This window comes from Sorex fumeus, unplaced genomic scaffold, assembly GCF_029834395.1.
Source record: "Sorex fumeus unplaced genomic scaffold, SorFum_2.1 ptg000079l, whole genome shotgun sequence".
Taxonomy (NCBI): domain Eukaryota; kingdom Metazoa; phylum Chordata; class Mammalia; order Eulipotyphla; family Soricidae; genus Sorex; species Sorex fumeus.
In genome coordinates, this window is record NW_026606136.1 from 7,154,201 (window position 1) to 7,436,686 (window position 282,486).

The 282,486-nt window shown below is 56.7% G+C and overlaps 1 protein-coding gene across 5 annotated transcripts; it reads left to right on the top strand.

Moving 5' to 3' along the window:
* Positions 1 to 35,728: 35,728 nt before the first annotated feature.
* SLC8A1 (solute carrier family 8 member A1) lies at positions 35,729 to 203,727 on the top strand. 5 transcript variants are annotated; one of them, XM_056130545.1, is made up of 11 exons: positions 35,729 to 35,910; positions 48,640 to 50,472; positions 181,424 to 181,530; positions 184,816 to 184,836; positions 185,241 to 185,258; positions 185,371 to 185,385; positions 188,188 to 188,256; positions 188,722 to 188,852; positions 191,194 to 191,293; positions 201,519 to 201,794; positions 203,333 to 203,727. In XM_056130545.1, the coding sequence occupies exons 2-11, from the start codon at positions 48,674 to 48,676 to the stop codon at positions 203,707 to 203,709; spliced, it is 2,913 nt and encodes a 970-aa protein (XP_055986520.1). In that variant the 5' UTR covers positions 35,729 to 35,910; positions 48,640 to 48,673; the 3' UTR covers positions 203,710 to 203,727. The 5 variants fall into 5 exon arrangements, with proteins under 5 accessions (XP_055986520.1, XP_055986521.1, XP_055986522.1 ...); XM_056130546.1 differs by lacking the exon at positions 185,371 to 185,385; XM_056130547.1 differs by lacking the exons at positions 184,816 to 184,836; positions 185,371 to 185,385.
* The last annotated feature ends 78,759 nt before the right edge of the window (positions 203,728 to 282,486 follow it).

Genomic DNA, 282,486 nt, shown 5'->3' on the forward strand with positions numbered 1-282,486 from the left:
TCTCACGCACCACTTGAGTAGTGCCTTTCTTTGGATCTGGAGACTCAGCTTCCCTGTGTACGCAGTGACAGCCCAAGTCAGTCTCCTCAGACACCGTTCATTCAGTGTGAGTGGATATCTGGTTAGGTTGCACCTCACACTTCCGGTGGTACCTGAAATTTGACTTGGGCTTTGTGTTGTGCCGTTTATTAGAGTGGACGTTCCTCCTGCGAATGAGGAGAGAGAGCCCCTGAGCAGGGCGTGAGTGATGTGAAATGGGCAGCATTTCCCAGAAGTGGGCCTTCTTTTGCTAGTTAATACCAAAAAAATGATGACGCTGTTTGAGAACCAAGTAATTTCCGGCATGGACTGGCTGAGTCACTGCCCTGGTATCGGTAGAGTGGGAAGGGCCTCCGACTCCCATTCCCAAAGACCTGGAAGTCCACGCTTCTGTCACAAAGTGCAGCTCGAAAGAGGCCCATCTGCTCCAGACCTTTTTCCCCTGCAGACAACAAGGCTGGACTTCAGTGCCCCTGGGATGCTTGTCTGCTATCAGGTTCCCGGTTAAAAGTGGCGAGAGCCGGTGGCATATGGAACTTGCCAGAAGGCTCTCGCTGTGCGCGGAGAACTTCACTCTTGAGCTTGTAGCCCTGCATTTTGCCCCACACCCATTCTCCATCCTGGGCATCGGTTTTCTTCTCACATATATTTGCCTAGTTGGACTCTTGATGAAAAAGCAAAAATATTTTGGAAACTCTAAGTTTGTTCTGAACTTCTACTATCTCCTTTCTCCTTCTTCTGCATTACCAGATACGAGAGCACTGGTCACAGCTAGAGAGAGCAGGAACCCTCATGGTGCTGGCTATACTGCCCACAGTGCAGCTTCAGGCCAGGATGCAGTGCTCTGGCCTGGTATTAACTCCTGAGCCTCTCCACCAGCCCCCTCACTGCCATGCCACTGAACCATCATAAAACTGGGACCCCACCAGCACAGAACCGAGACCTTGTCTCCATGGCTTCCCTGAAAAGTAACCAGGAAAGCATCCTTTGATGCCAGATTTGCCAAGCCCCCAAGGTTTGGGGACAGAGCGATAGTACAGCTGGTAGGGCGTTTGCCTCGCATGTGGCCAACCTGGGTTTGATTCCCAGCGTTCCATATGGGCCCCTGAGCACTGTCAAGGAGTAATTCCCGAGTGCAGAGCCTGAGCATTGCTGGGCGTGGCCAAAAAGGGGCGGGGGGAGGGAAGGTAGAGCAGGCTTGCTTGGGTTCTTCCACTGTAACAAAAGACAACAGCAGAGACGTCCCCCATGTGGGAGAGAATGGTCCGTGTTGGGCCGTGACAGTTCCTGCGCCCTCTGCGGTTCCCAGATACGCCTTAGAAAATGCAGCTGAGCTCACGGGGCAGCCAGAAAGCAATCCTGCGGGGCTGACCGGACATATCTCACCCTCATGAATGGATCAGCTGGACTTGCCTGCACATCAAGGAAAGGTGCAGTGAATTAACCTCCGGCCCCACTCTGTTTTACATATGCAGACTCTCCTTAATCCTCTTGCTTGTGTTTCCTCTTTGGAGGCTGGGGCTTATTTTTACTGTGTGCAGAAAACTTGGGTTTCAGTAAAGCTCTAGAGTCAGGCACAGAAGCGCCCGCTGACTCCCCCGTTAAAAGGCCGAGTCAGCAGAAGGCGGTGGACGTAGGCCACCGAGGTCTGTCTGAGGCTGGAGCTGGGGTCCCAGGGTCTGAATGTCTGATTATGGTCACGACACAGCAGGCCGAGGCTCTGGCCGTGGGCAGGTCAGTCTGACCTTAGCTCTCACAAAGATGCAATGTTCGGAGAGGAAAAGGCGCTGAGTGCAAAGCAATGAGGTCCTGGGCTTGGAAATGTGGCCACAACACCAGGATCACACCGGTGTGCCTGAGAACGGGCGTAGCACAGGGCTTGGTTGTGGCCTCAGACAGCAAGGCGGAAGCTTTACTGAGTCGCTTCCCCAGCCTCAAAATTCTCTCTTATTTATTTTTTTTTTTTTTTGCGTTGTTCCCTCGGCCCCGTTTTCTGTTAGAGAAACATAAATGTGTTGGCGCATAAAGCCCGTGGCTGCATTTCTGAGACTAGATGAGAAACAAATGCCTGAAAGCCGCTCGTCACCGATTCACAAACCTCCTCCCTCCGCATCTATGAGCTGCCAGGGCTCTGGCGAGGCCGTGATGGCCAGAGCTACACAGCTTTGATCAGCTTCTCTTTTTTGTTGATGTTATTGAGACCTATGCTGGGTATTTTTGTCCAACTGACATCACAGTTCTTTGCATTTCATTTTTGGGCATCCCCTGATGATCTGAAGGTAGTTTTGAGTTGATGATTCCTTCCCACTTTCCACAAATCATCTTTAAAACCCCTAACTTATACTCAACCTTGCACCTTCAGCATTGATGCAGAACCTTGCATTGGCTGAAGGTTCAGGAAGTTCCTATAAGATACACAACTTCATATTTTCAATGCTTCTTAGGAAGCTAAGGATCCTGGAAGCTTACTCGGTCTGGAATAAATATATTTGTGTTATTTTAAGAAGCCTAGCAGTCTTCATATGAGTAGAGGACTTAAATGAACAAACCACTAGGGAGCTTGAATAAATGAAGATGGCAAAAATTCTCAACTAAACTATTCTGTGCCAGTTTCTTTATGGAACTCCGAAGTTTCTGTTTAGAATCCTTATCAGCAATCAAAGGTTAAACCTCTCTCCCCATGTTCCAAGGAGCCACGTGTTTTGAAGCCAGGCATATCACATCTGCCCTCATAAATAAGTGATTATACATCCCAAGTGATTGATGACGCTTAAATTATGCATATCGGCTGTAAGGAAAACATCCATGTATTTTCACCAGTCTCTTGTTGCAAGAAAACCTTATACATATTTCATGTCATCAGCGTCCTCATGAACGTGTCCCAACCAGTGAGGAAGACCCAGTTTCATGCTTTGTGTGTCAGCTCCGGTAACACAATGAAAACTCTCAGGACACATTTCCTGGTCCCTGCAACCATCTTGCTGCTCCCCCACATCCCCCGGTTTTCCTCTTCCCCTCTCCTGGGTCTGTGCTCCTGTCCTAGTCTCTGTTACTCCATGTGCCCTCTCCTCTCCCATGTTCCCTGCTCCACTCCATGTTATGACCCACCAAGCTTGCCATAACCGCAGCCAAGTGGGATGTCCCTGCTGGTCTCTGTGACCCGGATGGGACCAGATGGCCCCTGAGTCAGGGTGTTCGTAGTGCCCACCACTGCCTGGTACAAAGAGAAGCCGGTCTCGTGCGAGTCCCCTGCAGCTCTGTGACCTAATCAAGTAAGAGGGCACGTTGCCCAGCAGGAGCCTAGGGACGGCCTCCTCCAGAAGGAGAGCGGGCTCCTGGGGACTTGAGAAAGTGCCTCTTGCCTAAAGAGTGTGAGACTGAGCTGTGGGGGCTTCTGGGGGCTGTCAAAGGCCACGCCAGCACCTGAGTCTGTCTCCAGAGCCAGAGCCGGGAGCCCTCATGTCTGCACCTCCCTGGGGACAGACGGAGGAGGCTGGGCCAGCAGCAGGGACCCTGGGGCCGCCCAACACCCTCCCCTGAGACTGCCCTTTGCCCTCCCGCCCCTCGCCTACTTCCCACAGACCCTAGCCCCAGCCCCGCTGCCTCTGTTTTGCACCCCGGGGCCCACTTGGCTCTGCTTTCCCTGGGCCGTGGAACCATTTAGTGCAGGGAAAAGGTGGCTGCCGGGTCCATTTCACAGATGGTGAAAGCGAGCTGCAGCTGGAACGTCCCACGGCCCGATGCTTCTGGGGCTTCCTGAGGCCGAAGCAGCCTTGAGGGAGGGACCGTCCCCAGCTGTCCCTCTGCTCCAAGCCTCCCCAAGGCCTGGCCAGCTGACCCTCTGCACAGGCCCCAGCCACCTGGCACCAAGGACTCCCTTGGGGTGCACCAGAATTGCCAGGGTCCCCTGTGACCCAAGTGACCTTGGAAAGCCCGGATGGTGCGAGGGAGACCGAGGGAGGATGAGGGACCGGAGGCTCCTTCCCGCCCCACCCCCGGCCCCACCTCGGGCACTGAGTCAGACACGGGCTGTTGGCTTCTTGTTCAAGAGCACAGGCATGCGGGCTGCCCTTCAGACGGTCGCCAGGAACGAGCCATCCTTCTGCGGGGCGACACGGAGTCTCTGGAAAGAAGGGGTGGGGGCACCGAAGGAACAGTGTGCTTGAGGGGACTCAGCGCTGAAAGACCAAGTTTCAGGGAATTTGCCTGGGCGAGAGTTCGAGCCCTGCACACCTGCAGCTCCTGAGTTGTCTGCTGGCGGCTCCGGCTGAAGGCGTCTGCCCAGAGACCCTGGGATAGGAAAGAGGCCGTTGCTGCAGATCTTTCTTTCTCTTCTGGTTTTGTTCTGTCCACGGAAGACGTTCCCTGCTGGTAACAGCAGAGTTCTGGCTCCATCTGGGGTTATCTGAGGGGCGGCCGAGACGTTTGGGGTCCCGCCCCCTCCTCCCCCAAACTCAGAGCTATACTCTGAGTTAATGCTCAACTCAGTGGCAGCCAGGCAGTCAGCTGCCTTTCAACTTACTAACCTCCCATCTTATTTTTAACTTCTCCTTCCCTGGGACACTGTTCTGGTTTTTCCATGAAGTGGGAGCAGAGATTAAGGTGGTGTTATCTGCCCATTAACCATTTACTCGCTGAAGCGTGAACCGTGCTGAAGCCCAGCGTCTGTGTCGAGGCGAGGGCCAGGCTGGTCATTAGCCCAGGGAACAGGACTCAGCTCTGCCCCACGTCGACCGAGCCAAGGGCCTCCAGCGGCAGGACAGCCAAGGCACCGGGGCCACTGTGTTCCCACCAAAGGCAGGGGACTGGGAGCGGGCGGGGAGCGAGGCTGGTTTGTACGTGCACTGTTTCAAGCAGAGAACTAAGGAAACAGGGTTCTTCCTCTCCGTGAATTCTCCCCTAGAACTTCTAGGTTCCCAAAGGGAAGGTTCATGAAGGACCTGCAGGGGTCCAAGCAGGAGACCATCGGGGCCGGGTGGAGGCAAGGCCTGCCCCCTGGATTGGGGTCTCCTGGGTCCCCGGGGCCTGCTCAGCACTGGCTGCTCTGGAGCCCACCGTATCCCCGACCCCACATGCTGAGAGGGAGGGATGGGGAATGAGCATGGCAGCAGAACCAGACTGATCCACACCGCCCTCACCAGGGAACGCATGCCCTGGCCTTCGGGAGCTGTTTGATCAACAGAGCAGCAGGGAAACGAAGACGGGTTTTCCCACGTTCTGCCTCTTCTTCCTAACTTTTTTATTCTGGGGAGTTTGGGGGCTGCATTGGCAGTGCTCGGGGCTCACTCCTTATTTGTGCTCAGGGGATCCTACACAATACCAGGATACAAAAAAAACTGGCTGCATGCCAGGCCAATGCCTTACCTCTGTCCTATTTCTCCAGGACCTTTATTTATTTATTGCTTTATTTAGACCAACTATTTGTTATCTTCTGTTTTCCAAATCTGTAGCCATTTTAACAGCCAAACATGGGATGGCTTTTAGATAGATAGATTGATTGATCGATATTATTGTGGAGTAGGAGAACTATTTTCTAGAGCAGGGGATGCGTTGTTTTTGCTTGTACTAGAATTGTGCTGGGGAAGGCAGGGGTGAATAGGCATCCAGAAATGCTATCGGGTCTGTTTCACCATCTCGATGATTTTTCTGGGATTGTGAGTGTATTTTTGGGTATTTTTCTGGGAGGCACTCTGAATCAATGTACTGAGGGTTCACTTACACACTTGGAGTGCAAACCACTCTATTGCCTATCGGGGGAAAGATGGAGCAGCAAAATCCCACCGAAGCAGCTCTAGGCTGGTTCTTGGTCCCCACCAAGGCTGTGATCTCTCTGGACCTCCACCCGTTATTGGATTCCTCTTTATTTCTGTGTCCTTGGCACCATTCAAGTCATGGAAAGGGGCCTTCCAGCAGGTCATGCGCTCCTGGGGCAAACTGCCAGAAGTGAAGATTAAATCCTGGGCATCTTCCTGAAGCTCATTTCAGGAAACATTTCCTCTGTTCCAAGTTCTATGGCGAGCCTGTGGACAGAACGGTCTCCTGTTTGGGTGCCACAGTTAAGGACGTCACAGAAATGAATGACTGGCAAGAAGAACACCCTGAAGAATGAACGAGGGGCACCAGCACCCAAAGGAAACCTGACGTTAGAGAAAGATCTGCAGCGGCATGCAGAGGGACCCAGGAATGTGGGTGCTACAGAGAGAGTTTCCTTGCCCCTAAGTTTCTTTAGGATAACACAATCTTCAGAGAGTGTCAGGCAGCTCATTTTCAGTTGTGTTTCTGTAGGAAACGCTGTAGGTTTCCCACAAAGTAGTGTGAACTAGGGGACGATGGACACTCCCAACTCAAGTCACTTTGAATCATCTGATTCATTGGCATGAAGCAAGTTATCAGAGAAATTTGGGATTCAGGGGATATATTTAGCCATTGAGCTCAAGGGGAACACATGTATTTATTGAATGGATAAAAAATTATTTTTAAGAGCTCTGGAGAATGAAACCGGCCATCCCAAGTGAGTTATTTACCATGAAATGGCCCCCAGTCGAGAGTCAACTAATGTATTATTTGCACAGGTAAAGTGAAGGTGTAGGTTCTCAGCCACTGTTTCCTGATTTAATCGTCCATGCAGTCACTTCCTGGGCACCTGTACGGGGAAGGCAGTGTCCAAGGTGTGTCAACACTGTGTGAGGTACTTTGTTTGGGTTCTGAGAACACTAGAGCCTCATTCTCAAGCCCCGAGGATCTCACACTGCAGTTCCAGAGCAAGCTATTAAGCACAAACTGCAACTTTAATTGGTTTCAATTATGGCAAGTGTATTTCTAGCAGTGTGAGGCAGCTAACAGGGAACCCATCTGATCTGGGTAAACAGGAATGGGAATCTTATTGAACGGAAGGTGAGAAAATAGCCACCAACCTTGGAGACGCGCAGACGGTGTATAGAGTGATTCTATACCAACAAAGCAAAAATGCGTAAAATCAAACAGCAGAAAAAGATGTCAACTTAAGATGTATGTAACATAAAAAAAGAAACCTGTGCCACTTCCACAGTGTCATTATCAAGTAAAACCCACTTTCAATAAAGGGGTCCCCACCCAAGGGGCTCCTGGCAATTCAAGGATTAGCGTAAGAATCACTTAATCACTTAATCACTTAACTTCCCGTTAGTCGTCGATTTGCTCGAGCGGGCGCCAGTAACGTCTCCATTTGTCCCTGTCGCGTGCTAGTGTAGCCCAATGGCATCTCTTCGCTCCAGGAACATGGAGGGCCTCAAACCGATCGTTCATGACCTTGACAAAGAAGTCTGACCATCTGGTAGGTGGGCGGCCACGCGGTCTCTTGACATCCCGTGGAATCCAATCAGTAACAGCTCTAGTCCAACGGTCGTCTTTAAATCTCATTACGTGACCAGCCCATCTGATTTTCGACACCTTGGCAAATGAGACAGCGTCCCTGATCCTTGATCGTCGACGGATGTCAGAACTCCGGATTCGTTCTCTCATTTGAGTGAAACGTGATATTCCAAGCATAGCTCTTTCTATTCTTCTTTGGGAGACCTGAATGGCGTTCTCATCTTGTTTGCGTAGGGCCCAGGTCTCTGAGGCATATGTTAATGCAGGAAGAACAGTGGAATCAAAGAGATGTGCCCGGAGCCGGAGGTTCTTCGTCCTCTTAGCTATTTCTTCGACGTTCTTGAAGGCGTTCCAAGCCGCTCTCTTCCTCCTGCGCAGCTCGGGTGCCAGGTCATTTGTCATGTTGACCTCTCGACCTAGGTACACATAGCTGTTGCATTCGGAGATGGTCGTTCCATTGAGAGCGAATGGGGAGTCAGGAACAAGGCTATTTCTCATAAACATTGTCTTCGTAAGATTCAGCTGTAGTCCTACCTTTCCACACTCACGGTCAAAGACACTACTTCCACTACCCAGCCGTCGCCACACTCCAGGACGCTTTCCGGAACCGCGCGGCAGCTCCGGCCGAGACCCACGCACAACTGAAGACCCACAGAACAAGGGATCGAATTGTGCACAGGAGACCCACCCTACCCAGATAAATACCCCACTGGCAGACTTCCACTCTCGACACTACTTCCACTACCCAGCCGTCGCCACACTCCAGGACGCTTTCCGGAACCGCGCGGCAGCTCCGGCCGAGACCCACGCACAACTGAAGACCCACAGAACAAGGTAAGCGGAACTCTCTGAGACCTTGGACTCCAGGCTCGGCGGACCCAGGGACAGAGCTTCTCTGCTTGCTCCCACCACCACAGGTGACAAAGGGATTCTAATCAGGAGCCCCACCCTACCCTGCCCTGTCTGCTTCCATCAACCACCCAGGGATCGAATTGTGCACAGGAGACCCACCCTACCCAGATAAATACCCCACTGGCAGACTTCCACTCTCGACACTACTTCCACTACCCAGCCGTCGCCACACTCCAGGACGCTTTCCGGACCCGCGCGGCCGCAAGCGGCCGCGCGACACATCATAAGACACTAAATACCCGTCTTCTGGAATTGTCGTACCATATTTGATAGGGTTCAAATATGGTAACACCTACAAGGGTGATTAGAGGTCACCCCAAAAGCCTCTATACCTCTCGGAAAGACTGGCAAGCTACCGAGAGTATTCCGCCCGCACGGAAGAGCCTGGCAAGCTATCCGCTGTGTATTCGATATGCCAAAACCAGTAACTACAACTGGTCTCATTCACCTGACCCTGAAGGCTTCACCGACATGGCAGCACTGAGAAGGATGAGAAAGGAGAGGCCGACAAAATCTCAAGGCCGACCTAGGCTGCCACAACGAAGGAAGACAAAAATGATCGTCTGTACTTTCAATGCACGTACGCTAGCATCAGATGCATCCATCGAGGACCTGATGGTACAAGCGCGAATGATCAAGTACGACATCATTGGTCTGACCGAGACAAGAAGACACGAATCTCACCATGCCATTTTCGACACTGGAGAAGAATTGTTCCTCGGAACATGCGATAAAAGAGGTGTTGGAGGCGTCGGTGTCCTTATCAACACAAACTTGGCCAAGAGCATTGATTCATTCGAATGCCTAACAACCCGAATCGGACGTTTACATTTGAATAGATGTGGCTCACTGCCTGCAGTTTCTATCTTCGTTGTCTACGCACCAACATCTCATTATGATGAAAGAGAAATCGAGAAGTTCTACATGGAGCTAGAGAAATTCTATAAAGAAGACCACACCTTCTACAAGATCATTGTGGGTGATTTTAATGCCAAGATAGGACCGAGAAGATCAGCTGAAGAACTTCACATCGGAACCCATGGCCTAGAATGGAACGAACAGGGTGAGAGACTGTCTGAGTTCATCATGTCGACCAAGACCATTCATGGTAACTCACAGTTCCAGAAGGCAGAATCTAAACGATGGACATGGGAGTCTCCCGGTGGACGATTCCACAACGAAATAGACCACATCATATTCAATCGACGGTTTTGCCTGACTGATGTCGCTGTTGTCCCAAAATTTCGAACGGGATCGGACCACCGTCTCCTTCGTGCAAAATTCTACTTCACAGAGCGGGGAGAAAGGGCTGCAAAGTTCAAAAAGAGAACTCCCAGAACGACCACCAACTGGGAACTCTTTGGTACTATTGCGGCAACATGGGAAGATGCCATTGTTGACAACATTGACGAGGAATACGATCGACTGGTTCAGCACCTCCATGAATGTGCGAGGAACGCCAAGAGAGAGATAGCGTAAGAATCACAGTTGAAGCAATCCAGTTTGGGGCTCGGGAGAGAACAGTGGTGAGAGCGCGTGCCTCGTGTGCTCCTGGCTGGGTTTGACCCTAGAGTTTGATCCCCTGAGCACCATGGGGTGGGCCCAGGTACCCAAGGCCCTACAGGACACAGAAGCATCACCCCCAGGCACTTTCGCTGAGCCACCAGCCTCACTGACAAAGAACTGCTGGTGAGATCCCCCATGCCTCCTAAACAACACCTGAAAGGCCCTCCAAGAAGAAGTACATCAAGTAAAACTTGGGTTGAAAAAGAAAACTAGTTCTCCAGAAAAAGAAAATTAGGAGAGGAGATGAATAGATACTTCCATGAAGAGGAAACCGGACAGCCAGTTGGAATATGAAACAGAGATCATAGTCGGTCATTATTAGACAAATCTCGGTTGGAACAATAATGAGATATCATCTCACATGAGAGAGAATAGCAGATATAAAAAGATGGGAAATAATCACTGTGGGGATGTCGTTAAAAAAAAAAAGAACCCCTCATCCACTATTGGTGGGAACATCCTTTGTTTCATCCTGAATAGGATTGGCAGAACACTAGATGAAGGGCAACCATGCGAGCAAGCTGGGTTCTGAAAAGGATTCAGCACCATTGACCATATCCACACAATAACCAAGCTCATTGAGGTTCCTCAGGAGTTCAAGATGCCGCTCTGTCTAATGTTCATTGATTTTAAGAAGGCCTTTGATTCTGTTGAGACTGAAGCGGTCATCAAAGCCCTAGCCAAACGGTGTTCAAACTCAATACATCAGGATCCTCCATGATCTGTATTACTGATTCACTACCAGGATCTCACCATTCTACAGAGAAGTGGTCATTCATGTCAAGAGAGGGGTTCTGCAGGGTGATACCATTTCACCAAAACTCTTCAAAGCCACCCTCGAGAACATCATGCAATGACTGGAATGGGAAGGAATGGGAGTGAAGATAGATGGTCGGCAACTACACCACCTCCTCTTTGCTGATGACATCGTTCTAATAACACCAAACATTAGCCAAGCGGCACAAATGCTGGCCGACTTCAACCATGAGTGTGGAAAGGTCGGACTACAGCTGAATCTCACGAAGACAATGTTTATGAGAAGCAGTCTCATTCCTAACGTTCCATTCTCTCTCAATGGAATGAACATCTCCAAATGCAACGGTTATGTGTACCTGGGTCGAGAAATCAACATGACGAATGACCTGGCACCTGAGTTGCACAGGAGGAAGAGAGCAGCTTGGAACGCCTTCAAGAGCATCGAAGAAATAGCTAAGAACCTCCGGCTCTGGGCACATCTCTTCAATTCCACTGTTCTTCCTGCATTAACATATGCCTCAGAGACCTGGGCCCTACGAAAACAGGATGAGAATGCTATTCGGGTCTCCCAAAGAGGAATCAAAAGAGCTATACTTGGAGTATCTCGCTTCACTCAAATGAGAGAAAGAATCCGGAGTTCCGACCTCTGTTGATGGTCAAGAATCAGGGACGCTGTCTTGTTTGCCAAGGCATCGAAAATCAGATGGGTTGGACACGTAATGAGATTTGGAGACAACCACTGGATTGGAACCATTACCGATTGGATTCCACGGGATGTCAGAAGATCTCATGGCCACCTACCTACGAGATGGTCAGACTTCTTCGTCAAGACCCTGAACGATCAGTTTGAGGCTCTTCGTGTTCCTAGAACGAGCAGACGCCATTGGGCTACACTAGCACACGACAGGGACGAATGGTGACATTACTGGTGCCCGCTCGAGCAAATCAAAGAATAACGGGATGTCAAGTGTCATCCTTTGTTCAGCATCGATGGAAAACAGTATGAAGATTCTTTAAGAGTAAGACTCTAGCTTCTGTAGGACATTCTTGGGCGGATTCACTTCTTGGCATTTAGCCCAAATATACACACACAAAGTCTGCTCATAAAGATCCATGCACAACCACATACATAGCAGCGCCAAATACAGAATATGGATCCAGAGACTGTCCAGAGGCGCAGTTGTGGTACAAACACACAGTCGACTCTTATGCAGTTGTCAGAAAGCCTGAAATTTGACATTTCACTGCAGCTTGAGGAACTGAAGGGTATTGGTTAAGCAAAATAAGCGAGAGGGAGAGAGACGTGCCAGGTGATCTCACTCACCTGTGCGACAGAGAGAAACAGAACTAGAGACCAGACAGTTCAAACGCAAACAAACTCTCCACCCTGGATTAAAGAACCGAGATGGCCAGCCCATGGGCAGAGAGGAAGGAAGGTGACGGGAATGGGGAGGGGCGCGGGGAGATGGGGAGTGTGGTGAATCCGGGTGGTACTTCTCACCCATAAATTATTTACTAGCATTTGGTTATCACTATTGCAAACGTGGACTGCATGTAACAGCTACATTTTCTTAAATTGGATTGAATGTCACTGCAAGAGTCTTAAGCTGTCTTCCACTTTTAAAACCCTGACGTCTATGGAATCATTCGAGATGCAGTTGACTGTGGGAAATATTGCTGGCGAATCACTCACTTACAGAAGAGTCCAGATCCGTGTTTAGTTAGAGGGTCCCGTATGGAAACATTTTTAGATCATATGACTCCTTGCACACTGCTGATCGCTTAGCATGATTCCAACAAATAATACTGAGGACAAATGAACTTGTTGAAAAGACACTGATTTTTCCTCTTTTCTGAAAGGTAGTATTTGAGGAGGTTAATGAAAAATGAATTCCCTCAAAGATTCCTTTTATGATGTGATGCTGTCTTGTCTTAGGGTTGTTCCCTACACGTGACAGGGCTGGGTTTGCCCGTGGGATGGACACCTGCTCCCCCATCCAGCACCTCCTCCTCGGGAAGGATCGGCTTCGTCGTCCCGAACAACCTCCTCCTACCCCCGAAGCTGGCGTGTGTCTCAACCACCAGCCTTCCCATGAGCGATTCATCCATTCGCTCAGCCAGCCACCAAGTCACCTGATATACTCAGATTATACAGAGATATCTCTGTCCTAATTTTTTCACATTATCAGGATGATGATGTATTTCAGGTGTCGTCGCTTTTTTTTTTTTGCAGGCAGATAGGTTTGAGGACCACACCCAGAGGTGCTCAGGGCTTACTCCTGGTCCCACACTCAGGAATCGCCCCTGATGGTGCTCACAGGCCATATGTGACACCAGGAACCCCCCGGGTCAGCTACGTTCTGGGAGGGCCTTATCCCGGACTCTGCAAGCCCAGGTGCCTTCCGTCTTTCTAGAATTCTGGCTTTCAGAGGCTTCCCTTTCATTGAAGTTATTTTTCCTGGAACTAGCACTGTAGCACTGTCCTCCCGTTGTTATCGATTTTTCTCGAGCGGGCCTAGTAACGTCTCCATCGTGAGACTTGCTGTTACTATGTTTGGCATATCAAATACGTCACGGGGAGCTTGCCAGCTCTTTTTTTTTTTTTTTGCCGTGCGAGCGAGATACTCTTGGTAGCTTGCCAGGCTCTCGAGAGGGGTGGAGGACTCGAACTGGGTCGGCAGGGCTGGCCACATGCAAGACAAACGCCCTACCACTGTGCGATCGCTCCAGCCCTGGACATGTCTAAAATAATAATTATTACAGAAGCAGCAACAATTTTGGTCTCTAACAGCTCAGAGTGCTTTTTTTTTTTTAAAGTGTGTGTGTTTTCACTGAATGGGAGAATCCAGAGCCAAACAGCCCTGACCCCTGAGGTACAGAGATGTGCCAGGGAGGGGTTAGACGCCTCTGTGAGCAAAGAGATCACCGCCTCTGTGTTGGCAAAGCATCTCCTTTAAAAAAATTTTTTTATTTGGTTTGTTTGTTTTGGATTGGGGGCCACACCCAGCCCAGGAGTGCTCAGGAGTTCCTCCTGGCTCTGTTCTCGGGGATCCCTCCTGGTGAGCTCAGCGATCAGATGGGACGCTGAGGACTGAACCTGGTCAGTGGCTGGCTCCGCGCAAGGCCGGCACCCTCCCTGCTGTCCCATCCTGCTCAAAAGTGTTTCAGTTCCTGTAAGATGCAAATTTTACATCAGAATGTAAAGAATTCTTCCCGGAGGTTCTCCCCAACCTAGAGGCAAGTCTGGACAGCAGGAGGTTGCTGGCAGTGGAAGTTGAGCAGCGGCTGTAAGACATGAACAAATCCCAGCTCAGGACCCTGGGTGCCTGGTCCCCATCCCGCCACGGTCCCCGGGACGACGCAGGACTCATCCTCCTGTTGCTGTAGGCTGGGGAAGATCTAAAGGCTGGGGGGGGGGGGGGGTTGACGGTTCCTCTCTCCTCCTCCAGAGCTGAGCAAGAAAGGGGGGTGTGGGGGGCGCGGGGGACAGGGCAAGGGGTACCACAGAGCTGGGAACTCGTCTCCCAGATTCGGGAAGGGCAGCAGTTCAGCCTCTCCTGGGAACGGCCTTGGCTCCCCGCGCACGCCAGTGGCTTTACCTTCGGCTTTTCCTTGCACATCACACTGGGCTGTTCTGTCCCACCCTCCCCTCCGGCTTCCTCCTCTGAGGACTGGGCTTGCTCCCCGCAGCCCCACCCTGCAGGGATCAAGTGGAGGGGTGGGGGGCTCTGCTCTCCTTGCCTCTGCCCTCCAGCTGCTGCCCGTTTGTGTCCAGACTAGGAGAGGGTGCTGACTCTCACCTTGACCTTTGCCGAGGAGGTAGGAGGTGGTGCTCCTCCCGTCCCGGGGAGCACGTTCCAAGCACTCAGATGGGCTCCCGCTGGATCTGGGAGATGGACTCGGGAATGCTGTGTGTGCTGACTTGGCAGGGCAGGCTCTCCAGAAGCTTCCAGAAAAGACTGTGGAGTAGCTCTGGGGGTCTCGGGAGGTCCCTGCACGGAGCAGAGGCAGCCAGTAGCAGGAACAGGAGCCAGAGAAGGTAAAGCCAGTCATGGCCCAGCCCTGGGACTCCAGGGGGACCTCAGCCCCTCCACACAGGGGACAGAGTGCCACAGCAGCCGGCCGGCCTGCACGGGACCCTCGTAGCTCTGCCCCCACCCCCAGCTCCTGAGGAGAACAGGGGCCCCTCGCCTCGGGCCCCAGCATATGTGCAGGACAGCTTGGCCACACCAGGCACATAGGGGTGTCACTTCCAAGTGCCTTTTGTGCCAGGCATGTTGATACCCTGGGCGCTGGGCTGACGGCAGGAGAGACAAGGTCAGTCAGCTTGACCCAAGGGGAAAGGAAGCAGGACAGGGTGGCGTGAAGGTGAGCAGAGGGTCACCCGAATCCTCCTGGCAGGGACTTCCAGAGGAGAGGGAGGGGGGACTGGGCTCACAGCATCCGCCTAGCGGGGGCCATCTGGGCACTGCACATCCTACCCTGCCCCCAGCCCTGCCAGGGAAGGATCTGGAAAGAAAAAGGAGGAAGGAAGGAAGGAAGGAAGGAAGGAAGGAAGGAAGGAAGGGAGGGAGGGAGGGAGGGAGGGAGGGAGGGAGGGAGGGAGGGAGGGAGGAAGTCGGTCAAACACTGAGAAGCCCCATGTGACAGTGCTGTCCCGATGGGACTATCCCAGCGCAGTGGTGAAGAAAAGACGGTGGCACTAGCCCGACTGAGCCAGTGGTGGCCACCTTTTCCCCCACATTGAGAGCTTGTGAGAGGAGGGTGGTCTGGACACATAATACCACATGTTGAAGTGTGTTTCTCTGTCCCCTGCTCTACAGAATGAAATCTTCTCTTTCTTTTGCTTGTTGGGTCACACCCAGCGGTGCTCAGGGATTATTTCCGAGCTGGTCCTCGGTGCCTCCTCTTAGACAGATCTAGTTGTCATCAACATTGAAAAAGTCAGTTGGAGTAACTCGGGCTATAAAATTCTATCACTGTATCACTGTCATCCCATTGTTCATCGATTTGCTCGAGCGGGCGCCAGTCACGTCTCCATTCGTCCCAGCCCTGAGATTTTGGCAGCCTCTCCTGACTCGTCCTTCCCAATGCTGCCCTATTGGAGACTCTTTCAGGGTCAGGGGAATGAGGCCCGTTATTGTTACTGTATCTGGCATATCGAATACGCCACAGAGACCTCTGCAGGTGTGACCTGGGGCACCTGAGAATTCAGGGCTGCCAGGGACCAGCCCTGGTGAACAGGCCTGAGGCAGGGATGCAGCGAGGATTAAGGAAAGAGACAGAAATAAGAGAGCAAAAGCCTGGAGCTCTGGGGGTTAAGGAGCCTCCCACCCGCCCTGCCCCAGCACCTCTCTCTCTCCCAGTTCTGAGCTGGTTCCTGCATCTACTCATTCTCCCCGGGGCGGTGAAAGCAGCCTTCAGAACTTGATTTCTCTCCAGTGCGTGATTGTGCTCCTGACAATTCAACCTCATCTGCAGAGGCAGCCGACCAGACTGTGGGGTCTGGGCAGCTTGGTGGTGGCACCAGACCACTCAGATGGCACCAGGGACCTCTCAGGGAGGTGGCAAAGATAGGTTGCTGCGAACTGATTCAGAACGTGTGAATAGGGGGTGGGGGGTGGGGGGGGGATCCTACCTGAGAGAGATCCTGACATTTGCCGAGACAAAACGTTCTACAAGTAACCTCTACTGCTTAATCGGACATGTAAATAATGCTTTTAATTTCTCATTAATGATTTAGTTCTGTGCTTTGAACATTTCTTTCCAAGCCGCAGTTGGAAGTCAAATGAAAACTCAGAAATAAAACAAGCTTGAGAATACGTTAAGGCTGTTAACTGTAATTTGAACAAAGAGCAGTGGGGGCGGTGGAGGAGCACTCAGCCCAAAGCTTACCGTTCCCCACCATCCTAGACAGTCACTGGCTGAAACCAGAAGAAACTGAGGCTTCGGCCTTGGAGCTAACACTCAGTTTCTCCCACCCTGTCACCCGTGCCTCAGTTCTCAAAGTGAGACTTAGAAGCCCCCGCCCCTCTGGGGATCATTTCCGGGGGCCCAGGAGCTCAGCACTGCTTCTGCGTTCACAGGAAGCTGTTAGGCGCCCTTTCCACTCTCCTTTTCTCACGGGAGTTCGCTGGAGCTTTCCCGAGGCTGCGTGGTGCGTGCCAGGTTAGGCAGAAAAGCAGACAGGAAAATCCAGTCACGTGAGAGGAATACTTGCAGCCAGCAGAGACAACACCATTCTTCCCACTAAGCAGCTTTGTGGAGGAAAACATAGGCGATCTTGGTTCTCAAAACATGCAAGTTCAGAATTAATAACTGAACATTTTGTAAATTCTTAACTTGTATTTCTAATGCAATCATTATCGGTTGCGATAGCTCACACAAGCAAAGCTCTTTTGGATTGTCACCAATTTTTTTTTCTTTTTGGGTCACACCCAGCAATGCGCAGGGATCACTCCTGGCTCTGAACTCAGGAATCACTCCTGGTGGTGCTCAGGGGACCATATAGGATGCTGGGAATCGAACCCGGGTTGACTGCCTGCAAGGCAAACACCCTACCCGCTGTGCTATCTATCCAGCCCAGTCACCAATTTTTAAGAATAGAAAGGGCTGAAGAAATCAAGACTTAAAGACAGTAAACGCTCAACAACTAGAATCCCAAATAAATATTTCATTGCTTGAGGATATTATATCGTATAATACTTTATAATACAAGGCACAGTTAAGTATGTTTTAACCTTGATCCCTTTACTAGAGCATATCTCTCAGGACGTCGATTCCTCTGCGTCTGCCAGGCGTCCCCTCCCCACGAGGCTCGTCATGTGTCTTGGATGCCACAGGGGCTTGTGTGCAGTTAGCTGGCTTTGAACTCGTGACTCCACGGAGACTCAGGGGCACTGGAGGTCTAGCAAGTGCTATGAGCCCAAGAAGTTCCCAAGTCAAGCCACCAGCGTTTTCCTCAGCTCTCTAATTTTCAAGTCCGGTGGGGCCAGTCCCCAAATCCAAGGAGACAGTGAAGTAGGTTCTCCCTGGATGTGACCGCCCAGACCTCTTCTGGACACTGTGAGCAAAGCATGGGATAGTTTTAGGCACATTCGGTAGCGATCAGCTACTCTGAGTGAATAAAGACAGGTTGGCTACCGTTATAACCACCGCCAGGAATAACACTAAAATACTAGCAGGGAGCATGAAAATGAAAAGGGAAACTAACATCGAAATCCTTACAAGGTCCCGGGAGATAGTCCATGCCTTGCATGTGCCTTGGGGTCCCGACTTCAGAGTTTCACGTGTGCCCACCAGGGGCAGCACTGAAGGACATGCCAGTTGTATTCCTGGTGGCCCCCTGAGAACCACTGAGGTTTCCCCCAGCACTGCCAGCCCTGACCACTGAGCCCCAATTGGCCGAGTAGCCCAAGAAGCAGTCTCAGGGTCTCCTGACACTAGCCGTCCCCCCAGCAGAACAAAATTAAAAAGCAAATCTTAGCAAACGTTGGGATCTGGAAACAGTTCAAAATTGAAAGATATAGTCGAGAAAGTATCCTTTCCTGGAAAACACACACACACACACACACACACGTTTTCATCAAAAAGTCAATTTCCCCTGGATACTCTGTCCAACAGCCTGTGATTATTGTTCCATTATGCAGGTTATGTAAGTGTTCTCAGAAGAAAATAGAAAGTGTCCATTAAGAAGAACAGTGGCTCTAGAACAGACCTTCACTCATCCTGAATCTCTCGCCTGAGGGTCCTGCTATCCCTCGTCAGAGGTCAGAGGTCGTACTGAAACCTCGTCTCCTGTGTGCACTGGTCTTGACTCAGCACAGCGGGAATTCTAGGGAAGCAGACCTGGAGGGGAAGGTCTCGGAGGAAGCTGGTTCTCGTGATCTTCCACTCAAGAAGGGAGAGATCGTCTAAATGACTGACGTATTAGCACTGTCACCAGGCCATGGCAGGCTCTATTGTTGGCGTGTTTTCAATCCTAAATGGTCCATTGACATTAATTTTCCACTCATGTAAGAATAAAGCTCACTGGAGTTATCAGACTGGAAGAATTTTGTTCCATGTAAGAAGGAAATACAAAGATCAGAGTTTCCTACCCGTTTTGTTTAAAATAATGAGTTCCCTTCATTGTGTGTATAAAGGAAAAGCCTATATCTTTCAAGCAGAAAAGAAGGAAGCATATGTTGAACGGATTCTGTCCTACCTGCTGAGTTAGTACTCTGGTAAACAAACTCATTGCCTTCCATTTCCTGTAATAGAAATAAACTTCTCTAGGAGGCAACCCACTTCATCTTCCAACAACCCTCCGATATTTATTCCACAATTACGCAAGGGCCGGGCATTCTTCAGGCTCAAATCATGGCGATAAATAGACCTAGACCCTAGAGCACTTCTGGATTCCTGGTTCCCGACAGATCCACAACCCCTAGGCGAAGAACCACTGGTTCTGAAGGCAGTCGGAGAAGCAATGCCGTGCTGGAGGGCCGCTGAGTTGACTAGCAAGGAAGGATAATCCCAGAAGCAACACAAGTGGGACCGGGGGCTTTGGAAGATTGACACCTGACTGCTGAGTAAAAATCGCTCTCAGAAATGGAAAAAGTCCATTAGCCACCTAGAACAAAGGGGTCTTTAATGTTCCAGAGTTAAGCGCCTTGCCTTTCCCTCACACAGCAGTGGTTTCTCCGTCTGTAGGGTCTGTTCTCCCGTTAGCCAGCCAAGACCACCCCCCTCCATGCAGAGCAGGATGGGACCCTCACCCTCAGTCAGGTGGGCACCCGGTGGCACTTCCAGATGTGTCACGGTCTCCCAAATCTGTTTCCGGGCACGATGGCCCTGGATCATGCTGCATTGCCCTCCTGTCTTCTGGCAGGCTGGCACCGTCTGAGAAGAACGTCGGTGGAGACACCGCCGTTCACTGGAATAGAGAGTGCACTGACTGGATTCCACCACTGCGCTGTCACACAGTAGGTGCTCAGAACTCTTTGCTGTGTTGGGAGATTCACCTTCCCCTGCCAGCTTTGCAGAGGATCTTTCAGTCCCCACCTGAAGATGCGTGTGCTGCAGCTCACTGTGTTCAGACGTCTGCACACTCTCCCCCTCCCGACACACACCCACCACAGAACTCACACACAGGAGGCCCTCACAAGGCGTTGGTTGGAAGACTGTCTCTGTTGGGTGACAGCAGCCTGAACACTCAGCCTTCCCCTCACGCGCGTACTCTGTGTCTCCCCAGGGCTCCTTTCTTACGTTGTTCTCTGGCAACCTCGCCCACTCCCTAAGCAGGTGGGGTGCGGCGCTTCCTTCACCGAGTCTTGTACGAGGAGCAGTTTTACTAGAGATGTGGAGCTCAAAGACGAGCCCGAGGAATGTGCCGTCAGCTGAAACCCGTGCAGGATCACACACATTCACTCTCCAGCGTTCACGTGTACGTTTAATGCAGGTTGGTCCTGGGAAATGGGACTTTCTCATCAGCAGCAACCCAGAGGCCACTGGTGGGAGCACTTGGCTTTCTGCCGCCCTCAGATCTCTCTGTCCAGTCGATGTGACCTTCCCCTGGTGAGGCCTGACCTGTTCCCAGCACAGCTCCATCACTCCTGGCCAGCCCCGAGAATGTCCCATCCACTGGTCAGTACTCTTTTTCTCAGCACCTAGTGGCTTATCAGAGCCCAGTGGCTTAGTTATAAGTATTATAAGATACGTATCAGGGATGGAACTTAACAGGATGAGAACGCTATTCAGGTCTCCCAAAGAAGAATAGAAAGAGCTATGCTTGGAATATCACGTTTCACTCAAATGAGAGAAAGAATTAGGAGTTCCGACATCTGTCGACAATCAAGAATCAGGGACGCTGTCTCATTTGCCAAGGTGTCGAAAATCAGATGGGCTGGTCACGTAATGAGATTTAAAGACGACCGCTGGACTAGAGCTGTTACCGACTGGATCCCACGGGATGTCAAAAGACCGTGTGGCCGCCCACCTACCAGAAGATCATGACCGATCGGTTTGAGGCCCTTCATGTTCCCGGAGCGAACAGATGCCATTGGGCTACACTAGCACGTGACAGGGACAAATGGAGACGTTACTGGTGCCCACTCGAGCAAATCGACGACTAAGGGGAAGTTAAGTGATTAAGTAAGTGATCAGGGATGGTATCTTTTAAAGGATCAAAAAGGTTAAAGATCGATTAGCATGTTATAGAAATATGAACATTGAATATTTGTCTTCAGAACATTTTGATTAGCCCAAGGATGGGGCTGGGGGCAGAACATAGGTCCGTAGGGATAAGACCTGGGGGTCCACACCTGGCGCCAAAAGAAGGTTTGAGAAGAAATGAACCTGGCCCTTTCTTGCCGAAGTTATCCGATACTTCTGTGTCACTTAGAAAAAAAATGTCTTCCTTCATTGCCATTGATATGGTTATTTTGGGCTTCCTGTCAACGTCATTACTTTGGGTCCTGTAGTATTTCCAGAAAGATGCCTGGGGCCCTTGCTCCTTACTCTCACAAAGGGTGTGTGTGGGGGGGGGGCTGCCTCTGCCCCGATAACTCAATGGACTACACGGTTCCCTGTAGGAGGCTCATAGCACTGGTCCACGAGTAGCTTCTGAGCACTGTTGGATGTGACTCAAGATCAAACACAAGATTTGAATAAAGCTCGTGTGCTCCTGGGGCTTCCTCTGGACTCGGGCACTTCCCTCCTCAGTGGCTTCCGGCGGTGCTGGCTCGGGACAGCAGGTCTTGGGGCTAAAAGCAGAAGAGGAATTTAGAGAGAAAGAGAGTCCCGATGGTGTCTCCAACATATTCACGTGTTCGTGCTGTTTGCACCACTCTCCCTACAAGCCAAGCATACGCTTGTTTCTGAAGTGACCAGAGAAATGTCTCACTGGGTGTTTGATGGGCTTTTGGAATTACTGTGAATTTTGTAAGTGTGAGAAGTTACTGTTGGCTGCGTGCAAGGCAAACGCCCTACCTGCTGTGCTATCGCTCCAGCCGATATCACAGCAGGTAGGGCGTTTGCCTTGCACGCAGTCAATGTGGTCGACCCGAGTTCGATTCCTCTGCCCCTCTCGGAGAGCCTGGCAAGCTACCGAGAGTATCTCGCCCGCACAACAAAGCCTGGCAAACTCCCCGTGACGTATTCGATATGCCAAATACAGTAACAAGTGTCACAATGGAGACGTTACTGGGCCCGCTCGAGCAAATCGATGAACAACGGGAGGACCGTGACTGTGACTGATAAGTTACTGCAGTTAACAGAAGAGGAGCAAGCTTTAGAACCAGGCACCAAGTCCTTCCTGCTGAGCCAGGTGGGGTCCAGGAGCCTTTGGAGGTTGAGGGCCATAGAGAAGCAGCAAGCTGACTGCTTTGCTGTTTTGTTTGGGGCACACCCAGTGGTGCTCAGAGTTGACCCCTGACTCTGTGCTCCAGAGCCACCCCTGGCCAGGTTCAGGGAACACTCCTTGAGGCCAAGAATCAAACCCACATCAGTGTGTGCAAGGCACGGCCTTCTCCCTCTACTGCCCCTCCGGCCCTGACTCTGTGCTAACTGGGGACTGGCTTTGTCGACTACCTTAGGTCGTATGTTCGAAATGTACTGTGATAAAAAGTGAAGAAAAGACTTAAAAGTGAATTACTCCATACAAGACACATATGCTCGTGAGGATGCAGAAAGGAAAGCTTCTTCGAAGTACGAAAAATAAATGTGATGGTCCAAATATTCTTTTTCACAATTAACTTACTAAAGTTAAAGCGAGGTTGTGAGAAACATGAGAAATACAAGGAAATTGCCCACAATCAAACACTAGAGGTTTTTTTTTTAATGACTTTTTTGTGCTGGGGAGGTCACTCAGTGGTAGACACAGGCCTCGTATGAGTGAGGCTCTGGGTTCAGTCCCCAGCACCGCCAAAAACAAACCAAAAATAGGGCAATTATTTAGTTGGTTAAGAACAAGCTTATTTTGTAAAAGGCAAAAATAATAAATACTGAAAAATACACGAGTGTATCTTAATTTTAATTTAGTAAAGCATCCTAAGGTTGATGTCCTCTCTTCTCAAGCACCCTTAAGAGGACATGAGCTTGGGGCCCTCACTCAAGGCCTGCGCTCACTCTCCGAGCCTCCCTCTGACCCTCTCTCAGTCAACTACCAGTGACATGCCAGATTCGTACATACTAATATACTAATATACATCATACTAATGTTCTAGCAGGATAGAGGTTTCCAACAATGGAACGTGATAATGTTCCAGTAACGGGAAATAATACCAGAGGGTAGAAAGAGAGCTTCGAAGCTAGAGAGTTTATACCATGGGGTCTCAGTGCTTTAAAGAGAAATCCATTCCATACCCCCAGTGTACATAAAACCCACCTAACAGCAGTGGAGCTGAAGAAATTTGCTGAAGGTTTGCTCATAGTAATAATCGAACTTACTTTACATTACCCCGTGGTCCTCTATAAATAGGCCTTAATCCAGCTGAGTTTTCCAATATTACTCCATGAGATCACAAAGGTGCTCCTAAAAACTTAACAACATGAAATGAATAAAGATGGTCAATATACTAGTGAATTCCGAACGGTCACAGAACTGCCACTTTGTATTTTGGGAGGAAGAAGTAAATCAGGAGTCAAATTGAGTCAATTGACAGCGTTATAAGGGAAATAACAAGGACAGAGCTGTTTTTTTGTGAATGTCGTGTGCAAAGAAATCACACAACCTTTAATTAAGGGAGTATCTGTCTCTAAAAGAAGCAAAGTCGTTCAAATCATTACTAGTCGGTAGAAGAAGCAAACGGAGGCTGGCATGTCGCTTCCTCCATCCTTCACAGAGGAGAGAAGGCGCTTTGGGGAAGTAGAGGCACAGCTTTACGTGTCTTCCTTCCACTCATGCTTCCATCAGAAGCTGCAGTCCAGCCCCCATCTCTGCCCTGAGCTAAGGGACACCAGCGAGAACCTACTGGAAGGAGTGGCCACGTTCTGGGGACACACCTGCATTCCCTCTGGGCGTGGGGCCAGTCGGCAGCCCCTGTCACCCTCAGCTCTGTGCAGAAGGGCTTCAAGAGGCACGGCTCGGGTTTGGCGGTGGAGTCAGACCCGCCTCTGATGGTCGGCTGCTTCTCTAACTCGCTCTCCAACGTGCCTCGAGAGGGGCGGCCTCATGCCAGCCGTGGGGGTCACTCCGGTCCACCAGGGGCTTAAGGAACGGCCACCATCTGCACGCGCCTGTAATCAGCCTCTGAAAACAATCTCCACCTTGGTTCTTACTCTGCACGTTGCGTTTTAAGATCGCCAGTCACTATAAAATATGATTCAGTCATCTCGAGATCTCTTTACTTCGATGTTTACTGCTCTCTTGGGTCGTTTACAAATGACTTGATGTCAAGCAATCACATTATTGTTTGAGGTGTATCAGAGAAAGGAGTGAAGACATTAAGCGTCGTTAGGGAGTGATCTCAGACATCTCTGCCCCTTGGCAGGGCTGAGAGGGGAAGGTCATGCTCAACTTGCCAACAGGAAGTCCTCAATGGGTCACACACACAGCCCGCGACCTCACCGCCTAAGCCCGGAGCCCCCTCCGCAGAGAGCACGGTTCTTCCTGCTCCCCCAGGTCCGGCCTGCAAGGGAAATCGGGCCACTTCTCTGGGTTAGTCAGCACATGGAAAAATAAGCACGTGCTCATGGGGACAAGAAGAGAAAAAGTAACTTTTGTGAATTGTGAGTAGCATGCTAGAGGAACAAGGAGAACAGGAATCACATGTGTGCCCCCACACACATGTGGGAGACTCGTGGAAAAGTGATCCTCACGTGGCCTCGGATGCCATCTGTAAACGTCTCCGTGGGACAGGGAAGGCCCCGGAACAGAGCCGTGACCAGCCGTGACCAAGAGCAAGACGTCAAGCTGAACCGAGAAAACACGTGGGCACATTTGGCTTCATGCCATTCACTCAGACCCCGGGGAGGAGGGACTCGGCCGCCCGTGTGGGCAGGAAAGATGCGAGGCTCCATCCTCTGCTAGAACAAGCGTGTGTCAGGCTTAATATCTCAAGGCAGAAAACCCCCACCGAACTGGTGCTCCTCACGGCCCCAGTCTCTCTCAGGCTGATGGCCCTCTGAAGAGCACAAAAACATCAGCTAGTGATCGTGTGAGTGAGGGAGGGAGGGAGAGAGCGGGCTCAGCTGTAGCCCTAGGGTTAAGTTCACCGCCACAATGTCACGCTCCCCCTTCTCTGGGCATAAGACGCCCCAGAAAATGAAGGTTCTGAGCAGAGTGCCAGGAAATTCGTTGTTTATTGCAAAAGAAAGCTTCACTTTATCGCCTTGAAAACCTGTATCTAACTATTTGTCATTATTATTCTGGTTTAGAGCCTCACCCAGTGGCACTCAGGTACTCCTGGTTCTGTGCTCGGAGAATCATGCAGTGCCAGGGATCGAACCCACGTCCTGGAGACATCTAAATGTGCTTAATTTTGGTTAATAAAAAGTACTTGAACTTATTTAAATGAAGTCATACTTTGACTTAAAACAAGGGATAAAAATTCGAAAATCTAGCGGTTGCCTTCAGTTTCAAAGCTGTAGCTTCGACTGTAAGCAGTGTGAGTGTTAATAGGAACCTGAATTTCTCAAACACAAATGTGGGTTTTCGCTGTGTCAGCTTAAGGGAAGGTCACAGAGATGTCAAGACATATTTGAAAATAAAAGGAAATGAGAGAGGGCCGCGATGGGTCGAGAAGCTTCTGGTGGTGGCATAGGGCAGAATTCTGCTGGTGGGGGTGGGGAATTGTCCACCTAGAGAAGGGGACGCTGTGCCCCTTAAATCCCACAAGGATTGATCAGCTGGAAAAAATATCTTTAAAAGCATAACGACTGCTTGTCTGGGGATCTGTTATCGAGCAAACAGGCCTGCTGCAGCAAAGTGTATTTGTTGAACGTCCTTGCGTGAAACCACAAAGCCCGGACTGGAGGCTAGAATCCAGCCCCAGTGCTCTCCTCAGAGTCCGTTTTCCTAGAGTAATAGGTAAAACAGCTGCAGTTTGGGGCAGTGAGAAAGTACTCATCAAGTGGGCCCCCTTGGGCTTGAGTTCACGGTGCGCCTCTCTGAGAGTTTCTGGGAACAAGGGGGGATGCCTGGGAAGAATCTGCTGCTCAGGAATAGCCCCCTGTGTTCAGAGAGGAGCCCCCCTCTTCTCGGCCTCCTAAAATCCATCAATTCCCCTCCTTGGGGTGTACCCCCCCCAAAGCCCCAAAACACTATCCAGAAATGGTATTCGCGCTCCTATGTTCCTTTCAGCACTATTCACAGTAGCTAAAATCCAGAAACAACTCGAGTGCCCAAGAACAAAGAACTGGATAGAGAAGCTACGGTACGTCCACACAGAGGAATACTACGCAGCCGTAAGAGAGGATGAAGTCATGGAATTTGCTGCCGCATGGATAGATCTAAAGAGTGTTGTGCTGGTGCAGTTAGGAGGAGACACGGGGTGGGTGACGCTCGTCTGAGGGATATGAAGAACAGCAGAGGAGAAACGAATGCCCGAAGGCAGGAGGAGCGAAGAACAAGGGACCAGCCTTCAGTAGGAAGGGTGGGGACGGGAAAGACAGGGAAGGGGCACTGCAGGGGTGAGCGGCCTGTCAGCAACGGGAAGCCACGAAGCCCAAAAGGAAAGCGGAAAGTGGCCTTGCCCCAGAGACAGGCGGGCGTGGGGAGCCTGGGCACAGGGGCGGAGGAGAGCCAACGCCGGGGAAGGTCAGGGTTGGACCGTGGCGCGCCTGAAACTCAACCGTGAACAACTTTGTTGTTCATGGGGTCTCGATAAAAATTTCGAAAGTTGTAAAAGAAAAGAATTCTGTTTTGAAGCCATCAGAAACGGGAGCCCGGAGCAAAGGGCAGCCTGTCTACAGAAACGGAGTGCAGCGCCCAGCGGAGAGCTGTGTCCGTCTCGGGGAGCCCTGCGCACGCCTGGGCTGGGCCCACCACCCCACTGCCCTGAGCACTGAACAGGGAAGCCTGCGCTTTGCTTTTCTCTTTTGGGGGGGGGGGGAAAGGGATCCGAGGGGGAGGGGGGGAGGGTATTTTTTTCCCCAAATTTTATTTTATTAAAGCACCGTGAGTTACAAGGTTAGAGGGCAGGTAAGGCAGGGAAGTTGGACTTTCTTTTCTTTTCTTTTCTTTTCTTTTCTTTTCTTTTTTGTTTTTAAGCAACCCCGTGCAGGCCGGCATGCGCATTCTCTCCAGCTCCGGGTCCTGTGGGACGTCCAGAACCATCTCATTGTCCATATCCTCACCCAATCCCTGGGATGGCCTGGCATGCCGGCCTCCCCCCCCGCCCCGCATCCGCCCCGCATCAGCACCCCCTGCCACCCCTGCATCCTCACCCACATCTTTCGCATCCTCCCGCACCGCATCCTACCCAGCATCTTCTCCTGCATCCTCCCCCGCATCCTCCCTGCACCTGCAACCTCCCCCGCATCCTCCCCGCACCTGCATCCTCCCCAGAATCTTCTGCATTCTCCCCGCACCTGCATCCTCCCCCGCATCCTCCCTGCACCTGCATCCTCCCCTGCATCTTCCCTGCACTGCATCCTCCCCAGCATCTTCTGCATCCTCCCGCGCATCCTCCCCGCACCTGCATCCTCCCCCGCATCCTCCCCGCCCCTCACCACATCCTCCCCTGGCCTGTTCCCATCAGGCCCGCTGGCCCTTGTGGCTCCCCAGGGCGGCCGCCGGGCTCCTGCGACTCTCCCGCCTCTGCTCTGAACAGAATCCCCACTGGGCGCAGAGCCAGGCGGCAGGTCCCCGTGAGGGATCATCTCCCACCCAAACCTGCCATTTCCTCGGCAGTGCCCACGTGCAGACTCGGACCAAAAATTTAGGGGGAAAAAACCTATTAAGATCCATAATGACCCTAATCCAGGCCTTTATTTGAGGCTTCCGGTGGAGCAGTCTCGTTTCCAGAGAGACTGGGACCAGCCTCAGCCCCTGCACTCCAAGGAGCACTGCGGAGAGCCCGTGAAACCTCAAATAGGAGACCATTGAGGGAAATAAAATGAGACAGAGTGAGACGCGGCTATCAAGTCAGCTGCAATGGAGCAGCTGGGACCTGCCAGGGGGCGAGTGTGTGTGTGTGTGTGTGTGTGTGTGTGTGTGTGTGTGTGTGTGTGTGTGTGCATGCGTACGCAGTCTCAGATAAGAAGGTGAAATGGGGACAGAGAAAGGGTGACAGGCTCATGTAGACCCACGGGGCTTGGTCCATCCTGAACCCCTTCCTCAGCCCCCTGCCACTGAGTTCCCAGAGGCCCAGCCGGGGGCTGCCCGCAGGGAGACACAGTGAAGGACACCTCTCTTGTCATCCCTGGTGCACTCAGGGGACCGGAGCGGGTTGTGGGCTTTGAGGCCAGGCCGGCTGCAGAAGGGACGGGGGCTCAGGTGGATGCTGCGGACCTTCGATCCTCCGCGTCCCTTGGGGTGGGGTGGCAGTGGGACCCGCCTCTCCTCACTTTCCTGGGACACTTGTGCTCAGTCAGCGCATCTGTGGCCGCAGCCCCACAGCACTTCCGCCTGGACTTGGGGGGCGGGGCGGGAGGGGGATGCAATTCCTGGCTCTGTGCTCGGGCTGCTGGAGGGCTCCAGTGTTGTGCCTGGGGTCCGACCAGGAGGAGCCGCGTGCGAGACCAGCCCTTGCCTCCCGCCCTGGCTCTCCGCCCCTCCTCGGGTCGCTTCTAGCTCAGCTTTTCACCCCACGGGTGCCTGGACTGGGTCACATCCATGATCATCTCTGTGCCTGAGACAGTGACCAGGAGGAGTTCCCCACGGTGGCCAGGGAAGCGTCCACGAGTGTCCAGTACACCCCAGACCCAGCTGCTCAGAGCAAATGGTCAGAGGTCAGTCCGCTCTCTGCGCTGCTGGAGGTGGTGCCAGGCACTCCCTGCACTCCAGGTGACTAAGGAGCACTTGCCCATGGGCTCGTGGCTGGCTTGGTGCTGTGTCTGCTGAAGGATGTGCGTCTGCAAGTTTCTTCTGCTGAAGCTGGTCTGCAGCCCCCAAAGGCGCTGAGGCCCCTCCCTGCCACCTCCACAGCCCAGAGCCGCAGGAGCACTGAGTGTCCCAGCGCCTGCTCACCCTAAAACGACACTATGAATATTTCTGTGGGGCTGGGCCGAGTCAAACCTCCTTAGTGTTTTCTTAGTCTAAAATCTGGAAACAACCCAAGTGCCCTAGAACAGATGACTGGTTAAAGAAACTTTGGTACATCTACACAATGGAATACTATGCAGCTGTTAGTAGAGATGAAGTCATGAAATTTGCTTATAAGTGGATAGACATGGAAAGTGTGATGCTAAGTGAAATGAGTCAGAAAGAGAGGGACAGACATGGAAGGACTGAACTCATTTGTGGAGTATAAATCAACACAACATGAGACTGACTCCTAAGGATAGTAGATCCACGGGACAGACAGATTGCTCCATAGCTGGAAGCCTGCCTCGTGAGCAAAGGGGAGAAGGTAGCTGGAATAGAGAAGGGATCACTAAGAAAATGATGGCTGGAGGAATCGGTCGGGATGGGAGATGTGCGCAGAAAGTCGATAAAGGACCAAACATGAGAACCTCTCAGTGTCTGTACTGCAGACCATAACGCCCAAAACTAGAGAGAGAGTTGGGGAATATTGTCTGCCATGGAGGCAGGGGGAGGGTGGGAAAGGGGGGCTACATTGGGGAGATTGGTGGTGGGGAACGTGCACTGGTGGAGGGATGGGTGTTTGATCACTGTGTGACTGTAACCCAAACATGAAAGCTTGAAACTATCTCACAGTGATTCAATAAAATTAAAAAAGTAAATAAATAAAGGGTGGTCTGGAGCGATAGCACAGCGGTAGGGCATTTGCCTTGCACGCAGCCAACATGGCCGACCCGAGTTCGATTCCTCCGCCCCTCTCGGAGAGCCCGGCAAGCTACCGAGAGTATCTGGCCCGCACGGCAGAGCCTGGCAAGCTCCCCGTGTCGTATTCGATATGCCAGACACAGTAACAACAAAGTCTCCAATGGAGACGTTACTGGGCCCGCTCGAGAAAATCGATGAACAATGGGAGGACCGTGACAGTGAATAAATAAAGGGAACACAATTTGTTCCCCTAGTTCTTTTGGGGAGGGGGTCCCAGTGATGCTTGGGACTTACTTCTGGCTCTGCACTCAGGGATCACTCCTGGTGGGGCTGGGGGGGATCAAATGGGGTGCTGGGGATTGAGCCCAGGTCAGCTGCATGCCAGGCAAGTACCCCACTATGCTATCTCTCTGCCCGCCTTCTGGAGATCTGAAGGATCACTACACAAGAGCTTTGGCTCTGGGTGGCGGATCATTTTTATGTCTACATCAATAACCTGTTGTTTGGTCTCCACCCTCTTGAAAACTCTGCAATGGTCCCAAAGTGGCTAAGCTTTCCACGGGACGAGACTTTCCCTTTGGGCCTCTCAGGAGGTACCAGGCCCCACTGGCCACTTTGGCCAACCAGGCTGTGGGTCCAGCCTACAGGCCCTGGCTGCAGAGATGCCCGGGCCTGCAGAGCTGTGTCTCACCTGAGCACTGTGAGGCAGGCTGGGAGGACACACATGTCTGCACACACATGCCATGAACCATATATGTGCAAGCAGGGTCACATGGGCCTGGGCAGCGGGGAACGCCACACATGGAAACAGACATTCTGGGGGGAGAAATTCAGAGACCCAGCGGGGAGGGGTCTCTCCCTGCAGGCAGCCCCCTCTGTGCCGTCAGAGCTCAGCGGGGGCCTTCAGTGGCAAGGGAAGGCTCAGGTGTGCGTCCCGGCGAGCCTGTAGCACGGCCCATAACCTTGCACACAGGAGACGGCCCCTGGGGTCACATTTAAGGGTGGTTCCGTGCAGGCCTCGCTCCAGCACCACACCCACCACTGGGCACCCACGTCCCTCCACCTGCGCCCCAAAGGCCCCTCCCGGGCAAACCCACCCCCAGCTCGGTGCTGCAGACGCCTCGGTTCTGCGGTCTCTGGCACAAACAGGATTTGTTGGAAGAAACTTGGAGAAATGTGGGGGCAATGGAAGAGACAGTGTTGAGGGTTCAAGAGGAGCTTCCCGGGGGAGAAAGCTCCCGGCGTGTGTGGTTAGGACCCGCCTGGGAGAGAGACCACGCTGAGTGCACAGCCTTCCTCTGACTGCTGCCACCCGGCACAAGACCTTCCGGCTCCGCCCAGGTCAGAGCCGACACAGTGGTTTTTGTCTCACGGCTGTGTGGTATTCCACTGTGTACACCACATAGACCGTGTTCATCCGTCGCTGGGCGTTTGGGCGGTTTCCATGTCTTGTCTACTGTACTAAGTGTTGCGCTGGCCAGGGGTGCTGACCTGAGGTGTGCCTAGATTCTTCTGAATGGATGTTCCTATGCTTTAATGATGAATGCCAAGAAGTGGTATTGCTGGGTTTGTGGAGCTTCTAGTCTTACTTATTATGTGAGAAACCTCTTCCTTTCCATGGAATGGGATGACGTCCCCACGCCCATGGGATGGGGGCCACTTCCTCACCACACCCTGCCGACACGGCTAGGCCCGAGCTCTGTGCTGTGCGCCATCCTCAGGTCACTCCACTGTTTGGATTGGCGTGGGCCCAGTATGACGCAGCACTCCGTCATGTGTCCACTGGCCAACCAGGGTCCTTCTCACACACGTCTGCTCGTCTCTCTCCCCCTTTTGGGCGGAGTTCTTGGAATTTTCTGTTGTGTTTTGGGAGTGCTCTATAATCTTAGACATTAGCTCTTTGCCTTATGAGTTATGTGAAAGCATTTCCTCCCATTCAGTAATAGGTGCTCATTTTCAACTTGATTTTTTTTTCTGTGAAGAACCCTTTTAATTTGATGTAACCCCATTTCTTTGATTTTGTTCTTCTTACTTTCGCCTCTATGGTCAGGTCATCAAAACTGCATGGTGGGGCTGGAGCAATGGCACAGCGGGTAGGGCATTTGCCTTGCACGTGGCCGACCCGGGTTCGATTCCCAGCATTCCATATGGTCCCCTGAGCACCGCCAGGGGAAATTCCTGAGTGCAGAGCCAGGAGTCACCCTGTGCATCACCGGGTGTGACCGGGAAAAAAAAGCAAAAAAAAAAAAAGCTAAGTTTCATTTCATGGAGAGTTCTGCCTTTGTTTTCTTTAATGCATTTTATGGATTCTGCTTTAATCTCCAGATCTTTAATACACTTTGAATTTGCTTTTGTGAGTGGTGTGAGACTGGTTCCAATTGTATTTCCTTTATATGCGGCTATCCAATTTCCCCCCAAAGTTTTTACCATTTGTTGGAGGAATCGTCTCTGCTCCACTGCATGTTCTTTGCTCCCTTGTTGTAGATTAACTGCCATAAATCTGGGGCGTTAACTCGGAACCCTCAGTTCTATTCCACGGGTCTGTCTGTCCTCAGCTAGTACCATGCAGTTGTTTTTCTTTTTGGGTCACACCTGGCGATGCACAGGGGTTACTCCTAGCTCTGCACTCAGGAGTTACTCCTGGTGGTGCTCAGGGGACCATATAGGATACTGGGAATTGAACCCGGGTCGGCCGCGTGCAAGGCAAATGCCCTACCCGCTGTGCTATCGCTCCAGCCCCACCATGCAGTTTTGATGATCATAGGTTTGCAGTATATTCAAAGTTGGGAAATGGAATACCTTCCATCCTTTTTTTTTCTCTCTTAGAATTAGAATTACTTTGGCTATTTGGGGAGATTTATGGTCCCATACAAATTTTAGTCGAATTTGTTCCATATCTTTGAATGAAGTACGTGGAACTGTAATGGTCACTGCATTGAATCTCTATAATTCTTTGAGCAAGACGGTCTTTTGGCAACATTGATTCTTCCACTCCAGGAACAGGGAATACCTTTCGATTTCCTAGCTTTCTATTTCTCTCATCAGCGATTTATAGTTTTCATTGCATAAGTCGTTGGCCTTCTTTAATAAGTTGATTCCTAGGTAGTTGATACTTTGGAACTATTTGGAGAGGAATCATCTTTTAGTTTCCTTTTCTAATAGTTCAGAAGCGCCACAGAGTTGTGTGTGTTCATTTGGGAACCTGCTGTCTCACTCTATTGGCTTGTTGCTCTTTTTACCCTCATGGGCATCGTTTTATGAAACTCTACCAAAGGCAACAAAGATTTTTCTTTTTTCACAACTCCTACAATAAGGAATTGTGTGCAGCGTGTTCACTAGACGGTACCTCTCCTAGAGCCCCTTGTCAGGTAATCTGGGGTGTGCTCTTCCATACAAAGTGTGGGGACCAGGCGGGAGGGAGAGTACAGCCCATGGGGTGCTTGGACTCCAGCCCCCAGCACCCGGAGTTCCCTGAGCCCTCCCAGGAGTGAGCCCTGAGCCAGAACCAGGAATAAGCCTGGAGCACTGCCAGGCACAGCCGGGCTTTGCCCATCCTCAACCCAGCATGGAGCAGAGTCAGTCCTTGGCTGGGATTTGGAGCTCAGTTAGGAAACGCGCCCACACCCAGATGTGGAGGTGACACTCCAGCACCCAGAGTGTCTCCTCTGTCTGTCCATCGGCTGTTGAAGCACAGTGCCTGCGGCGGACACAGAGTCCCGGCCCCGGGGTCTTCCCTCATGGCCTGTCTCTGTGAGCCCCCTGGGAGAGCCCCCACCTGGCAGGCTGTGGGGTCCCGGGTGCCACATCCTTCCTGTCGGGCTGGGCAGGAAGGGAAAGTGAGTGTGTCAGGCCTTTGCCCAGCGAGCCCTGGACTCACTCAGCGCTCAAATGCAGAAGTGCGGAGGCTTTCGGGGGAAGTGAGTGCCAGGGTCTGGGTGGGGGTGAGGGGCTCCCTGGGAAGGCACCGCCCCCTGCCCCCAGCAGGGCCCAGGAGCCCCGGCTCCATCAGAACAGTTGGAGAAGTAGACCCTTCATTGCAGGACCACGAGGACCCAGAAGGAGGAAGTCGCCAGTTTCCCTGCTGTCAGCCCTGAGGCAGACGCTGGGTTCTGTCAGCAGCAAGGGAAACAGGGAGGAATGGGGTCAGTGGCCGCCTGAGATGCCTCAGTGGGTCTGGCAGGCTCAGCTGGTCCATGGGCTGAGCTAGGGCTGCTTTGGGGGGACACAGAGTCGCTCAGGAATATCCCCCCTCCAGCTCCCCAGAAGGGGGCACTCCCAGGAGAGGGCGAGGCTCTTCAGGAGGGCTCTCAGCATCCAGACTCGACCCGCAGACCCTGGGCGCAGGCGGTGGCCAGCCGGGAGTACTGCACTGGCTTCCAGGGGCTTCAGGGACCCCTGGGGTTGGGGTGGGCTGAGCCTTGTGTCTGCTGTCTCCCAACACCTGCGTCTGAGCAGCTGCAGTTACTTTTCTGGCTTTTCAGCAAGGCAAAAGCTTCCTTTGCATTTCTTGCAACGAGTGAGCCCAGGATGCTGGAGGAGATGGCTAGTTCGGATTTTCCCAGAGAGGAGAGGCTGCCTGTAGAAGGCCGAGGCCTCCAGAGTGGAGGGGTCCCTGCGGAAATGAATGGCCGTGGAGGTTTTGATTAAAAGCGGGCCTAGTAACACACTAGTCTCCAAATGGGGTTACCCCTGCATGGGCCTTGTTTTTCCCACAGACTGGGTAGGAGAAGTGGCCTAGTTCCAGCTTCCGTGCTCCTCTGGAGGCTGAGGACTGCGGTGGGCACCTGCCCTGCACGCTGCTGGCCCTGTCCCCCAGCTCTGCCCAGAGCGATCCCTGAGCACAGAGCCAGGACTAAGCCCCGAGCACTGTCAGGTGTGGCCCAAACCACACACACACACACACACACACACATGCGCGCACCAAAAGCAAGTGAATCCCCCAAGGGTCTTTCAAACCTGCATCCATGATATCCCTGTGTGCCCCTCGGGGTGAGAGGGCCTGTTTCCCCTGGAGCACAGGCCCCCTCAGGGAGCACCTCAGACCCGCTCCCTCCCCTCCCAAACCTCTGTGGCTGTCGTGGCCCTGATGATCTGGCTATAAAATCCTGCTCCTGGGTGACCTGGGGGGAGCAGGGGGTTCGGAGCCTGGAGCGCTGGCTCGGGAAAGGCGAGTCAGAGGAATGAAAGGCAGAACCTGGGGAAGAAAGCGCCACTGAGGCAGGCCCTCCTCCTCCAGGGTGTCAGCTAGATCAGGAAAGGGGGGCGGGCCTGGAGACCACCCCAGGCCTCCTTGGAGACTCGCTGCCGCTGGTGCGCGTCTCAGGGCGCGCCCCGCCCAGGTCCAGAGCCAGCGCTGTCCTGCAGAGGCCCTCCTGGGGCGCCCCGGCCTTCCCCTGCCCTGCAGCACCCCCTCCTGTTCCCAGCTCCTGGGATCCTAGACGTCTCTTCCCGGGCGTGTCGCCCTACCCTCTCCCGAGGTCACCACAGCCGAGGGAAGCGTCCCTGCTGTCCCCTCGCGGCATCTGTGCAGCCCCACGGCACGTCTGTGGCGCCGCTTCTGCAGAAGCTCACGGGGGCGGACGGGGCCGGGCAGCGGAAACCTCCCTCCGCTGGGCCCAGGGTGACCCCTGCCCCCGGGGCTCCCTTCCCCCGCACCCCTGCAGCCGAGCCCTACCTCAGACCTGTGCGCCTTCGGGTCAAGGAGGGCGGGCCCCGGAGCGTGCCCGGCCTTGGCCGCGGAGTGGGAGTGCCCGCCCCAGTCCCGGTCCACCAGCCTGCGGGGCCCTGCCCGCCCTCCGCCCCCCGCGGGGTTTAAAGGCCCCGCAGGTGTCCTGCCCCGCACTCCGGGCGCAGAGCCGCGCCTCCTGCCAGCCGTCCCCTCCCGTCCAGCCGCGGACCGGGGCTCCCGGCGCGGTGCCTGCTCTGTAAGGGGCGCGCGCGGCGGGGGCGATCGCCGCGCGCGGGCAGGTGTCCAGGCGCGGGGCGCGCTGCCCGCGGGCCCGGGGGGGCGGGCGGGGGTCGCGGGGCCCGGCGGGAGCGGCCCCGGGCCTGGGTCCCGGAGGGCGACGCGGGCGGCGCGCGGGGCCGGGCGCGGGGGTGAGCCGCGGGGGGCGCGCGGGGAGGAAAGTTGCCTCGCGCGGCCGCGGGCCCGGGCGCGTCTGGGCGGCGACAGGGGCGCGCGGGCGGCGGGGGCGCGCGGGGAGGAGGCCGCGGCGGGGAGGAGGGAGGAGGCGGCGGGGAGGAGGGAGGAGGCCGCAGGCCGGAGGGAGGAGGCTGCAGGGAGGAGGAGGCGGCGGGAGCGCCGCCCGCACGGCCCGCCCAGCCTCCCGGCCCCGCGCCGCGCGAGCCCGCTTTGTGCTCCCGCAGAAGATGGGAGCCGGCTGGGGCCGGCCGCGCGCCCAGTGAGGCCCCGCCAGGTAGGACCCCCGGCCCGCGCGCGGCTCCCGCGCCCCGCGCCCCGCATCTCCGCACCCCGCATCTCCTCCGCACCCCGCACCCCGCAGCCCGCAGCCCGCCCCGCGCCCGCGCCCCCGGCCCAGGGAGCCGGAATGCGGCGCTGCCCGGCTGCCCGGCGTCCCCACCCACTGGGCTCCGCGCCGGGGTCACCCTCCCCCGGGCATCCCCGGGGCTTCCCCCCGACACCCGGCTCCGGGCGGCGCCGGGGCTCGCTCCCCCGGGGCTGCGGAGAGGCCGGGCAGGGAGGTGTGGCCGCAGCCTGGCGTCGGGACCCGCCGTGCAGATGCCGCTCGGTGGGCTGGGCCGGGCCGGGCCGGGCCGGACCGGGCCGGGCCGGGCTGCGCGTCCCGGCCCCGCGCCCGCACCTGTCCCGGGGGCCAGAACTTTGCGACCGCCGGGGCTCCGGGGCGCCCGGGGACCGGGCCGAGCTCCGCGGGGGTCTGCGCCAGGCTGGCCTTCGGGAAGGGGAGGGCGGGCTGCGGGGGACGGCCGGGCACCGAGGAAGCGGATCCGCACACACGATGCTCTGCAAAACGCCCTGTGAGTGTGTGTGTGTGTGTGTGTGTGTGTGTGTGTGTGTGTGTCTGTGCGCGCGCGCGCGCGTCCGTGTGTGCGTGTATGTGTGTGTGCCTGTGTGTGCCTGTATGTGTGCGTGTGTGCCCGCGTGTGTGCCCGTGTGTGCGCGCGTATGTGTGTGCGTGTGTGTGTGCCCGTGTCCCAGTGCGCGCGTGTGTCTGCGCGCGCGCGTGCCTGTGCAGAGCTTGCCTTGCACGCCGCGGATGAATGGCCCGGCGTGGCAGTTCGGATTTCCCTCTCCCGGCCGAGCGGCCGTGGCCGTGGCCGTGGCCGGGGAGGTGGCCGGGGAGGTGGCCGGGCTCCCCGGGGGAAGGTTCCCGTTCCCCAGCGCCGCCGCCGGGGCGCGCCGTGCCGGCCGGCCGAGAGGGGCCCGCAGCCCGCTGCGGGTGCGGCGTTGGCTCGCTCCCCCGCCAGGCAGCCACTAGTGGTTGTGAATCGAACAATACAAACTTTCTCCTGCCGGAGGTGGCGAGGGGGAGAGGGAGTCCGTGGGCGGCGTAGTGGGCGATGGCTTTGGGCAGTGACAGACGCTGACGCGACGGCCCGCGAGCGGGTGCGCCCTGCGGGAGGGAGCGCGCGCGCGGGGACCGGGCAGCGCGGCCCGGGCCGCGGCGAAGGCCAGCGACCGTCGTCGGCTCCTGCGTGCCCTCCGCCCCCTCCCCGACGCCCCTTGCCCCCCAAAACGTTTCCTCCTCCCGCGCCGCTCCTGCGGCCGGCCCGGGAGGCGGAGGACGCGCGTGGAGGCGGCGCGGGCCGGGGACGCTTCCTGGTCCTTCCGCTTTCAGATTCCCGGAGCCGCGGCCGGCTCGGGCTGTGCTCAACTTGCCGCCCCGGGAGGAAGGAGGAGGGAGAGGGAGTCCTCCCGCTCCATCTTGGGGGCCTGGCCGCGCCGGCCGGAGGCCCGTTGCACGGCTCCAATGGATTTTCTGCAGTGGGTTTCGCTGTGCAGATCCCGCCCTGGCTGGGAGGCCCCGCCAGCATCTGACAACTCCAGAGTGAGATTTCCCTGCTGGCTCGGGAAAGGACCCGGCCTTTGCCTAAAATGGCTGTGTCTTTCATTAAAAACAAATGGTTAACTCCTGGGTTTCTGAGGGAGGGGAGCCAGGGGGAGGTCACGCGTCATTCACCGCTGAGCAGTGCCGGGATGGCAAAGGATGGACTGCCAACAGCCTGGCATGTTGCGAGCTTCCCAAGGCTGGCAGGGGACAGTAACGCAGGAGAGGATTTCTGGGGCCCTGCATGCTTGCGGCTTCCACTCTCTGTGTAATCGATCCATAGGATCCTGTGTCCCCCCCCCCCCCCACACACACACACCCCAGATCAGCAGCTGGTCAGTGGCCTGCCTTTATCTATCGATCTGATCTCCCCAGGGCCTCCTGCCTACCTGTCCATCTGCCTGCCTATCTCCCTTGACGTGTTCGTGGTTCTCCCTGCGTGCTTCGGAGTTAAGATTGAGAACGAGGTGGACCCTTTGTTGACTGTCGAGGGGAGCGGGAGGACATGGCAGTTCCCTTCACTCCAAGCGCAGTTGCAAAATGAAGGTGCGGCAGAGCCAGTGTCGCCTGAGGAGTGTTTGCAGGGATCACTTTAATTGCCCTTTCCCGCGTACTATGTCTTGAAGCCAAAAAACATCCCGAGCGTTTCTGCACTTGTTAGCCAGCTATATTTAACATGTTTTTTATCGGACCAAAATAGACTTTTATTTATCTTGCAGAGTAAACACATGGTTCCTTCTCTCTAAGTGTTTAATCTGTTTCGTTAACAAAATCAGCGAGGTGGGAGCTCGGAGCTCCTGGAAGCCAGCTGAAGAGCACCTTCCCGCGTGCCGTGTCGCCCGGGTGCAAGGAGCAGCGTGTGGAAGCAGGGGACAGTGGGCTACGTGCACCGGGGCATGGCCACTGTAGAGCCTCGCGTGAACGTGTGGACAGTTTCGCGGTCACCAGAGGCTTCCCGAGCTCGGCAGCTGCCCGGCCACTCTGCTGATTTGTTATGTCCTGCCGGAGCCAAGTGTTGCCTCCTATTGCTCCAAGCCGTGGCCCAGCACGACAGTCTTCACCTCCTCTCGGGTCTCCTGCCCCGACCTCTCCCACTGGGCCCACTCTGGGCTAGCGGGTCCAGCTGCCCGGCGCTCCCATGTGACCCGGCTCTCCTGCGCCCCCCTGTGGCAGGCAGCGGCCCTGCTCTCCCGGCGCAGCTCCCTTGGCTCTCTGTCACTGGTAGTTCTAATTCTCGGTGGTGAGGCTGGCAGCTGAACCCGCTGTTTCCAATTTTTTCTCAGCATAATGGGATGTCTCTCGCCTGGAGACGTATCTGAGATGTGATGGAAGCGAGCGTTTTAGGTGTCCCTTGGGGCCTCGGGGATGGCCGCGCTCTGCACCCAGAGCTCTGAGCTCGGCGGGGGCTGGTCTCCTTCAAGAGAGTGGGCTTATTCCGCCCTTGCCCTTTCTCGCGTCCAGATGAGCCGGCCCCCTCTCCCCGTCCCTGCCCTTCCTCTGCAGTCTCTCACGTTCAGGCCGAGGTGCGTTTCCCAACCACCGGGAAACGGTGCGGGAAACGGTGCGTGCGGTGGGCGCTCCTTTTCCTGAGCTCGGAGCCCTGAGGCCCGACCACTCCTAGGGGCAGGTTTGGTCCTGAGCAGCCCCGGATGGGTGATGGAGCTGTCCCGGGCTGCAGGCCGCATTTGGAAGGCAGATAGTTGGCGGCTGCCTCCGAGGCTTTTGGGGGCGCTGCTGAGGACCCCCGGGCCCCTGTGTTCCAGGCCTCAGTGTCCCCTCCTGTGGATCTACCCAGCCAAGGGAGCTTAAAGAGAGCAAACAGGCCCGACAGAATAGGGGCAGCCAGTCGTGGTTGGATCCCAGACCCCCGCCCCCAGCACAGAGCCTGGAGAAGCCCCTGAGGACCACCTGGTGAGACCCAAATCCTAGTCCCACCCACCCCCACCTGGGGAGGGCCGAGGTAGAAGAGAGAATAGGAAGTTCGGGAGGAGGTTTCCTCCTACCCGGAGGCAAGGATTTCCAGCCAGTGGGAGGAGGACCGGGGGGAGGAGGAGGAGGAGGAGGAGGGGGAGGAAGGAAGGAAATTCCTGGCAGCTGCCCCACCGGGCAAGGGTGTGGAGGCAAGCGGGACCCTCCGCACCCCAGGCTTGGAGGCGTCTGCTCGAATGACACGATTGCAGTGAAGCCTGAACCAAAGGCCTTCTGGTGCCGGGGCAGGTCCCTGTCCTCCCACGCGGCCTGTGTCCCCCACTGCACCCGGTCCGCGGCAGCTGGAGAGGGCTCAGGGTCTGGAGCAGAGGAAGATGCCGAGGCGGGGACTGGCTGAGAGACTGGGGGCTGGGGGCATCGCGGGGGCTCCCACGCCCACAGTTGCTTCTGGGCCAGCTCAGGCAGCCGAGGTGGCCTCCTGCCTTGGCCATTCAGCCGTTGGCCTTGGTCTCCCGTCAGGGATGGCGTCTCCCTGTGCTGGGATGTCCCTGCTGGTGAGGGGCAGCCCAGGGCCGCTTCAGACGGGCAGTCCTGGCACCTGTAGTGACACAGAGCAGCGCGTCAGTGCAAGAATTCTCCTTCTGTTAAGAAATCCCTCGGTCGGCCGTGCTGCGCGCGAGGTGGCCTGCCGAGTGGGGCGGCCGGGCGGGAGCTGAGGCCAGCCGGCAGGCAGCTGGGTCCGACAGCTGCGCCCCGTGTGTGGGGTTCCTCGTGGGGCCCGAGGGGCAGCAGGCGAGGAGGGGGAGGGGCTGACGTGTGGGGGCTCCCTGCGCCCCAGCACCTCGTGTGTTCTGCTTTGCCCTTGACTTAAGGGGCCTGCCAGCGGCCCGCGGAAGGTCGGGAGGTCGGTTGCATTCACAGTGCGGCCAAGTTCAGGAGGTGGCCCTGCCCCCTGCCCCAGGCTCTGATCAGACAGTCCTGGGACCCCCCAGAGGGAGAAGGCCTGGCCCTGGCTCCTGCACTGCCGATGGGCTGGAGCCCCGGGACTGACCTGGCCGCACGTCCGACTCGGAGCCTCACCCCTGCCCCGCAGGTGCTGCCCTCACACCCTGCATGCGTGCCCCCGGGCTCCAGGTCAGTCGGGTCTCAGGTGGTGGCAGCCCCGGCCCCTCTGTGCTCTCCCACGACTGGGCCTTGCATCTCCTCCCGTGCCAGTGTCCAGTCCCACAGCGCTGCTGTAGGGGCAGAGGGAGGGGCAGAGAGAGGACCAGAAAGAGGAAAGGGAGGAGCAGGGGGAGGAGGAGGAGCAGGAGGAGGAGCGGGAGGAGGAGGAGCAGGAGGAGGAGGAAGAGGAGCAGGAGGAGGAGGAGGAAGAGAAGGAGGAGGAGGAGCAGCAGGAGAAGGAGGAGGAGCACCAGCAGGAGGAGGAGGAGGAGCAGGAAGAGGAGGAGGAGGAGCAGGAGGAGGAGGAGGAAGAACAGGAAGAGGAGGAGGAGGAGCAGGAGGAGGAGGAGCAGCAGGAGGAGGAGGAACAGGAGGAGGAGGAGGAGGAGGAAGAGGAGCAGAAAGAGGAGGAGGAAGAGAAGGAGGAGGAGTGGGAGAAGGAGGAGGAGGTGCAGGCGGAGGAGGAAAGAGGAGCAGAAGGAGGAGGACGAGGAGAAGGAGGAGGAGGAGCAGGAGGAGGAGGAGCAGCAGCAGCAGGAGGAGGAGGGGGAAAAGGAAGAGGAGGAGAAAGAGGAGGAGGAGGAGGAGGAAGAGCAGGAAGAGGAGGAAGAGGAGCAGAAGGAGGAGGAGGAAGAGGAGAAGGAGGAGGAGCGGGAGGAGGAGGAGCAGGAGGAGGAGGAGCAGGGGGAGGAGGAGCAGGGGGAGGAGGAGCAGGAGGAGGAGGAGCAGGAGGAGGAGCAGGAGGAGGAAGAGGAGGAGGAAGAGCAGGAGGAGGAGGAGGAGCAGCAGCAGAAGAAGGAGGAAGGAGGAGCACCAGCAGGAGGAGGAGGAGCAGGAAGAGGAAGAGGAGGAGGAGGAGGAGGAGCTGAAGGAGGAGGAGCAGCAGCAGCAGGAGGAGGGAGCAGAAGGAGGAGGAGGAGCCAGGAGGAGGAGCAGGAGGAGGACTGTCTAACTCCCAGCCCGGGGGCTTGCGGGCACCTTGCCAGGCGCGGGCGGTGAGGGCCATGCTCACTGCAGGTTCCGAGAAGAGGCAGCTTGACCCTGCAGGTGACCCTGTGACCTTCTCCCTGGCGTGACCGGACCAGGAACCGCGTTTGCAGGCGAGGAGGAGCTGCAGGGTTGCTCTCGGCGCCGCAGGGCCTGACCTCCGACCCCGGGTGCACCCGTCAGCGTCCCCGCCTTTCCTTCCTCATGGGTTTTTCTGGGGGACGCCTGCGCTGGCCCCCGGGGACCGCGTGCAGCTGAGGCTCTGCCCACCTTCAGCCTCCGGCCCGAAACCCACCTTGGTCAGGGGAGGACAGAAACGCCCCAGAGGCTCCCAAGCAGTGACCGCGGGGGAGTCCAGCATCTCCCTGGGGCTCCGACCCCCACTTCAGGCCTGGGCCTGGCCACTGAGCCCTCTCAGCAGAGGAGCTGGGCTTCATGGCCCGCCGGGGACGGGGGATGCCTCCTCCGGGCAGCCACTCAGGCTCTCCCTCCAGAGCAGAGTTTTCCCCGATGGGCGACGGGGCTTGTGCGGAGGGCGCCTGGGCTCTCGGGAAAGGGGCTTCACTGCGCGCCGAGAGGTGGGTGCTCCCGGGGCTGGCTGAAGGCCAGGGGGGCTGAGGAATTCGTTTCTCTGGAGAGGGGGCAGGAGGCCGGGTCCATCTGGGCCTGAGCGGGTTCATTCTGGAGCTGGTGTGTTCCCTGGGGGACCCTGTGTGGGGCCGCAGGTGAGATTCCTTCTCTCCTCCTGCTCCTCGCACCCCTCCCGCGCCCGCACCAGGCCCCAGATGCCCCGATGACGATGGCTGGCAGTCAGGGTCCCGTCCCGGGAAGTTAGCTGGAGGCTGGAGCCCAGTGACTCGGGACGCGGATGAGACCCGGCCTCGGCCCATCTCCGCGAGGCCCTGGTGAGAGGGAGTTTCCTTCCCTCTCATCCTCCTTTCTCGGCCTCCCCCTCTCTCTCCTTCCTCTCCCCCCCCCCTCAGTGCTCCTGTCACAGCCCCAGGTTCTGAGAGGGGCCCGAGAGTGTGGCCTGGGTCGGGACTCCGCTGGCCCGGCGACCTGCAGTCCCAGGCATGCAGTGCCGGTTCCTTCTCTGGTGTGTGTGTGAGCTGGAAGGTGTCAGGGACGGCCCTTCCTCTGTGGCCCTCCCGTGTGTCCCCCACTGAGGGTCTCCCGGCTACACGGAGCGCCCCTCAGTGGGGGAGCAGGGGTGAGGCCACGCCTGGGTGTGCTGCCCACCCCCCCTCCTCCCGCTGGGCCCGGAGGGTTGGTTCTCGCCGCCTGGAGGCGCGTCAGGGAAGGCAGCCCCCACCGAGAATGCTGACACTGGTGGGGGCGGGGGGGGGGGGGTGTTGAAATATTACACGCCCAGAACTCAGCGATCGACAGCTCTGTACATCACAGTTCTTTCATTCGATTTTTAAAAATCGTTTCAAGAGAATGTTGCAGTCCAGTGAGGACAAGGTGCATCCTGACCCTCTCAAAAGCCGTAAGCCCGTCCTGCACGCCCCGGGACCCTGCCGAGACCCTGGCCAGAACCACCAGGACGCTTCATTTGAGCGACATGGCGTGAGGAAACACGCCCTGCGCCCTACATCGCGAGGGGCTTCCAGTGAGCCACAGGAAAACCGTCCTTCCCAGGGGCCCTGCTCACGCCTGCCCCGGCCTTCGTCCTCCCCTCCCCACCCCAGGAAGGCGTCCGCTCAGCTCTCCCGAGGCCCCGTCATTTGGTGGCTGAGCGACTGTCTCTCCCGGCCTGCGGGGGCGCAGGAGCGTGTGTCCACCGGCTTTGGTCCCGCCCGGGGCAGTCGTGCTGCTGCTGGGCACCGAGGCTGACAGGAGAGTGAGGGCAGCCCCCGGGGACAGCCCTCCGCAGCTGGGAAGGGTCAGGCACACGGACCTCCCTGTGGGAATCCCCTGGGAAATGTCTCTGGTGGCTCCCATTCTCGTGAGTGTGTGTGAGCACGTAGGTGTGAGTGCATGTGAGTGTGTGTGAGCGTGTGTACGTGTGTATGTGAGAGTGCGTAGATGTGAGTGCATATGAGTGTGTATGTGTGTGCAAATGTGTGCATGCATGAGTGTGTGCAGGTGTGTGAGTGTGTGAGTAGGACTGTAGGTGCGAGTACATGTGAGTGTGTAGGTGTGCGTGTAGGCGTGAGTGCATGTGAGTGTGTGTGAGTGTGTAGGTGGGAGTTTGTGTAGATGTGAGTGCATATGAGTGTATATGTGTGTGCGAGTGTGTGCATGTGTGAGTGTGTGTGCAGGTGTGTGAGTGTGAGTATGATTGTAGGTGTGAGTACGTGTGAGTGTATGTGTGCGAGTGTGTAGTGCATATGAGTGTGTATGTGTACGTGTAGGTGTGAGTGCATGTGAGTATGTGTGTATGTGTGTATATGTGTATATGTGAGTTTGTGTAGATGTGAGTGCATGTGGGTGTGTATGTGTGTGAGTGTGTGTGTGCATGCGTGAGTGTGTGCAGGTGTGTGTGAGTGTGTGACTGTAGGTGTGAGCACGTGTGAGTGTATATGTGTGTAAGAGTGTGTAGGTATGAGTGCATGTGAGTGTATGTGTGTGTGAGGTATGTGTGAGTATGGTATGTATGTGTCAGTGTGTATGTGTGTGAGTATGTGGAATGTGTGTGAGTGTGAATGTGTGTGAGTGTGAATGTGTGTGAGTGTGTGAGCGTGCTCAGGTGTGAGTGCATGTGAGTGTGCGAGTGCATGTGAGGTATGTGTAAGTGTGTGTGTGTGAGTGTGCATGTGAGTGCAGGCGTGAGTGTATGCAGGAGGGGCCCCCAGGACGGGTTCTTGTGAGCTCGAGCGGCCCACGGTTGGCCCAGCGGGGGCTCCCGGGAGCGAGGCCGCATGGGACAGACAGCCATCCCCTCCCTGGCCAGCAGCATGAAATCCCTGACGGACCCCCGTCTGTCCGTCCGTCCCGGGACTCGGCCCGCTTACGGGATAAGCGCTTTCTGTTCCTCGTTTGAGCGATGAGAGTGGCCAGAGCTCCGGGACAGTCCGCGAGGGCAGGGCCGCCCGCGGGAACAGGCGTGGGCACTGGGGTCACTCCCACACCCTCGGCGCCAGGACTGTCCTGGCACCTGGCTCAGAGTCGAGAGGCGAGCTGCTTCCCCCCCCCCCCCCCCCCCCCCCCCCGGTTTCCTCACGACTGCCAGAGTCTCTTCCTCTCCCCGCGTGTCAGGACACAGTGTCAGTGGTCCACGGGCTTTTCCTCTGGGCGTTTAAAGGAGGTGGTTCGGGAGTGGTGTTTGCCTGCATGGCCTTCACCACACTGAAAGGAAAGGAGATGCTTCCTGAGGAGAAATGCTTCTCTGAGAAAGATCCTTCCCTGAGGGTGACGCTTCACTGAGGAGGAGATGCTACCTTGAGGAGGAAGCACTTCCTGAGGGAGTACTTGCCTGAGGGAGATGCTTTCTTGAGGAGATGCTTCCATGAGGGAGATCTTTTCCTGAAGCAGATGCTTCCGTGAGGAAGTTGTTTCCAGGAGATGGATTCCCCTCCCCCCCTCCAGAGAGATAATTCCCTGAGGGAGAAGCTTCCATGAGAAAGAGATCTCTATGATGAATATGCTTCCTTGAAGAGGAAATTTTTCCAGGGAAATATGCTTCCATGAAGAGGAGATGCTTCCCTGAAGGAGATAATTTTCTGAAAGAGAAACTTCCCTGAGGGAGATACTTTCTGAGGAAAATCCTTCCTTGAGGAGAGGGAGGGTGCTTTCCCCAGGTGCTTCCATAATAGGGATACCTCCTTGAGGAGAGATCCTTCCTTGAGGAGAGATCCTTCTTTGAGGAGGACATGCTTTCCAGGAAAGATTCTTCCATGAGGTTTTTCCTGAGGGAGTTGTTTCCATAAGGGAGATACCTCTGTGAGGGGCAGGTGCTTCTCCGAGATCTCTCTCTCGCTCTCTCAAATATAATGTAGGAGTACTACTCTTTATTCAGCCATTGATTAAGCTAATTGAATTGGGCACGGACTCCACATTACCTTTTTTTTTTATTCTATTCTGAATGTTAATTTTATTTTATTATTATTTCTCTCTCTCTCTCTCTTTTTTTGATTCACCATGAGACACAGTTACAAAGCTTTCATGTTTGAGCTCTGATCATGCAGTCATCAAACACCAACCCCTTCACCAGTTCACATTTTCCACCACCAAAATCCCCAGTATTCCGCACCCCCACTCCCCCATTCCAACCCTCCCCCTGCCTGTGTGGCGACAATTTCCCCCATACTGTCCCTCTACTTTGGTTCTCTGTCACTGTCGCTGTCCTCCCGTTGTTCATCGATTTGCTTGAGCAAATTTATTTCAACACCAGTCCCCCCACCACTCAAACCTGCCAAACGGCAGTGCTAGACGATTTGTTTTGTGTTGCTTGTTATGAATAGAATATAATGTCCAGGAAACTGTGTCGTTCTCTTCTGAGAGCTTTAGTTTATAGTCTCTGGGTCTTGGCCATTGAAGAGATTACATGGCGCTGGGGGCAGTTTGTGGGTGTGGCTGCCAAGCTACTGGAAAACTGGGGAGCTGGGGGGAGGAGTCCAGTCCCTATTCGAGCAGGCTTGGAGATCCGTCACGGAGTCCCACACATCTGGGTTTTCCGGCCGGGTGAGGTTCATCCCATTTAGGGTGAGGCTCATCCCAGCGTGTGGAGAGTGGCTTTGAGCATGGCGGCGGTTGGGTTCTGGAGGTTTTCGGCTGCTGGGTTCTGCTTAGGGCAGGGAGGGAAACTCAACCCGCCCCACTCCGAGGCGCCCCGGTGAAGACAGCCTGGCGCAGGGTCAAGACATTCGGTGGCGCTCTCTTGCGGGAACTTTGGTTTATAGTCCCTGGGTCTTGGCTGTTGATGAGATTGCATGGGGCCGGGGGCAGGGGGATGAGCAGTTTGTGAGTGTGACTGCCAAGCTGCTGGAATATTGGGGACTGGGGGGAGGGGGCCCAGTCCCGATCCAAGCAGGCCTGGAATTCTCGGTCACAGGTTCCCGCCTACCTCCACGCTATAGGCCCTAACTGCGTCTTTTGGTCTCTTTCGAGATTTATCTATGGGTCTCTGAAATACGGCCAATAAATGAGCTTATATAGCTGAATTGGAAGTGGTTTGTGGGGATGGCTCCCATGTACCTAACTTTGGCCATTTAATTTCTTGGTAAGCTTGGCCCCAAGTTATTGGGGTCTGACCAAAGGCACAGCAGCAAGTTGGGGGTATCAGGAAGCCTGAAGGCACCACAGGATGCTCATGCACTTGCCCAGTGGGTACAGGTTGGTCTGCTGGCGGCACCATCCCCTGCTTCCACATCTCTCAATTCCACCAGAGACACTTCCCTGAAGAGGCAATGATGCGCATTTTTGAGCCCTGCCCCTCACCCCAGTCATTTCTTTCGTGGGAAGACTGAGTGGCTGTTTACTGACATGGCACAGGATCCTGACTCAGTGTGGTGTGTAGACAGAGAGCCCCCCTGTTCCCCTCCCCTGCTTCCTCCAGGGCCTTTCCCCACTTTTCAGGCGCTAAGAGGAAACTGTGACTTGGAAGGAAGGACAGGGTGTCCTCCAGGAATCCGGGCTCCTGGTGCTGATTCGGCTGAGCCGGAAGGAAGCTAGTGACAGCCCCTCTTGGGGGCCTCCCCCAGCACCTGCTCTTGGTCCCAGGGCACACAGGGATGGCATTCACTCATGCCGTGCTCTGCTCAGAGGGTGGACGTCCAGGTCCTGAGCAGAGTCTGGGGTCCCTGGACACAGCCCAGCTGCCCAGTGTGGGTGGCAGGAGACCAGTCCATCCTCTTCTGGACCTGGAGCTCTTTGGCGATTGAAGCGGAGGGTGCTGCCTCTCCTGGGTGCATAGAGCCCCCTGGGAGGGAGGCGCCCACCGCAGCTTCTGCAACCATGAGTGCCTCATGGCCCGGCTGCTCTCCTGGGCCCCGTCTGAGCTCTGTCTGTGGGTCTCTGGGGCAGTGAGGTCACCAAGAGCGACAGCCTTCCTGACACCGTGCTGCAGCCCAGGTGCACGGGGCCACGGGCATTCCTGAACAAGAGGGGCCTGACCAGGAAAGGCAGGAAGGCAGCCCCCGCTCCGTGGACCCCTTGGTCAAGGCTCAGGGAAAGGGCCTCCCCAGAGCAAATCAGTGTTCCCACATGTCTCCCACCTTCCTGCTTCCTGTCACGGTCCAGAGCCATAGCACAGCGGGGAAGTTGTTGCTTCCCACGCAGCCAGCCTGGGTTCGGTCCCCGGCATCCTACGTGGTCCTCTGAGCACCCCCAGGAGTGGCCCCCGAAGAAAAACAAATTAAAACTGCTACAGCTGATTCTCCCTCAAGCACAAATACTGGTCGCCCGTGAGGGAGGTGAGATTCCTCCACGTTTCCAAGGCCGCGTGGGCATCAGGTGCTCTGCAGGGCAGGGGCTGAGTTTGAACCATGCCCAGTCTGCCTTGGGGAGAGACACCAGTCGTGTTTTAAATTTTGGGCCACACCCATCGGTGCTCAGAGACAGTCCCTGGCTCTTCGAAGCCACACACCAGGCAACTTTTAGCGGTGCCAGAGATGGAACTGGGTTGGCGAGACAAGCACCGTGGCCACTGCACGGTCTCCAAAAGGTGCTTCTGGCGGTGACGGAGTTTCTTGAGGGTGGTTTCCCTTGCCCAAACCCAAAATGAAAAATCTGCTTTGCCGACGTGCAGAGAAATGATCCCAGGCTTCATGTCGTATTTTCGGCACACCACTGGCTGATATGAATGTGGGTCAAGGAAAAGGGCCTCAGAAACTCTCGCTTCCAGCAAATCAGTGGCCACCCTGGCCGAGGAGACGGGGATTTTACATGGAAAATACACGCGCCGAGACAGGGAGTCGTGAACTTGGGGCCAGAGGGGAGCCGCCGAGAGGGTGGGATCTCGGAACGGTGGGGCGAGCATAGAGGTGGGGGAGGAGACGGTGCGGAGCGGGTGAGGGCGGGAGCACGGCCTTGGATCACGCCTCCATCGGCCCTAACGGTGTCCTCCTTCTTCCTCTCTCCCTGGTTCTCCTGCAGGCCGGCACCGTCGGGGGTCTGCTCGGGGGCAGCCATGTTGCCGCTCAGCCTGTGGCCCACCTGGCCCGCCGGGCTCCACCTGCTGACCCTCGTGACGCTGCTCTTCTGGCACGTGGAGCACCTCCGGGCCGAGCCCGAGGCGGAAGGGGAAGGCAACAGCACGGCCGAGTGCACAGGCTCCTACTACTGTAAGAAGGGGGTGATCCTGCCCGTCTGGGAGCCGCAGGACCCCTCCTTTGGGGACAAGATCGCCCGCGCCACCGTGTACTTCGTGGCCATGGTCTACATGTTCCTCGGCGTCTCCATCATCGCCGACCGCTTCATGTCCTCCATCGAGGTCATCACCTCACAGGAGAAGGAGATCACCATCAAGAAGCCCAACGGGGAGACCACCAAGACCACCGTGCGGATCTGGAATGAGACGGTGTCCAACCTGACCCTCATGGCCCTGGGCTCGTCCGCCCCCGAGATCCTGCTGTCGGTCATCGAGGTGTGCGGCCACAACTTCACGGCGGGCGACCTGGGCCCCAGCACCATCGTGGGCAGTGCCGCCTTCAACATGTTCATCATCATCGCCCTGTGCGTCTACGTGGTCCCCGACGGCGAGACCAGGAAGATCAAGCACCTGCGCGTGTTCTTCGTGACGGCTGCCTGGAGTATCTTCGCCTACACCTGGCTCTACATCATCCTGTCCGTCATCTCCCCGGGCGTCGTGGAGGTGTGGGAGGGGCTGCTCACCTTCTTCTTCTTTCCCATCTGCGTGGTGTTCGCCTGGGTGGCCGACCGGCGGCTCCTCTTCTACAAGTATGTCTACAAGAGGTACCGGGCCGGCAAGCAGAGGGGCATGATCATCGAGCATGAGGGCGACCGGCCGTCGTCCAAGACGGAGATCGAGATGGATGGCAAGGTGGTCAACTCGCACGTCGACAACTTCCTGGACGGCGCGCTGGTGCTGGAGGTGGACGAGCGGGACCAGGAGGACGAGGAGGCCCGGCGGGAGATGGCCAGGATCCTGAAGGAGCTCAAGCAGAAGCACCCGGAGAAGGAGGTCGAGCAGCTCATCGAGCTGGCCAACTACCAGGTGCTGAGCCAGCAGCAGAAGAGCCGCGCCTTCTACCGAATCCAGGCCACGCGCCTGATGACCGGGGCCGGCAACATCCTCAAGCGGCACGCGGCCGACCAGGCACGCAAGGCGGTCAGCATGCACGAGGTCAACACCGACATGACCGACGGCGACCCGATCAGCAGAATCTGCTTCGAGCAGGGCACCTACCAGTGCCTGGAGAACTGCGGCACCGTGGCGCTCACCATCGTGCGCCGGGGCGGGGACCTCACCAGCACGGTGGTTGTGGACTTCCGGACGGAAGATGGCACGGCCAACGCGGGCTCGGACTACGAGTTCACGGAGGGCACGGTGGTCTTCAAGCCCGGCGAGACGCAGAAGGAAATCCGCGTGGGCATCATCGACGACGACATCTTCGAGGAGGATGAGAACTTCCTGGTGCACCTGAGCAACGTCCAGGTCTCGGCCGAGGCGTCCGAGGACAGCGTCCTGGAGGCCAACCACGTGTCGGCGCTGGCCTGCCTGGGCTCCCCCTGCACGGCCACCGTGACCATCTTCGACGACGACCACGCCGGCATCTTCACCTTCGAGGAGCCCGTGACGCACGTGAGCGAGAGCATCGGGGTCATGGAGGTGAAGGTCCTGCGCACGTCGGGTGCCCGCGGGAACGTCATCGTGCCCTACAAGACCGTCGAGGGCACTGCCAGGGGCGGCGGCGAGGACTTCGAGGACTCCTGTGGGGAGCTGGAGTTCCAGAACGACGAGATCGTGTAAGTGTGCTCTGCGGGCGGGGTGTGGGTGTGGGGCTGCGGGCGTGAGCCTCCTGTGTTGTGGGGGTGGGCTTGGGGAGGCGGTTGCCACCTGCCCCTTCCTCGGATGCCCTCAGGGCAGAGATGGCTGTGCGGCTCGGCTCAGGTTGACCTTTGTATGGTGACACACGTTGGGTCCTTTCTGGAGCTGCGGCTCCGGGACGAGCATCCCAGGCCACTTGGCACGGGTTGAAAACGGCAAACGTCGCTTTCCACTTCTTTCTCTCTGCTGAGCGAGGAAAGGGACACGTCAGGCCGCCCTTCTGTGAGGTCTCAGCTTCAGTCTGGAGCCGAGCCAGGGACGTCTGGAGTGCAGTCCTCTGGGGGGGCTTCCCAGCTGCCTCTCGTCCGGGGTCGTCCGCTCCGCTCCTGCTGAGACGCCACAGCTTGGTTGCGACTCAACCCGCCCTGTTCCGTGTTGTGCGGTCGGAGAAGCGTTCTCAGCTCTTCTTTCCGTCCCTTCTGGGTTTCCTCGTGTGATTGCGCAACATCCTGCTGGGGAGGGACGGGGCAGAAATCAGGTTCCGTCCAGGAGGGGATCGCAGGGCCCTGCCCCTACCTGCCCATCAGAGGTCTGCGCCTCTCCTCCTGCCTGGGGCTCAGTTCCGTGCTCTCGGCAGGCCAGGCGCTGGGCCCTGGGCTTGGCAGGACGCAGCAAGGCCACACTTTGGCAGGGGGTGGGGGTGTCGCCGGTGGCTTGGGGATTCCAGGAAAGAATGTATGATATATGCATATATATATGCATATATATATGAGATATATATGTGAGAGATATATATATATCAAGGAAAATACGTATTTTCTAAGATACAATTTCTCTGGCTGAAACTGTAAGGAAGACGAACAAGAAATGAGGGTTCTTGGACAGAAAGAAAAGATTCCCAGAAAAGCTCGTTCCATCTCTCCCGTGCTCCCCCAGAAAGGAGCAGTCACAGAATCTGTTTCACGACCAGCAGACCAACAAGGCCCACCCCAGGAGTCTTTCTCTGAATGCTTCCTTGGAGGAGCACCTGTGTGACATCAGTGCTGAGAATGTTCTCGGCCCACTTACAGAGACGCATGGTGTTGGGATGCTTGTTTTATTGAAGACGGGAACGTAGGAGCCAGTGAATATTCTGCCTTTCCGAGGAAAGATTGTCCTCACGGGCTTTGTGTTGAATGCAGTCCTGCCCACCTCGGCAGCTACGTCTGTCCCTGTATTAGGAACTGTTTCTTATTATACCTCCCAGTAATTCTCATGGTTGCATTTAGAGAAGGTCAGACATTATCCTAGAGGAGGTAAGGCATGTGACGGTGTTTCTGAGAGGGGGCCAGGCATGTACACGTGCATCTCATGTTATTGTACAAACTCTTTGGTATGATCATATTGTTTTGTTTGGGGTTTTACTTGGGTTGCTTTCTAAGGAAAGTTGGACCTTGTTCTCTTTGAAGGCAATGACTGTGTGGTCTTTTGAGGGGACAGATTTTCTTTTCCCTTCCGCAGTCCAGGACTTTTATAAAGCCATAAATAAATAATCTTTCGTTCACAGCGTAGAGGAAGAAAGCTGGGTGTGGGGAGGGGAAGAGACTGACAGGGCTTTGATGGGATGATTTTTTTTCTGCCAAATTTCATTTATAACATTCAGACTGTGCCATTAAATTTATATGATTCTTGCAAAGGAAGGAATATCACCAAATCCTAGCTTTAGAAATTTTTATTTCTTAAGAAGCTTAGTGAGGAGTGGTGGGGTTATTATCATGGATTCTCTGTGTTCTTTGGATTATTCAGTCTTCATTGTCAGTCCCAGCTTCTAAAGGTTCAACTTGTATCATTTGCTGAATTTATATATAGAGTTTCACGATCACGATCACGACCATTCTGTTATTCGTCAATTGCCTCGAGCAGGCCCCAGTAACGTCTCCTTCGTCCTAGCCCTGAGATTTTTTAAAAAGTGCCATGTTCAAGGCTCTTTCAGAGTTAGGAGAATGAGACCCTTCATTGTTACTGGTATTTGGCATATTGGGTACACCACGGGGAGTTTGCCAGACTCTGCCGTGTGGGCAGGCTACATTCGGTAGCCTGCCAGTTTGTCCAAAGTAGGAGTGAGATAATAAGATGTCATAATAAGATGTCATTGGGAGCTGGGTTTTATAGTCTCTGAGTCTTGGCCGTTGATGGGATTACACAGCGCTGGGGGTCAGTTGGTGGGTGTGACCCCTGCCTACTGGAATTTGGAGGATCTGGGTGGAGGATGCTCAGCCCCGATCCGAGCAGGCTTGGAGATCTCAGCCCCGGGACCCGCATGCCTTTGTTCCTCTGCCGGTACCTTCATGCGTGTGGAGAGTGGTCTCAGCATGGTGGTGGCTGGTTCTGGAGGTCTTCGGCTGCCGGAGCTCTGCTTGGGGTGGGGAGGGAAACTCAACCCGCCCCCCTCCAAGGGGCACCGGTGAGGACAGCCAGGCACGGGGGCAGGAGACTCTGCATTGTTTTCTTCCGGGAGATGGGTTTTATGGTCTCTGGGTCTTGGCCGTTGATGGGATTACATGGCGCTGGGGGTCAGTTGGTGGGTGTGACCCCGGCCTACTGGAATTTGGAGGATCTGGGTGGAGGATGCTCAGCCCCGATCTAAGCAGGCTTGGAGATCTCAGCCCCGGGACCCACGTGCCTTCGTTCCCCTGCCGGTACCTTCATGTGTGCGGAGAGTGTTCTCAGCATGGTGGTGGCTGGTTCTGGAGGTCTTCAGCTGCCGGAGCCCTGGTCGGGGCGGGGAGGAAAACTCAACCCGCTCCCCTCCAAGGGGCCCCAGCGAGGACAGCCAGGCGCGGGGGCAGGAGACTCTGCCTATGTAGAGTTTTAGAAGCACAAAATGTTTTGTTTTTAAGTGAAATGAAATTCAGCTCTACTTTTTTTAAAACAACATTTTAATTTCAGAGTCTTTTCACCTTGACATCATAGAATTTTACTGTTCATGAACTTTGTAGATATTTAAAATATCTAGTGCTTAAGTACATCTGTTTGCATCCGTGGAATTTAGCCTTAAGCTACGTACTGATGATTCACGCCTGTTTTTAAAAATCCAAAATATCAACTCTCTCTTATTCTTCTTTCTGTGGGTGATAATTTTTGCTCTGGTTGTTGTTCCGAACACCTGACTCACACGGATCTGAGACAAAGAGTTTGTCATTGCCGTGAAACTCAGCTAGATAGGCTCAGCCCAACCGATGTTTGAGAACGATTTTACGTCTCATCCAACTCGCAGCCCATCTCCAGATAGAACTTTTTCAGTATAGCTAGAAGAAGCCAGCAACGCCACTGAGCTTATTAAATATTTTTAAAAGAAATATTTTCTTCCTTGCCTATTTTATGTTGTGGGTGAGGCCAGAACGTACGGTTCTTTCTGAGTATTTTAAAGAGATTTCTGAAAAACCCTGGATTTAAAGACTTTCTAATTTTCAGACGCAGGAAGGCATTAACCAAGGCAGGAATAGGACCTGGTCTGACTACATGGACGTCACAGCTTTGCTGGCTTCTATAACCAGATGGATTTCTTATCTCTGATTTTATTTTTAGTGATGACACAGTCCCTGGAAATTATAGAAGAACGGTCTCTTATTCACTAGGATCTTAATAAATGAGTTGAGTTAGTTCATCGTGGCCTTTTACAAGAGTGAAATGTTTACTTGAGAATAATACTGGTGATGGCAGTAGAATATACTTTAGGCAAAGAATTTTAGAATGGCATTGCAAAGCCCCACTAGAGAGAGAGAATTAACAGCATATGTTTCCTATAAGCTCAGTCGGGGAGAAATGTCAGCGGATCCTGACTTTGACAGGAAATTCTGTCTAATGTTAACAGCTAATAAAAAATAAATGAAAAATATGCTAATTTGATTTGAGGTTTGGTAGGTGATGTTCGCAAATTTGAAATGCTGCTAATGACATTCTTTATTGACGCGAGTTTAGTGTTAATAATTCTTGCAAAATGCTGTTTGTCCCGCCAAGTCTAACGTCGACTTGACTGTTCTGGAAAGTGTTAAGGTTAATTAATCAGTGTGGATATGTATCAAATTTAATTACTTAGTTATATCCCAGTAAGATCATTTTTTTGGAAGATGGTTCAAAAGATAATGAGCATTTATTGCATGTTTTAAATGCAGAGCTGAAAACAGAATGTGTAAGTCGGAAAATTTATGTAATACATCACTTAGCAAATCGGTTTTCTAAAGTTTCCTAGCCACAGCATAATTAAATAAACAATGGGCCTGTCCAAGATTTTGTTTTAACAACTTTTACATTTTCAAGTATGGCCGTAACTTTGTTAGCTCGAGGAAATTTAATATGTGAAACTCTCAACTAATATAACTCTCTGATACTAAATTTGCCTACCACATTTTTTGAAAATGGAATTGAACTTTCCAGATAAGTTTAGAACTACTTAGAAAATACGTAAGATTCGGTATCAGACTGGTTTTGTGGATCTATTATTATTCTTATTCTTATCAGATTCCGAGGGAAGAAACATTTGTTTTTGCTGTAATAGAATGAGTATTCTTCTTTTGCCCTATAGAAATCTAAGACACAGCCATCCAAGATGCAATTCAGTCCTGACAGCACTCATCTGGCAGACAGCTGTAAAAATAAATGTAGAAAACAAACAAAAATACTCAGAAAACTTACAGCCATCAGCACAGATAAATGTTCATATGAATCAGTGGGAATCAGATATAAAGATAACCACTGGGGGAAAGAGTGTTATGTCAGAAAGACTATTAGCACATCTTACCATAACTCCAACATCCTCAAGATTTACTTGATGGTGGAATTGTGTCTCCCACAGTTAACATCTAACAATGCTGAAGCAGGGTGTTTTACGTGGACACAATCGCCAAGAAGCTGGTAATGCAAGCGATTTATGTGGAATTGTCTGAGGATTTCAGAGTCGTTCTGCTGTAATGGATTCTCTTTTTTAAGAGCCGAGTACTTACTTTTTCTTAGAATCAAATGATAAGCATCATGTGCAAATGTTAACTCTTAATGTCAAGAGACTCTTTTTTCCATAAATGCACGTGTTTTCACGAATGCACACTCGTCATAAACAACTGGGTAAGGTCAGAGCCCAAAGTCTTATAACTTGGCACTCTCTTCACTGGCGGGATGGACGCCATGCAGCTGGCCGCTGGCCATGTCCACCCGGGCCTCGGGGTTCGTGGTGATAGCAGGCTTCCTCTGCCAGGTCGAGTTTGGGGTTCTGGTGGAGGTTGCCGCAGCAGTTCTGTCCCCTGTGAGGAGACGCAGAGTTTAAAGACCGAGTGTACAGGATGGGCTCCGAGGTTTGGGCGGGCAGCCTGCATCCCCTCGTGACCAGTGTCCACTTCAGGATTCGCCGTTATTAGAGAAACGGGGGGGCGTAGACTTGCTGGTCCTGAATCGGAGTCGATACCCGAGGGTCTCTTGGACACTCTCGTTCCTCAGAAGACATGGAGTCTGGCCCCGTCCTGCGGGGCCTGTGCAGGACGGGCAGAATTGGAGTTTCCGTCAGGAGAAGGGGTCAAGCCAGAGACGGGCCCGGCAGGGCTTGGCCTCGGAGGAGCTTGGCACTCTCCGGGTGGGCTTCCCTCTGAAGGTCCCCTGTGAGCCCCGTCACCGAAGGACTAAAACGAGGAAGAGACACGCCACAGCAAAGGGGTGGAAAGCCGCCGGGAGGCCAGGAGGAGGGGGGGTGGGTGCATAGGAAGCTTCTGGAAGGTTGAGTGGGTGAGAGCTCCGCCTCCCACCCCAGGGCCACCTGCCTGCAGGGGCGGGAGGAGTCGCTGCCAGGCTGTGTGGCCTTGCTGCCGTCAGCTACGGGACATGTTTGGAGGCAGCAAGCTCCTCCCCTGCCCCCTCCATGCCGCTGCCTGGCTTCCGTCTCTCCTGAGGGTCCCCGAGCGGCCCTGCCGTCATCCCTCACTTCCTGGGGGGGGGGGGGGGTGGTTGGGCTCAAGCCGTCACCCTGAGCCCTGTTCTCATCTGCCGTGGACGCCCCCTTGGCTCTGCGTGTGCCATGGGGAGCGATGCCCTGTCCAGAGGGCAGTGGACGCCACCCTTCCTCTGAGGCCGAAGTGGGTGACTCTGGGCCTGGCAGTGCCCGTCCCGTCCCACGGGATGCTGAGATCTCAGAGGGGAGCACCTTGGGGCAGGATGTGGGTGCTGCGCCTCCCAGGGCCTTTGGGTGAGAAGTGGGCAGGTGGTCAAGGGGGGGGTCCAGGACCCCGGGAGTGGTGGGAGCGGCCTGTGGGGGTGTGAGGGTCCTGCAGGGGGAGCGCAGGAGAGCAGAGCAAGGGCAGGCGGCCAGCAGTATGGACCCGATTCAAGAACTTTCTCCTGTGCTCCCCCACCTGGCCCCAGGGCCGCCGCGTAATTCCGATGAGCTGCCAGCGGCTGGCCGGCCGGCCGGCGCGCTCCGGACAGGCCCGTCCAGCTGTCTGGCTGCAGAGCCAGGCGAAATAAACAAGGCCGCTCATTTCCTGCCGCCCGCAGGGACTTTCTCCTGCCTCGGCCGTGTCTCTGCGGGGTCACCCGGGGGGAACTGGCGTGGGGAGCTGGTGACAGTGACCGTCTGGAGGCTGGAGGCAAACCGAGCCAGGACCAGAGCTGGGCCCCCACCCCCAGCAGGCTGGTACGCAGAGGCCAGGGCAAGCGGGGGGGGGGGGGGTGGTCTCCGTGCCGCTCAGGGCGGGGCGGGGCAGGGGGAGGGATGGCCAAGGACGCTGGGGGCTTGTTCAGGCTCAGGTGAGCGGCACCTGGAGCCCCTGGTCCCGCGGAAGATTTCGTACCCGGCCAGGGTCCTGCTGGCTCTAGGAACCAGGACCACTTCCGGGTCAGGCTTCTGTAGACACAGATGGACGTAGGAGGTGCCTGGACTTGGGGACTTGGTCCACCCCAAGTGGGAGCTGCCTCCTGCTGGCCTGTGGCTTCCAGCAAGCGGCCTCCCCTGAGGCAGTGCCCTGGCCTGGCAGAGAGGACGGCGGAAGTGGGTGGTGAGGGTGGTGTCGTGGGGTTGGCTCTGGCGAGCAAAGTGGTGGAGGAGGTGATGGTGGGGTGGGGGTGGCTGGGGTGGTGGTAATGGCAGTGGTGGTTGTGGTGGTGGTGACGGGGATGATGTTGTTGGGCCTGATGGGGTGGATCTGGCTGTGGCAGCAGTGCTGGGAGGTTGTCTAGGTAGTGCTGGTGAGGGTGATGACGGTGCTGCCGTGAGTCAGACGCCAGGCTTTCTGCGTTTCCCGTTTGATGTTCTTTGGATTCATTGTCCGATCTCCACTGGCGATGACTGTTCCCGTGTTCCAGACGAGGAAACGGTCTGTCTTTGGGGCACGCGGCTACTAGGGTTGGGCCCAGAACTCAGCCGCCCGCTGTCTGCTGCCCCGGCTCGTCACCCCAACACGCGTGGCCCTGGGCTCTGTCCCCAGCATGTGTCCACGCCACACCTGAGAGCAGACCGCACGCGGGCCATTGCCTCTGTCTCGAGGCCGGCCTGGGAGAGCTTGGGTGTCCTTATGGGGCCGAGGTGAGCGGAGCTTCCCTCAGACCTGAAACAGCAGCTTCCCGTGGGTCTTTGTTTGTGTCCGATGAGGTGAGCCCTGACGGGGACGCCGAGCCAGGCTGTGCGTTTTCTGTCACGCATCCCCGACACTTGGGAGGTCCCCTTCCCTGGCTCTGGGGGTCGCTGGCAGTGGGATTCATTCCACCTCGTCCGTTCCATTCACCCCGGAGTCTGGAACGCCACCCCCGGGGTTCTGCTTAACATCTGGAGACGCTTCGCACCGCCCCAGCACTCGTGTCCTCCCAGCTGGCTTCCTTTTTGGCAAACGAGTTTTCTTTTATAACTTTTGCTGGCGACTGCTCGGCCTGTTGGGAGTAAACTCCTTGGCTCCGTGTTTATAAATATCATCAACTGTGACCTTTAACGGAGGCCTCTACCTCCAACTGTTCCCCTTCAACGGAGGACTCCCTCCCTCTCTTTCATTATTTACCAAGATAAAGGTAGAAGCTGAAATAAGTCCAGTTTCTGCGACCTTTCAGTTTGAGGGCACAAGAACTACCGCAGCAACTCCCAGAGAACGGCTCTCCATCGGAAACAGCGCGCCCTGAAATTTTGTCACGGGTTTTCAGATGAGCCTTTCCGTGTGAAGTGTGTGTGTGTGTGTGTGTGTGTGTGTGTGTGTGTGTGTGTGTGTGTGTGTGTTTGGGCTTTGGCTGAAGGAAGGTGGGAGAGAGGGGGGAAGGAGAAGGGCCAGCAGCAAGAGTGGCACGTGGTGAGGAGGGTCAAGCGTTGTGGGGGCCGGAGGCTTGAGAGGTCGGGAGCGACAGTGATGGGGAAGCCTCTGCTAGACAGGCCCGGGTCTCTAGACAGGCGGGGCCAGGTGTGCAGAGGAAGGACGGGGAGGGCCGAGGAGGGCTGGGTGCGAGAGAAAGGAAGAGGCAGGCGGAGCAGAGAGGGAGAAAGGGGAGAGGGGGCGGGCGGAGGGGAGGCGTCAGAGAGACCCTCCCCGGCTGTGTCCTTAGCCAGGCAGATGCGCCCAGCAGCGGGAGGGGTCGCTAAGGGCCCTGAAGCCCTGACTCCTGCTCCCGGGTGCCCAGGGGAAGCTCGAGCGGGTCCTCGTGCCTGGTGGGGGCCACTGTGAGCTCAGAGCCAAGAGTGAGTCCTGAATGCTGTCGGGGGGGCCCAGCGCCCCCATAAAGTGGGAAAGAGGGCAGACCCCCATGTGAGATGCCCATGGACAGACCATGTCCCGCAGAGCCATTGTGTGGGCTGGAGATGAGAGCAGGGGCGGGGGTCGGGGCGGAGGTGAGGCCCCTGCTCCCTGCCAGTGTCTGCGTCTGCGCCTTGCACCCCGACTCGGAGACCAGACCCAGCACGCCTGGTTTAGGGCAGAGGGCCTGACGGGTGGGCTCGGGGCCCCCGGAACACCGCAGGGAGTTTGGGAACAGACAGCGGGAAGCTGGCATGGCGAGGCCTGGCCTCGGACCTGGGGAAAGTCTGGATTCTGCTGGGGGCTGGGCATGGGGGGCCGGGCATGGGGGGCTGAGCATGGGGCCTGCTGCCTGACTTCCACGCCACTAGTCCCCTGCAGAAGCAGCTGCCAGGTCCCACTCTCCGCGCACACAGACCTTTCCCCCAGTGGGGCTCCCGTCGGCCAAGCGTGGTGGCGTCTCTCCTCAGGAAACCCCCACAGGCCGAGGTCTGTCTCTGTCGCTACCTGGGGACGATGGTCGCTGTCCCCACACTCGCCTAGCCCAGGGGCGTCCCAGGATGCCAGCTGTTTCCTGGCAGGGAAACCATTTCTAAAGAAGTAGAGAAGTGTTTGTCTACACTTTTACAGAAGTTTGCTGGAGATGTCAGGTGTAGATTCCTTTTTCAGGCCTGAGTCGTCAGGGTGTTAAAGGTTAGTCAGTGTCCTGGGCTCCTGAAGTCCATCGATAAATCCAGTAAATGCAACTCCCTGCTTTTCAGCTCAGTCGATAACGCGGCCTGTGAATCTGCGTCTCTCGGGAAATACAAGCGTTTCCAGACGGGCCCCCTCTGTGGACACTGCACCCAGCGTGGCGCGTCTGTGCCTGTGGGTGGGTTTGCAGTTGCCTTTAAGTTCTTTGGCACCAGTGACCCCAGCATTGGCATGGGAGCAGCCAGTGCTCTGTGTCAGATGCACATGGAAGCAGTCTTGATTATCTTTTCAGTTTGCTCCTCAGTTACCAATGTTGTCCGCAAGGCCAGTTGCTTCCCAGCCCCGCCCCAACCCCCCGCCAACACACACACACACACACACACACACACACACACACACACACACACACACACAGCCCCGCCACGCTCTGCTCTGTTGCCTGCTAAAGTCTGCCCCCAAGACACAGGGCACTGAGAAGCTTCTTGGTAGAATCTCAAGGTATGGTAGATACCCGCAGTCTAAAAAAGCGAAAATCACTTAATGGCACTACCCTGCTTTGTCCTCGGAGAGAAAAGCTGGTAAATGGACATTTTAATTTTGAGCTGCGAGCTGTGTAGACCCTTGTGGATGAGTGCGTGCCGAGGGCTCTGTCTCCCGTCAGGAGGCTGCTGGCTCGTAGCAGAGGAAGCCAGGGTGTGGCCCGTCCTGCCTCCAGCTCAGCTGCCCACCTGCTTCCTGCAGGACTGGGGAGGGCCAGTCAGTGTCCATCCACTCTTTCTCGAAGCTCTGCAGTGTCTGTGGCGCTGCACGAGAGCTTCTGAGAAGACAGCGTGGCCCCGATGGAACAGTCACATCGGAGGAGAAGCTGCTTTTGTGCTCTGCGTCAGCTCGTGCCTTGGCTTTCAGGACATGTGCAATCAAGAGCAGAACCCACCACTGAGAACACGATAGACCAAACCCTTTCTCAAGAAGCCTGCTCGGCCATGGCAGCCCACGGTTGATCTGTGGTGGGACCCTCTCAGTGTGCTTCTCCCTCACCTGGCCAGGAACAGAGCCTCTGGGAGGCCCTGCACGGTCCCATCCAGCCCTGACGCCCTCAGATGCGACAGGGGCGCGTGATTGCGGAGTGCAGTCCGGGCAGCCCAGAGCCTTGCAGCCACCATCACCTGGGTCTAGCCCCCAACAGACAGAGATTGCGTTTCAGCTGGGCCCAGCGGCTCCCAGTGATGGGAGACGTGGCGTTCGGTGTTTGGGTCTAGTGCTTCAACCACCAACATGCTCTCCTTTTTTTTTTTTTAATGAAGCTTCAAAAATCATCTTAATGCAACTTGGCTAGGAAAGCTTCTCTGCAGGCCTGGGAGTGGAGATGAGGAATTAATTAGCTCCGGCAGCGGGCGAGGGAGTCCATTACGCCTGAACCACAGACCCTCGCCACAGGCAGCTCCTGTTTTTCTTAGGATTCAGCCACTGATTTGTCTCCTGGGTCTTCGGGGGAGTGGGAGACTGAAGCCTGAGCTGATCTTGAGGTTGAAATTAGACTCTTGTCTTTGGAGCACTTCAAAGGTTACCCACGAGGACTTCGATTTTTTTGAAAGGTCCCAGCTCTCAAAGAGAAGTTTTCAGCCTATTATACCCTCGCGAGACCCGAGGCCTTGTTTTCCTGATCTTGTTCTTGGCCTCTGTCCGTGGCTGTCTGATGACATGCCCCGTGCGTTGGGCAGCCAGCCTGCCTCCCTGCGCTGACCCTCAGCCCTGTGCAAGTGTCCTGTCCCCAACATCCCCTACGCCCTGCAACAGGTCACAGGCACCGCTCAGCAGCGTCCAGTGCAACACCTCCTCCCTGCCATCTGCACAGGACCTTTCGCCATCTGATGAGCCTGTCTTTGAGACGTTCTTGGCTTCTTGACTTACGAGATAGTGCCTTGCCTCAGAATGGCTGGAAAGGCATCAGACCAGCAAGTGTTGAGCTCTCGCCGAAGCCAGTTCAGTTCTGATCGCGCTAGTTCTGTTTTCTAGGAGGCATCATTGGACTCGTGGAGAAGAGGTGGCCAGGGAAAGCTAACTGATGTGCAGGAGAGAAAATGGGCTGCCGAGGTACATGACCCAGAGTAGATCTCCCCAAGAACACACATTGTCTTCGTTGAAACATAAGACAGTGGGTGGAATAGAAAAGTAATCAACGAATTGAGTGTTTTAATTAGCGAGTGTTAGATAATTAAAGATCAGTCAAGGTGAACATGCTGTGGAATCGGGCACAAGAAAAATCAATTATGCATGTCCAAAATCGGAAGGAAGAGACTTGGAAATAGTCTGAAGCTGCAAACAATTGACCTTTTCTCACTGTCCCTGCACTGGCTGTTCTGAGCGAGTGGCCCTGAAAAAGTGGCCCATGGCTGGGCACTCAGTGACTGTCCGGGCTTCTGCCTGGTGGCCGCTCATGTGGGGGCACAGGGGTGGACCCTGTGAGCACAGCCCTGCTTCCCCACCGCCGGTGCCTGTCCATCAACTTCCACAGTCTTGGTCTCAAGAGAGGAGACCAAATTCCATCAAAACTGACTTCCAAAATGAGAAACAGCAGAGAACGCGATTTCTCTCATTAGGAGTTGTTCTGTGATTCCTTTGTGCCTCATTTTGTAAAAGTATGAGAAGGGCATCAATAGCAGCGCTGCATTAGGGAAACCCAGGTGTTCATTTTCTGTTTCTCAGTTCAGAGACGAGAGGCCTTCTTGTCCTTTGTTGGGTTTTGGCTTGGGACCCACACCCGGTGGAGCTCATGGCTGACTCCTGGCTCTGCACTCAGGGTCCACTCCCGGTGGGCTTGGGGGACCATATGGGCTGTCGGGGATTGACAGCCCAGGTCAGCCGTGTGCAAGGCCAGCGCTCTACCCCCTGTCCCATTGCTCCATCCCTGCAAAGTATCCTCAGCACATCAGCATTTTCTCATGGTGTCATTTCTCTTACGCAGTTCTCGGGAACGTTCTTTTCCCAAGGGTATAAGCTGTCTCAGGAAATAACTCTGCTTAGCACCCGTTAAGTGGGAAGTCACCCTCTGTTTTGATGGCGTGGAGGGGTTGGCTGGAGTCCACGAAGGACCTCACGCTTCGCCTTCTCTTTTCATCTTTTGTCCACCAACCCACTAGCCCAGAGAGTCAGACACGGGAGCCTCAGGACGAGGTTGGACTGAAGCTCTTGGATGTACTTACTTCCCAGCCACGTGTGCCATGTCCCCGTAGAGGGTTTAATGCCGCAATGGAATTTTATACGGGCAAGGAAGACCGTTGCTTTGGAGAAAGGGCCAAATACCCGATATGATACCCTGTACCCGGTAAAGCCACCAGTGCTAGCGAGAATCTTCCTTTCCGTTCATTAAGAGATAAAGGGTCCTCTTGTAAGGACTCTAAAAATAGATACCTGCTAAAAGGTCTGCAGGAGCCAGGCCCAAACCCACTCCTGATCTGACCCGGGCATAGAGGGCGTGCGAGTGGACGCCCCTCAGGTCTGCATCTCCCAGGGCCCACTCCCTGCTGCATCCACCTCTGACCTTGACCCATGTCCGCCTCTGCCATGTGTGCGGATGTAGTGCAGGTGGGTGTGTGGACACAGCGATCCCGCTGACCTTAGACATTCTGGAGTAGAGCAATGGCCGGGGTGCTGTTGGATGTGTGCACGTGGGCATCTCGGGAGTCTCTCCAGCAGGACTGAGCCCGGAGCACCCCTTTCTTCCTGGGCTCACTGTGGCTACAACCCAAGGATGCTCCCAGGTTATCCCCGGGAGTGATATGAGCTGTAGTCAGTGGCCCAGAATCCCTGATGACATCACACACTCGGGGTGATGCCGTTTCCAGGTCAGCAGGTCCCCGGAAGGAGACTGGTATCCCCCTGAGCACAGGCTCAAGAGGTGCAGGCTGGCTGTGGCCGTCCAAGGCCAGGTGCGGCAAAGCCCAGCCCTAGTCCTGACTTTCAAGGCGAGGCAGCTGGTCAGTTCAAGTCCACTCCTTTCCCTCGCCTGTGAGACAAGCTGCATGGCTTCACACCAGGAGTTTTCCTTAAGAATCGATTCCTTCCTACATGGAATAGAATTGCAGTCAGGCCTTGTCAGACCTCCTGTTTGGATCGTCGTGAAGACACTGACTTCTGAGCAAGCCAGACACTTGTGCATAAAGAATGCCTCCCCCCACCCTCAGAGGAAACCTTTTTGGAAGGGGGTGGGAGTCATAGATACCCTCAAAGCAGCCGTGGTCCCTTCTTACAGTGTGGGCCACGTGTTCCTCACTTTTTCTCTTTCTGTGATAAAAATATGCCTCTTTCTGTGTTAAGAATGCTCCTTATACAGACTGAAATGTCTCAGAGCAGTTTTAACTGCTGAGTCGTGTTCCTTTAGATAGACGCGGTGTGCTTGATGGACTCCCGTACTACTGGTTTGCATGTGAATGTGTTTTTTTCTTTCCTTTTTACTAATATTTACAGATAAGGAATGTCCTGGTAAACATTAAAAATAAAGGCGATTCCGTGATTTGGACTTGCAGACCTGGGGTTCTCAGGCAAACCTGGTAGTGCTGGGGGCCCTAACCGGATGTCTTGGTGGGGGCCAGAGAGATAGTACAGTGAGTAGGGAGCTTGCCTTGTATGTAGCTGCCCTGGCTTCAATTCCCGACACCCCGTAGTGTTCCCCAAACACCGCCAAGACTCATTCCTGCATGCAAAGCCAGGTGTAACCCCCAACACAACAGCAACAGCAAAACTGTGTCTTGATGGACAGAGAAGGTGTTTGGGTGAAAATCTTCAAACAGAATGAATAGAACAGATATTCCTCAGATATTTGATACAGAAACACAAAGGCTCTTTCACCCCATTATTTTCCATGTGTGTCTGGATCAGTTTATGTCTCTAGTCCCGAGGCTATTTATCTGAAAGCCTTACCTGCACGTATCTCTGGGAGCTTTCTTTAAACATCTCTTACTGGTAATTATAAATATCTAGAAGACACGGTCATCCCTAGCCCTATTGAAATCACTTCCCGTATAACATTGCAAACTGCCATCCTCCTGACAAACGCTCATTAATTTTCTTTAGAAACTATCTTTAGAGCTACAAATAATACCTGCTTTTTAAAAAAAATTTGTATGTGACACTGTCTTGACTAATCCCTCGCTATTTTGTTTATTTATTTGGTTTGGGGAGTGTTCAGGGTTTGCTCCTGGTTCTGTACTTTTAGGGGTCACCCTGCTGGGGCTTAGGGACCCCCTGTCGGGTGCTGGAGAGGAATGTCAGTCAGCACCACACACAGCAAGGGCTCCGTTAGCACTCTAGCCCCCAACACTCACTATTTTCAAAAGCCTTAGAATTTGATACCTGTAGAAAATATCAAATATAGTTCTTTTTTAAAAATCCATTATTTTGAAAAATAATTTCTCAAGTCTGCAACTGTATTACAGTGTTACAGAAAAGAACATCATTCTTGGGACTGAAAAATATCTCGTTTGGAGCCCCACTTTTGTTTGTTTGGGGCGGGGGGCCACACCCAGCAGTGCTCAGGGCTTCCTTCTGGCTCTGCGCTCAGGGAGCACTGCTGGAGGGCTCAGGGAACTGTGTGGGAGGACGGGGATAGAATCCAGGTCGGCTGCGGGCAGGAAAGCCCTCCCCGCCTGTTCCATCTCTATGGTGCTGTCTGACTTTATGGATGTAGATAACTTGGGTGTACTTTTTTGTTTGGTTGGTTGGTAGGATAATACCCACTGATGTTTGGAGCTCCTGGCTTAGTGCTCGGGGACCATGGGGAATCAGGGTTCCAGCACACTGAACCATCTGCCTGCCCAATGGTTATTTCCTCTAAGACGCAGCTTCCTTCCCTGAAAAATGGTTGAAATCATCCTTCACCCGAAAGCACGAGGAATGTCATCCTGTGTGGGAATGCTTTGTTCATAGGAAAATGGTATTTGAACACATGTCTACAATATACTGGCACATAGGAAAACTGTCACTGTCCTCTCGTTGTTCATAGATTTGCTCGAGCGGGCCCAGTAACGTCTCCGTTGTGACAATTGTTACTGTGTTTGGCATATCGAATACACCACAGGGAACTTGCCAGGCTTTACCGTGCGGGTGAGATACTCTCGGTAGCTTGCCGGGCTCTCCGAGAGGGGCGGAGGAATCGCACCCGGGTCAGCCGCATGCTAGGCAAACACCCCACCCGCTGTGCTATCACTCCAGCTCATAGGAAAACTAACAGTATAATTGTACTGGATGACTATTGGCAAGCGCAGGGATAATTCACAGCTGAGTTCTAAGAACAGGAGCAGAGGTTGAAATGTGGGATTAGGACCATGACTTTAATGGGGAGGCCTCACAATTCTTTTTTTCAGGATTGTTAATCTGCCAGTTCCACCTGCCATGGGTGGCTCGGGCACCTTCAGTGGGGGGTAGGAGACGTGGGTGTCTGTAACTGGTCACCTAGACGCTTCTCGGGCTCCCCTGTCAGGTGGCTTTGGCGTACTTTGTGTAGTGCTTTGTATGAAACTCGGATTCCATCCTGTTTCAGGCAGGAACCGGTCAAATGGGAAAGGTTCTGCGGGGAGCTCTGTAACTGAGAGACACCGTGGTGTCTTTCCACTCACATGGTCTTTCCACTCACATGGTCTCTGTGCCCACGGAGGGGAGTAGAATGATCGCACGCCACCTCTAGGACCTCTGCGAAGAGAGTCACGCGTTCCGTCCCTTGCCCAGGACTTTGTGCAAAGTTAAGCCAGAAAAATTTACTTCGTAAATGACCTCTAGGTAACTTGCTGGCTTCCCAGAGTTGACAGTGGTTTCCCATTCTCTTTGCTCCTTCTCCCTCTCTTTGTTCTTCTTACTCTTAGCATTTTGTCAGACACCCACTGGGTGCTGGGCCAAGGGGAGGAGCAAGAGGAGGTGGAGTAGGTGCCCAATGACATCAGCCCGGGTTCGCATGCCTGGCAGGCAGCTAGAGCCGCCCAGTCCGTCCTCGGCATTCCTGGCCTTGTTCGTCTCTGTTGGTGGCTTTGGCCAGGGGCACCATCTTGCTGCCCCCCTGGTGGGTCCCCTGGGTGTGCGCCCCCACCTTCACTGGCCTTCTCTCCTGTTGTCCCTCCAGCCCGTCACTGTCTGCCCAGTTCCACACTGGTGGGCCCTGTGGGGGTATCAGAGTCCCAATATCCCAAGGTTGACCACACTGGCCACACCCCACTCTTGCCACCTGCAGCCCCGATGGGGGCATTGGCAGCTCGTGTCTGCAGGTTTGTGAACGTGAAAGTCTTTGGGGATTCAGTGTGTGGTTTATGCCTGGCCAGCGTGGGAAGATCTGACGCCAGGCCTGGCAGCGTTGTCTGTGGGCTGGGGCGGGGCAGAGAGTGGTTCTCTGAGGGGTCTCCGTGGTTCTGGTGCTGGGATCTCCAGGCATGGGTGTTCTGGACCCAGCGTCTTGGGACTGAGTCCTGCCTGCACTCCGGGCTCACTCCTGCTGGGCTTGGTGGGCCCTCCATGGTGCTGGGGTCTAGTCCTGGGGGCGCAGCTTGCCGGGCCGGTGCCTTCCACGCCCCTGTCAGGCCACAAGAGCTAAGGACTCGTGCAGAGGGAACAGAGCAGACTCAGAGTGAGGGGGAACCCAGGGAACCCTGAGAGGGGGTCACCGGCGAGGGGTGTAGCCCAGGCAGGTCCTGGGGTCCCCCGCAAGGTCACTAGAAGCCAGAGGCCTGATCGGGGGGTGCAGCCATGGGGAGGCTGGGATAGCGCCTTCACATCTCGTCTCCCTGACAGAGAGAAGCCCACGGAGGCCCCTCCCAGCCCCCCAGGGTCTCAGCCAGCAGCAGGCCCACCGGCCTGAGCCCCACTGTCCTCAGAAGCTACAGGGACAGAGCCAGCACGACCCCACAGAGAGGGGAGGCCTGTCCCTGAGTGTCACACCTGTCAGCCGCCGCCCTGATTAGTGCGTGCTGACTCACCTGTGTGGGCATCGCAGGTGGTGAAGGGGGGCCCGGGCCTCCCTGTGGGTGTCTCCAGGCTTCAGGGCAGAGGCCCGGGTCGCGGCGGGGCTATAGGTGGCCATTGGTGACACACAGTGGCTCAGTCCGGCTTCTTCAGCATCACCCTCCCGAGTCCAGAAGAAACCCCCTTCCTCCTGTGCCCTGCCCGCCCCCAACTCAGCCCGCAGCCCCCCTAACAGCATTCCCGGACCTGATGCAGATGCACAGTGGGGCTGCCCACCGTTCTGACACGGGCTCGGATGGGCCCCTCGCTGGCCTCCCGACGCCCTCAGGAAGCGCGGCGACACCCCGGTTCTGTGTGTGGTTGCACGCGGGCACATCCGCTGTTGGTTGCGTTTCCCTCCTAGCGGGTCTCTGGGACCCTCCGTCCCTGGGAGTGGGGGTGGTGTGTGGCAGGCACTGAGGTGGACAGACCCTGTGGCATCTGTCAAGTTCGGGGTCGTGTCTGACAACTCAGCAGAGTTTGCCAGACCCTAAGGGACAGCAAGTGTCCGCACCCCTGGTCTCATGCAGCGAGAGCGCCATGGAGTGGCCGGTCAGAGACAAAACCGAGCAGCCCGGCAGGACAGCGCACCTGTTTGCTCAGCCGTGGACACGGCGTCTCCGTCCAGCCACGAGCCCTAGAGACTGGGAGGCCGCAATGGCCTGCCCACAAGGCCCTGGGCGCCCGCAGACCAGCAGGGTCCAGGCTGGGGCGCGGGTGCAGGGCCCGAGACCCCCCAGGATTTTAATGTCTAGGGTGCACGTGAAGGGGGCCCAGATGTGACTCGCATGGTCTAGTTTAAAGACAACCTCTTAAAACGGCTGTTTCCAGGCCCTGGGGACACCCGTGTCCTCTTCCTGGGTGATCTGTATTTAAGACAGCCCTTGGCTGGGACTCGGGGGTTTCCATATTTACTCTTTTCTCGCAGCAAAATCTTTAGCAAATGTAGGTAAGTGCCTGGCCTGATAACCAGCCTCTGGCTGCTCCCCGACTTCTCACGCCACGAAAGCGGGGTCACTCGCGTTCTGAAATGGTCTTTTTCAGGTCCGTGAAGTGGGTCCTTCTTCTGGAACTTGGGAACTGTGTTGGCTGCACTGTGCCCTTCTCTCTGGAGGGAGCCCTCTGGCTTCCTTGACTCCAAGGGTCCCCCGGGGGGCTAGGGAAGTGCGTGGCCTTACTGGGGGCGCGGTCAGGTGAAGCACCCTTAGGGATACGACCTAGTCTTGCACACAAGTACCTGACGCAGAGAATTACTGCCCATACGCTTTTACCAGCTTTGAAAGGAGGGAAACATCAGTCTTGCCAGTAGCGTGCGGGTAGCCTCGCCATAAAACGTGAAGTCCCTGTTCTCTCCGACTTCCGGTTTGCATTTGCACTGCAGCGGGGTCGTCGTTCGACTGTCTGTGTAGCTGTTCAACAACTAGTTTTCCGGTTAATTATGTGTTTCAAGCTAGGAAGCAATGTCCGTGGGCCAGCGTGAAATTGGTGAAAGGCTTTAGCTCTTGCTGATCACGAAAACACAAAAAATGTCACCGTAGGCCGGCCCAAGAGCCTTGAGCCTGCTCCTCTCCCGTGATGAACGAGGGCGCAGAGACGCCGTGAAATGCCGTGGGGAGGGAGTTTCATGTGTGATAGCCGTCGGCGTAATGAGCTCGGTCAATTTTATAGCTCTGGCATGAGGTGACCTTTTTAATAGTCTTTTCAGATCCCCAAATCTAGTGCAAAATAGCGAAAATATTAATACTGCTCAAGGCTCAGCGCAAGCCACGCTTCGGACGGAGAACAACAGATAAAGCATGCTTGCCATCGTAGTGTTTGACAGTGAGTAAAATTAGCACCAGGCTCGGTGATGCATAAAGGATGTACGCCATCAGAACAAATGCAGCGAAAATATTATGTCTAGGGCTCTGTGTGGAGAGGGTTGACATTTGTTTGCATTCAGGGGTGGACATCTGTGGAATCTCCTGGCGGCTGGAGAGCCCTGTGCGTCTCCCCCTCTCGCTGCCTGCGTTTGGCGGACTCGGGCCGCTTGCCCACCCGGGATGGCCAATGCCATGGTGGACAAAGGAGGAAACGAGGGCCAGGCCGGTTAGTGATCAGTTGCCGTTGATTCCATTCTCCCCACATGCCTGCCCCAGTGTCTCTGAGCCCCCCATTCTGGTCTCACACTGCCCCTCAGTCCCGTCTCCTCCTGTCTCTCCCACTCATCTCTCCAAGCTCCCTCTCGCAGCCTGGGCTCTCTCTCTCTCTCTCTCTCTCTCTCTCTCTCTCTCTCTCTCTCTCTCTCTCTCTTTCCCTACGTGCCTGCTCCTGTTTTCTTCTTCTACATTCTTCTCCCTCCTGCCCCCTTGCTAGTCTCTCCGCACTCCATCTCGCAGCCTAGTCTCTCTCTCTGGTCTCTAACTCCCCAGCACTGGGGGTAGATCCCACACCCTGTCCGGTAGCACAATTAATATATCAAAAGCACTTCTTGATTGTCCTTCAGGCTCAAGGGCAGAAATACCACCTAGGGGTGTTTCTCCTCTCCTTAGTCCAATAACTTAATTAACATCTTAATTCTACTTCTTAATATTAGTTATTTTGTATGGACACATGGGCTGCAGTGATAGCACAGGGGTAGGGCATTTGCCTTGTGCTCAGCCAGCCCAGCTGAGCCAGGTTCGATTCCTCCGCCCCTCTCGGAGAGCCCGGCAAACTACCGGGAGTATCTCGCCTGCACGGCAAAGCCTGGCAAGCTACCCATGGTGTATTCAATATGCCAAACACAGTAACAACAAGTCTCAAAATGGAGCCGTTACTGGGCCCGCTCGAGCAAATCGATGAACAATGGGAGGACAGTGTTTGTTTGTTTGTTTTGTATGGACACAGTAAGAGATACATTGAGTTTGTAGGCTGGCTTTCCGGGGGACATCTCACTATAGATCTCAGACTACAATGCTCAGGCCAGATTAATCCTTCCTAATCCTAGCAGGGTCCTACTCCAGCAATTACTTTTTGGATCATGACAGAATTTGTCCATGACCGTGCTCTTGACTTATAGTTAAGTATCATGGCACCTTGGCCTGGCCCATGTCTGTGCCAGCGTAGCTCTAGTCCATCCAGTCCCTCGTCGGGACCTTGCTTTTGGGGTGCTAGGAAGTAAGGGCAGCTGAGGCTTAAGTTGAGAGAACAGGTGCCCAGGAGTGAGTATCATCCAGAGTCAGTTCACTCCCAAGTTACAAAAGCACAACATGAACTGTCTTCCTGTGCCTGTACAAAAAGGCCGTTGCTCTGAATTGACTATGCAAAGGAATGAAGGAGAAGAGAAAAGCAATATTGACCAGTCAACAGAGCACGAAGACGGAAGTTACAAGTAGACACAGAGGGATGGGAGCACTGTGATGGGAGTAGCCCAATAAACCTAGGGTCCCTGTGGCAAGGCGGAAAGGACAAACTTCACCTCCGGCTAGTATGTTCTAGTAGATCTGGCCAGAGCTACACACCCATGACCCGTGGAAATTCATGAAAAGTTCCGTTTAAAGAAATCGGAGTCGTGACGGCACCCAAGGGCCGCAGAGCTGCCTTGTTCTGGCCTCCAGGTCGGGTCCGGCCCTGGCAGGGAATATTCTTGCCCCTTGGTGGGATTTCTTTGCCTTTGCCTGCGGGGGAAATGCTCTCGCCCCCCCGTTTGCTTGGCTTGCTGTGAATGCTTTGTGACTCTCGCACCCTCAGTGTTCCTGTGCTGACCTGAGGCTGAATGCTGAGCTGTGCTGGCTGGAGAAGGGGGTGGCAAGGGGGGGGGTGCTCGCTGGGTCCCCGCGAAGATGCCCCAGCACAGGCTCGGGGTGCAGGGGCGAAGGCTGGCATCTCCCTGCCCTGAGACGCACTTCTGAACTTGCCCCTCCGGGAGGAGCGGTAGAAAAACCAAAGGTCTCTCTTGGGGGCACCCCGCTCCTTGGCCTGAGGGGAATGAGGGGCAGGACTAGCAGGGCCCTGCAGAAGGGGCCTCAGCCGTGTACAGGGCCGCTAGCTGACCGGCCTGGAGCCCAGGGCCGTCACACTTATGGTGGGGGGGCCCCTCGTGCACAGACACTCAGGATGGAGAAGCAGGTCACTCGGAGGACGTGGCCGCCTGACACCCGAGCAGAGGCACCCAGAGGACAGAAGTAGACTGAGAGGCAGGGGCGCACCCCAGACCCCCCCACGGGCGCTAAAAATCAGGGTGTCAAAGGACACACGGGATGGTCAGAGACTCAGATGCCGAGAGAAGTGGCCTCTTCCCACGTCATGTTCTCTGAGCAAGTGAGGAGCTGGCGGTCCTGTTCCGTGGGCAGTTGTGTGGCTGGCAGTGCTGTTCCATGGACATTCACGTGGGGTTACTGTCCTTGAGGCTGGTTGGTGGCTGATAAGGATGAGGACAAGGAGGGGACGGGAGCCTCCACCTCAGAGGGCAGGACAGAGGGAAGGACTCTGCCAAGGGCCTCTGTGGACGAAGAGTCCAGACGTGGCCACTGCCTCGGAATCTGTCTCTGTAACTGCAGCGGTGCTCGAGCACAGAGAGGCCTTTCGGGGGCTGGGATCAGGGCCGAGGCAACCCCAGGACGCCTGTGCGGACTCAGGCAGGCCGGCTTGTCCTTGGCTCTCAAGGTATATATTTACGGAGAGAAGCCACCAGAGCTGACCATTTTCTCTGGTGACTCCGTGGTCTGGGTGCCGTTGGAGCCGGAACTGCCACAGGAGTCACAAGTGTCAGGAACAGCTGGAGTGGCACTGGGATCTGGCAGCCAGCCACCTCTGCTCCCCACGGTCAGCGGAGGGCAGTGTCCGGCGGCCGGCCATTTCCGTGGTTGTCCACTGAGGATTCTGGCTACAGTTGGAGTGGCAGAGGGTGGCAGGTGCTCGCGTCCCGGGAAGAAGGCAGAGCTGGGCGTGGGGAGGAACCGACCATCCCTGGAGACCCTGCAGGACCCCTGAGCACAAACTCCCCCAGCACCGGCCGTCTGAGACATGCCGGAAGTGGGTGGCAGGGCCGTGGGCTTCTGGGCAGTGGGCTGCACTGCGTGCTGGCAGTGGGGCGGGTTGTGGGGCTCTGGGCGAGGTCACAGGCTTTGCCCAGAGCCGAGGGCCAGATGTTGGTGCTTTTGCATAAAGGTTGTGACCTCTGGCGTCTCCATGGTCAGGGTGCTAGAAGTGGGCACTGAGGTCTCCGCAACTCCGGGAGGGGAGGGGAGCTCACACCTGAGACCCGAGTCTCCATCCGTCCGTCCATCTGCCTGTCCGCATTGTGTACCTGCCTTAGGTCACGCCCGTGGTAAAGCCAGGGAGGGGCAGCACCCCCAGGTTCCTCGCCCAGCCCCTCCAGAGGAGCCCTGGTGGTGACGGTAAGAGCAGGTGTCGCCCCTCGGGGTCTGGGCTGGGGGTATCCCGCGGCTTCTCTGGGGCCGGCAGAGGACCAGGCATCTGGGAAGCCCATCCCCGTCCTTCTGGCATCCCCTGTGCCGGTCACCTCCGAGTCTCCCCATGGCTGTGCCAGGCAGCCAGACCCTTCACGCCGCAGGTGTGGGTGGCCCAGGGGCTCCCGGTCAGGGCAGACCTAACAGAGAGAGCAGCAGCTCCGAGGGCCAGGGAGGGCTCCCGGAGAGGACTCCCGGGGTCTCTGCCTCTGGGCACACCCACCCGGCTCAGGGCTCTGGGCCGGCGTCCGAGGCCCACCCCCCCACCCTGGTGCCTGGGCTCCAAGTCTCCCTTTCTCCTCCCTGAGTGCTTCCGCCCAGCCCCTCCAGCATCTCTCCCGCCTCTCTGTGCCGGCTGGCAGGGCCGGTGGACGGCAGGTGCTGGGCTGACATCACCTCCGAGTCTCCCCGCGGCCGTGCCAGGCAGCCGGCCCTTTCACGCCACAGCCCTGAAGCTGCGGCCCCAGGGGTGCCCACTCTCATTTCCTGCCCCTTCCTCCCCATGGGAGCCAGGAGGCTTCACTTGGCCAAGAGAAGCAGGTTGCAGAGGAAGCGTCCGGCAGGCCAGGGTGGATCGGAAACGTGCTCAGGGGGGTCTGGACCACGTGCTCATGGCTGGAGAGGTTTGGAGACTGGGTGGAGCTTCCCACCTCCGGGTGTCCCCCAGGACTGCCCCGAACCCCCCTCATCCTCCCTATCTCTGAGCCAGACCTTGTGTGTGCTTCTCGGTGGGGCCTGAGCACAGACAAGCTTGCGTGGCCAGTGTTGGCCACCCCAGCGTCTCTCGGTCCCGCGAGCATGGGGCTCTGCATTCTGGGTCGGGGGCCTGTCCCATGGCACGGGCTCGTGAGAAAGAGCTCCCCTGGAGCCAGAGGCAGCTGGCCGGTCTCCAGTTCGAGTGAGGCATCGGGAACCTCCTTCCCGCGCGCTGCTCAGGCCCGGCATGCAGAAAGCCTCCTTCCCGCCTCCCCTGCTCGGGCCCCGCTGCCTGCCTGCACCTCTGCCATCACCCACCGAAGCTCCAGTCCCCTGGGGAGCAACACGGCCCAAAAGGCAGCCCAGGAGTCCCGTCCGCCAGCCTCGCACGGTGTCTCAGGCCTCTCCACGTGCACCTGCCTTCAGTGTTGTTGGGGAGACGTGCAGCGTGTGGAGAAGCTTCCGAACTCCCGCTTCTCTGTCGAGCCCCTCAGAGGGAACCAGGCCCTCCCCGTCCCAGCGCGAAGCTGAGGAAGAAGAAAGAGATGGGTCCTTTGGCTGTCCCCCCGAGGCAGCGTAATGGGCTGGGCAAGCTCCCAGAGACTGTGCTCTTTACAAAGACCGTTTCCAAAAGCGTGTCCAGGAAAGTGTGTACATGTGTGTGTGTGTGTGTGTGTGTGTGTGTGTGTGCTGTGTGCGTGCATGTGTGTACAAAAGTGTGCATGTGAATGTGTGTGTTGGGCAGACATGTGCATGTGTGTGAGTGTGCATGCGTGTGTGTGCACGTGTCTGTATGTACGCATCTTCATGTGTCTGTGCACACACACGCAGGACGGACCGTGAGCCCTTCTGGGGGGCTCCTGGAGGAGCCCCCAGGCCACGGCTCCGTCTCCGGGAGCTGCAGTGAGCCTCCCGTCAGACGCTGGCGCTTCTCCTGTTCCTCATCAATGACGACGGGCTGAAGGGTCGCACATCACCTAGGCAACGTTTGCCAGAGTGGACTGAGTGAAGAGCGAGCACCTGGTGGCTAGGGAGAGACGTGCAGATGAGGACACTGTGCGGTCATAGAAATGAGTGTTCTGGGCTGAGAGAGCCCAGGGGTTCCGGCACCTGCCTGAACAGAGCCAAAGCAGATGCACCCGCTGGCACTGCAGGTGGTCCCTGCCCCCCCCCCGGGAGTGGCCCCTGAGCACTGAGCTGGGGGTAGCCAGCCCAGTCCACCCCACCCCCCAGGTGAAAGAACCAGCTCCCTCCTGGGCCCCCACCCTGCCATAAGTCCCAAGGGAAAGCTGGAGCACAGGAGAGAGCAGCCCCCCACGCCCATGCTCCTTCCAGAAACTCCGGCCTGGTTTCCCCTGCGGGCCTGTGGGCAGACCCTCGGAGCCACTCTTGAGTACTGCCAGGGGCTGCAGTGCCCAGCAGGAGACAGACTCATGCCCGTGGCCGGAGCTGAGGCTCCAGCGAGAGCAGACTGGGGTCCTCGTGGCCAGCGGTGGGGCAGCTTGGCTGAGGTGACTCAAGCCACAGACAAGCAGCCACCCTCCTCAGAGCCGCCCTGGGACCCCTTTGTCCATCATTTTCATCCACTCAAGAAGAAGCTCGATGGTCATCGGCAAAACCCTCCAGTGCCCCTTGGCTCCTGGGCGAGGGCCAAGGAGGGGAAAGTGTCTCTGGATAGTGCCCTGCTGGCCACTGGCAATTGCGTCCAGCCAGAGTCTCTTTTTATTCTGTCTCTATACGGTGGCTAGTTTCCCTAAGTCTGGGGCCACCCAGCGAACCGCACAGGCATGGAGTCCGGAGGGCTTCGTGGGCCCGTCTGTGCGAGGGCGTTGGCGAGGGCCGGAGATGCCACAGAGCTCCCCGGGCCCATGCCCACCGCCAGGCCCCCTTGTTGGTGGTCCTGAAGCGCCACCGGCCTTAATGTCTCTCCTCTCGCGTTGTGTGTGGGACACTGGTCCAGAGACAGGAAAGCACAGTCACGCCAACGACTCACTTCTCTCGTTATTTTAAAAACACTTGATAAACCACAACACCCAATAAGAGAGAGAGAGAGAGAGAGAGAGAGAGAGAGAGAGAGAGAGAGAACAAAAGGGAATGCCCTGCCACAGAGGCAGGGTGGGATAGGGGGATGGGGGGGTGGGAGGGTTACTGGGATCCGTGGTGGTGGAAAATGGGCACTGGTGGAGGGATGGGTACTCAATCATTTTATAACTGAAACCCAAGCACAAAAATTTGTAAGAAATGGGTCCCGAACATAATTGCCACTCAATGCCTCTTTTGCAAACCACAGCACCCAAAAGGAGAGAGAGAACAAAAGGGAATGCCCTGCCACAGAGGCAGGGTGGGATGGGGGGGATGGGGGGTGGGAGGGATACTGGGATCAGTGATGTTGGAGAATGGGCACTGGTGGAGGGATGGGTGTTTAATCATTGTATAACTGAAACCCAAGCACAAAATTTTGTAAGTCTACAACTGTACCTCATGGTGTTTCACTATTAAAAATTAAAAATAAATAAACAAAAGGATAAAAGATAAATAAAACACTTGATAATAGAGCAGGTAAAGTGATTAAAGTTGTGGTAAAGTTGACGGTGTTGACGTCTGTCACTTCCTCATCCCACGCTCACCAAAGTGCCCGGGACCCTCTCCCGGTGTCCCAGTGACTTCCGGCTCCCCTCATTCCCCATCGCTCGGCGGTCCGCTCTGTGCTCCAGCCCCAAGGTCATCATCATTCAGCATCGTCCATTTCTGTGTTTCTCTCTACACCACAGCTGAGCGGGAACGCTATTATCGGCCCTTCCCCCGCTGCCTCATTTCGCTGACCGAGAGGCCAAGCGTCAGCGGCATCCACAAGACCTCATCCCTTCTCAGTACCGGCTGCGTAAGGCTCCTCTGTGTCGAGCACCACCACTTCTTCATCCGTTCACCTGTCATGGGCCGTTTGTTTTGTTTTATTTTGGGGGCTACGCCCAGCAATGCTAAGGACTTACTCCTGGCTCTGCACGCAGAGGTCACTCCTGGTGGTGCTCAGGGCCCTCACGGGGAGCCGGGGATTGAACCTGGGTCGGCCACATGGAAGGCAAATGCTGCCTGCTGGGCTGTGGCTGCAGCCCCGTCACCGGCCGTGTGGATAGTTTCAGTACCAGGAAGTCCATGAAGTGTGCCATGATCGTGGTGCGCATGAATCTTTCTGGATCAGTGTTTTCTGTGTTCTTGGGACAGAGGCAGAGACGTGGAGTCACTGGGAGCTCTGTTCGTTCTTTCCAGGAATCTTGGTAGTGCTCTGAAGAGGTTGAGCCAGCCAGCACCCACCGTGGGGATTCCCGTTTCTCCACTCCCCCCCCCCCCCCAGCACTGGCTGTTCCCCGTCTCTGTGGAACGTGCCATTCCCACCGGTGTGAGGTGACATCTCATGGTTTTGGTTTGCGTTTCTTGAGGCCCAGTGACGCTGAGCACTTTTTCATGAGCCTATTGGCCGTCCTTGAGTCCTCCTAACAAAACGCCGGAAGGATGTGATTCCCCCCTAGGTCAAATAGTGTGGGCCTTAGAACAAAGAGTTTCCCAGCTTCTGTATGTCTGACAGCTCTGGAAACACCCACCTCTGCCTTCCTGCACCTGGCGGAGCTGAGGCGCTGGTAGACTGTCCGCGCCATCTCGTCAGCTTGCAGCAGGGTCCTACCAGGAGCTTGGCGGCGTGCAGCAGGGGTGACGCTTTACTGGGTAAATGGCTTGGGGCCTGCGGGTGACAGGAAGCTGGGGCAGTCCTGGTGAGTTCGTCCCCTTAGGAGTTTGTCTCACCTGCTGTGACCCACCCCCCACTAGACACAGGGATCAGTCCCACTGGCATTAGTCAGGGGGAGGCGCCTGACCTCAGAGACAGGGAATGAGTTCGTGGGTCCTGCTCATCCCATCTGCCATCGCTGTGTCTGCCCTCTCCCCAGGTGACGGGGAGAGATGGCACCCTGTCCTCTGTGGGTGTCATTTGGTTATGTGGGTGTCATTGGCGTAATGTCATCTTGTTCCGTTTCCAAATGCCCGTCGTTGTGTGCTCCTTGGAGATCTGCTTTGAATTGTTTACTAGGTCGTTACTGTTGTTGTTCTTGTCACCACCGAAGTCGCTGAAACTGAAGTCAGGGTCTCACTCATGGGCAGGACATCCATGAACTTATGTAGCCTTCAGGAATTTTCTTGTGCGTTTGCAACCCTGCCCTCCGGCTGGGAGGAGCTGCCTCTTGGGGCTGCCGCGGGCCTGGGGGTATTTCTGTCGGTCTTTGGGTCCCAGTCTGCTATTTCTCACGTTTTCCCAGAGATCAGCTGCTTTGGAAACGTGCTGCGGAGTGTTTTGTTTTCTTAACAGTGGCATTCCTTCCAGATTCTCCAGCAAACCAGTCCCAGGTTTAGGAAACAAGGCTTTATTCCCAGAGAACCCTTGCCACTCACTTCCATGAAGTTAAAAGAAAATGCACGCCCAGCCCTTTGTTCCGGGTGGAACTAATCAGAAATGCGCTGAACTTAAAGAGCTCTGGGGCCAGATAGGAGGGCAGAGGGGCGGGTGTGGTGAGTGTTCATCTGGCTGCAGTCTAGGTAAGAGAGTGGGTGGGTGGATGGATGGATAGATGGATGGGTGGGTGGATGTAGGGATGGTGGATGGATGGATGGATGGATGGGTGGGTGGATGGATGGATGTAGGGATGGATGGATGGATGGATGGGTGGATGGTGGATGGATGGATGGATGGATGGATGGGTGGATGTAGGGATGGTGGATGGATGGATGGATGGATGGATGGGTGGGTGGATGTAGGGATGATGGATGGATGGATGGATGGGTGGATGTAGGGATGGTGGATGGATGGATGGATGGGTGGGTGGATGGATGGATGTAGGGATGGATGGATGGATGGATGGATGGATGGATGGATGGGTGGATGGTGGATGGATGGATGGATGGATGGGTGGGTGGATGTAGGGATGGTGGATGGATGGATGGATGGATGGATGGGTGGATGTAGGGATGATGGATGGATGGATGGATGGGTGGATGTAGGGATGGTGGATGGATGGATGGATGGATGGGTGGATGTAGGGATGATGGATGGATGGATGGATGGATGGATGGGTGGATGTAGGGATGGTGGATGGATGGATGGATGGATGGGTGGGTGGATGTAGGGATGATGGATGGATGGATGGATGGTGGGTGGATGTAGGGATGGTGGATGGATGGATGGGTGGGTGGATGTAGGGATGGTGGATGGATGGATGGGTGGGTGGATGTAGGGATGGTGGATGGATGGATGGATGGATGGATGGATGGATGGGTGGGTGGATGTAGGGATGGTGGATGGATGGATGGATGGATGTAGGGATGGATGGATGGATGGATGGATGGGTGGATGTAGGGATGGTGGATGGATGGATGGATGGATGGATGGGTGGATGTAGGGATGATGGATGGATGGACGGACGGATGGATGGATGGATGGATGGATGGGTAGATGGATGGGTGGGTGGGTGCCTCTTCTCGAGGCAGCCTCTCAGCACAAGAGGTGCCCTCAGACATCAGGGCGCTCCTGACTCCTGTGGGGAAGGAGCCGGTTCCCTCCTTGCTTGTGAGTTCTCTTGCCCGGTGACAGGCCTGTCCCTTGAGGCTGAGGCCCTTCAGTACACTTCCTCTGTCCCTGTCAGCCTCTGCCCAGAGCAGGACGCGGGTGACGGGAGCAGAGGGCCGCAGAGCAGCGGGTGGCCTTGGTAACTGGGGAGGGGCGGGCCGAGGTGTAGAGGGTCTCTCTGGGTCAGGACGCACACAGGGCTTCCTCCCGGGAATGTCACTGTAGACGACACGGGCCCACCAAGGTGGGTCTGCTGAGGGGCTTCTGTGGCCTGGGGAGGGAGGCGAGGGCCGAGTTCTGTCTGAGCCCACGGACGTTGACCCACAGTTCCAACGCTGGCTTCAGGGACGTGGTTTTCCTGCTGCTTCTGCTTGTCGCACTGAGGGCTTCCGCAGCGTTTGATCTGGAGGTGGAGACTGCCCTTGGGGACGTCTGCATCTAGAAATGCGCTCGGGGCCCGTTTCCGGGTGCTCTGGTCTCTGGCAGCCGAGCAGCAGAAGAGCAGCGGGTGGGTGGGAGAAGAACCGGGGGTCTCATCGCCTCCAGGACCCCTAGAGGTGAGCAGGAGCCCCGGACTCTCCCCTCAGCCGCTTCTCTCGGGGCCAGGGAGACGTCTTGGCACGGGAGGTGCTCACAGTTGCCTCCGTGTGGCCTCAGTTTCCTAAGTGCCGTCGTGCAGACTGATATGTGCCTGATATGTGCCTTCTTGGCAGGAACGGAGACTCGTTTTTTTAGAAGAAGGAGGAAAAAACATGCTATTGTGTGAGATCTGTGGTTGCCATGACGACAGGTGCCCCAGCCTTGTAGGAACCGGGAGGCGGGGCCGCAGAGCTCGACGCGGCGAGAGCACGTCCCGGGCAGTGCCTTTCCTGCAGGTCAGTCGGTGCCCATTGCGGCCGGCTCCAGGGACTGGACCAAGCTGACCCTGCCCGGGCCTGGTGGCAGCTACGGCCACTGCAGAAGACGAAAGGCCTAGAGTCTTCCCCATTCTTCAGGGACAGTAGTTCCGTCTGAGTGTGAGAGGCGCCCTAGGGAGGCCAGCAGCCAGGTCCTGGGGAGTGGACGCCCGTGCTGGCAGGCACCATGCTGCCTCAACCTCCCCAGAGGGACAGTGTCCGACAGTGGGGGGCAGCACCTCGGGCTCTAGTTCTTAGTGCGGGGGGCAAGTTGTGGGCACTGTCCTGGCCATGCAGCGTTGCCACTGGGGCATCTCACCATCTCCCCAGATGTGTGTCCTCTGGAGGGCGGATGGCCCCTGGCTAGAACCACAGGTGGAAATTAGCCCTGCTGTGTGCCCAGGGCTGAGACCCCACGGCCGCCCCCTGAGGGGGATACGCCTCAGCACAACCCCCAAGTCAACTGGGTGCTGGGTGGGCAGGTGGGGACGGGAAGGGCCGTCCTCCTCAGCCACCACAGCGAACGTGTCTCACCATGTTCCAGGAGTCCCTCATTTGCCCAGCAGTGGTGCCCAGGTATGTCAGGGACAGGACGGCCTCTCGGCCACGCTGACCCCTGGCGACTCTCGCTGGGTGCAGTGTCCTGTGCAGTCCCATGGAAGGGAGTTCACGTGGTCGTGTCCTCACACAGAATGAAGGTCTTGCGGACAGGGGCCCTGCGAGCAGAGAGTGCAGGAGACCCCTGACCCACCCGAGGCCCCCGGATAAGCACCACAGGGCCACCACATGGGACGTGGGTGCCATCAGGCTCAGCCTTCAGGTCTCAGCCACAGGAGGACCTGCTGGGCCTGTGTTCTGGAGGCCGTGGCTTTGCTCGGACAGTATGTGGTCCTGCTTAAAAGATAGTGACTAAGCGGATGGAGTGATGGACGGCAGGTGTGGCAGTGCCTTGCACACGAGTAACGTGGGTTTGATCCCCGGTACCCCCCAGGGTCCCCTGTGCTCGCAGGGAGAGGTCCCGGAGCACAGAGCCAGGAGTCAGCCCCGAGCGAAAAACAGAAAGAGACCAAAGTCATCAGATGCGGCAGCAGCTGGACACTCTTCTGGCATCTGTGCCTACCCCGCGGGCTAGTGCTGGGGGAGGTCGGCACAGTTGGGGTGGCCCTGTCCCCCGCCCTGTGGCTGGCCCTGGACACAGCGTGAGGGTCAAGTCGCTGAGGGGGGCCAAGTGAGCGGGGGAGGGGGGAGGGGAACCTCGTGCCTTCCAGAAGCTCTGAGGTGCTCCCAGCGAGGCTGTGGGCAGCCGCCCGGGGGGCCCAGATGCTGCACATGGGGGCAGGACGTTTTGACGGTCATCAGCGAGGGGGCCCGGGCGGTGAGCTCTGGGTTCACCAAGGTCTGGCCCTTCTTCGTTGCGAGTCTTTGTCAGGTGTGGCTGTTTCGATCTCGATTTAATCGCATTCAGGACCAGAGCCACAGGACAGCGGCTAGGGCTGACCTGGGTGGTCCCAAGTCCACCTGGAGTGACCCTTGATGCAGAGCAGGAGTGAGTCGTGTATGTAAGTAAGGCCCCCAAACCAAGGGAAACAGCATGTCCGGCTGCAGCGGAGGAGAGAGCCTTGTGGAGTTCACTCGTCATCTCTGTCGGCCGGGCCTGTCGCAGGAACAAGGCCGACACGCCGCGGCTCGTCCAGGCCACCAGCCGACCCCAGCCGCCCCAGCACGGGCCCAGCGGCCAGTTCTGCACTCTGGCCTGGTCCCAGACACCCGAGCAAGGCCCTGTTAACAGGGACAGTGAGGACAGTGAGCGGTGCATCAGGATTAGCGTTCAAAGGCGGGCGGGTGCGGGAGGAGCTGTGGCCCTCTGGTCGGCGGCCAGCAGCCCCCCTGGTGCCCGGCACCGAGGAGTGGACTCTAAGAACAGAATTACTCCGTTGCAGGCTCACCTCCTAGCTGCTGGATTCAGCGCACGCCCACGTGGGGGCCTGTTCACGCAGGGGCGCCCCGACTTCCGGGACCTGCACACACGGGTGCCCTGGGAGGAGCCTCTGCACCCCCACCCTGACCTCACCAGCTGCCAGTGAGACGCTCGGTCCTGGGTACAGGGGAGGCCTGGAGCCAGCAGACGGCGGCGAGAGAAGCAGGGAGCAGGCACAGAGGGGAGCCCTCCAGAGGCCGGGGGGCTTCGTGATTCTGGGGAAGTTCCTGAAGCTCTGGGGTTCCTGGGAAATTTCTCCCGGGAAGATGGCTTCTGGCTTCTGGCTTCTGCAGAACAGAGAGAAATGGGCAGAGGGGTGGGGGGACCCGGTGTGCTCAGTGAGAACAGCTGAGCGTGCCTGAAACATGCTCACACGCTTCTCTCTGAGGACATGCAGCCCTGCGCACCCCCATCCCTGCCTCACCCCTGCACACCTCCCCCAGCCTCACCCCTGCACACCCATCCCTGCCTCACCCCTGCACACCTCCCCCAGCCTCACCCCTGCACACCATCCCTGCCTCACCCCTGCGCACCTCCCCCAGCCTCACCCCTGCACACCCATCCCTGCCTCACCCCTGTGCACCGCCCCCAGCCTCACCCCAGCACACCCATCCCTGCCTCACCCCTGCGCATCTCCCCCGCTTCACCCCTGCACCCCACCCTGCCTCACCCCAGCGCACCTCCCTCAGCCTCACCCCTGCACACCCATCCCTGCCTCACCCCTGCGCATCTCCCCCGCCTCACCCCTGCACCCCACCCTGCCTCACCCCAGCGCACCTCCCTCAGCCTCACCCCTGCACACCCATCCCTGCCTCACCCCTGCACACCTCCCCCAGCCTCACCCCTGCACACCCATCCCTGCCTCACCCCTGCGCACCTCTCCCAGACTGCCCTCCCCACTGACACTTCCCTGCAGAGCCCCCGCAGGGTCAGGCAGACAGGCTAGAGTGATGGGCAGGAGTGAGAGCGGGGTCAGGGATTCTGTGTCTACTGGGGAACACACATACACACACACACACACACACACACACGCACTCTAATAGGATCCATAAAACATTTTCAAATGGCTCCTGTATATCGTAGCAGTTCAAGCTGAAGCGCTTTCATGCATTTAATTACACCCACAAATGGTGTCATTTGTAAGGTTCTCTCTGTGCCTCCAAGACCAAAGTCCACGGCAGTCCCCGATGGTTTCTAAGTACGTCTGTCTACCAGTAAAGGAGTGTGTGTAGCCGCACAGAGAGGGAGCTTTCTCGCAGATACTTTCTCAGAAAGGGGCTCTGGCCACGCTGTGGGGCGTCTGCCTGACCCACACTCCAGCTGTGCCTCACCTATGCAGGCGGGTGGCGGGCCACAGCACATGCCTCCCGTCTGGGAACCCCCGGGCCTGCACGCCTGTCCAGGCAGCAGGAAGCCCTGCTGGGGAGAAGCAGCCTGGCAGAAGCACCCCCTTCTGCCCCAGACACTCCGATTACTAGGGCTTGATCACACTCGAAGGAACAAACCAGCCTCTCCGATATCGGCTGCAATGTGGCAGACCAGCTTCAGTGGGTCTTGCCAAACCCGGGGAGAAATCAGCTGCCTTCTGCATCTTGGAGGCTGTCGCTCCCTGCCGTGCCTGGGGGTGCAGTGCTGAGGGGAGCGGCGTCCGGGGACACGGCTGGAGGACACCGGCCAACACCATCATTGTCTAAGCCGCTGTTGCCCAGTGTTGTCCTCCCACACCTCTGGGCCTGCATGTCCCAGTAGAGACAGGAACAGGTGTTGAGACACAGGAGTACAGTGACAATATCCATCAGAGTCAGTGATGAGCGCGGGAATGACCAGGAGGGCAGAAAACGCTGACGGTGAGATCTCACTACGCCGGGGAGTGGCCTCTTCAGTTCAAACAAGGGTTTCAGATGCGTTTAGAACAGACGTTTGGGTTTTAAGATGAACGCGCGTTTCTGGAGGGAGGAGGACCCCGGCATGGCGCCAGGGCCCTGGTGTGTGACCCTCTGCCTGCTTCTGCGCTAGGTCCCAACCCCTCAGGGACTTTCACGCTCTAAGATTTGAGCAGCCCCGGGAGGGGTTTTCTAAGGCTGGTTTGTGCAGTCTTATTTGGTGAAATGATGATTTTCGGTTTGTTTTTTATTTTGACTTTTTTTTTAAGGGTCCACACCCAGCGGTGCTCTGGGCTGACTCAGGGACCATATGGGTGCGGGGGTGGAACCTGGGTCAGACGGAGGCAGTCAGGCAGGCAGGCAGGCAGGCAGGCGCGCCCCCTGCCCGCTGCGCTGTCTCGGTGACAGTCCCAAGGCAGAGTTCGTGTCCTTGCTTGTGTCCAGGCTTTCAAGTCCTCTTGCTCACGTCACGTTTGCTAAGGGAAGCCCAAGCCCCTGAGTCCTTGCAGAGCTTGTGAGTTGATGGACATGGGAAGAGCTTTGGGACCAGTGGCATTCCCGTTGCTCGTGGACGTCTCACCAAGGCTCATGGTTAGGGTAGGAGGAGCAGACTGGCCCCTGGGTGCGGCAGTGGGGCACGCCAAGACCCTCTGCGGGGAGCTTCTCAGCCCCTGAGCACAGTCTCAGCTCGGCCCAGCTCCCACTCAAGTCTGGCCAGGAGGGTGCCGTGTCGGGGGCTCTGGGTGGGAACTGGGGGTTTGCCCTCCTCCACGAGCCCTCGCAGTCCAACACAGCGACCCGGGTTCAATCCCCAGCAATCCATAGGGCCCTGGAGCCCCGCTGGGAGTGACCCCTGCCTGCAGAACAGGGAGTGTGGGAGTCAGCCTGGGCACTTTGGTGTGACCCCCCCAAACCAAAACGAACCATAACAGAGGAAAGAAACTGGATGGGGAAAGTGACCACACCGGCGTGGCCAGAAGTGCCGCCACCAGAGTGAGAGCCTGTGTGAGCGTGTGTCAGCCAGCGAGGGCCTCGACTGCTTTGAACTCCTCCGAGGAGCTGATTTCTGAGGACGGGCGGTCCCGCCAGCCCCCAGAGGCTCCCCCTCTGCCCCTCGGGGAGCAGACCGAGCCTTCCTTCCTTCTCCAAAGTTCTTTAAAATACCAAGTGTGCCCGCTGACCACACCAGCTGCACACACGGCATCAATTAACTTCCCCAAACAGAGCATTGGGTGATTAATCCGTAATGGCAGGGCTGTTCTCCCGACTGATTAAATTCATTATCAAGCAGCCAGAGGTAGAGAGCTTTCCGCGGAAGATTTATTGCTCTGGAATTACCTTCTCCCTCAGACTGATGAAGCTAGATCTGGCCCTGAAAGAAGAAAAGGCCGTGAGCCTCTTGGCAAAATCTTTTTTTTTCTTTTTCTTTTTGGGTCACACCCAGCGATGCACAGGGATTACTCCTGGCTCTGCACTCAGGAGTTACTCCTGGCGGTGCTCAGGGGACCATACGGGATGCTGGGAATCGAACCCAGGTCGGCCGCGTGCAAGGCAAATGCCCTACCCACTGTGCTATCTCTCCAGCCCCTCTTGGCAAAATTTTGGGACTTGTGCGTGGCACGGCCTCGACGCTGACCTCAGCTCTCCCTGCATGCGCGTCTGTCATCTGGTCGGGGCTAGCCACCCCCATCCCGCTCACGTCCAACCAGGCGGGTCTGGGCCATAACGTTCTCACATGGGCCTGCCCCCACCTACCGCTCTCTGCAGCCCCTGCTCTCGACTCAGAAAACCTGCCCTGCTGGGACGACTCTGCCATGGACCGTCTGTGACACAGAACGACCCCTGGACTCCCCAGAACACAGCAGAGCAGCCGGGACTCTTCCCCACCCGGCTCAGTCGCCCCTTCCTTCCAGCAAAGCACCTCTCCGCCCCCCCCCCCCCAGGCCCTCTCTGCGTGTCTGCTCTCTGGTGCTGTTCGGAAGTGATGGTTTCTGGAGATGCGTCCTGGAACTCCCTGGATGTGGGGCTGCCCCAGTGCTGGGGAAATGTGGACTTTCTTCCTGAGCCCGAGGTCGCCGAGACCCAGGCCTGTAGCTGCGACGCTCTCTCCAGCTGCCTTCCTGTCCCCTGGCCCAGATTCAGCCGGCCAGGACCGTGAGGGGGAGAGTGCCCACGGCCCAAGACGGGGCCGGGAGGGAGGATCCGGCAGGCAGCGGGACGCCCCGAGAGGGCCGGCAGGCAGTGGGAAGCCCCGCGCCCGCCCCCGGGCTGCCTCGCGGCCTTTCTGTTCGTGCTGACAGACATCCTGGGCTCCTGTTCCCTGTGCATGGTCAGTGTCTGCTGAGCCCTCCGGGCCTCCGCTTCCTTATCTGGAAATTAGATTTATTAGTGCCTGCTCCAGTGGGCGGCTGGCCTGGCCAAATAGGGCAGTCCGTGTAAACCGACCTGCAGAGGCCTCACTTAAAATAGACTCTCGAGTGCTCTCGGCTCCTTGCTCCTCCCGCGGACATCACTCAGCCTCGTCAGCCTCGCGCCGCCGGGCCTGGACCGCGCTCCTTGTCCTCAGGCAGCCAAGACTGAGAGCCAGGGAGAACGGGAGCCGGTGGCCGAGCCTAGAGAAGGTCCTGTTTAAGGAAGGGGAGGACAGGAAGGGGAAAGGAGGCAGGCGTGCCCCCGGGTGGGGGGTGGAAGGCCGTGGAGCTCCCCTTCTTAGACCTTTCTGACCTGTTGTGCCGGAAATCAGGATAAGGGAAGGACCCTCTTGTGATGCAAAAGCAAGGAATTGGATTGCTAGCTGAGCTAGGGTCCAAGTCTACAGGGACACAGTAGCCTCAGGACAAGGACCCCGACTCTAGTTTCTGCAACATTCTATACCATATAGTTGTTACTAAGTGGCGCATGCTCTGTGGTTAAGTCTGTGGTTTCTTTTCACACAAGCTGCTGATAGGTGCCGAGTAGCTGCTTAAGCCCACCTGCTGGGTCCCAAGATTTGTCTTGTAGCGATTGTCTCCTTTCGGGGAGACTGCAACTGCCCATCCCCGAAACTGGGGCCTCGGGGCTGGAGCAATAGCACAGCGGGGAGGGCGTTTGCCTTGCACGCGGCCAACCCGGGTTCGATTCCCAGCATCCCATATGGTCCCCTGAGCACTGCAAGGAGTGATTCCTGAGTGCAGAGCCAGGAGGAACCCCTGAGCATCGCCAGGTGTGACTCAAAAAGCAAAAACAAACAAACAAACAAAAAAACTGGGGCCTCGCTGATTTTTAAAACTTTTAGCAGTCTGTCATGGTGTTTTTTCTGACAGTATAACTGGCCCAAGCCTTATTATTTTAAAACATTTTCTTTCAGACCAAGGGGATGGGTGCGTGAGCATTTCTTTATATGTGTCAGGAAGGCGGGCGTGGAAACGGAGAGTGCACGGGGTGGTTTCACCTGGTGTCCATCTAGATTGTCCTGCAGAGCCTCAGACATCCTCAGGCACCGTCTCGGCCGCCCCTGTGACATTCGGGACTGGTCACTCTCTCTCAGGCCGTTCCTAATCTTGCCCTGCCCGTCCCCCTTTTGTCCCTACCCAGTGGGCTGGCAAGAGCTTCTTATTGGTCGTTGGCGCTGTTGTCCATCTTGACACGGGATGAGGCGTGGCGTGTCCCTGCCATCCTGGGATGTGGGATTCTGCAGAGCTGGGCTCCTGCCAGGTTGGGAGCAGAGGCTCTCAGGAGGCCGTGCTGGGCCTCCGCAGGCTGAGGAGAGGGCCATGGGGGTAGAGGCGTGGGGAACGGGCTGAGCGGTGTCCCCTCGAGCCCTGACCACATCCTGGGTACCACACCGGTCTGACAGGGCCTGCAGTAGAGGCCTTCATCAGGGCAGCCGGCAGGGTAGCGAGAGTCAGGAAGGAGCTTCTGGGGGCCCTGGGCCTCCTCCTGCATGTGCTCAGAGGCTAGGAAGTCTCAGCGAGGACCCTAAGGCTGAGGGTCTTTTGTAATAATTCCCTCCCTCTCCACCCCCCCATCACCATCCTCCCCTCCCCCTCCCAGTGGCTGGTCCAGAACCCTGGGGACTGGGGACGGCTGCATTCACTAATCTGTGTGGCAATTTGCTCTCCCTTCCTCAGTGAAGATCAGAGGCAGAGATAATGACTCCCGTGGCCACTCTGGGGAAATGAATGAAGCCACAAACAGCAGAATCCGATAAACAAAGGCTCGTTAATTGCCGGGGAGGAAGTGTCTGCTGCTGAGGGCCAGCCCAGCCCCGGGGATCTCCCACTGAGACAGGACCTGGGAGTGTTGGGACAGCTTCAAGGAACGGTCTCCCATCCTGGAGGCCCAAGGAGGGGAGGGCGGGAAGGCAGGTGCCCCATGGGGACAGACAGACCCTGAGGGGACCCTCTCTCCCGGGTGGTCGGGCGGCCTTCTGGACTGTTCTAGCAGTTTCTCTGCGAAGGCGCCACTGCAGGGATAAACAGGGCGAGTTCCCAGAGGGCCGGCAGCCGCCTTCTTAAAATGGAAAGTGTTCCGTGCGCTTGAGTAAAGCTGATTAATGATCCCGGCTTGTAAATGTTGCGGAGGCTAACATCCCGGGGGCGGGCGCGGGCAGAGGCAGGTGGGGCCCAACCTGCCAGGGGTCTGCTGACGGCCGCCCCATGAGCACGAGCCATAGGACTGGGGCTGGGTGTGGGTCCTCAGGGCCAGCGTCTGTCCTGAGGTCACGGGTGGCTTGTGTGGGCGGGAGCAGCCTTGCTTCTCGGTTCCGAGGCCCTCAGGGCCAGCATGCCCTGTCCTCTGGGTGCTGCCCACCAGGAGCCGGGACTGAGCCTGTGTCACCTGGAGAACCACGCTGTCTGCTCAGGCCACTGAGTCCCCTGCCCAAAGCATGTCCAGGAACAGGTCAGCACTGCACAGGAAGCTTGCACGCTGGCCCCGCGCCCTGCAAGAAGGGCTTCCGGCTGCCGGCTGCGTCCTGCACCTGCGGCCTCAGCTCTGCTGCCAGGACCTCTGTCCGCTGGGAGCGGGCAGGAGCGGAGGGGCCTTTGCAGGAGGCTCCATGGTGCTCTCGGGACCCCCACAGCCCAGCCAAGGCTAACCAGGCGGGCCAAGAGGAGCGAGCCGGTGCTCGGGGCTGGTGCTCACGACGTTCTTTAGATGTTTGCTTCCTTACTGAGGTGTTCTGGTTTCCAAAGGTGTTGGCTAGCTCCAGGCAGGCACAGACTCACTCCCGGCGGCCCCCCGGCGGCCCCCCGGCTTCCCTCCCACCCCAGCCGCCTCGCAGTTTGACGTTGGCCTTTTGCAGTTTGGTTCTCATAGCTGCAGTATCGAGGCTCTACCCGGAGACCACCCGTCTCTTCTCGCGTTCTGCTCAGGCCCTTCCCTTCCCCGTCCTCCTCATGCTGTAATCTAGGGTGCAGGGTGTTCTAGGGACACTCCCCACACGTGTCCTTTTATTCACTGTTCCCCAGATAACTGAGATCACTGAGCATTTGTCCTTCCTCCAACTTACTTCACTAAGTCTGATGCCTTCCAGTTCCAACCAGGTTATAGTGAGTTGCAGGACTTCATCTTTCTTCGCAGCTGTATAGTATTCCACTGATTTGTTTGTATTGCTTCTTGCCCAGACTCTGTTCTAACCCTTCCTTCGCCACGCCCGCTCCTCTCCAAATCCCGCCCGTTTCTAGAGCCATGAGACTGGCACGAAAGACGGACGTGTGTTCAAGGCAGAAGAGCAAACCCAAAAATGTTTCTCAGTTTTTAATGAGAGAAGCATTGCCCTGAAAAGGGGGGCCAAATCCCCCTCTGTGACTGTGATTCAAAGGGAGATGCAAACTTTAGCTGGTGAGAGTATAGCCCTAAACAGATGAAAGTCGGGGAGTTGTTAGTGAGTCATCCTAATTTTATCAGTGGCAGTCAAGAGTCTGATCAATTGTATTCAAAATCCAAAGTTGAGACAGTAGCATGAGTTCATTTAGCATTGATGCTACAGTCTGTCAATATATCGATTTATAGTGAGCTATTATTATATCAACCGCCTATTTTTATTATCTATCGTGATCACAGTGACAGGATGATGACCAGTATATTAAAATCCTGCTAATACTTCATGAAGATTAGCTCTCAGAAAGTGCTCGGGGTCAGTCCTGGACCCTGACTTGTAGCGGGCTCAGAGCAGCGGCAGCTGACCCGGCCGGGCTCCTTGCCGGGTGCATGAGATCTGGGGGCGCTTTAGCTGTCATACCTGGAGCACGTCTGCGGCAGACGTGTGCAGGGAGCTGGCACGGCCCTGACAGCCCTGGGGCAGGAGCCACAGGTCTCCCCTTCCCGGGTGGCGCTGCACCCCATGTGACTACAGGTGGGATGTCGGGGCTCGTGACATGGGCAGTGTGGTCCCACATGGGAGTGGTGGGTGGCTTTCCCGGAAAGGGTGAGGCTCCAGCTTGGCTGCTGGTCCCCTTGAGAGGGCACCACGTGCCACTGTGGGTCCGGGTCTGCAGCGCGGGCAGCGGTGGCGGGTGCAGGAGGGTGGGGGTCAGCGGAGGCAGAGAAGGGGCGGGTGTGGCCTCCAGGAGTCTGACGGCACGGGCCAGCCCCGCAGCCCCAAGACCGCAGGAGGCCACAGGAATGGCCGCTGAAGGGAAGCTTGTCCCCAGGGATCAGTACTTAGCGATCAGTCCTGGTGGGGCTCGGGGGACGCTTTGAGGTGCCAGGGATGGACCCGTAGTTCGCCACGTGGAAGGCAGGTCCCGTATCCACTGTGCTGTCTCTTGGACCCAACCTGAGCCTGCCGACGGCCTTTCAGGACAGCTGTAGGTCCAAGGCCGTGTTCTTGACCGTTCCTCAGAAGCTGGCTCACCCCGCGGAGCTAATGCCAGCGGACAGTCCTAAAGTAGTAAGAAGTAGGGAGTTGGAGTGGCAGAAGGGGCCAGGGCGGGGTCGTCCGAGGCCACCTGCATCATCTTGCGCAAGGTCCATAACCCTTCGCACGCCTGTTGCTGCTCTGTGGAACCGCGATCATCATCCACGCAGAACAGTGCCCTTGTGAGCATGGCAGGAGAGACCAAACATGATAATTAACATTTTCGCCCCTTCATAATTTATAAGGCCTCTCTGACATAAACTATTCTGTTTGATCGTCGTAACGGCCTGGAGAAGCGTTTCCATTATCGCTGGTTTCTTATCCTTGTTTTCCTGATGAATGAGCTTCCTCCCATCACACAAAGGCCAAGTAGGGACCCAGCAGGCACCACCTCACTGGGGGGAGTGGAACTCGCTGGCCGGAGTGGGGTTGGCTGCCCCCTTGTTCCGGCGACGCACACGTCCACTCACCAAACGGCCTGGGTGCGGCTCTTAGGAGCCTTGCTCCAAGCACAGAGAAGGAGGCAATTTCCAGGCCAGACCTCAGGGAGCACAGAACACACTGGGGGACAGGGAGCCCCTGGGAGCTGGCTCCAAATCTATTTTGAAAAACAGAACAGAGTGATTTTTAGATTTTGAGTTCAGTGCGAATGAGTGACTGCCCGGTGCTTATGTGAGACTCGAGGTGTGGGCGGGGTCTTCACGCGGAGATCAGGGCAGAGCACCCCTCCCACAGGGACCCCCCTTCCCACTGCAGGAAACATGTGCGGCTGTTGAGTCAGAACGAGAGGGATCACAGACCTGCAGTTGGGCGTGAGGTAAAGGGCCACCTCTGTTACATTGTTAGGTCACTGCAAATACACAGATCACTGATTTTTGTTTTCTGCACCTTTTCCCAAACATTTGTGTTAGTAACAACACAGCTAACCAAGAAGCAAACCCATATTACACAAAGCAACAAAACATGCTCTCTCCAGTAAGATTGAGAGCAAATCTCTCACCGGAGCCAGAAGAGAGAGGAACAGTGAATCCCCCACCAAGAACGCTCTCTCCCGCTCGGCTTCATTCAGAGTTGAGGGAGCATCTGAAGGAAACCCCCCACAGACACAGCTTAGGGAAGCCGAGGCCCAGAGACCAGTTTTGCAAGAGGCATTAAGGAGGCTCCTTTTTTGGTTCCTGTTTGGGTCACACCCGGCGATACTCCTGGCTCTGTATGCAGGAATCACTCCTGGCGGTGCTTGGGGGACCCTATGGGGTCCCGGCGGGCATGGAAAGGGGACCTCCCTCAAGGGACAGGACAAACCTCCAGCGTGTGGGGCTGAGTCTGGCTCTCCTGACGGTCGCCTCTACTCAGCCAAGGAAAGTCTCTGCTCCCAGCTTGCTAAGGGATTCTCTACATTTTCAATAATGAATGAATTTCTTACTTGTATTGAATCTTCTATGACTGATCAGGGGTTTTTTTTACACCCATAGAGATTTTTATTGCAATCTTTTACTTCTTAGTACAAAATTTAGGCAGTATCTGTAATATAACATTTTTGTACTTTTATAGGCCTATTCAGATTTTCCCCTTTGAATTTTCCTAATTAGTTTCACTCTTCCTAAATTTTACATTTGTAGGTTTTACCTACTTTATGTGAACTCTATACGAGCAGAGGATTATTTTTTTAAGCGAACTGTGGAAAAAAAAACAGTTTCATTTATGACAGGAAAGGCATAATTACTACTATAAGATCCAAGTACAAAATAAAATTTAGTGCAATATATTTTATACGCCAGCACGGAAAACTTATTTGTGTAAATGAGACTGGTACCATATTATAGTGCATTAAATTATTTTAATTTATTTATTTAGCTTAAAATTAGTAGGTAACAAATCACAGAGAAATATATATATGTGTATATATATGCCATATATATATATATATGCCTCTTGGAGAGCCTGGCAAGCTACTGAGAGTATCCTGCCCTCTCAGGCAGAGCCTGGCCAGCTCCCCGTGGCATATTCGATATGCCAAAAACAGGAATGACAACAGGTCTCATTTCCCTGATCCTGAAAGAGCCTCCAATCGTTGGGAAAGACAAGTAAGGAGAAGCTACTAAACTCTCAGGGCTGGGAGGACTGGAGACCTTACTGGCGCCCGCTTGAGTAAACCGATGAACAACGGGATGACAGTGATACAGTGACACAACTTAAAATTATCCAGCACTCAATAATCACAAATTGACTTTCGTTGATTTCTTTTCTGATAGTTTCACTTGCCGTTCCTTGACGCTTTGTCGGAGCAAGTAATATGAAAGAAAGAAAAGAGACAGGCTGGGGGTGGGAGGAAACTGGGACATTTGTGATGGGGTTGGTTGGTGTTGGAACATCGTGTGTCTGAAACAACTCTACTATAAACAATTTAATAAATCATGGTGTCTTCATTAAAAAAAAAAACTCTTTAAAGAAGCAAGAAACATGCGCTCTCAGCAGAGCTGATAGACCCGTAACTTGGGGGCAGACAGTCCGGATTCTTAGTGTTCTCTGATCTTCCTGGTTTAGTCGGACAGTGTGTTGAGTCGGGCACCCTGATTGCCAGGTGGTTTTCTGCGGGTCAGAGAAGGTCAATAAAGCGTTTAAACCTGCTGTAAAATGGTAAAGGACAGTAATTACCTCCTTGAGAACATAGCAGTGGGGACGCGTCCCAGACTGGCGCCAGCATGAGCCCGCCCAGCAGTGACTGAGGTCACACAGGTGCCCACTCGCTCTGTTTAGAGACGCTTGTGTGCCGGCAACAAACCCAGGTCCCCGCCCTCTGCCCCCGGAAGCCCGCAACCCCCCCCCCCCCCAGAGCTGCCCTCTTTCTTCTCCCAGTTAAAAAGCAAAGAACAAAACATACCGTCCGCCACTCCTTCTCCACAGCGCTCTTTCCTCCTGCTTCCCCCGTGACCTAAGTCCAGAGGGCCGGGAGGGGTGGGCCCATGCCAGCTGCTCTCTGGCCACCCCCAGCTCCACAGAGCCCAGGCAGTGCCGTGCCACTGGGCACTGGGCCACTGGGCTTCCTGAGCCGTGATCGGGGGGTTCCTCATCCCCCCCCAAGCTTGTAGACTGGACCTTGAGGCGCTGCTGGTGGTGGTTCCTGCTGTTCTGACATCCCGTTTGGAGCTGTGGGAGTAGTAGGAAGAGCATCTGCTGCGGTAAAGAAAACAGTTTCCCTGAGGATGGAGCGGCCAACTGCAAACCAGGCCCTGCCATACGCAGTGCAGGAGGAGAACGGTCCAGGGAGCCCTCAGGAAGCTGGTGCTGAATTTTGTTAGCCTGAGACTTGATGGATGGAAAGACCCCCCCCCCCACACACACACACACCCTTGTTGGTTCTCCCTCTCGCCTTCTCCAGATTCTGTCGTTAGAGTTTGATGAATCAGCCCAGCCAGACCCCCGCCCCCCCCCCCACCCCCAGGTATGCCCCTTGGTAATTGGATGGTTTGGATGAGTTTAAAATTTGATCACGGAAGACCACATGGTTAGTGAGCTATTTGTTCTCTAAATTGCCTTTTAACCATATTCCCCTCACCTAATTCTCCTATTGATCACTGAGAAAAATAATATCGACTGATCTGTTTTCCTTGTTTCTTTAGCTTGGTTTTGAGGAAATTGGAAGAACATGTTATATTAAACATGAGCTCTACTGTTCCACAGTTGCACAGTTTCCTATTTTTTTTTTTTTTGCCTTTTGGGTCACACCCAGCGATGATGCTCAGGGGTCACTCCTGGCTCATGCACTCAGGAACTACTCTTGGCGGTGCTCAGGGGACCATATGGGATGCTGGGAATCGAACCCGGATCGGCCGCGTGCAAGGCAAATGCCCTACCCGCTGTGCTATCACTCCAGCCCCGCATTTTCCTATTTCTTAAGAGAAATCCAAGCTGGTCTTATAAGAACTGTTCTAGTGCTGTGGGTGCCAAGGCAACAAGAAGGGAAAAATCCACAAGGCTCAGATTAATGATTAAAAAAAAAAAAACTTGTATCGCATTCGCATTTCCTTCCCCACAAATTCGCAGGCACACGTAAATGCCACCCAAAATTAATAATAATTCTTCCTCTTGCTGCAAAGAACAGGCAAAGGACCTGAGTGTGGTGAGTTGAAAGAAAGGCGTGTTGGGTGTCCAAGCTCAGCGTGCTCGAGGCTCAGAGGGGTCTGGGACCCTCGGGCACACTCCAGGCCGAGCCACAGGGCGGAGCCGGTGATGCTTCCGTTCCCAGGCTGCTCCCGGCGTCTTTGCAGAAACGTCTCGTCCAGGGTATGGACACGTTTCAGTGAACGGGCATCGTGGGCACAGGCTGTGCCATCTCTGGCCTCAGAGATGCCTGAGGTCAGGCATCTTTGTCGGGGGTCAGGAGAACGCCAGCTCGTCTCTCTCCGTGCTCGGTGTCCACGCCCAGTTCTTTCTTTGGCCCACCTGAGCTGTGCGAGGACCCCGGGGCTGCTGTTTAGCGCGTGCACGTGTGTGTGTGTGTGTGTGTGTGTGTGTGTTGGGTCAGCACTAACGCTGCCTCCTCCTCTTCCTCCTCCTCCTCCTCCTCCTCCTCCTCCTCCTCCTCCTCCTCCTCCTCCTCCTCCCCCCCCCCCCACCCTTTTCAGAGGGGCAGAAAAAGGGCAGAGATGATTTTGACCACCGTTTCTCATCGTTTGGGTGCTGATCAGCCTTAAGCAGAAGCGCATGTGGCGGGCAGTCAGGGCCCCTGCGGGCGCAGTTCACGTTGCCCGGAGGAGCGTGGGAGCCCAGCCTGGGGTCCGGCCAGTCACAGGCGTCCATGGTTTCTGTGGCTCTTGTCGTCCCGAACCCACAGACAGCAGGACCAGCTTCGAGGCCAGGGCACAGACCCCTTCCGCGGGAGGCAGGGTGAGCACCAGGGTTTCTGGGCGCAGGACGCAGCGCTCAGCCCTGCCCTGCTCGCCGGCTCAGGGTCCAGGGGGCCTCCGTGACGACAAGTCACTGGGGGAAGCTTCTGGAGTGCTGGGGGCCCTGGCCTGGAGGAGGGGCCAGGTCGGGCGGGGCTCTCCCCACCGGGCCCCTTTCAGCTCCCAGCCGGACTGTCCGTCTGGGTCACACCAGTGCTCACGGCCCGAATGACCCAACTCAGCTGCGTCTGACCGGCAGGTGGTGCCGGGGGCCTGGGCGCTGCCTCAGCGAGCCTCGACGGCCACTTGGGGTCCGAGGAGATGGAGCTGACATCAGGGTGACGCCTGTAGGAGGGGGGATGGAGGGGAGCTGACGTCAGAGTGACGTCTCTGCAGGGGTGGAGGCAAGCTGACGTCAGGTGGTGGCATCTGTCAGGGGTGGACATAGGGCAGATGTCAGGTGCCGTCTGTGGGGGTGGACGTGGCCCGGGATGCTCGGCCGCTCTGGCCCCTGGGTGCGCACCAGGTCGAAGCCAGACCCTCTCCCCGTGCCCTGCCGCGTCCCCACCAGTGGCCACTGCTGCCGAGGGCAGGGCGGCGGGGCCGGCACCCAGGAAGTTCCCGTGGGCCGCAGGACGCCGAGGACGCACCTCGCTGGAACTGGCCAAGAGTTTGGCTCGGGCCCTGCGAGGCCGCTGGGACCCACCAGCCGCGCCCCATGGGCCGGGCTGGCCACTGGCCCGGCAGAGACTGTCCATCGACTCCCCAGCCCAGAGGCACGTTGGAACGAGCGGTGATGTCTCCCCCCGTCCACCCACGAGGAGTTCGCTGGCCGCCAGGATCGGGGATCCCCAGACACGCCCTGACCTCAGTCCACTCTTGGTCTGTTCATGTGGGCCGGAGGCGGCGCTGCTTGGCTGGGTGGGCCCGGAGCTGAGGGGCTGCCCCCGAACACCCGTGGGTTTGCCGCACGTCCGTGTCCAGGCCCAGAACAGGCTGGCGGTGGACGCACTGTGGGCCACCAAGAGTCCGTCTGGAAATGGGGAGGCTGAGACCCAGGCCCTCGTCCCTGCCCTCCTGCCGTGTCCACGTGTCTCTCTAACTCTCGCTGGAGAAAGGCAGAGAGGGCTGCTGGCCGGACTCAGGGGTCAGCGTGGGCTGGCCAGCATGCGGGAAACTGCTCGGCCCAGCTCTGCAGCTATGGCTCCAGAAATGGGCTCCCCAGGGCCCTGGGGCGAGGGTCAGGGGGGTACAGTTATTTTTCCAGGGAATTTTGGTAAAATGAGATTTCTCTGGAACTCAGAGGATCCCTTTGGACTAGCCCAGGCCTCTCTGGGGGCGCTGGGCCCCTTTACCCCTCCTAGGCCCCAGGGAACCTCTTCTTGGCTGAGGGGATGTCGCCTGGTCACTGCAGGGCCTTGGTGCTGGGCTCTGACTGTGTAGAGGAGCATGTCAGGGCTGGTGTGGGCGAGGCAGCTCCCCGCACGCCAGGGAGTAGACAAGGGCCACTTTCTGCAGCCGGCAAGCCCCGACCCAGGCAGGTGGGCGTCTGGGTGCTGCCCAGGGGTCGCGGACTCAGCGCCACCCTGAGAAGGGGCGAACAGGGCCACTGAGGCAGCGTGGTGTGGACCATCGGGCTGAGGTCTGGGGGTGATAACGGCTCCAATACCTAATAGGAGAGAAATCCCGTGTGTTGGCTTTGAGTTTTGCCCTGGGGGTCAAGCCCAGCCAGGCATAGGGCTGACTCCTGACTCGGTGCTCAGGGGTCACTCCTGGCACGCTCAGAGGGGCCACCTGGGATTTGAACCTGGATCGACCACATGGGAGACAAGAGCCTTAACCCCTAGGAGTTGTCTCTGGCATGAGCCCCATCTCCGCCCCGGGAAGACCCTCCTGCAGCGAGCGTGGGGATCTGTTCCCTCTCCCGCCCCCACCGCCCCGTGGCCCGGGGTGTCTCCCAGAGGGGCTCGGGTCTCTCTCCTTGACCTTTTCCTGTGGTTCCTTCTGCTTCTTTCCATAAAGTCAGATTCCAAGAGTAGGACAGACAGAGCCAGCTGGCCATGAAAAAGGCGGTTTCTGGAGGGCTGGAGGGAGGGTCTAGTGGCTCAGGATCCCTGAGCACTTCCAGGTGTGACCCCAAACCAGATCACCAAGACCAGCCTTGGACACGTCCATTTCCGTGGAAGACAGTCACCTTGTTTTACTCTTGACCCACAGGGTCAGCGTGTGTCCCCAGCTGTGAAGAAGGGGCCTGGGTCCTCCTGGACACTGCGGGCCTCGGTGTGAGAGAAGGTCCCACAGTGTGGACGGGTCCAAGCGACATCCCCGGAGACAAAGGACGCTGGTGTGCTGTCCTTAGAAATGGCCTTTCAGAGCCTGCCCTTCCCGGCACCCACCCCTGGCCGGGCTCTTCACAGGCTAGGGCCAGTGGGCAGCGTGAGGTGGATGGACTGGTCCCAGCCTGCCAGTGCCCTTGGGCCCGGACTGACGTCTGCAGAAAGAGGTTCCATAGATGGTCTGGCTGCCCTCCCCCGCCCCCAGCAACACTTCCGGATTTCAGGGACTGAGAGAACAATGTGGGGTGTTAAGCACTCAGCCCCAGGGCCTTGGTCTGTGCGTGGCTCCTCCCGAGAAATGCAGGTCACTGCCACAGGCGCACATCCAGAGATCTCTTCATTGTCTCTCTGAGTCTGTTATCTGGGTCTGCCAGGCACTCAGCTTAGTCAAAATTCCTGAGTACCCAGATCTGTCGCAAGGTGTCCCACAGGGGTGACACCTGAAGGGGGTTCGACATTCTGGGTGTGAGGCAAGGCCCAGGCAGAAGTCAGGGGTCAGGGCAGGGCCAGGATGGGTCGGTGCCTCTCTGCCACCCCCACCCCTGGCGAGGGGGGCGGTGTGCAGCTGACTCCTTGCATTTATCTGGGTTGTCCCAGGCACACTCAGGTGCTCTTACTCTCTGCGATTGTGGCATTGGCTACCTGAAAACAGGAAACCGTTTGACCAGTGCTGTGGGAGTTTTGCCATTAAAACAATCAGCTTGGGTTAAATGTGCTGATGACAGAATAGAAGTACGTGGGCAGACTTGAAGGCAGAGCAATTCTGGCTCTCTCATTACCCTTCTCCACAGTACAGTCAGACTGAGACTGTTGTCACTGGTACAGTCAGACCGAGACTGTTGGTACAGTCAGAGACTGTTGTCACTGGTACAGTCAGACCGAGGCTGTTGGTACAGTCAGACAAAGACTGCTGTTATTGATACAGTCAGACTGAGGCTGTTGGTACAGTTGGACAGAGACTGTTGTCACTGGTACAGTCAAACTGAGGCTGTTGTACAGTCAGAGACTCTTGTCACTGGTACAGTTAGACCGAGGCTGTTGGTACAGTCAGAGACTCTTGTCACTGGTACAGTCAGACCAAGGCTGTTGGTACAGTCAGACAGAGACTGCTGTTATTGGTACAGTCAGACTGAGACTGTTGTCACTGGTACAGTCAGACCGAAGCTGTTGGTACAGTCAGAGACCGTTGTCACTGGTACAGTCAGACCGAGACTGTTGGTACAGTCAGACGGAGACTGCTGTTATTGGTACAGTCAGACTGAGGCTATTGGTACAGTCAGACAGAGCCTGTTGTCACTGGTACAGTCAGACCGAGGCTGTTGGTAGAGTCAGAGACTGTTGTCCCTGGTACAGTCAGACAGAAACTGTTGTCACTAGTCCTGACCGAATGCGCTTCTGAGAACAATAATGCACACATGTTACTCCTGCTGTCTTCATACATTTAATTTTCTAGTATTAGCTCAGAAATATACATACTGACTATAAAAAAATCCATTGTCCAGATATATGCAGGAGACATGAAGATTTAAAAAACGAAAATGAGGGGCTGGAGAGATAACACTAGTCTTGCACCTGCCTGGCCAAGATTCAAGCCCCAGCACCCCCAGGGTCCCCCAAACAGCATCAAGAGTAATTCTGAATAGGAGTCGAACACCCAAGAATAGTTGAGATAAGTCCCAGGAGGTCTGCTCCACGGCTTGGAAGCCGGCAGCACATGCTGGGGGAAAAGGCAGCTCAGATAGGGAAGGGAGCACCAAGTAGAGGGTGTTTGGAGGACTCGCTCGGGATGCGAGATGCATGCTGAGAGTAGACTACAGACCGAACATGAAGGCCACTCAATACCTCTATTGCAAACCACAACACCCTAAAGGAAAGAGAGAGCAAAAGGGAATGCCCTGTCACAGAGGCAGGGTGGGAGGGGGGTATGGGGTGGGAGGGATACTGGGATCAGTGGTGGTGGAGGATGGGCACTGGTGGAGGGATGGGTACTCGATCACTGTATAACTGAAACCCAAGCATGAAGTTTGTAAGTCTACAACTGGACCTCATGGTGTTTCACTAATAAAAAAAAAAGTAATTCTGAGTGCAGAGCTGGGCACCCTCTAAACATAGCCAGGTACGCCCCAAGACTGAGAAACTAAATACAAAAACCTGAAGAACAGTAGGCACAATGTGGGGCCTTGGGGTGGTGTGGGTGGGCAGGGAGGTGAGGCAGACTTGCCCCAGCCTCGGTTCCCGTCTCCTCGCTGTCTCTGCCCTCTCGGCTACCCCTCAGCTTCACACAGGTCATTCCAAACAGCATGTTAACACAAGAAACATTTTCATTGTGGGGGGTCTGTTTTCTTCCTCTTATCAACCCACACGCCAACCTCTAATGGAAAATCCTAACGTTCTAAAATCACATAAAAGCATTTCCAACAACGCTGGCGTGTGGAATCCTGAAGGAAATGCTTCTCCCTCGTGAGGTTCCTCGGCGGTCCCAAGGGCACCCCTGGCAGTGGGATGGAAAGAATCCAAGTAAAATCGATCGTTTTGTTTACGTGATAACAGATAACCCTAGGGAAGCAAATAGCCCAGCCTTGTTCATGGAAACACCAGCCCCTGCCAGCCTGGGGGCCGTTCGGGGGCGCGGGGGGCTGAAGCCCATTTCAGACTTAACACCAGCAGGTTTGGGATTCTTTTCCCACCAGAAAGGCCGCAGCTACTCGCCCTTTGGATGGGAGCCAGCCCCGTTTCCTGCCGCCCGTGGAGGGCCTACGAGTGTGCCAGGGCTGGCCCTGGGCGCTGAGGCAGGGTCAAGGGAAGGTCACGAGGAAGACGCGGTGGAGGGGGGGAATGCTCTTGGGAAGTGCTCTCCCTTTGCACAGTCTAGAGAAGCAGCCGCCCAGGGGAGACCCGCACACGTACGCGTCCAAGGAACGGCAGAGTGAAGGACTCGTGGGCTGGGGACGTCTCCTGAGAGGCAGAGCCTTTCCTGGCAGTTGGTGGCAGGTGGGTTGCCAGGAGAATCCCCTAAACCCGCCAGGGCGCCCTGTTGGCGACGCCTCATGAACGGAAATGGGTGGGACCAAGTCCTTCCCGCCGTGGGCTCCATGCGGCCGAGTGCCCCCAACCCTTCTGATCCGGGAGTTCTCTCTGGAGGTTGCATGAGGGTCCAGATGGACCGTGGACATGGACAGACACGTCCCCAGCGCAGCTGGGCATGGGACAAGTACTGACCCGGGGTGTGTGAGCTGGGCACCCTCTGGGTGGCCTGTGGCGAGGAGACGGGCAGCGCTGACTGGGCTGTTCCATTTGTCCATTTTAGAAACACGGTACCAATATTTCAGATCGTGTGTTTGCGGCTTTACCATGCGCAGGACCCTGGGCTCCACACACTCTCCGCCTTGCCTGTTAGCTCTTGTGTCTGTCTCGAGGTGTAGATGTGTCGTCCTCGTTTCCCGAGAGAGAAGCTTGTCATGAGGCACATCCCTGAGCTGGCCAGCAGGGCCTGCTTGGCGAGGAAGACTGGGACACTGGCTGGGGACCTCCAGAGTCGGCTCTGAGCCTTCGTCCCCATAGAAGACAGACACGGCCTCTCTCGGCTCGAGAAATCATTTATGCCCAAGAAAACCGGATCTGATCTGTTTGGGGTGACTTGTCTTCGCGGCTTCCTTGGCCGCATCAAGAAGGCAATAATCTGCCCTAGAGGTTACAGTCATCCACCTTCTGCAAACGCGCTCCTTAGATTCTGGCGTTTGGCTGAAGCAGAGCTCGGTGAGACTTGCAGAGCCGTGATCGGTCAGTTACTTGGCGATCGGTGTGCGTTTCCTCTCATAAGCTGGGTCTTGTGGATGATGACTGGGTGTGATTTCTCTCGCCAGCAAGCAGCAGGTGAAGAGCCTGTGTCCCGCTGATCCCCCTCACCCCCACCCCCTGGGGGCCGTCCTTGGTGAGGAAGCAGACTCTGGCAAACGTCCCTCACAGTCTCTCGCTACCCACCTGATTTCAACCCCAGCCATGGAGTGAGCCCCAGAGCCTGCATTTGGTGTTCACTCCTGCTTTTATTCCTTCCGTGCTTTGAGCCCACCAGTGCGGATCGTTGGAGAAGCAGATCGCAGATAAGCAGATAAGAAGCAGACTTCATCTCAGGGGTGTCGCCTGAAGAATAACCCGGCAACAGGCCTTGGTGAGAGACAAGCTTTGTCCTCATCAGTTTGACGGGTTCCTTTGGCCTGCCACAGTGAAGTCGCTGTCACGTATGGCTGTCACCTGTCACTAGGCCACCTCTGCCACTCTGTGGACACGGTCCAGTGCCGCCAACTCATGAAACAGGAACCTGAAAGAGGTCTCCGTGGACACCCTGAGCTCTGTCCAGGGAGCCTGTGGGCCCTGCAGGGGGTCATGGGAAACGCTCTTGCTTGTAGCGTCTGCTCGGACGGGGCCGGGGGAGGTGGGGGGGTGTCCCTGCCCCAGACCCTTTGCGTAGGAATGTCAGTTTATGTGTCTGACTTTGACCTCCTGCCTTTAAGTCTCTTGCGGTTCTTTCTACCCCATGCCTGAGCTTGGTGCTTTCCCATGGTGAGTGGTGAACACTGGCAGGGTGTTTGTTTGTTGTCAGATGAACACTGACCTCTCTGCCTCAGTGTGCCGAGGGACGAGGGAGTGCCACACGCACCGCACGGAGTCCCAGCGTCACAGAATGACTCGGAATCAGAGCCCTGGCAGCCCGGGGGCCTCGCAGCTTCAAGCTCTTTCTCTTTTCCTAATGTGGATGCTGGGCCACACCCTGCAGTATTCCTGGCTTACTCCTGACTCTGTGCTCGGGGGTCACTCTGGGTGGTGCTTTGGGGAGCCAGTGTGGTGCTGGGGACGAAACCCGGGCCAGACACGTGCAAGGCAAGCTGCCGACCACTGTGCGATCGCTCGGGCCCTGGTGGCCATTCTGAACAGTTCGGAGAGCTCAGCTTGTCACCAGAGAGGTGGAAAACAAAAGCACACAGGACTACATGGAGTGCTTAACTTGACCTTCAGAGGCTGAACATTCTAGAAATGTAGACCGAAATGTCATTGAGGTATTCCGGGTAGCAGAATGCAGAAAGTTAACAGGGGTTCGAGCAGTGAGATTCTGTAGGAGTGATGCTATTTAGTCGCACCGAAGGGTCGCAGGAGACTCCGGGAATGAGGGTGTGTGGAGTCTTCCGTCAGAGAGGGAGCGTTCACCGCTGAGGGAGAGTCTGAGTGTCCGCAGTGAGTTTGAGATGGTCCAGAGTGAATGTGCACACCTGTGTGCGTGTGTGTGCACGTGTGTGCATGTGTGTGAGTGTGTGTGTGTGCATGCCTGTGTGTGCGTGTATGTACATCTTTGTGTGCACATGTGTGCGCGTGCTCATGGTTGTGTGTGTGTGCGTGTGTGTGTGTTTGTGCGTAGCGTGAAGAGACAACACTGGAGGAGAAGGTCTAGATTATAAGGACAAAGACCAACACTGATGAAGCGGGCATTGCCGTCACCCGGCGTGTTTGAGTTGGCAGGAGAGCAGCTATCCTCTGTTCCCTCGTCCGGGAAGGAAGGGCCTGGTAGCGGCGAGGCCTGGCTGGGCTGCAGAGATCGGCCAGGCAGAGCCCTGGCAGGGTCTAGGTGAGCACTTTGGGGACAGGTTGCAACAGGAGGCAGTTGGCTCCACTTTGGAGTGAGTTCCACATTTGGAAACTCATGGAATGTGAGCCACAAAACCAAAGACACATCAAAGTGGGCAGCCTCGGTGTTTGATGCGTTCAAAGGATCTGGAGAGACCGGAATGGGTTCCCGTTGGGATTGGGCTTCCGGGGGCTGCGGTGGCGGCGGGAAAGGTATACAGAATCTGAAAAGAGATCGGCGAGCCGGAAAGAGAGGCTGGGAGTTAGCCGCGGGAAGCCGCGCAGAGCCGCCAGCACCGGGTTGCTGTCTGCAGACGGGGGGAAGGGGAGGAGAGAGAATGTGGCATGCCGAGCCAGGGAAGGAGCTCGGAGATGAAGGGAGCTCGGAGGACACTGCCCGTTCAGAAATCCAATCGAGCAGCCCACCTCGGTGTTTCATCTCCCAGCCTGACTATTTTAGGTAAACAAACAGATGTGACCTCCACCCAGTCACACCCAAGACCCTGCCATCCCTGTCACACACCCCCACCTCCAGAGGGCAGTACCACCCGCTGGGAAAGACAGTGCTACAGTATCCTACCAGCCCACAGAGACAGTGCTACAGTATCCTACTGGCCCACAGAGATAGTGCTACAGTATCCTACTGGCTCACAGAGCTGGTGCTACAGTGTCTGACTGGCCCCAGACGGTGCTACAGTATCCTACCAGCCCACAGAGACAGTGCTACAGTATCCTACTGGCCCACAGAGATAGTGCTACAGTATCCTACTGGCTCACAGAGCTGGTGCTACAGTATCCGACTGGCCCCAGACGGTGCTACAGTATCCTACCAGCCCACAGAGACAGTGCTTCGGTATCCTACTGGCTCACAGAGCTGGATGCCCCAGAGATGGTGCTACAGTATCCTACAAGCCCACAGGCCAGAGCAGGTTATTACTGGCATCTGCTGGGAGCTTCAAGGTGGGCGGGGCAAACGCCTAGCTTCCCCGATGCTCTGGAATCACAGTGATTCTTTGTGGTTACTTAATTTCCTTTCCTCTTGCACTGTTTACCAGCTTGAATATTCCCACATCACAGTATACCCAAACTGATGAGCATCTAAGACTCAGTGGAAAGTACACTGTGATTTGGGGGAGTCCTGAGGGGGCCTCACCTAGCAGTGCTTGGCAGACTGTGTGTGATGCGGGGATGGAACTGCAGCCGTGCACACATCGGCCAGTGCCTCACTCGCTGTGCCCTCCCTGCTCCACCTGCTTCCAGCTCATCCCTGAATTCCTGCGCGTGAGGGGTTAGTCCTTTTTGTTCCCGTGTCTGCTTTCTCGTTTCCCCAACTGGAGTGTATGAATTCCAGAATAAGGACCGTATTTTAAACATTTCTACCTCAAACGCTAACAAAACTCTTTGCAGAAAGAAGGCACGCCATTTATTTAATTATTTATTTATTGGAAAGGGCGATGACGTAGACTCCGGGGCTGTGTACTAAGGACCGTCAAACTCTTAGATCTTTTGATACACTAATATTTCTTCTGGGACTCTAATCTCCAGGAAGAATCTGAAATGTGGAAATGTCACATGCACATACTTGCTAGAGCGCTATTCTCGTTGGTTCCGGAACCGGGGCGATGGTCGTGGCATATTTATGTGAGTTATATAAACGTTTCATTCAGTGGATGAACAAGCTCCTCTGGGGGGCTGTGTCCCTGGTCTCATGTTGCTGGGAGCCCGTGTGCCAGAGATCGAATGTAGGGACATTTATTTGCAAGATGTGTGTGTGTGCCCAGCCCTTTGGCTCTCTGCCAGCCTGCCGTTCTAAGCTGTAAGGAGTATTTACCAACTTACAAGAGTGATCCTTATTTTTATAGTCATGAGGACCACACCCAGCAGTGCTCAGGGCTTATTCCTGGCTCTGCATCGGTGATCACTCCTGGTGGTGCTTGGGAGGACGTATGTGGAGCTGGAGATGGAACGAAGGGCACGGGCGCCAGCAAGAGCCGTCACCCCTGGATGATAGTTGTAGCCCCAATTATCATTTCCCAAAGCAGCGTTCAAAGTCATTTGTGGTTTCAAATGTACAAACTATGCCTATGGAAGAATATTAGAAGAGAACAGATCACAATGCCAAGTTACCGGCCAAAGGTAGAATTTCAAGTAGTTCTTTTTAAAGAGTTGCTATATAATTAGATCGTTATAGACGTCAGCTAACACAAGTGATTGTTCAGGCCCCTGGAAGGGCTGATTCTGAGCAGGGGACCTGGGAGTCACTCGGGTCACTGGCGTTTTCTCTTTCTGAGCCGAGTTCTCAGACTGAGTTCTCAAGGGCTGCCTGACTGGGGCTCCTCCCTCCACCCCGTACGGATGCTCAAAGCTCCCGTGGAGCAGGTCGGTCTCGTTACGTGCACCCCCACCCCAAGAGTACAGGTTCTTCTGGACGAGGCTTACAGGCGTCCCTGCACCATTGGGCCACACTGCCGTTCTGTTTCAGCTCTTCACGTTAGGCAAAGAGGGCTGATGCTGTCCTTTCCTGCTCGGCAATTCTAAGGTTAAAAGGGAAATCAAAAAGAAGCAGGGGAAGAAACGGGAGGGACTCCAGGACAAGAGGAGGAAGCTACGAAAGAGAGAGAAAGGGGCAAGGAAAGACGTGGGCAGAGCCACGCGACGTCCGCCCAGCCGGGCGTGGTCCCCTGGGGTGTCGCTTTCCCACCTGTGCTGTACCTTCCTGCTGCCAAGCCCAGGCCCCCGTGGACAAAGGTGGGGCTGCGTTTGATCTGCCCCAATCAGGAATCGGGGGCCGTCTTGGCTAGAACACTCTCCGTCCCTCCGTCATTGGGTGCCAGCGGGCGGCGTTCCCGTGTCCCTGGCCAGGATCGGTACAAAATAATGGGTTGAATGTCAGGGAATGCAGAGGCAGGAGGGAGGCGGTGTGTGTGGCTCCCGTGGACGCTGCCCGAAATTCCTCAGACAGCACCAGCCTGTCCCATGCCGAGGCCCCCGCAGTGGCGCGGGAGGAGACGGACGCAGGTGCTGACCCTGCCTGCCTGAGAGGGTCGAACCAGGACCACCGGAAGCACACGCGGCGCGAGTTGCTGAGTCCCCAGCTGCGCACCCCCAGGCTGCCCCCTGATGTGCTGGGTGCCAGCCACTGCCATGCACCCCCGTCTGAGACCCCAGCCAGCCAACTAGCAGGAACACAGCTGGGGTCAGCACGGACGGTGCTGACTGGGGGGGCAGGAGAGCAGAGGCTTCTGCTCTGGGGGCTCCGGGCTGGGTCTGAAAGGGTCACGTGCTTTGAAAGACGGATCAGGGGCTGGAGTCTGTGCTCGGTGGCAGAAGGGGAGGCGGACAGACAGTGCCTGCCCCCTGCTCCTCGGTGGATGGGAAAGTTCCCGAGGAGTGGACAGGGGACCCGGCCGTCTTAGGACCAGGAGCCTCAGTCCACGCGGAGGGAACAGGGAGTGCGGAAGGGCCTGACGCCCTCTCCCTCGCCTCTTCCCGGAGCTCCCGGGGGCCCAGTGCAGGCCAGACGCACCAGAGGTCACTGATCTGGCCGCCTAGGCCTTCCGGGCTGACTCTGCTTTTTAAGACAGAAACAAAGTCCGCTGCCACTTTAGTCTGTGGAGTGTCCTGGGGTGTGGGAAGGCGTCCAGGGGGTAGGGGGCACTGTTCCCCCCCACACACACCCCGTGAGGACAGGGAGGGGAGGGGGCGGTGGGGATTTCCTGGGAGAAGAGAGCAAATGTGGCCCCAGTGTTGGGCTGAGCCTGCGGGGGTTCTGGGAAGTGATGGGGTCAGAGGGTCCGCACGGCCACGGGCTCCTCTCCACACCCGCCACTGCCACCAAACGTGCTCGCGACTAAGCACCGGGGCTGCGCCAGGTAAACCAAGTGCTTGGCCAGATGCTGACTGCAAGTTGCCTGTGCCGGCCCAGGTTCCCACCAGAAACGTTTGTTTTACGTAAAAGAAAGAACAAGGAAGTGGGGGATGGAGGGAGAGAGAGAAGGAGATGGAGAGAGAAGGGGGAGAGAGAGAGAGGGAGAGGAGGGAAGGAGAGAGGGAGAGATAAGGAAAGAGGGGGGAGGGAGAGAGGGAGACAGGAAGGGAGAGAGAGAGAGGAGGGGGGAGGGAGAGAGGGAGAGAGGAAGGGAGAGAGAGAGAGAGAGAGAGAGAGAGAGAGAGAGAGAGAGAGAGAGAGAAGCTGTCCAGGAACAAATTCTCAGCCACAGTGAGCAAGGTGGCTCTCTCGTGGGGATGGAGCCTTCTTGCTTCATCTCCTCAGCTCGAGGCTGGTAGGGATCAGAACGGCAGCGAAGAAGAGCCTGTGTCCAGAGGGAGGAGAAGGCCATGCACCCAGCTGGTTGCTCCTGGGTGGTGACAGCGGGCAGTGGGAGCACGGCCCTGGGCCTCAGAAGGGGCGCTGGGGACAGGCTGGCTGCCCAGCAGCCCGTGTCCACGTCTGTGAGAAACAGGCAAGCGCTCACCCCGGGTTTCCGTGGCCAAGCCCTCTCCCGCCCATCTCCGTGAGGGGTTGACGCCCCTGGCCCCTTCTGCGCCCAGTCCTTGGCCCAGCTCCCCATGGCCTCCCCACGGAGGGCTGTCCCAGCTCTCCCCAGAGCCTCCCTCATAACTAGGGCAACTCTCGACCCACATTCCATGGGGTGAACCCGCACTCCCGATGAGTCACAGCCCTTTGCTCTGAGTGAGACAGTACTGCATCAGGAGAGCGACTCAGCATGGCGACACAGTTTCTTACACACTCCTTTGTGATGCAGTTTCTTACAGGCTCCTGTGTGTTCTGAGACAGCTAAATGAAACTAGAGGCACTTCTCGGAGTGTTCTCCTGCCCATTCCGGGGTGCGCTGTGCCCCTCAGGGAGAGAAGGATTCCCCAGCTCCTGTGTGCCCCTCACCCGCTGCAGTGAAGGTGCTCCCAGAAGCTGCGCGGGCAGGGAAGCCTGTGGGGTTGCACTTCCTCCTCCAGATGCTGGGCACGGGGACAGATCCTGCCGCAGTGGCAGCTGTTGAGTCACATGCCCTGTGTGATGTCAGTCTGTTAATTCTGCGTCAAACTCTTTCCTGGCCCTTGAATTTCGCCACGCAAGTGTTTGTGGAATGGGGGTTCATAGAATTTTAAATTGAGATTCAGGGAAGAAAATGATGACGGGCAAGTCAAGTCTAAATCCAGGTTTGCTTCATGCCAAATAGATTGATCACGGGGATGTTAGCTGAGGAAATTGGCATAAAAAGAAAGAAAGAAAGAAAGAAAGAAAGAAAGAAAGAAAGAAAGAAAGAAGTTGAAGAAGTAGGAGACTCAGTAAAGGGTCATTCTAGCCGGAAGACCTTTGAGCCTTTTATTGGCTGTGGTCTCTTGTGGAGACCGAGATGGGCACTCTTTCTGTTTGTCTTTCAGATCCTGAAAGGAGATACTGATAAAAGCCATGATTACTGTTGATCAATTAGATGCCACTCGACTATTCTCTGAAGGTCAATCTGTGTAACTTTCAAAGAAAAATAATTATAAGCTTGTTTATTAAAATAAATTAAAAACTAATTACAAATAATTATCAACTTGTTGAAAAATCATTATCAGTTTGTCTGTGATGAAGACATTACAGGCTTTTGGGAATGAAAACACTATAAATGCCAGTGCAATCCTGCTTCATCAAGAATGAGAATGTTTTTTGTAAATATTCCTCTCCCCTGTCAGTAATCTTTGAGTCCATTGCCACTAGTTTATTTCAGCTATCAATAGGTTGAATTTTTAAATTACAGAGACCTTGGACTAAGATTTTAGTGGCCATGAATTTTAGGGAAATGGACGTGGTTCCCCCCGACCAACATTGTTCAGTGCGTCTCGGTTAAGCATGAAATATAAAATCCATACTAAAGGTTAAAGATTCTAAAGCTTGAAGCAGATTAAATATATTAGACCATACGTGATACGAGGCAGGAAATGTGTAAGTGACATTTATACAACATCTTTGTTGTTCTTTCACGCTAAATTGATTAAATCAATATTGCTCAAACTTGGCTTCATGGCAGCTTACGAAGACATTAAACGAGGGAACGTTACGGCTTCCGTTGCCTTCAGCAGATGTTACAGATTACCCATCTCCTGTGGGAGATTTTCTTAGACTTAAAAAAAATGAGAGAGGGGGAGAGAGAGAGAGAGAGAGAGAGAGAGAGAGAGAGAGAGAGAGAGAGAGAGAGAGGAGAGAGAGATGTGTGGGCACGGACGAGCCCAGAGTCGCTGCTGCAGTCTGTCCCCGGCCTGTCCCTGGCCTGTCCTGGCCTGTCCCCAGCCTGTCCCCGGCCTGTCCTGGTCTGTCCCTGACCTATCCCCGGCCTGTCCCCGGCCTGTCCCCGGCCTGTCCTTAGGCCACCTCTTGCTGCTCCCACCTTGGCTGAGCCCACAGGGAGACGCCAAATGGGTGGGAACAAATAGGGGAAACTGAGGCTCCCTCAGCGCCTGGGTTTTCTGAGTCAACGTTATATTCATCCTCATGTGATGTCACGAAGCTTGCGTGTCTGGACGGTTCTGTCACCAATCCTGACGGGTCTCCTTGGCAGCAGACAGCGGTAGTTGGGTGGCTGCTTGTTCTCCCCGAAGTGAGGGAGATGCGTTAGTCCAGACTCCCAGGAGACCCTTGGCAGGAGGAGGCGGGCTGGAGAGAGACGTGTTTCTGGTTTTATTTCAGCACCACGGTTTGCAGTATAGTTGTTTCAGGCGTCCATGCCCCGACACCAAGCCCTGGTCACCTCCACTATTGTCCCCAGCTTCTCAACCACCCCTCAGGCCAGCCCCCTTGGCGAGTACAAAATAATTCATTTTCATATTGCTTATCACCAAGAAATGCTGAATGAAATCATCAAAAAGTGCTCAAATAACAGAAGATCTGTGGAACCTAGTTACATCTTGCGGAGGTGTCATCAGCGTCGTTGTCTGAGGTTTCCTGGGCCTTGTGGTACCAGCCGAGCCTCCTGCCACTGGGTCTCCTCCCGAGTTCCACGGGCTTCTGTGCTCCGTGCCCAAGTGACGTGCTGTCCCCCTCCTGGGCCGTCGGGGCCGTGGCACATGGAGGTGCCGGCACACGCCGCCGCACATGCCAGTAGCGGAGCACTGGGAGGACCGTCTGCCCTGGCGTCTCTGGAGAGGAGTCGTGAGGCCGCAGGGCTGGACTGCTTCTGTGCAGGGCTGTGGGGCGTGAGTGTGACCACCGGGCCTCTGGAAGGCCTGAAGAGCAGCGTCCCTGCGAGTCCCTTGGCTTTCCCAGTGCTTCCTGACAGGGAAGGGCACAACGCCCGGCTCCAGCCTTCACACAAGCCGCTTCCTGGGGCTCCCTCCAGGGTGCCCTCCAGGGGTCCACTTGTCCCCACCCTCCTGAGAGCCAGTCCTGGCCCCTGGCTGTCCACATCTGGAGAGTCAGCTAGCCAAACTGTCCGTTAATGTGTCAGCTCACACCCCTCGGCCGAGTTTTCTGTGTCCTGTGAAGCCAAGTAGCAGGGGCAGCCCAGCTGCTGTGTTGCAGGGAAGCTCGAGACCCCTTAATGTTCTGGTGACCAGAGCCGGACCACGGGACAGGGAGAGGTGAGAGCCGGGAAACAGCCGGAGCCCAGAGTTGGCTGGGTTTCCCGCGAGCCAGCTGGGGACCCCGGGGGCTCCTTCCCCCTGCCTCTCTCCCTCCTGCCCCATGGGCTCCTTCCACCCGCACCTCGCCCTCCTCACCAGTGTGATGGGAATCCAGGGAACAGACTTCTCATGAAAGGGTGGGCGCTGCCGGTGGCCGTCAGCCACGCCGTCTTCATTTTGGATTGGGGTGTGACGGATGAAACATCCGGAGCTCAGAGCGCAGAGACAGGTCAACCTGTTTGGTTTTTATGCATTTTCATTAGTCCTTCAGATGCTCTTTCAAGGAGGTGCTCAAAAGATCATGTTCAAAAAATCTGGGAAGTGGCCCTTTTAAGTGTGAGCTCCTCTGTTGCTCAGTTGATTTAAGATCAAGCCCTTCCTCACTCTTCACAACGAACCACACATCAGAGAGTCTCAGACAGGAAATGGGAGTTTAAAGAGACGGCAGTCCTCAGCAGAAAGTGATTTCCGTGTTACTGAATCATTCTCCCGGCTCGGACCGATCCCATCCCTTTAAATTTTTCACAGCAAATTGTAGTCTGATGGGGATTTGTCGGGGGTTTCCCATAGTTTGAAACATACCTCAGTTGCCAAGAAAACAGACTTTCAACTCAGAAAAATCATCATCCCAGATCGTCAGACTGACCAGCTGTGCACAGTCGTGTGAGACGTGCGTGGGGCTTGTGTGGTCATATTGGACCCCTCTTTTGACAGACCAATATTTTAATTAAATTGATGAACAACGGGAGGACAGTGATACCGTGATTTGATGAAGACAACAAATGTTTATTAGGTTGGCATGAGTAGGAGAACAGACATTAAAACTTTATAATTTAGAATGCACTGTAGCGCTGCCTCCCGTTGTTCATCGATTTGCTCGAGCGGGCACCAGTAATGTCTCCATTGTGAGACTTGTTGTTACTGTTTTTGGCATATCGAATATGCCACGGGGGGTTTGCCAGGCTCTGCCATGTGGGCAGGCTGGATACCCTTGGTAGCTTGCCGGGCTCTCGGAGAGGAATGGAGGAATTGAACCCGGGTTGGCTGCGTGCAAGGCAAACGCCCTACCCGCTGTGCTATCACTTCAGCCCATAATACTTTAGAATAAGTTGAAAAACATGATGTATATGCAGATGTATTTTATGGCACTTAGGGGGGCATTAAAGTCACCGGCAACTATAGAGAGGCTGTGATTTGGGTCAGTTAACGATGGTGGTGATTGTGATGGGGAGGAAGAGGAGGAGGATGCAGGCAGTCGTGTTAATTGCGTCCCCAACTTGTCCGCTTCCGTGCTTGGTAACTTGTCTCTATCCTGCATCCTCGCAATAACTCAATAAGGGCCATGCCATTATGGCCACGAGGCAGATGGAGAAACTAGCCGTGTCTTGGGGAAAACATTGATTGGGTTCTCACTGTTTGCTCGGGCATTAACGCGCTGACAGTAGATACGGGGCCGGTTCTCTCTTCCCAGACCCAGCCTGCTCTGGTTGTTCCACCATCGACCTTCACGTTCAGTGGCTCGGAGCGCCGGGCACACGGCGGGTGGAACGAAGATAGGATTAACTTGCCGTGGTTTAGAGTGCGGGGGCTAGGGAAATTCAAAGCCATGTTAGCCCTTTAAAATGAGCCATCATCTACTTAAAATAACTCACAAACACGTGGGCTCTCTGTTGCTCAAGCCCTACCCTTGGGGGAAGATGGGGCTGTGGAGGAGAAAGCCGAGGGCTCGGCGCCCGGTGGCTTCTCGGGGGGGCACTGCCAGCCTGTTCCCTGCTTGGCGCTGCTTTGGGAACGGGAACCTGGACCGACTCTTCCAGGACAGGGCGGGACACTTGTCAAACATCTCCCAGTTGTCTCGTAAGAGAAAGAACCAACAAGAGTGTGGAAGTTGGGCTCGGCCAACCTGTCACCCCCAGGCCTCACCTCTGCCGTGTCAGGGCACTCCGGAGCGGCCGGCCTGGTGCAGGGGACAGAGGCCGTTCTTCACCGGTTCCCGCCCACCTTCTGCCCATCACACAGTGCCCCCGCGGCCGCCCGGCTGCTCTGACCGTGCCAGATGTCGTCCTGCTGAGGAAGCGCAGCGGCTCCGTGTCCTGGAGAACACACGGGCCCCGACAGGGTGGGGGGTGACCAGGTGGGGTCGGCTTCCCCGAGAACTGACAGAAGCTGACAGGGAGTGGCACTGCAGAGCGCCCTGGGGAGAGAAGGCCGGCGGCAGCGAGCCAGCCCTTCACTGCCTCTGAGCAGGGCAGGAAAGTCAAAGCAGAGCCAGAGGCGCCCCGTCCTGCTGGCCCTGGGAGCCCCTCCCCACAGTGCTGTCCCGGGACCCTGAGCAGGGAAAGTCAGCGCTACCTGCTGAGCCATCCTACCCTCGGGCCTGCCTAGGCGGCCTTCTTGCGCCCGCAGCAGCCCCACGGCCTTCTGGTTTGGGTTTGTTTTCTCCTTAACCTTCCCGCCTCCAGGGCCAGTGCTCACTCCTGGGGCACTGTGTGTCTGTGGGAACGCTGGACGCCAGGCGCCAGGCGTCTGCTCACATCTGCGAAGTTTGAGAGCAGGAAGAGGCTTCCCCAGCGCCGTGCCCGGGAGTCCAAGGAACCCTGGAGACGGTGCCTCTGGCGGTCTCTCCGGAGGACTCGCAGAGCCCAGGAGACAGGATGTCCAGACCAGACCTCACCCTGGGGGTTCCCCTCGGTGGGACAACACAGGCCAACTGCGGGGCGACTCTCACTACGTCCGTCGATTCTGCTTGCGTGGCCTGGTCTGCACCTGCCTGGCGTTGCCATCCGTTGGGCTGGAGGGAGGTCTGCGGCGCGGGGAGGCTGTGGGATGTGGGATCAGAGAGATGACCCTGGCTTCCCCGCCGTTGGTGACGCCACCCTGGGAAGGGAAGGGCTGCAAGTCTTGGCCTGGCCTCTGCACAACTCGGACACGGGCGCCACACGTGAGTTCCGATGGAGATTCTCACATGCACACATTGTGTCGTGTGTGTCGTGGAGACGGGAGGGCCACTTTCAGGCAGCTCAGCTGGGACGTGGCAGCAGGACCACCAGTGAGGCTGAGTCTCAGGGTCTCCTGGGCTGGGTTCTACTGCCACGTGTGGTCCGTCCGTGCATCCATCCGTCTGTGTGTCTTTGACCAGGCGGTTCTGAGGTCAGACTCGTAGCGTCAGACTTGACTCCTGCCTCTGGGAAATCCCAGTGCACACCAGAGCTTGAACATCTTCTGGAAGATGTTGATGGGTTTTTCTTCCATTTGCAAAATTCACCCAGTGCCCGTGAGTTTCCTTGGCCTGTTGGAGATGCCAAGGAGGGGGACTGGTGAGGGTTCCCGGGTGCAGTGCCCGCTTCCCCGTGCTCCTTCTGCCAGGCAGCCTGGCATGGGTGAGACCCCGCTCTGCCCCACAGAGCTGGCCAGGAAGCGGGTCTCCCGTGTGGGCTGCCAAGCCACCGCACTGTCCCAGAACCTCAGAACTTGGGCCGGGGGCAGCCAGGCCCAGCAGAATGATGTACAAACAGGATTTTGAAAAGTGAAGGCATCCCGGTTGGCGTTTTTCCTTGCTGTTGTGTTTTCCCGGGACACGTCGATGTCTTGCTTGAGCTCACAGCCAGCCGCACACAGGTCTTGGGGGAGCACTTACACTCAGATTGTAGACGGAGTGTTTCATCTCTCACCGCTGCCATCTTTCATAAAAGGTGCGATGTCGAATAGGATTTCTGACAAATATCGTTTCCCTGTCTAATTACATATTCACAAAATCACAAATCATCCTGTTATTCGTCGATTGCCTCGAGCAGGCCCCAGTAACGTCTCCTTCATCCTAGCCCTGAGATTTTTTAAAAAATGCTATATTCAAGGCTCTTTAGGAGAATGAGACCCATCATTGTTACTGGTATTTGGCATATTGGGTACGCCACGGGGAGTTTGCCAGACTCTGCCGTGTGGGCAGGCTACATTCGGTAGCCTGCCAGTTTGTCCAAAGTAGGAATGAGACAGCAACAATATATTACAAATTTACAAATCTATCAATTCTTAAATGTTTAGTACGGTAACATTTCTAAGAATGAAAAGCATAGAATTTATCAACTCTCTGTGCTTCTTCATATCTAATAATTAAAAGTTAACATCAACTCAAATTAGATTTTTACATATTAGATTTTGAAATTGTTGGTCTAGAGCGTCATGTGTTTGGGTTTGAAGGCAACAGAGCCCACCTGTAATCAGCCGACGGTCTGTCCAATTGCCGTGGGCTTACTCTCATAAAACTTGCTTTCGGTTTTCATTTCTACCCAGGCCTGGTGTGTCAGTGATTTGTGGACATGAGTCAGAATTCTACTCCAGTCCAGACCAAAACAGCTATTTTTCCCTCACTCAGAAAAATGTGAATCATAAAACCAACATGATTACGTGAGGGCTATGGTTTATTTTGTTTCCACAGGCTTACATATCTCTGAGGAGAGCCGAGGGTTGTCATGAGTTCAGAATCAATATCAAAATGCAATTAAACAAGGGGAGATAGGAAACCCCCGTGGTACTGAGTCAGGCAGAATCAGCTTCCAAAGACGAGGCATCTCTGGAGATGCCGGGCTTGTGTGCGGCCGACATGCTGAATTCTGGGAGCCAATGTGTGCAGTGTTGATAACTGCACGCAGATCCGAGAGGTGGAGCGAGATCACTGCGTGCCGGGAGCTAAGCCAGGAGGAAGCTTGGGCCCCTGCAGGCCGTGCCCAGGGGCCAGAGTCCAGGCCAAGGAGGGCTTCGGGGCTGACTTGCTCTGAGGCCTGCTTGTTCCTCTGCCTGGACGCAGGCCCGAGCCCACTCTAGGCTGCAGGACCACCTCCAGGAGCAGGGAGAGCACAGGGGACACAGTTCCCTGCCTGCAGAGCAAGGGGCTCCTTTAGAAAGTGCTCAGGGAGGTGAGGAGGAGCAGCAGGAAGAGGCCGGCTGAGGGCCAGTCGGGCACATGCTCGGGAGGGGTGGGCGCACTGTCCAGCACGAGTCCTGGCTCTGCTCTCAGGGAGCTGGTGGGAAAGGCCAGTTTGCAGCGCTGGGGGCGGCACCAGCACACAGGAAGTCCTGGCGCCTCCTTCCGGAACGGCCCCCCAGTGTGTCCTGCGACTTCATGCCCTTGCCCCTCTCTGTCTTGAGAAGCGATGTCACGAAACACGGTTCCTGATGAGAACCGCCCCCCCCCCCACCCTGTGAAACACAAAAGAAACCCCTGAAGTTGTCTGCTGGGCCTCCAGGGGTCTCGGTGGGGAACCACCTGTCTGACGTCCTCGTTTCTATCTAGTCATAATGTAAACAGACGTGTCTCATGTAAAATGGCGTCATTCATGTTATACATGGTAAATAATTCCCTATTACATTCTGAGTAGTGTACTAGGCATGTACCGGCGTGTGTGTCATGTGCCGTGTGTGTACATTTACAGCAGCCCAACTCCACGGTGTGTTCTCCCCCGACACGCCATCCCAAGGACGATTGCAGTGTTGAGAAAAATATGCAGTTCCCCTGCAGGCAGCCCAGAGTTACAAGACAAGGTGCAGAAACCCTCAAGGGTTCCCCGCACTCCTATGGGTCCCATCTGTGCAGGCGAAGCCTGTCCGGTCCCCGGGGCTGGCTGGCTGGCCTCGGGCATATCCTGTAAGCAACGGTGTGCGTGTGTGTGTGTGTGTGTGTGTGTGTGTGTGTGTGTGTGTGTGTGCGTGATCGTGTCCAGGCGTGCAGGAGTCTCAGTGCAGCCCCCCCCGGCCACCGCCTCGCACAGCCCAGGCTCCCGTGGGTGGCCCAGCAGCACAGTCACCGGAGGTTAGGCTGGGCTTGGATCCCACGCACCCCTGCACTGCAGGGAAGGTGAGGAGGTGCCACGAGTGACTCACTGGCTGAGTTTCCTGTCACCGGGCGCTGGTAGATCCCGTTGCTTCAGCGGGAACTGTTCCTAGCCCTTTCTGCAGACGACAAACGGAGGCCTGGGCGGGGTATCCAGCACACCAGGAGGAGTACCCAGCCCGCCAGGCACACGCCTGGTTTGCCAGCTTAGCTCCGGCGGACCCTGGAACCCCACAGCCCCGGCGTCAGTGGCTGACTGCCCATGTTGAGAGCGGGGTGCAGGCTCACCCCAAGCCCGGAGTGCCGGCTCGGGTCACTGGAAGAAACGCTTCATCCCGGCAGAGTCCGTGCGGCCCTCCCTGAGCCTTCCCCCCCCGCCCCCCCCCTCGGTCCCTGAGCACCCGCCCAGCCCTGCTGCCACGGCGGGGCCTCCCACCTGTCTCTGAGCTGTAGCTTCGCGCTGGGGCACATGGCCCAGGGGTGGAGCTGAAGGTGCGAATGGGCATGGACTGTCCCGGGACCCGTGCACAGAGCCTGTGGGGAGTGGGCGGCTGGCTGGGTCCCGCGAGCCAGGGCGTCCCAGTGCTCTGTGAAAGGCTTTCCAGGTGGAACAGCTGTGATGACTGGGGTCCATCTGACGCCCCCGGATGAAGTTTCATCATGGTTCAGAGCATCTTTCAGCAGTGAGGCCCAAGGTCTCATATGATTGGAGTGAACAGGCCTGGCAAATCCAGAGGCTATTACAATACTTCCCCCAAACTACCGATTTCTGTATTTAATATACTCCCCAAACGTCTGGTAAGGAACCAGGTGGGATTAGAAGTGAGTCGTCTCAAATTTGGCAAAGCTTCCACCTTCCTCTGTTCAGGGGAAGATCCTGCAGCTCTCAGCCTCAAGGCTCCTGCCCTGCATGCAGCTGACTCCGAGCAAGCCCCAGGGCCCCGTGTGGTCCCCCCAGCCCACAGGAGTGACCGCTGGCCACAGAGCCCCAGAGAGCTGAGTGTGGCCCAACTCCCCTGCAGAAAGAATCCATGTCTTGGGAATTATAAGTGAGTTTGATCAAGCCGTGAATTTCTATAAAGGCGTCTGGATGAGTCACCCACCCAGTCCCCCAGCACCCATAAAAAGGAAGTCTTACACTCTCTAGATGTATGTTTGTCTATGCAGACATGTTCACGGAGCACCGCCCCTTCCTTTATGCCAAGCTTTTGTTCAGATAGTCCTCGTTTAGGAGGTCACGGTCACGGTCACAGTCCTCCCGTTGTTCATCGATTTGCTCGAGCGGGCCCAGTAACACTGTGAGACTTGTTACTGTGTCTGGCATATCGAATACGTCACGGGGAGCTTGCCGGGCTCTGCCGTGCGGGCGAGATACTCTCGGTAGCTTGCCGGGCTCTCCGAGAGGGGCGGAGGAATCGAACTCGGGTCGGCCATGTTGGCTGGGTGCAAGGCAAACGCCCTACTGCTGTGCTATCGCTCCAGCCCAGTTTAGGAGAAGGGCATGGAAGTCTCGGGTTCAGTAGATCTTTGACAATTTTAAAGGAAGATGCATTCCCCAACCCCTCCCAAATGGAATATGTTGACTTAATGAGCTCTTTCCTGCAGACATCTGTTGATTGCAGGATCCCTTCCATGGCTCCTGCAGTGACTAGTCCCTAACCCCTGGCTGGCCTGACCCATCCACTTTGGCAGCCCCAGCTCCGCAGAGCCAAGAGTCAACCACGAGAACCCTCAGTCCAGCCTGTGATTAGATCTAAGAGGACTTTGTCCCCCAAGTCCTGGGTAAAGTCCTGGTAAAGTGGGAATGATATTCTCTAGCGTTCCGAGAGGTGCGCTCTGAGGCCGGCAGATGCCCCATTGTTCACAATCACTTGAATGTCGATGGCAGTGGCTATCGGTAGCCCTGGAACACGGTATTTACATTGGGTATTGGAGTATTTTTCTTCGTATGCATTTGGGGCTGGAGCGATAGCACAGCGGATAGGGCATTTGCCTTGCACGCGGCCGACCTGGGTTCGATTCCTCCGACCCACTCGGAGAGCCCAGCAAGCTACTGAGAGTATCCCACCCGCATGGCAGAGCCTGGCAAGCTCCCTGTGGCGTATTCGATATGCCAAAAACAGTATCAACATGTCTCACAATGGAGACGTTACTGGCGCTCACTCGAGCCAATTGATGAACAACAGAAGGACAGTGCTATATTTGTCGTTCCCATATAACTTATATATAACAAATCAGATTTCTTTTTATTTATTTATTTATTTATTTTGAATACCCACCCCTCCACCAGTGCCCATTTCCCACCACCACGGATCGCAGTATCCCTCCCACCCCCATCGCCCCCATCCCACCCTGCCTCTGTGGCAGGGCCTTCCCCTCTGTTCTCTCTCTCCTATTGGGTGTTGTGGTTTGTAAAAGAGTTAAGCCTGAACAAATCAGATTTCTTTGGCCAGATTGCTTTCAACAACAAATTGTCGTTCTGGGTTTTTTGTTTGCTGGTTTTGGTTTGGCTTTGGGGTTCCACCTGGTGGTTCTTAGGGCTTCCTCCCGGCTCTGTGCTCAGGGGCCACTTCGAGTGGGCTCAGGGGACTATGATTCAAACCTGGCTCTGCTGCTTGCAAGGCAAATGCCCTACCCACTGTATTAACTCTCTGGCCCCCAAAGTCAGGTATTTTGCCATCATTTAGAATAATATTTAGTTGTTAGAATTGGTAGAAAATGTCCCTTTATAAGCTAAATGCACATTCGTTTTGTTTTTGTTTGGGGTCACACCCAGTGGTGTCAGGGCTTACTCCTAATCCTGTATCACTTCACTTAATCACTTAACTTCCCATTAGTCGTCAATTTGCTCGAGCAGGCGCCAGTAACGTCTCCATTTGTCCGTCGCGTGCTAGTGTTGCCCAATGGCATCTGTTCGCTCCGGGAACACGAAGGGCCTCAAACCGATCGTTCATGATCTTGACGAAGAAGTCTGACCATCTGGTAGGTGGGCGGCCACGCGGTCTTTTGACATCCCGTGGAATCCAGTCGGTAACAGCTCTAGTCCAGCGGTCGTCTTTAAATCTCATTACGTGACCAGCCCATCTGATTTTCGACACCTTGGCAAATGAGACAGCGTCCCTGATCCTTGATCGTCGACGGATGTCAGAACTCCGGATTCGTTCTCTCATTTGAGTGAAACGTGATATTCCAAGCATAGCTCTTTCTATTCTTCTTTGGGAGACCTGAATGGCGTTCTCATCTTGTTTGCGTAGGGCCCAGGTCTCTGGGGCAAATGTTAATGCAGGAAGAACAGTGGAATCAAAGAGATGTGCCCGGAGCCGGAGGTTCTTCGTCCTCTTAGCTATTTCTTCGACGTTCTTGAAGGCGTTCCAAGCCGCTCTCTTCCTCCTGCGCAGCTCGGGTGCCAGGTCATTTGTCATGTTGACCTCTCGACCTAGGTAGACATAGCTGTTGCATTCGGAGATAGTCGTTCCATTGAGAGCGAATGGGGCGTCAGGAACGAGGCTGTTTCTCATAAACATTGTCTTCGTAAGATTCAGCTATAGTCCTACCTTTCCACACTCATGGTCAAAGTCGGCCAGCATTTGTGCCGCTTGGCTGATGTTTGGTGTTATTAAAACAATGTCATCAGCAAAGCGGAGGTGGTGTAGTTGCCGACCATCTATCTTCACTCCCATTCCTTCCCATTCCAGTCGTCGCATGATGTTCTCGAGGGTGGCACTGAAGAGTTTCGGTGAAATGGTATCACCCTGCCAAACCCCTCTCTTGACATCAACAATCACTTCTTTGTAGAATGGTGAGATCCTGGTAGTGAATCCGCAATACAGCTCATGGAGGATCCTGATGTATTGGGCTTGAATGCCCTGATTGGCTAGGGCTTCAATGACCACTTCCGTCTCAACAGAATCAAAGGCCTTCTTTAAATCAATGAACGTTAAACAGAGCGGCATCTTGAACTCCCGAGAAACCTCAATGAGCTTGGTTATCGTGTGGATACGGTCGATGGTGCTGAATCCTTTGCGGAACCCGGCTTGCTCCCATGGTTGTCCTTCATCTAGTGTTCTGCCAATCCTATTCAGGATGACTCGAGTGAACAACTTGTAGATGACAGACAATAGGCAGATCGGGCGATAGTTGCCAATGTCATGGATGTCTCCCTTCTTGAACAGTAGTACGGTCCTGCTGGTTTTCCATTGGGACGGAACCTTGCATTCAGACAGGTAGCTAGTGAAGAACCGAGCCAGTGTATTGATGAGTACTGACGGCAGGTTCTTCAGGTGTTCAGGTCTGACCTTGTCTGGGCCGGGTGCTGTTTGTTTCTTTACCGACGAAATGGCGTGTCGGATTTCGGAAGAAAGAACATAATCCTGTATACAAGGATGAATCCTGATGGGGCCGAGGTCCAACCCCAGTCAGACACATGTGAGGCAAGCACCTCACCCACTATGTGATCACTCCAGCCCCTAAATGCAAATTTTAAGAGAAAAATGACTGAGAATAAAATATTGATTTGTTGGGAAAATTCATGATTAAAATTAAATTTTTGTAAAGAAATTATACTTCTGCTTTTTAAGGTTTTTAAATGAACTAAGTGGCCTCTTTATACAAAGTTTACTAGTATTTAACCCAAATCTGCACTCATCTACAGTGCTCAGGTTTGCAGTTGGTAAAGGCTAGCACTCTGACAGGCAGTGATTACTGATATAAAAGTAAGGCTTTCAACTTCTATTTCTGTGGCCGGCTTGGTATCCAGGCCTAGCTTGTAGTTTTCAGTGAAATTGACACAGTGGCTTTGGAATTTTAAGCCCATCATTAAAACCACCAGTGAAAAAGTCAGTGTCACTGTCACTGTCCTCCTGTTGTTCATCAACTTGCTTGAGCGGGCCCAGTAACGTCTCCATTGTGAGACTTGTTACTGTGTTTGGCATATCGAATACGTCACAGGGAACTTGCCAAGGCTTTGCCATTGGGCGAGATACTTTCAGTAGCTGGCCCGGCTAACTGAGAGGGGTGGAGGAATCAAACCCAGGTTGGCCGGGTCGGCCTCGTGCAAGGCAAATGCCCTACCCGCTGTGCTATCACTCCAGCCCAGTGAAAAAGTAAAGGGAGTTAAAAAGACTGTGTTGTGTGTGTGTGTGTGTGTGTTGTGTGCAGGTGAATACACACACGCATATTTCTACAGAAACCCTTGATAGACTTGTGTGACTTACGGGGTAAAAATGGTCTTTAATATTGAGCGGGCCCAGTAATGTCTCCATTGTGAGACTTGTTACTGTGTTTGGCATATTGAATATGTGACGGGGAGCTTGCCAGGCTTTGCCGTGCGGGCGAGATACTCTCGGTAGCTTGCTGGGCTCTCTGAGAGGGGCAGAGGAATCGAACCCGGCTCGGTCAGGCTAGCTGCGTGCAAGGCAAACGCCCTACTGCTGTGCTATCGCTCCAGCCCAGTCTTTAACATCAAGTCTTGAAAATAGACGTGAGGTCGACCAACTGGGAGAGCGTCACTGCCTGGGCCCCGTGAGTGTCCGCTCCTCCCAACTCTGGACCTGTCGTGGGACCCAGGGTGGAAACAGTTCCTGTCACAGCTGTTTGTTGCAGTGACTGGTCACTTGATCCCCTGACGTCAGCCCGGGACGAGTTCTCAGCCTGTCCCCTTCTCCCAGGAGCGCTGGTCCATGGGCTTTCCCCACACAGGAGCCGGGAGGGACGTGAGCAAGTACGGCCAGTCTGAGGCGCTGGACTCCCGTCCCTTCACAGAGAAGAGAGGGGCCATGTGTGTGTCCACGTGGAGCAGACGGCTTAGCACTCGGGACAGTCCTAACCTCGGGGAGTTGGGGGCAGTCCGGAGAGAAAGAGGCCAATTTAAGAAAGCTGGAGCGGTGGGGCGGATCTGGGTCTGGGAGTGGCCGGGCTTCGGCGCCCGTGGGCTAGGCGTGGGGGCCTCTACCCACGTGTGCCTTGTCGTAAGCCTTCCTGTTGGCCAGTTGACAGAGGAGAGGACAGGGGTGCACGCTCAGATCCCGCCTGGCCAATAGCAACCCTGGTGTTATTTTTGACATCGATTCCAGAAGATGCTCATGCAGGAACAGAGAGTAATGAGCCAGTCTTGCAATCATGATATCCAAAGTGTAGTCTATTTTTAACATTTTTAATTATACAAGTAATCTGTGTTCATTGTAGGGAAAATTAGAAGATAACCAAAAACTAAATCGAACCCTCTTATAATTCCACCTCTTGGTCATACAATTCTCAGTATTGTATAGGTGTCCTTCCGGATGATTTTTTTTTCTTTGTATTTATAGCAAAAGTACAGAAAAACCTCCAGCTGGACAAGTACGCTTCAATCCCACCACTTCGATGGTCTCATTTTGGGAATGCAACACACCCAAATTCTAACCCCTCTCGAGCCGTTCGGGTCTGTTTACGTTTAATTTCCTTTGCATTTTCCTTCGGGAACAAAAATAGCCTCTCCAGCATGACTTTAGCCAAAACTGGTTTTAAAAGCTACAGCTCTGGATTTGAAGTGGCAAAGTGCTCTGGGGACGCGCCCCTTGAACTGTGCTCGCCTCTGGCGCTGACCAGAGGTCCCGGGGCTTTTCCCGCGAGTTCTGGTCCCCAGACTGTGAGCGCCGCGCGGGCTCAGCCTCCCCCATGAGCTCCTGGCTGTTCATGCGCTGAGAGTCATCTGATCCCGAAAGCGTCTCTCAAACACGGGAGCCCACACTCAGACAGCAGGAGGCCGGGCTTCCCGGCTGCCGCCGACTGTCCCCCAGCAGACGGTCCTGGATGCCCAGAGCAGGGCCAGGAGAATGAAGGCGCTGTGCTGTGACCTCACGCTCCCAGCACGGCTGCCTCTGGTGGGAACGTGGCACAGCACTGCTGTGGAAAATGAATCCCTCGGGGAGGAAGGGACTAAGGGGACGGTCCCCCGGGGGCGTGAGCTTGGGGATGGCGTCTTCGCGTCTTGGTGATGCGGCTTCGGGAGGAAAGGGCTCGTTTTCCCCCAGGCCAGCATCTCGATCTGAAGCAGTGATGCTGCAGGCCGAGTCCTCAGCCAGGCCTGCCGCTCTGTCCCCCAAGGCTCCGGAGCCCAGGCAGCTGCTGCCCGCGGCTGGCACAGAGACCCCCTCCCGCTGCTCTTGGCCGATCCCCCCATGCCGGCGCTCAGCCGTGCTCCTCGGACCCCGCACCACTGTTCCCGTCCCCATCCCGTAGGGATGAGAGTCCAAGTCTCCACCCGAATCCTCTGGGTTGGCCCTGCTGGTTCGCTTTGTCAGGTCCTGGCCTGTTCTAAACGCCCCCCTGGGACCAGCGCATCTGAGGCTGCCCACAGGGAACCAGTGCTGTTCCACAGCCCGGGAGCAAAACAGCCCAGGATCGCTTCCAAGGCATTCCTACGACACGGGGGGTGCGAGCGGCAGCCGGGGCTCCGTGAGGGCCAGAGAGAAAGGCCGGGGGTCGCGTTGTCCCAATGTGTGAAACATCTGGCTGTCGATAAAGGCAGGAAGAAGGCTCGCAGTGGCCGGAGGCTTGGAAAGGAGATGACTGGTGATGTGTGAGATTCATTTCCAGGATGATCAGAACGTTCTGGATTAGGGAACAGTGGTGGTTATCCAGCCTGGTGAATAGAGCGAGAGAAAAAAAAATCGCCGATTTATCCAGTTCAGCAGTGGGGATTTTATGGTTTGTAAATTACACCTCAGTAGACGCGTTTGTAAGTAACTGGCTCAGGCAGCTGCTTCTTTCCACGGCAGGAAGCGCCCAGACATTGGGAGCCATCGGTGAGTGAGTAGGGAGCTATGAGACCTGTAGGTACGGACCAAGGCACAGGTGTTCTGCATTTGGGTTCTCGACCCAGCCCCAGGTGCCTTCCCTGGGGAGGAGACTCTGGAACACTGGAGAAAACAGCTACAGGTACTTCTGAAACAGCACTGACGTTCTTGTGAGAGGGGTGGAGATCTCTGCAAAATGCGCCCCCCCCCACCACACACACACACACCTGGCAAGAAGGCAAATGGGAGAATGAGACTGAGTCGCCACGTTTTCTTTCCTTACATGCTAGATGCAATAACAAAGGGAGTAATGGTGAAGATGGTGGTGCTGAGGATGGTGGTGGTGAGATGGTGCTGAGGATGGTGCTGATGCTGATGGTGGTGGTGAGGATGGTGGTGCCCGTGTGTGCTCCCGCCTGTGTTCATGCCTGTGTGGTGTTCCTGTGCGTGCCTGTGCCATGTGTGTGCCCATGTGCACACAGTGCCCACTCTCGTGCCTGTGGAAGGACCCGGTCCTGGGCAGGACGCCCCCCCGGGGGGAGGGGGACCGTCTGAGGCTCCGGGCTGCGGCCATGAGCGCTGGCGGCAGGATCGGGGTCACACTCCGTTTGGCGAATAGGGGTAATCCAACCGCGGCTCCGCTTCCAAGAACTTGCCCCGTGGACCTATTTTTGACTCCATTAGCACAAAGCTAAGGGGTAAGAACAGGACCGAGTGCGTGTCGAAAGTTGCCCTGAAATGTCCATGCTCCGAGCTGGACCGAGCTGGTGTCCTCACATGCCCCGAATCCGGCTGGCGCCAGGGCTGGGAGCGCCGCTGCTTGGGACTCAGAGGGGACATGGCCTCGTTCCTGCGCCAGTCCCTGCCCCGTCCCCACACACGTTCCATGCTGAGACCCCAGCCTCGCTGTCGTCCAGCGGGGCCTTCCCTGGCCTCCCTATCTCGGGGCCCAAACTGTGGACTTGCGTGTGGTCTGGAGCAGATGAGTTCTGCAAGGCGCAGAGACCGTGGAGACGCCTCCCTCGGGCCCTGGCTGCGGTGGGCAGCCCCTGGCACGGTCCCCAGGGGCAAATGCCCAGTCGGGGCAGTCAGAGCCGAAATGCAGTGCCAGAAAAGCAGGCCGGCTTCCTCCTCCGAAATTGCCCCCCACGTACACACGTCAGACCCTGCCCTGGACAAGAAGCCACCTGAACTTCCCTGAACAAAAGCTTGGTTTTCTCCTGGTGAAGTACCTGGTCAGACCCGTGAACCCGAGGCGTCGCTGAGACTGATGTTTGTCTCTGGGATGTCCAGGGTCCTTCCCACCGAGGGGCCTGGTGAGGGTCACCAGGGAATGTGGGGGCTGGGCTGGGCCTGGCGCTTCTGCTGTGTCCTGTGTCCCTCCCTCCCGGCCCTCAGTGGGGTCTCGGGCTCTGAAAGAGCAGAGGCTGGGAAGCCCCTGACCTCACACGTGGGGGGCCCGTCCTGGGAGTGTGGGGTCAGTGAGGAAAAGGGGGTCATCCCAGAATGGACAGCCAGAACCGTCTCTGGAGCCCTCGAGATTCTGCCCTCCAAGTTGCCACACGCTGCCTCCACGCCGGACCCTGCTCGCATCCACTCCTCCCTGCTGGAAATGGGGCCCAAGGCCACAGACAGCCGGAACCCTGGGCCCCCGTCTGTGCTCAGGGTCAGGGAGACAGGAAGGCCAAGATGCCCCCCACCCCCGCAAAAGGCGGGGAGAGAGGTGTGACCCCCTCACGCCAGGCCAGTGCAGCCACTGTGCAGAGCTGCGGGTCTGGGGCTTGGCCAGGGTCTGGCTGTGGGCGTGAGGGAGGCAGTGGCCAGGCAGAGTCCAGGAGGCCAACGGGTATGGACAGCTCCCACGTTTCCCAGCTCCCCCAGGCCGTCCTGCCTTCCAGGACTCCGCGGTGTGTCCGAGGGGTTGGGGAAAGCCTGGACGGGAGTCGGCTGCATGGGCTGCTTGGGACGTGCCAGCTCCCCCCACACACACACACTGCCTGCAGGAGGAGGAGGGGGAGGAGGGCGCTGGCCCCTCTCTCGGCCCCCTGGGTCCACTGGCTCAGAAACCCATGGCGTTGCCAGACACTGGCAGGGCGCGAGTGGCTGTCCCCTTGGCATCCCACTGCAGCTCAGGCCCGAGTCTGCCTCGCGGTCCACGTCTCTCAGAGCCTGGCTGCTCGCGGCCCTCTCGGCCGGGCTGGCACACTGTCAGTGCGGGGGAGATGAAGCCAGCGCCCTCGGCCCTGCACTGCAGAGTGGGGCGGGGCTGCTTCTCTGCACACCAGCGGTGGTCGGGCCAAGTGCCCCGTCAGTCCTGAGCCCTCCCCAAGGCAGCCTGGGCACGCCAAGTCCTTCGCTCTGTCTCATGCCTGGGTGTCAGAGGGGGCCCCGTGGGCAGTTGGTGACTCCCGGCTTTCCTTCCCCACGACCAGCGGAGCCCGGGGGACACCGAGTACCCTGTAGGCCCGTGGGTCAGGCGCGTTCAGCCCGAGGCCCAGTGGGATGGCCGCGCCTGGCAGAGCGCAGGGGGCTCTTGTCATGCCGCACCTCTCGCCTCTGGGATCAGAGCCCATAAGGGTACCCCAAGCCCTGACAGCACGGGCACCGGACAGACGCGCTTTTGGCCCCAACCGCTTTGCAGGCAAGCAGGAGCCAGCCCGGAAGGGCCAGCCCGGCCTCTGGGGGCGTTTCCAGCCGCCAGGACACGTTTCCACGGATGCGCCCAGGTCAGACAGGGCCGGGCTCCTGGGAACCCAACAGGACCCCGATTCCACCACTCGCTGAGAGGCTGGAGAGGAGATGCCGGCCAGCACACGCGGGCACAGCGCCACCCTGGGGCCTCGCAGGGGCTCCGTGAACTCTGGGCTCGGCCGCCAGCAGCACGCCTGGCTGCTTTGGCCCAAGACCAGGATCGCTGGTGAAGGAGAGAGGAAGGTCAGGCTTGCCCGGAGCCCAGGGACGCCCAGCCCTGCTGCTCACCTCGGCGGGGAGCTCAGCGTGTGCCGCGGAGTCACGGCGACCAAGATGCTCCCATTTCCTCCTCACCGCTGTCGTCCACACTCACAGCTGTGTCCCTGCTGAGTGACCCGCGGAGGGCGCAGGGCCTGGCATGACGGTCGGGGGCCTCCAAGAGACCCTCCCGGTCCTCCACAAAGGCAGCCTTTGTGAGCCGTGGGGAACAGACAGATTGGGCGGCGGGGCTGACGGCCACCAGGAAGATCCCAGGACAGAGCCGGGCCAGCTCCGGGAGGCAGCCCCGCAGGCCAGAAACTCGTGTCCGACACTGGGCAGAGCCGGCGGCGGTGCCAGGATCCACTCACTGAAGCGGCCTTGCCGCCGGCCCCCGCTGAGTGTCCTGCCTTCTTGTCATGTGTGTTGGTTGATGAGGGTGGAAAGAAAAGAAAACAAAACTGCTCTTCAGAGGCTCGTCACATCCCGGGTGTGGCAGGTGGGTTCAGGGAGAATGAGAAAAATGACTCTCAGGGGGCCTGAGGGACAGCACAGCAGGTAGGGCGTTTGCCTTGCGTGTGGCTGACCCGGGTTCAATCCCCGGCATCCCATGTGGTCCCCCAAGCACCGCCAGGAGTAATTCCTGAGTGCAGAGCCAGGAGTAAACCCTGGGCATCACTGGGTGTGACCCAGACGCCGCTCGTAGAAGTGTGGGGACCTACTCACTCTCACTTCAGGCTCTCCACGGGAGGGAAGACGAACCCAAAGTTGGGGCCGGAGAGGTAGTCCAGTGGGTAGGGCATTCGCGCTGCACACAGCTGACCCGGGTGCGATCCCAGGCCCCTCCTCAGGACCCCTGAGCGTAGACCAGGACTTAGCCCTAAGCACAGCCGTATGTGGGCCGACACTAACACTAGTGCTACCAGTAGTAGCCCTGAAGCCCTCGCAAAATTTTCTGCACTCACTTTTACTCTTCCCAAGTTTCACAGAGGAAAACTGACACACACACACAACACGAAAAAGCTTTGCTTTGGTGGATGGAGGAGAGGCTTGGAGCCGTCCCTTATTTCTTGGCAAATGGAGACGGGGTTATCTTGCAGAGAGCAGTGAACGGTCCACCAGCGCAGGGCAGCTCTAACACTCAGGAACTTGGCGTGGGGCTCACGGCTCTCCGCTCCCCTCACACCTCTTCTGGGATGCCCCCTTCCCGTCTCCTGCTCCCGGGAGTAACCTGGGGAAAAGTCCCCTTTCGGGGTTCAGGATATTTGGACAGACCTCCCTCGTTCCCCTGAACTGCCTGGGTGGGTGGGGAGCCAAGTGCCAGGTCTGACGGGAGCATCTGAAGCAGAATGTGTGAGGCAGAGAGCTCCTGGGAGCACGGGTCATGAGGAGCAGAGTGCTCCTGGGAGCATGGGTGATGAGGAGAGAGTGCTCCTGGGAGCCTGGGTGAAGAGCAGAGTGCTCCTGGGAGCACAGGTGATGAGGAGCAGAGTGCTCCTCGGAGCATGGGTGAAGAGCAGAGTGCTCCTGGGAGCACAGGTGATGAGGAGCAGAGTGCTCCTCAGAGCACAGGTGATGAGGAGCAGAGTGCTCCTGGGAGCACGGATGATGAGGAGCAGAGTGCTCCTGGGAGCACGGTGATGAGGCGCAGAGTGCTCCTGCGGGCACAGGTGACGAGGAACAGAGTGCTCCTGGGAGCACGGGTGATGAGTCTTCGAGTGACCCCGTGCCCCAGATGTTGTCGCCCTGCTCTGGTCACCACAGCACGATCGGGACTCAGAGCCTGGCTGCGTGACTCAGGGGGGTTGTGCCATGTTTCTGTCTTGGGATCAGAACAGGCCGGTTCTCATGCACCACATGGGCCACTTGGCATGGCTGACCCTCAGGGTCCCAGGGGACGCAAGTGCAGGCCTGGCCCAACTGTGTCTCTCTGGCCCCGTGTGCATACAGATATTTAGAATTGCACGAATCCTTCCGAGTGTGCACGTCCTGCACGCGTCAATCCATGCCAACTCACACTAAGAATCGTCATTCAACCCGTTTCCTTGCTGCATGAAGGGGTCCTGGCAGAGCTTTGCATACCGTGTGCCGGGCTCTGCCCCTGGCCCCAGAGTTGATCGGAAGTGACCCCTGGACATTGCCATGTGCCCTCCCCCAACACCAGCTGTGCTTTCCCTGGACTACAAGTGTGGTCATTGTTTTGGGGTGGACGTGTGTATCTCAGGAAATTTGGGTTTAGTTCGGCGTTTTACAATTTTTCTCCTCCAGAAGTTCTTCATTCCTGACCCTACCCTAGCAACAAGGTGTAGAAAAAGGATAAGATACTGTATTTCTTAATAGCATTTTTATTATATGGTCACGGTCCTCCCATTGTTCATCAATTTGCTCGAGCGGGCCCAGTAACATCTCCATCCTGAGACTTGTTGTTACTGTATTTGGCATATCGAATACGTCACAGGTAGCTTGCCAGGCTTGGCCGTGCGGGCGAGATACTCTCGGTAGCGTGCCGGGCTCTCTGAGAGGGGCGGAGGAATCGAACCCAGCTCGGCCAGGCTGGCTGTGTGCAAGGCAAACACCCTACCGCTGTGCCATCAAAATGATCTTTCACTGTGACTTTTAAAGTACAGTTGACAGTGGGGAGTACTTGCTTTTAACAACCCAAGAACTGGATCGTGTCTTTGTCACTGACAAACTTGAAGGCAGGTGAGCTCAAGCTTCAGAAAGAATCAGCCGCCTCCTTTCGGCCGCCTCCTTCCAGCCAGCCTGGGCAGGCAGGGCCGCACCTCGGACAGGCCTCCTTGGTGAACCTCCTCTCCTCCGGCCCAAACCACGTCCTGCACTTGGGCAGCGTAGCTCTGCCTTGTGTTGAAATGCCACCGGGGCCCGCAGAGGTGGCCTAGCGGCTAGGATCCTTGCTGGACACAAGGCCAAGCCAAGTTCTACCCCTGATACCACACGTGAGCTCCTGAGCCTGGCAGGAGTGACCCCTGAGCACTGCCGGGTGACCACAACCCTAAGAAACAAACAGGCTCCTCCGGCCGGGCCCTGGTGTCTGCAGCCCCTGTGCTGCCTGGCCCTCACTGCAGGGACAGGAACGCGGCCCAGTCTGTGCCGCCGAGGCTGACTGAGCACTGCGTGCAGAGTCTCCCGACCCACTACACATGTTGCGGAGAAGATCCCATCTCGATGGATCCTGATGTTGGTCTGACTCGCGTGCACCCTGGGGGTGTCTGCAGCCTGGAACACGCTTGTCTCCGGGGGCGCACAGACCCGGCCGGCTAATGTGTACCCACGCCTCTCCCGGGCAGGAGGGCAGCGGCTGCCCGCTCCAGAGGACCCCCTCATGCCGGGGCTTGATCTCAGGCATCCCGCAGGTGGGGGAGCTCCCAACCGCCCACCGGAGCCCCAGCTCACAGTCTCGCCGGTGGCAAGAGTCTGGCTTAGTTTGTTAAAAAGTTGATGCCATCGGGTCGTATGTGTGAGTGTGTGGGGGTGACTGATCACCGCCTCCAGCCGCCCCCTCCTCTGACGGCCCCGACAGTGTGCAACGGGCAGTGAGTGGGACTAGGCCAGCAGCCTCCGTGCCAAGCCCTCACACCTCCTCGGGGAGCACTGGCTCAGCGAGTCTTTCCAGGCCTCGCCCTGGGAGCGGAGCAGCCGGCTCTGAGGTGACGGGGAGGGGCGCGTTTCCATCCTCCTCCCGCACAGCCAGAGCCCCCAGGGACTGCACACGGGTCCCCAGCACTGCCCACAGCGATAGTGAGCACAGAGCCGGGAGGAAGCCCTGAGCACCTCGTTATGGCTGAGAACACGGCAGGGAAGGATAGAGGGAGGGAGGGAGGGACAGAGGGAGGGACGGAGGCTTTACCTAGAGGGCCAGATTCTATGGAGGGGAAAATGTGACTTTTAAAATGCAGGCGATCGAAACGTCCACTGACTGGTGGACAGACTGCAAAACTTCCAGGCCAGTGGGCCGACTCCTGCGCTGCTTGCAGGGGCCTCGCCGCCTCACCGGTGACCCTCCATCCAAACCCACGTTCTCGTACGGCTGGACACGTTCTGATGTGGCTCTTGGATCGGTTCCTTCTAAGAGCAAAGGCGAACCGGACAGGACAGCCCGGGGCTGGCCGGACTGATGCAGGTGGGGGAGTCGGATGGGGGCGGACGCAGCGTGGGTCGGCGGGCACGGGGCCTGGCCAGGTGCGAGGTCCTGGTGGAGAGACTCCACCCAAGGAGGACGCAGCCGCAAGGCTGGGGCCAGCAGCAGGTGGTCCTCTGCGGGGACGGGGTGGGGTGGAAAGCCCCCCGGGGTGAAGTTGGGGTTACTTGGTGCATCAGAGGTGAACTGCCAGATTCCTCCTCCCTCTGCCCTGCCTGAAAGTCCCCTCTTGAATAAACTGCCGCTCTTGCACTGAGTTTGATAGGGTTCTAGAACATTCCTTTTGATCCCTGTTGGCCCCGTTCTTGGTCTAACCTCCTCCACACATTTGGGGACCCGCTGCTATTAGCAGAGGGTCCCCCCAGGGGTGCAGACCCCAACTTCTTCCACTAGGTGAGGGGCCCGGTAATTTCTAGAATTTCAGCAGGAAGCCCTCCCTCCCTGTCTGTTCTTGCCAAGGTTTTCGCTTCCTCTCTCTCCATGGCTTGATGTTTTGTTATTCAAAACCAGGTTTCTAAGCTTCCAGAGCAAAGGCCTCTCACAGCCAGCCTCACACGGAGATTCTCAGCGAAACTCCACCTGTCCTGAGACTGTCACAGGAAAATCCGCCTTCCCTGAGCCAGGCCTCGGAGGAAGTAGCAAAGCTGCTGGAGGGTTCCGCGCGAGCTTCGCTGAAACCTTCTTATTTCCTTTGGTTATTTTTGCCATAAAATGATTTTCCTGGGGGAGGCCCCAATTCTACAGATGATTCTAGGTCTCAGGCAGGGGCAAAAGGAGAAGGGGGGGTATGGGAGGGAGGAACGAGGGGAGGGAGAAGTGGAGAAAGGGGAGAAAGGGGAGAACGTCACCCTCCAAGGAAGGGCCCGGCCTGACCAGATGCAGCGTGGCCGGGGGTCAGCCGGAGCAGAAAGGCAGGGAGCATCTGGGCCGAGGATCCCCAAGTCTGGGGCCCCTCTGTTGTTCTCCTGCCCTCAAGGTGTGATCAGCATCCGCGTCCTTGACCACTGGGGCCTCTTGTCCCCACCGTGTCGCTGATGGGCCCTGGACGGCCCCTCTGTCGGGGAGCCGCGCCACGCCCTCTGGACACAGCCCGAGGGGTGAGGGGCGCCGGGCAGGGCCAGGAGGGAGCTGCCCCCACCCTCTGTCCAGAGACCACAAACCTTCTCGGGGCACGAGCCTTTGTGCAGCCGAATCTCTGGGCTCCCTGTGTTCAGTGGCGTTTGGGAGAGACCACGTGTCACAGCCGAGTCCCCCAGCCCCTGCAGTCTGTTAGGCCACCTCCCCCCCGCCACCCCAATGTGAGCCATCAAGCACTCAGGGCAAGGCAAGCAGATATAACCAAGATGGATCCGCCTGCTTCCGGAAGGTTCCTCCTGCTCACTGAGGGAAGAGGAGAGGCGCTTCAGTGGGAGATACACACCGTGCATGCAGAGCTCCGGGGACTGGCGGGAGTCGGGTGGGCTCCACACAGACCCTTCCTCCTGCCACACTGTGCCTGCACTGGTCAGTCAGCTGCCCCCCCCACCCGCGTCCCTCAGGGCCCTCCCGGCCTCCCGGGCACCTGCCCTCGCCTCTGCCTGCTGTGACATCCTGAGCGCGGGTCTCTCTTCCTCCTGCCCCTTCCCGGTGCCGGAAGTTTGCAGAGGAAAGTTTGAGAGATCGACGGCTGGTGCCGTGGCGATCTCGTGGCCGTGCGTGCTTCTCAGCTTCGTGACCGGAAGCCCACGCGATCCCTGTGTCTCGACCACCCGCTCCTTTGACACGGGAACGAGGAGTCATCTAAAAATGGAATGTGTGTTTCCATGGGCTCACGTGAAAAATTCTGTTGGGTTTCTGAGGATGGATTTTTGTTATTTTTCCATCTGAACAGATGGTCTGTCCTGTGAGGAGGAACGGGGAAATTAAATTTCAAGGCTTTTAAGGAAGAGAAAACGGTTTGCGATTTTCCACTGTTGACTGTCTCGGCTCTGACGGGGGTCCGGCCCCTGCTGGGAGAGGCCATCGTATCTGAGAGCACTGCTCGCCGAGTCACCTGTCGATCACTTGGCAAAGCTGTGATTCAGGCGGCCAGTTCCTCACTGTCCAGCCTCCTCCCGGTGTGTAGGACAGCGGGCTTCATGACTCGCCATGCAGAAATGCCTTCTTCTTTGTTCTGTTTCCTTTCCTTTGGGGCTGTGCTCAGGACCTAGTCCCAGTGCTCCGGGGACCCTGGGGTACAGGGACTCGCTCACACAACGCCTGAGGTCGCTCTCCCTTCCGGCTGCCGCTCCAGCCTCAGGAAAGCCCGAGTCTTACAAAACCAGATGGGGGCCACGATCACAAATGCGTGGTTTGTGTGGTCGACCACAAACAGTGCTTGTGTGTTAAGCAGCTGTTGTATCAAAGTGACGTGAGCAAGGAGGGGAACCGTTTCCCGCGGGCCTGGATCGTGGCATCTGACAAACGCGGGTGAAGTAGACACACGGCGGCCCCGTGATACTCTTGCGGAGGGGACGAGTCAAGCACGAAACGTGGGAACAAGAAGGGTGGACGCGGAGAGAAGCAGAGACCAGTGACGTGCTAAGGACAGGCAGCCCCCGGGCTCCCGGGCGACTTTGTGCCGTGCCAGCTGGGGTCCCCACCCAGAGGTGGCCCGCAGGCAGCGGGTGCCCTGTTGGTCTTAGTGCCCAGCGTTCCTGAGTCTCACCGCTTTCTGGGCTTCCCTCGAAGCACCCCAGGAATAGGATTTCTGGAACACGCCTGGGAAGGGATGTGCCAAACCCTGGCGGCAGTACCGGGCAGCCTCCCCAGCTCAGCCCATCTGCAGCGAGATCGGCGAGTCTGCACCCAGGACCGCACCTCGCTCCTCGGTATCCCGGGCAGTGTCGCCTCTCCCGTGCCCCTCCCCCGGCCCAGGCCTGCTCTCATCCCGGCCACCCAGCTTCTGCTCAAGAGCTGCCCCCTCTGGTCCCCGTGGAAGCCACTTTTCCTGTCTCTGCCGCTTGATTTTCTTACTGAAGAGTTATTTTCTGTCTCCCGGCTCTGGAATAAGTCACTTGCTCTCGACAGCTGGATTATAGATCATCGCTGAACTGTCCACGTCTCCCCACGGGGCTGAGTGCAGCGAGGCTGCAGGGCCCAGAAACTCGCTCGTGGAAGGAAGAGTCCAGCGCGGGGACTCCATAGCCATCCCGGAGACCCACTCCGGACTCCTGCGTTCCTGGGCCTGGAGACCGCAGCTGTGAACGACTCCGTTAATAGCCAGGACCACCCATTTCTTCCTATCTACACCAACGGGAAAATAGTCCTGATGTGGAGGCTTGCTTTGAGGTTTTGGCCTTGTAAAATCATCAAGCTGTCACCTCTGAAAGGCTCAGATCGAATTTAAAATTCCATGGTTCTGCAGTAACCATTAAAACCTGCAGCGACCAATTTGAACATCTGGATTTGAAGACAAAAAAAAAATAAAATTGCAGGGGAAATCATACAAAACAAGACAGGAAAAAAAGTTGTAAGGAAAAGAATGTTGATCACATTATACACCGTGTTTTTCTAGCCCGGCTCTCCAGGGCAGGAGTGCGTTCCTCAGGGGGCTTCAGCAGACCAGGCCCCTGGGGTGCAGCCGAAGGAAAACTGGGGAGATCTGAAAAGGCATGTGGCCTGGTCCTCATTCAAGCCCGAGCACTGCAGCCCGAGCCCCTCCTGACACTGGGGTTCAGGGGACTGAGCCACAGCAACGTGGATTTCTTCCAGACCATTCTTTCGTAGCCCATTTGTGGTAATTATTTTCCAGAGATAGAATAATTTGCAGGTTTTGTGGTGAATCACTTCCCCGTGCCCTGAGCTGGCCTGCAGACTGCCCTGCAGACTGCCCTGCCACGCCCCGTCACCTTAGCTGAGTCACTTTGGGCCTCAGTTTCCCCACCTGTGCAGTGGGGGCCGAGATTTCTCAGGCAGCTGGTCTTGGAGTTAAACCCAGGTGGATCCCAGGCGTCTGTGCTCAGAGCAGCTCTCAGCACTCGGTAACCTCTGCGACATGCTTCCTTCGGCTCCCGGAGTTGGGGCACGATCCCTCCGCCACGCGATAAGGGTTCCTGGTCCTCTTGCAGCTCATGGCGGGGCTCACCGTGATCCAGACCTGCGCGGGGTTCTATTCTGCGGCTCTTTCATCTTACGCGCGGCCATTCTTAGCGCCACTGTTTTATTTACTGACTATTTCTCTCTTCTGCTTGGGTGAAGGTGCTAGAGGCTTGTTCCCTGCAGCGCTGGCGTGGGGGTTGAACCATGCAGTGCCCGGGAGAACACAAGCTGCTCCTGTGTGCTACCGTGGGCACTTGCCCTCCGAGCACTCTTAGGCCAGCATGTTTGGAGATGAGCTTGGAGAGGCTGTGTTCGCTCCCCCGTCTCCTCCCGCTGCAGCCGTGGCCTCTGTGAGCTCTTCCACGCCCCAGAGTGAGCTCCCCTGAGAGCTCCCAGTGCCCTGGGGCCTGGTCAGTGCCCAGGACCTGCCTGAATCCCGGGTGCCCCGGGGCACCCCTTGGATGGGTGGAAACACTGCAGGAAAGCCGATTCTTGCAGTCCGGCATAAAGAAGCCCAGTCAGATTGCACCCTCGAGTCGGGCTCACAGCCCGGGTGAGATCTTAACCTGGCACTCGGTGACCCTGCTCCATCTGGGGTCCACGTGGTCCCCAAGCGCCATGAGGAGTGATCCTTGAGCACCCCGGGTGTGGCCTTTGCCTAAACTCACACTTATTTAAGTGACTTTGGAACCAACACTCGACTCTGGCTCCCTCGGGAGACGATCCTTGCCCGGCCAGTGCTCACAAGTGGTGGCCTCAAACCACAGGTGGTGATGGGGAAGTCTGGATGGGTACCCCAGCCCCTCCCGCCCCGTTCCACGGCTCACTCTGCCCGTACGTCCTGGTCCACCCACTCAGAGTCACAGTCACGTCATACTGGAAAGCTGAACCGTTTGTCAGGTATTTGGGTGCTGACTTCATCCATCGGTGCTGTCACTTGAAGCATTAAAGCACAATGCGCTTGTGGAGTGCAGAATGAGTTTGTATGTTCACTGGCCCAGCTTGTGAGACCGTGAGCTCTCCACCATGATCCTCCTCTGTCGGGAGATAGTCTCAGCCGAATCCCAGCGGGCTGTGGCTCCCCCAACTCCCTCCGTGCGCCTGACGGTGCTGCAGATCCCAGGCCAGGTCCAGCCCCCAGCGGAGGGAGGAGGGAGGGGAGCCACCAGGAGTCACGCCCCAGCTGGGGCGAAAGCCGTGGGGTGGGGCGGCTGATGGCCGACAGCGTGGGGGACACAGGCCGCTGAGACAGGAAACTCGTCACTGCACCTAATCCCACCAACACGGGCCATGGAGCAATGGGGCTGACAGCGTCCCGCTGTTGCCACTGGAACAAGTTTCGTGGCCAACAGTGGTGAGAATGTTATGTGACTGTCAGTTTCGTGGCTGACAATGTCACTGAACCCTACGTGGCTGCTCTTGCCCACGGACAGCCCTCGCCTTGGGAGGGGCTGACAGAGAAGGTCAGGGCAGGGCCTGGTGCTGGGCAGGGCTCTGGCCCTGACCCCCATGTCTGCAAGACCCCAATTTGCAGACGCTGCTCTCAGTTCCTGAGACCCTGGGGACCAGCTGCCCCACTGCAGAGAGATGCCGCGACCATGTGTATTACTCAGTTACTTGTGCTCTGGAGGAAGCTGTGTGCGGGGTGACGAGGTCTGCACAGTTTGCAGGAGTTCTGGCAGCTACTCTGTCCTGGGCCTGGGACGACTCTTTCAGGAACCAGCCCTGGGGAAAGTGCACATCGGGCCTGACTCACATGGGCCCAGAAGGCCTGGGCGAGCCAGGGTGCCTACGGGCCCAGCGGCTCCTCCCAGCCGCACCCGGCCCCTGCTCCCCTCTCCCACCAGGCTGAGGCGGCGTGTCCCCCAAGCCTCCCTGTGCTCCTGTGTGGGCGCTTCAGCTGAGGCAAACTCTAGAGTCCCTGATGCTCCCGCTCCCCTGATGCTCCTCGCACAGCCTCGCCCCTGCGGTTCCCAGGCACCCACGGTTGTGGGCCTCAACCACCCGGTGCTTCCAATGCCTGGGCCTTGGGCTGTGCGTGAGTGTCCCTGGGACTCTGAACGTCCCCATGCCGCCAGGTGGTCCTTCCGGGCCGAGTCGCCTTTGCCTCGGGACAAGGAAAGGGTTCCTGGGTTCTCGCTTTGCTGCCGCAATTCTCCCCATCGTCTGACTCTGCCTCCCAGGGAGGCAAAAGCGAATGTGCATCCGTTTCTCCAGAGCTGCACACCGCCGTGACCCCATCCCTGCCGGAGACAGCCGGGCTCCAGATGGCGCGATTAGCCGGCACCACTCCTGGCTCTGTGGGGAACACTCCGCCGCAGGCAGCGTGGGGAGTTGGCCCCGCGGCCCCCATCACACTAATCGGGGGTGCCGAGGCATCCCCGAGCCGGGCTGCGAGGAGACCCCCCGTTGGCTTCCGCTGTCGAGCGCCCTGCATGGTCTGCGCCACGGTCCCCTCCCATGTGCCGCTGCCGTGGAGACTCCCAGAGCCCGTTTTCAGGAGCCAGACGGGTGCGTGGGGTCCCCGGCCCCTCCATCCTCAGCACTGTGGCTCATCGGGGGCCTGGCATCCAGGGCTCTCCTCTCCCGCGGGCCCTTGCCAACGCGTCGAATTGGCAGATGTGGCCGTCAGCAGCACGCGCTGTTTCTCAGGGCAGGAGAGAGCACAGCGGGTGGGCACTTGCCAGAAGCTCAGCCAGGTACTGCCCTGGCACCCTTATGGTCTCCTGAGCACCTTCAGGAGCGATTTCTGAGCACAGAGGCAGGGGTGACCCGAGCAACCCTGGGTGTGGGCCCCAAACAAACAAATAAATAAATGTGGCAGGTGGCAGGTGGGCCAACAGGGGTGCTGCAGTGCAGGGCTTCAGGGGCTGGCCTTGCTATGCCAGCGAGTGGGCTTCATCCCGGACCCCGCGATGGCCCCGGCCCTGCCAGGAGTGGTCCCTGGCACTTCAGGTGTGCCCTGCTCCCCAGTAAAAATCATGCGACAAATGCGGCTAGAGCCAGCACCGTGCCACCCGGGTTCTCCTCGGTGCCCACGGCTGGGCAGAGCGAGGGCACAGGCACCTCTTGCATCCTGAGGGGACACGGGACAGCTCGGGACGGGAACAGGAGGGCCTGATCGTCACCTGGAGCCAGTTTCCTGCTCATCCACAACTGGGCTGTTTCCTCTGGGAGCGGAGAAACGGGCTGACTTGGGGGGTCTCCGATGAGTCGGGGCCTGGATGCACCAGTGCCTCAGCCTGCAGGGTCAGACCTGCCGTTGCTCTCAGGGCAGTGCCGAGGCTTGCCAGGGCTGGGGGCAGGTCCCAGCCGGGGGCCCGTGTTCTTCAGGGCTCTGGGCGGGAGCCTTGGTGGGTGCCCGTCAGTCGGCCGGGCGGGGTGGGCACTGCTGAGGTCCCACGGCTCTGTGAGTCTGGTTGTGCCCCGTCTTTGGGACCTAAACCTGACTGAGGTTCCGGCAGTGCCCACGGGAGACCCCCAGGGGCCCCGCAGAGAGAGGCGCAGCTTTGCTTCTCCTGTTCTCTGAGCCCACGGGGGTGGCAGGGCTGCTCTCTCGCCAGCTGGCCGGTCCCCTGGAGTTGGTGCCGGGTGACGCCTGGCCAGGGCCCATTGGCCAGCAGAGGAACAGTCTCCAGCTCTGCCCGATGGTGTCCTGTCATCTCTGAGGGCCCCTCGCACAGACGGGACGTTGAATCCCGCCCCAGCCACAGCTCTAAGCACATGTGTCCGTGGGGGGACAGGACTGGCAGCCCCTTTTGTGACCATGTCGGGGCTTTCCCCAGAGCTGTCCCTCCTCTCCATGTCTGTGGGCCTGACAGGCGTTTTGGGCTGAGGGTCAGTGGGAGGCTGGGAGCCTCGAGCAGGTGGGGGCTGGTGCTGACCACCATGAAGGGGCTCCTGTGTACCTGATCGGTACTGCGAACCATAAGCCCAAAAGGGAAGAGAGAAAGAGGGTGGGGGGGAGAAGAGAGAGAGTGGGAGAGATAGAGAGGGAGAGAGAGGGAAAAGGGGGAGAGGGAGAGAGAGAGAGAGGGAGAGCGGGAAAGAGAGAGAGGGAGAGAGAGAAAAAAGGGAGAGAGGGAGAGTGGGAAAGAGAGAGATGGAGAGAGATGGAGAGAGAGAGAGAGAGAGAGAGAGAGGGGAGAGAGAGAAGGAGAGTAAGAGAGAGGGAGAGGGAACAGAAACGTACCTGCCATATAGCGGGGGCAGGAGACAGGAGAGAAGCTGGGACCATTGGTGATGGGAAAAGTACACTGATAAAGAGCGTTGGAACGTTACATGTCTGAAACCCAATCACGAACAACTTTGTGAATGTGTGTATCACTGTGGTTCAGTTAAAAATATGCAAATGGGCAAAAGAGACATCCTGGCCTGGAATTTCCTGCCGTTTCCAGAGACAGGTCTGCACCAGGCAGCCCCCACGGCAGCAGGGTTCTTAATGTGCCTTTAATTTAGATTTGCTGGCGTAAACTGCACAGGTCTGGTTCTGGAAATGTATCGAACAGTGACGGAAAGCAGAGGACGTGGGCTCTCTGCCCTCTCGCGGGAACCGGGCCGGGGATGGTCTGACCCCGTGATGTTCCCAGGAGGTGGCCTTGACCCTGGGACGTGGCCGGGCTGAGCTGAGGATGGGGCTCAGCGTCCGCAGAGCTCTTGCCACAGCCAGGACATGGGGGGTGGGGGTCCGGGTCACACGCACCCTCCTGGACAGCGTCTTCTTGCGAGACGCTGGGTCAGCTCTGGCTGCAGGGGCGGCGGGAGATGCCAGAAATGAGAGCAAATCACCCCCAGCTCTGAGCCGCAGCCGTGTGCCCCCCTCGTCACTTCAGTCACTTGCAGACTGCTCGGGGGCTCCGTGCTCGGCCTCAGGGAAGAACGTCCGTCCACACTAGGCTGTCTTTCTGTCCAGACCCGCAGGATGGGCCGTGCTCTGGAGGGCAGGTGGGGCCTTCCCCACTGCCCACCTCTCTTTCACTTTGTGGCTACCTTCCCTCAGCTTCACTCAGAGGATTTTCTCTCTCTGTCTGGAGAAAAAATGATTTTGTCCGTGTCAAGGATAATGACAACAGGAAACTGTCTTTTGCTCGCAAAATCTCCTCCTCTGAGCACTTTATTTCAGATGACAGCGGAGATATCAGAAGCACAGGCCTTAGTTCCCCAAGAGCCTGGGTTCGAATCCGGGATCCGAACCCTTTTCCATTGGCACTAAGTATGAGTCAGCTTTTGCTGCAGTCACAGAAAATCTCGGGGACACGCCTTTCAGCAAAGAGTGATTGAGGTTTTTTGCCTCCCGCTGTAGTTGGGCCCGAGAGGGTCCTGGAACACTTTGTGCAGGGAAGGGAATTGTCTGGCTCTTCGTGGCTTTCTCCTAAAAGCATGCAAGTTCTGCCCCTCGGGTGTCTGCTATGAAGCTTCTGCCCTGCTGTGCCGTTGGGTCATGGTTAGTGGTCGCTGAGGGAATGTGTCCCAAGGCTGCTGAATACGGACCACGTTCAGCTGGCTGAGGTGTCAGAGCTCCTCAGAGCTGCACCGGGATCTTTGATTTCTTCCAGCCCATTTTCCAGTTGTCGTCATCACCACCCAGCAGTTGGATGAAATGCCTAGAAAGGTCAGAATAACTTGCTCACGAATCAACCCACCAATAGTGGCGCCAGGACTTACTGACCTGTCAGCCCGCCCCTCCTCCAGGGAGACCCTGCTGGGGCCGTCCAGACTCTGGGCTGTGTGCGGGAGGAAGTGCTCACTGCACCAGCTCTTGAGCGTTGGTGTGGCCACACCAGACAGTCCTTCCCGCACTGGACGAGCTGATCGCTCACGTGGGTCTCTGGGCCAACTGCCCTGTGCCTTCCAGAGGTTCTTCTCCAAGTCAGCCGTCGAGAGAGACGGGAGAGGTCAAGTGATCTGACTGGATCAAGCCTCCCTGCATCCTCTGGCACTCCGCTTGAGACTTGGTGCCCACGAGTTTCAATCACCAAGGCCTTAGGAGGGTGATGGCTAGTGAGTGACCTCCTGCCACCGTCACCATGAGTGATGAGCACTTCCTGACGCAGGCTCAGCGCTGGCAAAATCGTGGCTGAACGAGAAGCTCTGCCTTGAGGGGCGCCAGCCTTTCTGTTCTTGGTGGCGGGTGGGTTTGCAAACCAGGGACCAGCACCTACAGGGAGAACGAGCAGCATCCCCGTCAGAGGCCACCGTCGGGCGGGCCTCCCACCCCACCCTGCGCCTTTCCCCTGCAGAAGGACAGAGCCCCTGGGTTGAGGGGGCGCGAGTCCTTCCTTCGGCCTCGCTGGCTCGTGCCTGTCCTGGTGCCCCCCACACAGGGAGCCCCGGGAGTTGTTCCGGGGGGAGCGCCCCACGCTGCACCAGGCACGGTGCTGTGACAGGAGCCCTGAAGGGGAGTGGCCCCCTCAGCCCAGCCTGTCCCCGCCAGCAGCCCCTCCTCTGTCCCTTGCCTCTGCGCTCCCCCTCTGTCTGCCCCTTCCGGCCGCCTCATGGACACGCCAGGACACGGACGGACCAGCCAGCTGTCCCACCGGGATGTCTGCGCCTGGGTTCGCGGCTGTCCAGAGCCCATAGCTGGCGCCTTATGCCATGTCCTCGAACCCCGGAGAGCCACGACACCAGGTTCCAGTCCATCCCGAGAGGAGTCCCTGACCCTTATGCAGAAGATGCCCCTGCGGGTGGGGGAGGAGCCGTTTGTCCTGGTGTAGAGCTGCAGAGCGGACGCCTGGTGGCCTTGTGTCGCGGGAGAGGCTGGGTGCAGGACGAGGTGCCGTGAGAGCAGGCGCCCTCTGTGGGCTTCCCTGTCGGTGGGAGTGGGACTAAGGCAGAACCACGCTGACTTTGGAAGTCACTGCGGACACCGCACGCCCTGCTGGTGGGGGAGCCTGCCGGCACCAGCCGCGGGGGCCACTCACGGCAGAGCCTGTGAGACACGCAGAACTACTTCCTGTAAGGAGAATTCTGTCTCGCTCAGACAAGGAAAGTTCTCCCCATCGCGGCTGGGCTTGAGGACCCCACGGATGGCCACGTGCGTCTGCCCCCAGAGCCCTGAAGCGGGAGTCTGGTTACCAGGACTCTGGGTCTAGCTCACACACACGCGGCGATCAGTGAATGCGTTCAAACCCTTGGGGCCTCAGACTTGTCCCGGGAAGATCACTGGCCTCGGTTCTCACTGGAGACGCTCTCTTCGGAGCAGTCTCCATCCGTGCAAGTCCGGCAGGCCCCAGGTGTTGGACAGGGGCTTGGCTCGACCAGTGTTGACCTGGTGCCCAGCCGGTGCCGGGGACCTGCTCTCCCTGGTTCTGGTTCTCCTCCGAGTCTGTGTTCCGCCGTTTCGAAGGGCTTGAGGGAGGCTGGCCTGGCCTCCCCGGCTGGAGGTGAGATGCGGGGAGTGTGGGAGTCTTCATGCCCGTGTTCAGAGGGCAGCGGGCCGGGCAGCGGGCCCGGGAACCTGCACTGACCCGCACGCCATCAAGCCCAGCTCCTCCATCCATCAGGTCCCGAGCACAGAGCCCAGAGCCACTGGGTGGGTGTGGCCCAGCCTGTGCCTCCCCCTCACACCCCAGAGGACTGAGAGAGGGACAAGGACAGGAGCAGCCTCCGTTCACGTTCCCGCAGAGGAAGTGAGTCACCGTTGAGTCGATGTGAGCTCCGGCAAATGCGTCAGCACCTTCCGCTCGACGTGCTTCCCTCGCGGCTCCTGGGGCTGGCAGGTGGGGGGCTGGGGACACTCTTCTGCCCAGGTGGGCTGCGTCCTTGGCCAGAGGAGGTGCAGAGAGCGCGGCTCAGGGACCCGAGTCCTGGTGTGAAATGATCGGCGAGTTTCTCAGACGGAAGGAAAGTCCCTAAAGAAGTGTCCGTGGCAGCGACTGTCCCAGCTCTGAGGGGCTCGAGGGAGACGAGGGCTCTCCTGTGGGTGGGGTCCTGCTGAGAGGAGGGGGCGCTCAGGTGCGGGTGGGGAGGGTGCAGGTTTGGGAGTCCCGCCTCAGACCAGGTGTGTGCCGAAGGTCTGCAGGGGAGCAGCTCTCGCGGGCGCCGGGGTTTCTTCCGTTCCCTGGGGTCCAGGTCAGTCCTTAGCGCCGACCCAGCACCCGGCTGGGGGTTTTCAAGGGTGCGTAGGAGGGGCTCACCCCTCATCCATCTTGGCCTGGCCCATGGGGGGCTCTGCCTGCAGCAGCTTCTCTCAGGAGTTTGTCTGGGGCTGGGGGAGGCTCTTTAGATCTTTCTCTCGGCCTCTGCCACAGCCATCGGGAGCACCGCAGGAAACTTTTTTTTTTTAATTGAATCACCGTGAGATACATAGTTACAAAGTTGTTCATGATTGGGTTTCAGTCACACAGTGTTCTAACACCCTTCCCTTCACCAGGGCACATTTCCCACCAATCACCAATCTCTCTGTCTCTGTCTCTGTCTGTCTCTGTCTCTCTCTGTCTCAATCTCTCTGTCTCTATCTCTCTCTCTGTCTCTGTCTGTCTCTGTCTCTCTCTTTCCTTTTGGGCATCGTGGTTTGCAGTACAGATACTGAAAGGTCATCGTGCGTATCCGTTTTCAGCACTCGGTCCTTGTCCAGAGTGACCGTTTCCAGCCACAGTTGTCATACTGGCCCCTTGTCGGTCCTAATTGCCCTTTTCCCCCACACACCCTGTGGCCAGCTTCCAACCAGTCCTCCTGCCCCGTTTCCCCTGGCTTGGGAAAGGCTATTTTAGACACCCAAAGCCCAAGTCCCGCAGTTTCACTTTAGCCGCAGCCAGACCCCCGCTCAGACCCTGGTTGAGGGAGCATGGGGAGGCGGGTGCTGAGACCCCGCAGGCCGCTGCTCTGGGGCCCAGCTGTCCTGAGGCCGGCAGGGAAGAGGCGGGGCTGGGCAGGGTCTGAGCATGTCACTGTTCAGGGCTTGTCTTACTGAGAGGTGTTTGTGTGTACGTGATCGTCATGGCCTGTGTGGGGATGGACGCGCAGTGTCTGACAGCTTTGCTTGAGAGCCTTTGACTTCTGTTTGCCTGGTGGGGTGCAGAAGGCCGAGTCCGGCACCCCTGCCCACTTGCTCCGGGGGCGCACACAGGAGCTTCACTCCCCCCCACGGAGACCCCAACGGGCGGTGCTGCAGGGCACAAGGACATTTGCCTCTGGGCTTGGGTTGGAGAATTATCTATTTATGTAATCTGGCTCTGAAAGGGAAGGGAATTAATAGTTTTCATTAAGTCTGGTCAGGACTCATGTCACGGGGTGGGGGGGGGCAGGGCCTGGTTCCAGGTGCTTCCCTGTGACCTGCCATGACCCTCCAGAAACACGATGCCTAGGGGGAGGGGTTGTCCAAGAAAAAGGTCCTGGAGAGACCCCTTCTTCCCAGTTGCTGGCCGTGTCTGACAGGAATCGTGTCAGTGGTCCCGAGGTTCCTTCAGGAAGGACAGTCGGTAGATAGGCGTCCCTGCATCCCTGTGTGCCTACATCCCTGCATCCCTCTGTCCCTCCATCCCTGCTTCTCTGCATCCCTCCATCCCTGCCCTGCGTCCCTGTGTCCTGTGGCACAGACTCTTGAGAGCTGCACGCTGCAGACTTGTTCTGGAGATAGTTCCCTGTGGCATATCCAGAGGGTTTGGCAGCGGAAGGAAGCCTGCTGGTGTGTTAAGGAGCCCATGACACATCATTTATATAAATCGGGTAAAATCCGCAGGTTGTACGCACCATGTTGAGTGCTGAAATGCAACCCAAAAGATTTGAGGGAACGATCAGATTCAGACAGAATTACTGATGCATCTATACATTCCTAAACATGTGATGCATGCATGTACAACACACACACACGTACATGTATGCATACAACATACATTCATGCAGGCACATATGGGCAGTATAAACACATAACACGTGTGTGAGTATACCAAGGCATGATGCATTCATAGCTGCGTACATGTGTGTGCGCGTACATGTAATGAATGTTCATGTGTGTACATACACATACTTCTTGCATGTACCTATAATCATAGCATGTATGGACACAAATGCATGGCTTTGTGTGTATACTACATGATACACAACACATGTATAGCACATACATGCATAGAACACACACATATTAGACACTATGCACATGATGTATCTAAGTATCATGTACCGAGATGTAAACCCGTGTAGACGGTGCCTGTACGCGCATGCGTGGATCTAATACGTATGCGCACATGTGATGTGCATGTCTGTATTGTCTAGGGCCACGTGCCCTTGATTCTCAGTGCACTCTGCCCCGTGTCTGAGCACATGCGTGTAAGCGGGCTGGGTCTCCGTGGCCTGGTCCGGGATGATGGGTGGTGGGGCCGGGCGTGTCCAATCTGTAGAGACAGCCGTGTCTGGGGTGCAGGGACCCTGCTACCACGGTCGGCAGGGGAGGGAGGCAACTCAGACCAGCACCCTCCACTCGGTCTGCATCTGCCTCTCAGCACAGTCCTGATCTCTGAAGCGATGGAACAGTGGGTGAGCACCTACCTTGCCCGTGTCCAGCCAGGGTTTGATCCCAGGCACCACCTATGGTCTGCCCAAGCCTGCCAGGAATGGTCCCTGAGCACAGAGCCAGGGGTGATCCCTGAGCACAGAGCCGGGAGCGAGCCCTGAGCACAGAGCCGGGAGTGAGCCCCAAGCACAGAGCCAGGAGTGAGCCCTGAGCACAGAGCCGGGAGTCAGCCCTGAGCACCGAGCCGGGAGTGAGCCCCAAGGACAGAGCCAGGAGTCAGCCCTGAGCACAGAGCTAGGAGTCATCCCTGAGCACAGAGCCTGGAGTCAGCCCTGAGCACAGAGCCAGGGGTGGTCCCTGAGCACAGAGCCAGGAGTCAGCCCCAAGCACAGAGCCAGGAGTCAGCCCCGAGCACAGAGCCGGGAGTGATCCCAGAGCACTGCCAGGTTGGGTCCAGATTCAAACTCACTAGATAAAACCTGAAGGTGAGCGCTCTCATTCTACAGAGGGAGAAACCCGCCCTCTGGATGTGGGTGCCAGACCCCAAGTCCCATAGCTACAGGAGGAGGTTCCGAGACCGGGCAGGCCCCTGCTACCCTCCGCACACCCGCACCCGAGCCCCCTCCTGGGAGCCGAACCTCTCCAGGACAGAGCGGGAGCATCTGCATTTCCCTGGGAAGGTGCGGACAGCAGGATAGTCCAAGGCGGCACCAGGGCCCTGGCCCATTCCAGCTCCCCGCGCTGGGCGGCCTCTCCAGCTGGTGCCTTGCCCGCTCGCGCCCGAGGGTGCAGTTGGCAGGGACCGTCATCCCCTTGGAGAGCTGCTGCTTCATTTCCGTTGATTCCGAGTCTCTGTTATTTGCCATGTTAGACAGTGCTCACAGCTGCCGACCTCAGCCCACAGCCAGGAGCCCAGGGTTCTCATCACAAGCAAAGCCACCGAGGAAAGTGGCCTCAGAGGGGAAAACAAACAAAACAAAACAGAATAACGACTTACGACTTACAGAGGGGGGAGAAAGAAAGAGGAGGGAAGGGGAAGGATATTTGGCAAGAGACGAGAGTTGGAGGGAAGGGGATGGGAGTGACCCGCCCTGTGCAGACTCAGCAGAATCTCAGTTACACAGAGTCACGGTTACACAGCTGGACACGGAATGGTCAGTGTGCCAGAAAGGAGCCGACACCAGCATGTTGACAGGGATTTGCGGCCCCCAAAGTCTGGCCCAGCTGTCCATTGACCAAAGGCACAGACCCCTGAACCACACGGCACCACAGTACCCTGGAAGGCAGGGTAGAAATGATGGCTTCCTGGGGAGAAATGTTTAGAAAAGCAATTTTTTTTTTTTTTGCCGGGATGGGGATGTTTCAGGTTATTCCAGCCAGTTCTCTCGGCGGCGGGGAGCCGTACGTGTTGGTGGCTCTCCCGGGGAGGGGGCAGCTTCCTGCAGCTCTGCCCACCGCCGGCAGGGGAGCCTCCAACAACCGCCCGGCTGGTCCCAGCTCAGCGCCGAGGCCACGGGCAGAATCAGTGCCTCTTCCTCTCCCGGTCCCCAAATCTCCATGGACTTGAGCTTCATTGAGGCTCCTGGTGGGCGAAGGGGCAGCCGCGTATCGGGCACTTCCTGTCCCACGGGCATTGGGGACAGGAGGCACCATCCACTGTCCACCCACCGACTCAGCACCAAGATCCCGGGGCGAGCCCCGCCCTCCCTCAGAACGCCTCTCCTGAGACGCCCCTGCCAGTGCTCACGGGAGATACGTCCACATCACTTTTGCAGCCGTCAGTTGCAGTGAATTGTCACCAATTTGAGCAATGACAGCAGGGTGCCTCGGTGGCTTCAGACAGGACCTAGACCGCTTCCTGGAGCTTTGCGGGTCTCCCATTATTTCTGTTTTCTGGGTTAAGAGCTCTTGTTGGTCGCCGACTCTCCTCAGGTCTCTGAGCCCGGACTCTAACGTGGCCTTATTTCTAAGCTGTTGTCCAGACCCTGCACCTGCCCTCTTCCCACCAACTAAGAAAGCAACACTCAGAAACAACTCCTGCGTCTGCAGACATGTTTTCATCTTCCTCTCCGCGCCTCCGTAATGAGCGACTAAGAAATTGCTCGGGGGGTTGTCACACTCAGGCACAGAACAATGGTCTTGAATAACATTCAAAAGATCACATGAGCACATGTTTTGAAGGGAGGTGACTGCGTCATTCGATTTGGATGTTGCTTTTGTGTGTGTGTTTTTTTTTAATAAGTCTCAACACCGCTCTGTGGGACGACTATGCTACTTATCAAAAAAGGGTTTGTTTGGTTTTTTTCCAATTAAAATCTACAAATTGAGCTCCTGTGAGTCATTCCCAGTGCAACTCCACCCTTCCTTCTCCTGAATAAGTCTGGCCTAATGGCCTGGAAAGCTCTCTGCATCGCACGATACGCGGGAGCCGGCCAGTGTTCCCAGCTTGTAAATGATCTGTTTGGGGGGCAAACCCACTACCTATTGCATCAGAAACACATGCAGTCATTCTAATAAATCCTGCTATTTACACTGAGTCTAAGTGGCACTTTAGGGGAGGAATCATCTAGAATAGTGCTTCTCCGTAGGATATGTGAGGAAGGACGCATCTCCAGGAGAGGAGACGGCCCAGCCTCCCCAACCCGGGAGCACTCAGGGCTGCTCAGTCCCAGGGAGCACAGCAGCCCCTGCCATGGGTCTAGCAGGGACCAAATGAAAACAACGCCGGCCTGATGGGGCCGCGTTTGGGATTCTTGACACTCACCGCACATAAAGGAACGTAGAATGTCTGCAAGCACGGGTGTCTCTACACCAGGGCCTGTCTTCCTGTGGGTGGCGGTCAGGCTAGCCGGCCAGGGGTCCCTCAAGCAAAAATCAGCAGCCCAGACCCAGGAAGCACTGCAGGGCCCACACCAGCATCACGGGCACCCGTTCCCCCGTGCACAGCTGTCTGCACAGCACCCAGACTCATGGCACGCTTCAGAGCTCAACTCCTGAGTCAGCGCTGCCTTAAAAATGACCTCAGCTGGGGTCCAAGTGATAGCACAGCAGGGAGGGCAGTTGCCTTGCGGCAGGTTCGATCCCTGGCATCCCATCGGGTCCACAAACACCGCCAGAGCAAAACCTGAGTGTAGAGGCAGGAGTCACCCCTGAGTATCACCAGGTGTGACCACCACCCCCCAAAAAAATGTCCTCAGCTTGGATGTGATGGAGAAAGGTTGGAAGGAGTGGCCCTGGAGAACTCAGGTTCCCTTGAGGATTTTCTGCAAGGTCAGGACACAGAGAACTCGGGTCAGGCCCTGTGCGTGCGTGGCCCTGCGGTCAGCTGCCTCTTCGGGCCTGCTTGGCCTCTGTCCTCACAGAAGGTCCCCCAGAACCAGAGTCTGCCCCTGGTCACGTGGCATCGGAGCCCGGACACAGCCGTGGCCGAGATGGTCTGTTCTGGAATGCCGGAGGCCAGAGGCGACCTGACGATCGATCCCCGGTGGAGAGACCCAGGCCCCTCTCTCCTGGGGCTTCTTCCACACCACCCTCCCTCCCTCTGCTTCTGCTCAGACTCACCACTCCAGGAGGGGTTCCTGCAGGGAAGCCGTGTCTGTGAGCTCTCCCGAAGGCCTCGCAGGGGAACCGGAAAGTTCAGCGCCGTGTCTGGGCGGGAAGCGACCACCGAGGCCGCGCTTGATCTTTATCTGCGGTGATCCAGAATGTTTCCTTCTCCTGTGCCGACTCTGAAGCCCGTCCCCCTTGGCTGTGGCTGCTGAAATTTCTGGGCGTACGTGTGGTGTGTCGGCAAGGTTTGGCGGCGAGGGGGTGCAGTCGCCTGGTCACCCCAAAGCACCGGTGTCAGCACCAGCGTAAGCCTGTGGAGCCTCAGTAAGAAAACAGCGTGGCCAGCATCCCATAGGGTCCCCTGAGCACCTCCAGGGGTAATTCCTGAGCGCAGAGCCAGGAGGAACCCCTGTGCATCACCAGGTGTGACCCAAAAAGCAAAAAAAAAAAAAAAAAGAGAAAGAGATAAAAAGGCGTCGCACAGCTGCAAATGCAGCCGCGCACTTCCGGGAGCTGGGTTTTATAGTCTCCGGGTCTATAACTTCACCTGGTACAATTCCATTAGCATCCCCGGGGAGTGCGCCGTGCCCACTGCCCACTCCACCCGCCCACTCGTCCCTTGTCCCGTGTTCGAGCCATTTCCTTGGCGCAGTGACCGGGGCTCGTTCGGCCATGTGTGGTTGCAGGTTTCCAAGGCGCCCGCGATTATCCTGGGAAGGTGGATAGAATTCAGACGTCTCAGTGTTCATCTGGGGACAGTGGCTTCTGCGTGTCACGGACACACGTTCATCTCCCCCTGAGGACAAAAGCTCACAACAGGCTTCTGCCAGGGACTCATTGCCCCAAAGTCACGCTGCCTTGGCCTTGAAACCCTCATTCCACAGCAAGCAGCCCTGAGGGGGGCCCTGAGGGTCTCCACAGGAGGGGAAGGCCCTGGGGGGACCCTGAGAGGAGGCTTTTGCTGTAGAATGAGGGCGATGGCGCAGTTGTGGCGTTAGCGATGGCCGTCTCCCACGTGTCCTGTGGGGGGAGGGGTGGTCGGGGTGTCTGTGTCCCCATCCCTTACACCCCGGAGGCCAAGGCAGGAGGTGGCGTCCTTCCTGTGGCGCTCTGGTCTCTCTGCAGGTGGCTGATGGCTTTGCTCTGTGCCCAGACGGGGGTCCGGGCCGAACTCTCCCCACTGCGGCTGACACTCTGCCCCGAGTGCACCTTGAATGAATCGTCCAGCTGCAGTTGAGTCGTTCGGGTGAGCCTTGGATCAGCCGCGTCTGGGCCGCGTTGTGAGTCACTTGCCAGTTGTGCTTTACGGAGCTTCTTTTATGATTTCGAACCCTGTACTGTACATAGGAGGTGTGTTACCTTCTCCTTACTTGTATGTTTGCCATATACTTTGTTTTTTGTTTTTTTTTTTTTAATTTTTTTTTATTTATTGAATCACCTTGGGAAAGGTTACAAAGCTTTCAGGTTTAGGTCTCAGTCATGCAAATATCAAACACATTTCCCTTTACCAATACTTTTTTTTTACCATGAAGAACCCCAATAAAACCCCACCCCCCACCCCTCCCAGTCCCTGTGGGGCAGATGAATTCTAGTTAACACTCTATCTGCTTTGATTAGATTCATTGTTTCAATAAAAGATTCACCACTATAATTTAGAGTTTACCCCCCCCCCAAATCAGACATGCTGAAAAAGCATTGTGGCGTGATTTGCTTTCTACAGCTGGGTTCAAGAATTAAATGTTGGTTTTGGATTTCTGCTATTTTACTTATTGACCCTGGAAGTATTTCTACTGAAAGTCAGATAGTTAAGAAATTGGTTTCTGTGCTCTGGAGTCGTGGCCGTGCTGGAGAGCCGCTAGTGGGGGGCAACTGGTGGCCTCGGTAGGGCGTGAAGGGCGGACCGAAACGCCCCCCTTCCCATGAGGTTTTAGTCGCCCCCACACCCCCGGCTCATACCTGCTTTCCACAAGGCTCCCATGCAGCCGCCATCCTTCTTTCCAGAGAAGAGAGGGCGAATGGGGCAACACCCTTTCCCCTCTGGCAGACTTGATGGGCTGGATCAACGCATAGTCCATTCACTTTTCTGCTCCAAGCTGCTGGGTTCTGCATTAAGTCCTTGTGCTTCTGAGGCTGTGGCCGTGCTGGAGAGCCGCTCGTGGGGGGCAACTGGTGGTCTCGGTAGGGTGTGAAGGACGGACCAGAACGCCCCCCTTCCCATGAGGTTTTAGTCGCCCCCTCTCCCCCAGCTCATGCCTGCTGTCCACAAGGCTCCCATGTGGCCGCCATCTTTCTTTCCAGAGGGAGGAGGGCGGAAGGGACCAACACCCTTTCCCCTCCGGGCAGACATGATGGCCTGGATTAACGCATAGTCCTTTCACTTTTCTGCTCCAAGCTGCTGGGTTCTGCATTAAGCCCTTGTGCTTCTGGGGCTGTGGCCGTGCTGGAGAGCCGCTCGTGGGGGGCAACTGGTGACCTCGGTAGGGCGTGAAGGACGGACCGGAACGCCCCCCGACCCATGAGGTTTTAGTTGCCCCCACTCCCCCGGCTCATACCTGCTGTCCACAAGGCTCCCATGTGGCCGCCATCTTTCTTTCCAGAGAGGAGAGGGCGAATGGGGCAACACCCTTTCCCCTCCGGCAGACTTGATGGCCTGGATCAATGCATAGTCCGTTCACTTTTCTGCTCCAAGCTGCTGGGTTCTGCATTAAGTCCTTGTGCTTCTGGGGTTGTGGCCGTGCTGGAGAGCCGTTCATGGGGGGCAACTGGTGACCTCGGTAGGGCGTGAAGGACGGACCGGAACGCCCCCCTTCCCATGAGGTTTTAGTTGCCCCCACAACCCCGGCTCATACCTGCTGTCCACAAGGCTCCCATGCGGCCGCCATCCTTCTTTCCAGAGAAGAGAGGGCGAATGGGGCAACACCCTTTCCCCTCTTTGCCATATACTTTGATATTTGAAATGTCATGTACTGGAAAGGCCACTTGTATTTCCAGAACAGATTGGATTTCATGCAACCTGTTTTCCTTGAATTAACAGCAATAAAAAAGTGAAAAACAAAAAAAAAATGGGCCCCTTCACTGACCCCGTCACTGACCCCACACTGATGTCTCTGCTGCCCCGTGCTCGCCCTTCTGCCTCGATGCCACAGAGATTGGGGGGGGGGGGGGGGTGCATCCGGCTGTGGGGGGAGCCAGAGCCTCACCAGCCTTCCGGAAAGTGCTCGCCGTAAAGGTGGGAGTGAGCAGAGCCCAGCGGCTTGCCCGTGGCCTTCCTGTCTACCCGATGCACCCGGGGACACTCGGGGTCAGTGCCCCACTTACAGGGTCCTGTCACACCCCCCCAGGTCCTTTCCTTGCCTTGATGCAGTGCCTTGCCTTGAGCCTGGGGTCCAGGGAGGGGCTCCCCCTGGGGCCCCTGCAGACCCCAGGCATGTCCCTCCCTGTGCTGGTCCGCACCCCACCCGCATAGGAGGCAGAGTTGGGGGCTCTCTGAGACCAGCAGGCGGGGGAGGGGTGTGAGAGCAGCCACATGCAGAGCTGAGGCCCTGCAGGGGCGCTGGTGCCGGGCACTCCGCTCAGCGCAGACGCCGTTAGGCCGGCCCGGGTGCCCCGCGCCCTCACTCTCTCTCTGCATGTGGATAGTTGCCCTGTTCTTCCCCGCACAGGGGGGGCAAACATGGAGCTTCTGCATCGCAGAGACGGGGAGTCGCGTCCAGGGCACTGGCCCTGCTGGGTGGGGTGGCAGGAGTCTTTGCAGGCACTCAGGAGTGAGCAGGGGCTCAGGAGAAGCCCCTGGCACAGCACGAGGCTCCCAGGCACATACGGGGGGGGGGGGGGGGGGGTTGAGCAGCCCGCGGCTGACTCGAAGAGCGAAGCGTCCAGACAGGCAGGGCTGCAGCCCGGAGCTGCCCCTCCGCAGACCCCCGGCCTCTGCTGACAGTCATGCTCGGAAGGGTGGATTCGACTGATCGGTCCCCGAGCTGCGGGATCCGTGCCGTAAAGGCAGTATCGGGATTCCTGGTGAAGCGTCTTTCTCTGAAGCAGCGTTCCTGTGTGTCGATTGTATCACCTTGATGGTGGCGTGTGTGCTCCTTAGTGAGCTCCGGGGCCGTCCGCACTCAGACGGGCAAGCTTGATTGGGGTTCTGCCACGTTAATGGCCGTGGGGCCGGGCGAGTGGGTGTGTGTGTGTGGCAGCGGGGTGAATCGCTTGCTTGGAGCAGGGTCTGCACGAAAGGCAGTGAGGGGCTGAGCTTTCCGGCTCGGGGATGAGGCGAGTGTCAGAATGATGCTGCCCGTTCGCACGCAGACGCGTTTGTCCGAGGCCAGGCTCGAACGGACCTTCCGAGGAGCGATGGCTTGGGAACTTGCAGAGAACAGTTTGGTCCCTCCCCCTACATAGAAAGGGAAGCAGCTCAGCGACCTGCAGCATCTGCAGAAAGAGGAAAGCGAGCGCCTTTCACGGGGCGAAAAATTCCGCAAAGAATGTCCGTGCCCAGAACGTTCCATCCTGCCCACAACGCCCCCTTGCTTTGTCCAGGCCTGTTCTCTGCCATGGCCGCAGGAAGGGCACCCGGCCCTGCCTCCCTAAGGAGCACTGGGATAGGGCAGCAAAGGAGCTGGCCCTCCCAGCACCCAGGGGCCTCGCGGGCCGGACGGGAAGCTCGGCTCTGTGACGGGATCTTGCCACCGGGGCCCTGGTCAGCCTGAACCTGTGCTGTGCGCGGGGAGGGCGGCGTCTTCCTCGTCGTTTCTGCTCCTCGTGCCTGACAAGAGCCAAAACTAGCTCAGGTTGGTGCTTCGATGTCGGCGTTCTGAGTGGGCTGTTGGGGTGCGTGTCTGGGTGCCTGCATGGAGGCACTTTTTAGCCATGCCTACGCAGAAGGAAACAGCGAGCTTCCGGGGGGCCGAGGCTGGGCCGTCCTTGGCGTGAGGGGAGCCGAGGTGGGGAACATCTGATATCTCTGCACTCAGGGCTCAGTGCTCCAGAGCAGGGACGGGCTGGACCCGTGGCTGCATTTACGAGGGATCGATGCACGTGGGGGACGACCTTGAACCCAGAGCTTTGGCGCACGCGGTCCTGTGTGGGGTCTCAGGATGCAGACCAGGACGGGGAGTGTGTGCTCACGGAGGCCGTGGTGGAGTGCGGCAGGACCCGGCGGGGCACGGTGGCACATGGCAGGACAGTCGGGACGTGGTGGGACAGTGAAGCCCATCTAGGTGACAGCCAGGCCCCAGCCAGGAAGGACGCCTGGTACTGTCCGGCTGGTGGGGAGCCTCCTTCCAAGGGTGGGCTTCAAGGGGGAGGTTCGAGGCGCCTTCTGGCACCCTCTGGGCCTTGCTGTGTCCACAGAAGAAGGCCACTGGGCGGTGCCTTCCCGAGACCCGAGCGGGCTGGTCCTGCGTGCAGTGTAGTGGCCCCGTGTCCACACATCATCTCGTGCACTGGACATGGCCCACAGAGGTACATGCGGCACAGAATGCGTCCAGCCCACCCACTCCCGGGCCCCCGAGGATTATGAAGTGGCCAGAGAAGGTGACGGCTCCACGCGGCTGAGCTGGACCCGTCGTGACAAGGGCTGAGCAGCCCACTGTGCCCCTCTTGCTCTGCCTGTCGCCCGGCAGGGCCCTGTCCTCGGGAGCGACTGGACTGTCCAGGCAAACAGTGACTGAGGGGCCAACAGCACTGGCTGTTGACTCAGTTAGCGGGAAGGGAGGGGCGGCCAGCGGGGTCACCGGAAGTGGAGCTGGCTTGTGGATTCCTCGAACTTTGTCTGGGAAACAGGGGTTCTTTGTCAGATTGTTTTCTCGTTTGCTTAGCGAGTAGGGCTTGCTGGCTGCGTGGGCATTGCCACACAGCAGAGGATAAACAGGCATCCCAAGGGCAAAGCCTCCCTCCATCCGAGTGATGGGTGTGCATGTTGGCCGCTGTCCATCCCCCCGTGAACTGGCTCCTCTGAGGACACGTGGGGAGCTTCCCCGGGAGCGTCCCGCCTCCCACCCACACGCCGGCCAGGAGAAGCAGCGCCAGGCCCCTCCGTGGAGAGTGCCCGGGGTCTGCAGCGACGGGCCGGCCCTGGCGACTTTTCCTGTCCCCGTGGTATTCTCAAATAAAGGAAACAGGGAAGAGGTCGTGCGCCACCCGTGGGGCCAGGTGGAAAGTGGCAGGGCCACTGGAATCCCAGCTCGTCCCGCAGCGGGAAGCTGAGGGTCACTCTGCCGGGGCTGCTTCGACCCTCGCGGTCTGTCTCCACTCCCTACGTGCGCTGGGGCTCTGCAGAGAGGCCAGCTGGTCCCCGGACCAGCCACCCCGTCGGGCAGTCCCTCCGTGTTCCTGCCTCTGCCCTCGGTGGGTGGTCCGGGCAGCCGGCTGGAGACCCCGCTGGCACCCTCAGCCCTAGTGCTCCAGCCCTGTCAGCAGTGGTCATGGGCCGGCCATCCCCACCTCCAGCTGCCGGAGCCGGGCCGTGTCCCCGTCCGAGACAGGTGTGTAGACAGGCCTGTGCTTCTCAGTCTCCGTCCCTGGGCCCCAGGGGACGGGCTCAGCCCAAGGCCGCTTCTCTAGGGCTGCGGGTGTCTGTGTGTCTCCGAGTCACCCACACTCATGGGCCCCCGGGGCTGTGCGGCTGCCCCCCTGATACTTCCTCCCGCCCCCAGCTCCCCCGACGGCGGGCGCCGTCTGACACGCCGCGCCTTCAGGAGAGCCAAGGTCGGTGCCGATGCCAAAGTCTGTGCCTGCATCTCACACCAGCAGCACCAGCCCAGCCCCGGACCCTGAGCCGTCCCCGGAGAAGGGTCGCACTCAGCCTCTGGACAGGGCGGGAGCAGAGGGCTCCTGCTGGCTTTTCCCTGTCCACTTGGTGGCTGTCTCCCTCGCAGACAGTCCCTGGCGGAGACCGTGGCTCGAGCACCCAGGCCCGGCGTTACCGCATGGGGAAATGTTGCTGGTTCAGCTGCTGCGTCATTCCGAGCCAGACCCACTGGGTGACCCCATCACCCGTCCGTCCCGTCATCCATCTAGAACCCGCCCGCAGCCTTCTAAGCCGAGCCCCGAGATCTGAGGAGGGCCGGGGAGACGTGGGCTCCCGCCTTGGGAAAGGCTGGCATTCCCACGGCGGCGACGCATCCCTGAGGGCCGCCAGACGGGCGCTCCTCCAGGAAGCGTCATTTTGAAACCCGGTGGAGGGACAGGGCCTGTCCCGAGCTCCAGCCTGGGCTCTGCCTGTCAGCAACACCTTGAACGAAGACGGAAGGGGAGGGGGGATGGATGCAGGCAAGCCCAGATCCCACCGCCCCGCACCCGTGCCCCGAAATAGACGCGGAGTCGCACACGCTTGTCTCACTGGCCGGGAGTGAGCAGAGATGGGCGCGGGCCTTTTTCTTTTTCTTTTTTTTTTTAAATTTTTATTAGTGAAACGCCATGAGGTACAGTCGTAGACTTACAAATTTTTGTGCTTGGGTTCCAATTGTACAACGATCAAACACCCATCCCTCCACCAGTGCCCGTTTCCCACCACCACGGGTCCCAGGATCCCTCCCACCCCCCTGGGAAGCTGCTGTCCCCCCTCTCCGCCTCCGCCTGCCCCCTCGCCCCTGGTCCTGTGCAGGGCCAGAGGTTCAAAGCCCCAGAAGGTCCCCTGCGTCCGCCTCGCTCGCCTGAGCTGAGGAAGGGATGCGGCGCCCAGGGCGTGCCCGTCGTCTGCAACCAGCTGCCATCCCGGGCTGCTCCGGGCTCCTCCCCTCGCGGCCACTCCTGGACGAAGCTTTGGATTCTCTCAATGAACCACCTGCCCCTGTCTTGGGCGAGGTCACGCTCTCCCGACACCCTCGGGGTATGGCGGCGTCATCACATCAAGTCCTGGCCTGGGCCCCTGGGGCTCACCCAGCTCCTGACTCTGCCACGGCCACGGTGACACCCTGGCGCTGCTCCTCGGACAGTGCTCTGGCCCGTAGCACTTGTGCTCCTCAGACAGTGCTCTGGCCCTGCTCACTTGTGCTCCTCGGACAGTGCTCTAGCCCTGCTCACGCTGCTCCTCGGACAGTGCTCTGGCCCTGCTCACGCTGTTCCTCGGACAGTGCTCTAGCCCTGCTCACGCTGCTCCTCAGACAGTGCTCTGGCCCTGCTCACGCTGCTCCTCAGACAGTGCTCTGACCCTTAGCACTTGTGCTCCTCAGACAGTGCTCTGGCCCTGCTCACTTGTGCTCCTCAGACAGTGCTCTGGCCCTGCTCACGCTGCTCCTCGGACAGTGCTCTGGCCCTGCTCACACTGCTCCTCGGACAGTGCTCTGGCCCTGCTCACTTGTGCTCCTCGGACAGTGCTCTGGCCCTGCTCGCGCTGCTCCTCAGACAGTGCTCTGACCCTTAGCACTTGTGCTCCTCAGACAGTGCTCTGGCCCTGCTCACTTGTGCTCCTCAGACAGTGCTCTGGCCCTGCTCACGCTGCTCCTCGGACAGTGCTCTGGCCCTGCTCACGCTGCTCCTCAGACAGTGCTCTGGCTGTGCACTCGCACTCCTCAGCAGCCGTGCTCGGATCCTGAGCTGCTGCCAGGGTGCTACCCAGTCCCCGCTGCTCCCGAACTCCGGATGCTTCCGGGACAAGGAGGACCACGAGGAAGGCCACAGGCTTGGGATGGACCATCCGGTGCCCTCGTCCACAGTGCCCGGCGCAATGCTAGGCCCGAGAGCAGGTGGACACCAACCCCCCAGCCCCCGCTGGGTCTCAGAGCCCCTTGCATGGGCCCAGCCTGACCCCTGCACCCTGAGCGGGCCGATGGCCCAGGCCCGCCCCAGCTCAGCCCTGCGGCAGACACGCGGCGCTGCCAAGCCCGGGGGACCGACCCCCGACCCCCGGTGTCTCCCTGGCAGCCTGGCTTCCCAGCTCAGATTCAGCGTGAGCTGAAGGAAATGAATAAATAAAAATAAGGTTCCCCGGTAGCTCCTCGCCACAGGAGCCGGGCTCGGGGCCAGGACAGCGCCCAGCACAGCACTGTCCATCCAGGGCACAGTGACCCGCCCACTCCCAGGAGGAAGGAGCCAGGACCCTCACCGCTCTCTCCTCCGGAAGGACGAGCCGCCCCTGCCCAGCTCGCGCCAAGGGGCGCCCGGAAACCAGGGGGACGGGGCCAGGCCAGGCAGCCCGTGCGGCCTCTCCCTCCCCTCCCGCTCCAGGCCCCTCCCCCCCTCCCTCCCTTCCTGGCGCATCGTTCCCTCCCCGCCTTCTCCCAGGACACGGCCCAGAGGGGGAGCTGAGCCAGGATCTTTGTTGCCATTCAGAAACGTCCTCCCCTGCTCCTGCTTCGTTCAGAAACAAATTCGGGCCTAATTTAGTGCCCTTCTCTTGCTCACAATGCAGCAATTACGCCCAATTTGGGATGAGTTTATCGCGGCCAAACAGAGCTCGCCACAGGAAGCGGGAGGAGCCTGGCACAGGCTCCTGGTCCCATCCCTCGGAGCAGGGTGCGGATGCGTGGTCCAGGGCGCAGGCACACTCCACCTCACCAGCACCCACCTCCTCGCAGCCCAGCCTGGCGGGCTCCCTGAGGGCGGTGGCACCACCCCGCCCTGCCCTCGGGCCAGTTCCCGCACCACCCCTCCCCCAATCTGCTCTGCCCAGGCCTCTGTCCTGTGGTGGTCTGCGCCCTTCCCCGCTCACTCACCCGGGGCACCTTCCCTGTGCCGTGGACGACTCCCTTGTGAGCTGTGTGTCCACTTGTCCCAGCTTGGCTGGGAGGGCCCGTGTGGGAACCCTGGGGGTCGCACGGGTGGACGGTGGCCGCTGCCCCCACCCAGGGTGGCTCTCAGGCCTCAGCTTCTGCTGGGGGGGATGGAGTCAGTCTCGGCGTGGGGACAGCCCTCGGGGCTCAGATCACACAACACCTGAGGAAGGTTCTAGAAAGACGGGTCCTGGCTACGGAGATGGAAAGAAGCCGGGGGCAGGCCAGTCCTGTACAGCCCAAAGGCTTTGGGGTCGAAGGGGCCCAGGAGAGGGGACATAGGACAAGGGTCAGGGCGCTGCCTTGTGTGGTCAAGGGCCAGAGGTCAGGGCATCGCCTTGTATGATTGGCTTCAGGGCACTGCCTTGTATGGTCAAGGGTTAGAGGTCAGGGCATTGCCTTGATTGGTTGGGGTCAGAGGTCAGGGTGCTGCCTTGTGTTGTCAGGGCCATGTGTCAGGACATGGTCTTGTGTGGACGAGGTTTGGGGGTCAGGGCGTTTCCTTGCGTGGACGGGGTCAGGGCTGAGCCAGGGCAGGGCCAGGACTCCTGGCCACTGTCCAGCAGGGAGCAGCCCCAGGAGGCTGGTGAGACCACACGGGTCTGCAGGGGCGCCGGGCCTGAGGGAGCCCCACACGCCCGCCACAGACCCGCCGCCTGCCCACGGTGACCACAGCTCTTTCGGGAACGGCCGTGGGCGCTCCAACACTGCCTGCAGCTGTGGGGTCCGAACTACCAAGGGGGGGAGAAGAGACAGTGGACGCTTCGGCCCTGGGAGGGAGCAGGAGAGGCCCCAGCAGCTCGGGTGGGGGCTGGGGGGGTCTGGCATGTGCGGGGCTCGTGCCCAGCTCCCACTCGGGACGGGATGGGCTGCGATCTCCCCGCTGCAAGCGGGCACTGCCCACAGCGTGGGGTGACAGCTGTGCTGTGTGGGCGCGGGTTTGCTTCTGGCCCTGCTGGGCTGGCAGATGCGGGGGCGGGGGAGCCCCACGCCGCTTCTGGAAGCTCCTCCCAGCACACCCCATGGGGCCCGGCCCCCAAGGCAGGCTGCGAGCGGCTCTCCGGGGGCCCCAAGGCTGGGGGAGCTGTGAGCAAGGTGGGGGCCCGACGGGGCCGGAGGGTCAGGCCTGGGCCCGCCACCCACAAGGCACCGCCCTGCCCGCGGTCCTGCCCCCTCGGTCCCCAGAACCAAAGCTTCAGGCCCTGTGGGGAGCCACCCCCAAGGGTCAGACACCCCGTGAGTGTCCCCAGGCAGCGGAGGTGACCTGCCCCCCTTCCTTGGGGGCGGGGCCAGCAGAGAAGACACAAGACACGCAGCCCTGAGGGGTCCCTGGGACTGCGGCTGACTTGGGTTCGGGAGGGAGATGTCACAGGTCACAGCCCCACCCGACTAGAATGCGGCCGGCCGGGTGCAAAGTGCTGGGCCTAGACTGGAAGGGGGCCTAGGAAGCCCTCCAGGATTGCTTTAAGGCAGCCCCCGGGGGGCAGAGCGGGGCGCCAGGGAGCAGCCCCAGACTGACTCCGAGACTCACCAGAGCTGCTGCTTCCTGGAGAAAACAGCTCGTGTCGTTTCCTGTTGTGATAAAGCGAACTTACTAGACTTGGCGTTCTTTATGTGGCATTTACGGTCGCTTCAGTCTGTTTAGAGAACCAAGCCAGAGGGGCTTTGTCTGCGGGTGGGCCCAAGACCCTCGTCGTATCTGTGCTTCTCCCCCACTCTCGGTGGGGAAGGGGGAGTCTCAGGCGAGGCCCTCCAGACTCACCTTCTGGAAGCGACTCAGTCTCGGCTCTGGAAGCTGGCATGTAGCGCCAAGGCCTGGGTCAGCGCCAGCCGGGGCAGCGTGGCCAACAGAGGCATGGCTGGGGGCTTCCTCACCACGGAAACTGTTCTACGCTCGCAGACGGGACCCTGCCGGCCTCCTCCTATAGATTCGTGTCTTGTCTCAGTCCTGCCTCCTGCTTCCAATGGTCTTGTCCCACAGGACTGCTGAGGAAACGTTTGGGTCATTTGATGAGTCTCATTCTCCTTTTTTTTTTTAAATTAAAACTCAGCTCTTCTCGAAAGATCTGAGGTCCAGATGTGCCGTTGTCGCGGGGAATTCCAGGTGTTCTCCCCAGGAGGTCCTCAGCCGTCCAGGCCAGAGGTGCCGAGTCCTTTTCTTCAGTGAGCGCTGACATCGGCGGGAAGGACAGGCGGACACCATCGCTTGGGATTCACGTTAATGTTGATTGCCGAATCCAACTCACGGCGGATGGAATCAAGTGTTCCGTGCGAGCAAGCACCACCTTTGACTCTAGAAGTAGATGATGGGGAAAGTGAATCCTAGCAAGATTTTAAGACTAAATTCACCATCTCCGGCACCGTGATCCTCGTAACAGCACACAGCTATCCACACGCGTTCCGGAAAACTGGGGAGGAGACGATGGGATTGATTCTTCCTAATCCGGTGCTTTGCTTGGTCTCCGTGCCACTGCAGGGCAGACCCTTACAGCAGACCCTGAAAACAGCCTGGCTTTTTCAACGAGGTCCCTTTTTCCAAGGAGCACGTATTTCTTCCTGATCTCCATGAGAATGGCAACAGAGCCGACAGACAGCCGCCGTTCATGTCTCTCTGCAGCTCTGAGCTGCGAGGGTAGAATTGCTGAAACTGGGCTTGTATTCACGTACAGTGCACCAAGCCTTAGCGAAATACCACCTCGACTCTGGGGCTCCCAGACCCTCCATCAGCCTGAAACCTCTGGAAATCACCGCCCTGCCCCCGGCCCTCAGCCCATGGTGAAGCCTCATCCTTCCTGGCACCTCTTGACCTTACAGGCTGCCCTGGGTTTCATCCAGGGACCACGGCTCCCTGGGATCCACTCACTCTCCTGAAGGTCAGCGTGTCCAGCTTGGCCCGAATGTGCCAAGATTCTGAGCCAAACCTGAGGGTGAGTGGGGGAGGGAGAGGGGTGGCGTCTCTCACCGCCTCCGTCCCCCGCATCCCCTTGGCCATCTGTGGCCACTAAATAATTACAACAAGGCGTTCCTGTGTCAGGCTGGGTGGAAACTGAAATCCGTACCAGATGGCAGAGCTAGGATGGGGAGGAGGGAGGACTCTGAAACATCTCCGTCCCTAGCTGGAGGTCTCTCGTGGATGCTCTTAGGTTTCCAAGGCACACTCAGTCGTGTTCAAATGGACGTTCATCTTTTCCTTCCTCTGGGAAGATGCCCTCAGTGCGGCCGCCGGGCGGGCGTGCGGCTCTGTGGACCCTGTTTCCACTGAGACCGTCTCCGAGCGCTGCAGCAGGACCTTGAGCCGTGCCAGGGGGCCGAGCCCTTGGAATGGGGCTGATCCACAGCCATCCCGGCTGGGTTATAAATTTAATTAGCTAATGGAGTGCTGGCGAGGCCCAGGCGCAGATGGCCGCCTCCTCCCTGCTAAGAGCGAAACTGGGCTGTGTCCTGCAGGAAGCCCGCGGCCGGAGCCGGTCCCGTGATCAGAGGAAAACGCAGCTGAGAACCTGGAGCTGATTCTCTTACAGTGGCTGGAGGGGGTGCGGGGAGGACGGTGGTCTGCTTCCAAGCCCCTCCAGCTCTAGCGGCCCTTTCGCACCTTGGATTTGGGGTGCAAAATGGGCTTCAGACACAGTTCCTGCCCAGGAGCAGGGAGCGGCCCTGAGATCGCTGAGCACACAGTGAACAGTTTCCCCACAGCATCTCAACCTGCCCAACCTGCGCGGCGGCAGCAAGTGTCCCCAGGAGCCTGCGAGCTGCTTGCAGATGTCAGTCAGCCCGGGCACACGCGGATGTCGCCCCAGTTCTCCTCCCGGGCTGAAACTGGGCTTGTCAGATTGCCTTGAGCCCTCCCTCTCCCTGCCTTATCCTGGGGGCTCGGCAGGAGGGAGGGAGCTGCCCGCCTGGTGCATTTGCTCCTCGCGTCCTGTCGCTTGTGGTGGTGGGTTTCTCCCTGTGCCATCCCGGTGCATTTGGGAGGAGACTCCTCCAGATACTCCTGTCCGGCGTTGGGCGGGTCTCAGAAGCCTGAGCGGTGGGCAGCCAGGATGCTGCGCCCAGGGCCGGGGACCCTTGCTTTTCCAGCCCAGGCACGGGGAGGGGCTCACGGGCAGAATCGGCCCTGAGGGGACCTGTGGGTGGCTCTCCCAAGGGCACCCCTGGGTGCCCCTCCCAGGCTCTTGCTCTGCAGCTGATCCTGGATGGACTCGGGACTTCTTTCCCTCACTGGCAAGCGTGGGCAGTTGCCTCCGGCCCAGGAGTGCGGGTTCTATGTGGAAGGAGGTACCAGCGCAAGCCCCGGCAGGAAGGGGAGGCCGCACGGGGACACTGTGAGACACTTACACGGCCATGGGCAGCTTGGACCATCCAGGCACCACTTGGGCTTGTTGCTGGACTGAGAGGCCGCGTCTCGCCGTGCACACAGGCTCCCAGAGCGGGGAACCGGCAGTGCGACAGCTCCAGCGGGGGCTCCATGCAGAGCTGCACCCAGGACCCTCAGAGTCGCCTCTGCCCCGCCACCCCCTCGAGCTCAGCACCGGCCACTTCCCAGCTCGGGGCTGCCAAGGTCAGGCTGTGCACCCTGGGGCTTCCGTACGTGCGTCCTCGGCAGGGAGGCCGGTCTGGGCGAGGAAACTGCAGGCACAGCTGTTGTGGCCAGGCCTGGAGCCACACGGCCCAGCCGAGTGGCCAAGACGGGTCTCCCCGTGTCGGTGCCCCGTGCTGGCCATCAGGACCGAATCACGCCGTGGCTCTGAGAGGGACGCACAGGCCACAGGGACTGGGAGCAGAGCATGAGGGCATGCTCCGCGGTGGAGAGGAGCTGGTGACGCAGTGTCGGGCGCAGGTAGGCAGGTGGCCGTCCCGCTGATCTACAAGGCTGAGTGGGGGGTCACACTGAGATGGGAAGGGTGGACCTGCTGGGAGTTTTCACCTCTGTGGACCCGTCGGCTCTGGGCTGGCAGCGCTGGGTCTCTGGAAGCCCGTTCACTCAGTCCATCTGCTGATGGTGGTGTAGCGGGGGACAGAGTCTGAGGCACACGGATGCATGCGTACACACGAGACCACACAGAAAAGGCCAGCACATGCAACACGCAGACCCTGCCGGGGGACGTGGTCAGCGCTGCAGTGACTGTCCGGCTTTCCGTGTTGCAGGTGGCCAGACCCTGCCCGCAGTCGCCGGCCAGAGCGCAGGAGAGTGGGGGCGGTGGGGGCAGACGCCCCCCTGTCTCAGCTGTGGTGCCCGGCTGAGGGGCCTGCGGGGAGCAGCCTGGGTGCTTGTGGGGTCCATTCCCTTGGCTCTTGGCACTGTGGGGCCTGTAGTGGGAGTTTCCTGTGCAGTTTGTTTGCTGAGGGAAGGCTTGAGGGAGGGGTGCCGAAAGGCCGCTTCCTGAAAAGGGAGGGGAGAAGGAACTCAGCGTGGGAACCTCCCCAGTGAACCACCGGCCTTCAGAAGCTGCCCTGGAGCAATGGTCTTTCAGCCCTTTCACACACAAAAGAAATCTGTATGTTTGCTTTGGCTCTAGAGGACCAGAGGGTCATGGCAGAAAACGCTGATCATGCCCCAGACTCTTGGTTTTTGTTGGTTTGGGGACACCGCTGGTGGTGCTCAGGGCTTGCTCCTGGCTCTGCGCTCAGGGCTGACTCCCGCTCTGTGCTCGGGGCTCACTCCCAGCTCTGTGCTCAGGGCTTGCTCCTGGCTCTGTGCTCCGGGTAACTCCTGGCAGGCTGGTCTCAGGGGACCAAATGGAGTGTCAGGGACTGAACCTGGGTCACCCACGTGCAAGGCCAGCGCCCTCCCCACAGTCCTGTCACTCCGGCCACAGTGCCCCACGCCTGAGGGAGGTCAGAAGGCCGAGAGCTGGGACGCGGCCGAGGCCGAGGCAGGTGCCGGCACACGGGGGTCTGGTGGCCGCAAGGGAGCTCATCCTCACGGGGAAGCTCCACTTCCCCTCAGGCCCTGGGGTCTTGGTCCCAAACGGAATGCTATTTCCTGGCGTTTGGGTGTTAGAATATATACTTTCAATCTGACTTGACTTGGAATTTTTTTGTTCCTTAAAGACAGAAGTGAAAGGGAATGAAACGGGGTGGTGAGGGCCGCGCTGGCCCAGGCTTCTTGCTGTGTAAAGGCGTGTGCAGGAGCCCTGGGCACGTGTCGGAAAGTCTGTCCGGGGAAGCAGGTCCTGGGCCAGCCAGGGCAGCCTCTGACCCCCCAAGGGAGCTGGAAGCGTCAGCCAGGGTCATTCCGCCCCAGCCCCCTGAGAAGGGTCTGCGGTTCTGGGCCCTCCTGGGCCACACAGTGCCACCCCTGGGGAGGCGGCGTGAGGGGACCGAGAGTGGACCCTGAGCCCGAGAAGTGCCCTCTGAGCCGGGGCAGCTGCTGGCCCATTCTGGGGCGGCCTCCGTGCTCCCAGATGTTCGGGGGGAGGGTCCCTGGGCTGCTCTCCAGCAGACGCCCGACTGGCTCAGAAAAGCCAAGAACAGAGGCAGTGAAAGGCCCCAAGCCCAGGCCCTGCCCGCGCCCAGGACCCCAGCCATCCTGGAAGGGTCTTCCCACCGGGGGAGGGGAGGCGCAGGGTGGCAGTGGGCAGCGCAGGCTCCCGTGGGCCTGGCGGAGGCTCTGGGGGGACGCGCCGACCCGCCCTGACAGTGAGCAGAGGCACCGAGCGGGAGGCGTGCGGGGTGACACAAGCCGACTCTGTTACAGAAACAGTGTCCTCGGAGCATCGGAATGGCATCTGGTCTGTGTCACGGTGCTGTGGGGGTGGGGGTGGCAGTGGGGGCCGGCCCGTCCTGGCCAAATACGGCCGCAGTCCCTCGGGCTCCTGGTGCGCAGCGGGGGGCGGCCCTGCTGTCTGCCTGCGGGACGCCACGGTCTGTCCACGTCGGGGACAGGCTGAGAGGGACGCGTGTGTCGTCCTGCCCGGGAGAGGGACTCTGAGGCTCTTTTCCCGGTTCTTGCAGGGCTGAATCCACAGGCTCTCAGGCCTCTTCTTCCTTCCTTCCTTCCTTCCTTCCTTCCTTCCTTCCTTCCTCCCTCCCTCCCTCCTCTTCCTTCCCTCCTTCCTTCCTTCCTCCCTCCCCTTCCTTCCTTCCTTCCTTCCTCCCTCCTCTTCCTTCCCTCCTTCCTTCCTTCCTCCCTCCCCTTCCTTCCCTCCTTCCTTCCTTCCTCCCTCCCCTTCCTTCCTTCCTTCCTTCCTCCCTCCTCTTCCTTCCTTCCTTCCTTCCTTCCTTCCTTTCCTTCCCTTCCTTCCCTCCCTCCTTCCCATCCTTCCCTTCCTTCCTCCTTCCTTCCTTTCTTCCCTCATTTCCTTCCTCCTTCCTTCCTCCCTCCCTTCCTTCCTCCCTCCCTCCCTTCTCTCTCTCTTTCTTTCTTTCCTTCCTTCTTTCTTTCTTTCTTCCTTCCCTTCCTTCCTTCCTTCCTTCCTCCCTCCCTCCCTCCCTCCCTCCTTCTCTCTCTTTCTTTCTTTCTTTCTCTCTTTCTCTTTCTTTCTTCCTTCCCTTCCTTTCCTTTCTTCCTTCCTTCCCTTCCTTCCCTCCTTCCTTCCCTTCTTTCCTTCCTTCATTTCCTTCCTCCTTCCTTCCTTCCTCCTTCCCTCCTTCCCTCCCTCCCTCCCTTCCTTCCTTCCTTCCTCCCTCCCTCCCTCCCTCCCTCCCTCCCTCCCTCCTCTTTCTTTCTTTATTTCTTTCTCTTTTTGGGTCACACCTGGTGATGTTTAGGGATTACTCCTGGCAGTGCTCAGGAGGACCATATGGGATGCCCGAGATCAACCTGGGTCTGCAGGGCAAACCCCCTGCCTGCTGTACTATCACTCTGTCCCCTGGAAAAGCATTCCTTAAGCCAGGAGGTTCTGAAGGGCCACTGCCCAAACTTGCATCGGCGTGGGTAGGGCAGGAGGAGTGAGCGAGCGTGAGACCAGGGGTTCCAGCTGGCAGGACGGGCCACAGGGCAGAAGCAGGTCAGGGAGAGGCCGTGCTTGTAGAAAGTTCCAGAAACGGGCTCTGAGACATAGTCCAGGGGTTGTGTTGCTGGCCTTGTACGTGGCCACCCCTGGTTTGATCATAGAGCACCCCCTGGAAGAGCCCCTGAACACAGAGCCGGGGGGGACCCAGAGCACTGCCGGGTGAGGCCCCCAAACAGCTGGGACAAACAAGTTTGTGAATCCGCTTGGGGGGGGGGGGGCTTCTTCCAAGACCCCCTCCTTCCCGGTTCCATCGGAAGCCACCAGAGCCACACGTGTGCAGCCCAGGCCTCCACGTAGGTCCCCTGGCACACTCAAGACCCAGTGCAAGCCGTGTTCTCGGTCCCCAGGCTCCGGATGGAGCCCCTCGCCAGACCTAAACTTTCCAGCGCAGAGGCAGGCCTCCCCCCAAGCCCCCAAACAGGACTTGTCCCCGGGGAAGTCTTCCGCTGAGCGAGCGTCTGCTGGGTCAGCTGCCAAGAGCTGTGGCTTAGTGCATCCCGAAAGAATTCCAAATCAAATGCCTTCCGTCAGCCGTCTCACCACCCGCAGAGAGCCGTGCCCGCCACGGGCCACGCGCGCCCCCTCGCCTCCTCCTCGTTCTCTTCCCCTTTAAAGGGCTTCCCACGGGGCAGGCTGCACCCTGTGCAGTCTCGGTCCTGAGCAGGGAACGCACCGAACCCCAGAGCCCCATGCAAGGGACTGGCTGGACCCCAGCCAAGGGACTGCACAGCCACTCCTTGGGCTGCTCGGTCCCTGGAAGAGGGACTTGCCAGCTCCCTGTGCGGTCAGCCAGTTCCCGCGTACCCCCGGACGCCCCGAGATGAGTCGCTCCCCGGTCTCCGGTCCCGCTGTTCTCGACGTGCTCTGTGCCCACGTGCAGTGCACTTTTCTCTCTGGTCACGTCCTGTCTGTGCAGCCGGGGTTGGTTTTATGAAGTGCAGTCTTATAAAAAAAAAAATCAATGGATCATTTCCCCCTGCAGGCGATACCTGAAGTCTTTCCTGGACGTGGCGAGCTCGCAGTGGAGCCGGGATTCGGCGTCTCCGACGCTCTGCCCCTCCTAGCCTCATTCTGGCGGGGGCCGTGCTGGGAGTCTGGCCGCAAGCGCCCTCTCCCGCCCTGCCTCGGACACCGCTTCCCGGGAGGCGGGTGACACTCCTGGTGGTGCTCAGGGACCAGGCGGTGCCACATGGACCCGGGTCCCCTCGTGCTGCCTGCTCCGCCCGCCGACCCTCCCTCCCCCGAGGGGTCTCCTCCCGTCTGAGTGCCACGTGCTGCTGGTCACACCTCGGGGTACAGTCACCCCCAGAGTGCCCGAGACCCGGCCCACACGCACTGACCGCAGCCCTGCAGCCGCCGGTGTCCCCAGGGCGTGCTGGTGTGCTCAGGGTTCCTGCCCACTGGCTCCTCCTTATTCCCGGTCCTCTCACTCACCGTGTCTCTCTGGGCACGGCATCCATATCCTGTTTAAACCACAGCTCACTCACTTGAGAGGTTAATATAGACACAGTTAAGTCTGGTTTTACTGGGGGTGCTTCGGTTGGGGTTTGGGGCTGACCCGCTGTGCTCAGGGCTTCCTCCTGGCTCTGTGCAGGCCCGGGGGACCCTCCGGGATGTCAGGGTTGCGGCAGGCAAGGCAGGTGCCCTGTCCCTTAAGACTCTCCCGTAAGACTCTCCCCCACTGTGAATTTTGAAAGACGATTCCAGAGGAATCACCTCAGGGACGCCCAATGTCGTCCTCTGCCCCGTCCAGGGCCGAGTGTGCCGTGTCGTGGAGGACAGGACCTCTGTCCCAGGCTGGTCCTCTCCTGGGAGCCCCGTAGGCTGGCACGGGGGGAGGGGGAGCGCGGGCGGGGGGACAAGCGTCACAGCAAGATGAGAAAACATGCAAGCGGGAAAGAAGATTCTTGGAGACTCTCGAATTCATCTCTGAATAGCCCCTTCCCTTCCCATCGGAGAACCCCCATCGGCAACCGTGTTTGTGGGCAAGCGGTGATCCCTGCTCGGACCCGCAGGGTGGGTGCCAGGCAGAGCCCTCGCCCGGTGACCTCCCCACCGCCAGCCTGGGCAGGCGGGAACCATGAGTGGCTCAGGGCCGGGTCTCGGGCACTCTGGGGGTGACTGTACCCCAAGGTGTGACCAGCAGCTCGTGCAGGCTCCATGGCACTCAGACAGGAGGAGACCCCTCGGGGGAGGGAGGGTCGGCGGGCGGAGCAGGCACCCGGGCAGGAGCAGAGCATCACCTGGGACCTGGGTGCCTTCCCCTGGGCCCGGGACAGCACAGGGCAGACCCGGAGGGGGCCCTTCTCTGTCGGGGTCAGGCCTGTGCGCGGCTGCGGGGTAGCGGGGGTCCTTGGGGGAGGGACTTCAGGACCGGCTCTGTGCTTTGGGGACCCTCTGCCATGTCACTAGCCAGTGGGAGCCTCGGGCTTTGGCGCTCGCCTGGGGCCTGGGACTCGCCCGCTCAATGCTCCGGAGTTGTAGGGCCAGGTGGGTGTGGCCAGCCCCAGCCTGGGGCCCCACCGGATCAGAATCCAATTCCTGCAGGCCCCGTCCCAGGTTCCCCCCACCCCCCCCTCCCGTGCTGAAGCCCTGCCCCGCGGCAGCCCCCCACCCTCCCCATACCCGCAGGCCCTTGCAGCTCCAGTTCTCTGTCCTGGGTCAGCTGTGTTCCCCGTGAGTGTGCCGTGACTGGGTGTCCAGGCTCCTTCTCCGTGGCCAAGCTTCTGCGTCAGCTGCTCCCTGGGCCGGGGTCTGTCTCTGCTTTGTCTCCGTGCCCCTCCTAACGGGCTCCTCTCGTCTCTCTGTCTCACTGTCCGTATCTCTCAATCTCTGCCTCGTTGTCTCGGTCTCGCTGTATCTCTCCAGCTGTCCCTTTGTCTCTGTCTCTGTCTCCGCCCGCCCCGTGCCCCACCGCGCACGCTGCCTGCCGGCCCCCTGACTCAGCCCGTTTTTGCCGACTGCTCCAGGCACGGGACATGATCCCCTTCTCGCCCTTACACACCCGCCCTGTAAATTTTCGCTTTATTGCCTCGCGTGGACAGGGAGGCCGTCCCGGCCGTGTCGCGGTCACCCACCCCGCAGTCCTGTCTGAGAGAACGCAAGGACAGCACTTTTCCCTGTAATTCATTAACCCGAGACGTCAGTTCCCGATAATTTCATTTAAAAACTGAATACACCCCGCTATCACGGTGGCCGTAAATCTTGCCAAGACCATTCACCGCGGGTAAAAAACGAAACGAGGCCTGCGCTCAGGCCTGAATTTATGGTTCTCGCCAGCTCAGCTTCCGAGGGCAGAACTGGTCTCTGCCCACGTCGCTCACGGAGTCACAGGCAGGAAAAGCCACGGCCACAGGGCCACTGGCCTCGTCCTTCTGCAGCCACCGGCCTTCCCTTCCTCTCGCACCTCCCCCTTTTCCCTCTGCTCGGCCACGGTGCCTGGCCAGGGCCCCTCTGCCCTGCGCGTGCTCCCCGCCGTCCTCCCGCTGCGGGAAGGCCCGTCCTTGGGGTCAGTGGTGCAGATGCCTGCCGGTGGCCCCCTGGGGCTGTGAGTCCTCTTTCCTCCTCTGCCCCTGCCTGACGTCACCGCTGTTGGGGGCCGACGGCACATCGCTCTGTGACTCTGAAAGCCCCTGGCAGCGGGCAGTCGCCTCTGAGTCCTGGCCAGAGCCCATGCAGTGCCCACGCCGGCCACCAACAGCACACAGGCCACCTGCCCTGCCCTGGAGGCTGGGTTTTGCATCTTGGGACGCGTGGGTGGTGTTTCCCAGAGCCACTGAGAGCCTTCAGGGCACTGCGCTCTCAGGACAGAGCAGGCGACCCCGTGTGACAAGATGTTCCCAATGCAGGACGTGTGGGGCACAGCCCCCGGGGCCTGAGCATGGCTGGCCCGTCCCGATGCTGCTTTCATTGTCGGGGTGCCGAAGTCCCAGCGCTGTGGGTTTAGGGGTTCTCTTCAGCTCTTACTCACCGTGGACCATCACTATTGGGAGATCTGACTTATGAAAGGCATTGAATTCAGACTGGAGGGAGGCTTTGTGCTTCTAGGAGCTCCAAGACGGAGTCAGGAGAGGCTTCGGGGCTCCAGAATTCCCCCCACACACACCCCAGGGCAGTCAGCGGCCTCAAGCAGAGAAATCACTTTCCAGGGGCTCTGGCCTAAGTGCTACTTAAACTGCCTGCAAAGTTCCCGTGTCTGCTGACTGGCCAGAGGCTGCCGTGGTGATCCCTCTCGTGTCTCCTGTGCCCTCCCTCTCTGAGCACCAGCTCCACATTCACAGGATTAGGTAAAAGCATTAGCACCCTGCTGAGCTGGAGAGACGCGGGCTCGGCCATCAGCTGGCCTCGGCTCTGATTTCTGAGCTAGCCCCACGCCGCAAAGAGACCACGCAAAGGAGGTCTGTGGGCACGTGCCCGTGGGGGCTGAGCGTGGATCACCGGTCACTGCACACCGTTCAGCTTTACAGGGAAATGTGTCAGTCAGTCCCAGGCCTGCTCCGTGCCAAAGGAGAAGACAGCGTGAGGTAAAAACTACCCAGGCAGTCCGCGGAAATGCAGCCAGACTCTCACAGACGTTCTGTCTCTGTCTCTCTCTCTTGATCTCTCGGCCCAGGGGGCTTTCTCATTTTACGATTGAAGGAAGTGAGATTTGGAGCATGAGGAAGTAATTTGACTGAGGTTGGGCTGCAAACGGTTTCCTGTATTTACATATTTATGTAAAATATTGACCCTTGAGTCACCGGCTGTCAGAGTGCGTGCTGCGAATGCCAGTCTCGCAGGCCTCCTCTGCCCGTCAGAGCCGGGGAGCTCAGTCAGGCTCAGCCGGGAGAGAACCGCTGAATGGGTTGTCTGAATGGAGATTACACGAGCGGCAAAGGTGGAGAATGATAAGGACTTGCTCTGGGAACTCTTCCCTGTGTATTCCTTGTCGTGCTTCACAAAACAAGATCAAAAACCGAAAGCCTCCTCGAACCCCCCCAATAATCACTGAGCCCCCTTGGGAGCCCGGGGTTAACCCCCGAGTTGCTGCAGCCTTTCTGCAGTGCCCTGTCTGCCTTCCGCAAACCTACCCGCGTCTACGCCGTCTGACTTGGTGAAGCTGCTCCTTCCAAGCACGGGGCAGGAGAGGGGTGCAGAGGGTGAGCAGGACACATGTGTCAAACGTTCGGAGGTGATCGCTATTCTCCGCGGAACTCGGGCTTGGGGCCTGTAACGACCTGGCGGGCAGCAGCTGCAGCGCGTCCTGCTGGCGTCCCCAGGAGCGTTGGTCCAGGTGCCCGCTCCCTTCAGCTCAGACTCGGGAGGCCTGGGAGGAAGCCACGCGGCCCGGCTGGAGTGGGCCCCTGAGCTCTGCTCCCAGCGGCTGTCAGCGAGGTGGGTGCCCGCCGGACCCGCTGGGAGGAGCCCATTGTGTTTGCCCGTGGCCAAGGCCAACCGCCCCATCCTTCCATTCCCACCTGTGACTCCCCCCGCCCCCGCGGAGCCCGGAGATTCCCACCCTGAGTTCCTCTCGGGGGACGGTTGGAGGCCCCGCTGGGTCCTTCCATTCTGAATCCCCGTGAATGAAGAGCACAGAGCCCTTTCTCGCTGAAAGCAGAGTTTTCAGGGGAAACACGGCCGGGCACCCTCTGAGACCGTCTCCACTTAGCGCTCACTGTCTGGGGGTGGTACCCTTGAGCAGGAAAGGAAGAGGAATATAGAGTAACAGGATGGGAGACTGACACCGAAGGACAGTAGAGATAAGGGCCAGGAGGTCGGCTTGGAAGCCGGCCTCACATGCTGGGGGGAAAGGCAGCTCAGATAGAGAAGGGAGCACCAAGTAAAGGGTGCCTGGAGGGCCCACTCAGGATGGGAGATGAGTGCTGAAAGTCGACTATAGACCGAGCGTGATGGCCACTTAATACCTCTATTGCAAACCACAACACCCAAAAGGAGAGCGAGCGAAAGGGAGCACCCTGCCACAGAGGATGCTGGAACACATTGGTGGTGGAGAATGGGCACTGGTGGAGGGATGGGAACTGGATCATTGTAGGACGAAACATAATCACGAAAGGTTGTAAGTCTGTAGCTGTATTTCATGGTGATTCATTTAAAATTTTAAAAAAGTAATAATAAAAAGAGGAGAGAGAAATGCAGATGGTAGCTGCTCTTGTACTGCCTAGACACTGGGGCCCTGGGTCACGTGGACGTGTATGTGTGTGTGTGTGTGTGTGTGTGTGTCTGTCTGTCTGTCTGTCTGTCTGTCCTCAGGCCAGGCTCCGGGCCCTGGTGCTGTGCTACCAAGCAGCCTTCCTCCGGAAGCCCCGTAACTCCCAGAGCATCAACAGTGAGGATGGTGATGGGTACCCTGGAAAGCCACGCGTGTTGTGTGTTGCGTGTTGCGTGTTGTGTGTTGCGTGAAACGTGTGCGTTCATCACCAGCACCAGCTCTTCCGCGGTGAGAAAGAGGGGAGAAGCAGCGAGAGGCACGTTGCTTCCAGGAGCCCAGGCTGAGGGGGGTGGGGGTGGCAGGGTGGGGGGCTGGCAGGTCACAGATGAGTGTCCCCCCCTGCCCCATGCTCTGCTCGTCCTGAGTTTTGGTTGGCGAACCTGCAGGACATGGGGTGAGAGAAGCTTCCGTGCATAAGGCTTGAGGGATTAGCGGGGATGTGGGGGGGGGGGGGGCAGCAGTGAGGGAAGAACGCTATTGGACGGCAAACGCGGGAGCCCCTCAGCTGTTGGACGGCAAACGCGGGAGTTGTGCTGACGGGCAGGCAATGGCGGGGGATTTTCGGGCGATTCCGCAGTAAGAGTCATTTGCTGCAGTGGGAAGGGAAGCTTGGAGAGGGACCCGAGAGCTCGTCTTGGGAAGCCGCATTGGCTGGTGATTCCTGAAATCTCCAGCCCATCTAGCCGAGGGTTGATCCTTATGAAGGGGGAAATTTCTGCTTTAAAACTGGACATAGGTAGGGGGCTGGAGCGATAGCGCAGTGGGTAGGGCATTTGCCTTGCACACGGTCGACCCGGGTTCGATTCCCAGCATCTCATATGGTCCCCCGAGCACCGCCAGGAGTAATTCCTGAGTGCAGAGCCAGGAGGAACCCCTGAGCACCGCTGGGTGTGACCCAAAAAGCAAAACAAAACAAAAAACTGGACATAGAAACTTCCCACAGGCAGAACTCAGACGAGAACTTATGTAAGGACCAGGGAAGGAAGATGACGGTGGAGAGTTCTGGAAGCCTCAGTGATGGGGGCAGGAAAGGCCCCAAGGCTGTGACGAGGAATTAGGGCCAGGAGAGATTCACCTTGTATAGTTAATGCCAAGCAGTTTCTCCCTTTGAAAGCCCCAAACCTTCATTTTTTTACTGTCTTATGTATCTCCCCACTAAAATGTGGAACAGTTTCATTGGGTTGGTGCAGATAAGAGGCAGCCGACCTATCCAGAACGGAAGTGAATTCCTGATCTATTACGACACTTCATGGAGAGTCCCCGCCATTTGAAAAGAGATTTTAGACTTGTTTTCTTGTCATGAGAAATGTTTGAACGGTAACATTGAAAAACCATGACACCAGACTTAATTGACACGCACACACATATACGTATCCAAATGATGTCGAGGCCAAGAGCAGTCGTTTTTGACTGACACCTGGGAACCACTAGTGGTGGGCTCAGGGGTCGTTTTTACTTCCTTTTCCTCATTGAGCACTTGTCAAGTCTTCGACCGTGAGCAAGCATTACTTTAACAAGCAGCAAAATACACTTTGAGAAAATAATAGCCCAGTTACTGGAAAGCAGCTGATACGGGTTTAATGCAACTCATGAGAAAGTTCAGAATTACCAAGTTCCTCATACAAATTTTTGTCTGATCGTTGATGACATTTTCCGGAAACAAAATCCAAATGTCTCCTCAGAGTCGAGGTTCGTCTGGGTTGTCAAAGAAAGCCAGGCGGCACTTAAGATGTTGCACTCGAAGGCCCTGAAGGGCAGGAGGATGCTGGGCTGGCACCTGCTCACCCAGAATCCCCGCCACAGCCTGGATATCCTTGTAAGGATGGGGAAACTGAGGCACCAGTAGCTCAGTCCCACCAGTTCCATCGAGCGGATCCCACAAGCCTGGATCTGGACGGGCCGCCCCCAGGTGCAAGTACAAACGGTGATGACGGCCTGGGTGGACGCTTGCACCACCTCTGCGGGGAATCTTCCTGCAGGCCCTTCCCAGGGCAGGAGCTCAGCCTTCGAGAGGAGGGAGAGCCCGGAGATGCAGGATGCACAGTAGGACACTCGTTGGCCTGCAGCTGCCCTGGGCTCATCCCTGGAACCCCGCGGTTCCCCGAGCGTGACCAAGAGCGATCCCTGAGCACAGAGCCAGGAGCACCGCTGGGTGTGGCCCCAAAGCAAATAAGTGACATTAGAGAGGAAGAGGCGGGAACTCCCGGAGGTCCGTGAAGTCCTCAAGCGTTCTCCTGACCCCAGCAGTGCCTGATCAGTCTCAGCGATTGTGTGATTCCTGGAGAAAAACCAATCCTGGACAGCTCCGCCAGCTTCCTGAGACTGCCTGGCACGATGTGCTCAGCTGGCCTGGTCGTCCACCAAGGATGTCCCCGAGGCAGTGCCACAGCCCGCCTGCCTTCAGGCACTTCAGCCTCCACTGTGAGGTGCAAATCCAGAATCTAAACACGAGTGCCGAGGCGGGTCTGCCCTGAAGCCTTGTTGAAGAGCGGCGCGGTGAGCTGTGGACACGGAACAGACACGGGAACAGAAAAGTCAATGTGTCACTGTTGATTTGTTTTAGCGACGTTCAGGCAAGCGTCTGCTCGGCATCTGTGAGAAGATTTTGTACGAAAGCGCGAGGAGAGCACTCGGTCGGTCACCGAGTTTCCCGTGGAGGGCAGAAAGGAAGGGAGGAGAAGGTAACGGGCTGCAGAAGTGCCACCAAGCCCAGCCGTGTGGTTCCCTCAGTGACAGATGAGCCCGGCATTTTCTAGAGCCAAATCTTCCCATTGCTTTCCGGGGAAACAACTTTAAACCGAGAATCTTGACAAAGGAGGGTGGGCCAGAGGTGCCGTGACCTTAGGGGACCAGGTGGCCGCCCAGGAATGTGGGATCATCATTGGAGATGAGGAATCTCCTCACGGGGGCGGGGGGAGGATTCCAGCAATTCCTTGGAACTTCGATTCAGTTACTTCCACGTTCTTAGGCAGGGCAGGGGCCAGGAGCCCCCGTGGGAGCGTGTGTTTGGTGTGATGAAGGGACCCGCGGGTGCACGGAGCGCCCTGGACATTACCTGGACTCTGAGGATTTCCTTCCAGAGAGCCTGGTGGCCCCAGCAGGGTGGGCGCTCTGACCCGGTCAACCCCAGGCCAAGGAAGCATCATCCAATGCCACGAGCCTCCCTCTCTGGGTCCCGCCACGGGGACGCCCAACATCTGCACAGTGAGACCACACAAGAGTGAGCACAAGGCCTGGGGAACCTCCGGGTGGAGGCCCCACGCTGGATCCCCAGAACCACACGTTGCCCTGAGGACACTGGGGCGCCCCTGGAAGCAGAGGATACCGCAATGGGGGTGGGGGGTCCCAGCACCAGGACTTCAGCCCGTCAAAGCCAGGAGCTTGGGCAGACACTCTCTCCAGAAATCTAAATCTTTTCAAATATCTAGTCCAAGGTTGACGGTCAGCACGGTGCTGACCCAGCCACAGGGAGCTCGCAGACCCAGGCCCTTTCTGGGCTGCCCTGAAACCAGCGTTCTGGTGGCCGGGGTGTGTTCTGGGGGTGGCACCGCGCTGGGGACAGCTCGGAGCCCGGGGGAGCAGAGGGCCGAGCATGGTGCTGGCATCCAGCCGCCCCGAGGGCTGCTGCAGAATCCGAAGGAACGGCCTGTACTTTTCCATGCAACGGACGGAACCTTCTTTAACCAAATGTGCTTTTTTAAGAAGCGAAATCAAAATGTGTTTCCAGAAAGGTGTTGGGCACCTTGAGAAATATTTTAAAGTTTTCCTAAGACTCCCAAATGCTTTGCTCATTTCCAGAAAATAGAATTTTCTAAAAAAAAAAAAGAAGTTTGATTTTATGAAGATATATATTTAAAAATAAAATCCAGGACCTGAGAGAAAGATAGAGTTAGTACAGCAAGGAGCGGGTGGTTGTCTTGCATGCGGCTGGCCGGGCGCCGTCCCCAGCTCTGGGTGGAACCCCTGAGTCCTGCCAGCCGTGATCCCTGAGCACAAAGTGTGGCCACAAAACCAAAAAGGAGAATCTAGTGGACAGGTCACTTGAAAAGCATGTGACATCCTGTGCTCCTCGCTCCCCTCTGAGTGACAGTGCTGACGCAGGAACCGCACAGTCCGTGAAGCAGGGAGGTCGTTCCAAAGAGAGGTCTCCCTGTGGCCATGGAACCGCCCTTGTGTAGACGACAGGGGCCGTGGCACTGCCCGTGAATAGACCGTAGGGGCCTGAGGCAGACCAGGGTCTGCACGGGCGCGCCCGCTGTTGAGGGCTGGCAGCATGCAGGAGCAGATCGTGCTGACCCTCACTGGCGTGACCTCAGTCCCCGCTAATGTGACTCGCCCTGGCACCACCCTGGGCTGGGTGTTGGGAGAATACCAGTTCCCAGCGCCAGGGCCCTGGGCAGAAGAGGCCCAGAGAGCGTGTTCCCTGGGTGCTGGGTGTGAAGGAACTCCAGAATCTTCCATCTAGACAGGTGCTAAGTTTAGAACCCAAAGTCTTTCCAGAATCCGTTTTTGAAAAGTTGGTAAGTAAAAGCAGGGAGAGCCTAGAGCTAGCAGAGTGGGGTGGGCACTCGCCTCACAGGTGGCTGACGCAGGTCCCGTCCCTGGCACCGCGTGTTCTCCCCGAGCACAGAGCCAGGAGTGAGCCCCCAGCCCTGCCGGGTACGGCCCCGAAACCAAAATAATAATAATGAATCGACAAAAAGGAAATGTCTTAAAAGTGGGTGAGCACTTTTCCTTCGTGATCTGGGCTTGGGGGAGGAGTGTTTGGGTTCGCAAGGGGAGCCTGACCTCGTGCAGAGACGGGCGGCAGCATCCTCTGAGCACCGGCTCCTGGGACTGGCTTGACTCTGCCGAGGAGGAAACCCAAGGGCCCAGGACTGGCTCACGGGGAGTCATCACAGCGACCGTGGCATGGGGGGCGTCTGGACGTGGCGCCTTGTGGCCCCCAGAGGCCGTGGCAGCCCTCGGCCTCTTCTCGCTCCTTCTTCCTCCTGGCTCTCAGCCTCACGGCCACCCTCGGCAAGCGAGTTGCTGAGGACTCTGGTCCTGGTGGACAGGGGCCTCTGAGGACAACGTCCAGGGCTCATTGTGTCGTGCGGGCTGGTGACGGCGGGCGTCTCTCAGGGTCAGCGCTGAGACCACAAGGCCGTGGGGGTCCCACCCACGCTGTCTGTCTGTCTGTCTGTCTGTGGGCCTGTCGGGGTGGGGGCAGGGGCGCGTGCCGCCACCAAGGGGCTCCCACATCTCTGCCGTCTCATCTCATGCACACGGTGGGGCAGGGCCGGCTCGGCCGTGCAGGGTGGAGAGTGAGAGGGACATCTCCGAGGGAGCCTGACAGGGGCCTGCCCGTCGTGTCCAGGCACAGGGACCCTCATGTTGGCCTGTGGGTCCCACGCTCGGGTCCAGGGGACGGAGCCTGGTCTGGGGGGCGACACCCCCTTCCTCCTTACAGCAGGGCAGCAGCTGGTATCATGGGATGGGCAAGGGCCACTGCAGAGGAACCCAAGCAAAGAGAGAGGGAGGTTGGCCGGATCTTAGAGGACCCACGTACCTCGCCCATGGCACCAAATTTGGGCTGGAAATGGAAGTGACCGTTGCTTCTAGAAAAAAAGAATTGCCTTTTGGACTTCTGTGGAAGAAACGCGCACTATGGCATCACCTATGTCTCAAGCCCGTGTCTTTGTAGGCCAACATGCATGACAGAGCCAGAAATACACAGGTCCCATCACTCGTATTCCTCCCTGCCCCAGACCCCTGACGCTTCTCTCTGTGGAATGTCGCTCAGACATTTTATGATTTTTCGCATATTGGGGACAGGCTTTTTACGCTAAGTAAACAGGTGAATTCCAGAACACGGCCTAGAAGCAAGACAGGAAATTGTCGCTGCGTCCACCGGCTGAGTTTTGTCCTTTTGTGGGCTGTGGCTCTGCCTGGTGACAGTTCTGTCACCACTCTCGGCTGCCCCTTGAGCCCCTGGTCTCAGCCTCGGGGTTGGGGGCTGAGAGGGACAAGGCCGGGCCTCCAGCTCCTCGCCAGGGCCGTCTCAGAGGGTGACCCTCCCCCCGGCCGGTCTCCCGTGAGGAGCAGAGGGACTTGCTGGCCTCAGCCTGCTGGCCCCGGGACAGGGGCGACCTCTGCTGGCTTCCTTCACCCACGGTCATGCCGGGGACCAGGACGAGGGGAGGGAAAGGCACTGGGGGCGTCTCCTTCCGAGAACCTGGGAGATTCTGCTGAAACTCGGCCGTGCGCACCCCTGTGAGCCCGCATGTCTGTATCAAGGCATCGTTGCGGAAACTTGAGTCAGAAACGTTCTTGCCTGGCGTAAGGAGACAGACCCACACGGACACACGCAGCTCAAGGACAGCGTTAGGGGCCCTGCGGAGGCCGCAGTACGCGAAGTGATCAAGGCCTTGCTAGCGAGAAGGTCACACATTAGGGCTGTTTTCCGAGCTGCTGGGGCTTCCGGGGAGTTGAGATTTGCATGATATTAGCACTTGCCCTGCCAGCCTGTCACTCAACCTCCCTGCCCTCGGGTGGCGAGAGGCTCCGGGGAGTCTCAAGACGCAGCCTGGGTGCCTCGGTGGTGGGTCACAGTCCCCGTGCCCCCCACCCAGGCAGCGCTTCCATCCTTGGAAACAGACGGAGCCCAGCCAGCTCCCCCGTGAGCCTGGGACTGTGGGGCCAACGGAGTGACCTGTCGCGCCTATTTTATCTGGCGGCCTCTTGCCGCACGCATCTCCTTCATGAGGGGCACAGTGGCCAGAGGGTGCTGGAAGCCGAGGGCAGTGCCTTTCTGCCCCTCGAGGGCGCCCTGGGGCTCCTGGCTCGCCCGCCGCAGGCTGCAGGAGCACAGCAGACGGTGCAGGGAGCACGGGCTGACCATCTGGCCCGCCCTGCCCGGGACACCCTCTGGGGCAGGACTCCGGGCGGCCGTCTTCGGGAGCCGAGCCACACGTGGGGCGCGGGGCCCCGACGGCCGCTGCCCCCGCTGCTCCCCTCCCCGCCAGCCCTGTCCTTCCCTTTGCTCCCTTCTCCCTGCTTTGCTCTGGCCCTTGTCCGTCACTTTCTGTTCTTCTCTATTGCAGCAAAACAATATCAGTCAAGGTAATTGATGATGAGGAGTATGAGAAAAACAAGACCTTCTTCCTTGAGATCGGAGAGCCCCGCCTGGTGGAGATGAGCGAGAAGAAAGGTGGGGGGGCTGGTCGGGGCCGCAGCCCCCAGCTTCTGCCGGCCGTGCTCCGGATGCCTGTCCATGAGAGCGTGACTCACCGCACACATCCCTCCCGCCACGTCACGGGGCCTGGAGCTCACGGGGCCGCAGGGCGGCGGCGGGACGGGCGGTGGGCGCCGCGGAAGTCAGCTCCCCGGCTGCGCGCCCAAATTCGGGGTTCTCCTGCCCGCCCGTGGCGCGGGAGGCATTGGGGAAGGGCGCGGCAGGGCCGGCCCGAGCTCCAGGCGCCCGTCTCTTGGCGAGGAGCCCATGTGCTGCGTCTCCTCCGTAACCTCCCAGTAACCTGGCCTGGCCACCCCAGCATGAGCGTGTGACGCCAACCATCTGTTCTGCGTTTGTCTTGTGTTCCCACAGGAAGATCATTACCATTAGAATATTTGACCGTGAGGAATATGAGAAAGAGTGCAGTTTCTCTCTTGTGCTGGAAGAGCCCCAGTGGATAAGAAGCGGCACGAAAGGTGTGGGCGTAGCCAGAGCCGCCAGTGAGAGACTGTGCTCTTCCCCTGTGTCCTACTCTCACACTAACGCTCTCCTTCCTCCGCTGCCAGCACTGGCCCCCTGGCCCTCCGAGCTTCCGCACTGTCCTTGCCCTCCCCGGGTCCCCCGGAGCACCGAGCAATGCCGTGTCCTCGCACAGCCAGGCAGAGAAGGCCTCCCGCGGGCCTCCCTAGTGCAGGAGTGAGGCTCTGACGCAGGGGGTCCGGGCCTCGTGCTGAAAGTGGAGTCCAGCCGCCGCCCCTCCCTCGGGGTGGCAGGGAGACCAGTGGCTATTTTAGGAGCAGTGGGCAGGGCTGATGGCGGTCAAAGGGCACGTCGGGACAAGCAGCTTCTTGAGGGAGCCCCGCTTACAGGCAAATGAGAACAAGGATCCTTAAAGAACGCTGCTCTCAATGTTCTGGCGTTTCCAAAGGCACAATATCGTCACGCCAAGGGTGACGATCAGAGGGACCACCGGGAGAGATAGTACCGCAGTCAGGGGGCCTGCTTGGCATGCAGTCGACCCGGGTTCAGTCGCAGCATACCGTGTCATCGGGAGCACTGTCAGGTTAGATCCTGAGTGCAGAGCCAGGAATCACCTGAGGATCGCCTCACGTGGCCCAAAAACAGTAACAGAAAGGACCCTCCGTGGGCCTGAGAGACAGGACAGGGCGAGGCACTTACCTGGCCTGTGGCTACTTCAGTCCATCCCCTGGCCCTGCCCATGTCCCCACGTACTACCGCCCATAAGCACAGAACCAAGCCCCGAGCGTAGCTGGGTATGACCCAAAAAAAACTCACAAAGCCAAGGCTCTCTCTACATGAGGCGCTGACCCATCTGGTCTCGCCACTGGGAATGTGGTCACTCAGGAGCGACTTAGTGGGTTCAGCCTTGATCTCCTACACGCATCTATACCACCCGGACACGTTTCTAACACACGTGTTAAAAAGGCATGAGCAGCAGTGCCATCGCACGATGCCGGGTGTGTCTGAGCTTTTCTGGGCTCTGGGCTCAGACACACAGGAGGAGGCCACCACTTACTAAGGACACGGGACTTTAACGTCCACTTGGCAGAGAGTTTTCTCCTCTGAGCCACTCGGGCCTCCTGTCCTGATCCCGTTTGTGCCGTCACGTGGGTGGCGACAGCACGTCTCTTAACTTTACTCATTGCAGAGATGTCGTTGATGAGGGCAGTTAAGAGATGACTGGAGGGTTGGGTAAACTAAGCACAGGGAAGGAGTCCAACACTGGTGGCTTTTCCTGGGGACCTGCCCCAGGAGGGACTGCCAGCACACTGGGGAACTTCTTCGGGAAAGAGTGAGCTTCCCCGAGAGGCTCGCGGAGGTAGCAGGAGACACGGGAGAGACAGGAATGGAACCCGGAGCCCTCTGAATGGCACTATACCCCCTCAGCAGCGGGGAGGAGAGAAAGACCCCTTAGGAAAGTGTGCTGTTCATAAAGCCTCAGGAGCAGCTGGGAAAAGTGCTTCCTTGGGGACAGAGTCCCATAAGGAGCTGTCCTTCAGCTCCCTATCCAGCAAGCACTATTCAGTAATTGTTTCAGTGAAGTATGTAAAATTGCACCTGCAGTTCCTTGATAGCACGATCTGATTTCATACCTGGAAATCAAATTCTTGATTTCAAATTCTTGTCACGAGAAAGAAAATGACAGACTGACTTCAGAGGTACCTCTCGGAGCCAGCACCATTTGAGATAAAACTAGTCTAAAAATACCCTCCTGGGGCTGGAGCGATAGCACAGCGGGTAGGGCGTTTGCCTTGCACACGGCCAACCCAGGTTCGATTCCCAGCATCCCATAGGGTCCCCCCGAGTACCGCCAGGGGTGATTCCTGAGTGCAGAGCCAGGAGGAACCCCTGGGCATCGCCGGGTGTGACCCAAAAAGCAAAATAAATTGTTTTAAAAAAAAAAATACCCTCGTAACATTCCCAGCAAACGTTCTCCAGTTTTCCTTTGACACATCGACTTGTTGACCCGTTGACCCAGTAGCCCTTACCAAAGTGAAGTGCCGAGGCTGAAGGGGGCCTGAGCATGTCAGGGGAGAGACAGGCTTTGTGTGGCCTGCATCCCGCTGCTTAGTGGCCATGGATCACACATCCCTGTAAGCGTTCCTGGTCAGGTTCCGTGGGATCACATGCCCCTGGTGGAGGTCCAGCTGACCATAATGTGCATTCAAGAGGGGCAACACAGTAAGTACTGGTCCCCTGAGCATGTTTTAAGGAGTTAGGAGATCTAGATTTCTCGACACCCCCAAATGCCGCGCAAATAGAACCTCAGAGCTCATTCCCGAGGGCCCCTAAGGAGAATGTCCTGAAGCAACTTCTCTGTTCTTCATGGACAGCAGCACAATATCAGAGTTGCCAGTTCAGGGCTCCTGCAACCAGCTGTAGGACCTGAGGCAGAAGCCCCGGGCCCCAAGGTAGGTTGGGCTCCCAGAGGCTTCCATCTGGTGACGTCCATGAGCAGTGTGTGGGCACAGGGCATTGCCCGCGGCCGCGGGGAGAGCACGTACAGAGCACGAAGTCCCGTGAGGAGTGCGTGGGTGTGCGCCCCGAGGTCACCCCACCTTTCTCCCCGGATGTGTCTGAGAACCGCCCAGGGCTCGTGTGCTTGGGCACCCCCTGCTGGGCAGCGGCTTCCTCGCTCTGCTGGGGCCTGCCGGGTTTCTTTCTGCGGATTTTCCTCTTACTTTCATTATTCATCTTGTCTCTTATTCTGTGTTTGTCTTCTGTCTGTCTCCTTCACAGCCCTGTTGTTGAGTGAGCTTGGTAAGCATTTCATTTCTTGCATTTCCTTTCCATTTTCCTAGCTGGTCTCCCCATTTCTGTCGGGAGAGGCAGAAACTCTCAGACCTGCCTTGGTTTCCACTGATTTGCCGGCCGGGTGGCCTGCGGGCCAGTGGCCTCACTTTGGCTAAGGCCACGGAGCTTCTGTCCCAGACCATTGATTTCTTAAGTGTGCACGAGAGTTAAATCTGTGCACACCATCCCGTCACCTTAAAAGAACAGTATTGAGTCGTGCATGGCTGTTCTTCCATTTCTCATCGTTGAAAATAGAATCTGGGAGTCCTGCCACCCCGGGTTGGCTGTGGGGAGTCTGATGTCACTGCATTTGGTATTTAGAGTGAAAGATAAATCGATCGTAACATTTCTTTTCTCTCTCTCTCTCCTAGGTGGCTTCACACTAACAGGTATGAATTTTTAAAGCGTAACGTCATCCGAGTTTATTTTTCTCTCTCTGCTCCCCCTCTGTTCGTGACATTTTTAAAAACCTCTTTTTATTTTCATTTGCTTTGAATGAAGGAAAATACCTGTATGGTAAGACAGTTCGCTTTTCATGGTTCTTATTCCCCGACCCCAAACACCTTACAGTGCAACCCCACCCCATCACGCGGAGTGTCACCTGTACTGCATGAGTGTGGCATGGGGCGGGCCCCACTGACCCACACGGAGGCTTGCCACCGTGGCCCTGCCTGCGTTGTTCATGCCCCTTGTCGAGGGGGCTTCTCATTCTTTGCACTTTGGCACTTGTCCATAGATTAACGTTCACGCACTCCTGATTGTGGGTGGGGCACCCTTCCACATGTTCCAGAAAGTGCCAGAATGAACGAGACACTGCTGCTGGGCTCCTGAAAATGTGCCCGACCCCACTCAGGATGCACTGGGAGCTGATGCCCAGAGGAGAGCCGGCCCGTGCTTCCCCCACACCCCTGGGACTGGTCCCCACAGCTGGGCAGCGAATGCCTCAATCCCCCGTCCACGATGCAGCCCAGCCTCCGTGGCCAACAGCACAACCTGAAAGCCGTGTCCGTGAAGACTTTTCCCTCCAGCATCGCTTTTTGGGTCCCAGATACTCTCGCGGTTGCCTGCGCTGATCCGGAGAGGAGCTGAATGCCAAAAGGTGGTCACTGCGACGTGGCCTCGGCTGCAGGGAGGAAGCACCGTGGACATCGGCGGCCAAAGGGCAGCTGCTGAAAGAGGATCACTGAACACAGTTTGGAAGGGGAACGTTCTGGAAACGCCCCGACGGGAGTGGGGCTCCCAGCAACCCGTGTTCATCTCCGCTCCGCGAGCCCTTCCCCATCCGAGTGGCCCCTATGGGACTTCCTGAAGAGGCGCAAGACCTCTGGAGTCAGGACCTCCACACACAGCGTCCCTGAGCCCAGAACAGAAGGGTCCTCCTCCAGGGGTCCTCCAACCCCGTCCACCAAGTGCTAGCCAGCACCCGCTCCAGTCCCCACTCCGCTGCAGGGCAGTGTGGACCCCCAGACGGGTGCTGACCACGGTCATTCAGACTTGGCTCTTGCCCGTCACCAACCGCTGTTCCCACCCATTGGAGCCGTCCTGGCAAAGCTGTCTCTGTCACCTGATGAGCCGTGCAGGGAGACTTGGGGAGGCCTCTGGGCAATCACCCCTCTGCCTTCCCGGGTGGGATGCTTTGAAGCAGCCACTGTAGCTCTGGGGTTTCGAGGGTCAGCAGCGCAGGGCAGCCTCGCGGAGGCCGGACCCTCACCACCCCGTGCGTGGCTGGCTTCCTGTCCCTCTACCACGGATGATGCCAGGGTTGTGCTCAGAGGGACTTCCTTCACTTGAAGTATCTTTTAGTTTAGCTTCTAGGTAGCATCTCGGCTTTCTTTTCTCAGAAATGATTCACAGCAAGTTCTAGAACATTTGACCAGTAATAGCCCCTAGCACTGTGTTCCTGCCTGGAACACATCTCACTGCCAAGATGAAAGACTTGCTTCCTGCCGGGGTTTCCAGCATTTCATGTGCTCCATCATGTTCTTCCTGGCAGCTGACATCTAAATCGGAATGTTTGGAAATGGGAACCGTTAGAACAAGAGAATATTCCAGAACTCTCTGGAAATGTCTGCATTGGCCTGCTCCTCTGATCATCATGTTGCTTCTTCTCCAACCCCAAGATGTTGGGTTTTACTGCCACACTGCCTGTGAAGAAAGTTCTAAGACTTCGGTATTACAGCTGTGGTCCCAGAGAGCTTTCTGGAAGTCAGTGGAAGCCTTGGAATTCCAGATTTTGGCTGCCAGGGAAACAGAGTCCCTCCAGCTAGGGGGGCCGAGCGATAGTAGAGTGGGAAGGGTGTCACATGTGGTTGACTCGAGTTCGATCCCCGGCGGCCCCTCTTGTCCCCTGAACACCTCCAGGTGTAATTCCAGGAGGAAGCCTGAGCACAGCTGGGCATGGTCCAAAAATCGAATCTTAAAAATAGTTCCCCAAGCCCTTGGACATGTCACACAGTCATTTGCACTGCAGTGTAGCCCCTAAATTTGAAGGATATTTTAGAAATTCGAAAGGCGTTTGGCCCCGGCGTGTCTTCCAGAGATCTCCTGGGGGATGAACACGGCCCTGGGATGCTCCCGGAAGGGCAATTCCTCCCCCAGATCTCCAGACCTGCTTCGCGGGCGTCTCCCCGGGCCTCTGACACCAGCCCTGCAGACCGTCAGGCCTCCATGCACTGCTGGCACCTGAGGCGTCTCCCGGGCACTCTGAGGCCTGAAGCACCTCAACCGGCCCCAGAGTTGCCTGGCAGTCCCGGCAGAAGGGGGACTCCGGAGGCACTGACCGGACGCTCTGGTCCCATGACGGGGCTTTGCTCTCGTCCAGTGGCCAGAGAAGGACCATTCCTCACTGACACCCAGGAATCGGGCACCTGTGCCCAGATGTTACGTCCCTTGATCCCGCGCCCCACTGGCCATCGTCAGAGCAGCACCATCACCCCGTGAGACCACCAGGCCCAGAGAAGTGGCTGCCTGAGGCCGCCGTGTCAGACACCACGTGGGACGCCAAGTTGGACGCTGTGTTGACTGCATACGAGATGCCGTGATGATGCCACGTTGGACACCATGTCGGGTGCCATGTCAGATGCCATCTGGTCCCATCTGTACGCGGCGCTTCCTAGGCCTCCCGAGACCTCCCCCGCCAGCGCCTGTGGTGGGGAACCTGCCCTCCTCCCAGGACGGTCTCAGGCCTGGCATGGCGGCACGGCCGACGGCCCTTCTCCCGGCACCCGCACCCACTGCCCCCAACTAACCTGCCTGGTGTGCCCCCGCCTCCCCCCGACCAGCACGCGGCCCTCACCCGTCTCCCCCGTCCTCTCCCAGGCCAGCCCGTCCTCCGGAAAGTCCAGGCGCGCGAGTACCCGGGCCCCTCCACTGTAGTCTCCATCGCAGGTACTGGACCCAGGGCCTCCCCAGCTCCCATCCCTCCCGCCCAGGCCATGGGCAGCATCCAGAACATTCTGCAGGGGCTTCCCAGACAGGCCGTGAGGCGTGTGGGTCGCTCCTGCACAGCCGCCTCCCGGGGGGCACTGACACCCTCCCCGGTGTGGGGCCGTCTGGGCCCCCGCGACATCGCCTTCACGTGGAGCCCCAGTCCGGAAGGAAGGAAGGAAGGAAGGAAGGAAGGAAGGAAGGAAGGAAGGAAGGAAGGAAGGAAGAGTGGTGGGTGGGCAGCGAGCCGTGCCCGAGTGTGCAGATGGCCCCCTCGCTCAGGGACACAGCCCGGCGCTCCTCCCCGAGACGCCTATGTGGCCCTGGCTGCCAGGGTGCACCCCCCACTCCCCCCGTTCCGGGGACTTGCCCCCAAAAGCGGCAGGATCCCCGCGGACCCCACTCACGCCGCGGTTACCCCCACAGACGAGTATGACGACCGGCAGCCGCTGACCAGGAAGGAGGAGGAGGAGCGGCGGATCGCGGAGCTGGGCCGGCCCGTGCTGGGGGAGCACACTCGGCTGGAAGTCATCATCGAGGAGTCCTACGAGTTCAAGGTGCGCACGCCCGCCGGCCGGGCACAAGGGGGCGGCAGGGGACGCTGGAGGGACAGCAGGGCACCCCGGAAGGGACGGCAGGGGACGCCAGAGGGGGTGGCAGGGCACCCTGGAGAGGGCGGCAGGAGCCCCCATGCTAACAGGGCCCCCCTCCCCCCTGCAGGGCCTGAGTCGCCTCCCACTTGGCTCACCAGCTGGGGCCCCAACAGGACACGGGTGGGAGGGAAATTGCTCGGCCAAGAAAGTGCCATTTTCGAGACAAAAACACAGCTGACCCCACGTCTGGGACCCCACGTCTCAGCCCAGCTCTATGCTGGACGGTGGCCGGGGCCTGGGTCTCTGCAGACCCCCTTCCTCAGAGTCCCCGCTCGGTGGCTGTGACGCGGAGACGCCCGCACAGGGGGCTGAGCCCGGCCCCTCGACCTGCAGCCAGTGTAGAGGGGATGTCTGTCAGCAGCGGGGGCTTCCGGGAGGGACACAGCGTCCCACCAGCGAGCTCACTCCCTGGCCACCACCAGGGACCGCGCGCCTGGGGGTCCTCGTGACTCGGGTGTCTGGGGTGCCCAGCCTCCCTGAGTAGCAGCTGCGGGGGTGTGGCTGCCCCAGAGGGCTGGAAGCTTCCGTTTCCAAGTGCCCCACAGCCTCCTGGTCCCAGCGACCACAGGCTCTGAGTCTCTGGGGGTGCCGCACCCCGCCGAGCACAGCCCAGCACGCGCCTGTCGGGTGGGCCCAGGCACGGGCCGACCCCAGGCTCTCCCGAGTGATCCCCGAGCACAGCCGGGTGTGGCCCCCAAACAGACAAAAACTAAACTAAAACGGAGCTTGACCATTTTCTCAGAACTGCCCAGAGTGCGTTAGAGACTGGCTGGGGGCGGGGGGGGGGGGGGGGGTGCCTGCTGGGTTTGGTTTCTGTGTTGGCGCCCGGGCTGGGCTGGGCTTAGACAGCCCCCCGCCTGCCCCCACACGGAGCAGGAGCTGGAGACGCTGGACCGGGTGTCAGAGGTGACAGTGGGGGCTTGGGCCTGAGCCTCAGGGGCCACGCGGGTGCACCCCCTCCTCCTTCACTAAGCTCTTGGCCACCCCAGAATCCACCAGTCTCCCAGGCTGGCCACACACACACTGTCCTGCCGGGGGCTCAGAGCAAACTGTGTCCCCTGTCTCCCAGCTGTGGTGAGGCCGTCTCCCTGGCTCCCACCTGGGACCCCGAGAATCTGCCCTCATTCCCGTGACGGGGAGGACCTGCCCTGCATCCTGAGACGGGTACCCTAGAATCTCCCCTCATTCCCATGATGCTCGGAACCTGCCCAGCCTGTCCTCGGTGCACTTCTTTGGTAACTGGGAGTCGGCCGTGGCCAAGACCCAGAGGTGGAAGGCAGGGGACTGAGCGGGGGGGCAGTGCTTGTCCCACTCCTGGGCGGGGGCCAGACAGCAAACTGGGACCCTCCTCAGTGCCGCGGGCAGCTCTGGACAGGCTGGAGGCACAAGGCGTGAGCCCGCGAGAGCCAGCTACAGTGACACTCACTCCCCGGGGGCAGCTGTGGCCGTGGGGTCCGGGAGCTGCCTCCTAAATGAGGCACTTGGCTTCTGCCGGAGGCGTGGCCACCTGCTCACCCGCCCCCCCCCCTCCCCGTGGGCATCCACCCTGCTGGCTCCCGCGGCCTCCCCCTTCCTGGGAAGCGTGGGGAATGCATGGCCACTTGTAGACACCAGCCGCCTAATCACCCTTTCCCGCCCCTCTGTGGTTAGTGGGCGTTCGAGGAGGCGCTGACCATAAGTAGGGCGTGGAGCAGACTGGTCCGTGGCAGTGCCAGAGGCAGCCTGGCGTCCAGCAGCCCCTGTCCCCGGAGTGGACGCCAGCCCCTGTCTCGGTAGCATGTGGCCATATCAGCTGCAGGACACGCTTGGCTCCCGGGCGGCACAGGCCAACGTGGGCCAGGCCAGATGGGACACACTGAGCATAGCCACGCACTCAGGGGGTCCGAGGGAGCCTAGCGGCGCGGCCGGCTGGGGCTCGGGGTCCCACTGGCCTGCAGAGGCTTGGCTGAGCAAGCCGTAGCCAGGGTGACGCCCACGTGGCCACAGGCAGCAGCACCGGGGCCCGTTCAGTGCCACTAGGTCAGGCCCTGCCCGTGCAGGCTCTCAGGAGGGGTGTACGGAGCCGGGGTGCCTCTAGCTGCCCGCGGACACTGCGACGAGAGGCTGGGAAGCAAACTCAGGCTCCTCCGGGTGGAGCGTGTGGACAGCCCCGAGGCGTTGCTCCACGGGCCAGGCGGGGTTGGGCGCGCTGGCGGGGACCCTGGATCCGGCAAGCCGAGGCCTCACCCCCCCCTCCCGTCCCTAGAGCACCGTGGACAAGCTCATCAAGAAGACCAACCTCGCCCTGGTGGTGGGCACCAACAGCTGGCGGGAGCAGTTCATCGAGGCCATCACCGTGAGTGCCGGTGAGTAGCGGTGTGAGGGCTCTGGCCCCGGGGGCCCCCTCTCTCCTGTGGAGCCCCAGGAAGCCCCGGGGCCATGGAAGGAGGACTCAGAGTCCCGGACGGAGACTGTCCAGGCAAACGCCCTCCGCTCTGGACAGGGCCACGTGGCAGCTGGAGCCCTGGGGCATGGCAGGACTCAGCGTGGGTCAACGGGCGGTGAGCTGAGAATCGGGCTCGCAAAGGAGTGACCTCTGGTCCCTGGCTCAAGGCGCCCCCAGGCCTGGCCCTGCGTGGGAGACGGGAAAGCCACATCCCAGGCTCAAGTCTCTGAGCCGCTGCTGGGGCCACGAGGGCCATCAGGGAAATGCCCGAAACCTGCCCAGGGCTGCAAGGTGGTCACAGGGGATGGGGCTGGCCCTGGGGGTGGGAGCGCATGGTGACCGCCCCCGTCCGGGCCGCCTCACAGAGAAGGTCCTCAGTGGCCAGTGGACACGCTGGTTCCCCGCAGGCCGGCACCAGGCGGTATTTCTGACAGTGCGGCCCGGGCAGGCCCTGAGGAACAGCCCCCAGGCTCGAGTGTCCCTCTCCTGATGAGGGTCCACTCACCAAGGCCACATCCTGCTCTGGCCCCTGTGGGGACAGGCCCAGGGGCTGGACAGGGAGCTTCCCTCGGGGGCACCCTGTGGACCCCCTCTTCGGGCGGGAGCAGGCACCATGGGGTCAGGCATAGACCCAGGCCCGAGTCCCCCAGACATGTGGGGTCTGTGCTCCCCACCACACTCCTGGGGCAGTGCCCGATCCCAGCACCGTGTCCCAGGGGCCTCAGGGACATGCTCGGCTGCCACGGAGAGGCAGCCTGAGGCAGAGAAGGCAGGTGTGGGGCGGGGTGGGCGCACCTCCTCGAAGCAGAACAACCAGAAAGTGGAGGCTGGGCCCAGACACTCGGGCGCGAGGGCGGGTCACTTCCGGCCCATCCTGTGCAGATGCTGAGACGAGAGGGAAAGAGAGACAGAGAGACAGAGATACAGGGACAGAGAGATAAAGAGAGAGGAAGAGATAGATACAAGGACAGAGAGAGATACAGAGATAGAGATAGACAGAGACAGAGAGATACAGAGAGACTGAAAGAGATATAGAGAGAGAAAGAGAAAGACAGAGATACAGAGAGAGACCCAGAAAGAGATACAGAGAGATACAGGGACAGAGAGAGACAGAGATAAAGAGAGAAGAAAGAGATACAGGGACAGAGAGAGACACAGAGAAATAAAGAGAGATAGGAAGAGAGAGATACATGGAGAGAGATACAGAGATAGAGATAGAGACAGAGAGATACAGAGAGACAGAGACAGACAGACAGAGAGACAGAGAAAGACAGAGATACAGAGAGATATAGAGACAGACAGATCGAGACGTGCCTTCTCCCTTTGTGGCATGGCCTTGCGTGGCTTGGGGCCTCAGAGCCAGTGGGTGGAGTGTGGGTCCCCGAGGCCCCTGCAGACAGCCCGTGTGAGGGGACTTGCTCCCGCTCTGTCTGAGCCCTCGCTGGCCCTGGTCACTGCACTGCCCGTCCGTGGCTGTCGGGAACCTCCAAGCTGCTCCAGTTACTCTGCACCCGGCAGCTCATCAGATTTTTTTTTGCAGTTCTGAGAGGCTGCTGGGGCATAATTTGAAATTGCCGAGACATTTTCAGGCTGCCGAGTAAATTGACCTTATTTACAACTTAGAGCCAAAATATCAGAAAAGCAACCCCATATTTTGTAGGCACTGAATCACAGGAAGGCTGAGCAGTCCACGTTTGTCCCTAAATTACAGTGTCTAAAGAATGTTAATGCCCGAGGTTGCTGATGGACAGTGAAATTAGCAAGGCGCCTTTCTTGAAAACAGACTTCTGCTGGATCTGAAGGCTTCATATCTGCGTCACTGGGAATCAGAATGATTCGCCTTATTAAAAATACAAAACTGCTTTGAAATGGCTCTATTGAGAGGGATTTTTTCCTTTGCAATTTTCTGTGTGAGATTGAATCAATATATCTTGCTAAACAAAAATCATAATTTTGTAAGTAAGAATTTGCTTCTGCTTCCCTTGATCATGGTGAAGCAAGTTTCACTCGGCGCCCGGCTTTCCTGGGATGGCCCGTCCATCACCTCCAGGGACGGGCTCGTGTCCCACCAAGACCTTGATGTTTCTCTGAAGCCGATTCTCTGGGTCCAGCAGACACCTGCCCAGCGCAGCCCGGGGGGAGAGGGGCGCCCCGAATGCCCAGCAGAGCAGAGCAGGAGAGAAGGAGGTGTGGGGGTGCTCTGGGCCCCTCCCCAGAAAGTGACGCCAGGCCGGAGGGAGAAGGCTGCAGCTTCCCTGTGCAGTCTGGGCTCCCCGCTAAAGTGGGGGGCTCAGAGGTGGCAGAGGGGCCTTCCGGGGAAGCAAACCCCACTCTCACCAGGCCCCGAGACCTGTGGACCCAGGTCTGGGGAGCCACCTTGAAGGCGCTCTGCTTTGTGGAGATGCGGCTACGTATCTGCTGTACACGTGTTCTCTGTGTTGATCTGGTGTCCCTGACAGGTGCAGAATGGTCAAAACACAGGGTCAGGCACCGAGTCGCTCAGAAAACGGGTTAATCGCGGTGCTGGGTATACGTCTGCTGCTCAGTACAGAGATCGCACACATAGGCACAGGCACGTTGGAACAGGGCAAACACGGGCAAACACAGAGACACAGGCCTTGTCACACAGAGAGCACAGGCGGGCCACACGGAAGCATGCACATAGAAACACAGAGGACATAGGTGTGTGTGCACAGAAACACAGACAGAGAGCACAGGTGTGCACGCACAGGTACACAGACAGCAGAACACAGATGTACATGCAGATACGCAGAGAACACATATGGACACGCAGATACACGGACACAGAACACAGGTGTACATCTAGAGACACAGACACACAGAACACACGTGTACACACAGATACACAGACGCAGACACCACAGCTTGGCTCCAGGGGCTGATGGCCGTGCTGACCCCCACCCCTGCCCCCAGAGAAAGGCATCGGGTGTCCTGGCGTGGAGGTGGAGAGCGGGGCTGAGGGACGGGACTGCGAGCACCCAGGATCAGCCAGGAGCCCTTGGCTCTGCAGCCTGCCCCCGTGCCACGCACCGTGTGCTGAGCTGCGTGTCAGCAGGGAAGGGACATGAGTGGGGGCTGTGCACAGTCTTAGGGCCGCTGGGGAGGCCGGTGAGGTATTGGCACTCGGTTCCTTCCAGTGAGTGCACCGGCTGGGCCTGAAGGGGCAGGAGGAGCAGAGAGGATTCCAGCCGTGGAGAGGGCACAGTCCCTCCCCTCTCCCCACGGGGCCAGCGGGCCCTTCGCGGGAAGCGAGAGGCCTCCAGCCTCTGGGATCCCGAGATTCTCTATCCAGCTGCCTTGGGATCGCGCCTGGTCCCTGAGCCAATGTCTGTCCCTTCCTGCAGACACCTGGGTTTGCCCTGTGGCATCACTCGTCAGTCGGTGAGGTCTGTGCCATGCTCAGGACCACGGCAGCCCGAGCTAGCTGGAACAGAGAAGCACCCAAGGGACAGTGCTGCCTGGGCCACTCTGCACCGTCCCTCCACCGCTGGTCGGGGCAGCTCATGCCCACTGCAGTGGCCTTGGGCTGCAAGCTGGAGCCTCCTTGGAGACTGGCGTTCCCATGGCCAAGGAGCAATGGGCCACGGGGCTCTCAGTGTCCTCCGACCTCGCCTTTGAGGTTTCAGGGTCCCAGGAGGTCTCGCCTGTCTTTGCAGCAGGGACACCCCAAGGCGCCCTGCCAGCCACGCCACCCGCTACTGTCTCTGCAGTCGGGACTCTGACTCTGTCCCGACGGTCTTGGAGCTCCTCCACCCGCCACGCTGCTGGCAGACCGCGAGAGCCCAAGTTTCACGGACTGAATCCGGCAGCTGCTCTCCTGCCCTGCACGAAGCTCCTGACCTCAGCCAGAACCCCTGACCCCAACTGGGCCCCTGACCCCAGCCGGAGCCCTTCCGGAGTGGCTCTCACTGTACTAGAGCTTAATCAGCATCACCTACTGCACAGCAGACATCTATCAGCATTCTTTTCTCTTTCCTTCAGTTCGAGTTATCACCCACAGTGTCTCTAGATTTAAAGCAAAGATGATGGATCCCTCTATTATTTAAAAGGTAAAGGTAAAAAGGTAAAGGCCCTCCCGTTGATCGTCGATTTGCTCGAGCGGGCCCAGTAACGTCTCCATTGGAGACTTTGTTGTTACTGTGTCTGGCATATCGAATACTCTCGGTAGCTTGCCGGGCTCTCCGAGAGGGGCAGAGGAATCGAACTCGGGCCGGCCATGTTGGCCGCTTGTAAGGCGAATGCCCTACCCGCTGTGCTATCGCTCCAGCCCATTATTTAAAAGACGTTTTGTTTTTTTTTCTAGCAAATTAAATTTTAGCATCTCTGTCATTAACAAAAGATCGGTCCATGATTCAGTGATTTTTTTTTGTTTCTGTTTTCTTTGGCCACCAAAATCTTTCTTGCCTCCGTGTTCAACATTCATTCAGGTCAGGTTTCTGAAGACATTATTTCTGTTTTCTCGGACATTTTCTGTCCTAGTTTATCGTAAAGTCTCTTACATCCTATAAATAGGCATAGATCTGCTCCAATCCTCTTAGAAGCAGGAAGCGTCTAAAGTGAAACCGTCGTTTTGGAAGCAACGGCAAATCTCCTTTTTTTTTTTTTTCACGATGAACTCACTGAAGGATATATATGAATTTATATACGGATCTCTGTCTTCCCAGCCTCGTGTAACTGGAAGGCTATTTACACTTAGTACTGACGTTCCTGACCCAGAGGAAAACCCATGTAAAGACCCACGTACACATATGTAGGCCATGCTTCACTGTTCAGACACGTGGAATGCACAGAATTCATACAAGGCTTACAGAATCACAGCTGCGTACACCCGTGCACATGAAATATATCTTCTGCACTGCACATGAACATACTGGGCCAGAGTTTCCTTGGGGCCAGAGAGCGAGCACAGGGGCAGGGCACTCACCTTGCACGTGGCCCACCCGGGTTCCATCCCCGGTATCCCACATGGTCCCCAGCACCCCAGGGAGTGATTCCTGAGTGCAGATTCAGGAGTAATCCTGGAGCACCACCAGGTGTGGCTCCCAAACCAAAAAAAGAAATAACAATTTTTAAAAATCACCAAACAGGGCCAGAGCGATCGCACAGGGGGTAGGACGTTTGCCTTGCATGCGGCCGACCCGGATTCAATCCCCGGCATCCCATATGGTCCCCCGGGCACCGCCAGGAGTAATTCCTGAGTGCAAAGCCAGGAGAAGGCTGGCCTGAGCGTTGCTGGGTGTGACCCAAAAAGCAAAAAAAAAAAAAAAAATCACCAAACAGTCAAAAGCCCAATCAGTTGAAGTAGCTGCTAATTTATCTGCAGACAATCAATATTTGTGCTCTTCAGCTAACGTGTGTACACAGCATGCAGTCACCCCCCACCCCCCGCCCTCAGGAGGAAGGGAGGAAGTCGGGATTTCTTCCCCCAGAAACACGCGAAGACCCTTTGAAAAGGTCTGATGCCACCAACCCTGAGCCGGTGTATCCTGCGCTGCGGGGTCCCCCTCGTGAGCTCAGGAGGCCCGGACCCCGCCTCCGCCCTCACCCTGTGCTTCTCCTGGGAGGTGTTTGAGCTCCCGGTTTCCAGAAGTGGGGGCTCTCTTGCACGTTAGAAACGGACGCATTGCACGGGTGGGGACATCAGCCAGAACCAGTCGGTCAGGCCCGGGCCCTGCAGGCTCCTTCCCAGACTCGACAGAAGAGCCTGAACTGCAAGGTCAGTGTGGGGAAGAGGAACAGCAGGACTTGCTGCACCGCAGAGGCCAGGGCCCAGAGCGAGCTGACTGCACCCCCTGCCTTCCTCTCCCCTCCCTCCCTTCTCCCTTCCCTGGCCTCTCCTTCCCTTCCCTCCTCTCCTTTCCTCTCCCATCCTCCCCTCCCTTCTCCCCTCCACTTCCCCATGTAGTTGTGGGTGGACAAGAGCCCCGGGGACAGGCCTGCCAGAGGTATTTCCTATCTAGAAGATAAACCTCGTCTCAGGCGTATAGGGCACACACGCAGATGGTCCCTGCGTGTTCCTGGGTCCTGTTGGCTTTCCAGAGCGAGCGCTCCCTGCTGAATCATTCTCGGACCCACCGGCTCCGTGTGTCCGGGAGGAAACTGTGCCGTGGGGCTCCCACAGGGCCAGACGCAGAGTGTCACTGAATCCCGTGACTCTGCGTCCTTGGCGTGAGCCTTGGAGTTGGGCCTCTCAGCGTCACTGCCAGGGCTGAGCCCCGCACACAGCCCCCCACGGCCCCTCCTTCAAGTCCTTTATTCATAAAATCAGGCTGCTGTGGGTGTGGGCGTGATCCCACCTCCTCCCGTATTGGAGCACGGTGCTCAGGGCATGCACATCTCCTGGCAAGCAGCAGAGGTGCCACCTGGCTGTGAAGGGGGTGACGCCCCACAAAGCTCGGGCCTTTCCCCTCCTGGTCCTCACCGGGCCCTCGCTGTGGTCTCGCTGGGCCATGAGAAACTGAGGCTCAGCAGTCAAGTGTCTCAGCCCTAACTGGGCACTGACACCCAGTTGCTCTCAGGTCTCCTGCAAAGCCTGCGACCCCACCTTGGGCACACAGGAGCCGCTGGCCACCTGCGGGCATCCCCTCAGCCGCCTGCGCTGTGCCCATGCCAGGGCCGGCTGCGTGCCTGGCCGCGGCTTTGCGTGTGATCTGTTCAAGGTGCCCAGCATGGGCCCCAGAGGCCATTGCCGCAGCCCGCTGTTTATTTTCCCGTGAGTGGCATCCTTCAAAGGATTCTGACCCCAGGCCACCCATGCCCACAGTGCTCGGGAGTCAAGCCCCACGAGGTCTGGGTGTTCAGCTCAGGCCCGGTGGGGCTCAGGGGACAAGCCTTTCTGGAACCCAGACCTGGGGTTCCCACCTGCCGAGCCTGAGCCCAGCCCGCCCAGCCTTCTCCCGGGGGCTTCTTAGCTGAGCACAGGAAGAGGATCTTGGGGGGAGTCTGCCGCTCTTAGGAACCCGAGTGGGCAGCACACAGACCCAGGGTGACTGGCCCTGCCCGCGGGAGCACCGCCCACAGCGGGCACTGGAGCACAGTAGCCGTTGCGGTCGCTCCAGATGGAGATGAATGGACTTAATATTTCCTGTCCTGCTCCAGGGCCAGCAACTGTGCGCGGGCTCGGCCGTCCGTGGTCATTTTTAATATTTAAATGACATCTGAGTTGGAGATTAAAATTTATAAAGAGCAGAGAGAGCTCAGGGGAAAGGACTGGAAGCCACATCTATTTTCAAGTGCAATAAAACAGATGGGTTCCCATTCTAGACTTGGGCATTAAAATATTTAAGATTCCCTATAATGCAGAAAGCTCTCCATCTTCGTCTGCCGCCCCGTCCCCCCCCCCACCTCTGACACACACACACACATACACACACACACACACACACACACACACACACACACGCCCCTCCAGATCATCAAGTTCCTTGCAGAGGGCACGATTCAACTTTGCTTTGGAAAGCCCAGAATGTGACCTTAGGACCCAGCACGTGGATGAAGCAATTCGATACGGAAGGGGAGCACAGTGACCATTTCCAAGCGAGGAAAATAATTATGACAGCCGCGCTAATCACTGCCTCGAGACAGCCCCGCACACTGTGCAGACACCTCGTTACTCAGTGCCCCTCCCTGTGGGAAGGTGCCGCTGCCTCCGCCTTGCTCGGCTGACAAACGCCATCGCTTCCACGGAGCCTCCTTCCTTGTTTTCTTGTTTGTCTCCGCAATCTGGGAGGTGGCCACCCCAAACTAAGCGCTGCTGTGGCGTGAGCGGCGAGACGATTTGTGTTTCTATGCACGATTGATTAAAATTCACTGTTTTCCAAGCTGCTTAATTAGGTGCCGTGTGAGCTCATAAAAGCCCACAACAGCGGGAAGGATGGGGCAGCGACTGGAGCGGGAGGCCGTGCTTTCCCGAGTCCTCCTGGAGACAGGCGTCCTCCTCAGGAGGGGGAGCAGGGAGGAGGTGAGAGAGGGACTCGGCTTCTCGTCCCCCTCCCCGGACGCAGCCGGGCCCCTGAGTCCTGGCAGGGGGGTCTCGGGCGGCCTGCAGGGAAGCCCCCGGACGGAGGCGCTGGAGCCTGATGCAGGAGGACACCGGCTTGTCCGTGCCCAGGTCCCCAGGCCCTCTTGGGTTTGAGCCACCCCAACGTCGTTTTGATGCAGTCACTCTCATTTTTAAAAGAGGAGCCCCTTGGGCTGGAGAGAGAGCACAGCGGGGAGGGCGTTTGCCTTGCACGCGGCCGACCCGGGTTCGATTCCCAGCATCCCATATGGTCCCCTGAGCACCGTCAGGAGTAACTCCTGAGTGCAGAGCCAGGAGCAACCCCTGTGCATCGCCGGGTGTGATCCAAAAGAGCAAAAAATTAAAAAAAAAAATAAAAAGGAGCCCCTTGCCCCAGCCAAGCCCATGCCTGAAGGTCTGGGCTGCAGGTTCAGGCCTAAGTTTGGAGGGGACGCAGGCGGGCGAGCTGGGAGGAAGGCATGGGCCGGGCCGGGCAGCGCCTCGCAACGGGCACTCCAGGAGCCCACCGGCAGAGACAGGCAGAGGCACAGGAGACACTCGGGGCTGCACACGCACACGCAGAGGCCGGGCGAGGGCTCCTGCCTAGGAGCAGGTTGGCTTGGCCAGAGGGCAAAGGGAGCCCTCTGATTGGCCAGAGCTAGGAAAGGAAGCTGTTTGATTGGCTGCAGCTGCGGGCACAACAGGAGGCGAGGAATCTGATTGGCTGCAGCTGTGGGCACACCAGGGAGCTGATTGGCTGCAGCTGCGGGCACACCAGGGAGCTAGGGCAGGAAGCCGTTTGATTGGCTGAGATGAGGCCACGCCTTCTTTAGGACACAGTGACGCTGTGTGATTGGTTGTTCCTTTTATGAATTTCTCTCTGGCTAACGGGACCCTGGTCCGCAAGGGATGGAGCTGACCTCTCTCCTGGAGGACTCCTGGTACCCACCCCCGGAGTTTCCGCGCCCCGCCACCCCAAATGCCCCTGTGCCCAGTGCTGACAGCCACCTCCCTTTCCCAAGGAAGCCCCCGGCTCTTGCCCCAGATCCAGTGTGCTGGCTGGCGTTTGCCAGTCTGTGTCCACCTGCTGACCCCATCTGGATTTCCCCCCTCAGTTCTGTCTCCGAGGCATGCTGTGGCTCTTTCAGGTCCTTGGAGAGGACTTGCCCCCTCCCCCAGCCTTTCCACAGTGCTCCATCCGCTCGGGGCCACTTCCCAGGGGCACAGAATGTTGGGGTTTGGGGCGGGAGAGAGGTAGCACAGGTCGAGCGCTTGTCTTGCACGCGCCAACCCAGGTTTAATGCCCAGAGTCTCACCAGGTGCCCGCTGAGCACCGCCAGAAGTTATTCCAGAGTGCAGAGCTAGGAGCATCACCCAGTGTATCCCAAGAACAGAAAAAAATGAATTTTTAAAAAACAGATGTGCACCAGAATGTGCGTGCCCAGGTCCTTTCCTGCCCACAAGCACGTCCCCACATGCAGTCCTAGGTGGGTTCTCGACTTGCTGTGGGCGGAGCTGTGCCCGGCACTGTCGCCCGTGGCTAGCGGGGCCCTTCTGCTGGGCCTTGTGCTCCGGTGGTCTTCGTCGCTGCAGGTCTGATGGGTGGCAGCGGCTGTGGACTTTGTAGCTCTGGGACACCAGGGACAGGCGTCACTCCTTCCCTCATTCGACAGGAACTAAACGGGCTTCCTGCCTGCGCTGGGGGACAGGAGATGGCCCCGGGTGCGGGCCCTCTGCAGCTCTCAGTGAGTGGGGTCAGCGGTGCCTGTGGGCTGGCCCATACTGCCGCCCTGTGTGACTCAGTGCCCGGGGATTGGCTCTCCTACAGGTGCCCGAGTGGCTGTGCAGCTGTCCAGAGCCTCCCTGTGCAGCTCAGTAGGTCGTCGGTGTTGGGATGGGGAAGGGGGGGCGCCATGAGCAGGAATCCAGCACCGAGGGTCACCCAGAGGAAGCAGCGTCGTGGACCCCAGGGGTGTGTCAGGGCGCATCTCCGTCGGGCATGTGACTGAACAGACGGGATCCAGTCCAAGGGGAGGGAGGGGTGATTGGGTGCCATCTCGGGGGTCACCTGGCCGGGGTCCCCCGGTGCTGTGGAGGACACGCTGTGTGCCACCTTCCTCTGCAGGAGAGGATGATGACGAGGACGAGTGTGGGGAGGAAAAGCTGCCATCTTGCTTCGACTACGTGATGCACTTCCTGACCGTGTTCTGGAAAGTTCTCTTTGCCTTCGTGCCCCCAACTGAGTACTGGAACGGCTGGGCCTGCTTCATCGTCTCCATCCTCATGATCGGCCTGCTTACGGCCTTCATCGGGGACTTGGCCTCCCACTTCGGCTGCACCATTGGCCTCAAGGACTCCGTGACGGCCGTGGTGTTCGTGGCACTGGGGACCTCCGTGCCAGGTAGGCGCCCGGCCCCCCTTCTCGGCCTGCTGGCCTGCAGTGTCCGGAGAGGGGCGCCAGGGAGAGACTGTCCTTTCTCGGAGCACTGTCCATGCTCAGCGAGCCACGCTCTGTGGCCACGGTCTGTGCCAGGCCTTCCTGGGGAGAGTTGCTGGCTGGGGGCAGATGGGCGGCCCTGCACGGCCATATCAGCTTCCCGTCACAGTGGACACAGCACGGAGCCCCCTGGCCAGAGCTGACTCTTCTGACAGCGCTGATGGGGCTGGCAGGGCTCTCCACACACCCCGCCACCCCCCCAGCGTAGATGGAATCGCTCTCCGGAGCAGGACCTTGAGAATATGGGAAGCTGGAGGGAGGGCAGCATGAGCCCTGGGCAGCATCGGGCCCGCGGTGCCCTCACTGTGTGGTGCCAGCCAGGAGGCATCCCTTGCTAGGGCTGCGGTCACTGAAGGCAGGCCAAGGAGTGGCTGACCGGGGGGGCTCAGCACCTCGGCCCACCGCCTTGCTCCAGGAAGGGCTCAGTGTTCCCACCTTCGGTGGCCTGAAAGCTGGGGGTGGGGCTACTCCTGGGCTGACAGCAGGGGGTGGAGCCTGCCCATTCGCCCACTCCATGGGACTGCCCGCGCAGACAGAGTGACCACAGCCTGCCTGCCCGGGCCAGGGCCCTGCAGACCGAGCAGATAGAGAGCTCTGGGCTGAGGCTCGGGGGCGGCAGCACTGGGCCCCACACTGTGGAGAAGACCCCCTTCTTTCAGCTGCCCTGCCTAGGAGTCTAGGGGGAGGAGGGTGCCACCTCCCCACTCCCAGAGCTGGGACAGGGGTGACAGCGCTCGCCCTGCACGCAACAGCCCTGGGTTCAATCCCAGCTCCCCAGGGGATTCCCCGAGCACCACCAGGAATGATCCCTGAGCAAGAGTCAGCTCTAAGCACCACGGGGCGTGGCCCCCAAACAAAATGAACTTAAAAAAAAAAAGATTATAAGAAAACGAACAAATATCAGGAGGACAGCTCAGAGGGCTCCCAGCTGAGGAGCCCTGGGCTTGGGGGGTTCAGCACGGATGGCTCCAGGGCACTGCCAGGGGGTGGCCCCCAGTGCTGGGAGCAATGGGACAGCACGGTGGACCCGGCTTCAGCCCCCGGCACCCCACGCGGTCCCTCGAGCCCGCCAGGAGCAATTCCTGAGTGAGAGCCAGGAGAAGGCCCCGGGCACAGCCAGCGGTGCCCCCTCCCAAAGAAAGCCAAAGGGAGAAAGCCCCTGCCAGCCTGTGATTCTCACCATTCCTCCCTCGCCCACCCGCCCCCTCCCCTGCAGACCCAGCTCTGCCGCCGGCTTCCTTCGTCCCCTGCCCGTGGACTGTGTGTCCTTGTAACCCGGCGGAGGCATGCAGCCCCTCCTTCCTCCCAGCCTAGGTCTTGTGCAGAAACCCGACCCAGGTCCCTTCCCGGCTGCTGGTCTCCCAGGGCAGCGCGGTGGACGGGCAGTGCGTCCCGCGCTGGCCTGGCTGGCCCCTCTGTGCTCACCCTCCCTCTTCCCGCAGACACGTTCGCCAGCAAAGTGGCGGCCACCCAGGACCAGTACGCCGACGCCTCCATCGGCAACGTCACGGGCAGCAACGCGGTCAACGTGTTCCTGGGCATCGGCGTGGCCTGGTCCATCGCCGCCATCTACCACGCGGCCAACGGGCAACAGTTCAGAGTGTCCCCCGGCACGCTGGCCTTCTCGGTCACGCTCTTCACCATCTTTGCGTTCATCAACGTGGGGGTGCTGCTGTACCGGCGGAGGCCCGAGATCGGAGGTGAGCTGGGGGGGCCCCGGACTGCCAAGCTGCTCACGTCCAGCCTCTTCGTGCTCCTGTGGCTCTTGTACATTTTCTTCTCCTCCCTGGAGGCTTACTGCCACATAAAAGGCTTCTAAGGAACAAGCAGATAGAGTAAATTTATATATAAATATATATATACGTACATATATACACGAACCAGGACTGTAGAGGGAGGACCGATGGCGGCCACGCCCCCGCCCTGCCGTCGAACCAGCTGCCGGAGCCCCGCACAGACCCAGGGGACGCGGGCACCAGCCGGGGCCTCCCGCGGCTCCTCCAGGGAGCCCGCCACCCCCAGGACCACCGGGCGCTCAGTCTGTTTCCTGCTCTGGCCGGGCTGGGGGCAGGGACGGGCTGGCTTTGTCGCTGTCTCATTTCCTTTCGTTCTCCTGGGGCGCCGGCTGCTCTGGTGGAGGGGCTGACCCACGGCCATGCACGAGGCTTGGGGTGACGACGGCGGCTCCTGCTCCCCCCACCCCCATTCTTCCCGGAGGAAGGCAGCCTGGGGCGGCAGGAGTGGGTCTGCACCGTCCGCAGGGTGGGCCCGGGCCCAGCGGCCCTGGGAGTGATGTCCCAGGCCCCGCCTCGCCCCAGGCCAGACGCCCGGATCAACCGCAGCCTGCTGGGGCCACGCTAAACCCAGACACCCCCATGCCTGCTCCCCGAGCTCTGGACTGTAAGAAGCTCCGACTCCACCGTTCGCTCTCCCCAGCCCCCCTCCCTGGGGCCCCTGCGAAGCCCGCCCCCAGCACCAGCGGGCAGGAGGCATCGTCCTTCCAAAGCTCGCGTCCCGTCCACCCGTCCACCCTGGCTCACCTCGGCCTCGTCCACAGGCAGTTCGGGACCTGTCTCTGCTATGTGGTGCCCCTGGGCACGGAGATGCCGGCTGGACAGGACCCGTCCTGTGTCCACACCTCGGGAACTCTGGGTCACTGAGTTTGGCTCCCAGAGGGGACAGAGAGGTTGGGGCCAGGTGGCCACAGGGGGACACTGTCCAAGCAGCCGTGACTGTCCTGCAGACGGCGGCCCCAAAGCCCAGAGTGGACGCGCGAGGGGTCTCTGCTGGGCACCCCGGACTCGGGGCTGTCGAGGAAGGCTGGGCAGCTCTGCCCCCTAACCCCCCGTGCATATTCATTTCACATCTGCTCTGTCGGGTACAGACACTGGATCACTCCTCCCCACTTGGATTTTCACGGAAAGGCTATTTTGAGCCTCTTTTCCTCGTCCGCTCACGCTCGCGCCAGAGTTCTGAGAAGAGCCCAGGTCATGGAAGTGGGGGGACGGAGGGGCGGGGGGTGGGGGGGCAAGGCCACGCCGGCACAGAAATGGCACTTCCGGGTCACAGCGCCCAAGAGCACGGCTACAGAGTGGGAAGGAAACGGGGGGCGGCCAGGACAGCCCCTGCCCTGGGCCTGGGGCAGTGTGGGGTGGGGGGTCTCCTCCTCAAACACCCCCAAGAGAACCTCACTCAGGTTCCTCGGGGACCAGGCAGGAGTGTCATGCTGGCTCGTCCACCTGCAGGCCAGCTCTGGGCTCCCTCTGGGCACTCAGTGGCCTTCTGGAGGGGGGCGGGGGGCAGGGGGTGGGGACAGGGCTGCCAGCCAACGCTCTGGCTGGGAAAGAGAGGTGTCACCTGCCTGCAGCCGGCCACTGTCCAGTCCAGGGAGCGTCCTGCTGCGTCCCACGCACCCTCAAGCTGGCAGCTGTGCCCACCCCCCTCCCGCCCACGGTCATCACGTCAGCGCCCCCGGGAGGCCGTGACCCCTTGTCTTCACTGGTTCCAGACTCCCCGCCCCGCCTCGCGGCTCCTCCCCTGGGGACCCCGGGCCCGTTGTGCATGGGGACCCTTTCTAGCCCTCTTCGTTTTTTTTCTTTTGAAGATTTGCTACAGGAAAAGCTAGCCTAGGAACACCGCCTACATTTAGTCCAAGGATGTGAGTTGTCGAAGCATTAGGACAAGTTTGCACACGTTTTCAGCCATTCTGGGAAGCTGACGGTCCCGTAGTGAATGTCCACAGAGACTTAGAAATTCTGGCTGTTGGTCGATGTCAAAGCTTCGGGGCGGGGGGGTGTTTGCTTTTTCAAACGTTCATGTTGTAGAGGGGAAGCGCCGTTCGGGTCGTGCCGGGTTGACTGTAGTTGTGCAAGATCATTTCCTTCTCCGGTGATTTCCTCTGCGTGTGTGGTGCACGGTCCGCAGGGCGGCGAGGCCGTGGTGGCCTCCCGGCTCACGTCGCGGCGCAGACAAATAAAGATTCTGATGATTCTGACTCCCTCCCCAGCGATCCATGCTCTGTGCCGAGTGTTTTCTCTCTTCTCATTGTCATCTGCATCTTTCTTTTTTCTCGTGCGTTGATGAAATAAAGACCAAAAAGGGTTCTCATGCGAGCGCATTTCTCCCAAAGCAAAGGCAAGTTGGGGCCGCCCCCCGCAGCCAGGAAGCCCACCAGCCTTCTGCATTCTTCTTGCGTCCTGCAGGCTCACTGGAGTCTTTCCCTTCCAAGACCCGCCCCATAGTCGCACAGCAGACGCTGCAGGCTGCCGTGCTGTAGCAAACCGGCCAACCCCAGGAAACCAGGAGGGGTAGCAAAGGGCCTGGGTGAGCTGAGGGTGGGCTGGGCCTGACCAGCCCCCAGCTCCCCCCAGCAGCCGGCGACCGCCTCCTCACCAAGCTCACTTCAACCCTGCCGCGTCCTCGGGCCGGCCCTTGCCAGGGGCCCGTCCTGAGCCTCGTTTCCCGTTTGGCCCAAACAGCTCCTCTCCTTCTCCTTTCAAAGACAAAGTCTCAGTTCATCCACAGATTCTGGCTCCACAGTGAGGGTCTCTGCCCACTCACGCCAACTCACACCCCAGCCCCGCCCTGACCGGAACCAACTCGGGAACCCCACAGCCCAGCGCCTGTGGGCAGAGTGGCCTTCTGGGTCTCCTCCTGGAGCATCCAGGAACTTGGTAGAAGCACCTAGAACCACACGCGTGGGCTCTGACGGCTGCCCCCAAAAGATCACCCAGGGTCCCCTCCGGGCTCTCCTCCCCGCTGCCCCCATAAGACCGTACCTCAGTCCCCCGGGGGCTCTCGCTCTCTCCTGTCCTTCTTCCCGAGCAGTCCAGTCCTGCCTTTGGCCATTCAGCTCAGCCCCTCTGTCCTGCGACCAGGCACCCCTTCTCTCGGCCCAGGCTGCAGCATTTCATCCATCTGCCCCGAGCACATGCCCCACAAGGTGGGTCCTGCCGGCTCCCAGCATCCCTCCCCGCCAGCTGCCTGTCCTGGGCCGCCCCTTGCCATGCTTGCTTCTGGTCTGGCCCTCCTTCTTCGAGCCACACTCTTATCAGACGGGAGTCGAGCTTTTCCCTGGGAGGAGGGCAGGGGGGCCCAGCTGTCGCAGGCACACACTATCCTGGCAGGCCACCCTCTCTCTGGGCAGAGCTGGCCGCTTCCAGCCCCAAGGCAGGCGAGTCAGTAGCTTCTTGGGACTCAGTCCCTGCCCATGAGGTGTCCACGCTCTGGCCCTTGGAGACTGTCGGAGTGAGCGTCCGGTTTTGTCAGAACCCTTCTAGCCGACTCTCTTATGGGGGACCAGGTTTCGATTCGGTGATCCTTCTGTAAGTGACTGTTTGTTTTGCCTGATTTGTGGAAAGGAGCTTAACTTGCTCCCCTCCGAGAAGCAGCTGACTTTGCAGTTAACACTCTGCCGTCTCAGGCAGGAAGACTCGTCTGGCCGCTGGCCCCAGCTCTGACCGCTGGCCCTCCGCACCTGAGGCCCCCTGGGGACGGTCACCTTCCTCCCCGCCCCCCAGCCTCTCTGGCTCTTCCTGCCTCCTCCCACTCACTCTCCACCTTTATTGATGCTCAGTCTTCCGCTCGGTTGGCGGGGAGGAGGCTTCAGGGGGGTCGTGGTGTGGGAATTGGCTCTGACGTTCCCTCATGGAAGCCGTCGCGGAGTACAGCAGGGGCCAGACTGCCCCCGCCCCAGCACTGTGGGTGTCTGCTTTCTCGGGTTTAGAATTCAAGCGTCCATCTGTCCCGGCTTTGCTGGCCGGTGTGAGACCTGCGGGGGGAGCTGGCCCTCACCCAGAGGCTCAGCCCTGAGCCCTGGGAATGTTGGTACGAAGGAGAGTGATGGAGCGTGGAAAGCCAACAGCTCACAGCCACTGCCCCGGAGGCCAGTGGGGGAGGCTGCGCCCCGGGAGCCCTCCCTGAGGTACAGGGCATGGTCAGAGAAGAGAAGAGAGGACGCCAGCACCCGTCACCACCCGGCCTGCCCTAGCCCCTGCGGCCACAGCCAGGAGCCGAGGTGGGGGCGAGCACTGGTTCTGAGAGACCATTACCAGATTGAAATAAGTCACTTGGAACTTCCAGAGCTCAGCAGGTGCCGGGAAGCCGTGAGAACAGGTGGATGTTCTGAGATTACTCCTAACAGTGTCTCTCCGGGCTTGCAGCAAAGTCCCTGAAGTGGGAAGCAGCCCTTATAAGTTGCAGGAACGATTCTATGAAAGAGCCCATACAAGCCACTTCTCAAAATATAAGACGCTTCTCAAAATAGCCACCCTAAAAATAACCTAATTCATATCGGTGGGATAAAATGATACAATCCTGATGGCCAATCTGGAGAAAAGTGGTTTTCTCAGTAGGCGCCTCCTTCACCCTCGGTGTTTATTAAACAGGAAAGAGATGCCAAGAAAGGAATATCGAGGGTTTTAACATCCTAATAACGCTCATGACAGCAAGGCAGAGGGCTCGGTGATGATCTGGCGAGACTTATCTGTATGGTTGACAGGAACAGATTTTAAAGTGGGTCAATTAACACAGAGAAAACGTGTGATGCCGAATCTCACCACCTCGTCTAGGACATCCGAAGGTCGTCCTTGTTCTGGATGTCAGACTTCCCGTCACGGGAATGGCACAACTATTCAGACTCATGTTCTCAGCCTTAGCAGGAGAATCAGCTAAACATCGCTTTTGACTGCAAGAACCAAAAAATCAGCAGTCAGCCCCGGAAGACTTTTCTCCCTGTTGTGGAGTACGTGCACGAAACAGTCTCACGGGGTCTCCTTCAAATGCCTCCGGCAAGTCCCTCCTGGGGCCTTTCTTGAAGCTACGAATTGGACACTTCACAGCTCCACATACTGACAGTCACAAAAGGTTCTGTTTGGTTTACAATTGCATTTATAAAATATTGATTCCATTTTGATGTTCTGTTTTCTGGGTTTGGGTTTTGGGGTGTGTATGTGGAAGGGGAGCTTGTGGCTTATTCCCAGCTCTGTGCTCGGGGATGGCTCGGGGTGGGTTTCTGGGGCTGTCTGTGGTCCTGAGGATCCCGCCTGGGCTGGCCGCCCGCTGGGCATGTGTCCTGCTCCTGTGCTGAACTTCTGGCCTTGTTTCGATGGTGATGGAATTTATGCACATCCGAATTGATTTGTGATATTTAAAATACCCAGGCTTTAGTTGGGGTACTGATCTGGTGTCTAGCCCAAAGCTTGAGTTCAGACCTTCTGTCCACCCCCTTCAAAGGTTCCAGGCACACTGGCCAGTTCTTCACCGCCAACAGCCATGTGGGCATCACTCCCCATTGGAACCAGTTGAATCACAAGCGAGAGATGCAAAGGTTATCGCTGGGAGAATCAGACGTCGCTCTGCGGTTGCCTCCGCGGCTGCCGCCCTGCCCTGGCCAGGATGTCCAGAGCTGCCCCTGCTGATGCCAGGGTCCTGCGCCAGCCAGCTGCAGGGGGCTTTGCTGGGTTCTCTTCCTGTTTGAATGGAAGACGCCAACTCAAGTTAGTGGAAGACTGCATGTAATGACGTCCCTGAAATGTCACTCTGGAAACAGAAGCCAGTTTTCAAAAGAAAGAAATCTGTTTTCTCTCTCTCATGGAGCAAGCATTTTGCAAAGAGTTGGACCGGGGGGCTCCTCTCTGTTTCCCGGTGACTTTGGGAAGAGAATGGGAGGGTCTTACATGCCGGTTAGGAAACACTCTCCTTTCGGCCTGGAAATGAGAAGGACGAGATGTTCTATTTCTCCTCAGTGCTCTGGGATGGATAACACCCACTCCTTCCAGCACGGGTTCTGTTGTGGGGAGCAGTATCAAGGGTATGGCCCCTGGAGCCCAGTCACCAATTTCTTACTACATTGGGCCCCCCGGAGACCCTTCCCATCGGCAAGCCCAGAAATGCCCATGACATGGCCTCCTGGCTGGCTCTCTGGACGCCTTCCACAGACCTGGGGTGGAATATTTCTCAGTAGCCCCATTCGGGATGTAGACTCGGCTCCAGAGTCCCCTCTCGTTCCCAAATTCTCCAAAAGAAACAGTCATTCCAGAGTTCAGAATATCAAAAATACTGATATGCCATTGACTGATGGGAAAATACTCTACAGGACTCACAGGCCATTCTAATAGTGCTACACGCACCAAGCAGAATTTTGTTTTCCTGAGGGAGGCCATTTAGGAAGAGATTGGGGAAAAGATTTGAGCTCTGAAAAAAAAAATTAGTCAAGATTGCTTTGATACTAGGATGGCAAATGTCTTTCTGCAAATTATGGGCTGTGCGCGGTGAGGAAGTGTTTGGACGGTCCTTGGCAATGAACGCTCCAGATACCAGGGAGAGATCTCAACTCCCAAATCACTGGAGGGGAAAGAGTCGGCAGGAATTTGAGTGGCCGAGGGGAGAAAACTCCCAAGGGAGCGAGTTCGAGTCCCGAGATCACTGACTGGCTCTGGATTCAGTCGAAGCTTTTCAAAAGGAGCATGAACGGCAAAGGACGGGCCCCAGAGGCGACACAGAGCCATCGGCCACAGCACTGTCATTCTTCCACCAGGCACCAGGTGGAAGAAAGACACGCTTGCTTCGGCCAGCGTATCTCTCGAGATGTTTCTCCTGCTACGTGGTTCTGTGGGACTGGTGGCTACTGTCAAGAAACTCGCCGTTCCTCAAAACAGAAGCCCCCGTCTTCTTCACCATGCCCCACGAGAGAAATGGAGTCAGACCAGCCCCCAACTCTCCCTGGCTGCAAGAGGGGCTGGCACTGGCTCTTCCTTGACTTGGAGGCACCTCGTCATCCTGCTGGGCCGTCAGTGTCCCCCACCCCGCACGAGAGGGTGAGACCCCATCTGAGGAGCCCACTTGCTGCCCAGCAGAGCCGGGAGAGACCCACTTGGTGTCACAGGGTTGTCTTGGCAAACTCGGGCGCCCCACGCTGAGCCCCAGGAGGGCAGAGGCTCCTCATCACTGCCTGTGCACGCTTACCCCAGGTTCCCGGGACCCCCGATTACCACCCCCCAGCCCCCCATGCCTGGCCGCAGCACGTGGGTGTCCAGCGTGAGCCACTGCCCCTCGTCCTACCCCATGGCCCCAGTGCAGTATGTAACCAAACCCAGCACCGCCATTCTGCCAGAAGGCGAGACGTCTCCCGAGAGCCGTTCTTGGGGCACTGTGAGGAGGGGACCCTCTCCCTTCCTGGGGGCGGAGTGTCTCCCTTTGGGTGGCCCACGGCACGGCCCCACCTGCTCCCTCCCCGAGGTCACAGACTAGCTGCAGGAGTGTATTCCTTGGAAGCATGTTTCAGGCGCTCCGGCCGGGCAGAGAGATGTGGAAAGGCCCAAGTATCCAAGGGGCCGGGGAGATAGCTCAGTGGTCAGTGTCTCTGTGTGTGCGAGACTCCGGGTGAAACCTGGGACGGCACATTCCCCCCTGCACTGTGGCCCAACGGGCTCCTCCCCCAGCACCTTCTTACGGCACTTTCAGCTCCGTTGGGCAAGTATTGAGGGGAGTGACCCCTGACCCCAGAATACAAATATTCTACGCCTGAAACAAAATTGCATTTGTTACTGTGTCTTAATGAACACCCCTCCCCCCGCGCTTTCTGGGGAAAATGGCCCCCTCGAGAAGGAAACCCCGGCCCCAGGGTCCAGCTGGCGGCACCGGATGCCCATTAGTGAGCCGGGGTTGCACCCGGACAGAAGCTGAGGGGACAGCCTAAGCATCCGAGAAGACAGGGCTGGCCAAAGCAAAGTCAGTGTGTGAGCCCCATGCCCCATGAGTCGGGGGCAGGAGACCCTCTGGAAGCCGTCCCAGGGAGGGCGTCGGAAGAGGGACACAGCCAGGTCACCGCCAGCCCCAACCGAGATGAACCAGCATGGGAGAATGGGCAGAAGCCTGGGCGTCCACGGAGATGACCGGCCTGAGCGTCCACAGAGATGACCGGCCTGGGAGCACGGGCGAGGCCCGGGGCGTCAGTCCGGGAGACAGTCCCTGGCAGTGGCTCTCAGCTGCCCACAGCCCCTGGGCAGGACTGCAGCTGCCCAGCATCGGGTCCCGAGAGCTTCCGGAACAGTCCTGGGACCCAGCGCCCTTTGCTTTCCTCCTAGGACCACCTTAGGACTGTGCAGGCAGTGGGTGCCCTGGCTCCTAATTCCGTGCATCCCTGCAGTCAGATCAGGAAACCCCCAGGGCAGGATCTGGAGGCAGGACCGTCCCAGCAGGGACCCACGAGGCAGCGCCTGGGTTTGCGGCAGACACGCGCCTCCCTGCACAGCTGCACCCGCATCCCTGATGTGGCAGGATACACGTTTCCTCTGGGCCACGCGGGTCCCCAGGTCTCTGCAGCGAGACCGGCAGGGCGGGGGGTCCCCTGAGGCTGGGCGCCTGTGACAGCTGGAGTGGCTGCAGCCAGGACAGGTCAGCACGTGCTGCTCCTCACAAGAGAACGCTTTCCGGAAGGTCCTCGAGCTCTTCCTGGGCCCTGAACATTCAGACAGGTGGACCCACAGTGTTCTGATCCGACTCCAGACATAACTGGAAGGGAACGAACCCTTCGGTTTCAATTCTCACATCCAAGGCAATGCCCGCGGGAAGCGGGCTGGTGTTTGTTAGAAGCGTTTCAAAGCCCCCTTGGCCCAGCCCAAAGCCACAGGAGCCCAGCCGTCTCTTTCCTCTGACTCGGAGTGGACAGCCAGCAAAATAGTGACTCCAAGTGTCCCAGGACACAAAGCTCCAGGCCACGGCTGGGCCCGCGCGTGTGAGCTTTTGTGTGTGCGTGTCTGCGTGTGTTTCCACTGTCTCCTGTTGACAGGCCACTCCCTCTTCCTTCTGACCCTTCCATTCAGGTGAGACCCCACAGGGTGGGGCAAATTTGATGACCACCCCAGGTGTCTCCTGACAAGGACCCGGAGATCTGGGGGTCACAGCGCCTTCAGGCTGGCCCACTCCTCTGTCGCCTCTCTCTCTCAGCCGTTCTTTCTCCATCTCTCGTTGTGGTGCTCATTGTCTCAGTACGTGACTTGCTCTCTCCTGCCTGCGGCCTCCTCCGGTCTCCCCCAGCCCCGCCCATCTGCCCCCATCCCCATCCTTCACGGACAGCAACAAGCTCCCGAATAACCTGCTTAGGGTGTGTGGGAGAGGGACAGACAGGTTTGCTGGGACAACCTCACCTCCAGGGCCTGTGACTACCCTAGTCAGAGTCTTCTCAGAGACCCCCAGTGGAGCTGCACACACACACACAAACACACACACACACACACACACCATGCACAGACATGCACACACACATACACACACATGCACACATACACACATTTTCACACACACATACACTCATTCTCACACTCATTCACACACATTTTCACACACAACCACATATACACATCTCACACCCACAGACATTCCACGGTGGGTACCACTGGCTCTAACTTGGGATCCTGGAGCCAATCTGGCTTTGGCTTATCTCTCAGAAAGGCTAGAGGGGACAGTCCTGTAGTCTGGAACCCTCCAAGGCTGTCGGAAGGCCTTCGTGTCGGAGTGGACGAGATCTGTGTTCAGTCTCCCGATGGCACTGCCTGTCAGGGCCATTGCGGGGTCTCTAGGGCTTTGGTGCTCTTCCCCACCCTGCAGTGAGCCATACTCAGAGCTGCCGGCACAACTGTTATGCCGACGGGGACTCTGGCGTCCAACTGGCCCTTTGGACAGCAATGAGTAGCCCACACGGTCCCTGGCCCTTCCTCTTGGACCTGGGGAGAGGCTGCATGTGTCCCTACGCGTGTGCACATGGGGCAACTCTGAGGTGTGGGGTGTCCTCTGAGGGGCAGCAGCAAGGGGAGCCCAGGTGGCAAACTGAGTTAGACTTCCAGAACCTTCCAAGGGTGTGGGCGGCCACCAGGGAAGGTGCTGGAGACTTCCAGTAGCCAAGGGAGCCCGTTCAGAGCCAGACAAACCTGAGAGGAAGGAGGTGATGGTATGCCTGTGCCCCACTCTCCTACGGGTGGCCCGAGTTCCCTGAGAGCCCAGAGACGAAGAGCCTGGTTCATCCCGTGCATAGCCGAGGACCAGCCCAAGTCGCTTTAGATAGAGGGGAGAGGGGAGCATTAAGGCATTAAGGAGTAAGGCATTCGGCGTTTGGGCACTTGCCTGAATCGTGCACTCAGACTCGGCTGTTGGAGGACACACACACTATACACAGATGTCTACACCCTGCTCTCCTTGTGCGGTGGGAAACCTAGGTACAGAAACTAGGAAAAGTCCCGAGGCTCTTCCCACGGGTCTCCGATAGAAACTCCTACTTAGGGCAAAGACTCTCTTCCCTCTCAGCTCGCCTGATCGGGATGGCACGTTAGAAACGGCCGCGCGAGCACTCCCCTGGCACCCAGAGGCCGATCCACTTCACACCTAACTTTCAAAGAGAACTGTGCTAATCCGACGTCCTTTTTGATCCGTGGTGTTTCCCTGGGAATCCAGAGTAGTGGACAGAGGTCATCCGGGGTGGAAATGGCCTCATAGGACGGTAACCGCAGAGGCAGCAGTTGAGGGCGTCTTCCCCAACGCCCCTTGCTGCCCGACCGTAAGCACAGCCCCCCCCTTCGAATGCGGTGAGACGGCTCACCCGCCCACACGCCCACTTTTGAGAATCAATATTTTGTACACCTAAGGACCAAGGAAACTCTTTTTAAGCCAACAGAACACACAGACACCTTAGCCACGGGAGAAGCTGTGAGCTGGACGCAGGCCCTGGGCTAGAGTAGGGTCCCCGCGCGGCCTTCCCTGACCCCTCACACCGCACTGAATCGCACTGGGGAATCCCAGTCGCTCCTTTCCGATTTAAGGCGCCCGCTTGAGTAATAGACCTTGTCCCGCCCGAAGCCTTTCGTTGTTCCCTGACTCCCCGGGTGCATGGAAATCACCCTCTCATTTTCCCGCCCGCCGCCACCTGCCAGAGACCTCAGGGGTCTGTGCACGCTGCCCAGACCTGCAGATTTGTACACTGAGGACAGCGGATTTGTGCAGTGAGCAAGAACTAGCCATTTAAAAACTCGAGTCAACTGTTTTGTAAATAAAATTTTTGATTCTTATAGTTTTGTTCAAACTGCTCTCTTTTAAACAATAGTTAGATTTTATTTGGATTTTAAAAATGATCTGTTATAAATTAGACATTGCTTTTATTATCACGTTCCTCCGTGATTCAAGGTACACTCAGCCATATTCCTGTGGGAAGTTTCACTCCTGTGGACTCAGGGCAGGAGACGGGCGTCACAGTTTCTCTGAGAACTCGAAGAAAGAGACAAAAACCACCAAAATTAAATGCTCGTGAAGAACTTAGACACCTATTGTATAAAATGTATTTTTAAAATCTTAAGATATATGTGATTTACACTGCCTGTTTATCTAGTCTCTTTGTGAAATAACCACAGCATAATATTTGTTAAGACTCTGAAACACCAAATATTTGTGATGTTTGTATAGCACTGTTATTACAACCTGTGATTTCAAATGGTAAGCATCTTTGTTGCAATCACGTGAGCCCCTACAATAGTAAGTTCCTGCTGTCACTTCCAACCAGCCCTCAGAACTCCGACTTCCTGCAGCTGCTGTATCACCAATAAATGAGAATTCATTGTGAAAACCAATTTTTAAAGAATTGAGTTTCTATCACTGTGCATTTCCTAATGAATGGATTCAGACTTTTATTTTTGCCAGAAATGGCGCTCTCTCTCTCTCTCTCTCTCTCTCTCTCTCTCTCTCTCTGTCAGTAAAAACAACTACAGATTTCAACCATGCTCTCATTTCAATGGTTTCTATATTCTTGGTTTATCTACCAAAAACTGGAAGCTTGTTTCCAGGCGTGTCCTAACAAATGTACAATAAATGACTTTTCCTGCATGCTGCCTGCGGTTATGTTGTGATTTAAATTGTCTCCTCTGAACAGTTACCTATCTCATGCCCCAAGACAGAACTGGCACTATTTCTCGTGCGTGTAGCCCCTGGTCTGTGAAAACCCAAGCCTCGGCACTGTCTGTCACATGTATGTTTTCCGTGACATTGATCTCGTCCAACTGTATGGAGAGACGTCCGTGTGTGACCTCGTCGTTGTACAAAGGATCGTCCTCTGTTTTCCTAACCGTACCCTCTTTCCTAACACTTAAATATAAATGTTTGTAAATTAACCCTCATTCTTGATTGACTGTATGTTTCTCTCGTGTGACTGTGTTAACTGGAACTCAGCAGGGAGCCCCTGGGACACTGGTGCGCAGGTGTCTGAGGGCCAAACTGAGGCTCACTTGGCCAGCCAGGATGACGCGTTCCAGCTCCAAGTCGGTTCTAAACCGAAGTATGGCTGAACAGTAGAGCGACCAGGAGGGGATGGGAATTATCCCCAAAGGAACCTTGGTTCGGAAACCAGCACATTTGGCCCTGGAAAACGCAACTACCACTCTCAGAAGTGCTCGTTTTTAAAATAGAACAGAACCCAATTTTAGATGCTTGCTGGAAGAATCCTTTCAAAGTCTCCCCGACCCACCCACCCTTGTGTCTCCTGCATCTGTTTTAGCCCATGTCGGTCGCATCTTGGCTGAACCACTGAGCATCCGGTCACATTCCTCAACGAGGGGGGGCGGCTGGTGGGGGCGGGGGGCTCTGCGGGAGAGGAGAGGGCGGGGGTGGGAGGAGGAATGGTCCGCCTCGGGTCAGCACAGGAGGGGCCGCGCTCTCGGGCCGGGCTTCCACCCAGCGCCAGGTCTTACACACCCACACTCACATGCACAGTTGCACTCACAATCGCATTCACAATCACACTCACACACATACACGCACTCACACAATCACAATCGCACTCGCACTTGCTCGCACACTTGGCTCACACCTTCACACTTGCACTCCCGTGCTTGCTCTCACGCTCGTGCTCACACTCACCCATACCCACTTTCCCTCTCCATCCCTGTGGGGCCCAGGCCGGCCTCCCATGGCCGCAGCTCCACCTGTCTCTCCCCTTCCGGTGGGCCCAAGTGCTCCCCGCTCAGAGGGGACTTGGCAGAAGCAGAGGCGTGGGGGCTCCCGTGTCCAGGCTCACCGTGCGGGGGACACGTGGCCCCGTGTGGACTCCGGGGTCTTGTGCTGCCGTTCTCCTGGAGGTCTGTTCATTCCCTGAAATGTTTGCCGGGCACTGGAGGGGGCGTCAGGCCTCTCTCTGTGACCACGCCCGCCCGCCCCTGCCACAGAGCGAGGAGCTGGCTTATGGGTCGGGAAGCTCCATTTCAAGCTCCCACCCTGCAGCTTGTGAGACCTGCCCCCCACCCCATTCTGTGTTCGTGTGTAAGGTGGGCCTCATGGCACCCACTCTTTAAAGTTGTTCCATGAGTTGAAAGAAACAAGGAACATTTCAGGTGCTGGAGTAGGGCTGATACCTATAAGGCTCTCGATGAATATGAATTGGTGTTTTGTTCACTTGTCTTTCGTTTTTCTGACAAAACTTCCCTCCCGGGGGCCGGGGTGATAGTCTAGCAGGTAGAGGTGCCTGCTTTGCATGCAGGAGATGCCAGGTTTGATCCCCAGCATCCCCTATGGTCCCCGGAGCACCACCCAGGAGTGATTCCTGAGCACAGAGCCGGGAGTGAGCCCTGAACATCGCTGGGTATGACCCAAACACAAAACAACAACAGCATCCCAAATCTCTCCTGGACCGCACTCAGGCTCTCTGGAGACTTCTTCCTGGTATGGCCCCAGGGGGCTCTGTCCTTGGCCAAAGTCCTGCGGTCGGGGTCAGTGAGAATGCCCTGCCCTCGCCCCCACTGACCCGAACTGCCACTGCCTCCAGGACCTCTGAGTGCCACCACTTTCCTCCAGGGAGACCCACCTTTCCCCAAAGCTCCCCACGGTCCTGGATATTGAGTAGACCTGGGTGTTGAGTAGTCCTGGAGTTGAGATCTCCTTCCCTGCAGGAGACGTCAACCCCAGTCTCCTAAACAAGCATCTAAATACATTTCAGCAACGTGCCCCATGCTGAGGGATTCAAAGACTGAGTGAGATCCCTTCTGCTCCTCACGCGCGGGGTCTGGAAGCCAGTGTCGTGGGCATTTTCTTCCCTCGGCGAAGCTCTCTCCTCACGGAAAGAGCTCGCAGCCCAGAGGAGCAGAGGACTTGCCCTGAGCAGCACAGGGGCCGAGAGGAGCCAAGATGAAATTTAAATCGATCTGGACTCCAGAGCTCAGGCTGGGGTCTGGGGGTGCTTCGAAGGGGGCATGGAGGAGGATGCTTGGCACATGGGAGCCCAGGTCTGGTGCTTGTGCTTGCCGGGGTCACCCCCAGCATCCACGCTGGGAACTGACCCCCAACACCACCAGGTCTCCCCCAAACCAAACGAAGCTCCAGCTTCTGGTCACCCTGTTGCTCCGTCTCTCTCATCTCCTTGGAAGTCTCTGGATGACGTCACCCAGTCCCCATGTCTGCACCCACTGTCTGTCTCTCAGTCCTGGGCCCGGCGGCGTGCCGCTCTCCACAGGCGAAGTTTCCCTGGCATTTAGCATTGCGAATCTTGCAGTGTCTAGGCACAGAGAGCGTCTCGCCAGCTCACAGCCGAGACAGGAGGCAGCACAGCAGACAGCCGCACAGCACCAAGGTCACCTTGGAAACAGCCTCTGCATGGACCTCACCCTGCCTGGCAGCCGCAGACACAGAGATCTCTTCCCTGTGGGCTCGGCCTGCCTCTGCAGACCTCTGATTTGCGAACAAGAATAAATCTGATTTCATTTACAAATTTCCAGGGAAAATCTTTTCACAAGGCAGCTCACATGAGTATTCAGAACAATGGCCAGCAAGGACATCAACATGTCCATAAAGAATAATGGCCAGGAAGGACATAAAGAATCCACAGCTGCGAACAGCGGCCGGCTGAAAACGGGCTCGAACTCACCGGGAATCGTCTCTGACTGGGGGCGGACGTGGGTGTGAGCCCTTTCTCCTTCTCGGCAGTACGGGTGCCCCAGGAGCCGTCTGCCTGTCTGTTAGCTGCTCCCGGTCACCATGCAGATGGGGAAGGACAATCTAATCAGGCCCGAGGCCTGCAGTCGCTCTTCCCTCCTGTCAGCTCTTGCCTAGCAGAGGAGGATGTGCAGCTCAGCGCCCGCGTGCAGCCTTCAGACGCCTGCTCAGAGAGAGCCCGGCCCCATCCCAGCCGCAGAGGAGTGGGGGGCTGCAGACACCCGTCACAGGCCCGCCTTCCCCTCTCGGCCCCTCCTGAGCAGCAGGAGGACCTGGGTGGCGACCTCACTTCCTGCCGGGAAAGAGCGGGTCACGAAATCCTTCACGAAGCTCTGAGCTGACAGACCAGCGGCCTGTACAGTGTATTAGCTAGGGCGGGCACGGGCGGCAGCCAGAAACCATCCCCCACCTCGTCCACGCAAGAGCACCCGCTGCCCTTGGCTCCCGAGGACAAGACAGGCAGCTTTGTCTTCCCCCAGGTGACAAATGACCACTGGATGCCACTGGGTTCTCATTCTCACCCTGTGGCAAAGGCCAGCGCCTGGGCGTCCCAGGAACCTGCCAGTTCAGTCCAGAACACGGGGCCAGAGGCTGGGCGCCGACAGCTCTGTCAGAGCTTCCCTGGGACGGGCCTCTCCAGGCCTGCATCCCAGCTAATAGCAGCCTCAACGGGCTCTTCCAGAAGCCCATGCAAAGCTGCAGGCACAAAAATATCAACATGCAAATACACACATGGTCATCCCCATGAGGGCACGCCTAATTGCACACAAGTGCACACGTATACACATGCACACATGTTCACACATGCACACATGTTTACACATGCACACAAATGCACATGCTGGTGCACACAGTCCACACACACACACAAATGCAGGCACGGGAATATGCTGACACACATGCACGTGCACGCACGCGCACACACACACACACACTCACCGTTACAAAGAGAAGAGTTGGTATCAGAACCTTCTAGAACTGCCGAGGGATGAAGCTGAATGGGTAGGCCTAGGCTGTGTCTTTGCATCCCAAGAACCGAGAGGCAGAGCACATTTGAGACTCAGGGGAGCCCGAGTGCTTGGCCGGTGGCCCCTGTGAACTAGGACAATTCGGGGCGTGTGTCACTGAGACCATCGATCCTGGAGCCACACCATGTGGTGTCCACCCTGCTTCTGTGTCCGCCAGGAGTCCCCGTCTGTGCCTCAGTGGGGAGACATACTGCCCTGCGCTGCTGCAAGCCGGCACTGGGCCCACTCCCCAGGCCACTCCCCAGGCCACTCCTTGAGGCCCAGCCCAGGCCTGCCCGGGGGAGTGTAGGGGACGAGGCTGTGAGAGCCTGGAAAGGAACCTTGAGCACTTCAGGGAGAGGCAGAGAAAACACGCAAGTGCCAGGCCAGCCCTCGGCTCTCACAGGTCACACAGTGAGATAAAGGGATGGACGTGTTGGAGGGACGCTCACAGGTGGCACCAGAGTTCCTCGGCCGTCGTCCGACTGGTCCCCTTCCAACTTGGCTTCACGCCCTGGTCCGTCATGGACGCAGTTTTCACCTGTGCCCGCCTTGGTGTACCTAGGGGCCCCGAGGGGGTCATCCGGGTTCCAGCCCCACGTGCTTCATGGTGCCTACAAAGCACCCCAGGGGGCGACATCGCAGCAACCAACACCAACGGCAGTTCAAGCCCCGCACCCGGCGTGGCCTCCCCCTCCCCAAGCCTTCCCGGAGGGACCCCTGAGCAGAGCCAGAGCCCTGAGCACCCCCAGGTCTAGCCCCAAAACAACAAGCCCCCCCCACCCCCCACACACACACGTCAGTCTGGAGCCGCTGACTAGAAGGCAGCCTCTGTGGCCTGGGGTCTCTCCCCGCCGTGATCAAAGCCCCGGGCCTGGGAGTCGTCCCCTCCTTCAAGTGAAGCAGTGGGAGGGTGGGAGTGCCTGCAGGAGCATCACCCTGAGCCCTGGGACTACCAGGGCACATACCCGCCAGCTGCCCGGGAAGTGCCCCCCCCCCCCCAGGAGAAGCCCAGTGATGCGTCCTGCCTCGAGATGACTCAGTGGCGATGACCTTGGACCACTGGCAGTCTTGCAGACTCCAGGCAGGTGTCAAGTTTGCAGTCATATGTGCGCATACACCAGAAACCCCCATAATAGCAGAGCCCAGATTCTGCCATGGCAGAATCAAAGTGTCCCTTACTTACCAGTCCACTTTGGGGGGCAGCGGGTGTCCGTGTGTGTGTGTGTGTGTGTGTGTGTGTGTGTGTGTGCGCTGCTGGAGCTTGAACCCAGAGCTTCACACCTATAAGTCACATCCAAGGCCCCTGGGTCAACTGTTCTAAGCCCCATATCAAAAGATTATGTACCTTGAAGACAACGTTGGCAAAACCCTCCATGACATTGAAGCTAATGGTATCTTCAAAGATGTCACTCCACTGGCAAAGCAAGTGAAAACAGAGATAGATAAATGGGACTATCTTAAAGCTTCTGCACCTCAAAAGAAACAGTGACCAAAATACAAAGACAGTCTACAGAATGGGAAAGGATATTCACCGAATACACATCTGACAAGGGGTTGATATCCAGGATATACAAAATACTGGTTAAACTCCACAAGAAGAAAACATCCAACCCCATAAAAAAAATGGGGCAATGAAATGAACAGAAACTTTCTCAAAGAAGAAATCCGAATGGCAAAAAAGCACATGAGAAAATGCTCTACATCATTAATCATCAGGGAGATGCAGATCAAAACCACAATGAGATACCATCTCACACCTCAGAGACTGGCCCACATTCAAAAGAACAAAAGCAACCGATGCTGGCGTGGATGTGGTGAGAAAGGGACACTCCTTCACTGTTGGTGGGAATGCCGACTGGTTCAGCCCTTCTGGAAAACAGTATGGACGATTCTCAAAAAATTAGAAATTGAGCTCCCATTTGACCCAGCAATACCACTCCAGGAAATATATCCCAGAGAGGCAAAAAAGTATAGTTGAAGTGACATCTGCACTTGTTTGTTCATTGCAGCACTCTTTACAATAGCCAGAAACTGGAAGAAACCTGAATGCCCACGAACAGATGACTGGTTAAAGAAACTTTGGTACATCTACACAATGGAGTAATATGTAGCTGTTAGAAAAGACGAAGTCATGAAATTTACATACAAGTGGTACTACATGGAAAGTATCATGCTAAGCGAAATGAGTCAGAAAGAGAGGGATAGACATAGAAAGATTGCATTCATCTGGGGGATATAAAGTAACAAAATATGAGATTAATACCCAAGAATAGCTGAGATCAGCACCAGGAGGATTACTCCATAGCTTAGTGGCCAGCCGGGCATTCTAGAGGAAAGGGCAGCTCAGATAGAGAAGGGAGCACCAAATAAAGGGTGCTTGGAGGATCCTCCCAGGATGGGAGATGCATGTTGAAAGTAGACTATAGACCGAACGTGACGGCCACTCGATGCCTCTTTTGCAAATCACAGCACCCAAAAGGAGAGAGAGAGAACAGAGGGGAATGCCCTGCCACAGAGGCAGGGTGGGATGGGGGGATGGGGGTGGGAGGGATACTGGGATCCTTGGTGGTGGAAAATGGGCACTGGTGGAGGGATGGGTATTTGACCACTGTATAATCGAAACCCAAGCACAAAAATTTGGAAATCTACAACTGTGCCTCATGGTGTTTTACTAATAAAAATATATATAGAAAGAAAGAAAGAAAGAAAGAAAGAAAGAAAGAAAGAAAGAAGGAAAGAAAGAAAGAAAATAAAATGTACCAAACACCAAATCTACTTTCCACCCTGGAAGAAAACACAAAACTCAGGGAGGCTAAGTTCCTAATTAGAAACACTTAAATTAGCTAGTACATTCCAGAAGACTGCAGTGGAACATCTTTGAAGATGGGATGCGCCTCTTCTGACATGCACACAATGCCATCGCCAGGGAAAGCCACACTGTGACTCCAAAAGCTCTCTTGAAGTTGACATGACATCAGAGCAAAATTGGGAGAGTTCCCGTAGATACTTGCATAGTTGGTTCATTACTTTTACAAAGTGGGTCAGGAGAGGAAAGGTCCTGTCTGCTGTGACCGTGGAGCATGTTTCATGGGGGCTATGGGATCTCACAGGAATTTTGATGAGTTCTGGAGAATGAGAACCGTCTCTCATTGGCCCTGTCCTCTGCATCCCATTGCACTGATGAAGTCGCCCCAGCCCTGTTCATAGCGGGATACACACACACATGCGCACACACACACACACACATGCGTGCGCGCGCACACACACACACACACACAGCAGGCATGAGCAAGCAGGCGACAGTTCAAAGTTGGAATTAATTTTCTCCAACTGGCAAGATGACAAATGATCATCTTGGGAGAATCTCTTGGAAATAACATGCGTTTAATTGGCAGCGTACTTTAAGAGTAATTACTTTACATCAAAGCCTGCCTATAAGGATTTAGGACCGAAGCGACGAGAATCAGAATGGGCCATTTTCTTTTGATCTACCTATAATTAGAAACATGTAAGAAAGGCGTGTCTCAACGTCACTGATGGATTGGAATTAAAACCATGCTGGAAGGTCTCCAGACAACAGGACAGAGCAGTCACCTTGCCTTCCTCCCTATGCCAGAGTAGAGCAGTTCCCTTGACTTCTTCTGGGGGCTAATTTAACAAAATATCCATAGTCACTAACACAGAACTTGATGGGAAATGAACCCGAAACTTCAATGCCTTCTTCCGGGCATAGCCTAGGCACGTGCCTATTGAAGGGTGAATGATGGATGGAAAAGTGGACGGATGAAAGGCCAGGACAAGTCAAGTAGCCAAGGCCTGCATATTGGGTGCGGCCAATGGCGGCTGTGACCCCCGACGCCACCCACAGCTCACAGCAGCCTCACTGGGCTCACCACGAAAGCAAGTAAATTAAAAGGTTCTACGTGGTGCAGAGGGAGTAGTTTGTGAGGCTTAAGTTGAGCTGTTTTTCCAAATTTCTCATTAGCACTGCTAAGTCCTACAGACGAAAAGAGAGGACACACAGAAACACTTGGAATCCGAGCTAAAAGAAGTATTTTTTTTAAAGTCTAAGTAGGGCTCAACTACTGGATGGAGCACAGTCATTATTACCGCAGACGTTGTTTAGTGGTTTTTTGGGGTAGAACTGGTAGGCCTCTGGTCGAACAGCATCCCCCAAGACCTTCACGGCCAGAGCAGGACCACTGAAGACCACTCACCGTTTGCCAGACAGTTGCCAAACAGGCACGGCCTGAAGAACGGGCAGCCCCAGCAAGCGGATGACTCCGGAGCACCAGCAAGGCCCCACCCCAGGGCTCTAGGGCTCAGGGGCACCACCTGCTCCCGAGAAGCTGCTGGTCACAGCGAATTCCAAGTTTCAGAGAAACCAGGCAAAGGGTTAAGAAGGTTGGTAGCGACTCCTATTTAAGCGAACAGGATGGGGCCCAGCTGTTCCCCAGGGCCACTGCGGGGCGGATGGCCCAGATGCTGTTGTGGAAAGTAGACTTGGAGGTGAGGGCAGAATTCAGAAACATCCTTCATGCCAGCACCAAACCGCAGGGAGGAAGGTACTTGGGTTTTGCTGCTAAGGAGTGAACTCACTCCAGAGCTTGGGGCGAGTCGTTTCAACAGAGCCCCGAGGTGACTGTCTTGCGATGAAAGACCTTGGGGCGAGGGTTAGACGTTGCCTGAGAGCGAGATCAATGAACAAGTCAGCGTCAATAACTCCAGAAAATCTCAACTGGCAAGGCTTCCCCACTGGAACTCAGCCCAGATGAGAAGCGAGCTAAGAGGTTGAGCCTCGAACAGAATCAATGCCTGCCACCACTAATGGCATCCCTCAGCAAGCAAGGACGGCAAAATGAAAGCGAACCCACCAGGGAAATGAGACGTGAGGAGTTTTGTTCCCCCTAGAAAACCCCAAAGACGATTTGCAAAAAAAAAACCTTAGAAAATTTAATAACAGAGCATCTCACTGAAATGCCAGGAATAGTCTTAAGCAGGAAGATATAAGATATATCTGGAGCTCCAAGCACTTCTATGTATAATTGTGAGAAAAGAGATGAAAAAAAGAAATTGGGTAGGGTTGAGCAAGCACACAATAAGCCGTTCCAGTTAGATACAAAAGGTGAAAAATAAATAAAAGACCAAAAGAGCCAGAAGAACGTATACCAAAGCTATTGTAACAATACTGCATGCCCACCAGAGTGACAGGAAAATATCTGACAGGAAAATAAACAACCTTTGTTGTTTATTGAGGTGCTGTGTTTTATGATACTGCTAATTAATGGTGGTTTCCATGTACATGATTCCAACACCCACCTCACTGCAGACACCTCCCACCCCCAGGGCCCCCAGGGTCCCCTCAGCTGACCCTCCCTCCCCCCAGGCCTCTATGTGAACCAGTTCTCCTGCTGTGTTGCCTGACAAAACAAATGTACAGCGAGGCTCTGTCTGGCGTTGTGAGAGTCTGACAGGTTGGTATCGCACACTGTTGGTGGGATTGCCCAGGAGTTTGATCATTTTGGAAAAGCCTTTGGCATTTCCTATTAATCAAATTTGTAAGTGCGCATATCCCTCGGTCCTGAAATTTCACTCTTTAGTGCCCAGCAAAAATGTGTCCAATATGCCGGAATATAAATAACCCAAATTGGAAGCACTTCTAATGTTCAGTGATAGAACGGTTCATAAATTCTGGTATATTCATACAACAGATGCAGTGCAGAAGCGGAAATGAGCAAACCAGGGGTATTCACATCCGTCTGCTGATTCACACAAACAGAAGTCTGGATGCATGAAGCCAGACAGAAAGCGACACGTTCTGCAGGATTTCGTTTGCACAAAGTCGAAAAGCAAGCAAGCAAGCAAAAAAAAAAAAATTTGCATTCTGGAAGTGATAGTGTAAGTGGTTTGGGAAGGAGATGGGAGGACGATGTAGGAAGGGAGATGGGAAGGAGCCATTGGAAGAACTAGGACAACTGCTTTGGCAGTGCTGGGGAGGCCAGTTGATTGATCTGGTGGTGGTCATGTGGGCATCTTCATTTTGTGATCAAGTTATGTTCACTTTATGTTTCTCTAGGTGTGTGATATTTTAATACGTTTTTAAAAAGTAGTTGCCAGGGAGTTGGAAATATTTGCATTCCATTCAGTCTCCTATTCTCGTAAGAAAGACTCAATAAAGATACAGCATGTGGGTGAGACATGTCGCCCGTGGGAGAGCAGCGGCCTGGCATGTGCTGAGCCCGAGGTTTGGTCCCAGCACGGCAACACAACAAAAAGGTGCCCTATCACAACGTGTATACTACTGACCACACCACCATGTCTAGTCTTCGGACAAACAAGAGAACCAGCAGACAATAAATTCCCGTGAGAAACAAGAGCAGGGATGATTTGTGATGTTTAACTCAAAGAGTGTTCTTGGGTATGAATATTTAACGGAGCAGGAAACAACAGCCTCAGCCCGAGACACGGAGGCGAGCCCGGCGGCAGTACCCGGCGCTGGGGGCCAGCTTGGTGCTCAGGGTGGCCGTCCTGCCCCCATCCCCAGATCAGGATCACCCCTGCCTGTGAAGAGCGTGTATTTCTCCGCCTCTCCTTAACTCTCTGTGTGCATGCAGACATCCTAACACTCGTCATCTAGCCGTCCAAAAACGCCCAAGAAACAACTCCAACTGCAAACATCACGATGACAAAGCAACTCAGAAATCCACCAGGCTTAATGAGTGAAATGGTAGCCGTGAGGCCTTAAGCAGTAATAGTGAACTATGTTCCCTCTCTGGTAAGGAATTTAGAGAGGAACTATTGAGGGTGTATAAGGAGTACAAAGAAATAATGGAACGCCCGCCAATTAGACACAAGCAGGAATGAGAGCAGAAGCGAGGAAATGACAGACAGGAATGACGGGTCTGAGAAACTTGGTTGTGAAATGAAAAAGCCACCAGCCCCCAGCTGCTGAGGACAGACTCAGTGATCTCTCAGATGGAGTGCAAAAATCTTCTAGATAATAGCAGAAGATGAGGGAAAACCTCAAAATAAACAAACAGCTGACAAGAGAACTTTGGGGTGAATTCAAGAGGAACAACATAAGAATCTTCAGAGCCCAGAGGCCAGGAAGACAGCCCTGAGGAAGAAGCAGCAGCCCTGGCCGGCCGTCAGTGCATCAGTGCTGAGACGGTCCCAGAGCTGGAGCGGGCAAGTGCCCAGGTCCAGAAGTCCCGCAGGGTGCCAGCCAAAGGGACCTAGGTAACAATCCTGAGACACATCCTAATCAGAATGACAGAAACCACTGAGAGAATTCTGAAAGCAGCAAAATCAAATAAGGAAATAACTTACAAAGGAGCATCTTTAAGGTTTACTGCAGATTGAGCAAACAAAACCCTCCCAGCCCAAAGACCAGTCAGATGTGGTGAAACAATTCAACGAAGCTAATGCCTGACCCCAAATACTTTACCAGCCAGACTCTCATTCAGATTTGGAGGAACAATACACAACTTCACAAAGAAATAACTCGGGAACTTCATGGACTCCGAATCGTCTTTACAAGAAAAACTAAAGGGGCTAGTTTAAGACAAGATGTGTCCCACAAACACGTCAAAGTCCTGCAGAAAGGTGGCACAAAACTCCCCGGCAATGATCTCCCTTAATGCCAATAGGATAAATGCACCAATTGAGAGACAAGAGTGGCTAGATGGGTGCGGAGGGCCCAGCCAGACCACTCTCCGGCCTGCGGAGGTGGCCCTAGGGTCCGTACACGCAAGGAGGGTCCAACTGAATGAACACAAGACACAAGAGACAGAGTGCAGTTTAGAAACAGAGAGAAAAAGGGACAGGACAGAGCAGACAGGACAGCAGACAGGATAGGACAGGACAGGACTTTATTCAGGGCAGCAGGGGTATTATATACTTTGCGACGCAGGAAACTATGCTTACATCACAGAAGGCAATTACATCACTAGGTCATATCATATATGGTCAGGAGAGTTACAAAGTCTACACGTTTCATATGCTTGGTTAATCAGTGTCAGTTACTTCTTATTCTTGGGCTAGCTGTGACAAATGTTTTCTTTGAGATAACCATACATAGCTCAGGATATGCATAGGCTGCGGTCAGAGCAGACGCAGTACCAGATTTGCACAAGTCAGGACCCGCTTGTTCAGGGTCACATAGGCCCTTGGTCAGTTAAAGGGCCAGCTTCCCACAGACGGGTTAGAAAATTGAGCCCAACATTCTGCTGCCTGCGAAAAACACATTTGAATAGTCAGAGCAAACACAGACTCAAAGTTAAAAGTTGGAAGACAAGCAAACGACACCCTCAAAAAGGCGGGGATGGCCAGACTAGTGTCAGGGAGCACAGACCTCGGGCTTATGGAGGTTATAAAGACAGTGAAGTCCTTTTCTTAACGCTCAAGAAAACAACTGTACCTCCACGGGAACCCTCAGAAGGAAGGAGGGAGGGAGGACACTCAGCTACCTCCTTCACAACCAGCCCTGAGAAGGAGGTGCAGACTGTCACCGTGAAAACTTGCTATGGAAAACTTGCACGTCTTGTTTTGTTTTGAAAGTCAGCACCAGAACATAGGTGTTTTTTCTTAAATTTATTTTCATATTGCTTAGGCAAGCATGGTTACAATAGTGCCAGCATGCATGGCTTTGAGGTTCAAAATTTCTACCACCATCATAGCGGCCAATACCCTTCACCAATGTTCTTTTATCCTTCTTTTTTTAACTCGATTTATTTTTATTTGAAGAATTTTTTATACTTTTATAGCGGTAGGGCGTTTGCCTTGCACGCAGCCAACATGGCCGACCCAAGTTGGATTCCTCCGCCCCTCTCGGAGAGCCCGGCAAGCTACCGAGAGGATCTCGCCTGCACGGCAGAGCCTGGCAAGCTCCCCGTGACGTATTCAATATGCCAAACACAGTAACAACAAAGTCTCCACTGGAGACGTTACTGGGCCCGCTCGAGCAAATCGATGATCAACGGGAGGGCCTTTACCTTACCTTTTTATTTTATTTTTATAAAGTTGTTCACAATAATTCATCACATTTTATATTCGGACACCAATCCCACAACCACTGCATCTTCCCAGCACCATATTTCAAATGTTTTGAAAACTTTTTAAAATGTTAACTTCTGGGGGCTGGAGAGATACAACAGCAGGTAGGGCGTTTGCCCTGCACACGGCCGACCCGGGTTCGATTCCCAGCATCCCATATGGTCCCCTGAGCACCACCAGGAATAACTCCTGAGTGCAGAGCCAGGAGTAACCCTTGTGCATCTCCAATAAATAAATAAATACATACACAAATAAAATGTTAACTTCTGGTAGTCTAGGTAGCATAGTTACACTAGTAGTAATGTTTTTGGTGGGGTTTTTTCTTTTTCTCTTTAGTGATTTGCAAAGTAATTCCCAGTAAGGTTTCAGGGGTGGTCCCGTCTCTAATTCTATCACCTGCAACCCCATCCTGCCTCCAGTCACCTGGGGCTCCCCCTCCCCCCAGCCCTACTCCTTGACAGACACACTTTAATGACTGTAGTCTGGGGCCTGTGTTTCCAGTAGTATCAGGTCCAGTAGCACAAAATAAGGAGATTATGCCCTCTGCAGCAGGCAGATGGAACTGGAGGGTCTCAGCTGGGTGACAGGTTCAAGGCAGGAATGTGCATGGTCACTGATCTCCGCATACGGGATAGGCTGGGGAGGGTACGGCCGGTGTGAGACAGGCAGGAGACTGCAGCACAGGCTCGGGACAGCCTTAGGGAAGCGAGAAGGGGAGGGACGGAGTCACCGGGCATAGCCAGGACTGGGGGCTGTCGTGGCGTAGAGGCAGGATTTTGTCCATCTCTAAATGCCTTTCCATTCCGGACGCAGCGTGTGAGGCGACGGCCTTACAAAGCTCAGAGCGGGCCGACACGAAACAGCCCCGTGGGGTTACGATCAGGATGGGCAGTGAGAGGAAGTCAGGGCAGACGAAGTTCAGGTTCCAGGGGTGAGGTTTGGCTTATGGGTAAGCTCCAGTTGCTGTCTCCTACCCAAACGTTTGACAACACAGTAGTGAACCCAAATCAAACATCCAACAGGGGGGCTGAAGCAATAGCACAGCGGGGAGGGCGTTTGCTTTGCACACGTCTGACCCCAGCACCCCAAAGGGTCCCCTGAGCACCGCCAGCAGTAATTCCTGAGTGCAAAGCCAGGTATAGCCCCTGTGCATCGCCGGGTATGACCCAAAAGCAAAATCAATCAATCAATCAATCAATAAAATAATCCAACAGGGTCAGGGAGATGAGGCAGGCTGAGAGTACAGATAACAGGGGCAGAGAAAGGCAGTGGGTTGAGGGTTGCTCTGCACGCAGGAGACCCGGCTTCGTCCCTGGCATGGACTGGTCCTTCCCCCGCCGCCCCCCGTCCTACCAAGAGTGATGCACCAAGTCAGCAAGTAGCCCCAGAGTGCTGTCCTGGGTTCTTCCCCCATAAAAACAAAGCAGAAGCCGAGCCAATATCTCTACTCTAACCACTTTGAGCCAACGTTTCTGTATGGTACGAGATACGTTCCCCGTTTTCTTTCTACATGTGTCTTTCTACTGTCACAGCACCAGTTCTCGGAGAGGCTTTACTTGTTCTGCTTTATGTGCCCAGCTCTTTGTCACAGTTTAACTGTCCATTATCTCAGAGTTATTTTTTAGTAGAAGTTTTATTTTTTTTAATTTTATCTTTCTATTGAATTACTGTGAGACACACAGTTACAAAACTGTCCACGATCATTCAGTTTCCTGTCCTACAATGTTCCAACACTCATCCAACACTCAAAAGTGTGCGTTTTTCACCACCAATGTCCCCAGTTTTCTTCCCGCCACCCCTACACCCCTGCCCCAACACCCTGCCTCTATGGCAGGCACTTTTCTTCTTTCTCTCTCTCACTCTCTCGTTCCTTTTGGGCACTATGGTTTGCAAAACAGATACTGAGAGGCTATCATGTTTGTTCCTTTACCGACTTTCAGCATGAGGTTTTTAATCCAGAGTGATCATGTCCAACTATCATAACGGTCCCTTCTCTGTCCCAGCTGCCTTCTCCCCCAGCACTTGAGGCAGGCTTCCAAATATTTCTACTGGCCCTTTTTTCTACGGTCCTTGGGTGTTGGTTTCATACTATGTTAGTCTCATACTATCCTACAAATGAGTGCAGTCATTCTTTTTTTTTTTTTTTTTTTTTTTTTGCTTTTTGGGTCACACCCAGCGATGCTCAGGGGTTACTCCTGGCTCATGCATTCAGGAATTGCTCCTGGCGGTGCTTAGGGGACCATATGGGGTGCTGGGAATCGAACCTGTGTCGGTCATGTTGGCTGCGTGCAAGGCAAACGCCCTCCCCGCTGTGCTATCGCTCCAGCCCCCAAGTGCAGTCATTCTTGTCTGTCCTTCTTTTGACTTATTTCACTCAGCATGATACTCTCCATGTCAACTCATTTATAAGCAAATTTCATAACCTTTTTTTCCCCCTGGTGGCTGTGTAGATGTACCATAGTTTTTTTTATCCAGTTGTCTGTTCTTGCTCACTCGTTTCCTTTTGGCTAAGATCAAGTGTAGTGTAGTTTCCAGTATTCCGGCTAAATCAAGTTGATTCTGGCTATTGTGAACAATGCTGCAATGAACATGTAAGAGCAGATGGCATTTCTGTGTGTTTTTGAGTAATGGGGGTACATTCCCAGAAGTGGTTTTGTTGGCTCAAATAAGAACTCGATTCCTAGTTTTTTGAGGAATATCCATATATTTTTCAAAAAAGCCCGGAGCAGTCAACATTCCCACCAGCAATGAATGAGAGTCCCTTTCTCCTCTCATCTATGCCAACTCTGGTTGTTCTTGTTCTTTTTGATGTGCGCTAGTCTCTGTGGTGTAAGATAATACCTCATTGTTGTTTTGATTTGCATCTCCCTGGTGATTAGCAGTGTAGAACATTTTTATGTGCCTTTTGGCCATTTGTGTTTCTTCTTTGAGGTAGTTTCTATTTATTTCTGCTCCCCGTTTTTTTGATGGGGTTGGATTTTTTTTCCTCGTAAAGTTCTACCAGTACCTTATATATCTTGGGTATTAGCACCTTATATTATGGGTATTGGGTAAATAAATTTTTTGCATTCTATGGGCTATCTTCGTATCTTGGTCACTATTTCTTTTGAGGTGCAGAAGCTTCTAAGTTTAATATAGTCCCATTTGTTTGTTTCTGTTTAACCTGTTTGGTTAGTGGTGTTTCATCTTTGAAGATGCCTTTAGCTTCAGTGTCATGGAGGGTTTTGCCTATATATTCCTCCATGTACTTATGGATTCAGGATTGATACTGAGGTCCACATAGGTTTGATTACTCTAGGTGTTCAGTATGACTCAGAACAGAACTGTGATAACTCCTATCTTCTTTTTCTCAAAAGAAATTGCTTTGTCTGTTAAAAGAATTTTATGATTCCATATATAAATTTTAGTAGTGTTTGTTCTGAGTCCTTGAAGAATACCATCATAAATTTGATGGGGATTATTCCGAATGCTTTGGGTAGGATGGTCATTTTGACGATGCTAATTCTTTCAGTCCAGAAATGTGAACTATTTTTCTATTTCCCTGGTGTTTTCTTCTATTTATTCTAGTAGTTAAAATTTTGACGTGTAAGATGTTCATATCCTTTAGTAAGTTGATCCTAGGTACATGATGTTTTTTGACACCATTTTATTCTTGATCTTCACCAAGAGGCTGAGAAGTGATATTTTGACACAGTTTTAAATGAGTTTTCCTTTTTATGTCTTTCTCTTATTGTTCATTATTTGCATATTATTTTGCACACTGATTTTGTAACCTGCTACTCTTCTATATTGGCTGCTTATTTCTAAGAGTACTTGTTGGATAACAAGTTGAGTGAGGTAAGCCAGAAGAAGGACGAACAGGATGATCTCACTTATCTGTGGTATACAGAATGAACTGGATGAAGAAATATAATGTATAATCTAGTAAGGGGCCAGAGCAATAGCACAGCAGTAGGACGTTTGCCTTGCAAGCGGCCAACATGGCCGACCCGAGTTCGATTCCTCCGCCCCTCTCGGAGAGCCCGGCAAGCTACCGAGAGTATCTCGCCCGCACGGCAGAGCCTGGCAAGCTCCCCGTGACATATTCGATATGCCAAACACAGTAACAACAAGTCTCACGATGGAGATGTTACTGGGCCCGTTTGAGCAAATCGATGAGCAACGGGAGGACCGTGACCGTGACTTTTTAGTAAAAACTTTGGCATTTTCTATGTAGGTTATCATGTCCTTTATGAATAACGATAGCTTAATTTCTTTTACAGCTTGGCTCCCCTTGGCTCATTTTCTCTTTACGTGAGTGAGGATACGAACTAATAGTGGAGAGAGTGAGCATTTTTCCTGTGTCTGACCTCAGAGAGAAGGAAGACTTTCAGGTTTTCACCATTGCACAGGGTGTTGGCCGTGGATTTGTTTTTTAAAATTCCTGTTTTATTGAGTGTTTTTAAAATCACGAATGGATGTTGAACTTTTATCTTTATATCAATTTTTATTGACATCATTAGGTGATTTTGGTGATTTTCTATCTTTCCTTATTTAGATAGTGTATGTTACATTAATTGATTTGCTTACATTGAAGTATCCTAGTGTACCATGATCCTACTTGGTCATGGGGTATGATCTTCTTAACACATTGTTGGATTCGATTTGCTCTTATTTTGTTGAGGATCTTTTCATTGACGCTCATCATGGATATTGGCATATAATTTTCTTATCTGCCTGCTTTTTATATTAGAACAATGTTGGCTTGATTGAAGCTGTTTGGAAGTATTCCTGTTTCTTTGATGTTTTGGTAAAGATTAAGAATACATGTAATAAGTTTTATTTTTTTAATTTGGTACAACCCATTGGGAAACCCATCTAGACCTGGGCTTTTATCCTTGATTTTGTATTAATTTTAATTTCATTACTTGTCATTACTCTCTTCAGGTTTTCTGCTTCTTCCTTATTCAACCTTGGGAGCTTGTATAATTCTATAAATGCATCTATTTCTTCTAGCTTCTCCAGCTTAGTGGCACCGACCTGTACCTCTATAGCAACCTCCTGTGAGGTTAGAATAAGCCGTCGGTTGAAGTAGATTGAGATTAACACACTTCAGACCCCAGGCAGCGCTCTCCAGGCCATTGGCCCAGCAGGTGTCTTCAATTATTTGACTCTATTAGCAAAGATAATAAACACAAAAATAAGTAAGTGGTGTTACATCAAGCTGAGAAGGTTTTGCGTGGCAAAGGAAACTTGGGGGAAATAAAAAGCTCCCCAATTTAATGGGAGAAAGTGCTCGTGCACAACCTAGAACCTGAAAACTGTTACCACAGCCATCTAAAAGGATCCCCACAGGTGGTGAGGGGTGAGGCGTGTGAGAAAACGGTAACAGGGCTAGTCCCAGAGGCTGACTCTCCAGACGAGAGGTGGAAATGGAAACTGCGAATGTTCTCTGGTAGAGTCCTGCAGAGCAATCAGAGGACATCACTAGGAAACCGATTCTCTGCTGGGCAGCGTCAGCCAGATGCTAAAGGTACAGGCCTTTGGGAAGCATTCACACATCTAGTCTGGGCTGGTTTCATTTTGACACGGCTGTTAGGGTACATGTATATGTTTTCTTCAGACTTGTTTGCATCCTTGGTGTCTGGACACGAACCGTGTCCTCTGGGAGCCCCGAAGAGTGCATACAGGGCCACGCTCGGCGTGTGGACGGCTGGAGCAGTCAGCAGGATGTGCTAGCAGAGGAATTCAACATGCTGCCATTTCACTAGAAAAACACTGGCAGAAGGGCCAGGGTGTGCGGAGACAGACAGAAAGCTCTGGAAGCTTTCCCCAGAAGGTGGTGGCAGAGCGACCTATGGGACTACAGTGGAAAAGCAGAGTTCAGCCCCAGCACCGAGACACAAACAACTTCCCATGGGAGCATCTGTGCTCTCTGGGACACGCTGCGTGTCCCAGGCTCATGACGATGAAGCCCCGAGGCCAAAGGAGCCTCTGGCCTTGGAGCGGCGGGAGTTGACATGTAGTTGCCAAGTCCTGGATTCTGTGGAGCTCAGGAGAAGGAGGAGGAGCTGTCTTGCCCAAGTGGTGCTGGGATCTTGGAGTTTCCAGAGTCCCAGCGTAAGAGGGCACCTCTTCGGAACTCCCGTGTCACTGGGCCCGTCTCAGAGAAGGCGCCAGGGCTGCACTCCACACTGTGGTTTGTGTTCTGCTGCAGACCGGGAACCAGAACCATGGCCACCTGTTAGACCCGTAACACTGGGAACCAGAACCGTGGCCGCCTGCTAGAACCATAACTCTGGGGACCAGAACCGTGGCCGCCTGCTAGAATCGTAACTCTGGGGACCAGAACCGTGGCCGCCTGCTAGAACCGTAACTCTGGGGACCAGAACCGTGGCCGCCTGCTAGAACCGTAACTCTGGGGACCAGAACCGTGGCCGCCTGCTAGAACCGTAACTCTGGGGACCAGAACCGTGGCCGCCTGCTAGAACCGTAACTCTGGGGACCAGAACCGTGGCCACCTGCTAGAACCGTAACTCTGGGGACCAGAACCATGGCCGCCTGCTAGAACCGTAACTCTGGGGACCAGAACCGTGGCCGCCTGCTAGAACCGTAACTCTGGGGACCAGAACCGTGGCCGCCTGCTAGAACCGTAACTCTGGGGACCAGAACCGTGGCCGCCCTCTAGAATGGCGAACTAGGAACTGGAATCATCGCTATCCACTTTACAGGTTTGTGTGATCTTAGACACACTAGTGTGTGTCTCTGGACATGAGCAGATAAGATTTCCGTGCCTTGTGCTCCTGGAGGTCTCTGAGATATGGTTTCAAACTAAACCTGCCTCAAGCCCTGAAGCTCCCACTAAGCTGACGGGAAGCTTCTGTGTCTAGCCACGGTGGCTCCTGGGAGTCCCCGTGTGGTATTTGCTCCCCGAGGCTCCCATCTGACCTTGCAGACCCACCAGGCCGGGCCCCTCCCCCTGGGAGCCGTTTCACAGCACGCTCAGAGGAGATGCTGTCTGCCTGACGCTCGAACCCACTGTGCCTCCCGGGCAGGGCGACGTGTCAGGCGTTTTCAGACCCTTTCAGGCTTGAAATGGGACGCTGCATGTGGCACAGAGGAAGGACCCGAAACCGTAACACACTGAAGCGCAGGAGGTGCCTCTTCTCTCTTGCTGCGGGAGGAAAGGTGCTTCTGAAGCTGACCCCTGTCTCCTCTCTCTTAGCTGGGTCAAGAACGCCCGTTCCAGGGCCCTGTGGACCAGCCTGACTTCTGCTGACTCAGCACGGCTCTGCCCGCCTTTGTGTGAGGTGAGGCAGGTTCTCAGGTGATCAGGACGCCCACCCCGGCCAGGCACACCTTTAAAGGAGGGTTAAATCGCAGTCCCTCTTCCTGCCTTTGCCAGCTCATAGTTTATGGCGGGGGCTTCTCGCAAACTCATCCGTCAGCAGAGAGGGAACCAGATTATCCACAGCTGATGGAGCCACGAGTCGATGCCTCAGGGGGACACAATCTTTGTGACTTTGCTGGGAATAATAAAATATTGTTGGGTGAGACTCCGACACGTATTGTGCTGAGTGGATGCTCCTTAGAGACACAGTGAGCGGAGGACTGTGGACGCCGAGCACACACCTGGTTGCTGAAGGGTGGTGACAGGGGGTGGGGGGGCAGGGGCAGGCAGGGGGGCCGCAGACGCCTCACTCAAGGCACAAGAACTCTCACCTTGCGGTTTCCCGTGGCATCGGGGGCAGGCACTCAGGGAAGAGCGACCACCCGGATACTGGGGTTGTGCAGGAAGCGTTTGGGACCAGGAATATTCTGCTCCGGGCACCAGCTTGAACAGGACCAGGCCTCAAGCACTGAGGAAGCAGCGGCAGGCCGATGTGGGGAGGGGCCTCCTCTCCACATCCATGCTGGGTAGTCTATGTTTCCATCAAGTTATCTTTGGAACACGAAAACCTAAAATTCTGCCAGATTAAATAAATAATTTTATTAAATGATAAAAGCGACTTTTCTTATAGGTCACTGTTCCTACAAGAATTGAAAATACAGAGCCAGATTGGAGCAATGGGGCAGCAGGGAAGGCGCCTTGCAGTGGCCGACCCAGGATTAATCCCCGACACCCAGGTGGCCCTCCAGCACTTCCAGGAGTGAGCCCTGAGCACAGAGCTGGGAGTCAGCCCCAAGCACCGAGCCAGGAGTGAGCCCTGAGCACAGAGTCGGGAGTCAGCCCCAAGCTAGATAGACTCCCCAGCTGTCCCCTGGGTGATGGGCGATTCCCCCCTCACGGCTGCATCTCCCTCTGCTTCAGGGAAGTCCTCCAGGGACCCCCATTGCGCCCCCTCTCAGTGCTCCCTTCTCAGTGCTCCCCTCTCAGTGCTCCTCTCCCTGCTCCTCGCCCTTTTTTGCAGAACACCGTGGAGCTAGAGCAGAACTCATCACCGACACAAAGCTCTCGGGGAGCATGAGGACTTGAGAGGAATTTTCCAGAAAGACTCGGAGCTCTTCCATGCGGGCCTGGAACCAGGACACCCCTTGTCCCTTCCTTTTGTTGGAAACACCAAGAAAGTATCTGGAAGTGCCTGTGGGCCGAAACGCGTTCAGGGCACCCGTGGGGGTGGGGGAGGGGAACTGCAGGGAGCGGGCGGGCGAGGGGGCAACTCTCGGCCCACAGGGCTCAGCTTCCCTGCCCTGACGCTGTCCTGAGGCAGCATCACCTCCTGCCTGCACTGGGTGTGCGGCACGCAGAGGCGTGTGCAGCTCCAGACCCCGTCCAAGGCTCCACCTTGGGGCCACACAGGCTCCCGGCTGCGTCCCCACCAACGCTGGGTCACATGAGACAAGCCCCAACCTGCCGCCAGCCCAGCCCGCGGCCGCCCATCTCAGTGAAGGCAACTAGCCACAAGGAGATAACGCAGGCTGGCCCAGCAGGCGGCTTGGGATGTGTCATTCGAGTCGCCCCAGCCACACTCGGTGTAGGAAAGTTCCAGAATCCCTGGGCAGCTGTGAAGCACAGCTGACCACGCCGAGCGTCTGTTACCCCCAGTGGCTAGCTGGTGGCCAGGACAGAGGAGAACTGCCACCGCCCCTCCAGAGACAGCGGCTGCCTGCCTGGCCCCATGGCGGGGTCGGGGCAGACCCAGCAGAGCCGGGACAGTGCTCCCACGCCCTGTGTCCTGCACCCTCACAGACGGGAGATCATGAGGTGTGACGGGACGGGGCTCAGGCAGCCCGGCCATGCCTCCAGCTCCGAGAGCTCAGGGGCAGGGCAGCATGGAGGGGAGGGGCCTCCAGGGGCTGCTCTCGCCTTTCCGGGGCCTCGAGTTGTTTAAATGCACAAAAAATTGCACCCAGATGTTCCTTCCCGGGGAGCCGCTGGTCATGAGCCCAAGGGCACACATCTTCCGCTGTGCTTGGTGCTCTGGAGTCTGCCGGCTTGTTTCCCGGGAACTGCCTTCCAGGACCTGATGCTGATCACTGTTGGCTCTCGGGGGCACCAGGGGGCACTAGCCCAAGCAGAAGAGGCCTGGACTGCGGCCAGGGGATGGGCAGAGGGCAGCACCAGGGCGAGGCCGGCTGCTCTGCTGCTGGCGTGGAGAGGCAGACGCAGAACAGGCGGCGCCAGGCTCCAACCGTGCCACCCTGAACGCCCCGTCAGAACAGCCTGCACCTCCCCGCTCTCGGCACCCCTGTCTCTGCCTCGAGCCCTTCATCTCGCTTCCCACCATCCCTCCATCCCTCCCCCTTGGCAAAGTCCCCGTGGAGGAGAAGAGCTCTGGGGAGCAGCTCGCCAAGCCTTGACGAGCTATGGCAAGGTGGAGGACCCCTTCCAGCACCCCGGGGCGGGGGGAGGGGGACGTGCCCAAGGCCTGGGTGCCTCATGAGACAGAGACCCCGGGAGCAACACTTTGACGTGAAGAAGTAACATCAGAGGAAATGGATGGGTATCACCCCAACCTCAACAGGCCTCGGGGGACAAGGACTCTCCGTCTGATGGTTTCCTCTGTGGCCTGTTCTCTACACTCTGGCCAGGCTCTGGCCGACCAGACCTCTGCCCTCGGAAGGCTCAGAAGCACCTCAGATGCCACATTGGCAATCAGGAGGCCGCCCCTTCTCTTCTCTTGTCAGACAGCAGCTCAGAACGTCCCCGTGTTCCTGGTCTAGAACCATGACAGGGTGCGTTGTCCCCGCACCTCATGGCGATGCGTAAGCAAACACAGTTGGCCTGACCCCTCTTGCCTGCTCCCAGAACCTGCTCCCCCAGCCCACAGAATCTCTTTCTCCCTGGCCTGTCACTGGAGGCCAAGCCACCGCCTTCAAGCCAAGAGAACATGGTACTTCCACCAGGGCAAGCTCCGTCTGTGCACTAGTGGGACCCAGGCATGCACAAACTCACGCTCAGCACAATGTTGTGAGACCACAACCCTATGAGACCACAACTCTGAGACCATGACCCTGTGAGACCACAACTCTGAGAGACCACGACCCTGTGAGACCACACTCTGAGAGACCACGACCCTGTGAGACCACAACTCTGAGACCACGACCCTGTGAGACCACAACTTTGTGAGACCACGGCCCTGTGAGACCACAACTCTGAGAGACCACGACCCTGTGAGACCACAACTCTGAGACCATGACCCTGTGAGACCACAACTTTGTGAGACCACGACCCTGTGAGACCATGACCCTGTGAGACCACGACTCTGTGACCACGACCCTGGGAGACCACAACCCTGTGAGACCACGACTCTCTGAAACCAAGACCCTGTGAGACCACAACTCTGAGACCATGACCCTGTGAGACCACAACTTTGTGAGACCACGACCCTGTGAGACCACAACTCTGAGAGACCACGACCCTGTGAGACCACAACTCTGAGACCATGACCCTGTGAGACCACAACTTTGTGAGACCATGACGCTGTGAGACCATGACCCTGTGAGACCACGACTCTGTAACCACGACCCTGGGAGACCACAACCCTGTGAGACCACGACTCTCTGAAACCAAGACCCTGTGAGACCACAAACCTGGGAGACCACTATGCACCAATGACCAAGTCAGATCAGGAGTCAGATGCCCGTGTTTTACTAGGACTAGCTGCCTCCTCCTCTGCTGCTGGACACCAGCTGGCCCGTGGTGGGTAATTCCTAACGGGGGTGATCCTCACTGACTTGTCTGGGGCTCTGGGGCTCCCCCGGGAGGGAACGTTCCTCCCCGAAACCTGCCCTTCGCGGTCGCTCTTTGAACATTGGGTCATTGTGTAGCTGAGATTTCACAGGGAGGAAAATGTCTTTGCAGAGAAGACTTCTCAGTCTGCTCTCCCATGATTCTGCAGGAATAAATGATCAGTGCATGGGTCTGCTCAGGATGGAGCCACTTGGGAGAAATCTGCTCAGAGATTATTCCCCTGAAGTCATGTCTTATAATTAAGTTCTAGCCTTGACAGTAGTCCAGGAATTTGTCTCTGTTTTGCTTGGAACCTCAAGGAATGATTTATCAACCCCTCCCAACTCCCAGCCCCCAGGCCCAATTTTTTTCCTAAAAATTCATTTCTGGTAAAGTTCCATGGCATTCTGAAAGATAACAAACAAAATAATCTTTTCCCCACAGTCTTCTCTCTCTCTCTCTCTCTCTCTCTCTCTCTCTCTCTCTCTCACACACACACACACACACACACACACACACACACACGTTTCTTCTCTCTGTGTCTCTTTCTCTTTTGTTCACTCCCATGCTCTCTCTTTGCCTTTCACAAAGGCTGGAAGAAGCTCTCTCGGCAACACCCGAGAGGTTGGTCTAGTTCAAGAGGCTCCGAAGGTGTTTTTGGAGCTGCACATTAAGTAAAATGTTGATTTGCTTAATGCGGCCAATGATTTCCTTCCATAAAAATATGCAAATGAGCTTTGGAGCTAAGTCCCTTCGAGCTGTTTTACTGTCCCGAGGAGGACCGGGAAGAGCCCGTTGTACACACGGACGTGAAGACCATGTGAGAGGGGTCAAGGCATCCGTTTGGAGTGGACGATAGAGCTGGGGCAGGAGGCCAGTGACCCCGCCGAGGGAGACTGAGGCGGGTCTGTGTCCGGCCTCTGCTCTACGCCTGTCCACGTCTTCAAGAACAAGAAAGGTGTCAGAGTCCGAGCGAAAAAGAGAAAAGTGTGTAAAGTAGAAGAGAAATAAATGCCCCCGGCCAGGGAGGGGCTCAGCAGGTTCGAGGGCGGCTCATCTTTTTCGAGGGTCTCAGAGGAAACTGGTCTCTGTGTCACGTGTGAGCAGAGTCTCGCAGCTGCTGTTACTCCCCAGGGATGTCTCGTTAATTCAGGCCCGTTTGTATTTCTAAGATAAGATCAACTTCGCTCATTCCCACTGAGCTGGTGGGGACCGGGTGTTGATTTAAGGCCTGTTAGTTCCGTATTTCACCATCTGCCCAGGTCTTGCCTCCTTATCTCCGTCTCCTGAGTCTCCTGTGAGCCCAAGGTCTGGGGCAGAATTGATGGTCTTGGAGAAATTGTCAACTTCCCCGTCTCAGAAATAGCCCAGGGATTTGCCGGAATGTAGAGTGAGTCAGACGGAGATGGGTAAAATGGAGCTGCTGGCGGAAGCTGTAGGGGAAACTGAGGCTTCCTCTTCCATGAATGCATGCAAGGAGCAGGCCAGCGCAAGGCAGGACCACAAAAGTCCCCAAATGCCTCTCGTCCACAACCCCATGCCTCGGCCTGAAGGCACAGCAGGAGGACAGGGCGGGAGAGACAGAACAGCAGGAAGGACTCTCCTTGCAGGCCGCCAACCTGGGGTGTTCAATCCCCGGCACCACATGTGGTTCCCCGAGCCCCACCAGGAGTGATCCCTGAGCACAGAGTCAGGAGCACAGAGCCAGGAGTGAGCCCTGAGCACAGAGCCTGGAGTGAGCCCCGAGCACCGAGCCAGGAGTGAACCCCAATCACAGAGACAGGAGTAAGCCCTAAGCACAGAGCCTGGAGTGAGCCTCGAGCACAGAGCAAGGAGTAAACCGTGAGCATAGAGCCAGGAGCGAACACTGTGCACAGAGCCAGGAGTGAGCCCCAAGCACAGAGCCAGGAGTGACTCTGAGCACAGAATCAGGAGTAAGCCCTGAGCACAGAGCCAGGAGTGAGCCCTGATCACAGAACCAAGAGTCAGCCCTGAGCACAGAGCTGGGAGTGAGTCGTGAGCACAGAGCAAGGAGTAAACCGTAAGCACAGAGCCAGGAGTGAGCACCGAGCACAGAGCCTGTTAGTTCCATAATTAGTCTGTTAGTCAGCTCCTAGCACAGAGCTAGGAGTGAGTCCCGAGCACAGAGCAGGTAGTAACCCTGAGCACAGAACCAGGAGTAATCTCTGAGCACCATTGTGTGTGTCCCCAAGAAAGAAAACCTAGAAAAAGACCGAATGTGAAGCTGGTCCCAGACCTCTGTGTCCATGGGCAGCAGCAGAGAGGCGTGACCCTAGGATGAGGCCGTGCCAAGAAAAACGCAGGGACGACAGGGACGTGGATGAGTTGAACACAGTGGGGGGTCCTGGTCATCTTCCGGGAAGGTCTGTCTTGCCAGCCTCCATCTCGAAGACAAGTTCCGACTCGTCCCAACGCATGTGCTCTCCAACCAGGAGGGTCCCTCCAGGGGCATTAAGGCGCACAACTCGGCATCACAACGGACAAAAATAGTATTCGCGTGGATGTGGGGGAAAGGAGACCTCATGGCTGCCGGTGGGAATGCTGACTACCCAGCCTGGGAAAATGATGAGGACTCCAAAAACTAGGAATCGAGCTCCCGCAGGACCCAGTGATTCCACTTTTGGCATCAACCCCAGGGACCCAAAAACACTATCCAGAAACGACACTTGCACCTCTGTGTTTAATGCAGCACTATTCACAACCACCAAAATCTGGAAACAACCCAAGCGTCCCACAATGGACGAGGGGCTACAGAAACTGTGATGGGCACACAATGGAGCACCACTCCACTGTCAGAAAGATGAAGTCATGAAACCTGGTGGTACCTGGGGGTGCGGAGAACCTCAGGCTATAAATAAAAGCCTGTGTCCCTAGGGAGTGTAGTGAGAGGAGAGAACAGCCAGGCTGAGCTCCCTCAGACAAGGGCTAGATGCACATAGTAGGGTGTGGAGCAGGGTGACAGACACCGTGCAGGTAAGACCCAACCTTACAAAGCAGCTCAGAAGCAAAGCCTCGCAAGAGGGAGCATCTGGGCAAAGTTGGCAAGAGCAGGGTATCAGCCAGCACTGGGTGTTCGGCCTTGAGTCTCACCCGACCTCCTAGTCACGTGAGCCCTAGACACAGACACTGTTACTGCATGCTCAGCAAGTTATCCTAACTGCAGCATCTAGCGTTGACTGGGACTGGACCGGGGCATAGCCGAGAAGGAGCGGTGAGAGGCCAATAATGCTGAACTGCATGTGATTGGACGTTCTTGTAAAGCCGAGACCCTCTGTAAAAATATGTGTGTACTTGGCAATAAAGTGAACAGCCATCAGCTGCTCCCAGAGGGTGTTTCTCCACGTGCCCGTTCTCCTTTGCCCCACGTCTGCCTGGACCCGGTGTACCACATGTCCGGGCACCGTTGGGGGGAAAACTCTTCCCCAATAGTAGGGAAGTAACAAGCGCCCATAATCGACTCTTTAGTCTGGCTCGGTCACGTGGCTGCGTTAGTGCTAATGCTGAGGGCTTTGATGTCTTTGGTGCCTGCCTGGACTGTCCCCGGTGTCCCGTCGTGGGTTGCTCTGTTTCAGGCTAGACCGACGTCTTCAGAGTCGCTCCAGAGTGTTTGAGCATGTTTAAACACTCCTGGGACTGAGTCTAAACGCCCCAAGCCCTCGGCTCCCTCTGGCCCCTCTGCCCTGGGCTCTCCCTCTCGCCTCCCGACCCACCTGGCTTCTTTCGTATGTGTTGAATTGTGTGTGTGTGCTTGATTTCCTTGAGTTCTTGGTTTCCTTCTTTCCTCTAGTCTGGCGTGGGGACGGCTCGTGTTGGCAATGGAAAGCCTGTGTCCCTGGGGAGCTGCGTGTGGCCCTCTCCCAGGCCTGCTTCTGCCACCGCTCCTTCCCTCCGGCTCACCTTTTCCTTCCTTCAGGATCTGGCTTGTGTCTCCACCATGTTCAGGTCAAATAGCTCCGTTGTTCACACCCCTGCAGGCTAGTTCCTTCGTCCCCGATTTCTTTGGACTGGGGGACACGAGCGCATGTTTCCCCTCATATTCCACCATGAATGCTAAGAATCTCCGGGGCTCTGGAGTTAGGGTCCCCCACCTTGCCCAGCCAAGATGCCAACAGCTCCTGGATTTAGGTGAGGAGCCCTAGGGAGAGCCGGCCGCCATCCAGGCGGGCTTGCAAAGCGTGAGAGCTCACTCTAGTTTGCCCCCTACCCAACGGGTTCACACCTACCCTCAGGGGACTGGCGCAGCTGTCCTGGCATCCGAAGCGTCCCCAGCCCGTGAGCCTGCCCGGCCACTGCGGAAACTGCCTTGGCTTCCTTCCCTCTGGCAGAAGCGGTGGAGCGTGAGGTGGAGAGAGCCCAGGCCAGCCCCTCAGCTGTGCCCGCCCTGCTTCATCGTCCGCTGTGGGTTTATATCAGCATGCCCAGCTCCTTTTGGCTGTGGGTCCGAGGCACTCTACCCACTTTAATTCTGCCCCCAACTGTGAGCACTGTGCACCAGCTCTTCCGGGTGGGAGGATGGAGGTGGAGAACTTTCAAAGAAAGGCTGGGATCATATCCCCTCACTCCCCAAGCTTCCCGGGGCCACAGACAGACCAGCATCCACGGGAGCCCACACCCCCGCCCACCAGCTAAGCCCAGGGTTTCTGTGGAGAAGTGGCTGTGTGGCTCATCCCCAGCTCCCAGGAGCACCTCAGGGGACAGTGAGAAGGAGAGGGGTCAGTCCTCATGGGCAGAGGCTCCCCATAGCAGACATCTGGTCAACCTCACAGCATAGACATCTGGTCCACCTCAGCCTGAGAAACCGTCATGGTGCCTTTCCTCGGGGAAGCACCAGTTTCTAATTGGAAAATAACTGAGTATTCCATCAGGCATATGCTCCGGCCAGGGAAGAGGGGACTGCTACTTAATCAAAGGTTTATCCTCCAGGGTTTTAAAGGCGCAGCCCACTCAACTAAGTGGTGTGGACAGTTAAAACAGACATATCTCTTTTTTTGTCTGTTTGTTTTACTTACTTTGTTGGTTTGGGGACCGCATCTGGAAGTGCTCAAGGCTTACTCGTGGTCTGTGCTCAGGGACACTCCTGGTTTGTGCTCATCAGTTTGCGTCACTCCTGGCAGGGTTCAGGGACCATGCAACACCTGGGGTCAAACCTGGGTTGGAAATCCCGAGCTGCTGTACCAACTCTCTGGCCCTAAAATAGACGGGTCTTCATATCACCCCCCCCTGCCCCCGCCTAATGCCAGCTGTGACCCTGGTTCTGAGAGCTTTGGTTTTCTTGTAGACAAACATCTGTTTTTCTTTTTAATTTTTATTCGCGAAACACCATGAGGTACAGTTGTAGACTTACAAATTTTTGTGCTTGGGTTTCAGTTGTACAATGACCGAGTACCCATCCCTCCACCCGTGTCCATTCTCCACCACCACTGATCCCAGCATCCCTCCCACCCCTCATCCCCCCCTCCCATCCTGCCTCTGTGGCAGGGCATTCCCTTTTGTTCTCTCTCCTATTGGGTGCTGTGGTTTGCAAAAGAGGCATTGAGTGGCAATCATGTTCGGTCTGTAGTCTACTTTCAGCATGCATCTCCCATCCTGGACGGATCTTCCCAATACTCTTTATTTGGTGCTCCCTTCTCTATCTGAGCTGCCTTTACCCCTAGAGTGTGTGGCTGGCCGGCCTCCAAACCATGGAGTGAACCTCCTGGCACTAATCTCGGCTATTCTTGGGTGTTAGTCTCCTATTTCGTTACTTTATATTCCCCATATGAATGCAATCTTCCTATGTCTGTCCCTCTCTTTCTGGCTCATTTCACTTAGCATGATAATTTCCATGTAGTAACATTTGTATGTAAATGTCATGACTTCATCCTTTCTAACAGCTACATAGTATTCCATTGTGCATGTGTACCAAAGTTTCTTTAACCAGTCATCTGTTCTCGGGCACTCAGTTTTTTTCCAGATTCTAGGTATTGTAAACAGTGCTGCAATGAACAAACAAGTGCAGATGTCACTTTGACTACTTTTTTGCCTCTCTAGGATAAATTCCCAGGAGTGGTATTGCTGGGTCAAATGGGAGCTCAATTTCTAATTTTTTTGAGAATCGTCCATACTGTTTTCCAAAAGGGCTGAACCACGGGGGTATGGTGCCATCAGCAGGTCAATCTGTAGCTGTGAGGCGCGTGCATCAGCAGCCTGATGGCACCATCAAGCCTTCAGATACCCCAAAATTGCTGCTGTGCCTTTGGCCAGAACCCAACACCTTGGGGCAAAGTTTATCAAGAAAGTAAACGGCCAAAAGTTAGGTATGTGGGAAACACACCCACAAACCACCTCCGGCTCAGCTATATAATTGGAGGCAAGGCCTCTCTGGTTCCTGATTGAACTGCTTAACAGCCATGATCCCAGAGTCTGAGAAACAAATCTCGAAATCCAACGGCTTTTGGCAGAAATGCGTCTGGCCCGTGCAGTAGGTTACTGTCGCCTGGCCACCCCAGGGGGAAAAGGGTGCTGTCCCTCCGCCTGCTCCCCCTTGGCGGCCTGGTGGCCACCATCTTCCAGAGGCCATTGGGTAGTGAGATTTGGGCCCGCAGACACCCAGGGCCTCATGGGATGGGAGTGGAGCCAGCCCTGTCCTCCCCGTCCTAACGAAACCCTGAGTCGCCGCCCACAAACAGCCTCTCTGGCTCCTGATCAAGCTGCTTAATGGCCATGATCCCAGAGATTCAGGAACAGATCTCGGAACCTAGCAGGTTTTGGCAGGAAATCTCTCCAGATTTAATTGTTAAAATTTTGGAATTTCAAAATTGCGTAGCCACTACTGCAACCACGCGACATCATATATTATTCATGACCAGCAATAGAAAACTGTTGCCTTTTCAGCAGATCTGAGTGTTGGGGTAAAATTCCAAATAATAATGGTGGGTGCGGTGTTGAAATGTTGAAAGTGATCAAAGTATAGGGAGAGTGATTTGGAAATCATCTGCCCCACAGGTAGGGGGAGGGTGTGGGATGTGGGTATACTGGGGCTTTGGGTGGTGAAGAATGGGCACTGGTGAAGGTGCGGTGTTTCGTTGTATGACCGAGACTTAAACCCGAAAGCTTTGTAACTGTTCTCACAGTGATTCAATAAATAAAATTATAAAAAATGGGAAAAATAAAAAGTAAGGTGTAGTTCTGTCTGGGTGGAGGATTCTCCACCCAGATCCTCCAAATTCCAGTAGGCAGGGGTCACACCCACCAACTGGCCCCCGTGTAATCCCATCAATGGCCAAGACCCAGAGACTGTAAAACCCAGCTCCTGGAAGTGCACGGCTGCATTTGCGGCCACGCGACATCTTATTATCTCATCCTTACTTTGGACAAACTGGCAGGCTACCAAATGTAACCTGCCCACACGGCAGAGTCTGGCAAACTCCCCGTGGCGTACCCGATATGCCAAATATCAGTAACAATGATGGGTCTCATTCTCCTAACCCTGAAAGAGCCTTGAATATGGCACTTTTTAAAAAATCTCAGGGCTAGAACGAAGGAGACGTTACTGGGGCCTGCTCGAGGTATCAACGAATAACAAACAGGATGGTCGTGATCGTGAAGGTGTAGTTCATGCAAAATTCAATCAGCCTAGTCAGTGGCTGAATAAATAACAGTACTCCTACATAAAAAGGGGGGGGGGGGCTGAACCAGTAGGCGTTCCCACCAGCAGTGAAGAAGGGTCCCTTTCTCGCCACATCCGCGCCAACACTGGTCACTTTTGTTCTTTTGGATGTGGGCCAGTCTCTGTGGTGTGAAATGCTATCTCATTGTTGTTTTGATATAGATAAACATCTTTACAATAAGTTCTTTCAGGTCTTTTTGGAGAGGATGTAAGTCGCTGTAACTAAGGCCGAGCCTGGGCCGCCATCTCTGCCTGACAGGAGGGTGGATCTGAACGTACAGACTCTGATACAGCCCTGCCTGTAACCCACCTTTCCCAGCAGTGATGCAGGAGCGCATCCGAGTGGCTCGGTGGATTCCAGCTTCTTCAATAGTTTAAGGAATGAAAGCACTGAATCAACATGCCCAGATTCAGAGCTGGACGCCAATATGATGGGTTATGGGGGCAGCGGAGAAAGAGCCCTGCCTGGTGCAGTGGAATGGGATGGTCTTTACGTGGGGCTAAGTTCAAGCTGGCTCCTGGCATGGGTTTGACGGGTGATGGGGCTTTTGTGCCAGGGTGCCTGCTGGCCTCCCGGGCTGGGAGAGTCTAGGGCCATCTGTGTCGCTCCGACAGGCTGGACACTGTCCATCCACACCGGCAGCTGGGGTCTGTCCATCTCTCAGACCTTCCGGGTCACGTATTTGACTTCCAGGCAACACAAGCCCACTCACAGGCCAGAGTTCAGGGTCCTGAGAGACTGTGGCTCCTGACCCCAGGGGGAGCCGGCAGGACCCTTAAGCTGTGGCATGACGGCCAGGGGAAACTGAGGCTCTCTCCGCCAGCAGCACACCCTTCAGAGCAGCCTCCTGCCTCCTCAGGAGCCCGGGGGGAGCTGCCTCCAACCCCCAGAACGCTCAGCTGCAGCCCCTGCTCATTCCTCCCCGGGATCCTGAGCCGCCCAAGGGCCCGGGTGGCCGCAGCAGGAGCCGTGAGGGACAGGGCTGAGCCCAGCACTGAGCCACTGAGAGGCAAAGGCGGGAGAAGAGGACAGAGCCGAGAGAGAGGGTCACGGCCAGGCGGGAGGGGCAGCTCGAAGGACAGGCTGGTGGCCTCTGTGCCAGCTGGGAGGGGGTTGGGAGGGGACGGGGAGGGGACCTGGGCGGGGCAGGGAGGGCCGGGAGGGCAGGGAGGGGTTCAGGAGGGGCCGGGAGGGGGCCGCTCCCAGGACAGGCTGGCCGAGTCTCTGTGCCGAGAGAGGAAGCCCCAGTTTCCCCTCCAGCTGCCGCCAGCAGCTCCATTTTTCCCGCCTCCATCCCACTTTCAACATTTCTGCAAATCCCAGGGCTGTTTCTGAGACGGGGGCTGTTTACAACTGCCCCAAGACCATCGCTTCTGCCCCAGACCTTGGGTTCACAGGAGACTGGGCTATTAGGAGGTAAGATCTGGGCAGATGGTGAATCACGGAACCAACAGGCCTTAAATCAACACACGTTCCTACCAGCTCAGCGGGAAAGTGGGACGTCCATCTCACCCCCGAAGCACAGAGGGGCCCTAAACTAACAAGAAGTCTCTGGGACACTCTGGGAGCCCTCTGAGGTGAGACTTTGTTTCATACAGACCCAGGTTTCCTCTAAACCCCCCAAAAATGAGCCGTACTTGACTTGTCCTCTCCGAAGCTCCTCCCTGGCTGGGGGAGTTTATTTCTCTTCTGCTTTTCAAAAGACGTTTCTTTCCAACTCCAAGGCTAAACGTCCTTATTACTCAGTCTTGGAAATGGACGCCTCTCAGTCCTTATTACTTATTACTCAGTCTTGGAAGTGGACAAGACTCTCGGCCTCAGCTTCGGAGCAGTGCGGCGGGCGGGGGCTGGGCAGACGTGCCCAGCCAGGCCAGGATGCGGGGAAAGGCTCTGGGCACCAGGGGTCGCCCGGCTCCAAGCAAGTCAGACACCTTGTGCCTGATCTAGGCACTGACACTCAGCCCTCCTCTCTCCCGAGGAGAGTTTCTGGTCCTCTAGAAACTCCCTGGCAGTCTGACCACCTGCTCCTTCGAGGGACCCACTAGGGCCCGCGTCACGTGGCACTGGGACTCTCTGAGTGCAAAGTCTGTTCCCTTCCCGGTGTCTCACGTTGGGAGATGTGGCAACAGTTCATCTGTCGGAAAAATAAATGACGCGGAAGCAGTGACCATGGCTGACCATCAGCTGGTGTGCTGGAGGACGAGTGCAGAGAATCATCCAGAGCCGTGTTTGTGGGGGCTGAGGGGTGGGCGAGAAGTCTTCAGGCCCGGCCGGCTCCGGGAGCACCCCCAGGTCCGGAGGCATGAGGGGAGATGGGGGGCACTCGCTGCCGGGCTAATCCCCGGAGGCCCCTGGTGGAACGTGTGGTTGGCACCAGTGCCGGGGCGAGGCCTCTCCTGGGTGGGTAACTTGGTCTGTGCCACTTTCTGCCCTTCTCTGTCTCCTTTCGAAGGTCAGTTTGTTCTATGGAGGATAATTAAAGTTTAAAACTGAGATTCGGGGGGGGATGGGGGGGTGGGAGGGATGCTGGGACCCGTGGTGGTGGAGGATGGGCACTGGTGGAGGGACGGGTACTTGATCATTGTATAACTGAAACCCAAGCACAAAAATTTGTAAGTCTACAACTGTACCTCATGGTGTTTCACTAATAAAAATAAATAAATAAAATAAAATAAAATAAATAAAACTGTGATTCAGAGTATGCCAGACGTGACACAGAATTGAAATCAAAGCCAGGGAACCGAACAGATAGTCCAGCGGGGGCTCTCGCTCTGCACTGGGCTGGTCAGTCCCAGCCCTAACGGTCCCTCAAGCCCCGCCAGGCGTGAGCCCAGAGCACCACTGGGCCTGACCCAAACGCCCCCAAAAAGTCATAGTTCTGCGTTCGTCCCAGAGAGCTTGGAGCACTGCCGGTCCTTCAGCAGGGAAGGGGGTCTCGGGGCTCCGGGGGCCGTGCTGGGCCCAGCTGCCCCCTTCGGCTGGGGCAGCTGCGTCTCCTCTCGTTCGCAGCAGAGTTTGACGTCTTCATCTTTCCAGGCTGGAGTAATGGACATGGCTGAGAGGAGGCAAATGTAGACGCACACATCGCCCTTCCCTGACAAGCCCCTCCAGCCATGCCCGCTCAGACTGGACAGGCCCATGGAGGGTGGGCGGGGCGCGGAGGGAAGAAGAGTTGGAGCAGCTGGGAAAGTTCCCTCAGAAACACAAACACACCGTGTGTGTGTGTCTTTGTGTGTGTGTGTCTGTATACGTCTGTGTATGTGTATGAATGTGTGTCTTTGTGTCTGTGTGTGTCTGTGTGTCTGTATGTGTGTCTCTGTGTGTATGTGTCTGTGTGTCTTTGTGTCTATGTCTGTGTGTCTGTCTCTGTGTCTCTGTGTGTATGTGTATGTCTGTGTGTATCTGTCTGTGTGTCTGTGTGTCTGTATGTGTGTCTGTGTGTCTTTGTGTCCGTGTCTGTGTGTATGTGTGTATGTGTGTGTCTCTGTGTGTATGTGTCTGTGTGTGTGTCTGTGTGTCTGTGTGTATATGTATGTATGTCTCTGTGTGGGTCTCTGTGTGTGTGTGTGTGTCGGTCTGTGTGTAAGAGTGTGTATATGTGTCTGTGTGTCTGTGTGTGTCTGTGTGTGTCCGTGTGCCTGTGTGTTTGTGTATGTGTATGTGCGTGTCTCCGTATGTATATGTGTGTGTAAACACAAAAAGACAGCAGTGGTCTCTCTCTCCCGCCGCCCACATTCGGTAGTCTCGGGCCGCTTCCCCCACCCTGGGGAGGTCGATGGCGATGGGGAGGTGAAGGAAGGAAACGAGGCCCAGGCTGGCTGGAGTCAGTTGCGGTTTATTCCATCCCCATCTCTGTTCTCCTCGGATTCTCCTCCTGCCTCTTCCTGCCCCAGGCTACTTCATTCTCCTCCTCGATCCCCCTTCTTTCTCCTTCTGGCTCTGGAATCTGGATCTGGATCCCCTTTCTCCTTCTCCTTCTGGAGTCTGGATCCCCCAACCCACTCTTACAGTCGAGTTAAATCCCCCTCCACCCCCTGCATGAGGGGTTGGGGCTTCCACATAGGTGTGGTCACAGTCAATAGGGGGAAAGTTCTTTCCCTCGGGGAAAGCCGCTTCTAGGACAGGTACTCTCTCAGCAGGACGACCCGCCCTAGAGAGGAATCCCATGGGTGTGTTTCTCCTCTCCTTGTCCAACAAACATAAGCATTCATAATATTAATCATTGTGTGGGCTGGGCTGATAGCACAGCAGGTAGGGCGTTTGTCTCGCAAGCGGCCAACATGACTGACCCGAGTTCGATTCTTCCACCCCTCTTGGAGGGCCCGGCAAGCTACCGAGAGTATCTCGCCCGCACAGCAAAGCCTGGCAAGCTACCCATGACGAATTCAACATCCCAAACAGTAACAATTGTAACAATGGAGACGTTACTGGGCCCACTCGAGCAAATCGATGAACAACCGGAGGACAGTGACAGTGAATCATTTTGTATGGACACAGTAAGAAATACATTAAGCTTATAGAATTGCTTTCCTAGGGCCATCTCAAGCTCAGACTACAGTGCTCAGGCCAGATAGTCTTTCCTCTTCCTAGCAGGGTCCTAGTCTCGTCGTTACTTTTTGATCATGACAGCATTTGTCTATGATCAAGCTCTTAGCTTATAGTTAAGAATCGTGGCACTTTGGCCTGGCCCATTTCGATGCCAGGGTAGCTCACCGCTTGCCCTGGGTTCATTCAGTCCCTCGTCGGGACCCTGCCTTTGGGGTGCTAGGAACAAGGGCAACTGAGGCTTACGTTGAGAAAGCAGATGCCCGGGAGTGAATAATATTCAAAGCCAATCAAATCCTAAGTTACAAAAGCATAGTATTAACTATCTTCCTGTATCTATACAAAAAGGACAATGCTTTAAAGTAAACTATTCATAAGACAGGAGAGGAGAAAGGCAATATTAACTTACAGTACAAGTTCAGCGTCCTAGAAGGATCTGACCTTACAAATGAACAGCTTCTGATTAGGGGGTAAAGCTGATCAACTGGTTGTGAAAGAGCATGAAGAAGAGTTTACAGATAAATACAGAGGAATGGGAGTGACTCGGGAGCACTGTGATGGCTGTAACCTGATAAACCTAAACTCCTAGTGGCAAGGGAGAAAGGACAAATCAACTGTTATCCTACATATGTGTCTGTGTCTGTGTGTCTGTGTATCTGTATGTGTCTCTCTGTGAATATGTCTGTGTGTCTGTGTCTGTGTGTCTGTGAGTGTGTGTCTGTGTGTGTGTGTGTGTTTCTTGGGGTGACAGACCTGGCACATTCCCCATGCTTCAAGATCCTGAGGTCAGACTAGGTGTCACGGCCAGAGACTAATGGATTTCCCATCAAATATTCTATATTTCCAGACTAGGAAGTCTGGGGGGGTGGGGGCAGGAAGCCAGGAAACGGGCTGTTTCCTGCATATCAGCGATGGGGGGTGGGGATGGTGATTCGAAGAGGTGACTTTTTGAGAGAGAACTAGCAGTGGTGTGTTATTTGATCATCTATAATCCAGTAGGGTTTATAATCCGCCCTCTTGCTCTTTTCCGCTCGTCCACATTGTAGCAGACCTGAAGGTGTGTGACTCAAACCTCCCTGTAACTACACAACCCTACAGTCACCAGCGAGGCCCCCGGGCCCTGCTCCCCAAAAGATGACACTGCTCCCCAACCCACCCAGCGGGGAGGGGCCTTGCTGGGGCTCTGGGTTTCAGTTATTCATTTCCTGCACAGGAGTGAAACATCTGGTGGCTGTCCTGCATTTTCTTACAACAGAGTCTGGAGTTCAACCCTGCCCCACCTCTGTGTGCACTCTAAGGGGCTTTCTCTCAGCCTCAGTTTCCCCATCTTGACTGGGTTGGTCACAGCACAGAGCTGGCCATCGGGGTTCACCGCGTTGCATGTGGGCGTGGTCAGTGCTGCAGAGAGGACGGCTCGGTGAGCAGCAGGAGTCCTGATGTTATGCTCAGGGGGCCCTGGGACCACCCCGGCTCTGCTGGGCCACCCAGGCTGCGAGCTGCTTGGGCTCCGGGGCGCCCGGATCAAACCAGCTCAGGCTCCCACACCATCACCCGTGCTGGGGCTTCCGTCCGAGGCTGGCCCCGCCCCACCTCTGCACTTCCCCAGCTCTCTCTGCCACCCATGGATGGTGATGGGGCGGAGGAAGGAACAGTCACAGGGCCCTGTCACGGTCAGGAAGAGAGGCAGAGGCAGCATCTTCGTGGGAGGAGGCCAGGGCAGCCCGCTCGGCCCTGAGCTCCGTCCTCCTTCCCAGCTCTAGAATCTTCCAACAGAAGAGAGCTGCTCCAAGTGAAATCCCACTGAGCAAAGGCCCCTTGAACACCAGGGAGCTTGTTCCTGAACCCCCACTCTGCGACCTATGTCACATGTTAGTGAAACTCTGAAAACAAGCATATATTTAATAGCTGGGTAAATCGCTCAGGTACGCACAGCACCGGCCAATCGGGAAGGACTCGAGGAGCTTCAGAGACCAAGAAAAACGCTCACATGTCCAAACAAGCTCTCAAGGTCCGTGTTGTACATCAACAAAATAATTTTGGACAAAATCTGCACCTACTGGCGTGAAAAACACACAATCTGGGTTGGGAGAGGTCCATGTCCAGGCTTCACAAGATGGAATCCCGGCATCACAGCCGGCCCACGGGCACCTCCAGGGGTGACCCGACCCCAGCGCCAGGGGAAAGCCCCGAGCACAGAGAAGACCCCACAGCTCGTCTGTGAATCACCGATAGATTTCACCTTTTCCTTTATTTGTTCTTTCTTCTGTTTGTGTTTCTTAAACACCCCCGGACGGGCAGGCGTTGCCCTCATTGCAGTGGATGGGAGGAGGGAGCGTCCCGGCCCGCGGTTCCCAGGGCTCCTCTGACGCCCAGCAGGGGCAGGGGCAGGCGCCTGTGGGAGGGGGCTGTCCCCCTCACCACCCGCCTCCTCTCAGCCTTGCTGGACTCCTGCCACAGTCTTCTCGGCCTTTGTGGCTCCCTCTGGCCTCTTCCCTTCCCAGGCCCCAGGGGTGGGCTGGCGGGGTCTCTGCCTGCTCCCCTCTCTGTCCCCTGCCCCAGTCCTGGGCCTCCCCTCCCTTGGCAGAGCCAGCTTGTCCTCAGGGAGAGGCATCCTGACCTGGTCACTGTGTCTGATACCCATCTGCAGACGGACGCCCTCTGCTCTAACAACACCATCGACACAGTTTCCTCGACCTCCACAGGACCCCCACCCGGCCCTTGTCCACACCACGTCCCTGCCAGCCCTCACTGCACACGTCTGTGACCCACCTATTTGGACATCACTGCCCATGTGCCATAACTGTCCAGGACGGGACCTACGGGGCATCCACGTCCTCCACAGTCTGAAACGGGGTCAACCAGCCCACTCTCGTGGACCATGGCTGCCCCCAGGTAGAGTCCTGGGGATTCTTTCTCCCTGCACGACCAGGCCACCAGGCGGCCAGCGGCCCCACAGACCAGCCACCGGTCACTCCGAGGCCCCAGGCGCCTGCTCTCAGCTCCCCCAAGCAGGGCGGGTCCGTGTCTGCCCAGTGGCTCTCTCGGGGCGAGGGTCTGTCCCCATCGCCGGCTCCTGCCCCGCCGTCCTTCCCGACCATGACTGTGCAGCCCGAGGGGGCTGCATTCCTGGGATCGCACCCCTGAGGTTACGGGGGGCTGGGGATGACGGGAGCGACTTTGCTCACAGGCTCTTTGGCAATTTTGCGTGGGGCGAGATGAAGATGAGGAGAGCGCTTAAGCAGCTCCCTCGGACCCCGCCAGGGCTCTTCTCTCCCCTGCCCTCGAAATCCAATTAAACCCAACCTCATCGACTTCCCAAGTGGTTTCCTTCTAAAATCCTCCTATTCCAGCCCTCTCTACAAGCACCTTCTCGGCCAAGGCTTCCCGGGTCATAATGACTGACCACCTGGGGCCCCCGCATGGCAAATGTGACTCTTCCTGGGTCATGCCTTTATTATTCTGATCTAAGTGTTATTTTAAGTGTTATCACATTTGTTCACTTATGATTCTCCATTTTTATTTATCTTTGGCCTACAGCTCAACTACTTCAAGGTTCTGGGTCTCACCATCATTTAAAATCTTGCGGTCTAACACTGAATTCCCAGGAGGCCCTTCCTAGTGAGATTAAATGGTCCACGGCCACGGCACGGCCCTCCCGTTGTTCATCGATTTGCTCGAGCGGGCCCAGTAACGTCTCCATCGTGAGACTTGTTGTACTGTGTTTGGCATATTGAATACGTCAGGGGGAGCTTGCCAGGCTCTGCCGTGCGGGCGAGATACTCTCGGTAGCTTGCCGGGCTCTCCGAGAGGGGCGGAGGAATCGAACCCGGTCGGCCATGTTGGCTGCGTGCAAGGCAAACGCCCTACCTGCTGTGCTATCGCTCCAGCCCATTAAATGGTCCACAATTAGGACACCAAAGCAGTGTAGGAAGCTCCCTCTTGGGTATCAATATACATGGATCTTGTGCTGATATCGCTTCCTCCAAGGAAAGAAAATCAGAATTAAATCCACAGTGTTTTTGACGGGTAAATAATGTTTCCTGCTCCGAAATGAAGGTACGTGAGTTTCCTCTCACTGCGGCGTGACACAGTGACAGCAGGACTTGCTCGTGTCCTCTGATGATGGATGGTTTTCTTTCTTCCGTTTAGCTTTTCAACGCATGTTAACCCCGTGGCCAGCATGGGGAATACGCACATCGAGTGTCTCTCCTGGGCTCCCCGTCTGCAGGTGTCCGCAGGATGGAGTCTCCCTCTCACTGTGAGGGCGTTTCCCGTCTCCTCCTCCTCCTGCCAGCGTTCTCCCCACCCGCCTAGGCTGGCTCAGCTGTAGGCTGTGTGGCACATTGGAACGTCTGAGAACAAACGAGTCCATCTCCTAACATTTCTGGTGATTCCCTGGAGAGCCTTCCACATCTGACTTCCCATGAAAACTCAGTGTCAATGCTGTGGACGCCTGTGAGAAGCTCATTCCCACTTGATGCGTGTTGTGGTTTCACGTGCTATTTGTCAGCATGGACATAGGAGCTGACATCTTTAGCAGGGCGAGTTTGGCTGGTTGTGGGATTCATCACCTGTGGCCTGACGTGCTGGTCTAGTCACCCCCTCAGTCTCTCGCTTTGCTTCCTCCCCCCCGAACTATCCCCCTGTACTTCTCTTTATGTGATCTGGGCTTCTTCTCCCTTTGTTCTTAATCTAGTGGCTGACTTTGATCGGTTTTAAAACAAGATTTCAGATTTGTTTTGAACGAGCTACTGCTTTTGCTACTGACTTTCTTGAATTCCGCTTTCATCTTTATAATTTTCTTTGTTGTTCCTTCACTTATTAAGGGTTAAGAATTTGTTTTCCCAGCTCTATTTCCTGGGCTATGTTGGTTACTGAGTGCTCTGAAGTTTTCTACAACAAGTGCTTAAAAGGGTCCCCTAGATTCTGATCAAGTGCTCTCATTGGCACCATTTTCCATTCCATACTTTCATTTTCTATTGTCCCTTTTTACTCCAGAGTGGTTTAATAAAAGTTTTTTCTCTTTTTTTCATTTTTTATAATTTTATTTATTGAATCACTGTGAGAGCAGTTACAAAGCTTTCGGGTCTAAGTCTCGGTCATACAATGAAACACCCATACCTTCACCAGTGCCCATTCTCCACCACCAACAACCCCAGTGTACCCCCATCCCACACCCTCCCCCTACCTGTGGGGCAGATGATTTCCACATTACTTTCTCTCTACTTTGATTACATTCAATATTTTGACACCTGATCAACCATTATTATTTGGGATTTTACCCCAACACTCGGATCTGCCAAAAAGGCAACAGTAGACAATTTGTGTTCTATTGCTGCTTATGAATAACATATGATGTCGCACGGCTGCAGTAGTAGCCGCGCAATTTTGGAATTCCGAAATTTTAACAATTAAATCTGGAGGGATTTCTGCCAAAACCTGCTGGGTTCTAAGATTTGTTCCTGAGTCTCTGGGATCTTAGCCATTTAGCAGCTTGATCAGGATCCAGAGAGGCCATTCATGGGCGGCGACTTGTGGTCTCACTGGGACAGGGAGGAAAGGGTCGGCCCCACACCCATCCTGTGAGGCCCCACATGTCTCGTCACTGCGGGCCCAAACCTGACTGTCCAGTGGCCTCTGGCGGATGGCAGCCACCAAGCCGCCAGGGGGGAGCAGGCGGAGGGACAGCACCCTTTCCCTCCTGGGGTGGCCAGATGACAGTAACCTACTGAGGGGTCCAGATACATTTCTGCCAAAAGCTGCTGAGTTTTGAGATTTGTTTCTGAGCCTTTGGGATCATGGCCGTAAAGCAGCTTGATCAGGAGCCAGAGAAGCCATTCAAGGGCGGCGACTCGGGGTCTCGTTGGGACAGGGAGGAAAGGGCCAGCTTTAACCCCATCCCATGAGGCCCCGTGTGTCTCATTGCTGCAGGCCCAAACCTGACTGTCCAGTGGCCTCTGGAGGATGGCGGTCACTGGTCCGCCAGGGGGAACAGGCCAAGGCACGAAACCTATTCCCACCTGGGGTGGCGCAGTGCCGGTAACCTACTGCAGGGACTGGACGCAGTTCTGCCAAAAACCATTGGGTTTCGAGATTTGTTTCTGAGTTTCTGGGATCATGGCCATTAAGGAGTTCAACCAGGAACCAGAGAGGCCATGCCTCCAATGATACAGCTGAGCCGGAGGTGGCTTGTGGGTGCGTTTCCCACATACCTAACTTTTGGCCGTTTACTTTCTTGGTAGACTTTGCCCCAAGTTTTTGGGGTCTGGCCAAAGGCACAGCAGCAATTTTGGGGTATCTGGAGTCTGAAGGTGCCATCAGGCTGCTGATGCACTCACCTCACAGGTACAGATTGACCTGCTGGCAGCACCGTACTCCCCAAAGATTTTTCATTTTAAGTGAGAAGAGACTCTCTGTTTTTGTTATCAAGTTCTGGTTCTATTGCTCTGGGTCCCCAGAGCATTCTGGGCGCGTTTCTGCTTTATGAAGCAGCCACAGGTACCTGCGGCCAGGGCGGAGCTGATCTTTGCATCCCGACTCTTTGTCGAGTCCAGGCGGCCTGACCAGCGCCTGTGTCAGAGGAGGAGCAGGGCTGCCCGTGCGGGTTGCCCCAGAGCCTTTCCGGACCCGTGTTTGCATCAGCCTGATTTGACGGGGTTTGTGTGAATCGATTCTTCATCAGGCTGCAGATGCTACCTGGGCTCTTGAGAAGATGATCTGGCACTTGCGCTTGTGTCCAAACATTCCCGGCTCCGTTTCTGGGCCAATCTTTCTCCTTCGCCCCCGTCACCTTCCCTGGAGCTGTGGGTGGGGGGTCTCCCTCCAATCATTCCTCCTTCTCCGTGTGTTGTTTAATACAAAAGCGCTGATGGGGACAGGTCTGTGCCAGGAGCTGGGACCTTCCTAGGGCATTCCCAGGTGGTCTCGCTCCCACAAGGTCCCACATCAGCTGTGATGACTCCAAGGAGGAAGCAGCCACAGTGACCTGAGTGTGAAGGGGTCCGGAGCCGAGGGAAACACATTATCCTGCCTCCGGGGGACTACGCAGACCCCACTGCAACCGGCCCTGCCCTCCCCCCCCCCCCCAGAGAGAAGCCAGGTAGAGGAGAGGGCAGACCCCACAATCCCTGCCAGAGAGGAATCCGCTGTGAGCCTTGCGTTCTGGGAAGGGACCGTGCTTCGGGGGTCGGGAGAGGCAGTTCTGTGGGCATGGGGGTCTGCCCTGAGAGCCAGCGTGCCCACCTGCATCTCGGGTGGGCAGACGATAATCGGAGGTTTTATGCATTTGTCGTGTCTCTGCTCGATTTCTGCTTCATCTGCGTTTGGATTCTGGCCCCACTGTCCTTCCCAGGTGTCTCCCGCAGGCTGTCCACCCTGAGCGGGCAGCAGCTGGGCCGGCCACTTCTCTCTCCCTTTAATTGATGAGATTAGTCTCCCATTTATTGATATGACAGATAGATTTGGTTTCAAATGCAGAAATACACACACACACACACACACACACACACACACACACACACACAGCTCACGAACTATTCCTTACTCTTGGCTCAGCAGTGACCCCTAACAGTACATCAGGGACCCTATGTGATGCCAGAGATCAAACCAAGATCTTGTGTTTACATGTTCATACTGAAAATGTCAGCTACATTCCAGGATTTTAGCAGAATTTTGATTTTTTTTTTGAAATGTTCCTGATTGCCTTAGGGTAGGATGAAGTTTATCTTCCACAACTAACACAGTCAATCAAAAGATAAACAAATCTTCCATTTATTTGCTCCATAAATGTTCTCCTAAAACCATGCCGTTGTTCTTTTTTCCTTTTTAATGGAATTAATGGCCAAATACCAACCCCGTCTCTCCAGGAGAGGCCTGAGACCCTTTCACGTTGAGTAAACCATTGAAAACGTGGTCATTAAGACCAGCAAACGCATACCACGTGTCAGAGAAAACATTATCTTCCCAAGGATCTTTGAGTAACATCACCGCTAGACTAGGCAGAAAGACTTTGGATCCAATCTGGGCTAGAACCTGGCACCTCCAAGACAAGGCCCAGGCTAGCGACCTCCCCAGCCGAGAGCAGCTGCTGACTCACCTCCTGCCTCGACATTAGTGAGTGAGGGAACCAGTCCGGGGAAGGGGAGAGAGAGTGACCTCAGCCCTCGGGAAAGGGAGAGTGACCTCCACGCTGGGGAAGGGAGAGTGACCTCAGCCCTCGGGGCCAGCCTTGGGGAAGCCCTAGGGGTGGGGTGGCCTTGGGCCTTCCTACCGTCCTGCCCCCGGGCCAGTTCTTTGCTTTCTGCCTGTCTCCACGCTGCCCAGGGCCTCCTCGCTAAGGCAGGAACACACTGACCTCAGCCCCGACGTGCCGGGGCTCTGTAAACAGAAGCATCTGCTGGACAGTCTGGGCACCAGCAGGGGGCAGAGGCAGGGAGGGGTGGGCGGTGGGCTGAGACTGCCCCCGTCTCAGACTGAGGTCGTTCTTCAGTTGCTTCACACTGGGTCTGGGCAGCGCGGAGCCTCAGTCTATGGTCCGAGCTCCTTGTTCTGTCCTGCAGGACACTAGGCAGGGCCAAGGCAACACCTGAGAGATGGGACAGCAGAACAGGTCAGGCACTTACCCGACACACAGCTGACCCAAGTTTGACCCCCGACGCCCCAAAGGGTCCCCCACCTCAAGCACCATCAGGCCTGATCCCTGAGTGCAGAGCCAGGAGGAACCCCTGGACATCTCAGGGTGTTGTTCCCGGAAAATGGAAACAAAAGACAGTGGACAGATGAAGAGCAAATTCAACGGGAGCTAAAGACAGACCCGAGGAAACAAGACACAAACGCAACTGAAAATACAAAAGGCCAGAGAACTCGCACAGGAGCCAGGGCTTGTCGCTACCAGTCCCAGAAGGCAGCCCCCAGGAGGCAGCCCATGGCCAGGCAGGGCCCCGAGGGCACCGGGGTGTGCTGCACTGGCCATGCCCACCGTGGACCCCGTGACCTTGGGCCTCTCTCCTGTCGCCATGGGAGCCACGGGCAGTCCAGGGGGCTGAGCTGTCACCTGGGGGCACCTCCCGGCTTCAGGGCCTGGAATCTCCAACTATTTGACATGGAAAAACACTTCTGAACAACCAGAGTCAGAGAAAAATCTCAAAGGAAACTTAAAGCCACAATGAGCTGAACAAAAATGAAAGCAGGAGAGATGAACTTATGTGGGACGCACCCAGAGCAGCACCGAGTTGAGTGCCCAGTACCAAAGGCACGTTTCAGGAGGAATGCCAAAAATCAAGAGTTCAAGTTCTTGAGGATCAGAGTTAGTGCAGTGGGGAAGGTCACGCCTTACATGCTGCCGACCTGGGTGTGATCCCTGCAACCATATAGTACACTGAGAACTGCCAGGAGTGATTCCTGAGTGCAGAGCCAGGAATAACCCCTAAGTTGTGTGTCCCGAAAAAAAACAAAACAAAAAGGTAAATTTGGGGCTGGAGCAATAGCACAGCGGGTAGGGTGTTTGCCTTGCAAGCAGCCAATCCGGGTTCAATTCCCAGCATTCCATATGGTCCCCTGAACACTGCCAGGAGTGATTCCTGAGCATTGCCGGGTGTGACTCAAAAAGCAGTAAATAAATAAATAAATAAATGCAAGTTTTTGTCTCAAGAACATAAAGGAAAAGAACAAGTTGAACCCAAAATAGGCATCTAGAAAAAAAATCATCTAGGCAAGAAGAAAATCAAAATAGAAAAATAGCAAAATCCCTGAAACAAAAATTTAGTTCTAGGAGAAAAAAAATTATCAGACCTTGAGCAAAGCAAGAAACTCAAAGGATGAGGATGAGAACGGAGACAGGCGCAGGTGCTCAGACCCTGAGCTGCAGGAGGAGGAGGGTCTCGTGTCTCCCTGCACGACAGGTCCAAAACGCAGACAAAATGGACTGCGCCTTGAAAACAGACCAACACAACACAACCCCAGGACAAAAATAAAGCTTAACCAATCCCCCCTCCACTATAGACAGTGAGTTATAATTTGCAAACTTCAACAGCAAAAGAGTTTGTTCACGTCAGATGGTTTCACCGGACAATTTCATTCAATATTTAAAGTGAATTAACATCAACAATTCTGATCATCTTCCAGGACATAAAAGAGGAAGGAATATTTGGACTTTCAAGAGGCTAATATTGTCATAACACTGAAATAAAGCAAGAAAACATCTTTAGGGCTGGAGAGATAGCACAGAGGGTAGGGCGTTTGCCTCGCAGGCGGCCGACCCGGGTTCGATTCCCAGCATCCCATATGGTCCCCTGAGCACCTCCAGGAGTAACTCCTGAGTGCAGAGCCAGGAGGAACCCCTGTGCATCGCCGGGTGTGACCCAAAAAGCCAAAAAAAAAAAGAAAACATCTTTAAGGAAAAAGGGGCCAAAGACTGACAGCTTCATGAGTCTATACGCACACAGGTGTTACCCCAGGGCTGGGAGATGGTTCAGGGACTCCAGTGCTCGCTCTGTGTGTGGCCAGCCCAGCTCACCGCAGCACCACAGACGTCTCCCTGAGCACTGCCAGGAGTCGCTCCCGAGCACCACCAGCTGGGACCAAACATCTAAAAAATGAGAAGGCATTAACCAAAGAATGGTAAATAAAATTCTGCGGTACAGAAAAATGCTGTACACAAGAATTACATACCATGACTGACTGTTCCGGACGGTGAGACAAGTGCGATATTTGGAACGTCTGGAGGGCCAGAGAGGCAGCACGGCGGGAAAGACACTTGTCTTGCATGTAGCCGCCTTCAACTTGATCCTCGGCATCCCATAGGGTCCCCTGAGTACCATCAGGAGTGATCCTTGAGCACAGAGCCAGGAGGAAGCCCTGAACACAGCTGGGTGTGGCCCAAAACCAAAAGAAAAGAAAGAAAGAAAATCATTTGCAAAGTCAGAGCACTGTAACCCACGCGATGGGCTGCAGGAAAGGAACGCCCAGGATCCTGCTGATTCGGGTGAAAAATCGACAAAACCCAGTACCCAGCCGTGATCTTTGAAAAGAATGAAAAGCTCAGTGGTGGGGGGGGAGGGGGAGGGAGCTTCCTTGACTTGACCCGGGATATCAAGGGGCGGGGGGTGTCCCTGCCCTGTTAGCATCAGGCTGGGGGCCTGACAGCCACTCACGCCCGTGACCGTCCTGGGACTTTGAGGCCGAGCAGCAAAGCAAGAGAAGGAGACCTGGGTGAGGAACAGCCGGTCCGGCTGCAGCTGGCATCGTGTCTCTGTGCAGGACCCAGAAACCAGCAAAGACTCTCACCTAGAACCAAGAAGAAACGACAAACTACACCTGAGATGAATCCGAGATGGGCGGAAATCCCATGTGTGACCGAGGGGCACTTGGGTATAGGAGGTCCGACGTGCTGCTCCTGGCCGTCATACCAACACACACACACACGCACGCACACACGCACACACGTACACCACACACACACGAGACAATAATATAGACGGGTCAAAACACGACATGGTCCGTGTGATGAGGATGGTGGGTAGACGGGGAAGGGCCCCTCACAGTGGAATTCCTGGGAGGCAAGAAAGCCAAAAGCCCCAAGGCTGAGCGCAGGAACTAATCGAACCAGGGAAGGCTGAGCCCCCTCCAGAGAACGTCCATCGGAACAGAGGTCAAGAAAAGGACCATCAGGGGGCTGGAGCGATAGCACAGCAGGTCGGGCGTTTGCCTTGCACGTGGCTGACCTGGGTTTGATTTGATTCCCAGCATCCCATAGGGTCCCCTGAGCACCGCCAGGAGTGACTCCTGAGTGCAGAGCCAGGAGGAACCCTGTGCATCGCTGGGAGTGACCCAAAAGGCAAAAAAAAAAAAGAAAAAAAGAAAAAAGAAAAGGACCATCAGTTGATCCCAGGTCACTCCCTTGGCAATCACACTAGCGATGGACTCCTAGCTAGCTAGAAAGCCCCTCGGGGGCAGCTTGGGAGAGACCCTCTAAAAGCCACCTTGAGCAAAGGTGCTACCCGAGCTTGTGTTCATGTCCTGGCAGGCACATGTGTTGCCCGAGCACGTGTGTCACCTGCAACTCCCCTCTTGAGATGTGAACTGTCATGCCTTCACGTCTAAAACCGGGCGTGTGCTGTGCCTCTCCACCTCTGGGGGAGCCCGAGTTCTCTCTCTCTCTCTTGAGCATGTTACCTTCTCTCTCTCTCTCTCTCTCTCTCTCTCCCTCTCTCTGTCTCTGTCTCTTTCTTCTCTCTCTCCCTCTCCCTTTCTCTCTCTGTCTCTGTCTCTTTGTCTCTGTCTCTTTGTCTCTGTCTCTTTGTCTCTCTCTGTGTCTCTATCCCTCTATCTCTTTCCCTATCTCTCTGTCTCTGTCTGTCTGTATCTCTCTCCTTCCCTCCTTCCCTCTCCCCCTCCGTCTCCCCCTCCCTCTCTCCTCTTCCTCAAAAACAACTCCAATAAACCCTGTTTTCCCTTCACTGCTTGTCTCTCTAAAATTATTTTCTGTGGGACAGTCAAAGGCCCCGAGAGGCCCGGGTCAGGCTGGGACTGACTCTCCTTCCTGCGAAGAGCAATTCCTCGTTCCAGCCGGCATCCGCGGCTCCCAAGAACTGGGTGGTGGGATCAGTTCCCCACGCAGGCAGGGGGCGTTGGGTGTGGCTTGGCGGCTGCGTGGGGGGGGGGGGGGGGGAGTGCGGCCGTGCAGGGGTCCTCGAGGACCTCGTCAGTCCCAGCCCCCCACAGCCAGTGTCCTGCCAGAGGCTGCCACCACCCCCCAGGAGGGGCCAGCAAGGACGAGCCCCCGAGACCCCCAGGGCTGCAGCGGGAGCCAGCGTGGAGCAGCCCGTCACAAGGGCTGGCCAGGGGCGCTGCGGGCAGCCCGCCCTTGGGCAGCTGCCCAGTGGATCCTGACATGGCCCAGGGACCCCCAGTAAGCCCAGACCCCGAACACCGGGAAAGAAGAAGAGAAGAACCAAGGATGTTCTGGGGGGGGAGGGGCAATTCTCACAGCTGCTGGTGAGACTCAGGGGTCAGTCACAGGAGTGGGGACGCCCTGCCCTGAGCTGTGCATGAGACTAGGTAAACTGAGGAAAGGGAGCTGGCTCTGGGGGCCGAGAGCAGCTCTCAGAGGGCGAGAGACCCCGCACGGGGTGGGCGAGGGTCCCCCAGAGCTCAGCCCTGGGGACCGCCCGGGGCTCCGACAGGAGTGCAGACCCCAGGGAGCCATGGGGGTGTCTTTCTGGGCAGGACGGCCACCTCCGCCCAGGCCCCCAGCCCCCAGCCCCCAGGGTCCGGCACGAGAGGGGCGGGACAGATTGCCCACCTGAGCTGGACATCACGTCCCCTGCAGCTGCCTGGCCGCGGCTCATTCCCATGCCAACCGCGCCCTCTGGTGGCCGCTGGGGTCTGAGGCGGCCGGGGGCTCCCGCTGCCCCCAGCAGGACTGTGGCTGCATCCGCCTGGTCCCGCCCTGGCCACCACTGCAGAGCCCAGCAGGTGGACGAGGGATTTCCTTCGTGTGTGTGTGTGTGTGTGTGTGTGTGTGTGTGTGTGTGTGCGCGCGCACTGCTTACTCCAGCTCCAGGAATTGCCTCGGGTGGGGGCCGGGATCTGGGCGTGGGGCGGATCTCTGGTCCCAGGCACCTGAGGGTGAGTGCCCGGGAGGGCGCAGAGGGCTGTGTAGGTCGGACACAGGCCTGGCGCTCTCAGGGGCACAATCAGAACGGGAGAGTCTCCGTCTCTGATCTCTCTCGCAGGGGTCCAGTTTGAAAGGATCCTTCAACAATGTGCCTGTGAAGGTGGCAGCTGGCTCACCCCCGTGCCAGGAGGCACCCCAGCGCTGCAGCTCATCACGTAAGAACACAGTGCCGCCCTCTCCCTGGGCTGGGAGCTCCCCGGGCTGGGCGGGGTGGGCAGACCCCCTTCCTGTCCACAGGCCTGGCCGCCCACCCGCAGTCTTGGTGACGCTTCCCCAGCAGAGACAGCCGGGTCCAGCCTCAGCCTGGTGCCTGCCGAGCCCAGATGTCGGGGTCTGCGCCCCTCCACTGGAAGCACAGCACCCGACACGGTGTAGAACCCACCGGCCCGGTGGGTAGGACGGCACCAAGGCCCAGCCAGCACCCTCGGACCCGAGGCCAGCAAGAGGCTGAGAAACAACGTCACCAGGGGGCCCTTCCTGACCGAAGTTTTGAGATTCCATTTGCATTTGTGTCGCGACTCACAACATGAAGTGGGTTTGTCTAAGGGCGGGCTGGGTGGTCGGAGGGAAACTGGGGACACGGGTGGCGGGAAGGGCCACAGGGGGTTGGGGGGGGGCTTGGTCCTGGAGCAGCCAAGGCCTGAAATAATGTATTCTGAACAACTTGGTAAATCTCAGTGTTGTGATTTAAAATCATGTTTAATAAATAAATCACTTAACTTCCCGTTAGTCGTCGATTTGCTCGAGCGGGCGCCAGTAACGTCTCCATTTGTCCCTGTCGCGTGCTAGTGTAGCCCAATGGCATCTGTTCGCTCCGGGAACATGGAGGGCCTCAAACCGATCGTTCATGATCTTGACGAAGAAGTCTGAATAATAAAAGTCTGTATAAATAAAATACATATATTTTTTAAAAACTAACAAGGTGGCGGGCTGGGGCTGGTAGGGTGGGTGCGAGGGACCCCAAGAAACTGGTGGAGGGGAGACGCCCACGATGGGCTCGGTGCCAGGACAATGTGTGTTCAAGGGCCATCGATGGAGAACTCCCGAAATGACAGCGCTTTTGCAAAATAAAGGAGAAAACTAGAAAGTCTGAGCGGGGTCAGAGTAATGGTCCACCAGGTAGGGGCTTCCCTTGCAGGCGACCACCCCGAGTCTGACCTCTGGCACCACCTATGATCCCCCACACCCTGCCAGGAGAAATTTGTGAGCACAGAGCCAGGAGTAAACCCTGAGCATCACTGCGAGTGGCCCAAAAAGAGAGAAAGAAAGCATTAAAGTGGGCCGAGAAACAGCATAGTGGCACTCGCCTTGTTTATGGCTAACTGGGGTTGGGTCCACTTATCACTTAATCACTTAACTTCCCGTTAGTCGTCGATTTGCTTGAGCGGGCGCCAGTAACGTCTCCATTTGTCCCTGTCGCGTGCTAGTGTAGCCCAATGGCATCTGTTCGCTCTGGGAACATGAAGAGCCTCAAACCGATCGTTCATGATCTTGACGAAGAAGTCTGACCATCTGGAAGGTGGGCGGCCACGCGGTCTCTTGACATCCCGTGGAATCCAGTCGGTAACAGCTCTAGTCCAGTGGTCGTCTTTAAATCTCATTACGTCACCAGCCCATCTGATTTTCGACACCTTGGCAAATGAGACAGCGTCCCTGATCCTTGATCATCGACGTTTGTCAGAACTCCGGATTCGTTCTCTCATTTGAGTGAAACGTGATATTCCAAGCATAGCTCTTTCTATTCTTCTTTGGGAGACCTGAATAGCGTTCTCATCTTGTTTGCGTAGGGCCCAGGTCTCTGAGGCATATGTTAATGCAGGAAGAACAGTGGAATCGAAGAGATGTGCCCGGAGCCGGAGGTTCTTCGTCCTCTTAGCTATTTCTTCGACGTTCTTGAAGGCGTTCCAAGCCGCTCTCTTCCTCCTGCTCAGCTCGGGTGCCAGGTAATTTGTCATGTTGACCTCTCGACCTAGGTACACATAGCTGTTGCATTCGGAGATGGTCGTTCCGTTGAGAGCGAATGGGGCGTCAGGAACGAGGCTGTTTCTCATAAACATTGTCTTCGTAAGATTCAGCTGGGGTTGGGTCCAGTTATGGGCAAAGTGACTCCTGAGGGGGTGGATGGACTGTGTCCACCCAAGCAGAGCCCCTGGCATCCGCTTACATCCACAATCCAAAATCGCTGCCAAGACCCCGGGCCTGACTCCTCAGTCTCAGGACAGACCTCACCAAGATACAAAGTGCTAAAAATTCGAGGATGCGAGTTTTGTGACTGAAATCTCCAGGCTTTCTCGGGGTCGGGATGGGCTACCTCCCCCCACCTCCCTGGACTTCCTGAAGCCTCGGCAGTCCCACCCACACCCCGAAGCTGCCACCCAGCTGAAAAGCTACCCCAGCCTCACCGTCCCGTTAAAATGCCAAATGCCCTGAACAAGCACCATGACCTCTTAGTGCCTGTGCTGCAAACCATAACGCACAAAGGGAAAAGGAGAGAGAGCAAGAAGGAAGGTGTCTCCCCTAGAGGGAGGCGGGGGGTGGGGTGGGGGTGGGGACACGGGGCACTCTGGTGGTGGGGGGTGTGCGCTGGTGGGGGACAGTGCTGAAACACTAACTGAAACCCGACTGGTCAGCTTTGTAACTCTGTATCTCACGGCGCCTCAATAAAAATTAAGATTAAGAAAAAGGGGGGCTGGAGCGATAGCACAGCAGGCAGGGCGTTTGCCGTGCATGCGGACAACCCGGGTTCGATTCCCAGCATCCCATAGGGTCCCCTGAGCACCGCCAGGAGTGATTCCTGAGTGCAGAGCCAGGAGGAACCCCTGAGCATCGCCGGGTGTGACCCAAAAAGCAAGGAAAGAAAGAAAGGAAGAAAGAAAGAAAGAAAGAAAGAAAGAAAGAAAGAAAGAAAGAAAGAAAGAGAAAGAAAGAAAGAAAGAAAGAAAGAAAGAAAGAAAGAAAGAAAGAAAGATGGGTGTTTTCACCTCCCGGTGACCTTGAGCATGTTCTCCAAAAGAGACATCTTGGACCCCAGGAACTCAGCTCCCTGAGTCCCGAGGGTCCAGCCAGTTCCTCTGGGCCCCGCACCTGGGCAGCTTGGCCTGGACGGAAGAACGGGCACGGCCTTGCAGGGGGATGCGGGCTTGACCCCCGGCTCTGCTCGGCTCTGCTCGGATAGGCTGGGGACCGGCCTGAGCGCAGGTCAGAGCAGAGGTCCTGCGGAAACCAAGACAAGACAGAAAGACGAGGAAAAGGAACAGGACGGGAGCCCGGAGAGAAAGCCCGTCTCCCGCGGAGAGCCCCGGCTCCACCCAGTTCCTCACTGTCACACCAACAGCTCTCAGGAGAACAGGGGCGAGTGTCTGTCACCTGCCGCTTACCTCTGCTGAGTCTCAGGTCACACTGACACGGCGGTGACAGGAGCCAGGGCTGGGGGCTGAGGCCCGCAAACAGGCTCCGGCAGGACTGGCTCTCTCCCGGGAGTCTTCTCTGCGGGAGCAGCAGGGATCGGGGCAGCGGCAGGACCCCTGCCGCAGCCCCCTGTGTCCACGAAGGCCCCACCTCGCACAGACCCGCCTGTCTCGCTTAGGCGTTTAGCTCCGTTTCATCGTGCGACTCCCCTACAGGAGCGGGTCTCCGGGAAGCGCCCTCGGCGCAGAGAAGCTGAGTGCACCCGCTGACGCCAGCTAGTCCCACTGCCTTGACGTCTGTGTCAGGTCCCAAGCTGCCCGCGCATCCTGCGAGCCAAACGCCGTCACCTTGTCACACGGAGCCACTCTCTCGGCCCAGGAGACGGCTCCAGCTTTAGCCCTGCACCACGTGGGCACTGAGCACCCCGGGAGTAGCCCTGGCCCCTGGCACTGCTGGGTGTCCCCCAGGTTTTCTAAGGTCAACTTTTCTATTTTGAAAAATACAGTGTCCTGCCTGCACTGTGTCCCGCCCAGCACTGACCCGAGGCTGGAGGCCAGCGTGGTGCCTCTCCGGCTAAGTGGGCAGCGACAGCCTCAGGACGCTGCTCTTCACAGACCCAGGGCTGCATGTGCTGCTGTCCACCCACCTGGAGGAGTCTAACACCTTCCACCCGAGGGACAGACGCACATCCCACCTTGATGCGGTAACTCAGAGGTCTCGGGTCTCTGATTCGCATCCGCCGGCAGGAGTTTCGCTTTCAAGTACGTGAATGGTTCTCACCGTCTCCTTTTATTTACTTTTTCAAGGAGTCTCACGCTTTCTATTTTTTAATTTAATTTTTAATTCACGATCCTGTTGAGAATGGTTTTCATGGACATGCTCCAACACGACACCCATCACCCATGTGCCCTGATCCCCGAGGGACCTCACCCCTCCCTCCCACCCCCCACCCAGCTGGGTGGATCAGCCCCCATGGCGCTGCCTTTGGGTCTCCGTCACTGCCTCTCGGGGTGGTTGCCTCCTCGTTTGAATCCCTTCAGATGTGGCTGGTGGTCTTGGAGAATGGGCAGGGTGTGTCCTGTGAAGTGTCATTCCAGGAAAAGGTTCACTCGTGGGTGAGGCTCGGCCCGAGAGTGTGGAGAGTGGCTGTGAGTGCGGTGGCGGCTGGGTTCTGGGGGTTTTCGACGGCCTGGGGCTGGGTCCCTTGGGGGCGGGTGAGAGCCCTCCACCCACACCCTTCTGGGGCACCCCAAGTGAACATAGGGTCCGGTGGCGTGGTCATGGTGAGCGTCATGTTGTTCCCTTCCGGGAGAGAAGAACAAGCGATCTGGATGGTGGCTGGTGACGAGATTGACGGGCCCCAGCCAGCCGGGGGTGGGTATGGGCATGGCTGCTGAGTGGGGGATACGGGCAGAGATACGGGGATACGGGCAGAGGAGGCAACCAACCTTAGAGGGAAATACATTATTTCCGTTCTGCTTTGGGGCAGGGATTGGGGTCGGGATAGAAGCACCCGAAATGTAGGGTGGGAAGGTGGAATGGTGGTGGGATTGGTTTTGAATATTAAATGTTTGAATAAATAATGTAGATTACTTCTAAAAAAAAATCACTGTCACTGTCCTCCCGTTGTTCATCGATTTGCTCGAGTGGGCCCAGTAACGTCTCCATCGTGAGACTTGTTACTGTGTCTGGCATCTCGAATACGTCACGGGGAGCTTGCCAGGCTTTGCCGAGCGGGCGAGATACTCTCAGTAGCTTGCCGGGCTCTCCGAGAGGGGCGGAGGAATGGAACCCGGCTCGGCTAGTCCGGCTGCGTGCAAAGAAAATGCCCTACCGCTGTGCTATCGCTCCAGCCCTAAAAAAGCGAAGCAAAAAATTAATTAATTTTTTGTAAAGTCTGGGCTGGGCTGGAGCGATAGCACAGTGGTAAGGCATTTGCCTTGCACACGGCCAGCCTGGCTGAGCCAGGTTCAATTCCTCCGCCCCTCTCGGAGAACCCGGCAAGCTACCGAGAGTATCTGGCCCGCATGGCAAAGCCTGGCAAGCTCCTCGTGACGTCTTTGATATGCCAAACACAGTAACAACGCGTCCCACAATGGAGATGTTACTGGGCCCGCTCGAGCAAATCGAAGAACAACGGGAGGACAGTGACAGTGGCAATGAAGTCTGGGCCAGAGAGGAGGGGCAGTGGGGTGGCCCCGGTGCCCCGTCCTGCAGCCGGGCGCAGTGCCCACCCTGCGAGGGCAGGACCTGCTCTCAGACTCACGGCAGAGCAGCGTGAGCGCTGCGCGCCGCCCGAGTGCCCTTCTGGGCCGGCTCCGTGCCCAGACACAGAATCGCAGCCCAGGGACTCAATGCTGCCTGATTTCTTTTGTTCTAACGGCTTCTTTGCAGCTTCCCGTCCCTGATAGAAGCGTTCATTATCCAGAATGTTCCGGCTCTGAACGCAGCTTCCTCTGCTACCCAACGGCAGGCATGGACAGTGGCTGCATTTCAAATCAGCGCTGGCTGGATGCTGGGGAGCTGGAGTTGGGGTCCCGGCCGCACCCCCAGCCTCATTAGGGGCCGTGGAGGCTCAGGCATGGAATAAATGACCAGGTCTGGGGCCACCTCCTGTGTCGAGGCGTCTGAGCAGAGGCCGCAGCGACAGCCCAGCAGGAGGGCACTCGGGGCTGACCACTCAGTCCCCAGCACCCCACACGGCCCCCCAGCCTTGCCGGGAGTGACCCGAGCACAGAGCCAGGAGCAAGGTACAACCCAAACACCAAATGGATGTTTCATCAGAAACCAGCTCAGGTCCTGGCGTCTCCCCTCCCGCCATCTGGGCGTCTCCCGGGGGAACGCGGGCATCGCCTTCGGCCAGGCTGCCCACACGGACACCTGCGAGAGCAACCCAGGACGGAGAGCAGGTCTGCAGGCTGGGGCGGTGGGGCCTGTCGGGCCCACCTGGGCGGGGCGGACAATTCTCTGAGCCACCTTTGCGGGGAGGAAAACGAGGGATCCCACCGGGATCCACACCCTCCCTGTCTCTCAGGACGGGCCAATGGACACCGACAGCCCCTCCCCCAACCCCGCAGGACTGCACCCCTCCCTTACCCCGACCCCACGGCAGGCAGAGGCTTGGCTCCATGGTCCGGAAGCTGCAGAGAACCCTCTACCCACCCACCCCCCGACCTCCCCGAGCACTGTCCCGGTGCTCTGTAGAGCCAACGCCTCTGCCGCCTCCTGGCAGGATTCTGGGAGGGTCCTGCTGAGCCCCACAGGGAGGGAGGAGTCACGGGAAACCATCGCCCATCTCTGGCCTTGCCTGGCGCTTCCTAGAAGCCCCTGTGTGGTGGCCGTGCCCGCCACGGCGGCTCCTCACCACAGTATCTCTCCGCATGCCTCTCCCCAGATGTGTCCCGTGAGGGTGCAGGCATCTGCTGAGAGGGCGGCAGAGAGAAGAGTCGGGGGGCCGGGACCCCGAGGCGCTCTCTCCCTGCACACTCTCGGGGGCTGAGGGGCGCTCTGCCAGCAGGTGGCGCCCGGCCTTCGCTCCCTCCCTGGACAAGAGCCCCACACACGAGGCCCCTCTCAGCACCCACCCGAGATCCCCCCGGACTGAACACCTGCCACCCCCTCCAGAAAAAGAACGTCAGCGCCCCCTGCAGAATCCACCTCCTGGGGGGAGCAAGCAGGAAGCACCTGGGCAGCACCTGGGACCCTTGTGCCCACCCGGCCAGCGCCCCAGAGGAGCAGCGGTCAGGCCCCGCGCTCTGCCCCTGACCCGGCCCACGGCACACTCTCCTGACCTAAGAGCGACGCTGAGCCCCCAGGACCCTCACTCACAGGCAGCCCTGCCCCGAAACCAAAGCAAAACCCACACGGACAGCAGCACCCCTGCCGACCGTCCTCCTGGCCAGCACAGGGCCGCTGGGAGAGCTCAGTGGAAAGAGAGTGGCCACGGCAAGTGAAAGGCCACGGCCAGCGTCCAGCCCAGACGGACCCTGACAGCCGAGCAGGAGCTCCCGCCCTCGGCCACACACCGGACCCGGCTGGTGCCCACAAGGCTGTGGGGGGCCCCGAGTCTGGCCGGCACACGAGCAGGACGCCGGTGGCCGGAGCCCAAGCCCAGGTCTGTCTCAGACACGTGTGACGTCTGTTTGTCTGACACACGAGCCACGCGACTCACGGCAGCCTAGAGCACCCGCGAGCCAGGAGAAGAGGTGGGCGGTCCCCGCAGGCTGATGGGCACCTCGCGGGGGCCACAGCCCGCACCCCCGCCCCGGCCCGCAGACCTCGGGGACCCACGTCAGGCTCTGGAGCACAGGCTGGGCCTGGGCCCAGGGGCTCTGGGGCGTTTCTCAGAGCCTGGCATTCGCCCTCCATGGCCAGGGCGGCGTCCACCCCAGGAGCCCCAGCGGGCAGCATGCAGATCAAAATGGGGCCGGGCCGGACAGCTGGCCCAGTGCCCCAGACCGTGGGGACAGGCACCAGAGCGAGGACAGAGGACAGGAGGAGGGGAGGCAGGGACAATTCGCCAGTCAGAGGGAGCGTCAGCTTAAGCAAAAATGGGATTTTAAGATTAAAATCCCCACGAGCCTCCCTGAGACCCAGGAAAGGACGGAGCACATTGAGGTCATCTTCCCCTGCGAACAAGTCACAGCGGGGGACGTTTCTCCGCAGAGTCCAGCCCAGCAGAAGGGTCGGTGACTTCAGGCTTGGAAGCCGAGTCTGGGACCAATAGCCCTGCTGACATTTCAGAATGCGGTTCTGGGCGGTACCAGAGAAGCTCAGAGCACCGCCGAGCCGGTGTGAGCAGCCGACGCCACTAGCAGGTCCCCGAGCTCTGCCCGCTGTGGCTTCTTGCCGGAACCCCCACATGCCTCCATTTGACCCTCAGGCCCAGGTCTGGACCTTCCTCCACTGTATCCTGGAGCAGAGCAGGGCGGGATGGGCTGTCCCAGAAACCACCTTCCTTTTCTCCTTCATAAGCATGCGGACCTTCCCGCAGCTCCGAAGCTCCAGCCGGTGTTTGACCGGAATTCCGAGTCCCCTTTGCTTCCTGGGCCAGTGAAGCCCCTTGTGTGAGCAAGAGTGAATGCAGATGCTGAAAGTAGACTATAGACCAAACACGATTGCCACCCATTGCCCCTTTTGCAAACCACAGCACCCAAGAGGAGAGAGAGAACAGAAGGGAATGCCCTGCCAGAGAGGCAAGGTGGGATGGGGAGGGGATGGGGGGTGGGAGGGATACTGGGATCCGTGGTGGTGGAGAATGGGCACTGGTGGAGGGATGGGTATTTGATCATTGTATAATCGAAACCCAAGCACAATAATTTGGAAATCTACAACTGTACCTCATGGTGTTTCACTAATAAAAAATTTTTTAAAAATATAAATTTAAAAAAAATAAAAAACAGTTAAAAAATAATAAAAATAAAATAAGTCAGCCAAACACACACACACACACACACACACACACACACACACACACACAAGAGTGAGTGCAGAGATTTGGAGAATGCCAAGCGGAAGCAGGGAGGGGAGGAGGCGATCTTCCAGTTTGCTCGTTGGCACCTGAAGGGTTCAGAGGCGGGGCTGGAACCCAGGCCCTGCTGGGCCCAAGCCTTGGAGTTGTGACAAATTTACCAGACAGTTTCGGGCAAGGAAAGTCAACTTCTTGAAGGAGGGTGCGCTGGCCAGGCAGATGCAGGGGAGGCCGAGAGAGGCTTGTCTGACGTGCCTCGGGGACACTTCGGGCCGGAACTTGTTCCTGCCGTAAATTAGTCAGTCCTGAAGGGGGAGGCAGAGACACTGACCCAAGTGGGGGGAAAGCAAATCTCATAGAAAATGTTCTAATCATACAAAAAGGATGAAACATACACATAATAATTTGAGTCGACTGTAAAATGTTCCAAGCCAATTAGAAAGATAATAAAATTCCTTTAACCTCTCCCAGAAGGTGTGGTCCGTTCTAGTGGTTTAGGAGACAAAGGCAGAGAGTGGACGTCTGCTGGACCAGACCGGTCAGTCGGGGCACTTGGCCGGTGCTGGGAACTGCAGGACAGACCTGGGCGAGGCCTCCAGCATCTGGCCAGGCCAGTTACCTCACAGGAGGGACACACCTGAGGCTTCTCAGCCCACCCAGCCTTTGAAGTGGGGACTTGAGCTCAGCATCCTTTTAGGGCGTTTGCTGGACTAAGTCTGCATCTTAATCACCCAGGGGCTGTGAGCGGGGAGGGGGCCCGGCAGCCCCAGACTCGTCTTATTTGTCTTTTTCCCTTGGCAGTGCTAAGGACCTGCCGAATCAAGATTCCACCTGTCCAGCGCCTACAGGCATGAGGCTTCACCTAAGAATTCCCCAGAGCGTAATCCCGTGCGGCCAGATGTCCAGGTAAGGAAGTCCGGCTCCAGCCAAGGTCCCGCATCTGCTGGGAATCCAACATTTACTCATTCCACTGAAAAAGCTAATTGTGCACTTTCTCGCTTCGTGGCTTCGCTGATGTTTCTGTCAGTTTGCCAAAAGGCTTCCCGTGGACCTTCTCCCACATCTCCGTCCGCTGCCCCTCTCGACCCTGCTCGAACCCCAGACACTCCCATCTTCCAAGCTCTGACCCAGACGCGGCGCCCTGGCCTTTGTCTTGCCCTTGTGTGCAGACGTCCGTCGCAGTCTGAGGAGTAAAAGCCTCCGCTGGTCTGTTTCTAGCCGACTCATTGGCCCTCCTTCCAATGCAAAGCCAGGAGGCCTGACTGAAAAGACGAAGGAACAGGAAACCAGGGCCACCTCTTCCCTTCTCCTGCTCCCTGCCCTAGTCCCAAGTCTCTAAAGAAAATTCTAGATGTCTCTTCCCAGGGCACTCAACAGAAGTAGAAAAATTGGGGAGTGGGCTGACAGACACCAGACGCCTCAAAACACTCACGTCAGGGGCTGAGGAGATGGGGGAGGGCGTTGGCCTTGCACTTGACAGACCAGGTTTGATCCCCGGAACCCCGTAGGGTCCCCCGAGCACCTCCAGGAGTAATTCCTCAGTGCAGAGCCAAGAGTAGCCCCTGAGCATCGCTGGGTGGGACCCAAGAAGTCAAAAAAAAGAAAAATCTCTCAAAAGGGTCACCTCTGTGGACTCCGTTCTGCACTAAGGCTTGGGACGACGTCAGCCGCCGCTCCAGAGGGGAAAGGTTCAAGTTCAAGTTCAACAAGTTTTCCCAGTGTCCTCAGAGCCTCTGTGCCCTCCAGACAGCAGGCCAGGGGTGGAGGGCAGAGAAGGGAACTTTCTGCTCCCCCGAGCCCCTCCCTGCCCCGAGGCTGTGCCCCTGGGCCCCCTCCCTGCCCGCAGGCTGTGTCCTCAACCAATTCCAAGCTGGATGCCACCGCAGCACGGTCCTCCCGTTGCTCATCAATTTGCTCGAGACGGCCCAGTAACGTCTCCACCGTGAGACTTTGTTGTTACTGTGTTTGGCATGTCGAATATGCCACAGGGAGCTTGCCAGGCTTTGCCGTGCGGGCGAGATACTCTTGGTAGCTTGCTGGGCTCTCTGAGAGGGGTGGAGGAATCAAACCCGGGTCGGCCGAGTTGGCTGCGTGCAAGGCAGATGCCCTACTGCTGTGCTATCGCTCCTAGTTGCTGGATGCCAACTAGTCCACAATTAAGGCAGAAACAAGCGCTGGCAGTCTCAGGGGACCTTGAGCTTCCGAAGAAGAAGCACCATCTGCGACTACAGGCTGGCACCTGACTGCGGTGGCATTGGCGGTGCAGACACAGGAAGGGAAGCCAGACAAGCGTCAGAAGGACCAGGCAGGCGTCACCTCCACCAGCACGTGAGACCGTGTGGGGGTCATACAAGAGGCACCATCTGCTCCCCTCCCCCTCTCGCCCCACGAGGACGGACTAAACGCTTTCGAAACTCTTCTCCTCATGGCCGCGAAGAATAAACGCCTCCATTGGCCAGATCGTGTGGCGCATTTTGTATTCGAACGTGGATAATGTGGGGTTGGCGTCCAGCGAACACTCAGGGGACTTAATCCAACCTACCGAGCTAGAGCTTCTTCTTTTTTTTTTTTTTTGTGTAGGAGTACTGCTATTTATTCAGCCACTGATTAGCTGATTGAATTGGGCATGAACTCCACCTTACTTTTTTTTCATAGTTTTATTTATTAACCCCAATATACCCCCCTCCCACCCCACCCAACGCCTGTGACGCAGATGATTTCCACTTAACTCTTCTCTACATTGATTACATTCATCATTTCGACAAAAGATGCGCCATTATTGTTTAGAATTTCCCCCCCAACAATCAGAATTGCTGAAAAGGCTTTGTGAGATACTTTGTTTTCTATAGCTGGTTATGAGAATCATATAATCTTGCGTGGCCGCAATAGTAGTCTCGCGATTTTGGATTTCTGCAAAGAGCCAGATAATTACGAGATTGGTTTCTGTGCGTCTGGTGCTATGGCTGTGCCAGAGAGTCGCTCTTGGGGGGCAACTCGGGACCTCGGTGGGGCGTGAAGGATGACCGGTACCACCCCCCTTCCCATGAGACTGCAGTTGCCCTGTCAGCGCCGGCTCATACTTGGCTTTCCTATAAGCTCTGAGGCGGTGGTCACCTTGCTGCCAAGGGTGGGGGGAGGGGGGAGAAAAGGCAGAAGGGAGCAACACCCTTTCCCTCCCGGGGAGGCATGGCGCCGTAGTTTATCGCATGGTCCATTCACTTTTCTGCCGCTAGCCGCCGTGTTCTGGATTAAGTCCTTTTGCCTCTGGAGCTGTGGCTGTGTATGCGGTCCAGATGCATTTCTGCCAAAAGCCGCTGGGTTTCGAGATTTGTTTCTGAGTCTCTGGGATCGTGGCCATTAATCAGCTTGATCAGGAGCCAGAGAGGTCATTTGTAGGCGGCGACTCGAGGTCTCGCTGGGATGGGGAGGAAAGGGCTGGTTCCACCCCCATCTGGTGAAGCCCCGTGTGTCTCGTCACTGCAGACCCAAACCTGACTGTCTTGTGACCTCTGGAGGATGACGGTCACCAGGCTGCCAAGGGGAACAGGCCAAGGCACGAAACCTTTTTCCACCTGGAGTGGCCCAGTCCCAGTAACATACTGCAGGAACAGGACGCATTTCTGCCAAAAGCTTTTGGGTTCCGAGATTCGTTTCTGAGCCTCTGGGATCATGGCCATTAAGCAGCTTGATCAGGAACCAGAGAGGCCTTGCCTCCAATTATATAGCTGAGCCAGAGGTGGTTTGTGGGTGTGTCTCCCACGTACCTAACTATGGGCCGTTTACTTTCTTGGTAAACTTTGCCCCAGGTTTTTGGGGTCTGGCCAAAGGCACAGCAGCAACTTTGGGGTATCTGGAAGTCTGACGGTGCCATCAGGCTGCTGATGCACTCGCCTCACAGGTACAGATTGACCTGCTGGCAGCACCATACCCCCATAGAGCTTCTTTCTTTAGAATGAAGATGCCGAAACATTTGCAGAAGGATTCATTATGGAAGGGGAAAAAAAAATAATGACTTTTGGTGGCTTCAATGATCCACAAAGCAGACAGAATGTAAGAAAATGGTGAAAAAGAATTAACCACCCTAAGCATGTGTTCTTACTACTCAGGGGAATCCAGTTGCTGGGCCAGAGACATGGCATGGCAGGGCAGACACTTGCATTGCGTGTGGTCAGCCCAGGTTTGATTTCTTGCATCACATATGCCCTCTCCCTCACCCCAGAGCTCCTCCAGCAGTGAGCCCCGAGCACAGAGCCGGGAGTGATCCCTGGGCACAGAGCTGGGAGTCAGCCCCAAGCACAGAGCCAGGAGTGAGCCCTGAGCACAGAGCAGGGAGTAAGCCCTGAGCACAGAGCTGGGAGTCATCCCTGAGCACAGAGCCAGGAGTCAGCTCTGAGCACAGAGCCGGGAGTCAGCCCTGAGCACAGAGCTGGGAGTCACTCCCGAGCACAGAGCCAGGAGTCAGCCCCGAGCACAGAGTTGGGAGTCAGTCCCGAGCACAGAGCCAGGAATGATCCCTGAGCATGAAGCCAGGAGTGAGCCCCAAGCACAGAGCCGGGAGTCAGCCCTGAGCACAGAGCTGGGAGTCACTCCCGAGCACAGAGCCAGGAGTCAGCCCTAAGAATGAAGCCAGGAGTGAGCCCCAAGCACAGAGCCGGGAGTCAGCCCTGAGCACAACTATCCCTGATAAAAGGAGAAGTTCATTGTTACCGTCAGGCCAGAAGAGGGCTTATCTTACAGGTAAATTAAAATACACTCGTTTATTTCACAGCTCACAGGATGCGTTAAAAGCCAGGGGGCACGCTTAAGCCCTGGTCTCAGCAGACGTCAGCCAAAACAGTTGCTTTTCTTTTTATTATTTTTTTAATTTTTATTAGTGAAACACCATGAGGTACAGTTGTAGACTCACAAATTTTTGTGCTTGGGTTTCAGTTATACAATGATCGAGTACTTTTTTAAGCCAACAGCCTCCAGACTTTTAAACACATATATGTACGTATGTATATAACTATCTGCTTTACGATGAACCGTCACCAGAGGGAGGAAATCGTTTTTTTCTGTGTGATCCCCTTTTAGCTCCAAATTGTTATGCCAAAATTAAACAGACTTTCCTGAACAAATTCTTGAAACGTTGATGGCCTGCGGAGAGAAATTTTCCAGTTTAGCTGAGATGACCTGAGCTGTGCTTCCAGGTCAAAGATGGATGAAAACTGGGATATTTATATTGTCTAAAATTTTCTTGGGGCTGGAGCAATAGCAAAGCGGGTAGGGCGTTTGCCTTGCATGCGGCCGACCCGGGTTCGATTCCCAGCAACCCATATGATCCCCTGAGCACCGCCAGGGGTAATTCCTGAGGGCAGAGCCAGGAGGAACCCCTGAGCATCGCCAGGTGTGACCCAAAACGCAAAAAATAAAAAAAAAAATTTAAAAATAAAAAAATAAAATTTTCTTACCAGCGTCACTTGCTAACAGAAAGTGAATTGTAGCTTCCCAAGGTCCCTGCGCCTTTACTGAACTGCTCCCCTCACTAGAACTCGAAGCTGACCTCTCCAGCATTGGATCAAAAAGACCCCAGGTGGCCCCCTGTAGTGCTCAGGCACATGGACACAAGCAGCACATGGGCTCAGGCAGCGTAGGTGGCCCCTCTTTTGGTCAAGGCAGCTTCTATGGGGTTTTTCCCAGGGCGCCCACGTGGGGCTTTCTAGCTAGGTAGGAGTCCGTGGTATCCAAGGAGGGAGAGTTGGGAGTGGTCGATGGCCTTCTTTGATGCTCCTTTCCTGGCCTTTCGGTTCTGCTGGAGCTCCTCTCAGAGCGGGAGTCCAGCCTTCCCTGGGTCTGTTGCTGGCCATGCGAGGGTCTTCTCAGGCCTAGGTCCCTGTGTTTGCAGCCTTGGCCCTATTGGTCTTATTGCATCCTAGGAATCCCATTGCCCCGTTGGCCTTCCCTGCCTACTGGCCTACATCAATGCCTCATCAATGCTAAGTCCGTGCCCTTCTGCTGTACCTGTGCCCCCAGAAAGAGGAGGAAGCAGACCCTCCGCCCAGTGCCCACAGCCTCAGTGGGCCCCTGCGCCCTGTGAGCTCGGAGCAGGATGGGAACTGGGCTCCCACCTGGCTCCAGCCTCCGCACGGCAAGGGGACAAGTGGACAGCTCCAGATGGGGAGGAACTGGGCTAACGTGGGGGGTCTGGGGGGGGGCAAGAGAGGGCCAGTACCTACCGCTGAGTGAGAATCAAAGCACTCCGTGGTGTGGCAGAGACCAAGGACAAGCTTATCGAGCATCCAGAGGAACAGAACTGAGAGCCGCCAGCACAGTCAGGAAGTAGGCACAGGACCAAGCAGCCTGAGTCACTGGCGTGGAAAAAACGTGCAAGGGAAGTGTGAAAACCCTGGATCATTCGTAAAACCTGAGCGTCAGGGCAATGTGTCGCCTCTTCTGAGACACGTGACTCATGCGACTGTTTCCTGCACCCTCTGCTCACCCTCCTCCTGCCCCGACCAGCTTCCTGGCTTCAAAGGCCCAGAGTTGGCATCTCTTTGTTCAGCTCTAACGCCCAGCCACCTGGAACCCCGCAGGGTCCGGCTACCCTCGTTGCCATCATTTCCTGGGTCAACCCTACCGCCCCAGAGGTCTGCCAGGACGCCTCTTCTGCAGAATTCCAGCGCTTGTAGCTTGCGTTTCTGCCGCCTTTGTCCCTGGCTCTGGCCACCTGGGAGAGGCAGGCGCTCGCTCTTCAGGAGACATTAGTCGCCTGGGCTTGTGGGAATAGACGCGTCTTTTCTGACCGGCTGGCGCTCGCCAAGGAGATTTCTACTTCCAAAGCAGATCTGAGAACAGGCGCCCAGAGCACCGGGAGGAGTTTCCAGCCCTGCAGGAAAGGCGACGGGAGCTGGGCGGGAAGCAGGTGAGTATCTCCAAGGACGAGGCCCCCGGATCCGCCTGCAGGCTCCTTCGTCCCCTGGCTCCCTCTGCCCTGCGTCTGTCCCCCCCAGGGAAGGCCTCCCCCACGTGCGCGAGCCTGGCCTCTACTGGCGTTTCCTGCCTGTCCGCAGAGCCAGGCACCGCCCAGCCTCCACATACACACTCCTCGCTCCCACGCACGTTCCCACAAGGACGGCCAGGGAAGGAGACGCCAAGGGCACGGAGCTCATACGGAGGAAATGATGGATTCCAACTCCGGCACGGGCACCACCTCGTGCTATTCACACAGCGCGGCACACCTGCTCTGGCTTTGCTTCTAAGTGTGTGTGTGTGTGTGTGTGTGTGTGTGTGTGTGTGTGTGTGCTCACGCACATGCAGAATGATGGGAATTTCGACAAAAGATTTGGGGGAAGCGGTTTCTGGGAATATGCCCATACTCATTGCAGTTGTAAACCGGCACTTTTCATTTTAATCCTGTGTATTGTTTAAATCTCTCACTACACATATGTCGTGTTCTGTTTTTAAACAACGCATTTTATCCGAATGGTGGTGAGGCCACAGGATATTTATCGTGTTGGCACGAAGGAGAATGCCTAAGCGTCGGAGGGACCAGCATATGGATTGCATGCAGGAGACCGGCTGCGGGCTGGCAGTGCTCCCTGAGCACCACCAGGAGGACGGCAGCAGCTCCTGAGCACTGCTGGCTGTGGCCCAGCCCCTCCCCACTGCCAGCAA

Coding starts and splice junctions, on each gene's coding strand:
- SLC8A1 (XM_056130545.1), top strand. CDS start 48,674: ATGTTGCCGCTCAGCCTGTGGCCCACCTGGCCCGCCGGGCTCCACCTG. Junction 188,853..191,193: donor AGGAGTCCTACGAGTTCAAG/GTGCGCACGCCC, acceptor TCCCGTCCCTAG/AGCACCGTGGACAAGCTCAT. Junction 191,294..201,518: donor GGCCATCACCGTGAGTGCCG/GTGAGTAGCGGT, acceptor CTTCCTCTGCAG/GAGAGGATGATGACGAGGAC.